The sequence below is a fragment of the Sitophilus oryzae genome, unplaced genomic scaffold, assembly GCF_002938485.1.
Source record: "Sitophilus oryzae breed Bouriz unplaced genomic scaffold, Soryzae_2.0 scaffold_555_pilon_pilon, whole genome shotgun sequence".
Lineage (NCBI taxonomy): Eukaryota > Metazoa > Arthropoda > Insecta > Coleoptera > Curculionidae > Sitophilus > Sitophilus oryzae.
In genome coordinates, this window is record NW_022147146.1 from 298814 (window position 1) to 587171 (window position 288358).

Below are 288358 nucleotides of genomic sequence, written 5' to 3' on the forward strand. Positions count from 1 at the left end.
CTAGAATTACAATTTTTTTCTCTTGTATTATATGCCCATCTATAACAGAACTGTTTTCGAGAAAAAAATTAAAACCAATTCATTGCAGATCTCTGGACTCAATTAAAAAAATTAAAAATTAAATTTCAATTTTATTAAAATACTTCATAACAAATTATATTATATTATATCCTTAATGTTTCCCTAGGCTACCTAGAGCAAATACAGAAAAAATAATGGTTAGGTGGAAAGAGAAGGAGGGGTAGACCGAAAACCAGAAGGAAAAATGATGTTTAAGATTAGTAGTGGGAACTATCGAATGAATACTATCGAAACATTCGATAGTTGCAATTCATTCGAATAATTCGATAGCTAGTAAAAAAACATTCGTTGAAAACTATTTGAATAAAAATTATCGAATAGATGCGTCATCTGCCTTGAAATATTGTATTCTAGTAATTCGGCAGCAAAAACCATTCATTTAAGTATAAAATTCATTCATTTATGAAATTCATTTATTCGTCAGGATCGATTATAATAAAATATTAACTGGATTTTAGTTGTCGCCCGGCGACGTAGGTTTCTTTCCGAGAAACCCGACAGCGGTCGGTGGCAATGCTAGAAAGAAGCCGGCATCTTTGATTTTTTGCGGAGTCATATAAAGATAAGGACACATTATTTTTTTTATTGAGGTGCTAGTATTTATACAGAAAATACATTATGAAGGGCGCTGTTGCCATATATTGGTGATAGTTGATATTAGCAAAGAATATTATTGTTTGGCTTTAGTTAGTTAGGGATAGTATGTCTATATATTTTGCATTTTTTATTAATATTCTGTTGTTAGGTTAGGTTAGATAATAAAATATTTTGGATGTAGGAAAATGATTTTTAATGTTTTTAAACAAAGACTGGTTTAATAAAAATAATAATAACAGTAATAATTTGTTATATCTATTAACAACAAAATTTAAAATAATTTAATATAAACATTTTTTTACGTAGTAGCAAAATATAAACAACAAATTAGATGTCAAAATTATTTATATTAGATCATATTTAAAAATAATATAGTCTTTAAATTTTTTTGGCATCGTTGGTTTTAATAAATAATAATAATTGCAGAGCTAATTTGTTATATTAACAAAAACTTTAAAATCATGAAATATAAACATTTATTAATTTTTCTAAGCATGCAGTGTAATGGAAGGAAAATATAAATGAAAAATTAGAAATCAAAATTATTTATATTAGGTACTTTATATTATTATTTAAAAATAATATTTACTTTTACTGGCATTTACTTTAAAAATAAATGAAATATTTCTTCATAAAAAACTACATATAAGAAATTAGCATAAACAAAATACAAACATCGTTAACTTTTTTTTTAAATTGGCACGTGTAAAACTTCAAGTTCATCTCATCTCTCTTAAAAAATTGCTACTTCTCAAAATTTCCCATTAAAAAAATAGACCATATATACCATATAAAATAAAATAATTGAAAGATCGGGTTATGGAAAATCACACAAATTTTCGGAAAAATTTTGACACCTGCACACACACACAATCGTCAATTAAAAAACTACTATTTTGAGTATTTTAAATATTTTAATAAACGCAAAAATAGCACAGTATTTATAAGGTGAAGTTATAAAAATTTGGAAGAACTAATAATGCACTGACGCACACAAAAATCAAACGAATACTAAATTTCATTTTTCATTTATCAACAGCATTCGATAGTCGTGGCTCAACGATAGCCATTTAGTCGCACGGCGAGGTTGTCACATATGCTTTAGTATACAAATGAATGAATGATTTTATTCGAATAAAACCATTCGATAGTTGAAATCATTCATTCAGTAACCATTCGATAGTCTAATTCATTCGATAGTTCCCATCGCTATTTAAGATTTAAGAGGACTTAAGAAGGAGAAGAGTGGATGAGTGGAGAATAGTCAAGCCATGATCTGTTTCACAAAAAACGCTACCTATGTATTTTACTGCCTTATTACAGACCCCGTGCACCACAAATTTCGACGCAATGTATAAGATAATTAAAAAAAAATAATTTAAAGCTTTAATATCCTTTAAAGTAGTATCTTTAAAACTATGCATTTCCAGACTCATTTTTATAAGAGCTTTTTTGATATTTTTTAAGAATCGCTCCCAAAACTTGGCCGTACATTTCTCGAACACCCCGTATAAATCGAAAAATTTTCTTATAAATAAAATTACTTAACATTTCCACCATATAAAAGTCTTGCAAACCGTTTTAATAAAAAAAACAATCAAAATTAGCCCTATAGCAATTTCTGAAAAAAAAATACTCCAGAGGATAATTAAAAAACACCAAACTGCACTTAAAATTGGCACAATATGTCTGGCACAATCCGGATATTTATAGGTTATGGATTTCGGATCAGGGGAAAGGGTGGCCGACGACGACTGGCGAGACAAAGCATGCTGTCGAAAGCTGGAAAGCTCCAGACCAGCTGATCCAGAGATCACTAGCGCTGACGCGGTGGGATATACGCTCTTTTATTTCCTTTTTCCATAACAACTGTTAAAATTGCCTTATATCTATCAAAAATAGTAGATAAAATAGTACTTTAACCGCAAGAGTAGATTAAATTATACTTTAACAGCGAGGTAGGATAGGTTAAAAACTTTATTTCTTCTCGCACGTTTTTTAATTGCTTCCATTTTTGAAAATTTTTGTATTCCTTTTCATAAGTTATTCGGGATTTAAATGGAAGTAGTTTGGATATGGCGTTTGTCGCCTCAGCCTGAATATCTGTTGGTAATTTCCTTATTTCGTTTTGAGCCATTTCTGGCTCCTTTTCAATCAGCAATCGACACGAAAGAGAATTAAAAAATATTGACTCAAACACAAAACATCCCCCTTTAGAACTTCGTCTATCATGTTAAGAAATGAAAGTAAATAATAAAGCGCCTCTCGTGTTTGTTCGCACTCAAAAAATTTTAATTAATGCCTGTAGGTAAGCTGTAGGTATATATTTTTAATATATTTTTTAAATTTAAATTTTTTAATTGTAAAGTAATATATTACATTTAAATGGAATATATTACATAACAATTATGTCAATTACAGGATTACAAGCCTGTTTTCTAACATTTTTTAAATAAAACGAATTATAAAATTTCAATATATTGTTGTGAACATACATTTAATATGGTTATATGTATATGTATATTCGACAAATTGTATAAAATATTATTTTTACCCTTATTCTACGGCTATGCCTAAAGAATTTAAGGTACGAAAAATACCATCAACATTATTATTCTTCTCAGAAAGATGGGTGATGCAAATAAACAGAACCATTACCTTAAGATGAAATTTGGAAGAAATAGTCATAAATAGTTGCATCATTTTTAGTTTTCCTTTGTAATTCGTTTACTTTCAGACGCGATGTCTGGTTTCTATTTACTTAAGAAATGGTCATGTTTGTCCCTTTGCAAACCTACCTGAAAATATTATTAAGAAATAGTAGGTACGCCCGTGGATTTTCGGAGAGGGCATTCTCATAAAAGCACGGTCACAGAAGGGACCGGGGACATTCATAAAAAATTTTTCATAGACGTAATACTGCTAAATTTATATTTTGTATTAAAAGTTTAAAAATAAAAAAGTAATAACAACTTAGTAAGTAGATTTAATTATAAAAAAATAAAGAATAACATTCCCAACAAGTGGTGATACGAGGTCAAATAAGAGAGAACTACAACATTTGGTGGCAGCGACTACAAGATTGGTGACGACGGTGGTCAATCAAGGATCACGACATTGGTGGCAGCGGTAAAAACTACAAGGTTTCCTGAAAGGTGCGCCAGACGCAGCAGAAAACCTACCAGTTTTTGGAAGAAGATAGAGGCAACGGGCAGTTCTTGAAGGTGCACCAAGAAGCAGCAAGAAGCCCGACACGAGACGTAGACATTGGGGACACTGAAGGAGCGCCAGACGCAGCAGCAAGTCTCCAGGGAAGCTTTTGTTTTCACCAGATGATGACGGGTCCAGTCCAATATTTCAAGTGATTTTATTCCACCATTCGACATTAGTGATAATTGTTGCGAAAGGATAAAGGAAGAAAAAATAAACATTAGTGAAATATTTCTCAACGAACATTATAGGAAATTAACAAAGCACATCCCCGAACTTAATGTAGCGAGCCATAAGCTAGAAGATATTGAAAAGTTAGGTGATGAAATTCTAAAAAGGAAACTTGTAAACAATTATACATTTCCAGCATCTGTAATTGCCTATATCTTAGCTCTTCTTGCTATTATTTTTATTATTTATAAATTGTATACAAAATGTACTAACAAGACAGCCTGTTGCGGAATTATTCCAAACTTATGCATTAGAGTTAATCAGTCTGTGGAACCATCTTCTAGAAATAGTGATAGATATGTTGCTCATTATAATCGTAATATTAGCCAAAACTCTGAAAATGTAGGTAACTATGAAAACTCCGAAGAAGAGAATGTTAATTTACAGGCGCCCTCGCGCAGACCCATTGGGTATGTACCATCAAGGCGACCATTAAAAGAAAAATAATTTCCGCATTTGATACATTTTTAAATCTGCAATAGTTATAAAAAAAAATGTTAGTTAAGTTAGAATGTAAGTTAGTTATAATTAGTAGTTAAGACTTGTATAATACTTTTATATATGTACTTTTATTCATTTCCATCTGAGTTATACTAATTAATTATATAAACATTTGTTTTGAGATTTCATATCACTTTCACCTCATGAAATCTCTCATTAAGGGGGGAGGTGTTGTGAACATACATTTAATATGGTTATATGTATATGTATATTCGACAAATTGTATAAAATATTATTTTTACCCTTATTCTACGGCTATGCCTAAAGAATTTAAGGTACGAAAAATACCATCAACATTATTATTCTTCTCAGAAAGATGGGTGATGCAAATAAACAGAACCATTACCTTAAGATGAAATTTGGAAGAAATAGTCATAAATAGTTGCATCATTTTTTAGTTTTCCTTTGTAATTCGTTTTTACTTTCAGACGCGATGTCTGGTTTCTATTTACTTAAGAAATGGTCATGTTTGTCCCTTTGCAAACCTACCTGAAAATATTAAGAAATAGTAGAGTACGCCCGTGGATTTTCGGAGAGGGCATTCTCATAAAAGCACGGTCACAGAAGGGACCGGGGACATTCATAAAAATTTTTCATAGACGTAATACTGCTAAATTTATATTTTGTATTAAAAGTTTAAAAATAAAAAGTAATAACAACTTAGTAAGAATTTAATTATAAAAAAAATAAAGAATAACATTCCCAACAAGTGGTGATACGAGTCAAATAGAGAACTACAACATTTGGTGGCAGCGACTACAAGATTGGTGACGACGGTGGTCCAATCAAGGATCACGACAATATGTATATTTGTCGTAGGTATGAAAAAAGTAAAATATAAAATGGACAAACGCTTACTTACATTGCAATAAAACTTCCACTTTTAGTGTTGCAATCCAAACGCAATATTTCTATTTCACAAATAAAAATATCCGACAACACTAAAATCACTGAAACTTTCGCGGCTGACAACGAAAACTGAAAAATATAACGGCACTTTTTGTTTTGGACCTGCATATCAACATTACGCTGTACTTTTATGTGTTTGTTGTTGAAATAATATAAAATATCTAATTATAACTTGTCAATTTTAATATTTTAACATGATTTTAACTACTTTTGACAATAACTAACTTTTTATCAAGATGACATTTTAGACGGCAACTGGCATATATGTCATAATTAAATATGTATGTAATATAATTTAAATTACTATAATGCAACTTTATACTAAGAAAACATTTATACATTCACAAAATACAACAAATTCTAATAATATGGATTGAAAATAATGAATATTGAATTAAAATTGAAAAAGTTAAGCGCGACCCCTTGTGTCAAAATTAGATGATTAAATTTTCGCAATTTTTACACCATTTGATGACCGGTGGCGCCTCTAGTGTTTGTTCGGGCGGTTGGTCTTTTACTCCCGCTTATGGCCATTAAAGAAAAAGTTCTAAAGGGGGATGTTTTGTGGACTCAAATTCAAACCTCATTGTTCAAAACTGACAACTAAAGAGACAGCTTTATTTAATTGTCAAATTACATAGAAACCAACGCCAACCCAGCACAATATTTTTTCTACTCGTAATAAATTCCTTGAAATAATAATTTCTGAATATTTTTTAAAACGTAACTCGCTATGGAAAAAAAAATATTGTTTCTTACACGACGATAAAATTGCATTATCGTCTCCCGAAATTAATTCACGAACCATGAAATCAAAGTCAAAAAACTTCCAGACTCGAATTTTCATCTAAATATTGACGTTACTTCAGAAATTATTCGGAAAAAATCTCGAAATAAAAATAAAACTTACTACTTTATACTACACCCTGTATCTTCGAAACTTTTTACTTATTTTTATCTGCAGAATATACTGCCGAGAGTTTCCGTAATAAGTTCGGACCACCCTGTATACAGGTTTTTTCACCACATACGACACTGAGTATTGCAGCTAAACGATTAGACTTTTACAAATTGTAATTTTGGGTTCGTTGAAGGACTATTAGAGCTACAATTTAAAAATATTTTTACAAGATACAGAGTGTCCCAAATAAGTAAAAAATATTATAGTTGTAGTTTTTTAAATAGAACACCCTGTATATTATTCTATTTTTAGATTCTACGATTGAAATAAAGGTAAATTTCATGAAGGTTTATCACACTTAAACCTACCGTTTTTGAAATACCGTATGATCGAAAAAAAACGGCGTCCAGTTGGCTGGGAAATGAACATCAATGACATTTCCCATATAAATTTACATATAAAATGACAGCGATCTTCATTCCATAGCCATCGCTGACGCGGTTTTTTCTCGATCATACGGTATTATTATTATAAAATTGCAGTAAAAATGTTAAGGCTTCATTTCTCCAAAGGTATCAAAGTTTTTAATACTAAGTATTTACTGAAGTTTATTTATTGATCAGATATTGTGCTGCAATAACAAACAAAATACTACCTTATACAGAGTGTCTAAAAATTTATATTAAATAATTACTAGTTTTAACGGCAATAACTTCTTTAATTTAAATGGAACACCCTGTATATTTTACGTGAATCAGTTGCACAATTTAATTGTCTATCATATTGTATTATACCATTTTATACCTATTGCTTCAAGTTTTCGTAGAAAATGCATTTTCTTATAATTAAGACCTCATTTATCAATATACCCATGAAATATTGACATTTTAGATTATTTTTACAGACGTAACAAATTTTCAAAAAGTACAGATACTAATATTGTCGATAATTAATTTATTTCATTAAGAAATAAAAGAAAATCTGTATGCGAACTTTTTTACTTATTTTTATCTGCAGAATACGCTGTGAACGTTTCCCTATTATCCTTGTTTATATATTCTTAAAGTTGATCAACCGACTAGACAAAATGTGCTGCCAACTGGAGGATAAATCGTGAACCTTTCGGGGCGGAGTCAAAAATATCGATTATTTTCATTATTTTCCTCAGAGTAATGTAATAAAATAGCCCGGGTTTCTGCGAACTTTAATAAACGAAACTTTTATTTTATTGTAAATTGTGGATTATTTTTGCCTGTTATTTTAAGAATTCTAAACCGTATTAACAAAGAAATTATTATTTCAATATGTTGGTACATTATTTATATTTTATGATAATGCTAATAATAATAATGGCTGTTAATTAATATTTAAAAAAAGTTACATGCCTATTGTAATTTGATTTAATGTAGGTTTATAAAAGAATCATTTCATTTTTTTTAAAACATAAAACTCTTTACATTTTTGGTGCCAACTAACTGGCATGGTATTATTGGTATGGAAATTAGCCAAGAAAGAAAAGAATTGGCTATAACTTGTAATTTTTCGAAAAAAACATATTATACCTATATCGCTAAAAAATGGCGCTTTTTATGAAGTCATGGCCAACTATGGTTTCCATTTAAAAAAACATAATGTTTGTGTCATATGTCAAAAATGACAGGCTTTAGGAAAAAAACAGAAAACACAAACTCATTAGGTATGTGATTATCTACAACTTTTATCTGAAACTTTTTGTCTAAAATACCGTATGATCGAATAAAAATGGCGTCAGCGATGGCTATGAAATGACAATCGATGATATTTCCCATATAATTTTACATATAAAATGACAGCGACCTTCATTTCATAGCCATCGTTGACGCCGTTTTTATTCGATCATACGGTAGATTATAATGGAATTAGAGACAAGTTTTAAAATAGCCAAAATTTGTTTTTTTCGAAATATCTAGTAAGCCTTGAACTTCTCCGAAAAATCCGAAAGGCGCATATTTATGTTTGGCCCTACAATTTATGGCCCTACAAAACTGCAATTATTCTTTCCCCATTTAACCGACTCTCTATCTCCAGTGGTTTCCGAGATACCCATAGAGAACATCGATCGTAGGAAACTGACCCTGTATAGTATTTAGAAACTAATAGAAACTAACTGTTATTATTATTTGACTAGATTAATTTGATTAATAAGACTCGATTAATTTAATTTAAAATAAATTTGATCAGATTTTTTTTTCGTATATTCTACCAGAAAACCAAAATTATATGATAACGCACTTTTCAACGAAGTTGAAGGAAGATATAGTGTATCTATCACAATACTTAATAGAATTATTACAATTAGAAGAAAAACAAAAAGAAAATATACTCAAATACCTCATCTAAAAAATAAACTAATATAATATCTTATAAAAACACTACACAACTACTTGTATTCTACCCTGAAAAAATTATCAAACTTACTAATTAATCAAACAAAAAGAAAAAATAACCAAATTATCCCTTCACCTACTACTTAACTAGAAAATAATAAACTATAAAAACACTACTAAACTATTTCTGGTATTCTACACTAAACATTATAATTAAACTTAATAAAATTAATCTAATTTTACACTACAACTATAAAGAAATAAGAACATTTTTTAAAACTAGAAGAAACAGAACTTCGATACATGCAACCAGTATAATAGATCAAGCGGACAAAGAATATAAAATACTTTAAAAATGTGCATTCAGAAAGAAAAATATCTCGAAATTACCTAAACAAACATTTTTTTTTCTTATCAGTGAAAAGCATCGGCCTCGTCGGCCTTGCGGAATTTATCGGGTATTTACAATGGTCGAATTGTATAATTACCAGGTTTTATAGCACATCTAATAGACAAAAAGTATCTGGTCGATTAGTAACCAATTGGCACAGTCCGAAAATTATCGATTTTTATTTTCTCTGTTTTTATTGGTCGCTTCAAAATTCAGAGTAACAAAAAATATTTTTCTGTAGTAAAAGACTGTGAAACACGCCCCGCCATCTGGTGCTTTACATCCATAAACGTCTTAGGTTGAGCTACTTTAAAAATTCATATACAAGGCTATTATTAAGACCATGATATTATTACTGATTTCTTGAGACCCTGAGTTCACCCTGTATATGAAAACTACGCCTCCATAGTTATAAAATGTTTTCATACATTGTAACGAAATTTTTGTATAACGCTTTACCTCTTTTAAGGGCAGTTACCAAAAATATTAATATCCTTGGCAGTTTACTTACCAATGTCTCCATTTGTTTTGCTAGTATCCAAAATCTTCCCTGTTGTTCCTGTCGACGTGGCTTCAGGAATTGGGGAGAGATCAATTGACGTCACACTATTGTCTATAACGAAAAAAAATACGTACAAATTAAAAAATAAACCCAAATTTAACAACTTAAAAACTCAGTAGACTGAATAATCTTATCTAAATATTAATAAAATAATAAATATAGACGCTATGGGCTAAAAACAATTTTATATGGAATATGTACTTAGATAAACATCTGTGTATGTAATACTTGTAAATATAGGTAATAGGTTATAAATAAAACAGCATAATAATTGTTTTCAAAGCTATATATTAAAATATCATAATTAAATTACAATTATACAACCTACAGAATAAAATTGTTTTTTTATATCAATCTATGATGATTTTTACTAACTTTTTTCACTAATTCAGCCAATTTAACATTAACATTCTTTAACTGGTTTTTATTTGCAACTTTTTTAATTATCATTAAAAGTATCTCGTTGGGCAAATCCTCAAAACATGCAGTAGGAATTTCATTCTCTTTCAGAATAGCACACTTTACTGGAAAAGCTATTTCATCTTTGACCTTCCGAGACAGCTGTCTTAAATTCTGAAACTTTATTGAACCGATATCGGTTTTAGAAGACACAAAATAAAGTAATGGGTCTATAAGAATGCTCTTAACTTCAAATTTAACGCCTCTAACAAAGCAATTTATGATTAAATCATCTGATAAGCACACAATTACTAGTTTTACTTCGTACAAATCAAGATTCTGTAAAATTAACCGTATTACATATTGTTTACTGTTGTTTTTAGACACTATCGGCACTGTTTGAGTTAATTCAGCTACTCGCGGATAACTAAATTCATAATAAACATCTGGATCAGTGAATCCAACAGGTATAAATCCACACTCAACCATCAACAAGAATATCAGGCCCACTATAATATCCACTCTGCTAGGGGAAGTAGTATACGAAGACTTGTAAAAGTTGAGTAAGTTTACTAGGCTCTGAGGCGACTCTTCGTACTCGTAATCCTCCAGTAAAATCGGTCTCAGAACTGAAAATAAAGACATTTCAGTCAGGCGAGGTGTTTTGGAATAAAGCGCTTTACTTTTTGGACGCACCCGGTAGATGTAAACAGCCTGTTGATTCACTAACTAGATTTGTTCATATTTTAACTACTTTAAAACAACAAAAACGGTTTGCTATGAGTTTCCTTTAAAAGATCTGGCCTAAATAGTCATTTCGAAACGTTTCTTATTCAGAATCTCTATGAATAAATGTTAAAAATGAGTCATAAGTTAAAAACCCGTAACCTTTTGATTTCGGACATCTGACAATGTTAAAACCCCAGTAAACGTTCAGAAATATTCGGTGTTTTTGGAGGTTTGTAAAACGAGACACTTTTAAATAATATAAATAGGGAAAACATGAAAATTAATGTTGTATAAATATCCATCTGTCAAGAGGCAGCTAAATTTGAATTTAGGTTAGGTGTTTTAAACTTACCGTTTGCGTTTATATTTACATCCTGATTTTGCGAACTGTTTCCGGATTTCGTTAATTTCGGAGTACTTTCGCCGTTCTTATCCGCACTATCACTACTTTCCGCCATGTTTTTGTTTAAACTTTTGTTTTCCTGTATGGAAAATTATCCGTGCCTGCTGTTTGAAATTTCTAGTTCGCGCGACTGTCGCTCAGGTGGCAGCACCAGTCGAGCTTTAATTTAATTTATTTTAAATCCTTTTTAATTTGTTAATTAGATCAAAATAAAGAAAAAAGGAAAATAAAACACGTAAAATACTTAAAAAATAACTTATGTAGGTTTATTAATCTGATAATAATACATTAAAAATATGGTATTCTTGCAGATTAAAAGACCCATGTTAGAAATTCCTGCAACAAAATAAAATAATGTTAAAAACAATTACATTCCTTCACTATAATCTACAACTAAGTACACTAAACATATACATTACATAAAACAAAGACAAATAGATACAAAAAAACGTACTTAGCAATAATTCCATCCTTCTTCGTTAACCTGACAATACAGTCATCGGATTCTCCCATACGACGGATAGCCCCACACAAAGCGTAACTTTTGGATGTATCAGTCATCCTGCCTGTAGCTGGGTCAACTTCAGCAATGCTGATTTGGATGGAAGCATGGTCTTTAGCATGGATAATTCTGTTTGATGCAGAGCTAAAAATTAATTGTTTAGAACATTTATTCAACTAGTAGCGTGTCTAGTCTTTTAACAACGACTTTAAGAACAAAATCTTGTGTAAAATATATTCGTTTTGCGTTAAAAATTAAATAAAACACGTGTGTGTAAGGTTAGAATTACTTACCATTTTCTGGGACAGTACAAGTCAACGAATTCACCAGCGTCGTTTTCCATATTGAAAGATCTGAAAATATAATTAAAATTAGCTTGAATTTTATGGATTAAATAATAGAAAACTTACGTTTTTAAGCTTTAAAAACACGAGGATGTTGATGAATTTTACAAACGTCAAAAAAGAAAGATTTTTGACTTTTGACAGGTAAATCGATACCGGGTGTATGTTTGGTTGCATAGCTTTTGAATTGCCGCTCCAAAAAATGTAATTCAAAAAAGCAAACATGGTGAGGAAGCTTTTTGATGTAAAAAATTAAACGCCTGTTCATTTTGATGATATTTCGGCATTGGGAAAGTGTTGGAGTAGATGAAAAGCGTGGATTTGCGTGGGTGAAAGGCGGAAAAGCGTAGTTGCGCAGGAATCGCGCAACAATTTATTTAAAAGGTTTTCTGGGAGAGCGTAAAATAACAAATGAGACCTCGATATCGAACCACTTTCAAGCGAATGCCGCATCTCGCAGCTCGCAACATTTTCGCTATTAGTTCACCTCTATTTGTTACCTGTATGATACGCGCTACACGTCACGAAATTGAACATTTTGATCGCGATACCCACGATTTTTTTATGAAAAATGAGGTAAAGTGTTGTGGGGGTGGTGAATTATAAAATAAATTATATAGAGGATGCGCGGATTTTGAATGTAGGTCAGGCAAAATGTCTTTAAAGGTAAGAGGACCTTTTTTGTATTATATTATGAGTGAAATGCAGTCATGGGATATTATGTAAATGAGTTTTTTTAGAAAAAATAATAATAGACTTTGAAATATATTTATTTTTTTAGATATGTTTATTTTTTCAATATAATTTTAAAATCACGTGAAAAATATAACAAAATTTATTACGATGCTACAGTATATTACTAGGAGATGCTAAATAACAATAATAAACTTGTATAAACAACATTATTATTTATTTACTCAAAGATATTTTTCGTCAAAGTGTTGTTAATTTTTGATAACGATCTTTAATATAATAGAAAAAGTTGGTAATTGATGCTTAATTCTATTAACGATAATACCTACCTATTTTTTCATTTTGTTATTCAATTAATTGAATTTTCAATTAAAAATAATAGTGTATATGTTCAAGTTCAACGAGAATTTTCTATTTTTAAATGCCTCGGGTTCAGTCAATGTAGCATTGAAATTAATTTAAAATCGAATAATATACAGTGTGTTTATAAATGTGTTTATTTTTTTAAAGTTTGATGCCCCTTAGCGGACAAACGAAGCACTTTTGTATACCTAGAGGTAAATCCCAAAAATACGTGGCAGTTCTATGTCCGCAGAATATTATTGACACCCTGTATTTTGCAATGAATTATTTTTTGTAAGGAAAATATACAGAATGGATATATTTTTTCATTTTTGTATTATTTCAATTGAAAAAAAAATAGTTCTAGCTAAAATCATAAACTACAGTATAAATTAGAAATGGTTGAATATGCTGGAAATGATAATGGCTAAACTATGACAATATTTTTTTCGAAATTTGGATATACTTCGGATAGTCTAATAAAAAGATTCTGAAAAATAGATTTTTAAAAAAAAATATTTTATAGATTTTTATTAATATACAGGGTGGTGCACCTCATTCGCCTCGGTTGATTATACCAAAACTGAAAGATCTATAAACAAAATATTTTATGGGTATATGTTGGATGTATACCATGATAGTGAGACCCATGATTACTTATGGAGCAGTTGCCTGGTACACAAAACTAGAGCAACGGACGGCAAGGCTAAACCTATGCAAAGTCCAGAGACTAGCATGTGTTTGCATCACAGGAGCCATGAGAACCTGTCCAACAGCAGCAATGGAGGTCATTCTAGATCTAACACCACTGCACATTGTCATTGGTAGATATGCCAATGCGACATTGATTAGAATGGTCACTAACGGAATTAGTACTGGGAGAATTGTCAGATCAGGGGCTTGGAACACCCTCATAAAGGAAATACCACTCCTGCAACTCCCAGTGGACGATATGCTAAGAACGTACAACTTTGAGAAACATCTCCATGTAGTATTGAGCAATAAAAAGGATTGGAAGAGCGAAACGCTTGCCCAGCAGTTAAAAGACCATACCATAACTTGGTATACTGATGCTTCCAAAACCAATACGGGAACAGGGATCGGAGTGTTTGGGCCGAGAGCTAAATACTCCGAACCAATCGGCACTTACCCTAGTATCCTACAGGCAGAAATCTACGCTATCGAAAGATGCATACAACTTATCTTAGATAGGAACTATCGGAAACAAGAAATAGCCACCTTGTCTGATAGTCAAGCAGCGTTAAAAGCGATCAACTCAGTATCAATCCATTCGAAATTGGTCAAAGAATGCATAGAGAAGCTGAATAAATTAGGCAAAGAAAACAAAGTCCTCCTAACTGGGTGCCTGCTCACCAAGGGATAGAAGGCAATGAAAAAGCAAATAATCTAGCTAGGAAAGGAGCGAACACTCCACTAACTGGACCAGAACCGTTCTGCTTTCCAAGTGGTAACCAACTCAAGGCGGAACTCAAGAACTTGGAAGATTCCATCCGCAACCTGGAATGGAAATCTTGCAATGGTCTAGGACACTCGAAGAAGTTTCTGAGGGCTTATGATCAAGAAAAATCACAGATCTTCCTGGGTCTGAGTAAGAACAATCTTCGGATTGTCACGGGGTTTTTAACAGGACACTGTCTCCTCAATGAACACCTCAGTAGATTGAAACTAAGAAGAAACGGCGAATGCAGATTCTGTGGGGAAGATGGTGAAACACCAGTACACCTCATCACTGAGTGCGCCGAGACGACAACCATTCGTGCCATGAATTTTGGTACGACTGATATTGGAGATGGAGAACTACCCTCTATAAAACCGTCCCAGATACTGGCTTTTGTCAAAGCCCTGGGACTGTATGATGAGTTATGATTCAAGAAAGGGGGACACAATGGATCTGTAAGGTCGAAGTGATTAACCCCCCTCCCACTCATTCTAAATTCTAAATTCTAAATGGGTATATGTGGGGAGGCAATGTGCACAATTTAAAATTATTTTGAAATATACAGGGTGTTTCAGAACTAAGATCCATACCAAAGTTATATTTTTTCTTATGGAACACCCGGTGTTTTATTTCATTTTTGGATTCCTCGGCCCAAAAAAGGCATTTATTATAAGGGTTAAATATGTTTAAAGTCTTTGGTTTTTGAGATATTTAAAGATATTTAAATTTGCACGCTACTGTAGAATAGATTATTAACACCCTGTACATTACTTTTAAGAATTAATTCTTGTGCTGAATTTAAAGGTAGAGAAATAAACTTTTTGCTTCCTTAATTTTATACAGGGGTATCAAAAATTGCTGATCTATTTTAAGGATTTATTTTATATAAAAACTTCGTTATTTCAAATGCAACACCCTGTATTTTTTAAAACAAACCGAAGCAGATTCAAATGCTCTTTCAAATTGTCACCCTGTATGCACAAAGAAACAGTTAAAAATACATTAAAATGTTGAGCTTCAGCATTACAAACACCAAGTTAAGCACAAGTATTATTCTTTTTAAAACTTTTTGTTTTCCAATTTTAAAAATAATCGAACTAAATTACGGTTTCCCGAAATAACAACGGCAAAAACCTGAAAAGAGTGCCGTTATTCTGAAAACCTCGTTTTCAGCAGTTAAAAACGACAATTACTAGAAAAAATAAACACAACAAAATGAGATAAAAACGTATCTTTGAAAGATCTTTCGACTTTAAGCAAGCAATTAGAGCATAACGAAACCACTTGACCGTTAAAAAGAATGTCTAAAATCGTGTCTAAAATAAACACAGAAAGAGAAAATACGACTTTTATATACCGGACGTCTTCATTTTTACGACCACCAGTATAGAGAAAAAGCAGCGTTATTAGCAACTAATAAATAATTAACTTGCTTTCATATTTAATTTTGTACAAATCTTATTTTCCATCAGCAGATTGTGACCCAAAATTGCCTTTATATACAGAGTGATTTATTTTTTTACTACTACTAATTATTTATAAATTTATTTTAAAATGATTTTTTTTTGTTATTGATGATAACATATTACCTATATTATCTGTGTATTTATTTGACACTTTTTTTCGTATCTACGACAATATTGGACTTCCTCGCACTAATGGGACACCCAGTATAACGCAAACATTACTGATCTCCTATTATTACTTTAGAATATACATTTCATAAATATAATAAAACATATTAATCTATATACTAATATATAAAATCCTGCTAAAAGTGACTAACATACTGATTAGTCACGATCCTGCTCAAACCACTCAACGTAAGAAGCTCAATTTTGGCATACAGGTTGGTTCTAGGGTGTAGAGGTTCGATAAGAAGGGATTTTTCGAAATTCCAGTTCCAAGAGGGTGAAACCACCCCTCAAATATTACAATATTTTTTATTTCAAAAACGGTCAAGTTTCCGAAAAAACGCTTAAACACGTATATTTTATTTTGGTTCTTTACATATTTTTAGATTTTTTAAAAATGTATACAGGATGTTTCGAAAAATCTGGTCATTGATTAATCACGATCCTGCTTAAAGCGCTTGAAGTAAAAAGCTGATTTTTGGAAAACAGATTGACTTTAGGGTGTAAAGGTTCGATAAGAAGGGATTTTTCGAAATTCGAATTCTAAGGGGGTGAAACTATCCCTCAAATATTAAAATATTTTTTATTTAAAAACCGGTGAGTTTTTCGGAAAAACTCTTAAACACGTGTATTTTATTTTGATGTTTTACATATTTTAAGATTTTTTATAAATTTATACAGGGTGTTTCATAAAATATGACCATTGAGTAATCACGATTCTGCTTAAACTGCTTGACGTTTAAAGCTGATTTTTGGCAAACGGATTGACTGTGGGGTGTAGAGGTTCGATAAGGAGGAGTTTTTCGAATATCAAATTCCAAGAGGGCGAAAACGCCCCTCAAATATTACAATATTTGTTATTTAAGAAATGGTTAGTCTTTCGGGAAAACGCTTGGACAAGCATAATTTATTTGGTTTTTTACATATTTTGAAAATTTTTAAAAAATCATACAGGGTGTTCCAAAAAGATTTCTTAACCACGATTCTGCTTAAACTGCTTGACGTAAAAAGCTTATTTCTGGTAAACGGATTTTTCGAAAGTCAAATTCCAACGACATGAAACTACCCCTCAAATATTACCAAGTTATATAATAATATCGCCATATTGTTTTTTCTCATGCTGACATAAATGTAAGAAAGTTTTATCCAGTTTGTATGTTAATGGAAATTCTTGCTTTGCTTTGTCATCACCATTATAAATGATTAATTGAACGCGAACGAAGTCGCTGGTACACGCTATATAGTTATTTATAATTTCCTTTTTTCAGAAAGAATCTCTATCAGATGCTCAGCTCCATCTAGCAGCTCTTAACGGAAACCTACCTCTACTTACCAGGATCTTGGATAGTGGAAAGGTCCATGTAGATTCCAGAGACAAAGTAAAAAAGACCAAAATATTTACCAATTCAATTTTTCTTTATTTTTTTCTTGTATAATTAGGATGGTACCACTCCTTTGATACTAGCAGCTGCTAATGGGCATTTTGATTGTATTAGGGAACTGTTAGATCAAGGTGCTGATCCAAACATCAAAAGAATTGTAGGTATAATTATTAGAATTAAATAGAAATTTTGAAATGAAAATAATTTTCTCTAAGACTCACTGAAGCAGTGATTGATTTAGTGAAACTGAAAGATGAGAACAAAGGCCTTAAAACTTTTGTAAATTTTTCAATTTTTTTAATAAGATACCTAATGATTTTTTATTTAATTCAAATTTATTTGAATATATTTATGTTAATTATTATGTCACTAATTTGGGCATTTTTTTAATATTTTCTTTATGGTTGACTATAAGCTCTATAATTTTTGACTGTGTTACATTATTTTTATTTGATCACAGAGTATACCGGGTGCGTCTCAAAAGTGTCTCACCCCTATAAATTTTTTATTTTGTCACTTAAAAAAACGAGATTTGGTATGTTGGTATATGACATAAATTAGGAATGATTGACGTATTCAATTGTTTTCGGTCACTTGCTGTTTCACTACAACTTTTGATTTTTACATGGTACCCTCGGTATATTTTTACTTTATTTCATAGAAAATGACACTCTGAATAGAATGTCATATCATATGTAAACTTTTGACATTTTCGTTTGAAAAATCGTATTTTAAGTTGCAATCTAGAGAGCCATGGCTGTGTTAAAAACACTAATTTTTGATCAAGGAGCCTTGGAAAAATAGATTTGATCGTTTAATGTTTTTCGTGTCTTGTCCTGACCGGTTAAAAGATGTCTAAATTGTATTTTTAATCATATCTCTATTTTCTATCGAATAAAGTAAAAAATACCGAGGGTGTCATTTAAAAATCAAGAGTTGTAGTCATTTCCGGTGAAACAGGAAGTGACCAAAAACAGTTAAATACGTCAACCGATCCTGATTTATGTCATATACTAACGTACCAAATCTCGTTTTTTAATCTGAAAAAATAAAAAAGTTATAAGGGTGAGCCACTTTTGAGACGCACCCGGTATATTATACAGAAATTTATATATTTTTTTCTTTTTTTATTATTTAGACGGGAACAACACCCTTATTTTTTGCTGCCCAAGGAGGATATCTGGATATAGTTCAATTCCTACTAGAAAATGGAGCTCATGTAGACACCACTAGTCAAGTAAGTAATATTTTCTAAATGCCCCTCGTAACAGTCATACTGTACGCGACATTTAACAGCCACCGACCTCATAGAATTAGAATTAGAATAAGTGGGAGGGGGGTTAATCTCTGCGACCTTAGAGATCTATTGTGTCCCCCTTTCTTGAGTTATAACTCATTATACAGTCCTAGGACTTCCTACGGAGACCCGTGTCCCTCACAGTCGAGGAGCTACGACCCAAGCCGGGTAGACGAAACGGTAGCTTGTGTCGCCTGTTGGGTTTAGAGGTAGAAGGTAGGCTCCCGACCCTTGGAGGAGGTGGTAGCTTGTATGCCACTTGCGGAGGATGGTCTCACCCAAGTGTCAGCCACCTCTCCTGTAGTTCTCTTTGGGTTTGGCCCCTTGGAACTTTCATTGTTACTGTTCCCAGTGTGCTAGGGGGTTTCCCAGAGCTTCACCCGGTGATGTTTTTATTACTATTATTACCAGATCTCATAGTGTTCCTATGAGTCGCTAGGGACAGTCGGTCCACTTCTACAGAGCCCCGCATGTAGAAGTAAGGGGTAAAATACAATGGGGTGCCCCAAGGTTGAGGCTGTCCGTAGCCCCGCCCGCTATCGTTATATGTCTTGGTGCAATTCCCTGGCCACGACTCTACAGTCAGGGACAAGACGATGAGTGAGATGCTTCTTAGACCAAGCCAAGTGCTAGAGGGGATTCCCCCCAGCACCTGACCAGGAGCTTCCCCACCAACGACAAGGTCTTGCATCTCCTAGGGGAAGACCGACCTCATAACATGATGTTGATTTAACTAAAAATGGTCAAGTCAACATGATTATCTACATGCCTACAGTCAGTCTTCAAAGAGGAGTATATTGAACAAAGTATTGTTGCCATAAAAGGGATCATCCTGTATATCGTTTCAGTAACATGAAAACAAAAACAAATATTAGAAATGCATTTTTATGTGAGACGATCAAATGTAAAATGGCATTTTATCGTCGACCAAAAAGAATTAATTTCGGGAGACGATAATACAATTTTATCGTCGTGTATAAAACAATATTTTTTTCCATAGCCAGTTGCGTTTTAAAAAATATTCAGAAATTATTATTTCAAGGAATTTATTTCGAGTAGAAAAAATATTATGCTGGGTTGGCGTTGGTTTCTATGTAATTTGACAAATAAATAAAGCTGTCTCTTTAGTTGGCAGTTTTGAGTCAATATTTTTTAATTCTCTTTCGTGTCGATTGCTGATTGAATTGGAACCCGAAATGGCTCAAAACGAAATAAGTAAACTACATACCAACAGATATTCAGGCTCAGGCGACAAACGCCATATCCAAACTACTTCCATTAAAATCCCGAATAATTTTTGAAAAGGAGTACAAAATTTTTCAAAAATGGAAGCAATTAAAAAACGTGCGAGAAGAAATAAAGTTTTTAAACCTATCCTCGCTGTTAAAGTATCATTTAATCGACCCTTGCGGTTAAAGTACTATTTTATCTAGTATTTTTGATAGATATAAGGCAATTTTAACAGTTGTTATGGAAAAAATGTTATTTATTCCATAAACAATTAAAAAAAAATAAATTAAAATTCATGAAGCAATATCCATAGCAGTTTACTTCTAACGTTGATTAATTAGATTTAAAACTCATTTCCTTTTATAGAACAATCCTTTTAAAACTGCATTATATTTAAATCCATCATAAACAGGTATTTTATGGATGAGAATAACCATAAATAATGAAAACTGTGATTAAATGAAGCGCTCATCAGTCTGAAAATGAGCGTGTGAAAGTCCTTTGGTACACGCGAATGCTTAACAATAAAAAGGATGTACAGGAAATGCTTTTTGCTTCGTGTTTAGCTATAGTTTGCCTGCAAAAACTTAAGATACTTCTATTTTTCTTACTTCCCCATCATAAAAGAACTTTTACGAGGGACTGATAATAAATACGATTTTTTTCTCAGTAAAAAATAGCGTTTAACGTCTCCTTTTTTGCTGCAAAGACTAATCTGGACAGGGCCTACTTTGTTTACACGGAATTCGAACCGCGGTACTCGGCCATGTCATTGTCAATGGCCTACCGACTTGGCAATAAGTGTCTAAAATACCCGAACCCGCGTGAATGAGCACTGTGCCAATAGATTTTACACTTTTGCCATGGAACAACAGCACGACAGAGTTTCCAGACGTTCACCAGTCCATCCACTCGAATCGTTTGACGTCGTTTAACTTTGATGATCTACGGGAACCGGTGTTTTGTGTTCTATGGTCTTCTCTAAAATCATATTTTAGATTTTTGTTAAAATAAACAATGCATACACTAAAAATATATTACGTCTGTTTTTACTGTTTCATTTTCTATTTTTGCTATAGTCTGTAAAACGAATAACTTTGAATTTGACAGTTTCCGCGGGCTTTTCTAATGTTAATTTTATTAAGTTAGCAACTTCCGGCTATGCTGACGCAGTGCCGTCTCTAATAGAACAGCCTCGGGCGAGATTTATGATGTCACGCTAGTTAGATACTACGGATTAATAAATATGTTGTAGAATACATGGAAAACATAATTATTCCTCATATTTTTGGTTTGTATTTTAAAAATTATATAGTTTACATGAAATATACATAATATACAGTTAATAATGAATGGCTGAAATCGTACTCCATAGTCAATGTAGATAGTTTTGTGTTAAGAATAATAATTTAAAAAATATTTGGTCATCTTTTGACAAGTTTATATTAGTTTATTAATTGCAGTAAACATTATAATATATAAATAAATTTTGTGAATGCAAATAATAATACATCACTATTAGTAGATATTGAATGTTTTTTGTTAAATTAGATCGATTTTCAAACCCCAAATTTTAAAATATACTTTACATTTTACCCATTATCTTATGTACCACCTATTCATTTTGTATATTTGTATATTGCTCCGTGGCTGTTCTATTAGAGACGGCATTGGTCTAATATTTAGAAACGTCAAAAGCTGATGACATTTTACTTTTGTCAATTATGACATTTCGTGTTGATTTTTGCAAGAAGAGGAAGAACTGTCACTTGTTTTATTATTTTCCTTTTCTATTTCACGAAAGTAAAAAGAGTTACCTATCTGATTTGTTTAGGCATTCAATTTAAAGAATATCAGTAACTTTTTTGACAGAGGGATTTTATATTTGCCATGTTGGTAAAAAGTAACGGTCAAAATTCAAAGTTATTCATTTTATAGACTATATCTGTTTTGCTGCTTTATGCTGTCAGCTTTTATATCTCTATAAATAGAGAGCCAAAACAGTAAAACAGACGTCAAAAAGTATGAAAAGCAGGCAGTAAAAAGAGCAAAAAAGACTGCTGTCTGGCTCAAGTGTCCCCTACTTATTGTGTACATCCTGTATATTATTTTTTAGGATGGGGGTAGTCCACTGTTCGTGGCATGCCAATGTGGCCACATGGATGTAGTTAAGGAATTAGTCAACAGAGGTGCCAATATCAACGCCAAAATGAAAGTATGTATGCTTTCAGTCAATTATAAAAAAGGTGAAAAAGCAACTATATACAGCACATATTTTTGGGCTCAGAAAAAGTTAATTTAACACAATTTACCGCTATTCAAAAGTGCTTTAATCAGACAGAGTCATCGCTGACGCCGTTTTTTTCGATTATATTGTATTACCATAGAAACGCGTTTTAATTTTTCGAAAAAAATTCAACCAAATTTTATTTTTCTCTAAAATTGAATGAAAATTTTATAAAGCATGTATTTTTGTTAAAATGTTGATAATAAAATAGCTTTTCCTCTTGTAAATTTAATTCGAGGACATACTGTATATTCATAAATGCTAATAATTCTCTCTTTTTATGTAGGACAAGGCTACGCCATTGTTTATAGCCAGTCAGAATGGACATTACAAAATTGTAGTCTACTTATTAGCTCATGGAGCTGATCCAGACCCTAGGAGAAGTGATGGGGTCACTCCATTATGGATAGCTGCCCAAATGGGACACGATCATTTGGTAGCTTTGCTGTTGAAAGCAGGAGCTTTTGTAGATAGTCCCAAAAATGTAAGACTTTTTTAAGTCATTTGATGCGTTCATTCTGTATATTAATAAAACATTTTTGGAGTTCCTGCTCTATTAAAATTAATGTAAAGTATATAACTATTTATAACATAATATTTTTTAAGTACCTTAATAGTTTTTTAACATCTTTGGTTTTTCTGCATATTACAACAAAAAATATTTTTAAATTATATATATTACTCTAATAAAATCCTTAATAATGATTATTATACAGGGTGAGTCTTAAATAAGTGCAAATATTTTGAGGGCTGGTAGATCTCGATAAATATTTTCTCTTTACCGTTTTTCAAATAACTCCAAAATAACCACGTTATTTTACCATGAAAATTTAAAGAAAAAATGTTTTTTTTTATTAAATTTTAAGAACCACTGGATCTTTTTTGGATTATCTTTCTTGTAAATTTAATCTACTACCTATGTTGCCATATTATCAAGATATTATGTTCTTTAACTTAAAATTAAAAAACATCAAAAATTTTTTTTGCCGAAAAAAAACTCATGTGTTTCTGTGGTCGAAATATACCACCCCTAGAAATATTTGCCCTTATTTAAGACCCACCCTGTATATACATTATTATTTATACAGGATGGTGCAACAGCTTTGTTCAAAGCTGCCCACAAAGGACACTCAGCTGTCATATCAGAATTATTGAAGTATAGACCTTGTTTAGGATTATTACAAGTAAGTAAAAAATTGTATATTATTATATTAACACCTAATATAATTAGGTTAATACAGGGTTTAAATAAATAAGCATATCAGGAGATAATTATAAGGCTATAGCTCTTAGTGGCACTGTACTGAGTTTTTTTCTTAATTTTAATACATCATAACTTATATATAACATACATTAACACAGGGTGTCCCAATACTCCGTGGACTACAACTAAACCCTTTTATTTTGTAGAATGGCGAAAGCGCTCTTCACGCAGCCGCATTCTCGGGCAACCTATCCGTATGCAAGCAACTCATTTGCGCAGGCTCGAATCCTAACCTCAAAAACCAAGATGGCGCCACGGCCAGGCAAGTGGCCGAGCACAACAGACATAGGGCCGTCATAGATTATTTAAGTCAATTCTCCCGAAGAAAACAATAACACAAGAGGTTGGCTCAGAGAAATAAGTAAATATAGAGGGGTTCCGGTATTTAAATAACAATGGAGTATGGAGTCAAATAGTCAATTAAATATTATTATATTACCGGGTGCGTCTCAAAAGTGACTTACCCCTATAACTATTTTATTTTTACACTCAAAAAAACGAGATTTGGTATGTTAGTATATGACATAAATTAGGATTGATTGGCGTATTCAATTGTTTTCGGTCACTTCCTGTTTTATTGGAAATGACTACAACTTTTGATTTTTAAATGGCACCCTCGGTATTTTTTTACTTTATTCGATAGAAAATAACACTCTGAATAGAATGACATATCATATGTCAACTTTTGACATTTTCGCATATATGATTTATTTGAAATTTTAACTTGTAGTTCGTAACGAAAATTTGACTCGAAATACCAAGTGTGTGGTATCAAATTATTCGTAAAAAAATGATTTTTCCAAATATGCTAATGAGCCACCCTCGTTCCATTTGAAAAAATTGAAATATGATTAAAAATACGATTTGAGCATTTTCTAACTGGTCAGGACAAGACACTAAAAACATTAGACGATCAAATCTATTTTTCCAAGGCTCCTTGATTAAGAATTAGTGTTTTTAACATAGCCATGGCGCTCTAGATTGAATTATAATATATAAAATACAATTTTTTATTAAGCAAGAATGTCAAAAGTTGACATATGATATCAAGGGTGCTATTTAAAAATCAAAATATGTAGTAATTTCCGGTGAAACAGGAAGTGACCAAAAACAATTGAATATGTCAATCAATCCTAATTTATGTCATATACTACCATACCAAATCTCGTTTTTTTATCTGAAAAAATAAAAAAGTTATAGGGGAACATAAAACGTGAAGGTTGTTTTGACAAATATTTTAGAGGTACTCTATGTCTAGTTATTTCTCTGATCTTTTTGTTTGTAATACTCAGTGAATTCTATGTAGGTAGGCAATATTGACGGGTCTTCCATTGTAACTAATTGAATTTAGAAGAGAGGTATACAGGATGTATCATTATGTGTTTTTAATTTAACTAATAATGTAAAAACGTTTTTAATATAAAGCTTTAAGAAAAAATACTAAAAATAAAGTACAATAAGTATTGAATGTATACCGGGTGTTGCATCGTAGTTGGGAACATAGGAAATCCCATGCAAAATTTGAACTGTCCAGATTTTGGCTCCATATCTTCCATCAATCCATAGGGGAGCTAATATCTGGACAGTTTAAATTTTGCATGGGATTTCCTATGTTCCCAACGACGATGCAATACCCGGTATAACATACTAAAGCATAATGTGTGTATCATAGTTACAGTAGTTATGATAAAATAAAAAAAAATGTGTGTGCACTATGTGCGCCCATTTGAAGTGAAACTTCTTATTGACCGTTATTAAATTGAAGGATTTGAAGGATATGTTTGAAAAAGTGTAGTTTGAAACGTTGAAAAAGTAATAAATTAAAAATTAATAAATAATTCTGAGAACTCCATTCGGGTACCTCTATCCACGTGCCGAGTTTGGTTCCAATCGACCGATAATTAAGAACAATCCTGATGATTCCATCCATTTAGAGGCATCAGTTCGAAACGTCGAGGGCGTCATCCTGTAGCCCGTCCCCAATTATGCCGAAATCGACCCACATTTTTCTCAATATCAAATCCTTACTCCCGCCCTGATGAAGATGTAAACGAAACGTCGAATCCAACTTTGCAGGGTGGGACAGTGTACACTTGTGGTGTACACCGTCGGTCATATAGCCTACCCACCAAATTTGGTCGCGATCGGACGACATCAACTTTTGACGTTTCTTACGTCAAAACTAACTGTCACAGTGACATGTGTCGTACACGGTCAAGTTGGTCTTGGTCCAATCTATCGACAAAGCAAATATCATTTAAATCGGACGATTTTTTCTAAGCCGTAGACTGTCGTTACCACTTTTCCTGTCGCCTGTTGTGTCGCGTGTCGTGTCACGGCCTTTAATTTTTACTCCCAGCGCGCGTAAAGAAGTTTCACTCCAAAAAATCTTGGAAATGAAAAACCATTTTTATAACAAAAGTTAAAATACAAACATCAAAACAAATTTCAACTTAAAACCGTCAATTAATAGTTATTTTTTATACAAGACGATAAAATACCATTTTATCTTCGTGTATAAAACAATATTTTTTTCCATAACGAGTTACGTTTTAAAAAATATTCAGAAATTATTATTTCAAGGAATTTATTACGAGTAGAAAAAATATTGTGCTGGATTGGCGTTGGTTTCTATGTAATTTGACAAATAAATAAAGCTGTCTCTTTAGTTGTCAGTTTTGAGTCAATAATTTTTAATCCTCTTTCGTGTCGATTGCCGATTGAATTGGAGCCAGAAATGGCTCAAAACGATATTCAGGCTGAAGCGACAAACGCCATATCCAAACTACTTCCATTTAAATCCCGAATAACTTATGAAAAGGAATACAAACATTTTCAAAAATGGAAGCAATTAAAAAACGTGCGAGAAGAAATAAAGTTTTTAACCTATCCTCGCTGTTAAAGTATCATTTAATCTACCCTTGAGGTTAAAATACTATTTTATCTACTATTTTTGATAGACATAAGTTGCTATGGAAAAAATAAAATATTACTTCTGTTTTATACTTTGTTATACATTTTTCCAATATATTTATGTAAAAAAATTACTTCCAATTAATGAGGTAAAAAATCTAAAAGTCTTATGATAGTGCCTTAAAGCTTTATTTATGTTTTATTTTTATTTTATATTTTTAATTCTCTTTATATGATTACTTAGAACCTCATTTTAATATTGTGATTTTACTGTGTTGTTTTATTTATTTATTATGTAAAAATGTAAACGTATTTTAAATAATGTTATTTGTTAAATAAAATTGTAATAAAAATATGAGTTTTATTTTCGTATAATCTGTATCAAAATTATCTAATTTTCTAGTTTTTTTCTTTTTTCGTTCTATTATTTTTTGTTATATTTTTTCTCGACATTTTAGTGTTTCTCTAAGTTTTTCAATTTTTGTAAATGTCTCATGTGAAATTTTCAGTCCAAATAATTTTACTCCAAGTGCTTTTAGCGATTCGAATGAAATTTTTAGGGTAAAAGTTACTATACCGGGTGCGTCTCAAAAGTGGTTCACCTCTATAACTTTTTTTTAATTTGTCAGATAAAAAAACGAGATTTGGTATGTTAGTATATGACATAAATTAGGATTGATTGACGTATTCAATTGTTTTCGGTCACTTCCTCTTTCACCGGAAATGACTACAACTTTTGATTTTTAAATGGCACCCTCGGTATTTTTTTACTTTATTCGATAGAAAATGACACTTTCAATAGAATGACATATCATATGTCAACTTTTGACATTTTCGCTTAAAAAAATCGTATGGCTGCGTTAAAAACATTAACTTTTAATCAAGGAACTTTGAAAAAATAGATTTGATCATCTAATTTTTTTAGTGTCTTGTCCTAAGCAGTTAAAAAATGCCCAAATCGAGAATGGCTCATTAGAATATTTAGAAAACTCATTTTTTACGAATAATTTGTTACTACAACCTTGGTATTTTGAGTCAAATTGTCCTTATGAACCGCATGTTACAATTTCAAATAAACCATATGCAGAAATGTCAAAAGTTGACATATAATATGTCATTGTATTCAGAGTGTCATATTCTATCAAATAAAGTAAAAAAAAATACCGAGGGTGCCATTTAAAAATCAAAAGTTGTAGTCATTTCCGGCGAAACAGGAAGTGACCGAAAACAATTGAATACGCCAATCAATCCTAATTTATATCATATACTAAATCTCGTTTTTTTTATCTGAAAAAATAAAAAAGTTACTACTACAACCACTTTTGAGACGCACCCGTATGTGCGACATATTTTAATGTTAAAATTATATTTTTCTAAAACAAAAAGTGCGTGTATGACTTTGTTCTCTTGTTAGCAAAATTGTCTAGATCCATTCGTTGATATAAAAAATAAATCTTAATAATCACGTGAGGAATCTCCCCACGAGAGACGACACATGCTTTTTAAAACACCCTGTATGCGTATATAATATTTTCTAATGACTGACATGTGACTGACGTTGTCAATTAAATTGCCAAAAATCCGAAGACAGAAGAATGTCAAAATCTACAAACATAAAATCTTGTTCCGGTATTTGGAGATGTTCGAAGATATTAAGCAACGAACCAAGCTACAGATATACAAATGTACCGATATACAGTGTAGAAAATGCTTATAAACTCAACGGCGACGAAGATTCGTTTAAAAAAAGAGGCCTGGCTTTCGAGTCCGAGTATATAAGAAGAATTACGCAGGAACAAATAAACAAACTTAGGCAACGAATATCCCACGAGAAAAAACAGAAAATCAGGGAAGAGTTGGAAAAGCAGAAGGAGAAATTGGAACAGGAACTGAAGGATATCGACAGTAAAGGGAATAAATAGTTCAAAAAGTGCATGTTTTTTATATTTAAGAAAGTATAAAAATTTATTGAGTTATAATAGACAATGATTCTTTTATTTTTATATCTGGTAACTGTGGATTTACATGCAAAAAAAACCAACGAAACAATTTTTGGTCAAGCTTAAAATGTTCTTTTTTCTTCTTCTTTTTTTTTATGATGGCTCTGCTACAAGGCAACCGCCAGCTCAATTTGGGAGTGACCAAGATGTTGACTGGCTCTAAACCATATCAAGGCCACTGATTCTTATCTGAGTAAAATGTATAATGGGTAAATTTGAATATAACTAACTTCTATGAAGGTAACCTGTGACCTGTGACTGTAAGATGTTATTATTATTATTTATTAAATATATAAATGACGTGCTGAAAGGAAGATTATATCACACACAAAGGCACATAGGATAGAGGTCACACAAACAGACTGCATTCGGAAACTGAAACAAAAAGAAAATAAAAAATAGAAAGTTGAGCATTATAATTTAATTCTATTAGTGTTTAAAAATATCATAATAGTTTCTATTAATTTTTCACTTGGCTTAGACAAAACTGTAAATATTGATAGTGGAGTAGGAAAATTCATTTCAATAAATTTTTGATATAAATCCAAATTAAACAAAAAATTTATAGGACATTCTAAAAAGATATGATTTAGGTCTTCAACAGAGCCACACTCACAGAATGGATCTTCCTTCACTTTAATTTTATATAAATGGTTTTTGTTAAGCAATGGCCTGTACGCATGCTAATTAACGTTGTAATATGTCTTCTATCTATATACTGGAAATTTTTAGACCATTGTTTATCTGGGAAGATTGTTTGTATATTAAAATACACATGCTTTTTTCCTTCCATACGAGATTTCCAATTTTCTTTATAATTACACAAAATATCAGTTTTAATTGAATTAAAAATATCTATCGAATCCATCTCCATAGATTTCGGAATATTTAAATCTTTTCCAATATTAGCCAACAAATCTGCCTCTGTATTTCCCAAGATATTGGAATGACCTGGAATCCAGGCAATCCTGATGTCAAAACCATTAGAATTTGCTAAACAAATTAAACGTTTGGTTCTTAAGGTCCAATAATCAGCAGATGCTTTAAAGAGATTTTTACTAATTTTTTGAATTGAACTTTTGGAATCTGAAAAGATAATAACACTACGCAAGTTCTTTTTAATAGCAAACTTTACTGCATCATGAATAGCTATGGTTTCTGCCTTACAAATACTTAAAGAATCAGGTAGTCGCGAAGAAAATTTAAAATTTATATATGGAATATATATTCCAAATCCTGTTCTTTTATCTTTTTTAGATGCATCTGTAAAAATAAAAATATGAGAATTTTTAAAACGTTCAGATACTGACAAAAATTGTTCCTTAATAGAAAAATCATGTTTATTAATTTGACAATCAACTAATTTAATAGAATCATTCAAAATATTAGCTTAAAATGTTATTTTTTTAGCCCTATAGGCTTGGTGCATTCTCCGCTGGTGCTGCCACCATCGGAGAACATCGTAAACAACTAGCATATACAAATACACGGGTTTAAGTAGCGAGTATACGAAGAAGTATAATTTGTGGAAATTCTAAAAATAAAAATAAAAAAGTAAATATTTTAATATCTCAGAAGATCTAACTTGTATTATAATTTATTATTTCAGTTAAAAAAACTTTTTAGATGAGTTCACCTCATCTAAAAACAACATGTTATGGAAAGCACTGTTCATTAAAATGTTGTATCCTATATTATAGGGCTTGTTTCTCTCTACAATTTCCTGACTCACAATGTACCGTTTGTGTCCGGGAAGGGATCACAGATTCATAGTTGTCGATTTTCAAAAGAAATCAGTACATGTATATATAATTTCGAATATTTTTCATTTTTTTGATTTCATTGAAAGCACTGTTCATTAAAATGTTGTATCCTATGTTATAGGGCTTGTTTCTCTCTACAATTTCCTGACTCACAATGTACCGTTTGTGTCCGGGAAGGGATCACAGATTCATAGTTGTCGATTTTGAAAAGAAATCAGTACATGTATATTATTTCGTATATTTTTCATTTTATTGATTTTATGGAAAGCACTGTTCATTAAAATGTTGTATTCTATGTTATAGGGCTTGTTTCTCTCTACAATTTCCTATCTCACAATGTACCGTTTGTGTACATGTCAAATCAGTACATGTATATTTTTCATTTTATTGATTTTATGGAAAGCACTGTTCATTAAAATGTTGTATCGTATATTATAGGGATGTTTCTCTCTACAATTTCCTGACTCACAATGTACCGTTTGTGTCCGGGAAGGGATCACAGATTCATAGTTGTCGATTTTCAAAAGAAATCAGTACGTGTATATTATTTCGTATATTTTTCATTTTATTGATTTTATGGGAAGCACTGTTCATTAAAATGTTGTATCCTATGTTATAGGGCTTGTTTCTCTCTACAATTTCCTGACTCACAATGTACCGTTTGTGTCCGGGAAGGGATCACAGATTCATAGTTGTCGATTTTCAAAAGAAATCAGTACATGTATATATTAATTCGTATATTTTTCATTTTATTGATTTTATGGAAAGCACTGTTCATTAAAATGTTGTATCCTATGTTATAAGGCTTGTTTCTCTCTTTCAATCACCGGTTTTGCTATTGGAGCTATTTTGGCTATAACGAAATTTTTAAAGGTATATAATTATAATTTTAGAAGATGTTCATAAAACATTTAATCACTAGTTGATTAAAAAATGTATACCATTAATATTGCAAATTATATTTATCCTCTCATAGTATGTCTATTTAATTTTTGACTATGTAACTTTGTTTAAATTTATTAAACTTTGTTAAAATTTTATTAAACTTTGTTTACTCGCTTGTTTCATCGAACTGCTTGAATCCATTTTTGCTATTGATCAAATCGGTGTGAGAAACTATGAAGCTATAAAATGTTGTTTCAGGAGAGTTGAATATCCTGGAAAGTTGAGTTATTGAATGATATTGCACCTAACAACGCCTTAATTACGCTCTCCTTTACGCGTTAATATTTTTTGGGGCAATTTCATTAACATTTGAAATTGTCAAAACACAACGACGCCTAGTTCGAATTCTTGTTCACTTATTTTTTACCACCTGAAACAGCGTTACATCACACAAACCTCGTACTTCAGTTTATTATAGTCTCAATAACTGCACTAGTAAAAAACTAAAATACTTAAATATTGTGACAAAACCAGGATTTCAATATTATTTTAATGCGATCAACATGGCGGTGTGAACTATATTATATTGATAATTTCTGAGTTTTTGCCGTTGAAATTCGGTTTAAAAAGATGTGGCTTAGAGCTGAATCTGGCGAATACGGAGGATAACCTAGCAGTTCAAGCTGTAACTCTCGAATTTTCATCATGGGAATCGCAGAGGTGTATCTGTGTCTAGGTAAAATACGTCCTTCTGCAGATTTGGTGGTTTTAGAGGAATAAACCTGAAGCACTAAAAAGGTTGTTTTTTAAATTATCCTGGAAAAGTCCAAAAAATTTAAAATGTTCAATAACAGAGACAATCTGTATAATCTATACTAATATATAAAATCCTTAAGTGACTGACATACTGATTAATCACGATCCTGCTCAAAACACTCAACGTAAGAAGCTCAATTTTGGCATACAGGTTGATTCTAGGGTGTAGAGGTTCGATAAGAAGGGATTTTTCGAAATTCCAGTTCCAAGAGGATGAAACCACCCCTCAAATATTTCAATATTTTTTATTTAAAATACGGTCAAGTTTCCGAAAAAACGCTTAAACACGTATATTTTATTTTGTTTTTTTGCATATTTTAAGATTTTTTAAAAATGTATACAGGGTGTTTCGAAAAATCTGGTCATTGATTAATCACGATCCTGCTTAAAGCGCTTGACGTAAAAAGCTGATTTTTGGAAAACAGATTGACTTTAGGGTGTAGAGGTTCGATAAGAAGGGATTTTTCGAAACTCGAGTTTTAAGGGGTGAAACTATCCCTCAAATATTAAAATATTTTTTACTTAAAAACCGGTGAGCTTTTCGGAAAAACTCTTAAACACGTATATTTTATTTTGCTGTTTTACATATTTTAAGATTTTTTATAAATTTATACAGGGTGTTTCATATAATATGACCATCGAGTAATCACGATTCTGCTTAAACTGCTTGACGTTTAAAGCTGATTTTTGGCAAACGGATTGACTGTGGGGTGTAGAGGTTCGATAAGGAGGGGTTTCTCGAATCTCAAATTCCAAGAGGGTAAAAACGCCCCTCAAATATTACAATATTTGTTATTTAAAAAATGGTTAGTCTTTCGGGAAAACGCTTGGACAAGCATAATTTATTTGTTTTTTTTTTACATATTTTGTTGGGTAATTTCTAAACCACGATTCTGCTTAAACTGCTTGACGTAAAAAGCTTATTTTTGGCAAACGGATTTTTCGAAAGTCAAATTCCAGCGAGATGAAACTACCCCTCAAATATTACCAAGTTATATAATAATATCGCCATATTGTTTTTTCTTATGCTGACATAAATGCGAGAAAATTTTATCCAGTTTGTATGTTAATGGCAATTCTTGCTTTGCTTTATCATCACCATTACAAATGATTAATTCGACGCGAACGAAGTCGCTGGTACACGCTATTTAAAATTATACTTGTTGTTATCTAGTTGTTTTTCTACTGATTCAATATAGATGTACCTAAAAAAACGAGTTAGTCCTACCTATTAGTTTAGATATTATTCCTAGAAAAACATTTATATGGTCGAGATAAGGCTTAAGGTCATAAATTCAAAATCGACTTGGCATACCGCAAGGCTTTCCCCATCAAATTGATAAGGAAAATAACGTATTTCTATGTTATTTGCCAAAGTACCACCATATTAGTTTGTGTTATTGCACCGGACATAGAGCTGAAAACGTATCTAAATAAATTGTGAGTGTTTTTAGGGGTCGATACAAACTTTCAATTATTCATAAAACTTCTTTTTGCAGGTATGACTATTAGTATTGTTACTCATTACTGTTAACAATTTCTCGGTGATTCAATAAGGTAAAATCTGAGTATACCCCGCCAAATATATAAAATACAAAACGTTTAAAAAAAATCAGCCTTTTTAAAAAAAAATATTAAAAATATAAAATATGTACTGAAATTAAAACTATGCTAGGTGCTTGCTATAGTTCGTCTGTACTTACTTTATCATAAATATGGTTATCTTAAATCATACAGGGTATTCAAAATTCAATGCCGAAATTGCTAAAATATAAACTAACTTTTCGTCGTTTTGTTAAATGGAACATCCTGTATATTATTTTTTTTGTCAGATGAAGAAATACAAAATAAACTTTTTTAGTATATAAAGTGTTTTAAAATGTTTTCGGTTTCGCAAATATTTGTGATGTTATTATACAGGGTCGCTTTTATGTATGGAAACGGTCGATCATTAGATAAAATATAGGAGGTACCGCAAAAAGTTAAATACAAAAGTTATAGGATTTTTCACAAAGATGCCATCAAAAAGGTTTTAAAAATTTTAAGGATTGCTGAGTTTTTTGGAAAAAACTGATTTTTTTGAAAATCAATTTCATTTTTTCCTGTCGTTACTTTTTCGAAAATCAAAAAACTAATTGCACATTCTCATAGCCACTTTATTAGGGCTATCTGACAGTATTTTTAGATTTTCAAATTAGCTAATAATTTGTGAGATACAGAGGTCAACTTAATTTTTTTAAATACGGACCTGCATTTTTTATTTCAGATTTTGAAAGATTTGATTTTCAGGCTACAATATTTTATTTAATATGAACCTGTAAATGTAGTAAGAATATTATACATATATTTTTTACTTAGCCCCTAAATATATTATTAAAATACAACACTTGTGTTTTTTATTATAAAGAAAGGACAAACAGTATCAAAGGGATTCAGCATAAACAAAGGTCTTAAACAGGGCTGCTGTCTATCGCCCACACTGTTTAAAATCTATTTGGAACAAGCTCTGAAAACGTGGAAAAGGAGGTGTGAACAGATGGGGATACCATTAAAATTACCGAATATATTTATGGTATAGGTAGGGAAAAGATGAATTTTGTGCTTTTTAATTTACTAGCTCAAGACTACGAGGATCTGGAATATGACCCGCAAACTAATTGAAGAGTATAACAAGTGGGGGCTGGAGGTAAACCTTAAGAAGACGGAATATATGTGTATCGGCGGCGACACAACAGAACATAATCCTAGAACAGCAACAGCAAGAAATAAAACACTGCCAAAAATATAAATATCTTGACATGCACATTACCAACGATGGTAGCTTTGATGAAGAAATTAAGTGCAGAAACAACCAGGGAAGACAAGCAATTAGACAACTCAACAGTATTTTATGGGATAAGGCCGTATCAAAAGAAAACAAACACAAAATTTATAACAGCATAGTTAAAAGTATCATTAGTTATGGTAGTGAAGTATGGCCTTTGAAAGAAAGAAACCTTAAGTTACTCGAAGCTACAGAAATGGACTTTTGGAGGCGCGCGGCCGGAAAATCGAAACTGGATAGAGTTAGAAATGAAAGAATTCAGAACATCATAGGCGTTAAACACCGAATATCAGAAGACATCAAAATTAACCAACTCAGGTGGTACGGGCACGTACAAAGAATGGAAGAGAACAGAATCCCGAAAAAAATACTCAATTGGACACCACAAGGCAAACGCAGGGAGACCTAGACGGAGTTGGAGAGAAGGAATAGACGGGGACATCAGAACAAGAGGAATAGACGAAAACCTCTAGACAGACAGAGACCAATGGAGACTGGAAATCAGAAGACGTCGAAGAACGTTATAAACTGATTTGTATATATATTATAAATAAATCAACTTCAACAAACTAGTTTCTAATGTTCTGCATGTTAGAAAGGGTTACCAGTTACCACCCTCCTTATTGCACAAATTTATTTTTGCTCAATTTTATTTATGGCTCTTTGAACTTTCTTCTTATACTTTCGAATGCATTTTGTACTCTTTATTGTAAAAATTGAGATGAATTGATTTCACTTTTACAAACGACATCAAATAATGTAGCTCCTTGGCGATAGGTTCAGGAACCTCGCTGGACGTTATACTGATCTACCATTTCCACTCCATCTTCCGGGAAAATGATTTGATCGTTTATATTTATATTAATTATTTTATTGCATTTGATTTTCCGTATTCAATGTTTTACCCCACGTCATTGTTAAGTTTGAAAGCTTATCAACATTGTAACGATGAATAGATTGAATATTTAAAAAAAACAGAGCCGGACTTGAAATTAGTTTAAATAAATTGCGTTCAAATGTCAAAACAAAAAAAAATTAAATGTGGCATATCATTGTACTCACGAGACCGAGTTCTTTCAAAATCTGAAATAAAAAATGCAGGTCCGTATTTAAAAAAATTAAGTTTGCCTCTGTATTTCAAAAATTATGAGCTAATTTGAAAATTTAAAAATACTACCAGATAGCCCTAATAAAGTGGCTATGAGAATGTGCAATTAGTTTTTTGATTTTCTAAAAAGTAACGACAGGAAAAAATAAAATTGATTTTCAAAAAAATCAGATTTTTCCATAACACTCAGCAATCCTTGAAATTTTTAAAACTTTTTTGACGACATCTTGGTGAACATCCCAAAGCGCAACTTTGCCCCGATTTAACCATGTTCGTGTCTATTACGGTTACCGAGATACCAATGCTCGTACCTCGAATTTGTAGCACCCTGTATAACTAGAAAAAAAATTGCAAAAAACACTTTATGGTTAAAGAAAGTCCCAAACCGATAATATGCTCGATACAAGGAAGTAGAAAAAACTTTATTCATCGACATAATCGTTGGTTCTCTCTGTCCCTCCATGAATAGTTGATGAGAAGAAAATTTCAGCGCAATACTTACCTTTCGTAGGAAATATAATTGTTTTCCACATCGCGCCATCGACTCCACTACATATCGGTCAATCGAACTAATCCCAGTTGTTTGTTTTGTCGAATTTAATAGTGAGACCAGTCAGCTTATTGTCAAGGTCGTGCACGGGTCGTGGCCAGCGCTCGGTGCAAGGCTTTTCCGGCTTTTCCAGAGATTTCGGAACAGGATAGAACAGGTTCTGTGGAGTGGCGATGTGTTCCGCCAGATCTGGATGCGGTGGACGAAACGGGGGATGCGCTGGGTGTAAGTATAAGATTAGTAATATAGCAAGATAAAACACTAAATCACCACAATACACCAAAATTCTTTTACTGGACGCGCGTTTCGCTAACCATGTTAGCATCAGATCTACAGGGTGTTTAAAAAAACATGTGCCATCTCTCGTGGGGAGATTCCTCACGTAAAAATACGATTTATTTTTCATATCAACATAGGTCCGATTCTGCTTTGTTTCGTAGCTACAGGGTGTTAAAGTCTTAATATTTTTTCGATTTATTTTAATTTTCTTCCAAGTGCTTTTAGCGTTTCGAATAAAATTTTGAGGATAAAAGTTACTATAAATGCGACATATTTTGGAGCCAAAAAAGTGTCGATATATTCACCAGGGACGTGCATATGGGTTATCACTGGAATATTTTTCTAAAAAAATCATGTACGCCACTGACTTTTTTTTCCTTGATAGCGAAATAGTGTAAGCAGTTTAATGCCGATTAAAAGTTATTTCTTGATATTTTGTCGATTTCAGCTTCCTTGATGAAATAAACCAAATTTTATTAATTTGCCTTGATCCAAGTCTAATAGCAACCTTTAAAAAAATTTAATATCATTAACTTGCGAAAGTTTTAAATAAGTACTCATTGATTCCTCATCGAAAAATATGAAAAAATGTTCCTATAAACATGGGTATGGAAATGCATAACTTTAGAGTTACAAGGTGTTAAAACTTTTTAAAATTAGATTTCTTGTAATTATCTTAAATACCAGTATTTTTTATTTAAAATTGCTGTAGGTTGCGCTAATAGAAATAATAACTAATAGTAATAATATTTAATAATAAATTAGTTAAAATATATAATTTATTAATTTTATTTTTATATTAATTTTATTAATTGTTGTTAATAAAATTGCGTTTATCTCATCAAGGAGGCCGAATTCGACAAAATATCTAGAAATAATTTTTCGCTTTACACAATTTTGACATCAAAAGAAAAAAGTCAGTGGCGCACATGTTTTTTTTTTTTGAAAAATATTCCAGTGATAACCCATATGCACGTCCCTGATAAATTTATTGACATATTTTTAGCATGAAAATATGTAGCACTTATAGTAACTTTTACCATCCAAATTTAATTCGAATCACTAAAAATACTTGGAAGAAAATTATAATAAATCGAAAGATTATTAAGACTTTAACACCCTGTAGCTACGAAACAAAGCAGAATCGGACCTATGTTGATATAAAAAATAAATCATATTTTTACGTGAGGAATCTCCCCACGAGAGATGGCACATGCTTTTTGAAACACCTTGTATACTTGGAAAATTTGATAATCGTGAACCTTGTTTCTAAATATTCTAAAATTCTTGATTTTCTTGGGATTTAGGTTCGGAAAACAACGCTGATTAAGTTTTCATTTGGTTTTTCATTATCTTTATTTGGTTTTTAAGAGAAAAAACAAACGTTTCGGCTAACGTTATTAGCCTTCATCAGTGTTGTGTAATATTAAAAAAATAGTGTCGAATATAATCCAAAAAATTACATATATAAAATATTCACACCACACAACACATTTTTTTTACGTTTCTAACGTTTTCACGTTTCTTCTTCTTCTTCTTTTAGAAGGCGTATCGCCTGCTTAGTTCCAGTTTCCTCCTCGTCTAAGCAACTCTTGCGAGGTTGACTGCCAACTGTCTTGCCAACGTTTAGGTGGTCGTCCAGTAGGTCTTCTGCCATGGGGTACGTTGTTGCGAATTATTATGGTCATTCTGTCGGAGCCCATTCTATTGACATGCTGGTTCCATTCTCTTCTTCTCTGCCTTATCCATCTAACAACGTCGTTTGTTTGGCACTTTTCTCTTATGTCTACATTTCTCTGCCTGTCCCTCAATGTGTATCCAGTTATCATTCTTAAGGTCTTCATTTCAGTAGTTCGTAGGATTCTCTTTATTACTGATGTTTCAGCTCTGGTTTCCGCACCATGTCATCACTGGCCGTATGCAGGTTTTGTATGTTCTTGACTTACATTCTGTACTCAAATATTTGTTTTTCCATATGGGACATTTAAGATGTCCTGATATTGCGGCAGCTTTATTGGCTTGTTTCCTTACTTCTTCTTCCAGGAATCCTAAGCTTGTAATTTTGCATCCGAGGTATTCGAATGACATTATCTGATCAATAGTTTTGTTCTTTATTACCAATTTGCACCGTAGAGGCTCCTTTGTAATGGTCATGCATTTGGTCTTATTTGTGGAAATTTGCATGTTAAGTTTTTCTGCCTGTCTGTTAAAAGCTTGTAGCATTCTTTGGAGATCGTCCTCTGACTCTGCAATAAGTATTGCGTCATCGGCATAGCATAATATGTTTACTTTATGCATTCCCATTCGATATCCTAATCCAGTATTCTTGACGGTTTTTATTACTTGATCCATGATTGTGTTGAATAACAGAGGGCTGAGACTGTCGCCTTGGCGAATACCAGTTGTAGTTCGAAGATGCTGCGTTAAGGTAAAGTTTGTTCTTATTTGGGTTGTTGTGTTTGTGTTTAAGTCCTTGATAAGTTGTGTGAGTTCTTTCGAGACATTACTACTTTCCAAGATGGTGATGATGTCTTTTAGTTGGACTCTATCAAAGGCCTTTGTTAAATCTATAAAACATAGATAGGCTGGAGAGTTATATTCTAAGGATTTTTCAACTAGTTGCCTGAGTATGAATAGTGCATCGGTAGTTGATCGGTTTCTTCGGAATCCTTGTTGTTCCTCGCTTATTGGCACTATTGAGGAGATTTTGTCCGCAATGATCTTAGTCAGAAGTTTTAGCGAGGTGCTCAGTAATGTTATTCCTCTATAGTTTGCTGGGTCTGTTTTATCTCCCTTTTTAAAAATGGGTATTGTTATACTTTGTTTTCATTCTTCTGGTATTTTCTTATGTTGTAATATAATTTAAACAGTTTTGTGTATTCCTCTATGATAGCCGCGCCTGCGTTTTTTATTAGCTCGTTTGGTATTTTATCTTGATTAGGAGATTTTCTATTTTTAAGTTTCCTTATTGTCTCTTCTACTTGCTTGTAAGTGATTTGCGGATGATCTTCTGTATTATATCTTTGGCTTGTCTCTTGTGCTTCCATTGGTTCATCTGTTTCTGCGTATAAGTCTCTGAAATATTTTTCCCACGTATCTTCTGCAATTGTTCTTAGTTGTATTGTTTCATTTGTTCCCATTCTCGTTCCCAAACCCCTCAACATCTTCCAAATACGTTTTTGTGCTCCGTATATATCCGCCTCCATTTCGCTACTAAATCGCTGCCAATATTCTTCTTTAATTTCTCGTACTCTATTATTAGTCCTGTTCCTTATTTCGGTATAGATATTTCGGTTCTCCGGTGTTGGAGATTTCTTGTATTGTAAATATTTTCCCTTCTTTTCCCTTGTAATGTTCTTGACTTGTAATGTAAACCAAGGTTTAATGTTCGGTCTTCTATTGTGTGATACAGTACGTGTTCCTAAAGCTTCTTTAGCACCTTTGCCGATGTTTTCTTTCAGTTTGTTCCAAGCTGTGTTAGGAGTATCAAACTGTGCTATGGGGTTAAGAGTGACATGTGTTTGACGTGACAAATATTGACGTTACTTCAGAAATTTTTGAAAAAAATCGAAATAAAAATGAAACTTCTACACCCTGTATCTCTGAAACTAAGCATTTTAGGACATACATTTATACGAACTTTTTTACATAATTTTATCTGCAGAATATGCTACCAAAGTTTCCGGAATTATATTTTTTTAATGCATCAAAACCGAAAAAATTGACCAGATAGATATGAGTTCTTTCGAACAATATCGTAAAAATAATCCGGACGTATAAACCCTATCTGTCAGTTACCTACTCGGTTTTCCGTTTTAACTGACATACAAAACGTACGGTAAAACGTTAGGTGTATACAAAGCTTTACATTGTTTTTTCTTTACTCAAAGCGCATTGAAAAACGCATTTCAATCTTTAACTAGTTCCAGAAGCAACGAATCAATCATACGAATTACCAATTTAAAAACAAACGTTGATAAATGGTCATTATGCTCAAGATTTCACATTAGTGCGACAGTCTGACAGCTGCAGTTTCGTTTATTACATGAATTTAAAAATAATAAGTCTCAATTACAAACAATTGTATCGCAAATAGTAATTTTACTTACAATTTTTCATACATATACAGAAGGCAAGGAAATTAAGAACGTATATACAGGGTGGTCCGAACTATTCAAACATGCAGATAAAAATAACTACAAAAGTTCCTATAAATGTATGTCCTAAAATGCTTAATTTCGGAGATACAGGGTGTAGAAATTTCATTTTTATTTCGATTTTTTCCAAATAATTTCAGAAGTAACTTCAATATTTGGATCAAAATTGATGTCTAGGAGTTTTTTGACATGAGAAATTTATTGTCAAAAAATAAACACGTTGAATAGATAGTTATTTGACTAAAATAATAAATTTGAAACATTTTTATTTTTTTAAATTAATCATAAATTTTTCTGCGAAAAAATAATGATAAAACAGTTTCTGTTGAACTTTTGGCACAAAAACATTTCAAATTTATGATTTCAGTCTAATAACTATTTAGTCAACGTGTTTAATTTCTGTCAATGATGACAGGTATTGGTAATTTCGATTCCAAATATCTCGAGAACCATTACTCGTAGCGATTTTTACCAAGAGACTTTTTTTACGTAAAAAAAGTCGTAAATGTATATTTTTTCGTCAGTAGTTTTATACAGGTACGAACGAAAAGTTATTAATCTTCAAACCAGTTAAAAATATGTAAGTGGCACCCTCTACACGCAGGAGTCATATTGACATCAAAATCAAATTTCTCATGTCAAAAAACTCCCAAACACCAATTTTTATCCAAATATTGACGTTACTTCCGAAATTATTGGGAAAAAATCGAAATAAAAATGCAAATTCTACACCCTGTATCTCCGAAACTAACCATTTTAGGACATACTTTATACGAACTTTTTTACTTATTTTTATCTGCAGAATATGCTGCCGAAGTTTCCGGAATACAGTTCGGACCACCCTGTATAAGAAAGGAAGAATTGGAAGTCACAAAATTGCAAAAAAAAGTCACCTGGATATTCTTGAGCGAGGATATTTCCTATTTTTTTTTTTTCATTTTGAAGGAAATATTTCAAGAATCTGACAATTTCCACAAGCCTTCTAAACAATTTTCACAAGCTTCCTTCTTCTTTCCTTCTTATGACAATTTGCTTTTTTTTTGCTTTCTTTCCTTCTTCTGACAATTTCCACAAGCCATTCTAAAACCATCAATAAAGTGTGGTATTTGAAAAAAATCTGCCATGAGTTTTGGTGGCGTCCAAATCCTCAGTCTTTTGAATAGAAGGTTCTTTAGGGTTCACTTAACATCCCTTTTGAAAATCTGGCGCTCTCGAACATTTTTTTATCCCTTCGTATGGCCACAATCACCATGCAAACTGCCAGATTAATATTAAACCCGTAGGGCGCATACACTATTAATTTCTGAAACGCACAAGCATTTCTTTGTGACTTTTTTACATTTTCGAAAACCTGTACAAGCTTCCCTCTTACTTACTTACTGCCATTACTCGCTGACGAGTATTTGACACGCTTCACAAGATGGTTACTTACGTAAGGCATTTTCTTTCATGAGCTTTTCAGTGACTGAAAAGCCCGATACGTGATGTTATCTGCCTGCCGCACTCCGGACATTCAAAAATCTCATTGCTTTTTTGCCTCTTTTCTTTTTGGTTTGGCGTTTTTAACTGAGTTTACAATTTTTCTCCATTTTGTTTTCATGGAAAATATCCTTGTACCTTTTGAGTTGTCCACCCGGTTTCCTCTTACCCTATACAAGCTCACCGTAAATAAGAGATTTCGGTAGGCGGTTTTCTTGCATCCTGCATACGTGACCAGCCCATCTTAACCAGGATTTAGTAATCCTGACTTCAGTGCTCTCACAGCTAGATTTTTCAAGGACCGATACAATTATCTAAGGTGCCTCAGTTGCAATTTGTTTAATGCGTTCACGGCACCCAGGTTTCGCTTCGATATAAAATGGTGTGGATTATTATTGCTCGGTACACTGCAAGTACCGTTTTTGTGCTCAAGTCATGATTATAGAAAACCCTGTCTTTTAATTTCCAAAATGCTCTTGAGGCGCTGCTAATTCTGTGCTGAATTTCAGAGTCGTTATTGGCCTTTTCTGAAATCAAACTGCCGTGGTAATTGAATTCCGCTACATAATCCAAGAGTTCTTCTCCGATTTTTAGAGCATTGTTATGATTTTCCGGGGGAATGCATATAATTTTAGTTTTTTTTAAACATTTTTGCCACTTTCCGCTATTTTGTTATATTTTTTTACACACAATACGAAACTTCCTTGTTTAGCTATATCAAGGTGAACTTATAACAACTGACCTTCATTTGAAGAATGAGAAAAAAAGATCAATTCATGTTATAACATCAGTAGAAAATTGTACCCACTCACTGTTATTTTGATTTTATAACAATAATCGCTTTAATTAAATAAAAATAGGTATTTACGGTTAAAAATAAGAACAAATATAGAATTTTAGTTAATTTGTGTTAGAGTAAACTAAATTTTTCTCAAATTCCTCAATAGCAAATGGTGCTAAATGAATTACAACAAATTTTGATTAGCGGTAAATATTTCAGTTTGGTGAATAATATAATAGTATTTTAGTTTGAGAAAGATTTGCTATAGTTCGGGACGCGTATAGATAGAAGAATAAGATAAGATTCTAAAATTTAAGTATATTTTGTCCGGTTTTTCTTAAATGTGTGTCAAAATCTCTATGGATTATTTTTGTGAAAGCATTATTGATGGCTGTAAGTCAATTGCTCTAAAACTATAATATAATAACTTATCTACCTAATCAATAATGAGATAATACCTACTAATTTACAGTTAATTGATTTAAACAAAACGTATCAGTGTATTTTTTACAGCAAAAATGTGTTTCTTGATTTTACCCATTTTCATTTTATTTGAAATAATAGTCCAAATTCTATACCGGGTGCGTCTCAAAAGTGGCTAACTTTTTTTATTTTTTCAGATAAAAAAAAAACGAAATTTGGTATTTAAGTAGATGACATAATTAATTAGGATTGATTGGCGTATTCATCAAAAATCAAATTGTTTGATTTTTAAATGGCACACTCGGTATTTTTTTACTTTATTCGATAATAAATAATACTCTGAATATGATGACATATATCATATGTCAACTTCTGATATTTTTGCTTAAAACAAAACTATATTTTAAATTTCAATCTAGAGTTCCATGGCTGTGTTAAAAACACTAATTTTTAATCAAGGAGCCTTGGAAAAATAGATTTCATCGTCTAATGTTTTTAGCGTCTTGTCTTGGATTAAAAGATGCCCAAATCGTATTTTTAATCATATCTCAATTTTTTCAAATGGAACGAGGGTGGCTCATTAGCTTATTTGGAAAAAGCATTTTTTACGAATAATTTGGTACCACACATTGGTATTTCGAGTCAAATTGTTTTTATGAATGTTGTAATTTCAAATAAACCATAAATATTGGGAGATTTCAATAGTTGACATATGATATCTCATTCTTTTGAGGGTGTATTTTCTATCGAAAAAAGTAGGGTAATCCACTTTTGAGACGTACCCGGTATATTAAAAACTGGTGAAGGGCAAATGCAAGAGCAAGATCAAGACTCACTTGGTCTTGGTATTGCTGTAAGACTCTTGCAAGTCTTGAACTTTTTTAATAAATTTTTACTAGAGGCACTTTCTATATAAAAAAATCTTTAAATAAATAGTATTTTAAGTAACTTAATGTAAATGAAACTTATTAAAAGGAAAGAAATAATATTTGTCTAATAAAAATTGTTATTTTTTAATATACAGAATGAGTCCTAAATCAATGCAAATAGTTTTAGGGATATATTTCGACCCCAGAAACACGTCTATGAGTTTTTTCGCGATTTTTTTTAATTTTTAGTTAAAAGACATACCCAATATCTTGATAATATGACAATATAAATTGTAGATTAAATTTACAAAAAAGAAAATTAAAAAAAGATCCAATTTAAGCAAAACATTTTTTGGAGAATTTTCAAAATAAAATAACCAGGTTATTTTTAACTTAGTATGTATTATATTAAATCAGTATTTACAATAAATTAAAACAATAATTTTGAGCAAATAAATAATTTGGTATATCATATTTATATAGGTATGTGAATGATTCAAAAACATGAGTGCCTTATAACCAATATAGACAATTTTCGGCTACCCTGTATATAAAACAGCTATAAATAAATTAAACATAAACAAAATTAAGTATTGATTAATTGAAAAAACTTAACTGTTAATCTTCTAATACTTTATTTATTTACAAATATTATATTTGTCTTTAATCGAATACTAAACCAAACACTTAAATACTCCAAAATAAAACAAATAACACTGAAAATATACCCGCATATCAGAAAATAGAATATCCCTGTTAGTTTTTCCATATCTATTTTTCTGTGAACCATTCCCTCCATATAAATCTCTTTAAAATTCTTCATATACCGATAATTTGACTTCCTTATCGTCATAGACTCCCAGAAACTTAGCAATCCGTTGGAAAAATATAAATTTATCTTCCTGTTGAAGTGTTTCTTCAGTGGGGAATGTTTGGGAAAAGCTATAGAGCTGTAAAACCAAGCCAAACACCCTGGTAAGAGTCTCAAACGTGTTTTACCTTGATCATCCAATTCTTCAGACCCTACCACCATCGATCTTGAAGTCATCTTCACCAACAACCCGTATTTTCCAGTCAAAACATGTTTATTCATCGATATTCTGTCAGAACTTTGTCTAAAATTCTTCGCTATAGTTGTACAAAGTGGATCTTTAGTTTGTTCAAACCATAACTGTATATCGTTCCTTGGTTCTTCCCATTTAATACCTTTTTCGATCATATCCTCGAAGTTTCTTACGTAGTTTTGTAAAAATCGGGGAAAATTTAGTTGTGTGGTCAATTCAGCGGAATAATATGAGAAAATGAGCCCCAAAAAAACGAATGAAGATATTAGATAAACCTCTTTACTAAGAAAATTAGGTAAACCAATAAAATTTTTGTATAAAACAACCAAAAGTGTGAAAATCACAAGAAAAACTACCCAAAGATTGTCTTGAAAGGGTTGAAACAAGAATAAAGAGCTTTTTAGCAGGTCCGGCTTCAAAACAAGAAAAGTCAAACACGTGGGAAACATGCGAAAAGAGTAATCCAAGTTTCTTTCCATTAGAGCTCTTTGCCATATGAAACAAACTCCAATATCAGCTTTTTTGAGTTTAATTCTTTCTATAACTTCCAAGAAATGATTTACTCTAACGCTTGTATTTTTGTTTTCGATTATTTTGTATTCTACTGGCCAACTTTTGGTGAAATCCTTCAAAAATTCGTATTCTACGCCTCCAAAAACGTTGTTTTTTGATATTTCCACAAAAGGAGGGCAATCAAACGTACTCACGATGATATTTCTTCCAGTGTACTTGAAAAAATCTTGAGGCTCCCATTTTTGAGGTAAAAGTTCGTGTTTCGAAAGATTTTTTGTTAAAGTTTGCGATTTATTTATCAATAGATAGGTTACTTGAGCAGGTGTGCTTTGTAAATCGATCATAACCAAATCTAAGCCTCGCTCATAAATTAATCTATTATTCAAACTTTCGATCTTATAACCTTTTCTCGAAAAAATCATTATTCTTTTATGAGGTTCCAATCTATAGCTCGCGTCTAGTGAGCTAGGTAAATCTGTGTCAAAAACATAAATGTCACAGTACGTAAAAGAAGTAACAGAGAAATTCACATTTTTAAGGGGTATATTATTTCGGAAACACATTACTGGAATATCGTTATATTCACCGTGATAACACACGTGATAAAAATGTTTTAAGTTAGTTTTTAACATTTTCTCTATAACTTTACTTCGTATTTTCAATGAAAAACACAAGGTAACTAGGAAAATGATTGAAACCAAAGAGCTCTTCATGGCTACTAAATATTTTTTTTATATTTATCTTCAGTTTTATTTCAATCCAAGAATTAAACCTATTCCAAACACTCTATATTGCAAACAAAACAATCATTTGGATAACGAACTTACGTAAAATCCTTAAAAGCTTCATAATGGCCAATTCATTAATAATCGTAAAACTTACCTTTATATTTTTCCAAAGAGCGCTTATTTAAATGTGGCGCCTGACAAATTGATTTCAAATTATCTTGTTTTCCTCCAATCAGAACGAAGGTCCTTTGACAATCTTAAATCTGACACTTGACGCATCATTAAAAAAATTTTGACAGCTGGGAATTTTTTTTTTTTTTCGTAAACAGTACCAGATTGCGATAAAATACGGAAAATATAAATTAAATAACCCGAAATGTCCTTATCCGGTGAAGGTTCTACGAACGGAACCACGAAAAAACCGTCTGGTAAGCCATTTTACCAACAGTCTCAATAAATTAAAGTTTCATTTGTTTTGATAAACACTCCCATATGAATCCACCTTTTTATCGATGTTTCCTTAATACAGCCAAGAAGATATAAGTGACGTTCTTTATATTAAACGTGAAATTTCTTATATTCTTTTTTAGATAGTGCATTCAAGCAACAAAAACTTCCTGCATGGCAACCTATACTAACTGCTGGTACAGTTTTACCTACGTTTTTCGTTATTGGAATTGCATTTATTCCTGTTGGAATCAGCCTGTTATATTTCTCAGATGAAGTTAAGGAATTCGTGCTTGATTACACCCATTGTAACCAGACCCTACCAAATGAAGCCAGCGAAACCAGTGACTGGTCTATCACAAATCAGACTTGTATAAGTGTTCTACAAAATAAACCCAACGATACCTGTATTTGTAGAGAAAAGATAACTCTTAAAGAAGATTTTCAGGTATTTACTGTTATATTTATCATTTTATAAGTATTGTTGTATTATAAATCTTTATAGGGTAGTGTCTATATGTATTATGGTTTAACAAACTTTTACCAGAACCATAGAAGATATGTAAAATCTAGAGACGATAATCAGTTGTTAGGGAATTTACGTAATGATCCTTCTCATGAGTGCATGCCATTTGATTATACTGTGGACGAGAATAAAACAAAAAGGCCCATCGCTCCATGTGGAGCTATAGCAAACTCTATGTTCAGCGGTTTGTGGTTTTATACAACAACATTAAACAATAACTTTCATAAAAAAATATTGTTTTAGATGTCCTGAACCTTTATTCAAGTATAAACGACAACAACGATTGGCAACAAGTTGACCTACTCAACACAGGTATAGCGTGGGATTCAGATAAAAATATCAAGTTCCGTAACCCACCAGGAAACTTAACTGATATGATAATTTCTTATGGTTATGCTAAGCCGAAAGCCTGGAGAAAGGCGTTGTATGAACTGGATCCCAGTAATCCAGATAATAATGGATTCCAGAATGAAGATTTTATCGTTTGGATGCGTACAGCGGCTCTGCCTAATTTTAGGAAACTGTACAGAAGGGTTAATCATGCCAAGGAAGGGTTCAGGGATGGCTTGAAGAAAGGGGAATATTTGCTGACTATTGAATATAGTAAGTAGGTACATAGATTTATTTTTGGTAATTATTGGGAAAACTGGAAATCGTCCGATTTTCACCAAAATTGGTATACACCCTATTTTGAGTTCGTAGATTACGAATCTGAACTTTTTTCTTGGCGATCTCTTGCCGTTTTTCAGAAAAACGGAAAATTATTTCAACATTGAATTTTTCTTTATTTCGGCCCTATAAAGTAATAATTTCACTATATCTTCATTATATTATAGTTTATCTAAAAGCCACACTTGATTGAGGATAGGAAAATGTCCAAAATTTTACTGAAAAACACTTTTCATAATTATATAATAGAGATGGGAAAGAATCGATTTCAAAAATCAATTAATCGATTTTTGCGTGAGTATCGAAAAATCGATATTTTTTAATTTTTTAATCGAGTAATCGGTAATTCGATTTTATTCCTCTACTATAAAGAAAGTAATAAGTAAATTGTTGCAAAATTAAAAAATTCCCTTTACAAATATTTAGATACAGTACGTCTGTCCGTTCTGTAGCTACGGACGTTGTCATATCTTCTATTTTTTCGGGTGATTAGGGATTTTAAATAAATTATAATACCTATTATGGGATCTGACAATAGTTAAGTATACCTACCTATATCCACAAAGTTACGCGGAAGAGTTTTGATTGCATTAGTTACAACTTCTATACGGAGGGTGTTAATCTTTTGTTGCTATATTATACTAAAAAAAGATTAACCCCCTCCGCAAAGAAGTTATATAAAGACTATTTATAACAACGAAGTTGCACGAAAGAGTTTTGATTACATTGGTTTTAACCTCTTTGCGGAGGGGGTTAATCTTTTTTTGATATAATATAACAACAAAAGATTAACACCCTCCGCATGGAAGTTGTAACCAATGCAATCAAAACTCTTTCGTGTAACTTCGTGGTTATAAATAGTCAGATCTCGTTGGTAAAATAGCAGTTATGGGAAGGAGCCGTTCTTCTGGCGGCCGCCTTTCGTAATCCCAGAATGAGCGAAAAAAACACGCTGAATTTAGGTATTAACATTGGCAACGTTGCTTTAAATGCCAGAAACACGTAACCCAACATTTTCAGATTGTTTACAAATTTATTTTAGCAAATTTTCTTCTATATGCATAGAATTAGTTAAAAAAGTAACAGAAAATAGCAAAAACATCATTGTTTATTCAATACCTAACAAAATATATGCTAGAAAACCTTAAAAATATGAGAAATTAAGAAAAATTCGATGTTGAAATAATTTTTCGTTCTTCTGAAAAACGGTAAGAGACCGCCAGAAAAAAAGTTCAGATTCGTAATCTACGACTTCAAAATAGAGTGAGTGTATACCAATTTTGGTGAAAATCGGGCGATTTCCAGTTTTCCCAATAATTACCTAATTTTTTATTTATTTTGTTATAATTTAAAATCGTTTTTAAAAAAACATATTTTTTTATGGTTTAAAAGTTTTTATTTGTTTAAAACCAATAATACCGCTTGTTTTTAACTACATAGTGTAGATGGCATTCAAAACAGATGTTTTAAAAACAAAATAACCCTATTTAAAATATTCTTTTCATATAGATTACGATGTGAGTACCTTTGATGGTAAAAAACAAATGATTCTGAGCACTACCTCGCTACTGGGTGGCAAAAATCCGTTCTTGGGCATAGCATACATAGTGGTTGGAGTGCTATGTTTATTACTGGGCATAGCTTTGTTGCTAATCCATATAAAATGTGGCAGGGGGTAAGTGACACTGTTTTTTTTTTGTGAATTCTTTAAATTAACATCTATATTTTAGTACTAGTGAAATGATCAATGTGAATCCAAGAACACCATATCAGTAGATTTGAGGTACCAAAAAAAAATAGAGCTTGTGATTTTGCACTGTTTAGTATAATAGTACCGATATGAACATTGTTTTTTTTTAGTGAGATATATTACTAAGTGTTTAGGTCATAGTTTATAGTTCTTAAGCACTATAATCTTAGCCAAAGTATGTTTTATACATTTTTTTCTTTTTTACAGTATTTATCTTTCTATAACAAAGATTTTGTTGGTTTATGAACAATAATAATTAGAAGAAGTGCCACTGTGTTTATTTTTTAAAAAATGACTGTTTTTTATTGGATTATTTTTCTATCACAGCACCATAAAGTGACCTTTTAGATTATAACTATTAGAAATTGCATAATTTTAAATTAAAGTATTTAAAAATCTTATAGAGGATAAAATGTACAGGGTGTCCCATTTCTGTGTGTTTTACGGGGTTTCTCATTTAAGAGTAGAGATACAAAGATGCGGTTTTTACATTACTAAAGCAAAGACTAAAGATGCTACTAACCAGCGGCGTAGCATGGCGTCAATACAAGGGGATGTATTAAATAACTGCAATTAACATTTTACCAACACAATAAAGTTTTTTTCTTTTTTTTATTAAAGTCTTTAATTTTGAAGTTACAAAAAATGTAACAGGTTAAAAAAATAATCAAACCGATTTAAAAAAAGAACCAAATTTAGGTAAAAAACAAGCAATTTTAAATTTAAAAATTAACCCATTAGTGCATAATGTATCTTTTAATGGACACATGTATATTTGGTTGTCAGCATAATACTATCGATACAAATACGGATATTTTGTGCTTGTTGGGTAGATGGAATCTATAAAAAGTCGTGTTAAGCAGTATGCCATAAACATCCATATGATAAGTGCTGCTTTATTAAAAATGGATCCCGATTTATACACCACACGACACAGCGGGTATGTTTTATGTTTTTTTTAATAAATTATATTTCTTATGTTGTTATAAAGTCGAATATAGTATTTTATGTATAGTTAGAATAGTTCTACGTTTTCACAGTTATTTATGTTTTTTATAAGTTTATCAAAATCTTATTTTTTTGTGTGATCCATTATAATGGACGCTATGCGTACTGGTACATGTAGCAAAACAAAATAAAAAAATATGTACAAGACAGTTTCTGATAAATAATATTTTATAGACTTTCTCTGCATCAGTTATTAGAAATAATTGAGGACGAGAGTACTGACAACCCACCGTCAGAAATATATATATTGCCACCAGAGGAGAAGTCGGCTGATACAGAAGGGGATAGCGATGATTCTGACGAAGAAACTGCTAATCCAAATCATCTGTCCAGAGGAATATTACAACAGTCCTGTGAAGTTCGGTTTAATGACTCAGATTTTGATGAAGAAGATGATAATATACCTTTATCAGTTAATAGAAATAATTTAGCATCTACATCTAAAGAATATGTTTTACCAATGACTCCGACTGTCAACACATCAAATCCTAAAAGGCGTAGACAATACAATTGGTCCGTAAATATACCACTGTATAACATAAACCAAATTTGTACTCCCAGAGCGCCCTCTGAAGCGGCGTCTTTTGCCAAAACGCCTCTTGAATTTTTTAATTTGTTTTGGAGTGAAACTATTATTGAACATATAGTGACTCAATCAAATAAATATGCTCAGCAGAAGAATGCCCCTTTAAATATTACCAGAGAAGAATTTTACGTAGTTCTTGGAGCTATGCTGCTATCGGGATACACCAAATGTCCGAACAAGCGCATGTATTGGTCAAGTACTGAAGATGTCCCAAAAATTATTTATAATAGTATCCGACTCAATTGTGCCCCTTTCCCAACAAGCCCAACCGCTGCCCCTTTCCCAACAAGAAAGAGTGGAATAAAAAACCAAGAGGGGCTTATAAATTTATGGCTAGCGAATCAGTTCTAATGGTTAAATGGAAAGACAATAAAGTCGTTACAGCAGCATCTAACTTTTCCTCCAACAGTATTGTTAAAACTTCACGATGGTGCAGAATCACCAAAACTAAAAAACAAATTGATCAACCAGAAATAATAGCGAATTATAATATTGCAATGGGAGGAGTTGATAAAATGGACAGTCTAGTGGCTGGCTATAGAACAAGAATTAGGCAACGCAAATGGTACTGGCCAATTTTCGCATATTTAGTTGACGTTTCAGTGTCTAATGCTTGGCTACTCATGAAGAAACACTTACCAAAAGATAAAAACTGTTCAAGTTTACTGGTTTTTCGTAGGTACATTGCAAATTCGTTATTACAAACTTATGGGACACCTTCATCAAGAGGTAGAGTATCTACTACCACGAATGATGTGAGGTTTGACAACACTAGCCACATCGTAGTGTATAGTGAAACTCACAGAAGATGTAAACAATGCACAAAAAAGCCAATTTCATCTGTGAGAAATGTAATGTCGGTCTACATCCCAAAGGTTGTTTCAAAACATATCATATTAAATAAGCATTGAAATTTATTTTACTAAAAACAGTTTAAATAAAAACATAAAATAAAAAGATTTTTTTACAAAATATGAAGTTTTTTTATATGACTTTTTTACCCAGTTGATAAGAAATGCATGAAGTCCATTATAATGGACAGTCATTTTTCAGAAAAATACATACATTGTTCAATTTCTCTATTTATTTTCACTGTTATATTACATAAACTAATAGATATAATTAATTTTCCAAACTAATTTCAGAAAAAAATAACTTTATGCACTAATGGGTTAAGATCAATTCTTCTGGTATGCATATTTGCAATTTGGGCCAATTTGAAATTGTGGCATTTTTTGACTCCCCTCGTATATCACCTCGTCACACACCCGCTTTACCCGACCCCTGAGAGCAACCCGAACAGTACAGAATAAGTAGACTCTTAAGAATCCAGTGGCATAACTCATTTTTCGCTGGGAGATGTCATTCTTGAAATATGACTCAAACTTTTGTTTTTTTTTAAATGGGACACCCTGTATTGTATGATCGAAAAAAAGGCATTACGGTAGCCCTTGGATCCATGGTATATTAACAATAAAAAAAGTACACCACCATTAATTTTATTTCTGTACAGGGTCGTTCACCACATACGACACGGAGTATTGTAGCTAAACAATTAGTTTTTTACAAATTGTAAGTTTTGGGTTCGTTGAAGGACTATTACAGCTACAATTTAAAAATATTTTTACAAGATACAGAGTGTCCCAAATAAGTAAAAAATATTATAGTTGTATTTTTTTAAATGGAACACCCTGTATATTATTCTATTTTTAGATTCTACGATTGAAATAAAGGTAAATTTGATTAAGGTTTATTACATTTAAACGTTACCGTTTTTGAAATATTTTCAATTTTATGAAATTGCAGTGAAAAATTTAAGGCTTCATTTCTTCAAGGGTATCAAACTTTTTAATACTAAATATTTACTGAAGATTATTTATTGATCAGATATTGTGTTGCTATAATAAAAATTATACTACCTCATACGGTGTGTCCAAAAATTTATATTAAATAATTACTAGCTTCAAACGGCAATAACTTGTTAATTATTTAAATGCAACACTCTGTATATTTTACGAGAATCAGAATTTGGTAGACAATTAAATTAATTGTCTACCAAATTGTATTATACCATTTTTTACTATCTCGTCAGGTTTTCGTAGAAAATGCATTTTCTTATAATTTAGACCTCATTTATCACTATACCCATGGAATATTGACATTTTAGATTATTTTTAAAGAGGTACAAATTTTCAAAGAGTACAGATACTAATATTGTCGATATAGTTCGCTTATTTCATTAAAAAATAAAAAACTGTTTAAATATTTTTTGTTAAAGTGCACCAATTATGATCCCAGTATTCAAAACAATTACGTATGTAATTAACTAATTTTTGGCCGGAAAAAATGGTGGTATATTAAATTGGTATACTCTTTTACAAAGATTTAAATAGGTAGTTTTCTTTTTGTAAACAAATGGACTAGCAATAATATTATATTTATTACCTGTACATTTTAAAAAAATAAATGTCAATATTCCATGGGTATAGTGATAAATGAAGTCTAAATTATAAGAAAATTCATTTTCTACGAAAACTTGAAGAGATAGGTAAAAAATGGTATAATACAATTTGATAGACAATTAAATTGTGCATCTGATTCGCGTAAAATATACAGGGTGTTCCATTTAAATTAAACAAGTTATTGCCGGTTAAAACCTTGTTAAAACTAGTAATTATTTAATATTAATTTTTGGACACTTGGTATAAGGTAGTATAATTTTTATTATTCCAACACAATATCTGATCAATAAATAATCTTCAGTAAATATTAAGTATTAAAAACTTTGATACCCTTGGAGAAATGAAGCCTTAAATTTTTTCCTGCAATTTCACAAAATTGAAAATATTTCAAAAACGGTAAGGTTTAAGTGTGATAAACCTTAATCAAATTTACCTTTATTTCAATCGTAGAATCTAAAAATAGAATAATATACAGGGGACTTATTTGGGACACTTTGTATCTTGTAAAATTATTTTTAAATTGTAGCTCTAATAGTCCTTCAACGAACCCAAAACTTACAATTTGTAAAAATCTAATCGTTTTTAGCTACAAAACTCGTATTGTAGCGTCGTATGTGGTGAACAACCCTGTATGTTGGGTAATTAAAAAAGTACAATGCTTCTAAGTAATATATTTTCTTCCTTTTAAGAATTATAACTCTTCTTAATTATTTAATTAATGATTAGCTAAATCCATATGTGATAATAGATTTTATTATACATATTAGGTTCCTAAAAATATTTTCAGATATATATTTTATCTGATAAATTCGAGAATATTTTTTCTGGAATTGACTGATGTGTTGTTTATTTATATTCTTGTATATTTTAGGTTTAGATTAGTTCTGATGTAAGGTATATTATATTTTATATCATCTGGATCGATTAATTTATCACTGACCTATTTTTCTCTGCTAAAATATCTTGATGCAATTTTTTTTATAATATTGTTTTATGAACTGTTGTTAAAATAAAAACCAAACGTACTTAACATGGAGTTTTATTTAATTGTTTGAGGTTTATTTTATAAAATTAACAAATATTCATTATTTTCTAAGAAAAACAATACATATTTTTATCAATTTGTTATGGTTTATTTTGTACAAATATTTATATTGTAACTAAAATAATGGTTGGTTATTCTACTTGTCTATTAATTTCTGAGAAGTGTAATAGACAATTTGAAGAGTAATATTAAAATATATAAAAAATAAAATTAAGAAAATACTCAAAACATAAAATTAACAGTTTTTATCAAAAATATCACAATTGTTCTTCTTTGTTCAAAATTTTGTCCTATAAATTATTACTGTTTTATTATAAATCACATCTGTTTCAACAAATCTAGAAGAAAAACTATGATTTTTTCTATTTACTCCTGTATAGGGTGAGCCAAATTGGACACTTTTAAAGGGAAATACCCTTTTTTTATTTGGAAATAGACGAAAACTAATATCAGTGCCTGGAGCTCAATTTTTATCAAAAACACGACGGTAAAAACCGCACATCGATATCTGTTATGTTACCGTTTCTTAGTTACGGGGTGTTTTTCAAAAATGTACATTTTAACAAATTGTTGTAACTTTTTTACTACGGAAAATGTTGTATATTTATAGTATGCTATATTTTTGGAAAGGTAATTTTAAATTATTTTCAATGAATTAAAAATATATACAATCAAATTTTCTGATTTTAAAATGAAAATAAAATTTTCTGATTTGTTAAAAATGCACATTTTTGAAAAACACCCCTTAACTCCGAAACGGTAACAGATATCGATATGCGGTTTTCACAATCATGTTTTTGATAAAAATTGAGCTCCAGACATTAATATTAGTTTTCGTCTATCTCCTATAGAAAAGGGGGTTTCCCTTTAAAAGCATCCAATTTGGCTCACCCTGTACATTACACAAATATCTACAAAACTATATAAAAGTACATAATTCTTCTTGCAAAATAAAAACACTAAATCACCACAATACACCAAAACACTTTTACTTTTACACTGGACGCGCGTTTCGCTAACCATGTTGTATCTTCGTTGTTCCCAAGTGTTCCAATTCCACATACTTTAGGCTACTTGAAGGAATTACTGAACGCAAATGGTCTCGACAACAAAACTCTGAGTGAATATATTGAGCTTACATCGTTATGTATGAAACAAAATTGTTTTCAATTTAATAACAACTTTTTTGAACAGCGGGAAGGTACAGCAATGGGTAATCCATTGTCTCCATTTTTGGCTAATTTATTCATGAGCAGGTTTGAAGTGGAGGCTAAGAATCAGTTTGAGTATTTTCCAAGAGTATGGTTTAGGTATGTGGATGATATTTTTGCTGTTTTTGACACACATTCAGACACCATATATAATTTTATTTCTAAGTTAAATAATCGTTTTCCTTCCATTAAATTTACGCATGAAATTGAGAACAACGACAGATTACCATTTCTAGATGTATTAGTTATTAGAAATACTAATAATTGCCTGGAATTTGATATCTATAGGAAAATACGACCACACGCAGATATATTCCTAATGAATCACATCATAGTGTTGAACATAAAATGGCTAGTTTAAATTTCTTAGTTCATAGATTACTTAGTTTCCCACTTTCCAACGAAAGATATGAAATAGAAAGAGATTACATTAGGAATGTAGCTGAGTGTAATGGATATTCTCCTTCTCTAGTTGATAAATTAATTAGAAAACGTAGGTATAGGTTAATGATTTCTGAAAATTCGACTTTTCAAGTGGAGAAAGATACGTCTAAATATTTTTCGATACCGTTAGATAGAGAGTTATGCCGTGGTCTAAAAGGAATTTTTAAGAATGTCAATTATAAACTTGTGTATAGTGCTAATAATAAATTACAACAATTATTAGGTAATCCAAAAGATAAAACACCTCCACTGGAAAGGTCGGGTATTTATGAAATTTCTTGTAAAGATTGTAATCAGAAATATGTTGGGCAAACTAGAAGATCAATATTAATTAGATTTAAAGAACATTTAGCTCAGATAAGATATGGTAGACCGGATAAATCTTGCGTTGCCGAACATATTGTTGATAAAGAACATTGTATAGATCTTAATAATTTAAAATTAATTAACCAAGTCTCAAATTACAGGCAATTAGATGCATATGAAAGCATCAGAAATGTAAAGATAGTATGAACAGAGTCAACGGTCCAATTCCTTCAAGTTCTTTGTTCCTACTACTCTAGTGGCGGTAATCTAACTGTTACGCTCAGTGGGCTCTGACTCGGTTGGCTAGATTTTGCCACGCCCACTCGGTGCCCACTGAGCGAGTATATAAACGCTCAACTTGTAGATTGTACTTTAGTTTATAATCATCTGCTGATGATGCTAACATGGTTAGCGAAACGCGCGTCCAGTGTAAAAGTAAAAGTGTTTTGGTGTATTGTGGTGATTTAGTGTTTTTATTTTGCTGTGTAACACCAAAGGTTCCAACCCTCAACTGTAATAATTCTTCTTGTCTCGATTTCCCCAATAAGTATAGTTCTTTTCGCGTAATTTTTCCCAAAATGGTAAAACACGATCGGCTATAACAATTAAAATTGATTTTTTTTAAATATTATGTGGTAGAGTAAAAACAAAGCCGGACTTATAGTTCAGATTAATTCAAAGAAAATATAATTTTATTGAAGTTTTATTTAAAACTGTATAAAATTCAAAAATTAATTTACTAAAGAGTCACGGGATAAGCCCCCAGAAGATATTTTTATATTTACTACCTAGTTATTTTTTTTTAACAAATTGGTTACCATACAAGATGTCAAAACAAAGAGCATTTACGCGAGAAAACCTATACAATTAGTTGATATGTAGGATAATATTAAAATTAAATAAGTTTAATAAAAATATTTAGCTTTTAAAAAATGTTTTTGTATCAAAAATATCACATTTTTAAGTGCATATAATATTTGATTTTTTTGGTCAACTTCTTCATCATCTAGGAGGAGAATCCAGAACACCAGAATATTTTTTCTTACAAGGCGGTTCCTCTAGAGCTTCCTTTTGCTCCAAACTCAGTTCTTTAACTTCAAAAAGTTTCACCTCTTCTTTTGCTGCTTCATGTTTATTTCTTCCATGAATTTTATTAAGAGTTTCCTCAACCAATTTATAAATTTCTACAGTCTCTGATGGATGGTCTCTTTCCACGCAAACATGAATTTCTTTAGGTTTAATGAACTCAATCAAAGCCATACTTTCCTCATACGAGGCGTGAGTGGAATAGCACACGTAAAAATTACCCAAACTGTCAAGTTCATATGAATTTTCATTGGTCGAATCAAAATTCTCCCATCTGTAAGCTGAGACTTTGATCATCCTGATATTCTCCAATTTGAACTCCTTGCAAGCGAGGGTACCCCTCAAACTGCAGCAATGTATTTGAGTTATTTCGCTATCAGTTGTAACGCATTTATCCAGTTCTGGTATCATGGAACAAAATGTATATTTATTGGAGTCTACATGAACAGGCATTTTTAAAGTATTATAGATTTCTTTAAACAAGTATTCGTATCCATAGTTAGCTACTAGAAAAATCTTAACCACGTTATCCTTATCCATGGATATCCACTTGGATATAAGGTCGCATACTTGAAATAAGCTATGCTCTCTTTTCGGAAACGATGTGTATTTTCGCATAAAAAACGTCGTGTCCAAATATACCTTATCTATACTCTTTACTTTATCGAAAATATCATAAAAACATCTGAATTTTTTAATATCAGACGGACTAATTCGAAAATCCCCTGTATAAAGAACTCGGGATGTTTTAGTCTCGAAAAGGAACATCACAGATCCTGGACAGTGTCCTGCGGGAACACACGTTACAGAAACATCCCTAAAATCGCCTATGGAAACTGTAGTGGGATGTTCCAAAACAAGTTCTTTAATAGATCCCTCCAAATCTGGATGTAGACGTGTTAAAATAACTTTTGAAATCGGACTGGTATAAATATACAACCCTTTGTCAGCAAGTCTGTCCTTAAAAACTGAGCTGGATAATCCTACCATATGATCGGTATGACAGTGTGACAAAAAGTACACCCAAGAGTTCAAATTTTCTTCATTAAATCGATCCACGCTTATTCCGGGTATTTCTTTTATTTGTCCGTGGAAAGTGCTCATTTTTAAATCTCCCGCCTTAACGGATGTACGCAAAAAGACGACAACCAATAGAAACGCTTCGCTACTTATTTTTCCTGTTCCTATTTATAAACACTAATTTAATGGTGATTTAATGCGACTTCCTAATCTCTCATAAAGTAATTACTACACCTTCTTTTTTCTTTTATAAAATATTCAGTTATTACTCAATATTACACAAAATTTCGAAGATTATTCTTAACAATACTCTTCAAAAAGTTTAATAACAACTAGTTAAACCAACCTAAATAAACCGTAATTTAAAATTCAAATTATCGCTCCCACTTTTAAACGCTGTTTTTAGATCGAATTTGAATTTGGCGCGCGACCGGAACTGGTTTCGCGTCGAACAAATGGCAGCTGTTTTGGCGGCTGTTGCTGAGCGGGTTTCTAGGTTATTTCTCCAGTTAACCTATATTTTTCGAAGTTTTCGAGCTGAAAAAAGGTTATAAATTGGAAATTTGTTCGAGGCGATTTTTGTGGTAAGGGGGCCCGCCGGGGAAACTTACCTTTTGGAAAATCGTGCCTTACGGAAGTCTCCTTCGACAAATAAAGATGTCAAGCGCGAGCAGCCATTTGCCTGTGCACAGCTAAGGTCGACGCTGGCTGGGTTTGTGGATCTTGGTTAGGTTTTCCAGTTTTTTTTCCGATTTATTTGCGGTAAGTGCATTATTTAGTGATTAGTTCTTATCTAAAACAGTCCGTGGTGCATAAAACGGATGCAACAATCACCAATAAACGTCATTATCGCAGTTATTCGCTTGTGATGTAATTAGATTTTGCCTTTCTTTTCACGAAGATCCTACGTAATGGACGATATGATACGCAGTAATAAAAAATTATTAGCTAGCGGCACACCCTATGTTTCTCCAACAATTTAACATGTTTCGACGGATTTTTCTAAAGGAAAATAGTTTTTTGTTTACGTTTTTTGAAAATCAAAACGACGGTAACCTCAAACCCCCCATAACCTCACTTGTCAAAGATTTTCGTCCCTGTAACCTTACATTTTTGTTGCCGTTTTTGCAGTAAAAATAAAGTTTTATCGGTAGTTATTATACTTATAAAATAACAAGCATAAATAAGCTTTCGTCTGGCAGTAATTTTGTTTGAATCGTTGCAAGTAGGAGCGAAAAAAATCAATACTTTTGGAAGCAGATTGCTGGAGAGGCGTTCTTTGTCTTCAAATGATCAACGAAATGGTTAATTTTTTATAATCTTTTCAGCCAAATGTCGTTGATTTTGTTGTTTTTTGCTTTATTGTTAATGTAGGATCTATTAGAGTGATGTCAAATGCACTAATTGGTTTAATTATAAATTAAAGAAGATAATTGCTAGAAAATAATGCAAGCTTGTATTTTATTGTTTGTCTTATGCAAAATACATTAATTTAAGCATTAAAAAGCATAATTACTTCTTGTTTTTCAATATATTTTAATAACTTTTAATCTGGTAGTAATATTATGCAATGGTATTAAATTTGGGTGGAATACAGTATATGCCAGAATGATTTTTGATCCTATTTGAATTTGTCTTGTTCAAAATACTTTCATTTATACATTTAAAGCACAAATACTTCTTGTTATTGAATATATATTAATAAAATCTAACATGGTAGTTATATTATGCGATGGTATTAAATTTAGGTGAAATACAGTGTTCACCAGGATGTTTTTTGGTCCCATTTGACCAATAAAAAGCTAAAATGGATGGGTCGTTTAGTATAACCTGGGAGGACGCTACCACGGTGGTCCAATCAGAGGAAGTGATCACCATGGAGAATGAAATTATACCTTCGCAGTCTCAAGAGTTTATAGGGGATGAAACTGAGGAGACCTACGTGGAAAATGTCCAAGATGATGCCGAGTTGGCGTTGAATGAAGTATCGGTTGTTGAAGAGGAGGTGGTTCAAGATGATAGTGTGGAGGAGGTGACTTTGGAGAACCAGCAAGCTGATGGGGGCCTTATGTATTTGACTGGTAAGTTGATTTCGTTTTTGAACCACTCTAACGTGTTTGGTAATGATTGTTTTGTACTTAAAATAGTGTTTTTTGGCTACTTATAGTAATAAAAACCTTTAGAGTCTCCTGTTTGGAGAAACCTGTCTAAAAAAATATCTTTTGCTGCTAATATTTCTTAGCATTAAATACCATTTATTTTCCATTTAATTATCCATTTATTGAGGTACTTATTATTGCTAATGTTAACTTACAGTTTGAAACCCCATATGCTGTTAATAAATTTACAATATCTTATGTGTGTATACAATGTGTTTCAAAACAAATGCGAAAAACTTCAGGGGGTGATTCCTTGTTCAAAATAAAGGATAGTTTGCTTCATATACGTTGGGTCAAAAGTCAACCATTAGGGAGATATCGCGGTACCAAGATGGCGGAAAAATAATGTTTTAATTTTTTATCTTGAAAACGAAAAGAGATAGACCAATGAAATTTTATGGAAGCATTACTGTTATGAAAACACACTTTCTGGTAATTTTCTCTCTTTTTTAAAATGAAATAGTTCTTTGGCAGTTCGGCAACAACGAACGTACTGTATGATAAAAATCGGTGTCATAGTAGCCTTTGAAATGACGATAATGTCTCTCAGATTTACCCCTGATGACTGATAGCTAAATCATTTATTAAAAATTGGCATAAAAATGACCTTGAAGACCATACATTGTTAATAAATTTACAATTTCTTATGTGTATATTAAAGCTGGCATCTACATTTTGCCTATATGATGCGTTTCTTTTTCTACAAAAATGACAGTGGAGTTGATAATTACAAATTCAAGAAGTATTTTGCAATGATAAACATAGAATGAATCTGAAAAATAGGAATAATATTAATACTAATAATAAAGTTAACACTTTTATAGGTCTTAGTATTAACAAAGTTTACTCATCTGTAAGCTTTGGTCTTTGCTTTGGTCGTCATTTATGATAAAAACTATTTTCAGTAAGTACAAAAACTTTTGTGGCAGTTTGGCAACACTGTATATACCATACGATAAAAAAACGGTGTCATAGTAGCCTCTCAAATTAAAATAATTTCTGTCAGTCTTACTCCTGATGACTGATAAGTCATTTATTAAAAATTAGCATCATTTTTTTTTGAAAATTAATTAAAGAAAATGAACTAAACAGCATACAGGGGAACAAAACATCAATTTCTTCAAAATATGACTAAAATTCTCATCAATATTCATCTCAATGACTACATGAAGCCTTTTTTTTCGATTTTATAATACAATACAGAATAAATAAAGTTTTTACACTGCAGAATAATTAATATTGTTTTTAAAACCATTTATACATAACCATCAATAATATTTATGTTTTTAATTCAGACATTATACTTTATAGAAAGTTTTTTTTGTCTGAAAAAATGTATAAATTTATATTTAACAAGCTCCGGTCAAATCAGTTATGTCATTGGGATATAAAATAATCAGAAATAGGCATTTTTATGGTTTTTGTGGTATTTTATTTATAAAATTAATTATTTGCCTCTTAAAATTGAATATACTTAAGATCACACATATTTTATTAAGTATATGAGAGATTTATCATAATAATACATTTTTCCAGCTTACCAAAGTGTTATAAATAAATTTCTAAGAATACAACAAGAGTTTTTATACGAGATTAAATTATAATAATTATTTAGGATAGATTATTTTAAAAATCGTTGTTTTGTTTGCTTATTTACATATTATTAGTATTAGAACTTCAAAAACAATAATAATTAATCAAATTATACGGTTTAATAGATATAGTATTATTGTTTTATTTACTATAATAAAATGGGTGCTCTAATTTAAAACTACCATACGATGGGAAAAAAACGGCGTCAAAGACGGCTGGGGAATGACAATCGATAATAATTTTGCCGAGGTCAAGCCCCAGATGCCATTTACTTGGCCCGTACGTTCTATCTTTTTTTAATCTTTCGATAATTAGTGTTAATTTTTGAAGATTTATGTCGATTTTTACTAAATGACCTCTAGAGATTGACCTCACCAAAATTATCATCGATTGTCATTTCCCAGTCGTTTTCGACGCCGTTTTTTTTTCGATCATATGTTATAATTTTTTATTAAGATCTTTAGCATCTTTGATAGATCTGGTAGTTATATTTATCTTTGTTTTTTTTTAATTATTTTTAGAAGACAATGTACTAGTTATGGATTCAAACGAGGACACTCCTTACACACAAGATCAACTCATGGAAGTTACGGAAGAAGTTATAACAGATCAGTGGGGTAGATTATTAATTAACTTCGATTATCTTTATAAAATTTAACGCTGAAGGCTTTGCAGGTGAGTGTCCAGAAGAGATGATCATTGGGTCGGAGGAAGCTGTGGGAGCTGTGGATGGTCAAGCAATTGAAGATGAAGATATACCGTTGCCTACCGACCAGGATGAGTATACGGCTGCCAGGCCATACCCTTGCGATTTTTGCAGTAGAAGGTATATATTAGACCAAATAAACTTTTAGTCACGTGATTAAGCTTGACCGGCACAACGTTGCCGGCTTTTATATATTTTCTTTTAATCAAAATTATTTTATGAAACAAAATAAATAAGTTTTAAATACATAAACAGTTATGATTTACATCAACAAAACTCACCTTCTTAATAGCACTTAAGGGACATTACTACCGCGTTCCCGTTCGTAATATTCTAATAAAGTTGCGATGAGTTTTTTGCGGCTATTAAGCTTGTTCAGGGTGGTCGAAATTGGTCGGTTTTAACAGAGAAAACCTATTTCCTGACTGGATAGAGCAAAACCGACATAGATGTCATGAGCTCGATTTCTGAGATACGTCTAATGGCGTAAACCGCCTGTTGATATTTTCACTGCTGACTGAGATACGGGGTCTTTTAATTTTTTATTATTTGGAAATTTGCCCATAACTTTTGTATTTCGCGGAATAATAAAATTCTGTAAAAACGTTCTTAAGGCACTTTTTTAAGCACATTCCAGTGGCGTAGTCAGTTTTTTTTCAATCTTTGATGATTTTTTTTAGAAAACTATATTCGCCACACAAAAAATACGTTTTTTTAGTCTTGTTCTTTGTTTATTGTATCGATTTCAATAATTGTAATTACTAATACTAATATAGAATGTTAATTTACCTTTCCAAAAGTCTTTAATAATGCACATAAATAATAATATTGAATATTAAATTGTGATAAAAACACATGGGTCAACAAAAAAATCAAGACCCGCTTCGATATAAAGATAAAAAAAAACCTAATATTTCTCTCATTCTTAGAAATAGACACCCCTAACTTTATATCGTTGAAAGGGGTTAAACGCCAGCATTTTTTAAGTTCATAGCCAACCATGATTTCCATTTAAAAATTATATTTTTCATTATTTGTGACAAAAAGAGCAAGCATAGAAAAAAACTGACTACGCCACTGGATTGTGTTTAAAAAAGTGCCTTAAGAACGTTTTTACAGAATTTTATTATTCTGCAAAATAAAAAAGTTATGAGCAATTTTCAAAATGGTAAAAAATTCAAAAAATACCCGTATCTCAGTTGGCAGTGAAAATATCAACAGGCGGTTTACCAGTGGTCCTCATTTTCAAAGTAAAAGAACAGCCCTGAAAATATTTGCATTTATTTAAGACTCACCCTGTATATTTTATTTTTTACAATAAATTAGGATTTTTTCAATTTAGTATAAATGAAATTATGAAAATAATTGTGTGATTATTAAAAATATTTCTCCTATTTTGTTTTCTTTAAATTTTTATTACTTAGGTTCCGTAAAAAGGCCAACCTTATGAACCACATGGTAGCGCATCAGACAGACAGACCCCACGGATGCAACCTATGTGGGGTGAGGTACTTGAGGAAGTCTGATTTAATGAACCACCTGAAAAGTCACGCCTATATACCAGAATCTGAACCCATTGAAGGTAAAATTTCAGTCAATTTTTGTTTTTTGAAGAAAAAAAATAGGTACATGGGTTGTTTTTTTTTAAATTTTCAGATGAGGATCTGTCACTGGGACATCAGGGTTTTGAAAGAAGAAAGAAAGTAAAAAGTTTGGTGAAGAAAAAGAAAAAGAGAATCGTGAAAGAAGAGTATGAGAATTTATTTACAACTGAGCCAGGTATTTTTTTTTAATTATTATGTTTTTATGTAATATTTAGACATTTCAAAGATATTTATTTTAAACGCTATTAAGAAGAGAAGTTTCTACAGATCTATTCTGATTTTGATCAGTATTTTTTTTTAATGTCAATTTCACATTCAACAAAATAAAATCTTACAATTTTACAAGAAAATTGACGTTTATCTGGTATGATTTCCCATCTATGGTAATCGCAAAACAATTTCCTATGCACGTGATAAACTTTGAGTGACAAGCGATGGCGACAGCGCTGCCAGATTGTAACGGATTAATTAGATTAAACTCAATTTAAAATTGACAAACAATATATTTATTATATCATTTTTTAAAGATTTTTACCTTTTATTTTTAAATTAATAACTAATGTTTTAGTAATTAATTGATTTATTTGTTTCATAGCTTATTTTACTTGTTACATAGTATTCGACAATGGGGGACGCAGTTATTGACTGGGATCGTGAAAAACATTTACAACTAATTTGTTTACACAAAGAAAAGATTTTATAATTTTAATTTTATTGTGGGTTGAGTGTGAATAGCTATGTAGCTAGACTTCGTCCATATAATTTCATTTTTGTTAATAAAGACCTTTATGATTATTTTTATTAAAAAAAGTAATTATTATGGGATTCTGAAATTAAAAACTACTTGATAGGAAGTTTGACACCGGAAATGAAATTTTACCATTACATTTTTAGAAATAAATATACCGGGTGTTTCTGAAAAGTGGTTCACTTCTATAACTTTTTTAATTTCTTAGATAAAAAACGAGATTTGGTATGTTAGTATAGGACATAAATCAGGATTGATCGACGTTTTCATTTATTTTCGGTCACTACCTATTTCACCGGAAATGACAACAACTTTTGATTTAAATGGTACCCTCGGTATTTTTTTACCGTATATGATAGAAAATGACATTCTAAATAGAATGATATATTATATGTCAACTTTTGACGTTTTCAATTTAAAAATGGCCATAAATAAACGTAACGACAATTTTACTCCAAATATTAAGTATGTGTTACTAAATTATTTGTAAAAAATGCTTTGTCCAAATATGCTGAGCCAGCCTCGTCCCATTTGAAAAATTTGAGTTATCATTAAAAATACGATTTGGGCATCTTTTAAGCGGTCATGAAAGGATACGAAAAAAAATTACACGATCAAATATATGTTTCCAAAGTTCTTTGATTACAAATTAATAGTTTTAACTCAGTCTTGGCACTCTAGACTGATATTTAAAATGCTATTTTTATTTAATTGGAATTGTCTAAAATTGACGTATGGTATGTCATTCTATTCAGAATGTCATTTTCTATCAAATAAAGTAAAAAAGTACTTAGGATACAATCTAAAAATACAAAGTTGTAGTCATTTCCGGTGAAACAGAAAGCGACCGAAGGTAATTGAATACGTCAATCAATCCCGATTTATGTCATATACTAAAAACCAAATTTCGTTGTATTATCTGAAAAAATAAAAAAGTGAGCGCCTTTTGAGAAACACCTGGTAGAATCGGCTGAAAATGAATACAGGTCTTAAAAATACACTATAACGAATAATCTACCAAAAGACCCCTGTAACCCTCCGCCTGCTAAATATTGATTCTTCAACGACAAAAGTTCTTAAACTGTTTACCGGTTAATTTATTTATTAAAATGCTTGCACTCGAAATCCGGGCACTCGAAAAAACAGCGACTACCTAAACGCATCCTAGATGCAAAGTGGTTGTCGCATTCTTCCCCGCACCTCAGTCCTCGGCACCGATGTGATGGGCTGTGCCGTCGTTTACGACCTGCTGCTACGAGTATATAGTGTGAATTATATATGTTCGCGAACGTTTTGTTCGAGTAGCTTGGACGCGGCTTTTAAAAGTACAATTTTTTAAAAAGGATTATGAAAATATGCAAAAAACGAGAATTACTCATAAAGATTCAACAACAACATGATATTATACAAAATAATGACTGATATTAGGATAATTGTCAAATAATAAACGACAACGTTGCTGAACACGACGCAATGTGACCAACATAGCGATAATAATATTCGGTTTAAACTAATTTTTAGATCTTTAATCTAAAGAAAATATCTGTTACAATCATTTTCTCTGTAAAGTAAAATGAAGAGCTGCTCGGTATCTTAAATTATACATCAAATTTAAACACTTTTACCAAAATTTTATTTAGTCAGGTTTGTAGACTCTAGTGTCAATGTCGATATTACGATTACGATTACCGTAGATTGTTGTACCTTACATAAGGAATATTCTCTATAACCACAGATTTTCAAGCTTTAAATTCTTAGTTTCAGCTGACGAAAAATATATAGGCGACATGGACGCCACCTACCTCACTACTTCCAGTCAAGAAGAGATCAGGTACCCGGTCATCGATCCAAAGAAACCTTTCGTCTGTCAGCACTGTGGCGTAGCGTTCGCCAGGGAGAAGGCATTGGCGTCCCATGCGAGGGTACATGGTGGTGACAGTCCTTTTGAATGTCAGAAATGCGGTGAGATGTTTTGGGATATCTCCCTTATGCAGGTTAGTTCAAATATTATCAGGAAATGGGATGGTTTTATAAGTTTTTTTTGTTGAATTTGTGAAATATAATATGTTTTAAGCACAAGAAAACAAAAATATTTAATATTTATTTAACATGGCTAAGAAATTTTGGCTACAAAGATCGCGAAACTTCAAAATGTATAGCCTGTACAACGATCGTTGAACGTTACTTCATCGCTATTAATCTAATGTCTCTTTGGGAGTGTGTTTTTGCCATTTAGTTCATATTTTTAGAAGTTTTTAAGTACGTTCCGAAATTTCTGAATGAGTGCGTTCCAATTTTATGTATTTCAGTATACGTAGCTATACAGAAGCGATAGTAAGTCTCCTTCTAAATTTTTTGACTTAAAGTAACATATTTTGACAATTAAACTCACTTGTACACTGAATTTTTTTTTCTTTATACGGGGTCCGGCAAAAGTGCGCCGGGCATTTGTAGCTCCTAGAATAAAAAACTTGGGAATTTTGTTTAAGTGCACTCCTAAAGTATGTATGAGGATGTATTTCAGGAAAATATTTTAACTTCTACAGGGTGACTCAAAAAAGTGTAAGTGGATTGGGATAATTTTTTTTTAAATGGAGCACCCTGTATATTATTGCTTTTTAGCTTCCTTTCAGATTACCTTACATAATCCTAAGATATGAGTAAATATTTTTCGATAATTTCAGAGATATTAATAAATAAATAAAAAATATTAAAAATACAAGAACTGTCCTGAAACCAAAACTATATTAGTTATTTACTTTAGATGGTCTGTACATACTTTTCTATAAAACAATTGTAAATCATACAGGGTGTTTAAAATTCTATGCCAAACTTTCTAAAATATTAAATAATTTTTCTTAGTTTTTTTTTAATGGAACGCCCTGTATATTATTTTTTCAATAGATGTAGAATTAAAAAACGAACATTTTTTGTATTTAGAGTATTTCAAAATTTTTAACGGTTTTGCAGATATTCGCGGTTTTATATTTCATATGGCATTTTCCACAGTAAATTTTTTTTTACCAAGCCCCCAAAATTATTTTTCTCTCGTATTTTACTGTTGAAAGAGCCATATGAAATAATAACGCATACAAAAAATGTTCATTTTTTAATTCTTCATCTAATAAAAAAATAATATACGGGGTTATATTGGAAAATTTATTTTATATTTTAGAAAGTTTAGCGTAGAATTAGGTAGTATAATCTGAAAAAAATCTTAATATAACTGAAAAAATCGAGTTGATTACATTTAATTTGTTTAAAAAAAATATTCATTTTAACGTTAAACACCACTTTGAACTTTTTGAAAAATAATATTTTTGGTATTTTCAATTTTTGAAATGCGGAACATATTTGTTTTAGGAACACTCTAGAACCAAACACGGTGAAATCGAGGACATCGACGACGACGAGGATGAAGACTATTCCGACTCCGAGGAGGCCAAATACGGGACGTTTTACTGTCCCACGTGCGGCCTGTCCTTCCATCGGCAGGACAACCTCAAGCGCCACCAAAGAATCCACGTCAAAGAGGAGTTCGTGCACGACGAAAGTTTCGGTCACATCTGTAACGTGTGTGGCGAATGCTTCCAGGTATTCTATTGTTGTGATTCTAATGTTATTCTATTTTTTTTGATAGTTTGTTATATATTTTTTTGTGTGAAACTTCTTTACGCACGATGGGAGTAAATATTCAAGGCCGTGACACGCGAGCTAGCGTCAGGCAAAGTGGTAACTAAGTTGCTACAGGGGTAATTCTACTTTGTAAAACAATTCAATTCGCTCTGGTTATAGTCTGTCCAACGACAAAATCCTTGACAGTGATAGATATGTCTGTCATTCTAATTTCAAAGTAGTTAATTTTATTTTTAAAAAAAATAAGTTGGTACAATTGGAACGCATAGCAGGAAATTAATATATTTAAAATTTGAGTGACAAGTGATTACTTCAAAATATTGTGAAAAAAAAACTGTATAAAACTGAAAAAATCTAATATTTTATTTAAAAAAAAATTACGGTATGTGTTAATACAAAACAAATAAGAACAAAACACCACATACCAAAAAAATATCAAAAAGAACTATTTCTTACTTTCTAGCTTCAAGAAACTTCCTGCATTTATTATTATATTTATCAATATAACATATAACTTATGTATAAATAAAAATTTGTAATATTCCACAGAAATAAATAGAACAACATAAATAAAACAAAATATTTTATTAATAATAACACTTGCCAAATTTTATACCTTAAAAGTTGATCAATTAACTTTAATCTTAATTTTTTTAAGGCTGTACTTAAACTGCCGTTAAACGGTAGCTTACTAAAATGCCGTTAATAGGTATGACGTCGTTGATGAGACGCACTTGACGGTTTTATGAAATATAGGAATTTTATAAGGACTAACCAACGCTATCCACCCCACCAAATAACCAACTTAACCAACGCAACTAACCTTGACACTTGTAAAAAATATAAAAAACAAATATAAATTAGTAAAAACCAACCAACCCCACCAAATAAATATTTTAGTTGCTATGCAAATTTGTTGTACCAAATTTTGATATTTTAAAGCGTGTGTACCCAAGTAGCATTTGGACGTTATCTAACGTCAGGTATACGTCGCGTTCAATAAACCCGACGTCGGGTACCAACGTCGGTTCGACCGCCTGACGACCCTTATTTGCACCTAAATGGGGAATACAGATTCGGGTCGCCTCGACGTCGGTATCTGACCTAATAGGGAATGTAATTCTACCAATTACCAACGTCATATTACGTTGGATTTTAGTTACCTAAAATTCGTAGCTAAGCACTTACGTTACGTTTGGTTTCATATTCGCTACCTAGAATACATAAAAACATAACCAAACTACCTAATTACAAATGGATTCATAATCACTCCTCGAATATAACTATAAGTGCCTACCTAATTTCATATTATAATAATTCTGAATCATTAATCCAGACATTTTTGATATATTTGATTAAAATACTCCGGAAAACAACGAGCGCCTTCAAAATTAGGTAGATTTATGAAATAAAAATATTTATAAAAAAGTAACTCGCAAAATATATTTTTTTATTTTCTAGCTGGTTTAATCATAAAACTATACTGTGGTTCCCCCCAAACTCAACCTTATCAATATTATTCTATTAGATATCGGAATGTGAATATAAATTTTAAAAACAAAAAACGATTTTAAAATGGCTGAAAATCGGATACTTGTTAAGAATGGCGGATTATTATGTCCGACTTAATATGAACTACCAATACCAACTAACTATACCAATTCCGACCGGGTCTCCAACATTAGTCGTCTCACACAACCGAAGTCATCAAACCGGACGACCGGCAATCGTATTATGACGTATATAATTCCAACGTACGCCACGTAACCTCACTTTGCGTATCAGTGATTTGTTGATTTGTGCAACTATATTTTAGTTTTTGTTTTCTCCTTTAAAAAAATGGACAGCTACTTTTTTAAGATAGTATATATACAAAATTTAAAAGAATTGGAACCAGTACCTCACATGTGGGAGGAGGATGGGGTCTGCTGATTTCCTAAGCTAAAAAATCAACTTAAGATGCACCAGTGTAATGCAGCATCTCTTCTGGATAAAAAGCATTCGTGGGTGAAGGCAAGACATCACTACTACTATTATTATTTTGCAAAAGCCTCGACCTCTTTCTGTAAAATGTAGATGAATGTCTAAATCCCTTTTTAGTGTTTTTTTAGGCATAATAAAAAAAATTAACTTTGTTTACAAAAACTGTTTATTAGGTTATGTTCATGATGTTCATTAGGCCGCAAATGCTACTTAATGGGTTGTATTTACGGACGTAAATATAGATACGTAAATTAGGTTATAAATATGAACATAAAATACAACAAAATATAATTGGACGTTACTTTAGGGATTATCAGTGAGACGTATCCTATTCGGACAACGGGTAGACGTCGGGCTAGTTCAGGTATATGTACGTCGTGCAAGCCAACGTGGGAACGATGTTGGGAAATTAATAAAAATGGTACGTTGTTATTTTGTACGTCGACAGATCGTTGGATTTACCGACTCGGATTCAACGACGTCGCTTTTAATAGGAAAGCGACGTCACCGGTCGTATCACCAGCACCCGACCTAAATTTGCACAAAGTCTGACGTTGCTTCAGGTCAGATTTAGTTTGAAGTCAAATAGATGCTACTTGGGTAGTTTTGAACATGGAGAATATTGTAAATTTATTATTGTTACAAGAAGAGGAGAATGAAGAAATACAGGAAAAAAGAAACCCCGAAAAAAAGGGAAACTGGGGGTTATGCAAATTTGCTAATAAGAGGTCATTTTCGATACGACGTTTTTATTATAAATTTGCGATTGCCGGGCACTGAAGCGTCAGACGCTCACATAGGAAATCAGTTGTACATAATTGCACCGAACCAGTACCTCGCGTTTATCGCATGCGTCGAACGCATACGTTTCGACGCAGTTAGGAAATCCTACCATAACTTTATTGGTGTATAAAACTCTCTGCCTGGGCACTGAATATTTACTATAAACTCTGCTCTGGGTCTACAGTTAATTTTCCCGTAATTTTTCTTTCACTTAACTTCAAAAGACACAAAACACACGTAATAACACGAATCAAAATACATCATCTTCCAAAACGCAGTGTATTTGACATAATTTGACAAAAAATGATAACCTCTCATTTGACAAAACTTTGACAAGCCTCAAAAATCTAAAGGCGAGTTCATACGCATCTGCGTCCGAGATTCGTTCATCGTTCCGTCACTCCAATAATATTCAAAATATGATCTGTCATTTTTAAAATAAACCAATAAAACTGGTTAAAAACAACAAGAGACTACGTATGACGGATTTATATTTAAACCCATCCATAGTTAACTTAAAAAATATTAGAAATTTTTTTAGTAAAATAAATAGATTGGTATGGACGTTATCTGCTTTTCTTCTGTCATCGTCTGTCGAAATCTTACATGAGAAAAAAAAACCAGAGCATAACAACTTAATAGATTCTACTACTATCATTTCTAGGAAGCTCTGGATCTACTTGCCCATGCGGAAATCCACGCTAGAGGCTCGGAATACCGGTGTATGGTGTGTGGAGAGATTTGTATGGACGAGACTACTTTAGCGGGTCATGTACAGAGTACTCACAAGAATCTACCACCGCACACGTGTATCCTGTGCGGCAGAACGTGTAAAGATAACAGAACGTTGATGAAACATTCCTGGGAACATTCTAAGGTGAAATAATAATATATTCTGGGATATTTCACATATATAGTGTAGTTTTTAACTCACTCAGTATATTTTGAATAAAAATTTTTCTATTTGTTGTTGTTTTTCAGGAAAAATGTTTTGCTTGTACAAAATGTTCGAAAACTTTCCACAATAAAGCCAGATTGAAACGACATATGATTTCTCACAGGTAAATAACTTAATTATTATTTTTTCATTCAACATAATTTACAAATTATATTTTATATTTGGTTTTTATTTCATATGCGTGATAACAAAAATCACTTTCAAAACACCGTGTATAATTCGGTTGCAAAAGTATGACGTCATAAAATTTCTAAATTGAAAAAACAATTAGACATTTCCGATTTTAAATTTAACCCTGTCATCAATCAATGTCATTTATAAAACTTTCGAATTTTTATAAATTCGGAATTATATAAGTTTATTTTAATAAAATAGTGTCTATATTACAAAAGAATATCGAGGAAACAAGGTATATCGTTCAAATACATTTGTTATATTGATATTTTCAAAAATTGCATTATATGCGACTAAAAAAATAATAGTCTAAGAGCTAGAAAGGTTTTCGAGAAAGCTGGCTCTAATATATCTTTTTCTATGCTCTCTGGAACAGCGTGCGAGTCCTCTGGCTGTCGATAGACGTTGCATTCACTACTGCGCATTGAAAGAAGATCCTATATATTTTTTATTTAGTCCGTTAAATTCTAGTATCCCAGTAGTTTACCCCAATCTGGTATTGAACTCTGGACTTCTCGCCTTATAGGCTGAACGTTTTCGCGCTGCGCTATGGAGACTTGTTCAATATATATTGAATACTAGAATTTAACGGACTAAATAAAAAAATATAGGATCTCCTTTCAATGCGCAGTAGTGAACGCATCGTCTATCGGCAGACAGACGACTCGCACGGTGTTCGAGAGAGCATAGTAAAAGATATATCAAAGAGCCAGCTTTCTGAAAATACTGGTTTTCCAGACGTTGCTAGCTCTGGTACTATAACAATCCCCTTTTCCAGGAACAAAGTGGTATCGTGCGACGTGTGCGGCGAGGACTTCCCCGACGGCCGCAGCCTGATGAACCACCGGCACAGCCACAGCAGCGTCTCGGGACGGCAGTTCCCGTGCCGGGAATGCGGCAAGACGTTCGGTTCCAGGAGTTCGCAGCAGATCCACATTCGCATCCACACGGGCGAGAGACCCTACGGGTGCCGGTTCTGTTGGAAGGCCTTTGCCGACGGTGGGACTTTGAGGAAGCACGAGAGGATCCATACTGGGGAGAAGCCGTACGCGTGCGCGGTGTGTCCAAGGGCGTTCAATCAGAGGGTGGTGCTCAGGGAACATATAAGGTAAGAGAATGAAGGGTCTTGTTAATATTATAATTATTTCATTGTTTTAAGAGTATTACGCTGTACTTTTGGGCCGCTTTCAGGCGTCGGGTAAAGCGGGTGTGTGGCCGAAGGAAATATATATTATATTTCAGAAATCTGCCTAAGGCTTAGCCCGATCCTGTCGTGTTAAGCCACACCCAAAATTCCAAACACACGTGCTTTGATTAAGACTTGATTAAGGTGTGCAGAGCTTCAGCATTTGCAATAAAATAGCGAACAATTTGTTACAAAATCATATAAATTATATATCACTGTAATCACAAAACTTCAATCTATTTTCTAATTGTAACGGAATTTTAAATTATGTCTTTATTTTTGAGAAAATTTAGTCCAAACATATTAAGGAATATTTGGAAAGTTTGACCATCAAAATCTTAAAAATAGAGAAGTTGTCTAAAAATGTGCTATAATATTGATATAGTATAATTCTTTATCTTTTATTTCCTTCTTCATTTATGTAAAAATACCTAGCCAGTTTTACATAAAACGTTAAATGCCGAACGCTAATTTTGCTACTTTTCCATAAGGCTAATGTTCTACTTGTGTGAGTTTTTTTCAGCAAATATTTGTTGGTGTGTTTTCACTGTATTGTGAATATTCCTAAATTTATTCTAGCAACTTCGCGGAATCCAGTTGCGGTAGTTTGTTTTTTAATATCCTTTTTAATTAACTTTATTATTTAGTTTTTAACTTTTATATTATTATTTTTGTATTTAAATTTATAACTTTTATAAGTAACATACTTCTTTTATTAGGTCACATCACTCGGGCCCAGATCCGAAATATTCACACAGTATGACGCCGTACTGCTGCGCCGTGTGTTCGGACATGTTCGCCGCATCTCAGGATCTGATCCTCCATCTGATCCACCATTGCGACATGAACACGGCGATGAAGCGCCAGCCTCAGATCGGGCCCAGAAAATACAAACGAAGGTAAAGTATTGTAGTAAAAATTTTAAGGCTTCATTTCTCCAAGGGTATGAAAGTTTATTTACCGAAGGTTATTTATTGATCAGATATTGTGTTGCAATAATAAAAATAATACTACCTTATACAGAGTGTCTAAAAATTTATATTAAATAATTACTAGCTTTAAACGGCGATAACTGGTTTAATTTAAATGGAACACCCTATATATTTTACGAGAATCAGATGCACAATTTAATTTTGTATCAAATTATATCATACCATTTTTTACCTATCTCGTCAAGTTTTCGTAGATTATGCATATTATTTCGTATATTTTTCATTTTATTGATTTTATGGAAAGCACTGTTCATTAAAATGTTCTATTCTATGTTATAGGGCTTGTTTCTCTCTACAATTTTCTGTCTCACAATGTACCGTTTGTGTCCAGGAAGAGTTCATAGTTTCATAGTTGTCGATTTTCGAAAGAAATCAGTACATGCATATTATTTCGTATATTTTTAATTTTATTGATTTTATGAAAAGCACTGTTCATTAAAATGTTGTATCCTACATTATAGGGCTTGTTTCTCTCTACAATTTTCTGTCTCACAATGTACCGTTTGTGTCCAGAAAGAGTTCATAGTTTCATAGTTGTCGGTTTTCGAAAGAAATCAGTACATGCATATTATTTCGTATATTTTTAATTTTATTGATTTTATGAAAAGCACTGTTCATTAAAATGTTGTATCCTACATTATAGGGCTTGTTTCTCTCTACAATTTTCTGTCTCACAATGTACCGTTTGTGTCCAGGAAGAGTTCATACATAGTTTCATAGTTGTCGATTTTCGAAAGAAATCAGTACATGCATATTATTTCGTATATAAAATATTATTTCGTAAACAAATATTTAAGCAGTTTTTTTTATTTTTTAATGAAATAAGCTAATTATATCGATAATATTAGTATCTGTACTCTTCGAAAATTTTTAAAAATAATCTAAAATGTCAATATTCCATGAGTATATTGATAAATGAGGTCTAAATAATAAGAAAATGTATTTTCTATGAAAACTTGAAGAGATAGGTAACAAATGTTATAATACAATTTGATAGGCAATTAAATTGTGCATCTGATTCTCGTAAAATATACCGGGTGTTCCATTTAAATTAACGAAGTTATTGGCGTTTAAAGCTAGTAATTATTAAAAATAAATTTTTAGACACTCTGTATAAGGTAGTATAATTTTTATTATTGCAACACAAAATTTAGTAAATAGAAAAATTTCAGTAGAATATTTGGTTTTAAAAACTTAAATACGCCTAGAGAAATAAAGCATTAAAATTGTTACTCTATTTTGACAAAAACGTAAATATTTCAAAAACGGTAAGATTAAAATGGGGTAACCGTTAATCAAATTTACCTTTATTTTAATCGTAGAAACTAAAAATGTAATATACAGGGTGCTCCATTAAAAAAAAACAACTTTGATTTTTTTAGTTCTTTGGGACACGCTGTATCTTGTAAAAATACTTTTAATTTGTAGCTTTAATAGTCCTTCAACGAACCCAAAACTTACAATTTGTAGAAATCTAATCGTTTAGCTACAAACTATATTGAATATGGACGATTTTGATGAATTCAAGACGTCTGACTTAAATTGACAAAGTTTTGTATTTAAGAAGAAAACTGAAACCCCATGAGTTGGAAATGATGACAGCTCAGAACGAGGAGTCCTACAACAGCGACCAGGCCCTTTTGCAGAACGCCAATAACACTACCGACTCTGAGGAAGAGAGGGAGCGACGAAGAACTCGACCGAAACGCTCGTACACCAGGAAGCCTTCCAGTTCGCCAAAAACAAGGTAATGATGAAAAATCACACGATTTTTATTATAGCAGATCCGAAATAAATATCTGATAATAGTCCATCTTTTTCTTTTAATTCTCGCTTTCCCTTGTATGTTCCTTGAATATTTGGTTGTTAAAATTGTTTTTAATAATATTTTTTTAGTAATAACATTTTAGTAATAATTTTATTACTAAAAATTTAGTGATAAAAATTTTAGTAATAATTTTTTTAGTAATACAAATTTTAGTAATACAGTTTTAACATTTTTTATTACTAAAAATTTTAGTAATAAAAATGTAAAAATCGTTTTTAGTAACAAAAATGTTTCTGGTAGGCAAAAAACTCACTAAAATTAAGTGTGGGTCTCTTGCCCAGAACCAGAGATATAATACATCAAAATTAATAAATAATCCATCATTCAGTCTCAGGTTCTATCCCTTGGTGTGGCACCCAGAGTAGGAAGGCTTTATTTGCTTTGCTTAATTTATTCGACTTCTTTAGGCATTCTGTGACTAATTTCCCGCAAATTTTAAAATTGTTTTTAATAATAAAAATTTTTAGTAATAAACTTTTTAGTAATAATTTTTATTACTAAAATTTTAGTAATAAAAATTTTAGTAATACAATTTTGGCTTTTTTATTACTAAAAATTTTAGTAATAAAAATGTAAAAATTGTTTTTAGTAACAAAAACGTTTCTGGTAGGCTCTAAGTTAACTCACTAAAGTTAGGTGTGGGAGAGATATAGTGCATCAAAATTCGCCTCTATATAGAGGCAAATAAATTCTCTATATATACAAGGTGTTTCAAAACGAACATTTTTTACCAGCGTTAGCGAATCGATGTCGGACATCTACAACGCGGCCAGTACCATCGAAGCCGTGGAGAGCATCACCCTTCCCAAGTCTCCCACGTCCAAAACGAAACCCAAAAAGGGCAAGAACGACGCATCTGCGGTTCCTTCGCGTCCTAAAATGATCCACACACAGAAAACTAGGGTCCCTGTGGAGACTGGCGAGGACGGGAGGGTCAGACATAGGACAAGGACTTTGGTGACTAGGACACAACCGGCGGAAATCAAGTCAGTCACCGGTAAGTCTCGGTATTTTCTTGAAACAGTATTTGAAAGAATTTACGCAATATACCGGGTGATTTTCAAAAATGGCCAACCCCTATAACTTTTTTATTTTTTCACAGAGAAAACGGGATTTGGTATGTTAGTATTTGACATAAATTAGGATTGATTGATGTATTCAATTTTTTTCGGCCACTTCCTGTTCCACCGGAAACGACTACGACTTTTCATTTTTGAAACGACACACTTACGACGGTATTTTTTTACTTTATTCGGTAGAAAAGGACACTCTGAATAGAACGACGGATCATATGTCAACTTTGACTTTTTTGGTTAAAAAATAGTATTTTAAATTTCAATCCCGAGTGCAATGGCTGTGTTAAAAACCACTAATTTTTAGTCAAGGAGCCTTGGAAAAATACATTTGATAGTCTAATGTTTTTTTGTGAGGTGTCCTGGGTAATTTAAAGATGAATCCAATCGTATTTTTAATCATAACTCAGTTTTTTTCAAATGGAACGAGGATGGCTCATTAGTATATTTGGAAAAAGCATATTTTAAAAAATGCACCCTGGATTGATATTTTTTAATATACCTACTATTTTTTTTTAAACGTCAATGTCTAACGTAGTATTTGTCTAATGTGCATCAAATAAAATAAAAAAATACCGAGGGTACCATTTAAAAATCAGAACTTGTAGTCATTTCCGGGGTGAAACAGGAAGTGACCGAAAAAATATATATAGATATATAGAAAACGCCAATCAATCCTAATTTATGTCATATACTAACATACCAAATCTTGTTTTTTGTGTGAAAATATAAAAGAGCCATTTCTGAAAAACACTCCGTACGCGTTAATAATACGTTCTAAAATTAGTAGTAGTAGTAAAGTAAAACTGGTAGTAGAGTAGATATGTTGGGCTTTAAATTCATTTATGTTGTGATTCAATTTATAATTTAGACGCACATACTAAATTTAATTTTATGAATACCAATAGAGACGTGAAATTTTACTTGTATTTTCTTTGTCATGGAGGAACATTGCACAGTATTAAATACCTTTATTTTATTTATTAAGGTGAAAGAATAAGACCCAGAACCAAAAACGTCAGTTACCACGTGTTAAACCCGGAAAAATTCCCAATCGCCACTTTTCCATCAGCTGAACAGACCAACGAAGCAGTAGAGAGTCTTTTGAAAGAAGCAAGTGAGGAAATACCTACCAATGGTAATATCGTCACAGAAGAAGTAAGTAAAGTTATTTTTTATCGTCTTATTCTGAAAAAAATCACTTTTCTCTTTTTTCGAGGAGAAATTGTTCAGAAATAGGTGCTTAATATTGATTTTTGCGCGAAAATCTTTGTTTCAGATCGTGGAAGAAACTCCTGAAGTCGCGGGGGAACAGATTGTGGAAAGCGAACAAGTTCCGATACCTGTCGGCTTGGTGGAGGTCAGAACTAGGCGTAACAGCGCGAGAAGTACCAGAAATGTCATAGGTCCAGGTATGTGAATATTTCTCATCATTTTTTTTTCACAATTGGTTATTATTTTTTATTTCGTTGGCAATAAATTTAAGAAATTCCAATATTTATCAGCTGTTATAAGCGTAAAAAAACAGCAAAAATATTTTTTTCACGATATTTAAATTCGTTTTTCATAATAATGTGATACTAATCAAAACAAAATGGAAAGTAAATGGACTTAATCTCAAAGTTTTCTAATTCAGTTATTGAATAAATGTGTTAAAAATATAAGTTATGTGGTCATAATAAGTTTTGCTGACAAAACGCATATTAAGCTGTCATAAACTGATTTTATTCCAAAAACTGTTTGCTAGAGGGTGTCCAATATACAGGGTGGTCCGAACTGTATTCCGGAATCTTCGGCCGCATATTCTATTGATAAAAATAAGTAAAAAAGTTTGTATAAATGCATGTCCTAAGGTGCTTCGTTTCGGAGATACAGGGCTTAGAAGTTTCATTTTTATTTCAATTTTTTCGAAATAATTTCTGAAGTAACGTCAATATTTAGATGAAAATTGGTGACTGGGAGTTTTTTGACATGAGAAATTTGATTTTGATGTTAATATGACTCCTATTTGTAGGGGGCATCACCCAAGAACTGTAAACTAATAGGATTGCTCATCCTCATAAGACGTACGTTCGCCTCTTCCCGCGCTTCAGCTGACAGTTGTGACGTCATTGTAGTCCTTGTGAAAGCCTTGTCATGGTAGTGTGTATTATTAGTTGCCTATGGCAAAGTTATAAAAATAACAGCTGAGAAATTTTGAGTTAATTATTTTGTCAATTTTAAATGTGAAAAAGGTGTCTTTAAAGTTTTTAGAGCTATAGAGTGTATAAATACGTTCATTTTGTGTTGTGGATTGTGACAAAGTGCTTACTAAGTGCCCACGATTTTGTTTATTAATTATTTTAAAGCAAAACATGGAAGTACTCTAAAAAGAATGCTTGCAAAAGGTGATGCTGGGAACTGCTGTTCTTAAAAATGCATTATCCGAGTATTTAATACGATTTATACAGTTAATTTTCTATAGTGCATACATATAAGGTGTAGGGGGCATCATGTTATTTTTTTTTATAAATAAACTAAATAATGAACGTTTTGCATTCGGCAACCAATAATGCACATGTGTGTATTATTGGTTGCCGGATAAGGACTAATAACCATGACAAGGACTACAATGACGTCACAAAGCGAGTAGTTTTCGCATGCACCTGGCGGACACTTTTGACTGAATGAGCAGTCCTATTAGGTTAACTGTTCTTAGGCATCACCTACATATTTTTTAATTTGTAGAGTAATAACTTTTTGTCTGTATCTGTAGTCTGTAGAAAACTACTGAACAAAAAATGCAACAACGACCAGCAAAACCGCCTTTTGCAACTTATTTTTATCATTTCAGAAAAGACACAAATGGACTAGGAAAAATATTTTTTGCTTGCTATCCGATATAACAAAAACGTTACTTTTTGATGGAAAGAATGTTTTTTTCTGATTCAGTTGCAAATAAATTCTTGTTTTGATTTTTTTGGGGGATTGTAATTTAGGAAGCAAAGTCAGGTTGGTGAAGGAAGGCATGATCATATCGAAAATGAAGAGATCCAGCGAGAGCCAGCTGGAACCGGAAACTATAGTACCGGAAACTATAGTACCGGATATGAATCCCACCGCTGCTGTGTATATTAAGGAGGAACATTTTAATACTTCAAGTAAGTTTTATTTATTTTTCCATAGCAACTGTTAACATTCCCTTATATCTATCAAAAATAGTAGATAAAATAGTGCTTTAACCGCAAGGGTAGATTAAATTATACTTTAACAGCGAGGATAGGTTAAAAACTTTATTTCTTCTCGCACGTTTTTTAGTTGCTTCAATTTTTGAAAATTTTTGTATTCATAGTAGTTCCTTTTCATAAGTTATTTGGGATTTAAATGGAAGTAGTTTAGATATGGCGTTTGTCGCCTCAGCCTGAATATCTGTTGGTTATTTACTTATATCGTTTTGAGCCATTTGAATAGTTTTTTGCATATAACAAATACACACACCGGAAAAATCTAGGGATATCATTTTATTAAAGTTAAAAATAAATGTTTGGATCAACAACCACATATTTGTAGGCCGATTCTTTCTACTTTGATTAAAACGAAGTAGTCACACTAGTTATTTCTAAATTTGGGATATTTGCAGAAGTGTTTGTGCATTTTTTGTCAAATGTATAAAAAGCACCTAGCATCAATTGTTCGAATTTAACCTGTACTGGCTATGTTTTTATGATAACTGGCCAGAATTCATTCAAATAACTCTGTTTAGTATTAAACGACATTATGGAGCGTAGACATCTTAACAGAGACGAAATGCTAAGGGCCATGGGTATGCTTGAAGCTGGAATGCGCCAAATCGACGTAGCTAGAGCATTAAATACAATGCAAAGTGTAATATCGCGATTAAGTGCACGCTACCGTGAAAGTGGTGATGTTGCTGAAAGGCACATAAGGCGACATCGCATTACTACCCCTCAGCAAGATCATTTTTTACAATTAAATGCTCGACGCCGACCGACTCTTACAGCACCAGAGCTTAGTTAAATTCTCCAGGAAACACATAATGTAACCGTTAGTCCTGACACTGTTCGCAATAGATTAAGAGAGGTCAACTTAAGAAGCAGACGCCCCTGGGTAACTCAACCCTTAACGAGAGGAAATTGAGAGGTACGATATTTGTGGGCTCAAGATCATGTTCAGTGGTCGAATGAACAATGGGCCAATGTTCTCTTCACGGATGAGTCACGCTTTGGAATTCATCCGGATTCGATAAGGCTTAGGGTAAGGAGAGAACCGGGAAATCTTATTCGGTTGGATCATGTTCAGGAAGTGCACCCTTATCAAGGTGGAACAGTTATGGTCTGGGGAGGAGTCCAGTTAGGCCGAAAAACCGATCTCGTTTTTCTTGAAAGGTTTCTAACAGGAATCACATATCGTGATTTAATTCTGGAGCCTGTCGTGTGAAACTTCATTCTCATGCATGACAATGCATGGCCTCATACAGCCAGAGTGGTAAGTGAGTTTATCAATGCTCATCAATTAAACATCTTACCCTGGCCGCCACAATCTCATGACCTCAACCCCATCGAGCACGTATGGGACGCGGTCCAAAGAAGAATTTTGAGAATGGGTAGGCCTCGTGAAACTCGTAGGGATCTGGTTCGGGCCGTGAATGCAGCGTGGCAGGCTGTACCTCAGGAAGAGATCGACAACCTGATCTGGAGCATGGAGACACGATGTAGGGCTGTAATGAACCGTAGAGGAGGCCATACCCTTTATTAAGTAAAAATGGTTTTATCTTTTTTTTTAATTCGCAGTTTAGAATAAAAAAAAATGTGTGTATTTTTTTGAGTTCAATAAAAATCAAGGTAAATTTGAAAAATTCGGTAAATTTCGCATTTTTATTTCCAATACGTCCTGTAAACTATTTGTTTATTTTAATTTTATTATATCAGAAATGCAAATAATCAAATTACTGACGATGGCTGGATAAAATTGTAATATCCCTAGACTTTTCCGGTGTGTGTAGTTTTTTATGTGTAAGAAATGTTTTATACTCGTAAAATAAAAAATTAATAAATATTTTTTAAAATTACGGTATCGCTCATCCCTATCAATGCATATTTTTACAGATGATGATACATTAGAAACCAATGTAACCGAGGAAGAACAGCCCCAAGAAGAGCCTCAACCGACCAACGACCAATTTCAAACCGAAGAGACGGTCGACCAAAGGACACCCAACGGCAACCCGAACGTCATCAACGTCAAACAGGAAATGATGGACCCCAGCGCCCTTCACGAACTGGCCGAGCTCTCCATGCGTCACGCCAATCACATCACCGACCTGTTCAAGTGCGAGATGTGCGACGAGGTGTTCACGGATCGCGCGCAGCTGCTGTTGCACGTGCCCATTCATATTTGATGTGGTACAGAAATTAAGGTGGAATAGTGAAATAGTTTGGATGTTTTTGGGTACCGGCATGGAGCAAGGTCAAAATTGCTGTAAAATTCGAGTAGGGAGTATTTTTTGTAAAATATTTTTAAACACTGTCTCTGATTGGTTATAGTCTAAGAGCTAGCAACGTTTTCGAGAAAGTATTTTAAGAAAGTTGGCTCTTTAATATGTCTTTTGCTATGCTCTCTGGAACAGCGTGCGGGTCGTCTGGCTGCCGATAGACGTTGCGTTCACTACTGCGCATTGAAAGAAGATCCTATATTTGTTTTTATTTAGTCCGTTAAATTCTAGTATTGAATATAAATCGAACAAGTCTGTAAAGCGAGAAGTCCAAGGTTCAATACCGGCTCGGGGTAAACTTTTTTTTATTTTATTTTCGTTTATATTCTGTTAGTAAATTATTAAATAATTGTTTTTTTAAACACCAAAATTATTTAATACTTTACTATTAGAATATAAACGAAAATAAAATAAAAAAAGTTTACCCCGAGCCGGTATTGAACTCTGGACTTCTCGCTTTATATGCTGAACGTTTTCGCGCTGCGCTATGGAGACTTATTCGATTTATATTCAATACCAGTATTTAAAAGACTAAATAAAATTATAGGAATTTCTTTCAATGCGCAGTAGTGAACGCAACGTCTATCGGCAGCCAGACGACTCGCACGCTGTTCCAAAGAGCATAGTAAAAGATATATCAAAGAGCCAGCTTTCTTAAAATACTTGATATCCAGACGTTGCTAGCTCTGGTACTTTTATAACGTATGCAACTGGCACTACACTATATCCTAACCATGTTTTTATGTGGGGTTTTCCATACAGCTCATTTATTAAGTTTATTATGATCTTGTTTAGATAAAAATCTTATTTTTTGTGTTGATACATTTCTTCTATGCGGTATTGCCGGATTTTCCATCAAAATTTCAAAGCGCACAAGTAGGCGTTTACGAAAAATGTTGCATCTAGGGTTGGAACTTTATTTTTCACAATTAGTTACTCATTTTACTATACAGCTGTAGTAGATTATATTTAGCTTAGATATATTATCTTCATTTCAGTAGTATATAATATGAAAGTTTGAAAAAAAAATTTATTCTACACACATTAAAACCGGCAACACTGTATGCCGCTTTTTATTACGTCTCTCTGTCTGTCAACCGGTCATTTATATTTATCTCTGTCGCACATTTTAAAATACAGACCACGTATATAGTGTCCTAAATTTAACCGTTTTTAAATGTTATGTCAAAAATGAAGTTTAAATTCATGTCGCCTGTTTTTTTTTGAAAGATTACACTGTACTTGGTTAAACTTGACAAAACATTATATTATGACAAAAAATATATTTAGAATTTCATTCAATATAGAGACAAAATCCAATTTTGTATCAAAATTTGGCTGTAAAATCTTCATGAAGTATAATAATTATTGAAATACCTTAGCTTTACAGTTTACAGAAACAACAATAAGCGTCGGCTTTTTTGAAGATAGTGTTTCAATGTTTTTGACATTGAAATCACATATTATTTTGACACTTAACTCACTTTTGTACACTGAAAAAATGTTTAGAATTTGACTGAAAGTAAAGAAGAGGGAAAGAAAGTATTCTTCAGTTTCTTATAAATATTTTTTTCGCGTAAAAATATATTTTTTACATTATGATATTCTACACACCCATCTAGCATGAGAGATAGTTATAAACCCACAAAAAGTATTTAAAATCACGTCATTTCATAAATCTATGCCAGCATGTCACCAATACCCGCCATTTTGACTCCAAAAGTAATTGACAAACTAGTTGCATTACTCTATAACATCTAGGAACTTAATTAGGGACTATAATGTGTCATAACATAAAATATGTCCTCCAGAATTGTATCTAATTAGATCCTAACGAATTTTTAATGAATGAGTTCTTTGCAAAACCCTGTATATAGCAGAAAGCTTGGCTTGCACCATGTTTGTACCAAGATTGACCCAGTGCAAACCGCCGTTACACAGGTGTTTTAATTTTATTTTCTTCACGCTCTTTATAACTAACAGACCACTGTTTCCTCAATTGTACAGTCTGTCCTACGAGTTAGTCAAGATTTTGACAGATGACAAACAACAACTGTCACTGCGAGGTGTTCTACATTGTTGGACAGACTATATCTAGTTTCTTTTTTTTAGTTCTAACTATAGGAAATTATTTTCTAGAAGTTGTAACCTATTAAGATAGTCTAGACTGTCTATATTTTTCTATAATTTAGTAATTGTAGATAATATATATCTGACTTTCTACAGGATGTAGCAAAAAGTTTGCAGCAAATACAAAACATTTTTATTTTATTTGAGTTTTGAAAAAAGTTTATGCTTAATTTCTTCAGCATGCCCAATAAATAAAAAAATCACAATTTGTTGCTAATTTTATGGTTCACCCTGTATATGTATAGCTTAAAGAAGAAATCTATATTATATTTTAATCGTCAGAGACGGAGAAAACGTCTCTGCTTTATCCTTAGAATATATTTTAAAATTGTTTATACTTTATGTTAAAGTATAAATATATTTCATGTTATTTAACTGTTGTATTTTATTAGGAAGATGTGTAATTGTGTATCTTTGTACATAAATAAACATTTAGTAGATGGGGTTGATTACATACATGGGCCCTTAACGGAACGTAATGCTTGTATTATTTTTTTCTGATAATTTTATCGATTTTTAAGTAATGTTAAAGCACTTTTTGTATTCAAGAATGAATGTAAGTTAATTTCTGTATTGTATCCCTATGTATTTGTTAGATAAATAATATTTAAATATCGTTTATTTTATTTTTCTCACCTGACTGAAAAAAAAGGTATGAAACAGAAAACCAAGAAAAGTAATATTTTATAATATAATGCGAATCATAGATAGACATAATAATTATTAAATTAGCAACACTTAGGTTCAGTTTTTATTACACTTTATTTTTTTATTTATTTACGATTCCTATACTTGTTTATTTTTGTTGTTGTCTTTGTTTAATAATTATCCATAGATTATAATTTGGACTCCTTTTGATAATTTTTTCCTGAACACAGGCCAGATGACCTATATACGTTCAAACCATTTAAGAATAAAGAAGAAAAACTTTATGTCAAATCTGTGGTTGTTCGTGTTTGGGGACCATTAATAGAAAAAGAAGAAGAACATTACTTCTATTCTGTGGTTACTGTTCTTTTAAGACCTGAAATACGAAAAAGAAGAAGAACGCATGTGGCGCCATTGTAGACAAAGTGAGTAAATTTTGAACTAAAGTGAATCCGAGGTTGCCAAATTATTAACAAAATCCTGAATCGAATCTAAATCAATATTTTTGTAAGTCTAAAATGAATTGAACCATTACAAAATCACGATAAATCTAATAAAAATATAACAGAAACTTGGTTTCCGTTATATAAATAATATATTTTCTTTTAGAGACATCATTTTTATGCAACAAAAAAATATTATTCTATTTTAAATGTTCTCAAACTGACAAAGTGACAACGTTGACATGTGACATTTCCCGTTGGTAGTGGCGTGACGTTATTTATGTTGCTCTTATAAATTTTCCGAGTTTTTCATAGAAAAAGTGATTTTTCTGTACACTATTTGAGTGTATTCTGTTCCTTAAGGCCTGCTTACTCTCCTGAAAATGTAAGTACCCATGATTTTGTCCGATTTCTATAGATTTTTTCACTTTCAAATGTTTCAATTACATCATTTAAAACCTAATAAAATTTTCCTGTTTTCATCGTTTTCCTTTTCTAAATTGCGTATATGGAAATATAAATACTTTCCTTGATGACCCTATTGTACATTAAAAAAATTGTTACTTAGAATAATGCGAAATTTTTCGAGATATTTGGTATTATTTTGGACTATTTTTTTTGCCTAGAGATGTTTTTTTTTATTCCTAAAGATAATTTTTTAGGTGTTTATTCGTACAGACAAGTATTTTCTACGTTGTTTAGAATAAGTAAGTGAGTGTACCTAAGGGGCATTAAATGAATTATGTAATACTTTCAGATAAAGTAAAATACGTTTACACACATTCAGTGCTATTACACCGGCGTCATATTTTTGTTAACAATTTTGCTTTGTTTAAATATCATGTTTTCTCTTTTAGGGGCTTTAATTATAGCAGCACACCAGCACATAAAGGCCATCTAATAGAAGAGACCTGGGTAACTTCTTATATAATCCTGATATTTGCTCATCATTCTGTTTTAAGAGTTGGTCTTCCATTATCTGATTGAAAGTAAGTTTAATAACCTTAATAAATATTTCTTAACAGTCTAACTATAGTTTTTAAAAAATCCTTTATGGGTATTTCGCCACTGCATTGCAAGAAAATCTACAAAATAAAATAGTTATTTTTTGTAAGCAGTTCTGCGTTAAACCTAAACATTATGTTGACGTTCTGTTTACGCTGACGAAGTGTTTACAAAAAATAACTATTTTATTTTGTAGATTTTCTTGCAGTGCAGTGGCGAAATACCCATAAAAGATTTTTTTGGAGAGATAAATCCGCCACATAGGTATAGATATTTTTAATAGTTTTTAAGATATATTTTATATCAATATGAAAAAAGAAACAAAATAAACACTGCTTATAGCATAGTTAAGAAAATCTAATTTTATTTATTTCGTTTTTACAGATCTACAACAAATCGATGGATGTGTACAGTTCCAGGGCAGTACATTTATCCTTTTGATGGATATTATTACCAACAATGCATCAGGACATAAGTATATCTAAAATGTTATTTCTTTTGGGTAAATACATATATTTTTACTGGTTTTTAATGTTCATCAATGGATTTCACTATTTTTAAATTTAGTTAATTAGGAAAAATATTTCAATGGGTCTCTCTGTTACGTTTTTATTGTTCATTATTATTATAGAAAAATTCAGACTATCTGTTTTTAATTTGGGTCAATTTTTGTTTTTCGACTATTTCTTGTTCTTTTTTGGTAATTTTCTACTCAGAAAGTTGCTTCATATTGGTTTATTTCATTTCTCCATAACTATCTTCACTGCCATATTTTCTTGATTGTGGAAATAATATCACCATTTAGTCAATTCCATAATTCATTAATAATTGACTGTATTTCTATAGGTCTTATTTGTTTGGTAAAGTCAAAGATTATTTGTTAATATTTGGTAAAGTATACCATCTACTTAAAAGTTTATGTTGTTTTTGGTTTACTTTTATTTCTGCATAATAACTTGACTCCCATATTTTCTTCATTGTGGGAATAATAACATCATTCATTCTTTGTATTTCTATAAGTCTTCTTTTATTTGTATTATTTTTCTTATGGTCATTTTTCTAATACTTTTTTTGCTTGTGTAATTCCTTGTACAGAATTTCAGTTTTAATGGATTCATTTCCATGTCAATTTTTTCAGATCATGTGCCATGCATTTCTATAATTTCTGTAGCGGATTTTATTTGTTTATTTTGCATGGGTTTAAATATAATTTAAACGCACTTAATAGTCTCAAATAGGACTAATTTCCAATTAATTCCTGGCGCATTCGCCATTTATTTAAAAAACTTACTCGTCCAGTTCTGGCTTTTCTAGCCTTTTCACAATAAATTTTCCTGAATAACATCGACTCCAGAGCATCATAGCTAGCCTCCCCTAAGAGGAGGGGACCTGGGTCACCCCCTAACCTTGATGTTCGGCCATCGATGACCTATGTAGCATGCATAGGTACCCAAGGGAGTCACCACCCTCTGGTTTACGAGCTAGGTGTTCTAACGCTAGAGGCTTCGGCCGGATACGACCTGGCACCCAAGCTACGAGACTTCTTCGTGCACGTATCCCGTGACGTCTCGACGGTAGAGGGGGCGGGATATCGGACACATTGAAGATGATGAGGGGGGTCCGCCTGTAGGGGGTCCCGGTGGATGTCCGCTCGATGGGTGACGAGGGTGACCCGAGACGAGGCTGCTTAGCTGGGATGGGAACTGACTGGTGAGGCTTAATCGTCGGCCAAGGGTTAAATCTGATGAAGGGGGGCGAACCTATATGCTCTGGAGGATTTTTTCTTTACGGGTTTGATGTCAAATATTGACTAGATATTTCCGAGAGGAGGCTAAGCAGAGCTTTTTGTCAATTTTCCAGTTCTTAATGACCACATACCTCTTTATTTTTTAATATCATCTAAAATTTTTTGCCCCATCTTGCTTCTGGCCGACCTCTCATTATTTTTGTCTGCCATATTTTCTTTATTAATGGAATATTATCATTCATCAATTCTATGAACTCTTCCAAAATTTTTTGTGCCATTCTTCTGATACTTTTCTAAGATATTAATTTTATCGACTATTATAGCTTTTTTGTCCATTTTCATGCCATTTTCCCAATTTATCCCTCATTTTTATGCCACTTTATCCAATTCATCATGTCTCTGTTTCATTATTTTTCACTAATATTTTCTTTATTATTGGAATATCATCACTCTTCTATTTGATTGTCTTGTATAATTTTTCTATATCATATTATTCAGCCTTTTCTAAGACATAAAATTTTTCAAAATTTCTATTGCCTGTACAGAATTATATTTTTTATTCGTTTTTATGCCATCTTTTTCAATCATCATATCTGTCTCACTATTGTCTCCCATAGTCTTCATTATGGGAATGTCATCATTCATCAATTTTATAAACTTTTCCACTGATCAAATTTCTAAGTCTTCTTATTATCAATTATATAAAATTATAATATTTTGTATCATTCTTTTGAGCCTTTTCTAAGTTAATCACTCATTTTCATACATTTTTTTTCAATTCCACATATCTCTATTTCTGCGTGTCTCTCATATTATCTTCTTTCTAGAAATCTTTTATAAATTTATGTTTTTCTGAGTTATCAATCATCATTATATAAAATTTATTGTTCTTCTATGTTTATATTTTTAAATATTTTCTCTTATTTCTACATATTATTGCTGATTTTACTGTTATTCTTCTAAGAATATAATTTTGGATTCATTTTTTTGCTGATTTTCTTTTTGTTCCTTTTCAAATTGAGTTTTTGTATGGGATATTGTACTGCTTTGGAACAAAGACAGCTGCAGTTCAACCACCCTCTTCGAGATGCCATTAGATTAACTAAATTCAGCATTCAACAGCAGATTGAGAAAGTCATTCATCATTGAAGAGGAAACAAAATCATTTTCGGTAAATTATACTAAAAAGTGTTTTTAAGTGGGATATATTTAAGAAATGCCTAATTTATTGTATTTTATAAATAATGTAGAAAAAAAGTAAAAAAACTTTTAAGTAAATAATATATTAGAGATATAAATGATAATAATAATAATAATAATAATATTTATTTATTTCCAAATTATGTTACAAAACATAAAGAGAAATATCGTCAAACATCAAAATAAATATTCCAAAGCATATTACACATATTTTACAAAAATTAGATAAGTCTACTTACATAAACGGGAAAATATATAGAAAAAAAATAAACCTAAAATTTACAATATTGGATATAATTCAACAATATTTCCTTAATCCTAATTAACCATTGAAATTAAAAAATTCTGGCAAGCTATAAGGCTCTATATTTAATAAATAATTTTTTAACTTAAAAGATAAATTTCAAATAAAACATTTTGGCCTGCTATTTACTTTTAGTATAGGCAACTAAACATACATCAATCATTTCCATTATTTTTATTTTATATGTATAAAGAGTTTGATTTTTGAATTTAGTTTTAAACACTTTTTTAATTAGTATAATTAAAATATTTCTCAATTACACTTACAACTATGTTTTTCTTTGAATTACTATTAAAAAAGGTCTTTATTTTACGAAATTAACGGGTTATTTAAAATTATAGAAAGATTTTTATCAAGCTTCTTAGTGTACAAATAATTAATTTTTTCTTTATACTTATATTTCAGAATCAAGACTTTCCAGAAGGGTAGACTAGCTAGAAGATTTATTTACTTCCATATAGAGATCAGAAAGTCCGCCAACACTACCTTGGATTTTAATATACTTTTATATTACTATTGTTAAAAAAATGTAGCATGTTAGTAAATAAAAATGGTTATAAATGATAAGAAAAAAATATATTTTCCTTGTAGGTATTTTTAGTTAATAAGTTCAAATTGTTATTTATAATTTATGAAAAATCCTAGTGTAAAAATATGTTTTAGTCTATTTATTTTAATTAGATAAAAATAGTAAATATATGTAAACATATAATACCGTGTTAACGAAGAAATCTTTAAGTCTTTGGTACTAGTGTAAAGAAATTTATATATAGCTTTATAAATAATGTTATGAATAATTTTTTTAGGATTAAAATCCATAATTAATTACTTATGATTGTGTCTAATTAGAACAGAATATAAATAAAAGTATTAGAATTTATTATTAGACCCTATGTATAGCAATTATTTACCCTGCCACTTGATGGCAACATTTTTGATATATGTATAAACATTCAATATGAAGGTCCTTTTCGAATATTTTTCAATAAATATTTTAATATACTACACATGTGTTTTACTTATAGCAAAATTCCTTTACTATAACAATTAAAAGAAAAATAAAACTCTTAGAGCTCTTATTGAATATAACAAAAATAAAATAGCAACCTAAAATATATCATGGCATACTAAAAATATAATCGCATACATACATCTATGCTTTAAGAAATATGAGTGAAAAATATCGTCTCATTTCTGTTAAAATGAAATTTTTGATGATAAAAATGAGCTAGATTTGGTTGCCCCGTGTGAAATTTTTCTTACTTCGAACAAATTTTTAACACTACAGAGAAACGCTGAAATTTATTGACTCTAAGACTTTGACCTCGTTTTTGAAATTAAAACGCTAATAACTCCGTAACTAAAAGAGCTATCAGGGCGCGCTTAGCGCCAATCGATAGAGAATTCAACCCTCTATCTGTACACAAAATTACAACCCCCTACGACACCCTTTATTTTTTGGGCCAAAAATTTTCTAAGGTTAACCCCTCTGCTCTTTTTTGTTCCAAAAAATAAAGTGTTTCGTAGGGGGTTGTAATTTTGTGTACAGATAGAGGGTTGAATTCCCTATCGATTGCGACTTATCTCGCCCCGATATCTTAATTAGTTTTTGAGCAATTAACGTTTTTGTAAACGAGTCTAACCGTTTGAGCTCGTTGGCCAACAATTTCCGATTTAATTCAAATGACAAAAATATTTTAAAAAATGCTCATTTTTGGTACTAGATATGACTGTTTTGAGGTAAAAGAAATCAAATCTTTATAGAATATGGTATGGTTCTGGACTATGAGAGACTGTATATGTCTACATTAATGTACCAATATTAAAGGCAACTAGATTAATATTTATGGAATTTATTTTCAAATATTTTAATTCTTGTTTCTTTTGGCAACCAGTAATACAACAATATTTAAAGATAGTTGCTTTAAATTAAAATATTATTCAAAGGATTCAAAGGAAACTACTTGAAAACTTTATTAAGATTTATTAGAAAAATATTAGTTTATAAATACAATTAACACAATTAATTATAAATTTATTTTTAGACATATTATACAGCCCAAATAGCATGTCATTGGATTGCTCGTTGATTTTTCTATAGAATTTTCTTTCTGATGTATACCGGATGTTCATATTTCCAGTAACTTGCTAACATTTCTGAAACAAAAATAAAAAAGTATTTATACAGGGTGGTCCAGTGGGAAAGAGCGCTCCATACCAGGTCCTTGTTTGATTTTCATTACTCGAATATTTTTTACAATATATAAGGACAATGGTGGCCATACATTTTTAATTATTAATATATAATGTGATAATATTCATATACAGGGCGAATCAAATGTATTTTTACAATGAAGTCAATAGATTTTAAATGGCATGCTGTATTTTTTTCACTGTGTGATTTGCCATGAAGTTCCTAGTTCATAAATAACCATAAACTATACTGAGTATTACTGAAATATGACCATTTGTAGATTAAATTTTTTAACATATTTAAAGCCCTTTTGAAGTTGTAATATAATTATTATTATTACAAAAATGGTTACACATATTTCAAAAACTACTAGGTATAAATTAGGATGTTAAGGTATTTTTGAAATGGCAATCTTATGACAAATCTAATGCAATCTAAAAGCAAAATAAATAAAATATAGCATTCCATTTACAAACTACAATTTTAAAGCAAAAATTCTTTGGATCAAATAAAAAACACACTGAAACAATGCAAAAAAGGTTTACCTTATACACTGCAATCATATCTCCATAATAATAATGCATTTCCAAAAGAGTAATTTCAAATTATCTTTATATCAAAGAAAAAAGCAGGTTTGGGAGGTACAGCATCGAGTCCATGGATATGAATGTTGGACAGCATAATTTTCTGAAGAGGTATTTGAAGGAATGACTTTAAAGACAATAATTATAAGCAAAAACCATCTAACGGATTCGTTTTTTCAAGTGGATTCGAATCTTGTTGCTCTAGCTTTACTCTTTCTTGGCCCAGACTTTCACTGAAAGTCGGAGTAAAATCGGTATTATTTCTCTCCATTTTTCTTGGTGTATTCTCGTTTCTTATCTCCATAAGAATCCTTTATTATCACTGTATTGCTACATATTTGTACCTGTAATAAAAAAATGTTACGTCTTACCATTGTCTTCACAGATTATACTTAAAAATACGAATTGTAGTTAAATAATATTGAAAAGAAAGTTCTGAAGTATAATATAGATCGTACATTTGAATTTAACCAGTAGATTTGGAAAAATAAACTCATTTATTTTACTTCTAAAAATGTATTTTCTAGGGTTAGAATTAAATTTAGTATAAAATTTTATTCATAGATGGCTCTCACTTAAAACTTTTTGGGATTTAAAAATTGCAGATTTCTTTAAAATTCTAAAAAAATTATTACTAAAGTTCAGCTATTGACCGTTAGAGGACATTATTTGAGTTTTTTTTAAAGAAATCTATAAACGAGTACTTTACATTCTTAATTCGTGATGGCGCCACATACCAAGTAAAAATAGAAACCTGTAATTGCTTACTTTTAAAATTTTCCGTAAGGCTTTTAGTAGTTAGTTCCAAAAACTGTCACTAAACTAATATGGCGCTGTAAACCATTACGCGCGCCAAAGGATAAATTTGAATAGGCGGGTTGCATTTTTAACAAATAAATGTAAGATTTTCTTGTATTTTCTTCACTGTATACATGCACAGTAGCATAAAATACCAGAACTAACCAATTGTAGAAGTTTGACACTTGCTTCAGACTGTATTTTCTTCATTCTCTAGAATATGGTACTTAAATTTATTTAACTACCTCTGAATCCTCTTGATCTACTTGGTCTTCTTCTATTTCTTCTTTAATTTCTATACTGTCTAACATGTCATTACTTGCTTCAGGCTGCATTTTTCTCAATTACTAACTTCTTTGACTTCATCAGATATATAGTAAGTCCCGAACTGAAATTCTTTTTCCATGCCTAGAACGACGTCGTTTCCTTTAAAATAAAACTCCACTCGTAAATAGAAATATGACGATTTATTTCATTATTTCGAACGAATAAAAAATACAAAGTATTTGGTAGAAGAACCTAAAGTTAATTTATTTTTATATACGTATTAGGAAAACTTAAAACTAAATATAAATTGTTGCGAATTGGAAGGAAAGATTATTATCAGAGGTATGTTACAAAATGTTTGTTGAACTAATTAAATAAATAAATAAATATACATAAAGAAAATAAAAAAAATAGTGACAAGCAACAGTATATACCAATCAGAGATATAGAGGTGGGAGAATGAACTTCGACGAGTGCGTATTCAAAAGTTTTCTTCCTTTATTCCAAACAAGTATCGCCTCTTCTAGAGCTGTTTGCTGGTCGATGGTCAACCTCTGGGTAATCCTTTGGCAACAACGCCATTTTCACTTGTCCAGCAATAGCGGCAAAGCTTGTGATACGTCCCTGTTTGCTTCTCGGTGTTGCCGGCGCAGAGGTGTGTGATTATTAGTCTGATCATTACATTTAATACAGACCGCAAGATGCATGCTGGTCGCCCAAACGTAAGGACATCTCTGGTTTTTGCCATTTACGCGTGGACTACTCTGGTTTTTCCCTTGTACGGCAAAATAACCAAGCTGTAATATCTCTGGGACTATCTACCTATAAAGTTGTGCTTAGTTTCTATGAAAATGTGACATATCTGGTTTTTCCCGTGTAGTCTTTATTTGAAATAAACCAAAACTTTTTCTACGCACGTTTATACTGATTCTTTCCCTACCTCTACATCTCTGATACCAACAAATGATTTTATTTATTCTTTTTAGTTTGGTAAATAAATAAAAAACCACTAGGGATAATACTAATAAATTATTTTGTAGATTCTACAGGCGTGTACATTTAATAATTATATACATATCAAGCTATTATATCACATTGCTACGTTCTTTAATTTTTCCCTTTTAAATGCAATAATAGTTACAATATAATCTAATTGTTATTCTTTTTATACAGTTTTTCCCTCTCATTAAAAATATAACTGAAGACGGATCAATTTGTGTTCTATTATAAACGCTAAACAACTAAAAAATTAAAGGAAATTTGGTCCAGTTTTCTCCAACCTTTTCCGTATTCTTTTGTTGGAACAATATAGCTGCCCTATGTGAAAAATTCAACAAAAACAAAATACTTTTATGGCGACTAGATTACATAAGACCTCTTCTGAGTATATATTGTTGAATACAGGGTGATATATTTTTTGTAGCAAATTCTTTTAACAGTTGATAGTAAAAACTTATTTTAAAAAGAGAACTTTTTAAAAAATTTTTTTATGGACTGCTAATTTGATGCTATAACAAACTTAATCACCCTGTATAAATGAATATTAACGATATGCATGATTTAAAGTTACTTTTTCATTATAAAAAAAATAAAAATTATGAGTTCTACATAATTATCACAAAAATTTCGTGGGTAAAGCCTAATTTGTAAAATTGTAGTGTACGCAAGAAATTCCTAAAGTGATACTTGATTTCAAGTAAAATAAGTTTAATTCTTGCTTAGAATTAAAGCAAATACAATATTATAATAAATAAATATAATTAAAACACCTTATAAAGTCACATTTTGGTTTCAACTTTACTATATTTTCTTGTCAAGTTTTTCAGTCAGTTTATTCATTTTATTTTTATTAAATTGTTATAAATTGGCTGAAATTAAAAGAAAAATAATTCATCTGCGAATTGTAAAAACTTAAACCAAAATGCTAGTTCATATCATGTTTAACTATACATAGTTATAATTATATGTACCTAAAAACTATAACAAGAAAAATGTTCTGAGTGAATGGAAAGTAGTAAGATTTTCAAAAAAAAAACGACGTCACAGTGCCCGTCTAATGACAATAATTGATGACAAAATATGTCGTGCGGACCTCTATAAAAAAATTGATAAAAAATTTGACAAAAATCCATATCAATTTGTGATAAATAATATATAAGGGTCGCACGACAGAATTTATCATTGATTGTTATTTGAAAAGCCACTGTGACGGCGTTTTTTTTCGGTCGTATGGCGTATTATGTTTGTGTGCTGTTACCCTGGAAGTTTTGACACTTTTTTGTAAAAAATACCTTAAGTTAAGGGGAAGTCCCATATATAATATTGTTTGTTTTGATTTTTTTGTATATTCAAAAGAACTATCGTTATCATTAAAAAATGCCCGTCGGTCCATGACATCTCACTTACAACCTAACTAATTACAAATATTTATAATTACATTTATACGATAAATATAGCCTAAGTCCTTACAATCTATAACAGAAGTAATTCCTCTTTTTCAGGATCATCTATCAAAAAAAAAAACATGCATGTTCCTCTCAAACAAAAAAAGTCAGTTTTTTAACCAAAAAGTCAATCCGTAAATAATAGCAACGTTTATAATACAAATAATAGCATTAGTTACAAACGAGTAGTTCAAATGACCAGTCCATATAAGTGGATAGTAGTTCAAATGTATTATTACTGAAATACAGCAATAAACGCATTTTCTTGTGTTGGTTGGGATAATTTTAATGTTAAAAAATTTCGAACGCCACTGGTAAACCGGAATACAAGTCAGCCATATTGAAACCCCTTCGCGTTTTCGAATTATTTGTTAATATAGTCCTTCTTTAGTCTTTTTATTCAATGTTGAAACCTGTCAAAAATGATATCTTGAATTGATTGTATATTTTAGTTTTGTTGTATTGTCCGTGTCTACTAGATAGCGTGCAACCTTTCTGATTAATTCTATTTCTGTTTGAGAGTAATACGACGGATCTGTCCAATATGTCAATTTCTGTCCGATATTATGTCTTAAACATGGATAACTTACGGTCTAAATAGTTCAAAAGATGTTAAAGCCACAATACGACAGTTTTTAAGATTTTTTTCCTGTTAATAATGGTTTATTTACAACACAATCTGATTTAAATGTCTGTAAAAAAGGTTAAAACCGCCCGTATAGCGACTAAAACATTTTTTTCAGTATTCAATCAAAATGATAAGACTTAAATATTAAACTCCACACATCTAGCCTGCCCGGGTTGCCTCTCAGACTCACGTCACTCATTCCACTTGGTAAAATCGGTGTCGACTACGCAGAAAAAAAAAACGTGGTCGAAACCGATTAACCTCAAAAATATAATGATAACGGTACAAAATTGGGCCGTGCGGCATTTTTATAGTGCGCCACGACATTTTCGAATGAACAATGTACAGTAATGGACGACAATAAACAAGTGTCGCACTATAATAACCTCGAGCAACTAAAACAAGTGTAAAAGTAAAACGTTCTAATCAGTTTGACCGTAAATTTTTATTCAAAATCAATTAAGAACAACCGAACGAGATATAGTACTAAAACTAAACCGGGAGATCGCATCGTTTCAACAACCTTTCGCTAAAATAATAGCGCGATTTTTTCAAACGAGTAGTTCAAATGACCCATCCATATAAAAGGAAGTAGTTCAAACGTATCACTACTAAAAGACAGCAATAAACACGTTTCCTAGTATTATTAGATAACAGTTCAAATAAATAGCCATAGATAGTGAGTAGTTCAAGTGAACCATCCCTTTTATTCGATATTTGTACATATACTTCGTTTTAATGAAGAGTAGTTCAAATGTCTACTCGTTTAAATAACGCGTTTTCATTGTCCGAACGACTTACTACACATTTATTCGCATAAAAATTGGAAAAAAATAATATACAAAAATAAAGCTGAATTATTAATTACAGGAGAGCGTCCTACGAAAACTATTTTGTACATTAAATCCAGAACAAACAGAAATTGGTCTCCATTATATCAAACTGACCAGGTAAACATTCAATTACAGGCAAGCAACATTCACACTTTATTCTTGAGAATCGACGTGTATTAACATGTAGGTTTGGTTTTTGCGTTCTTATTTCGCTCGAATTTTTAGAAAAATGGTCAAAGTTTCATTGGTTTTAGATAAAATGTATTAGATTTATTATGTAAAGTTATTAAGAACATAATGCAGTTGTATATTTTTTTTGGAAGAAATATTAAAGTTTTGTAAGTAAAGATAATCATATTATAGGATTAATGATTAATTAACCTTTTATAGGAGAATATAGTATCTTGATCGTTGTACATATTTCATGCTCATTTAATGCTACATTCTGCAGTTTTAACAAAACTTAACAACATTTTTTTTCTGTATGAAATAAAGAATCTGGTTTCTTTTAACCATTTAAAGAATAGAATATCCATATAAATCTTTTTATTATTTTTAACGAGTAGGTCAAATGTCCCATTAATTATAATGGGAAATAGTTCAAATGTACCGTAATGTAATAAAATACAGCATTAAATACGTTTCCTATGTTTAAAGGATAGTAGTTCAAATGATCCGAAATTAATAGTGAGTAGTTCAAATGAACTATCCCTTAAAATATTCCGCTCTGGTCTCTGGTCACTTTAAGCTTAGATTTTTAATTCGATTTTATTTAGAGAGCTTCAAGAACACTTTCTCTAAGACAATGACCTATAATTTTCAATTCTTTAAATGGCAATGTTTTAATTTATTCTCTTCGTAACAAAGATCAAGATATAACTAAAAAGCGCCTTTTTCTATCGCATATTCACTCTCACGTCGACTCACAAGAATCTCTCGTTCGTACCAGTCCCGCTCTCACGGAGAGGGTGAGCGCTTGTCCGCCACCCCCTACGATCAGAGGACAACGTCGGGCAGACTAGGCGGCCACTAGGCGCGCGAATCGTTTTCGTGCACGATTTTCCGCTCCTTGTAGTAGATCTCCTCGCTCTCCTTGTCGCACATCAGCAACACCACGCCGCTGAAGAGGAAAATGGCCACGCCCCAGCCCACGCCGTACGCCCAGCCGAACTCCCATATCGTTCGGTTGCCTACAACAGAAGATAGAATTGAATTAACATTGATACTATATTATCGCGACCCTAGTTTGTAGGCTAGGGACGTCTAGGTATTCTAGGTTGTTTTCCATTAAAAAGGGAAAAATAGTTCAAATGTACCATCAATAAAATATAGCAATAAACACGTTTGCGATTGTTTACGGTTGGTAGTTCAAATGACTCGGCATTAATGGTGAGTAGTTCAAATAAACTATTCCTTTTTGGGGAAAAAATCTTTACTTATACCGAAACTGCGTGGTTTGGATATTAACGCGTAAGACAGTAATGTCGGCAGCTTAATGTAAAATCAAATTTATTAAAAAGATGAATATTGCCGGATTTTGCATCAAAATTTCAAACAGCACCAGAAGGCGTTTATGAAAAATCTTGCATTTAGAGTTGGAACTTTATTTGTCATAATTAGTTACTCATTTTACTACAGCTGTAGATAATAGTATATTTTTAAAATAGTTTGTTTTTTCTACACACATCTTTCTACAAACGTAGAAACCTGCAACACTGTATGCCGCTTTGTATATTGTCCCTCTGTCTGTCAACCGGTCTTTTATATTTATCTCTATCGCATGCATTAAAATACAGACCAGGCAGATGAAGTGATCAGAGCTAGTGTATGGTTATAATGATAGTTGTTAGTTGGTTTTTAAACACTACATAAAACTCACCTAAGTTTAGTTCCGCCGCAAAACATACGGGGTATATAATAAGTGCTATGAGTATAGAAGCCACTGCAAAAAAAAATTAAATTGGATCATATGAAACATATTTAAAAGTATTAGTGATATTAAAATCACAGATGAATACTTACGGGCTAGACCCATCACTATAACAGCGAACCTGTAGTATTTGAACTTGGTGTGGTGGTCTTTCGTACGAAGTCCTAGACCTGTCAAAACGGTGGCTACCAGGTCTGTCAAAAGCGTTATGACGCAGAGAGCTGCCGAAGCTTTGATGTATGCTGAAAAGGAAATATTTACTTTTTATTTATTTTTAACTTTTTATCCTATATTTGTCGCTGTCGCCGATGCTGACCGGATTCAGTGCGCGGTTTACATTATTTTATATACAGAGTGGCCCATCGAAAACGTTCCGCAAGGCATAACGGCCAGGGTAATTTTTTTTCAGAAAATCCATAAACACGTCAATTTTGTTTGTGAGGGGGACAACTTTTGCCCCAAAAATAATTGCAAAATCTTCAACCCTGTAAGCGGGGGTGTCATCCCCCAACTTTTTTCAAATGGGAAGGGGGGTCAAGTGGCGCCGTAATGAAAAGAGCTTTCTATTCTCTATATTTCCCAGCTTCGTTTTTGAAAATCGGTCGAGTCATTGAGAAAATATGACGGATTGAAATTTGAAAAGTTTATTTAAACATTTACCAAAGTAAATGATATGGATAAATTCCTTAGACCAATTTGCTGTTTTTTCTTATTATTTCTAGATGTTTACGCATTTTTCACTTACCACAAGGTTGAACGATCAGATGCGGTAGTTGCTAGATAGCTGTTCTGTGACTTGTGCGTTGAAGTTTCTTCTCAATATCGTTAAACTTTTTTACAATTAATTATGGTGTACTCACATGCAGAAAAAGTGAAAATAATCGAACTTTATTTTAAAAAAATAATGAATGTGGCAATCGGTTTGCGCAGATATTCAATGAACGCCATCCTGACAAACACCTTTATGGCAAAATTGTTCGCGAGTTAGAAAAATTTCGCGAAACTGGTTCCGTTATGAATAAAAAAAGAGGCGGAGGGAAAATCCTGTAGTAAATGAAGCTATGGAGGTATTCGTATTGGGCCAAGTTGCCATGGATAGTATGCTGAGTACAAGAAAATTAGCCAATGAGACCGGCATGAATCGTACAAGTGTCCAAAGATATTAAAAAAAGACAAGTTCCACCCGTACAAAATTCAGTTGGGTACAAGAACTCAACGAAGACGATTTTGATCGTCGCGGGCTGGTATTTTTGGAAATTCTCTTGTGGGTCAGTTTAACGATATTGAGACCGCACCTGATCGTTCAACCTTGTGGCAACTGAAAAAATGCGTAAACATCTATAAAATTATTAATTTCTATGTATACTGAATCAACCGCCGATAGCTCTGAGTTAAGTCGTTCGGGGCTTTACAAATACATTATAAAAACCAAGCCAAGGTAATACTCTATTAATACGAATGGAAGCGAACCAAAACACGCTTAAATATTTTGACAACTACAACCGCAGCTTTTTCTATTTAATCGTCTGCTCCCTTATCTATGCAAATATTCAATTAAGCCGCGCCAAAGCTCGAGCCGGGGGGCGATTTTGGCCCCCCATCCCCCACTTACACACGCCACCGCCAACACAACTGTGCAGCAGCCGGCCAAAGTTTGCTCGTTAAAATGGGACCCTCAAGGGCCTAGAGGAGGATTTGAGGCGCCCAACGCCAAAAAGGGAATTAAATTTGTTTCGTTTTGCAGGCGCGATAGAGAAACTGATTCTGGTTTTAATTATTGTGCTACAGTACCCGAGGTGGGTATTAAATAATAATGATATCTCTTTATTTTAACAGAAAAAAAATAGAAAAAGAAACATCAGAAAGAGAGAAATGATTATAGGTATACATTTCATCTCCAGACCAAGACGTCTTGGTCTTGCATTTGCCCATCATTAAATGGCATCTACATCGAAACTACTAAAGCTCCAACATCAGATTAACTTAATTCTAAATTCTTAATAATGTTAACAAAATCTAGGATTAATTTCTTACCTACGTCCCTGGCTGTGTAACAACCCGCGCTCCCCCTAGTGTTGAAAGGCAGCGGCTCGGGAGCGTTTTCTTCGATGCAGTGCATGAAGAGACCCTGGCGCCATCCGGCGGCCATCAGCCAATCGGTGGACACCAGGCCCATGATCATCAGGACTATCACGATCAGACCACAAATAAAAGCGATCACCTGCAACAACAAGAAATAAATATTATTACAAGACTTAATTATTTCATAAAATCAATCTTTAGAAAAGTGTGCATACGCGTATATACGTTATCACTGGAATATTTTTTTTTAAAAAGTTTGTGCGCCACTGACTTCCAACTGCTTTTTGCAGCTTTTAGCAAGCAAGAAAATTATAATAAATCGAAAAAAATTAAGACTTAGGAGATACAATTTTATATACTAATTCATTGTAATATAAATAAATAATAAACATATTGTAATTATATTCCTGCAGATTGAGTGAAAAGTTTTGTTGTTTATATATCTACTCTACATATTATAAACGCGTGTTCAAATATTAATCTTGAGGAATATATATCAACATAAAACGAGATGTCATTAACGAAATATCAACAACAGCTATTTTAGAAATGTCTAGGTTTACTTATTTCACTGAGATTTACGAAAAAAAAATCCTTTGCCTCGGGTACAGATACCGACACGTTTTGGGAATAGCTCAAAACCAAATAAAATTGAAAAAGGCAATAGGAAACGCCAAAAAAATCCCCCACGCCCTCTTCACGAGTAGTTTTTAGGCGCTTTTAAGAATCGAAAGTAGGTCGAGGCAAACCGAAATGGGTCAAGACAACTGGAAATAAATCGAAATGCGACAAAGTTGGGTGATGAAACGCGACCTTGACCCTCGAAGAGTTTTCTGCATAGTGTAGAGGCCTGTTTTGGACTCGATAAAATCTCTATTCCAGTTGAGTAAAATTTAACTTTTCCAAAGACAAATAAATCATATCATTTTATTCTTCAAGGAACTAAGGAAGTTACTAATTTTAGTTCACTTCCTTCGTTTATGATACATAAAAACTGCTTTTTAAAAATAAACAAAATAATAGTAATGAATTATGTTACACACAAAATTGCAGAACTGCAAGTTGCGGGAATTCCATCTGAGTTACGTAGTGTGTACGTAGGTATATTTCACTGATGACTATAGTAACATTCACAATTCACACGGAAATGTATAAACATCCACCTTACAATAGTATGATTCAGTCACTTGAAGAAAGAAAAAACAAGTAGATATGACTTATCAATTCCGATTTTTATTCAAATAAACCAATAATTTTCATTACTTCAACTGATAAAAGTTGCACAAATATTCAAGGAAAATATTGATAATTTTCTACTAGTAGATTATTATAAACTACCTAGCATTTTTAAGTGATTAAAATGAGGTAATAATCGATAAAAAGTAAGATTAGTTCCATTAAATTGGTAAAAAAGTACTTCAAAATATTTTAAATTAAGATATCCTTAATAAATTATATTAATTCATTCTGTACACAATTCTCGAATTGAAAAATTAATTAACTCTAATTAACGAAATTATTAAATTATCAAACATTCACTTAGTTGATTCTAATAATCTTCTTTCGACTTAAAAACAGGTCAATTATCTAAAAAAAAAGATTTATTTCTAAATATGTATGAGATTTGTCAACATTTATGGGATACAGGACAGAACTCAGGAAATATTGAACGAATAAGTGTTATTTTCAGGGTCGGTCTCCTTCTAGGTCTCTTAATTCCACGATGTGATTTTTGTGGTTCATCTGTGGTCCGTCCTTCTTGCCAGGTATCCTGTCCATTGCCGCTTGAGGGATTTGATTCTGTGGATGACATCTGTTCGTAGAAAATTAAGTCGAATTTCATAAACTTCGATCTAAAATATATATTCTATGCCTACCGTGACGTCTTTTTTATTGGATCATACGATATTAAAAATGATCAATAATACAAAATTTAAAAAAATGCAGTAAATTTTTACCGATACGAACGAATAACAAGGTACGTATTTTTTTAAACTCGCTATTCACAAATTACGTTTTTTTTTAAATATAGGACACAGAGTATTATTATCTACTGGTTTATTCAATGTACAAAATATGTATGTATAGATGGATTTATACTTCATACACCTACACTAGCATGAAATACTTTGTCCCTGCTTCATTTGAGTAGAGATTAAAATATAAAACAACCGTTGAAAATATAGAAAAAAAATCAAATTTGTTTATTTAAATAACTATAGGAGGTTTAAAATTCAACTGTGTACGATGATTGGTATTTAATATTTTGTATATATTTTATTGATTAAACCTTGTTTTAAAACAATAACATTTAGAGTTGTCAAGGGTTGAAAACAATCAGAAAAAAAACCTGAAATTACTTTAAAAAGGAGAAGAAAAAATAAACAAACATAAAAAACTGACAACTAACAACTCAATAATTTTAGATATTTAAGTTAGCTGTTATTCTTATTTTTTTGGCAACGTAAATTATTTTCCTTTAATTATTTTTTATATTTATAAATTATACATCCTTTTAGTTAGTTTTATTTGTAATTTTGTGTATTTCTTCTTAAGAAATTTAATTTATGTCATCTCTAGAATCTCTAGTTTATACCGGGTGCGTCTCAAAAGTGTCTCACCTCTATAACTTTTTTGTTTTTCCAGATAAAAAAACGAGATTTGGTATGTTAGTATATGACATAAATTAGTAAAATTAGGATTGATTGACGCATTCAATTCGTTTCGATCACTTCCTGTTTCACCGGAAATTACTACAACTTTTGATTTTTAAATGGCACCCTCGGTATTTTTTTACTTTATTCGATAGAAAATGATATTCTGACTACTGTCAGACTCTCCGACTGTGTAGTATCAAATTATTCGTAAAAAAATGCTTTTTCCAAATATGCTAATGAGCCACCCTCGTTCGATTTCACAAAATTGACATATGATTAAAAATACGATTTGAGCATCTTTTAACCGGCCAGAACAAGACACGAAAAACACTAGACGATCAAATCCATTTTTCCAAGGCTCCTTGATTAAAAATTAGTGTTATTAACACAGCCATGGCACTCTAGATTGATATTTATCATACGATGTTTTTTTAAAGCAAATATTTCAAAAGTTGACGATGATATGTCATTTTATTCAGAGTCTCAATTTCTATCGAATAAAGTAAAATAATACTGAGGGTGCCATTTCAAAATCAAAAGTTGTAGTCATTTCCTGTGAAATGGGAAGTGACCGAAAACAATTGAAGACGTCAGTCAATCCTGATTTATGTCATATACTAACATACCAAATCTCGTCTTTTTATCTAAAAAAATAAAAATGTTATAGGGGTGAGCCACTTTTGAGACGCTTTCACTTTTAGTGGTAAAGACGTACAAATAAGTCAGAACATCAGAAACCTCATTCGGAACATCAGAATTAGTGGAGTAAATTAGTGGTTTCACTTATACTTTATAATTAATAGTTTACGATAATTCACAATGTCTAAAAAATACAATTAATGGTATATCCTAGCATCGGTTTGCGGTAGTCAGTTGTATTCACAGAGAAAGCCTAATAATTCGCTTATAAAACAATAAACTTTTGATTTCTAACTACAATTTCTCTTAACAGATGATAACTAAAGGCCAAAATGACATTTCTCGCAAATTATAATTAGTATAATTAGTGGAAAAGTCAAAAGTTTGATAACTTTTTCTACTAATTGAAAATATCTACCACCAATTTTGACGTTCTGAATGCTTATATTAGAGAAACAAACTTCTACGCTAACTGAAACCATTAATTTTGATGTTCTGAAAGAAGTTTATGAATTTAAAGAAAAAATTGTGCTAATTTAAAATACAGGGTATTTTATAGTGAAGAATCTCTTCATTAAGGTACTATTAGTATAGTAGTAGTACGTACTTTTCTATATCTTTGCCTCAAAGCTGCCAATCTCACTTCAGTTTTGTCACCCATAATTTTAAATCAAGATCAAAGATAACAACAATAAAACACTAAAGCTCGTTACACAATAAAACTTAAACCCTACCGAACTACCGGTCACATCACCCCGCACTATACTACCAAACCAGTAGTACTAACGAAAGTACAACTCCGACGGAGTATTATAGGTACAATTTTCGTCTGATAAGAATGAAGCGAGTACTCACGCCAGCTCCTTATGGCTTTGGACTGGCAGTACTGGTATTATTTTTGTTTTATTATCGTTTCGGACGATTATGGTTCACATAAAGTTCTCGGAACGGACGTACACATACCTAGACTTGTTTTATGGTGTCGAAATGGGTTCGTTTGGGTTCCAGGAATTACTAAAAATGTCTGGGAATTTTTCGTTTTATTAGAATCACTTGGGTGAAAAAATAGGACATTATGTTTATTATTTTTGTTCTAGAAAAATAATGGTTTGTTTTAAATGCAATGTGTACAACAAAGGGGCGTTAAATAAAGAAATATAACAAATTATAGTTATTTTTATACAAGACGATAAAATGGTATTTTATCGTCGACCGAAATTTCTTTGATTTGGTCCACCCAGCGCGTCGGAGATCTTCCTCTTGGTCGTTTGCCATTAATCTTCCCTTCGATTATGATTTTTTCCAGTCCTTCCAGTTCTTCTCGAAATGTGCCCGAAGTACCCTGGTATGACTAAGTATGGCTGGTTTATTTTGGTTGAAAGTCTTGTGTTAACTTTCAACTGCCTTAGAATTGATACGTTGGTCCGATGTTCTGTGTATGAAATTCGCAGCATTCTTCTGTAGGCCCACATTTCGAAAGCATCTATTTTTCGTCTATTTGTAGTTTTCAGAGTCCAGATCTCTGATGTATAAGTAGCGATAGGAAAGATTAATGTGTTTACTAATTTTAATTTGTTGTGATGGGATATTGCAGAGTCTTTCCATATTCGTGTTAGTTTTATAGTCGAGTTACGAGCTATTGCTAGTCTGCGTGCCAAACCAAACCAAACCAATAAAATCTATAATATAAAATAATATATATTCAACAAATAGGTAGTTTATATAAATAATTAATTATGAATTTTATCAATATTGACTGCGGCTTTGACTGGAAATAATCAATTAAAAACATATAAACCGTTATTTAAAATTATTATGCTAGATGTTTTATAATAGCTTTAACGTAAACACGAAATGGGCGTTAAACAAAATTTAATTATTTGTTGTTGAAGTGAGGACGGCAAAATCCATTATAACATGTATAAAATATAAATTATACCTTCGTCAAATGTGTAGGATGATATTATATGGACATGAAAGCAAAATAATTCAGACTAAATGGGTATTATCTTTATACAGCCTGATAACGTACAGTGTGTCCAAGAATATGTGTGCATATGGAGAATTTTTTTATTTTAAATTTCTGATTAATTTTTATTCTTGACGAAAATTCTCTGCATTCTGTCATTAACCAATTAAATCGTCTATATTGAGGTAGTATAGTGCTTTATGCTTTTTTACGGTTCACCAATGTTCTTAAAAATAAATAAAATATATTATTTTTATCTACCCTTTCGAGGGCCAACTCATATGTAGAAACTTTTTGACTTATTTTTATCTGTAGAATAACCCACTGAAGGTAGTACACTATTTTTTTATACCCTGTATAGCTAATTATTGAAAATATACACCTTTGATAATAGTCACTATTATCTTGATATTTTTAAAATTAAGCTATATATAGTAGCGATGGGAACTATCGAATGAATTAGACTATCGAATGGTTACTGAATGAATGATTTCAACTATCGAATGGTTTCATTCGTTCATTTGTATACTAAAGCATATGTGACAACCTCGCCGTGCGACTAAATGGTTATCGTTAAGCCACGACTATCGAATGCTTTTGATAAATGAAATTTAGTATTCGTTTGATTTTTGTGTGCGTCAGTGCATTATTAGTTCTTCCAAATTTTTATAACTTGCCTTCTAAATACTGTGCTATTTTTGCGTTTATTAAAATATTTAAAATACTAAAGTAGTAGTGTTTTTTTTTGAATTGACGATTCTGTGCGTGTGCAGGTGGTCAAAATTTTTCCGAAAATTTGTGTGATATTCCGATTTTTCAATTATTTAATTTTATGCGGTATATGGTCTATTTTTTAATGGAAAATTTTGAGAAGTAACAATTTTTCAGAGAGATAAAGTGAACTTACAATTAATTTTAAAAATACATATGTATTTGTATTTTAGATGTTTTAGTAAAATGAATTAGTTGAACTTATTATATATATTATAATCATATTTAAGTAATGTGGTAATGTGGTTATCGAAGTAAAAAAAAGTAAATGGTTATCGAAGTCAAATTTTGGGATGAGAAACTTAAATTGATTGATTAAAGTTTTACACGTGCCAATTTTAAAAAAAAGTTAAAGATATTTGTATTTTGTTTATGCTAATTCTCTTACATGTAGATTTTTGCGAAGAAATATTTCATTTATTTTTTAAAGTAAATGCCAGTAAAAGCAAATACTATTTTTTGAAATACTAATACAAAGTAATAATATGTAATACACATATATAATTTTGATTTCTAATTTTTATTTATATTTTTCTTCTATTACACAGAAAATTAATAAATATGTTTATATTTCATGATTTTAAAATTTGTTGTTAATATAACAAATTAGTTCTGTAATTATTATTATTTAATAAACCAACGTTGCCACAAAAAATTTAGAGACTATATTATTTTTAAATAGGATCTAATATAAATAATTTTGACTTCTAATTTGTTGTTTATATTTTGCTACTACTTAAAAAAATGTTTATATTAAATGATTTTAAATTTTGGTGTTAATAGGTATAACAAATTATTACTGTTATTATTTATTAAACCAGTTTTGCTTAAAAACATTAAAAATCATTTTCCTACATCCAAAATAAAAAGTATTATTGAAGTGTAACAACAGAATATTAATAAAAAAAAATGCAAAATATATAGTCAATCCAACCCCAACTAACTATAATACCAAAGAATAATATTCTTTGCTAATACCAACTAATACGAATATACGGCAACAGCGCCGTTCATAATGTATTTTTTGTGTAAATACTAGCCCCTTAATAAAAAAATAATATGTCCTTATCTTTATCTGACTCAAAATCAAAGATGCCGGCTTTTTTCATACCACTGCCACCGACCGCCGACCGATGTCGGGTTTCTAGGAAAGAAACCTACGTCGCCGGGCGACAACTAAAATCCAGTTTATATTTTACTATAATCGATCCTGACCTTAGATCCTGACGAATAAATGAATTTTACAAATGAATGAATTTTACAAATGAATGAATTTTATAAATGAATGGTTTTTGCTGCCGAATTAATATATTTCAAGGCAGATGACGCATCTATTCGATATTTTTATTCGAATAGTTTTCGACGAATGTTTTCTTACTAGCTATCGAATTATTCGAATGAATTGCAACTATCGAATGTTTCGATAGTATTCATTCGATAGTTCCCACTACTAATATATAGGGCTGTCCTTAGACTGTTGGCCGCCTGGAGCAAGCCCCTAAAAAAATGCGCCCCCCCCGTACAGACAATCGTTTTTTTATTAGTGCGAAGTTTGATCCGAAGGATTAGGTGTGAAAAAAAAATATCAAAGTTGTGCCACAGATGGTAAGAAATATTATCAAACGCTTTCCGAAAAAAAAAAGGAAATAAATATTGCAAGATTTTCAGAATTAGCATTTAAATTTTGTATTTAAAAGGAGCGTCACATGGCACCTAACAAGAATAAAAAAAACATTATAAGGTACATTAGCCAAACTAACACCTAAAACTAGATAATATAAATTATTATAAATTATTAACAAAACAAAATTCGTAATAAATACATAGACATAATCCCGAGAAACAAAATTCCTAACATGGACAAAACTAAAACCTTTTTCTTGCTTTTTTTTCGGCAAACTCTGAAATAAAATCGTCGATGATTAGACTGTCCGCTATTTCTATCGTTCTTGTGTCATACTTGATCTCAGGTAATTCTCAATTGTTTTGAGTTTAGAAAAAACTTCTCTCTCCGGTTGCCACTGAAACCGGCAGCGTTAATAAGATTCTTATGGAGATGTAAATATTTGGAAAGTTTCCAATCAGATCGTAAATTTTTAAATATTTTATTGTTTGTTTTGGACAACTGAAGTTTTCGGCATTATCCGGTGGTATTAGAGCAATTAGAGCTAAAATCTCGTCCCGAAGCTCTAGGCCATCAATATCATGTTTGTCTCCGTCCGTTAAATAGAGATGAAGATCCATACAATGCTTTCTTATTTCCTCTCGGTTGATATTCCTGAGAACTGTGAAGTCGTATAAAAACGAAAAATAGTCCGAGTGAGCTTTTAACAGGTCAAACCTTTTCTGGAGAGCCTCATGGAGTGTATCCAGGACAACAACGAAAAATTCGATTTTAAACTTTTCCTGTGGATCTAAAATTGGCTCATTCACTGATTCATACAAAAACTGTCTAGTTTTTTTTCTGGGACGAGCTTTAATGTCATTAGTAAAAACTGCTTCAATTTCCAGCTCTTCTGCCAGCTCTAATCTCTAAAATGGTCGTCAGTCCTTATTTTGACAAAATAGTCGTCGATAGCTTTTAGAGCTTTTGTGGACTCAATGATGTCGAGTTTCTCATTCTGAAGCAGTTTACTAGTTGCATTTATACTGTTGGAAATTTCGTAACGAAAAGGACCATTTTTCCAAAATGTAGTACTGACGCACCGAATTTGGTCAAGATGTACCGAATTCAGTACAATTGTACCGAAACGGCCGCCCTCAAATTTGGCCGCCTGGAGCAACTGCTCCTCTGCTCCACCGCTCAGGACGGCCGTGCTATATATTAACTACTATTAATTAAAAAAAAAGCAATAGCTAATCTTTTTCTTACGTATCGTCATGATATGATTCTATTGAAATTATTTATTTAATAAATAATTAAAAATACTGAGAAACTAGAAAACAAATAAACATGTGTATTAAACAATACGTGATCATTTCAAAATTAAAAACCCTATTATTTGTAATCAGTTGATTTGTCATTTTTAAAATTAAGTTATATAGTATTGATAAAATAATAATAGTTATTACCACTTTGCTTGCCAATCCTGAAAAAAAACAATTATATGGAAAACTATATTTGATATCAATTAAACTTTTAGTTACGTAATCGAGGGCGCGATTTTTAAATTCATTGGTGCCAACCATGAACATACTCGGTGCCTGGCTGACTAACTGGAATTTAAATTTCCCGCTGGGGATTTAGGTGGTAGCTCTGCTGTAAAAAATGTTAAGTTGCCGTACCTATTTATTTATTTCCTGACATTGTCATCCGTTTTGACACTTTAGTTATGTATTACGAGTTTTTGGTTTAAATCTTTGAATAAGGACTAAGGAAGGAGCATCAAAATCAAAAATTAAAAAAAAAAAAAATCAAAAATCTTAGGTTCACCGTGATGGGCCTCAAATATGGCCGACTTAAATTCTGGTTTATCAGTGCCGTTCTAATTTTATTTAAAAAATGTAAAACTATGATGTAGGGTAGACGTGGGGTAGACTCAATATTTTTTTTTATTTTACGTTGTGAATAAATGTTGGTAGTCTATCTATCTATCTATAGTATGGCTAAACATCACAACAAAACATGGAATTACAATCACTGTAGAAGTAAAGAGCAGGAAACAGGTATGTGTGCAAGCAATAATAATAGTCTGAAAATGTTTAAAAATGTTTAAAAATGTCTATTAGCTTAAAATAGCTTAAAAATGTCTATTAGCAGACCTTGCAGTCGAACATTGTTCTTTTTAGAACCTCTTTTAGTGCGAAGTGGGTACAAAACAGCTTAATAGCCGTAAAAAACTCATTGCAACTTTATTAGAATATCTTGAGCGGGAAAGCGGTAGTAATGGCCCTTTATGTCTCTTAAGTACTGTTAAGAAGGTGAGTTTTGTCGATGTAAATATTGAAGTAATAACTGTTTATATATTTATAATTAATTTATTTTGTTTAAGCTTAATCACGCGACTAAAAGTTTATTTGATATGAACTATACATTCTTCGTTAATAAACCTTTTTAATATAATAAAACAAACATCAAAATAAAGAAAAAGAAAAAAAAAGCTTTGGAAACTCTGCTTATATTAATTATTTTCAACTTAAGAAAATAAAAACCCAAAAAATACGAAAGTAAAATTAAAAAAGAGCTCGTTAGAGCAAAGCTTCATTTAAAGTCTGTTATATTACAAACATTCACTAATTGTTTAGAGAGTTCTGGAGGTCCGAGGGATTATATTCAAAACAATGGAAGCTTTTTTCGTATTGTAGTATTGTTGGAAATAATGTTTTGGGCTTTTGGTGTTTGGCCCAAACACAAACAATAGAAATTTAGAAGTTTTGTAAAGGCGCTCATGTACGTCAAATGGTGTAGTGTCGGAGAATCAGGGTTGGCAGGATTTAAATCAAATGATTTAAATCATGATTTAAATCGTGATTTAAATCAAGTGATTTTTTTAATTTTAATCATGTGATTTAAATAAAAAAAAATTATTGAAACTTTATTATAAATCAAAAAATAACTGTAAAAGTTATAAAAATGTGTCCTAGAAACTTATAAAACATATTTCTATAACATACATAAGAGATAGCAAATCGCAAAAAATAATTGAAAATGTTCTATTCATCAAAAAATATCTATTCATCAATTTAATTGTTGGACCGATTTTTGAACTAAAGACAGGCTAAACGCAGGGAGATTTGTTTTATATTTTTAAGTGACAAAAATTCGCTGTTCGAATACATAATATATCATTCGCAAAGTCTAGTGCAGAACTAAGTCCTTCTAATATAGAGACTATATCTTCAATCCCGGGAACCTATAATCGTTGTGAGAAAATATATTTTTTTTTTGAATCGGTTGTATGTTTCCAAATTCCTACCGACACACAGTAGGCAATATGTCCAAACCATGTTGCAAAAAATAACATCCACAGTTAGCATTTATGGCAATAACACTAAATTGGAAACATATTAGTTAAGAGGAAACCACATAAAACTAACAAAAAAACATATTCGGAGTCTCTTTCGAGGGGCTGTAAAACGAACTTTGCGCAAAACCTACATTTTCAGTTAATTTGTGTCCAATAACTGCCTTTTTTCTACAATTTTTTAAATAGTAGGCATTGCATTCAAGTGACACAGTATTATAACAACTGAATCGGACGACCTTAGCTTGCTGTCAATAATTATTGTGAAATTGTCATAATGTGTGTTTTACGTAGATTCCCGGTTGCGGTAAATTTAATGTCAAGGTAAGTAAAAAAGGATCTTTTATTTTGATTTTTGGATAAAAACCAAACACAAACAAAGTAGAACATAATCATTTAAGGTTTTTTTGATACGTGGCATATATTGTATCTTAGAAAAGTTAAGTCAAAAAAGGATTTAAATCAAATGATTTAACTTTAAACTTATTGGAAGTCTGATATGTATGTCTCCATGCGTATGTGTATAGTAAGATCCTTTATGTGGATACTTCTCATAAATTAATTGTTATAGTAGCTAGAGAAGAACTTGAAATATAAAGTTACGTAATTTTTCTGAAGATTTCAGAAGAGGTATGTCATAAATGTCAAATGACATTTTTTGACAAATTGACAAATTTTGACAGTACCTAATTTTTTAAATTAAATGAAATAGATTTTTCTTTCAGATTTAAAAATGTGCACTTCGTGACCATTGCTTCCAGCTGTTATAAAACAAAATATCAGTAAATAGTAGGTGGTAAAATAAAATTTAGATATTTTTAATAGGTATATGTTCTGTTATTTTCGAAATCGTCATTGTTTAAGTCTCAGAATATTGTTACTTATTTAAAATATAAAATAAAATATTGTTTACATATTGTCTGGTATTATTAGAGACCCAACTTATTCAAATGACAAACAATCTTGAATAAAAGTTCGATTGGATTAGTATACTTAGGGTTTTCTTTTATACATTGACACCCCCTTTATCTTTTTTATTTGACGTTTCCGAAAACTGTCTCAAATGAAAGTGGTTTTGAATAAATTTGCCAAAAAAGTCTATTTCGCATATCCAAAGTGCTTCAAAAAATCTAAGCGTGGTTCAACTATCTTATTTCAAATTAGGTATAGGATATGCTACATAAAAGTAGTTAGGATTTTTAGGAGAAAATAAAAAAAAAATAAATAAAAAATTGGGTACTAATTTGAAATAAGAAAGTTGGGCCACGCACAGGATTTCTAAGGCACCCTGTATATGGAAAGAAGACTGTTTTGAAAAATGTATTCCAGACCATTAAACTTTTATTCAAGACACTTTTTTTCGAAAACGTCGAATAAAAAAGATACAGAGGATGTCAATATATATACCTAACCTAACAAACCCTGTATATGCCGGAGGAGTAATAATTGCTCAACATTTGTCTGTTTCATCTTGGCTCTGCCAAAAATCGTAAAATTTAGTGAAATGTAAAATATTCTTACCGCATTTTGGTAGCTGTATTAGTCAAAAGATGATTTTTCCATTTTATGAATCCCCCCACCACCCCCAGCCAATCTCAAGTCAGCCAAAACTAACTGGGTTCACGGGCTACTGGCATAGAATGTTTTTACCAAATTTGAATGAAATCGTACAATAAAAGAATTTTTGCAACATACTTCTGGATTTTTGCCCACTGTGCGACATTTTGATCTGCAGAAGTACTTTAAACTTTGACATTAGATAATACATACGAATTTCATTCTCGACTTAAGACTATTTCCGAACAATACTGTATTGTTTTATAAGGAGTAAAATTATACTTTTTTTGACGATGCTGTATCTTTGAAGGACCATCGGAAAACTATTCCGACGTTACAGGGAGGCACAAAAAGTACATTTTTACTCTGAATAGAAACATATTATTTTTTTAAACATTACAAATAATTTTTTAATCAGTTTTAAACATTGCAAATAATATAAACAGTAATCGAGCAACAATTTGTACACTCGTTGAATTTGACACTTCATGTCAGTTTAATAGTATATTTTTGTACTTTTGTGCTTATAGCCGTAACAGTGCTTTACTTTTATGCCTAGGCGTTAAAATGACAAAAATTAATACTTTTCAGACATTTGAAAAAAAATCCTTTTGATCTGAAGCGAACGACTTTTTTTGCGGAATATATTGGTGACCGATGTGGAAAAATCACACGTCCTGTAGAATTGTCAATGTTATCGGTATCGGGGTATAGATTTACCCATTTAGGATAGAACTTGTCATTTGGAAATCCGATTTAAATATTGTTTTGAATTAAAATCAAAAAAATCTGATTTAAATTTAAAAAATCATGATTTTTTCCAACCCTGCTGAGAATATAGAAAAAGTCAATATAAAGAAGTTTATGAAAACTCAAATTATAAAACAATCTAGGTTTTTGTATCGTTTATCGCGTATTGCGTATAGTGTTTGGTTTAGTCAATTTAAATCAATATTTAAATTTTTAATATCGAAAAAAAATTTAGTTTTAGTTGCCGTAGCTTTGTCGTAGCCGAAGGTTTGAGGTTTGAGATCCAGCGCGAAATTTGTGTAGGTAATAATTCATAGTTTTCTGGTTCTGGATAAATGATGAACTCTTTGACTGATTCTGGAATAGATATTTTCAAATAGACAACATTAATGGTGTTTAGTTTGTAAAATCGTGCGGTTAAAACAATTGCTTAAAGTTCGAAAAACGTTTAGAGAAAGAATTGACATAAAATATAAAAAAAATATGAAATAGAACTTTTAGAAATGTGTATGTGTATATATGTATTTATATTTTTGTGACATTATTATTTAAGTGTCTTTTAAATCCTACCGTGAAAAATTTGTTTCAAGAACATTGACTGGATTTTTAGTGAAATGGCAGTAGACCACCTGTTTAAAAATGTAAAGGTAATTGAAGGATTTGAAAGATGTTTGAAAAAGTGTAGTTTGAAATGTTGAAAAAGTAATAAATTTAAAAAATATTTTTTTACGCGTAAAAAATAGTTTTTTTCTAGCCTTGAACTTTGTTAACATAGATGTGTAATAAAATTTAAAGATTTTTTGTAAAAAAATTACAAAAAAATCCATATTTCTTCGAGATAACTTTACGCCGTCAAAACTGGACGTGTACGGTCCACTTTACCCGATCCGTATTAGTATTTTAACGAGCGTCTAGGCCAGTTCTAGTAAATCTTTTAAAAATAAAATACCCAAACAATGGAACTGGTGTGTATGTATTTAAGTTCAACAAACCCGCTCTCCACACTTTTATTGCTCTTGTCGGTTTTCCATTTTTCTTTTATTCTTTTCGACCATTTTCCTCACTGATAACGTTCCTGTTTGAGAAAGAGTTTACAAAGCGAGGCGTTCTTATCAGCGAAGCCCTTTCTTAAGTTTCTTGTTTGTTCCGTGATAACCTGGTAGAATAAATGTCGTAATAGTCGATGGGTAAACAAGGAAAAATCACTTAAAATGCTTTATATTGTTGAGAGATTGATGTGTATTTATCTAACATAATAAAAGATTAAGGTAAATAAATCTAGATGCTATCAGACACATTTCAAATATAAACAGCAAAAGAGCGAGTACCATTTATTAGCTCGATTTGCTCTGGTCTCAGTTACGTCTATTCATTCTTTCAAATGACGTTTTTTTTAAAGTATATCCATTCACATACACATTCATAAGTTATTATTTATCATGAATGTGCTATGAATTTACTACTAGTGGTGCTAGTACTATGAACAGGCCCGTTCCTGGGGTATCTGGCGCTTACGTGCAGCATTCTTTGGTGCGCCCTTTTTGTATTTAAATCAATTATATATTTTAATCTTAATCTCCAAAATTTAAAGAATTTATATTCTGCGACAAATGAGCAATATGTAATTGGAAATGTAAAAAAAAATTCTAATTAAAGTATAAAAACATTTATTAAATAAATAAAACAAACAAAACCACAAAAATATTTAGTAACAAAAATAGTACCCTAAAGAAAAAAACCGACCCATTTTAAATGAAATACATAAAAACAATAAACTAAAAATCGGAAATAATAATACATTTTGGCATATACATTGTGTGCCATGCAGTACTGATTTCTTTCAAAATAGACAACTATGAAACTATGATTCCTTCCCCGACACAAACGGTACATTGTGAGACAGGAAATTGTAGAGAGAAACAAGCCCTATAACATAGGATACAACATTTTAATGAACAGTGCTTTCCATAAAATGAATAAAATGAAAAATATACGAAATAATATACATCTACTGATTTCTTTCAAAAATCGAAAACTATGAAACTATGATCCCTTCCCCGACACAAACGGTACATTGTGAGACAGGAAATTGTAGAGAGAAACAAGCCCTATAACATAGAATACAATATTTTAATGAATAGTGCTTTCCATAAAATGAATAAAATGAAAAATAAATAGATGAGATCAATATATTTGCCCGACAAGATTGCCCCTAGACTTGTTTATTCGGTGCGACAACGCCAAAAGACGCTAAGCAAACTTTATCCTATGTTTAAGTATTTGTTTATTGGCAAGAAAGCGTATCGGTTTTTTGTTACAAAGTACTGATTGACCCTTCGATTTTGCGCCCCCAAATTGATCCTTCGATTTTTCGCCTCGCCAGGGACGGCCCTGACTATGAATGAAACAAGAGACCACCTATGAGGGCTGTCTTTTATATTTTGCATATAGAAGCAGAAAAAAAAACAGTAAATAACTTTTAAATAGGTACTACTGTTTTTCGGCTAAAGTTGTACTTTTGTCTAGAATTTCGTTTCATTTAGAATAATCATTTAAAAGTTATTTGCAAAAATCTACCTTCAAATTAGTAAAAATTATAATATAGCCCAGAGAAGTTATAATTAAAATACCAGCAAAAATGTGATTGTGTCATTGTCAAATTCGATGTCACATTTTGTTTATAAAAATTTGAAGATACTAAAGCTGTACCTATTTCAATAGTAGATTATTTTCTTTTATCTATGACCTATTTCGTTGCAAAACCAGGCGAACCAGAGATCGGCAAACTACGGTAAAGAGCGGTTCCTGAAAAACATCGGTTTGATACGGAACGATATGGTAAAATACTGGAAACGTCAAATGTTGACGTTTTCTAAATTTCATTTCAAATTCTCTGCTTTTACGTTCGCTTCTTCTTTTCAGTGGAGTTTAATATTGAAAAGTACTTTATTAATAAACTGTTAAACTCGTTAGACAGCTCAAGTAAAGATTTGCAGATCCAATATTAAAACAGATCAATAATAAATAAACAAATCTAATCAATATTTATATTTTTATAGCTTACCAAACATTCACGATTACTTGTTGTCTTGTTTTTCATGTTTTCTTTAAATGTTCCTGACTTTAAGAAACAATGGCTGCATGATAAGTTTAAATGGTCCTAAAAAGTCATTCTATTTAGTTAATTAAATTTATTTACCTTTACTGCCTACCTCCATTGCTTTTGGATACAAAATATTATTACAAATTTTAGAAATTAAATGAGAATTTCACTCGAACCTCCAATATTTGCTTGATTTCTGTCAAATAAATGACACTTGACAAACAAAACCAGAAAAACCAGCCTTCTCGCGCTGGTTAGTTTGGTGACAGTTATAACCGAATTTTTCCGTGTTCCGTAATAAGAAAACTTTCAGGAAACCGATAGAAACGGGACATAAAACCATAACCAAGGTAAGCAACGGATTACACCCTAAATAGATGATTTTGTATAAAATAATTATGAATTTCCCAGCTTCTGCAAATACGATTGTTAAACGGCATTTTGCTGGAAATAGTATTCTAGCTGTGTAGGTAGGTTCGCAACTCAGTCTCCGAAAACCCTACACCGAATAAATTAACAGTTTAAAGAACAATCCAGAAGTTTGAAGCTAAAGGTACTAAGGTATTAAGCACATGGAAGTATGAAGATAAAAATAATTGAACAGGAAGAAAACAACACTGACTTGAATATTCTTCATGTTGAAGAGAAGAAAAACATTAACTCCCGTCTATTGGGAATACAGTAGGAAAATACCACAGGATCTTTTCGCCGAACGACTTCTTCCTGTGGAGCACACCCAAAAACCGTGTTTATGAGCATATTAAATAAAGAAATTTAGATGGACTAAAAACGGCATCTCTGTGGAATGCTAAAGATTCTCCCCTTAACAGCTTCGTATTGTAAGGCGTAAATTTTACAAACGTTTCGGGTATTGATTCGCTGTGAATGGGGGATTATGTAAACATTTTATTAATTAGAATAGTTAAATAAAGTTTCTTTTTTCCATAGCAACTGTTAAAATTGCCTAATATCTATCAAAAATAGTAGATAAAATATTACTTTCAACTGCAAGGGTAGATTAAATGATACTTTAACAGCGAGGATAGGTCAAAAACTTTATTTCTTCTCGCACGTTTTTTAATTGCTTCCATTTTTGAAAATTTTTGTATTCCTTTTCATAAGTTATTCGGGGTTTAAATGGAAGTACCGTATGATCGAATAAAAACGGCGTCACCGATGGCTATGAAATGACAATCGACGACATTTCCCATATAAATTTACATATGAAATGACAGTGATCTTCATTTCATAGCCATCGTTGAAGCCGTTTTTATTCGATCATACGGTAGTTTGGACTGTGGTTTGGATATGGCGTTTGTCGCCTCAGCCTGAATATCTGTTGGTAATTTACGTATTTCGTTTTGAGCCATTTCTGGTTCCAATTCAATCAGCAATCGACACGAAAGAGAATTAAAAAATATTGACTCAAAACTGACAACTAAAGAGACAGCTTTATTTATTTGTCGAATTACATAGAAACCACCGCCAATCCAGCTCGATATTTTTTCTACTTGTAATAAATTCCTTGAAATAATAATTTTTGAATATTTTTTAAAACGTAACTCGTTATGGAAAAAAATATTGTTTTATACACGACGATAAAATTGCATTATCGTCTCCCGAAAGTAATCTTTTCGGTCGACGGTAAAATACAATTTTATCGTCTTGTATAAAAAATAACTATTAAATAGCGCATTTTTAAATTATTTTACTCCTTTACAAGCAATTCTCTTCGTACACATTTCACAGTCCTTGTTCTTATTCCACATCCTTTCTATTTACGAACCTCACACAAGCCCATTCATTGTCCTCATTACGACGGTTATTATGCCTCCCCCAATCGACAAAAAAAGAAAAAAATCCAGCCAAGAGCCACGCAATCACACGAGAACCATTCAGACATGAAACTTGATTTGCTGCGAGCTCAGTTTTTCTTTATGAACGCAATAAAAAGAACTTTATTACACGGAAGGTATGAGAGGGGGAGTGAGAGGGTTGAAACGGAAGTAGATTTCTTCTGTTTCTGCCTTTCTCCCGTTCTATTTAATGCGCCGGAAGTGACGGAGCTCGCCAAAGAAATAAATTGAATTTTATGCATGCGAGAAAAAGATCGCTTTGTTGGATGTGTAAATTGGACGAGATAGAAGAAGATTCATATTCAACTTCAGTTCTTTACCACAAGGAGACTAACTGAGGGTTGCAATTGATATTTTTGACCAAACTTTATTATTGATGAATTTACGCTAATAAGTAAAGTTTACCTGTTTCGCTAATTGTGCCGGTGTGTGTACACACAACCAATATGGAATCACTCTGTATCCCTGACTAAACTTCTTGCAGAGGAAAAAAATTAGTATACAACTTTAACATAAACCTTTTTGTTATAAATAAACAAGATAATAAAGAATAAACGACTGCTGCGATTTATTTTCTTGTGAATTTTGTGTTACAGCAGTAAAATCACGATTGTCTGGAAATTTTCATTCGATCCAAAAAAAAAATAAAAAAATGCCCTATGTTGGATTAACAGATGTACAAAGGGGAAGAATTATTGCTCTCACTGAACAATGTCCCAAAGAGACGTAGTAGGCGTTACCCAGGGTATCGTATCAAAAACTATGGGATTATCGAATGAATTAGACTATCGAATGGTTACTGAATGAATGATTTCAACTATCGAATGGTTTTATTCGAATAAAATCATTCATTCATTTGTATACTAAAGCATATGTGACAACCTCGCCGTGCGACTAAATGGTTATCGTTGAGCCACGACTATCGAATGCTTTTGATAAATGAAATTTAGTATTCGTTTGATTTTTGTGTGCGTCAGTGCATTATTAGTTCCAAATTTTTATAACTTTGCCTTATAAATACTGTGCTATTTTTGCGTTTATTAAAATATTTAAAATACTAAAATAGTAGTTTTTTTTTAATTGACGATTGTGTGCGTGTGCAGGTGTCAAAATTTTTCCGAAAATTTGTGTGATTTTCCGTAGCTCGATCTTTTAATTATTTTATGTTATATGGTATATGGTCTATTTTTTAATGGGAAATTTTGAGAAGTAGCAATTTTTAAGAGAGATGAGATGAACTTAGAATTAATTTTAAAAATACATATTTGTATTTTAGATGTTTTAATAATATGAATTAGTTGAACTTAATAATCATATTTAAGTAATGTGGTTAAGTAAATGGGGTTATCGAACTCAAACTATGGGGTGAGAAAATTAAATTGAAAGTTTTACACGTGCCAATTTAAGAAAAAAAGTTAACGATGTTTGTATTTTGTTTATGCTAATTCTCTTACATATAGTTTTTTGCGAAGAAATATTTCATTTATTTTTTAAAGTAAATGCCAGTAAAAGTAAATATTATTTTTAAATAGTAATATAAAGTACCTAATATAAATAATTTTGATTTCTAATTTTTTATTTATACTTTCCTTCCATTACACTGCATGATTTTAAAGTTTATTGTTAATATAACAAATTAGTTCTGTAATTATTCTTATTTAATAAACCAACGTTGCCACACACACAAAAAAATTAAAGACTATATTATTTTTAAATAGGATCTAATATAAATAATTTTGACATCTAATTTGTTTTTTATATTTTGCTACTACGTAAAAAAATGTTTATATTAAATTATTTTAAATTTTGTTGTTAATAGGTATAACAAATTATTACTGTTATTATTATTTCTATTAAACCAGTCTTTGCTTAAAAACATTAATAATAATTTTCCTACATCCAAAATAACAAGTATTATTGCAGTGTAACAACAGAATATTAATAAAAAAATGCAAAATATATAGACATACTATCCCTAACTAACTAAAGCCAAACAATAATATTCTTTGCTAATATCAACTAATACCAATATATGGCAACAGCGCCCTTCATAATGTATTTTCTGTGTAAATACTAGCACCTCAATAAAAAAAATAATGTGTCCTTATCTATATATGACCCCGCAAAAAAATCAAAGATGCCGGCTTCTTTCATTGCATTGCCACCGACCGCTGCCGGGTTTCTGGGAAAGGAACCTACGTCGCCGGGCGACAACTAAAATCCAGTTAATATTTTATTATAATCGATCCTGACGAATAAATGAATTTCATAAATGAATGAATTTTATAAATGAATGGTTTTTGCTGCCGAATTACTAGAATACAATATTTCAAGGCAGATGACGCATCTATTCGATAATTTTTATTCGAATAGTTTTCAACGAATGTTTTCTTACTAGCTATCGAATTATTCGAATGAATTGCAACTATCGAATGTTTCGATAGTATTCATTCGATAGTTCCCACTACTATCAAAAACACATACAAGAACGGGCTCAGACAAAGTCGTCAAAGAGCCATAATTGAACAAGACAGCTTTGTGTGCCAAATTGCTAGCAGAAATCCCAATGTTTCTCATCCAGGGCTACAAAGACAACTTCTGGCAGCTACACGTGTGAACGTTTCAGTTGAAACCATAAAAAAAGCTTCGTAATCGAGGGTGGTACAGTGGGAGGGAGTTACGGGTCCCACAGTTATCTCGGCAAAATAAAATTGACCGGCTAAATTGGTGTCTTCAACAACAAAACTGGACATTTGAGAATTGGCAAAATGTTCTTTTTTCGAATGAGACTAGAATTGGCCTAAGATCAGATGACCAGGAAGACCAGCGAGACTCCAGGCTGCCAAATCTATACCAAAATATAAAAGAGGAACTGTAATGTTCTGAGGAGTTATTATGGTGGGAGCAAAAACTCCATAGTTACCACTTCAACAAACTTTAACGGGTCGGAGGTATGTTGATTTAGTGCTAGAACCAATCGTTAGGCTTTGGAGAGCTGCAATTGGGGATAATTTTAACTTCATGCACAATAATGCACCTCCCCATACCAGAGCAGAGTGGCTAGAGAATGTCTTGAAACGGAAGGTGTCGTAGTTTTAAACTGACCTGCATGTTCACTAGATCTAAACCCTATCGAACACTTGTGGGACTAGCTCAAAAGAAGGGTCGAAACAATCCAGAAAATCTCGCACAGCTTACTGATGTAGCATAAGCAGAATGGGAAAACATACCCAAAGAGAACGTTGATAATTTAATAAGAAGTATGCAAGCACGAATAGAAGCTAGGGCTGGAGGTGGCAACACGGATATTAAAATTATCAATTTTTTCTTTGTTTTTGCTTTTTGACGATTAAAAATTAAAATCTCATTTCGTTTTAGAAACCAAAAAAATACCATTATGTTTATTTTGGGAACTGTTTATTTTTTATTGCTATATGGATTATATTTTTCAATTAAAAGTCTTTGGTAAGGACTTTATTAAGGAGTTTTATTCTTAAACACAAAATTTTTTCATGCGTCTCAAAAATTATGAAAAATAATAGATGATTCCTTATAAGTTTGGTTGTGTGTATATCGCTGCATATTCCAAAAAAACATGAGCTGCAAAGTATAAAAAAGCGTGCATCTGGAGCGACTTAATGTGATAATACCGAATCTAAACAAGGCCGGTAAAAATGGGTCATGAATATTTTAACTCCGACGTCACGAGAGGCGTTGTTGAGAGACAAGCGTTATCAGCTGGCGCCCTCTGGAGTTATTAGCGAAGGATACGGAGGGGGAATCAAAGTTTCGGGATGAGTTTTCACGATGTGACTGTTAAATGATGTTGTTTTATAATTTTATGACAGATTTAATACATTATTCATGAGACTGTAACACCGATACAAGTAAAATTCAGAATAATTTTCAGAAAAACACCCCAAAAAGTTTAATAAACATCTAAAAATATCTTATAGTCCAAGAAAATAGACCTTCAAATACGAAGTTTTGGTAAAAACTTGAATTTTTGATATAACTTACTTTGAAAAATCTAGAAAGGAATTTGTGAAAGATTTTTTAAAATTCACCCCGAGAAATAAATAAAATTATTTTTTCGAAATTTCGGAAAAACGATAAGGACTAGAAAAAAAAAATTGGCGCCGGGAGTACTAAAATATGTTAATAAAAAGTTTGTAGGCAGTTCTTTTAGTTTCAAAGTAAAGGAATTTTTCCAATTTTTTTTATCTCAAACACTGCGACTTTACTGATTTTGATGTTATTACAAATTTTGTTGCAAATATTATTCCTAATCTTAAATTGAAAACCGCGTTTCGCTAGCTACTGTAATTTTGGAGTTACGATTTTTTTCAAATTTTAACCCCCTCCCATACCCCCTTACCAACCCCCCACCCTCACCAAAAACTAATGGCCAGATTCTCGGGTGCCACAGTATTTTTGTGTCAAATTTGGTTAAAATCGGTTTTGCGGTTTTTGAGTTATCGTGTTATAGACGGACAGACAGACAGACGGACAACAGGCAGACGGACAGACAGACAGACAGACACCATGAAAATATACTAAGTGACATTGAAAATAGAACACCCACTAAATATTATTTAATTTTAATGAATGTTTGTAAGCATGTTTATTATTGTATGGATAAGATATGATTATAATTTGAACGCCGCCGCCGGCGCCGTCAACACACTAGTTTTTGTGCTATACATGTTTTTGTCATCCCAATATAAGCTTTTTTCGTTTTCCTGTTATTACCGATTCTGAACCGTCCTAGAACTGTGATGCGTACGCGCAGAAGGAAATATGAAGACATTATTTCATTTGCGCATGCGCTGCAGAGTTCTAGGACGGTTCAGAATCGGTAATAACAGGAAAACGAAAAAAGCTATAGACCCGGCTTTCGCACAGTTTGTTACTTATTCTGCTACAGAGTAGTTTCAGGTGTTTTTCTGAGTTTATGATAATGCCTAGAATACGTAGACGTGCCAATTTTAGATAACTCAGTGATTTTGATAGGGATCGGATTGTAGGTTTGCGGGAGGCAGGATTATCATTTCGAGAGATTGCTGATAGGGTCCATAGAAGTGTTTGCACTGTTGCCAATTGTTGTAGAGTTTCAACAAAACCGTGCCAGAGGTAAAGGGCGTCTAAGATTAACCACTGAGGGTCAAGATCGCCGTTTAAGTCAATTAACTGTCAGAGACGGTTCGGCCACTTCCCGAGCAATTGCTAACCAGTACTTTACGGAACACGGAAGACTCATCACGATGCGAATTGTTTACCGTCGAACGGTCTTTTGGGCTGTTTTCTTTTCGGCCGCATTGGGTTTTACCATTGACCTCTGAACATCGACGACAACGTCTAGAGTAGTTTCTAGTCTTCGTTCAATTCATGATTGTACCGTTGCTTATTCAAAAGTCAATTTTACAGATATTTTATTTTTTATCTCGAAAACTATAAGAGATATTTCACACCTTCTCGACAAATGTATTTGTCAAAAATACCTAAAACGCCTTGTCGATGCTTTGATCATCGATAAAAGACGCCTAAAACTCATCGTTTCCTGCATCAGTCCTCGGTACGCCATCAGCAGTGCCGATTCATTAATCTGGCATCTTAATGTCACCACGTTCCTTTTTCTTCCTGCTGTCACACACGCTCCTCTCCCGTTCCCCTGTCATCCTGCCGCGACCTGCAAAGCCGCAGTCGGTCGTCGCAGGAGGGAAACGGGCGCTTTCCCGATCAATAATTTCCCGCATTTCCCTCGCTAATGGCGCGGATTTTAACGAGATTAAATGAAGCCGCCGTAGCCGTACCCACTAACGGCTCTTTATATTATCTGCGTGTGTTTACGTCCGATGGTTTGGCGAAGTTGCTGGGGGACTCGGGAAGTTGTTTTTTTGCACGGGAAATAGACCCGAAGGAAATACGTTAATATTACTAAAATAGTAACGGAATTAAGAAAAAACAGTGTGCGTACTATGTGCATGCGTATATTTAAAGTGAACCTTCTTACTAAAATCTATTAAATTCAAGGATTTGAAAGATATATATATTTTTTTTCATGGCAACTGTTTAAATTGCCTTATATCTATATCAAAAATAGTAGATAAAATAGTACTTTAACCGCAAGGGTGATACTTTAACAGCTTACTTTAACAGTAAATGATACTGTCAAGGTGTATGTGGCGCCATCTGTCGGAGAAGCGAGCAACTAAAACCGCAACGTGTCCAGAAACCTGAAGACAATATTTTGTTGTAGCGCCATCTCTTAATCAAGTCGACAAGTAAGCGAAGCAGACAATAGAATGTACTAGTAGATGGCGGACCCGTCCCGTTTTTGAAAATCGGTCGAGTCATTGAGAAAATATGAAGGATTGAAATTTGGAAAGTTTATTTAAACATTTATCAGAGTAAATGATATTTTTTTCCATAGCAACTGTTAAAATTGTCTTATATCTATTTTTCTCCATGCGCCTCTGTCTTTTGTCATCTCGATGACATCGTGCATTGGCTTGCTACAGCTAGTCGTGATCTGGTCTATCCATCGAGTTGGAGAGCGGCCACGTGGTCTACGTCCCTCCACCTTGCCTTGAATTATGAGTCTTTCCATATTGTCCGGACTTTTCTTCATTATATGTCCAAAATATTTTAGTTGTTTTAGTCGGATTTTACAGGAAAGCCTGTTAGTAATATTAAGTTCATTTATAATGGAAACGTTTGTACGGCGTTCAGTCAGTCCATGGGATACGGAGCATACGTCTATAACAATACATCTCGGTAGCATCGATCTTCTTACGTTCCGCCAGCTTGAGAGTCCACGATTCGCAGCTATACGTCAATATTGGGAGTAGCAAACAGTTGACTAGCCGGTTTTTGGTGGCTCTTGAAATCTGGCGGTCTTTCCAGATCTTGGTCAGTCTCCCAACAGCTACCTTTCCCATGTTGCACCTACGCTTCACCTCTTCTTCCGATGTCCCTGTATTTGTCAATAGTGATCCCAGGTATACGTATGACTTAACGACTTCAAAGCGGTCGATATGACTTATATTTGGATGGTTGTTATGTTGCCTATCAACTATCATAATTTTGGTTTTTTGCGTATTTAGTTCCAGACCGAGCCGATTGCTTTCGTTTTCTACCCTATTTACTAAATTGGTTAACTCTTCTTGACTGTTAGCGAGTAGTGCTGTATCATCTGTAAAGCGTAGATTATTTATTTTTTGACCATTTATTGAAATGCCACCTTCCCATGTTTCTAGCGACCTTCTCATTACGTATTCTCCGTATATGTTAAATAGTTGAGAACACAATATACTCACCTGTCTGACTCCTTGTTCGAGGGAAAATTCCTTTGAAGCTGAATCCAGTATTCTAACTGATCCTGTAGTGTGCTGATACAACTGAATGATAAGTGAAATAAGGTGTTGCGGTACCCCCCACTTCCTTTAAGATTTTCCACAGGTGATGCCATCTGACTTTATCGAAAGCTTTTTTATAGTCTACGAAACAAATATAAAAAGGGATGTTGAATTCCCTTGCTTTCTCTATGATTTGGCGCATATTCAGAAGATGTTCCCGAGTGCCTCTGCCCTTGGTGAAACCTGCTTGTTCTGCTGGAATTTCTCTTTCTAGAAAAGCTTTCAGTCTTTCATTTATAATTTGCAACATTACTTTACTGGCATGTGAGATGAGGGAAATTGTACGATAGTTGCTGCACTTATGTATGCTCCCTTTCTTGTGGAGAGTGACAATGGTGGAGTGTGTCCAGTCGTCGGGCCATTCTCCTGTGTGCCATATTTTATTACAGATCAGATGAAGCATTTCTAATCCAGGTTCTTTAACGGCTTTTATTATTTCTGCTGTCATTAGGTCTGAACCTGGTGCTTTATGGTATTTTAATTTCGTTATGGCCAATTCAACTTCACTTTTAAGGATGTCCGGTTCTTTCTCTGAATTTTCGTGGTAGTCGACATAGTTATATTCTTCAGTGGCTTTGTATAAATCTTCGCAATATGATCTCCACACCTCAATAATGTCTTCTTTTTTGGTTCTTAAAGTTCCATTTTGATCTTCGATTGCCCAATTTCTGCCTTTAAAGTCCCTGGTAATATATTCTATTTTTTTGAAGAGGTCTCTTGGTTGGTTATTTAGACTGTGTCCCTCGATTTCTTTGCATATATCAGAGTAAAATTGTTGTTTGTCTCTTCTTGCTCCTTGCTTTATTGCCTTATTCAGGTATTTTAGTTCTTCTTTCTCTTCTTCTGTATGTATGAGTGATACATACAACCTGAATATCTGTTGGTAATTTACCGTTAACATGCTGAACCGAACAACCACGATTCCCATAAAATGGCTTCAAGGTGACATATGTCTAAGCTTAAAATATGAGTGTACCTTAACGAGACAGCCTGTCTTAAGTTTAAATAACTTTCTGGAAGCGTATAGAAAAGGGGAAAAAAAGGGCGATATCCAACTAAAACTTTTATATTGAAACGGCGGATCTTCTAACACAGTTTCTCGATTCGACACTTCATATATTCTCTTTTGTATCGCACCCTTTCTGGCTATATCTTATCGACTTTGAAGGAAAAGAAAGTTCTTTTTCCGTTTTTTTATGAAGCAAAACTAAGCTTTTTAAGTAACAATATACTGTATGACATAGAAATTGCAACCACCCAATGTGAATGTATTTTATTAATGTTTTGAGAAGTAAGTATGGACATACTGCTGTTTGTTTGTCATTGCCTGATCTCTGTTTTTTGAATAATACTACTTAAAATAATGGAAACGACTGGGGACTATGTCGTCATAAAAAAATCAAGAAAAATTTCACGTCTAAAGGATAGTCAACAGCTTTTTTATTTTTTCAGATATCATCAAAACTAGTACTATTTTTATGAGTTTTTTATCCATATTTCAAGTATACTAGTTTTTCGGTAAGTTTTTTCTAAAAAGCGTGGCAGTTTTTCCTTGTTTGCAAAATTCGAAAAAATGGATAAAATGCATCTAGAAAGTCTGCTCCTCAATGGTGTGTTCCATAAGAAGAGAACCAACAGAATACACCCAAAAAAATGTTGAAGCGGAATAGGCTAATAATAACCATCTCATAAAATTAATCTATCTATGTGTAGCTAGAGAACAAACAGCATGTGTTATTTACATTATTCTTCTTTCATAAAAAAAGATTCTTATACAGAAAATAAGAGAGTTTGCCCATCTCTAGCCGCTACAGCACCGAATTCGTCGATTAAACCGAATGAATTCGATATAAAGTTAGTTACCCAGTTGCGTAGTTTTGCATCCCAAATGGACCGATATCATTTGTACGTACAGTTGGCGCGCGAATTTCGAAATTAACTCAATCGGTAAGTAACGCAAAGCGGTGTATCGGATTTAAGCAGGGTATTATCAGCTTAAAAACTAATTAGTCTCTGTTAGAGCACTGTACGAAATTTAGACATATATAATTCTGACGTAAGGTAGAAATAAATGTAGATTGCACGAGAGCAGGGTGCAATGATTTAAATCAACGTATCACAATCATTAAATAAGTACAAAGTTTACACTTGCTGTTGTAACGTTTAAATACGTTAGGTTAGGTTGCTGGGGTTCAGGATCATGTTTGATCCCTCACTCGGAGGCATTGGGCCCATTGGGATACCCCTGTATTGTTGTACCAAACCTTCCTCTCATTCTTTCTTTGCGTTAAAGCACTTCCAGCTCTTTGCAAAGTTCCCGATGTCGCTGATGTTGGCTTCTGCTGCTTCCTCTAGTCCCTCCAAAAAATCTTGCCCTAAAGTTTTAAAGCGTCGGTATTCCAGTGCCGGACAGAAGCACAGCAGGTGCTCTATAGTTTCTTTTTCCTCTCCGCATTCTCTGCAGTAGTCGTCGTCGGAAACTTTCCATCTCACGAGGTTTACCCCCGTGGGACGGTTTCCAGTGACGACATCTACAATTATGCGTACTAGGTCCTTAAATACGTTAATAGATCGAAAAATAATTGTAAAAGATTATAACATATAACACATATATCCTTAATATTTATTTATCTATTAAAACGTTGGATCGATTTTTGAAGTTATTTCCTGTGAATCCATTACACTTCTAAATGGCGAGATTTATTTTGAAATTGTAAAGTGCCAGAAATCCGGTTTTTGAATACATTTCACTCAACGCTAACTTCATTCACTTCTCGCAAACTCTAGTGCAGGACTAGTTTCTTCTGATGTCAGGTTATATTTTTATTCCCGAGGACTAATAAATGTTAAAAGATAAGCTGGAGTCAAGGCTGTTTTATTTCTTTTTTGAAACAACTGAATAATGATCAAGCCAAATTCCGCCTTATTCCCTAATTTATCTTCTAGTTCATTCCAAATTTCTACCGAAATTTTGTTCTGCAATAAGTACTTTGCACTTTGAACATTAGATGGTACTAATTTTATTCTCGATTTAAGACAGTCATGACTATTTCCAAAAAAAAAATCACTTTGATCTAAGCGGCCTATTTTTTACGGAAATAGCGGCATCGGCAAAGTTTTAAAAAACTGTACTGAAGCTGTGGTTGGTTCCTTGTGAAACATCGTTGAAATATTAGTATTTTAATAAAGCACGCTTTTAGATGTTTCAAAAAACTTTTAATAAGAGTAACTTAAAAAACTCTTGAAAAAGGCCTAACAAGCCGAAACATATATGTAGAGTTAAAGTTACTCTTATTAAAAGTTTTTTGAAACATCTAAAAGCGTGCTTTATTAAAATACTAATGTTTTAAAAAACATTTAGAAATTATTATTTCAAGGAATTTATTACGAGAAGAAAAAATATTGTGCTGGGTTGGCGTTGGTTTCTATGTAATTTCACAAATAAATAAAGCTGTCTCTTTAGTTGTGAGTTTTGAGTCAATATTTTTTAATTCTCTTTCGTATCGATTGCTGATTGAATTGGAGCCAGAAATGGCTCAAAACGAAATAAGTGAATTACCAACAGATATTCGGGCTGAGGCGACAAACGCCATATCCAAACTACTTCCATTTAAATCTCGAATAACTTACGAAAAGGAATACAAAAATTTTCAAAAATAGAAGCAATTAGAAAACGTGCGAGAAGAAATAAAGTTTTTAACCTATCCTCGCTGTTAAAGTATCATTTAATAATTAAGACAATTTTAACAATTTATTTTTATTTTTTTTCAAATCATAATTTTTTTGCACCCTGCATGAGAAGTTTATCACTGCAACCTGATAGATCTATTGTGTCACCCTTTCTTCAGTTATAACTTATCATAAAGTCTCAGTATCTGAGACGGTTTTGCAGAGGTTAATCCTTCAAGTCCAATATCAGTTGTTCTTGCTTAAATCGAGGATTTTTTTTATTTTTCTCGGTCGTAAAAGTCCTGAGAAATTCCATTGAATGATTAAATTACATTATACCGTTGAAGGAATCCTATTCCAAATTACGGATGGGGTCAAAAGAAAACTCGAACTTTAAACCCTAAATATACTATTTGATATTGCCACTCACAAACAAGCCTAATAACTTAATTAAAAACATTACTCCGTCCTGTCATTTCCTTCACGTTCCTTGTTCGCATTCCAAAAAGGGATGAAATTATTAACTCCGTCCCTTTTAGCGGAACAGCTGTCGCGCACCCTCCAAATGGCATCAATTAGCATAAAACAGAAGCGCCCTTGAAACATTCAGTCAGATAATAACCCGAATGAGGCTAAACCTTCAAAAGAACCCGAAAGTGTTGTCAATAATCGGCTGTAAAGGTCGTTCTTTGTCAGTCTGCCCTTTCACCCCCCTCCTACGATTCATCCCTTAAGTCAACCCCCATCCACCCCCAATTTGTGTCGGCCTTGAACAGGGGAAGGTCGCTATTTATAGTCTTGGGCGGTGTTCGCACTGTCACCCCCTGCTTTTATGTAACATATTGGTCGTTATCAGTGCACTGAAAAAAATGTCATTTTACAAAAAAAAAATTATGGATACATTAGAGTATTTTTAATAAGAAATTTGTAAAAACAAGATAATTTTCCATAGTTTCACAAAAAATGTAATTTTGTAAAACAGTTTATTAATATTAAATGATTATTACCAAACGATAGTATTTTCACATTGAGTTTTGTGAGTTTAAAAATTAAATTTAAATCAGAAATACAATCTTGTAGTAATTGCATATTCCTAGACATATTCACACACATTTATTTACTCAACAAACAAGCACCCTGTATAGAGAACTGAACACCCATAAATGAATCCCGAGCTTATTTATTGGACATTCCTTCTTACCCCATCGGCCACAATTACCCCATTTGTTCCTTCCACCCCCTGTTTTCTGATTACATCACCTCCATCCCCCTATAACGGACTTCTTGGTCCGTTTTCATCCGTCTCAGTCACTTCATCTTTTGTCCAAGAAACTCGGAGTTATTTACCCGCCTGGCCTGTCCTACTTTCCCCTACTTTATCACAGAATTCGTTCTAATTTTTGAGCAAATGTGACCAGGGCGTGACGTCACGAAGTGTCTCGGTTATTTCTTTCAATTCGATGTTTATTTCAGGAATCCATTCTTTAGTTTTAGGACACTGGATACAGTGATCGCAGTGTTATATTTTTTTCTGCTAGAGAAAAAATCCTTGCAACAAAAATTAACTAAATTTGGATGCAATATTTTCTCTGCTGTTCGAAGTATCAGTATTCCCAAATCAACTTTTAATCTGAAACATTTTTATTAATCATATTTTTTCCAACCAAATAAAAAACAAATCTTTTTCAATCAAATCCCTATACGCTCCAACTTTTAAGTGCTATTTATCAATGTCCCCGAGAAGAGTGCCATTAATCATTGGCGGCACCGAATAAAATATTCAAATAAGCGGCTGTGCCATTGGTAATTTTAAATTCTCCTTTCTGTTCGCTTTTTATTTGGATGTGACAAAATGGTTTTCAGGAAAAAATAGGAATTTTCCGATTCAGGAAGGGAAATAGGCTTTATTGTTTTTTATTCGTTCGATTATTCAGTAATTAAAAAATTGTCAAGGGTCTTATTTGGATTCTTTTTGAACGAGGAAATAATTAAATAAGTAGAATTTCAGAGAGAAGGAAGCGATTAATGCCACTGGAATGTATTTTATTGTTTTTTTCCATAGCAACTGTTAAAATTGCCTTATATCTATCAAAAATAGTAGATAAAATAGTACTTGCAAGGGTAGATTAAATGATACTTTAACAGCGAGGACAGGTTAAAAACTTATTTCTTCTTGCAAGTTTTTTAATTGCTTCCACTTTTGAAAATTTTTGTATTCCTTTTCATAAGTTATTCGGGATTTAAATGGAAGTAGTTTGGATATGGCGTTTGTCGCCTCAGCCTGAATATCAGTTGGTAATTTACTTATTTCGTTTTGAGTCATTTCTGGCTCCAATTCAATCAGCAATCGACACGAAAGAGAATTAAAAAATATTGACTCAAAACTGACAACTAAAGAGACAGCTTTATTTATTTGTCAAATTTGGTGTTGGATGGAAATGGAAATATTGGCAATTTCCAAACGTGTCTCGGAAATATTGGGAATATTGGAAATATTTTTAAAAATACTTAAATCTTGTCATTAACGATTCAAACCCGATGTTTATTATTATATCTTTCATATTTTGTAACCCTATAAACATTAAACTTACTATAGAACAGTTTTACAAACATATAATATGGTGAATATATCGAGTTTGAAGATTCACCAACTTATTTGCAACCTCGCATTTCTACGGTGAAGTCCCGAGCTCGTAAGTCGTAGCGTAGTAAAAACTATAGCTGGTCTTTAATTTTGACCAATTTAAAAAGTACAATACTTAGGCTCAGTTTACAAGGAGTTACAGTTAGTCAAGAAGAAACACTAATGATTGATAAAAATGTTAAGCAGTGGATATTAGATGACGAAGTATTTTCAACATAATTAACATATTTGAACCTACTGGCAAATCGTTAAACATTGTAGAAGGAGATTATAGCACTATTCGTTTTGCTGTAAAAGCATTTTGTGATATTAGAAGGGTAATTCAGAATAATCTTGCATTGTCCTCACTTGATGACAAAGAAAAATCCGAATTGTTGGAGTTTTTTGACAAAAGAGAAAAATTTGCTATTAAACCCATTCATTATGCTGCAGAATTACTAAATCCAAAATCACAAGGTTCTGAACTTGATGAAACCTAAATTCTTTCTGCCTTAGAATGCATATACTTAATATATCAAAAAATAAACTCAATATAAAGGAGCAAGAAATAATAGATGAAACAGCAGATTACCGTTGTAGAAGTGGCAAGTTATTTGGAAATAACTTCATATGGAAAAGTAGTTTTGATAACCCAGTCTCATGGTGGAAAGGACGGTGTTCTTCATCTACATTATCACAAGTAGCTTCACGAATGTTGATGATGCCAGCATCTTCGGCTGCCACGAAACGCAGTTTTAGCGTTTATAGTCATATTCATTCAAAAAAGAGAAACAGGCTTACTAATTATAGAGCCGCTAAGCTACTCTATGTATCCCACAATGAAAACCTGCTGAAGAAAATGGGAAACGGCGATAGATCAATTTTTATTTCCGATACTATTGAAGATTTTGAGGAAGCCAGTCTACACAAGAAGATGTTATTGAGTGTGATGCTGATGACAGCGATAAAGATATGCCTCTTGCTCGACTAGTGTGTCAAAAATTTTTTTTTGTACAAATTTAACCTTAATTTATTTTTTAATTTGAAGAATAACTCTTTATTTGTGTTTACGTATCAGCATTTGGTGTTTTGCGATGTTTTGTTATGATTTTTATAAATAAATATTTCAGTTTTTCTTATTTTTTAAAATATTTCATATATTTCCAATATTTCCATATATTTCCAATGTTTCAGGAAATATTTCCGAAAATATATTTCTGGAAATCACTAGTCGAATTACATAGAAACAAACGCCAACCCAGCACAATATTTTTTCTACTCGTAATAAATTCCTTGAAATAATAATTTCTGAATATTTTTTAAAACGTAACTCTCTATGGAAAAAATATTGTTTTATACACGACGATAAAATTGCATTGTCGTCTCCCGAAATTAATTCACTCGCGATTTCATCGCTCGTGAATTAATCTTTTCGGTCAAATCGTCTTGTATAAAAAATAACTATTTCCTATTTCCCTGACGTCTTTTAGAGATTGCTTTTGACAGTTCTCATACCTCAATTGTTTTTTCTTTTATATAGTAAGTGACATAGAAAATAAAGCAAACATCCACTAAAACGTTACAAGCCAAATAAACTACACACACCGGAAAAATCTAGGGATATCATTTTATTAAAGTTAAAAATAAATGTTTTGAATAAACAACCACATATTTGTAGGCCGATTCTTTCTACTTCGATTGAAACGAAGTAGTCACACTAGTTATTTCTAAATTTGCAGAAGTGATTGTGCATTTTTTGTCACATGTATAAAAATCACCTAGCATCAATTGTTCGAATTTAACCTGTAATGGCTATGTTTTTATGATAACTGGTCAGAATTCATTCAAATAACTCTGTTTAGTATTAAACGACATTATGGAGCGTAGACATCTTAACAGAGACGAAATGCTAAGGGCCATGGGTATGCTCGAAGCTGGAATGCGCCAAATCGACGTAGCTAGAGCATTAAATACAACGCAAAGTGTAATACCGCGATTAAGTGCACGCTACCGTGAAAGTGGTGATGTTGCTGAAAGGCACACAGGGCGACATCGCATTACTACCCCTCAGCAAGATCATTTTTTACAATTAAATACTCGACGCCGACCGACTCTTACAGCACCAGAGCTTAGTTTAATTCTCCAGGAAACACATAATGTAACCGTTAGTCCTGACACTGTTCGCAATAGATTAAGAGAGGGCAACTTAAGAAGCAGACGCCCCTGGAGAGCTTAACCCTTAACGAGAGGAAATCGAGAGGTACGATATTTGTGAGCTCAAGATCATATTCAGTGGTCGAATGAACAATGGGCCAATGTTCTCTTCACGGATGAGTCACGCTTTGGAATTCATCCGGATTCGAGAAGGCTTAGGGTATGAAGAGAACCGGAAAATCTTATTCGGTTGGATCATGCTCAGGAAGTGCACCCTTATCAAGGTGGAACAGTTATGGTCTGGGGAGGAGTCCAGTTAGGCCGAACAACCGATCTCGTTTTTCTTGAAAGGTTTCTAACAGGAATCACATATCGTGTTTTAATTCTTGAGCCTGGCGTGTTACCATATGCCAATGATTTTGGGAGAAACATTCTCATGCATGACAATGCACGGCCCCATACAGTCAGAGTGGTAAGTGAGTTTATCAATGCTCATCAATTAAACATCTTACCCTGGCCGGCACAATCTCCTGACCTCAACCCCATCGAGCACGTATGGGACGCGGTCCAAAGAAGAATTTTGAGAATGGGTAATGCCTCGTGAAACTCGTAGGGATCTGGTTCAGGCCGTGAATGCAGCGTGGCAGGCTGTATCTCAAGTAGAGATCGACAACCTGATCAGGAGCATGGAGAGACGATGTAACTCCTAAATTTCGCATTTTTATTTCCAATACGTCCTGTAAACTATTTGTTTATTTTAATTTTATTACATTAGAAATGCAAATAATAAAATTACTGACGATGGCTGGATAAAATTGTAATATCCCTAGACTTTTCCGGTGTGTGTATTTGGCCTATCTCTGTCCTGGGAATCTTTTTCAGACCACGTTGCAGTCTAATTCAAACATTAATGATTTGCAATAGGCATCAATACCTAATGGAATAACAAGTCATTAAACTACAGCCCATCTCTAGTAATAACAGCCCGTCGCCCTTTAACGATTCCAATCGATGATTATTCCGGTAAAAGTCTAATTACTAACGGCCTAACGGGCTGTTTTAGCCCGTTCAATTTCGCACCAGTTCGATAATTAGAAAAGGGGTGGGTAAGCGCTGTTTTAATTAGGACTAAACTGCCGCTTTTGGGGCTGTTTATTTCGTGTCTTTATTAAAACAATGAATATTGTACATACAAGATGTAATGCAACAGTATGTAATAGTAATTTTAACGTATGAAGTACAGTACTACGCTGACGATTATTTGACACGCATCAAAAGATGGTTACGCAAGACGCCTGGTCTACTTTCATGAGATTTTCTGTGACTGAAATGTCTCTTCCGCACTCCGGACATGCAAAAATCTTATTACTTTGTTGCCTCTTTACGTTTAGGTTATCGTTGTTAACTGAGTTTACAATTCTTCTCCATTGCGTTGTATTATGCGCTGCTTCCTCCAAGTGTTTCTCATGCGTATCCCCATTATGTTTTCGTGGAAAATATCCTTGTATATTTTGAGTTGTCCACCCGGTTTCCTCTGCCCACCGTCTACAAGCTCGCCGGAAAGAAAAATATTTTGGTAGGCGGTTTCCTTGCGTCCTGCATACGTGACCGGCCCACCTTAAGCGGGATTTAGTAATAATGACTTCAGCGCTCAGGGATTATTATTGCTCGGTACACTGCAAATTTCGTTTTTGTGCCCAAGTGATGATGGTAGAAAACCCTGTCTTTTAATTTCCAGAATGCCCTTGAGGCGCTGCTGATCCGTGCTGAATTTCCGAGTCGATATTGGCCTTTTCCGAAATCAAACTGCCAAGGTAATTGAACTCCGCCACATATTTCAATAGTTCTTCTCCGATTTTTATAGCATTGTTGTGATGTTCCGGAGGAACACATGATTTTAGTTTTACCGATGTTCAACTTAAAGCCCAAAGCCTCGTATGCCCAGGTATATGTGTTCAGCATTTGTTGTTATTCGTATGAAGTACAAATCTCAGTACTGCTCACACTTTTCAACTTTAATTTCCCCTTTAAAGTATTTCCGTCTGCCCAACAAATCAGGGTCCATATCGTCAGACGGCATCCAAAAAGTGACAGGAAATATAATTTACCTTTGAATTAAAATGCCAGACAACAACTCTCACTGGCATGTAAAAAGTATACATCTAATTGAAGGAAAATAACATCATAGGTAACTAAATTTATCCAGTCGTTTTCTTTTTCGTTGTCTTCGATTTTCTATATTTTGACAAAAATTAAACCTACCACGCGTTTCGTCGCCCAACACAATCGTTCTAGTTTGTCGGCACTCTGGAAATTCCGAACAAAGCCCGAAGCATCGCCTTTGACACAATTACACTCTCTCTCGCCATGCCTCGCAATGAAATCTGGTTTGTTTTCCAGTAAACAATGGTCGTAGGATTTGGCCAACTTGGGTGTTGTAAAGATTATACGCCGGCAAGGAAACTACTGTGCGTTTGTTTAATAAAGAGGTAAAATAATATTGAGAAAAGCAACAAATGAGAAAAAAATAATATAATTATTAAAGGAAATTGTAAGATACGTTTCTGAGTCTTTCATATTATCAAAATTAGACATATTAAATATGGCGCAGTCGGTAGGATACTGCCTCGAATAAAACAAGTAGTTACATAAAAAATAGAGGTATATGTGTTCAGCATTTGTTGTTATTCGTATGAAGTACAAATCTCAGTACTGCTCACACTTTTCAACTGCCTTTAATTTCCCCTTTAAAGTATTTCCGTCTGCCCAACAAATCAGGGTCCATATCGTCAGACGGCATCCAAAAAGTGACAGGAAATATAATTTACCTTTGAATTAAAATGCCAGACAACAACTCTCACTGGCATGTAAAAAGTATACATCTAATTGAAGGAAAATAACATCATAGGTAACTAAATTTACCCAGTCGTTTTCTTTTTCATTGTCTTCGATTTTCTATATTTTGACAAAAATTAAAGCTACAACGCGTTTCGTCACTCAGCACAATCGTTCCAGTTTGTCGCCACTCTGGAAATTCCGAACAAAGCCCGAAGCATCGCCTTTGACACAATTACACTCTCTCTCGCCATGCCTCGCAATGAAATCTGGTTTGTTTTCCAGTAAACAATGGTCGTAGGATTTGGCCAACTTGGGTGTTGTAAAGATTATACGCCGGCAAGGAAACTACTGTGCGTTTGTTTAATAAAGAGGTAAAATAATATTGAGAAAAGCAACAAATGAGAAAAAAATAATATAATTATTAAAGGAAATTGTAAGATACGTTTTTGAGTCTTTCATATTATCAAAATTAGACGTATTAAATATGGCGCAGTCGGTAGGATACTGCCTCGAATAAAACAAGTAGTTACATAAAAAAATAGAGGTATTAGTACTTACTACTAGGCTAAAGTACTTCAAAAATTTTAATGGTTTCGCAGATACACGCAATATTATTTCATATGGCTCATTAAACGGTAAAATACGAGACAAAATTCATTGGGCGGCTTTGATAGAGATTTACTGTGGAAAATGCCATATGAAATATAAAATCGCGAATATCTGCGAAACCGTTAAAAATTTTGAAATACTCTAATTATAAAAAATGTTCATTTTTTAATTCTCTTTCTATTGAAAAAATAATATACAGGGTGGTATTAATATATCTCTGAAACTATCGAAATATATTTACTCATACTTTAGGATTATGTGAAGTGATCTGAAAGGAAACTAAAAATGCAATAATATACAGGGTGTTTCATTAAAAAAAAATAATCCCGATCCACTCACACATTTTTGAGCAACCCTATTAAAGTTAAAATATTTTCCTGAAATACATCCTAGTACATGCTTTAGGTTTGCATTTAAACAAAATTCCCAAGTTTTATTATAGGAGCTACAGATGCCCGACGCACTATTGCCGGACCCTGTATATAAAAAATATCTATAAAACAAAAAAAATATTTAATGCAATAATTAATCTTTGCAAGTGTCTAAAAGGACAATTAATTCCAAAAGTCTTTTAATGAAAGTAGCTCGAGGAATACGAATAAGCGAATTTTTTAAAGATCGAGTGTTGAAAATAGAAAGCTAGAAGCCAGAATTAATTGCTAGAGAACTAACAATAAATTTTCGGCTGATTTTAGATGAGAATAAAAAGGAGTATCGACTCGATATCGCTGTGAAGAACTAATTGAAAATATATAGACGTAGAAAAAGATTGATATGATAGTTTTTCCTATTTTATGTTTCTTTTCCATAGCAACTGTTAAAATTGCCTTATATCTATCAAAAATAGTAGATAAAATAGTTGGATGTAAATAGCAAGGTTAGATTAAATGATACCTTAACAGCGAGGATAGGTTAAAAACTTTATTTCTTCTCGCACGTATTTTAATTGCTTCCATTTTTGAAAATTTTTGTATTCTTTTTCATAAGTTATTCGGGATTTAAATGAAAGTAGTTTGGAGATGGCGTTTGTCGCCTCAGCCGGAATATCTGTTGGTAATTTACTTATTTCATTTTGAGCCATTTCTGGTCCCAATTCAATCAGCAATCGACACGAAAGAGAATTAAAAAATATTGATTCAAAACTGACAACTAAAGAGACAGCTTTATTTATTTGTCAATTTATACACGACGATAAAATTGCATTATCGTCTTGTATAAAAAATAACTATTCATGAGATATTATTGTCTACAACCTTCAAACAAACGCAAGACAAAGATAATAATGAAAATATCATTCCAGATCAATTACTTTAGAATTGCCAACCGTTATATCCCAATATACTCCAATAAAGCACAATAAAACGGTAAGGGTGCTGCCAAAAAGGGTTGTATATAAGGTACTTTAACCCCTTCATTGCTTCCCTGTCGGCTATACGTTTATTATAGTCAAACGAGACAAAGGCGAAAATTAATTATAAATTTGTTTACAAAAGATTTGCTTCACGGTAAACAAGATGTTATTGAATCTAGAGGGTTGTAGAACTGGAAGAGAAATATCCTCGGTAATTTTTGTTCAGTTTGTTTGTTTAGCTTTTCGTTTAATTTAATTATTTGTTATTTTTCTCCTGGGTTTATTAATTAATTAGTAATTTTGTATAATTATTTTTTTTTCGTTATTTTTATATTGTAATGAGATAGAGCCGATTGAACGAACATAGATTGAACATTTTTTGACGAGTTTTTTGGCTCTTCAAAAATGCAAAACATTGTTTTTTTATTCTTCTTCTTCTTTTACTTATTTGAGATCTAGTCGATCTGTTAATTTCTGTTTGTCTTTTTCTTGGCCTACCCTATCTCACTACGTCCTGTATTCCACATTGTTGTCTGATATTTGTATTTCTAATTATGTCTCTTCTAGTCTTCCGTATTATGGTTCTTAGGTTCTTCATTTCAGCGACTCTTAACATGCTTTTGGTCTTGTTTGTTTGCTCTCGGATTTCTATGCCATATGTCATTATTAGTTTGATGCAAGTCTTAAAAATTTTAATTTTGCTGTCTGTTCGCATGAAGGGGTTTGTCCACACTATTTGTCTCAGACATCCTGACATGGCCGTTGCTCTGCTTCTCTGGCTTCTCATATCTTTCTATGGATTATGGTAGTGCGACATATACACTTGCGTGCATAGAAATCGGCCCAAGGCAAAATTTTAAAGTTAACTATATATTTTTTAGAATCTATTTGTCAGATTAAGAAAAAATACATGCTGTTTGAAAGACAATTTCATATTCATTGAAAAGAGTTTAGAGATATTAATTTGTATTTTGGTTTCTTTGAATTAAAATTATTAAATTAATGTATGAAACAAATTATCGTCTTTTATTACTAAGAGGTATGGTATTATTTATTTATTTATTTCTGGACAATTAACTAAATTAAATTTTCAATAATGGGTATGACCCCCTCTTGCTCTAACAACATCTCTCATACGATTTGGCATAGATTCGATCAAATTTGATATTGTTTCTTGCGGGATGTTAAGCCACTCTTCCTCTACTGCAACAATGAGCTCTGGGATAGAAGTTGGTGCTCTTCGTCTAGCACGAATTCTTCGTTTTAGCTCATCCCATAAATGTTCTATCGGGTTTAAGTCTGGACTGCATGCTGGCCATTCGTAACCCGAAATCCGACTTCTGAAATGTAATCGTGTACGATTCTTGTTGTGTGTGTGTGATTGTCATGCATAAAAGTGAATTCGTTTCCAATGTAGTCGACGTAAGGTACCACATGAACTGCTAAAATCTCCTCAATATACCTAGCACCAGTTAAACCTCCTCTCCCGTGCCGACGGTCGCCCCAACGGATGAAAACTGGGTTGGTTCGCGCAGTCATAGAACTTGCATCCCAGATCATGCAGGAACCACCTCCATAAGCAATCCGCTCCTCAATGCAGCATTCTGCGAATCGCTCACCTGGCCTCCGGTACACTTTTCTTCTTTGGTCGCTACCATAGAGGCATATCCTGGTCTCATCTGAGAATAAAACAGATTCCCATTGTTCTAGTGTCCAATTCAGATGTTCCAGTGCAAAACGCAGGCGTGCTTGACGATGAGCTGGGGTAAGTTTTGGACCAATTGCGGGTGTTTTGGGGGTCGTGTTACTTTCCTTCAATCTTCGTCTTACTGTCCACTGACTAATAGTCACTCCTCGTGTTTCACGGAGCTGTTGTTGCACCTGAATAGCATTAAGACGCCGATTTCTTAACAATGTTGACACAATAAAGCGGTCATCACGTTCCGTTGTATAGGTCTCTTTCTACCAGTTCCAGGTTGACTACAAAAGGATCGAGTCTCCTCATATCGTTCACATACTCTTCGAACCGCTCCGCGTGTCATATGTAGTTGCCGAGCTACAGCTCTCTGTTTAAGTCAATTTTCGATTAAAGCGATTACTTGGGCGGCTTTTTCCGGTGATGTATGCATTAAATTGAAACACTAATCAAACAATGAAACACAACTAATCAAAGAATGAAGAATCAAAGAAAAAAGAACAATGTGAAAATTTCGATTACAAAGGTAGTAATTGCAATATTTGACAAGTTTGTTATTCTTATTGTCACCACAACACAAATACCTTTTATTTGTTTACCCGTTGGTACGCATATAAACAATAAGTACCCTGAATAAATTTATGCCCATATTAAAGCATGTTAAATTGTCTTTGAAACAACTCATATTTTTTACTTGCCAAGATAAATAGATTCTAAAAGACTTAAAACCAAAAGTTCATAGTGGGCCGATTTCTATGCACGTAAGTTTATATTCCTATATAGGTATCTGAACTGTGATACTTGCTCAATAATTTTGTTTTCTACTACCAGTTTGCGTCTTACCGGCTCATTAGAGAAAGTTAAGCATTTAGTTTTTTTTTATCTGTGGAGATAATCATATTTAATTCTTGGCTTACTTGATAGAATTTATAAAGCTGTCTCTGCATATCGTCCTCTGTCTCCGCGATAATGGCTGCATCATCAGCGTAACACACCATGCTAACTCTGTTGTGTCTCAATCGATAACCGATATTCATCGAGGTCACCTTTTCTATGATGATGTCCATTAAAAGAAGGGACTAAGGCTGTTTCCTTGATTGATTTTTTTTATTTTTCTACATAATTTTTTTGCATAGTTACGCAGTTCTCTATAAACAATGCTCCATTTTGGGTGTTTTACTTGATATTTTTTTCAAATAAGTTTATTTTATAATTGGTTCTATGCATACTGCATAGTGTATAAATCTGGAGAGACATTGTGTCAGAATGTCAATCCGTGTCTATCTCTTTTATCAAAGATAAACAGAAATTAAATTAAACAAAAACGCCAAAATCAGGCAAATAAACATCAGTAAAAAGTCACTTGCTTTTTTTATTCCAAGCAAAATTTTCCGCTAATTGATTTGTTTTTTTTGCTTTTTTTCCTGTTTTATTTGTTAATCAGAGCGACAATGGCATACACATGCACATGACAACCGTTCCATTTTTCCTGCGATAATATTTTTGGAATTTCCAACGCGACGGCCGGTCACTCAAACAGACAATATTTCGAAAATCATTTCGAAATTACAATTACACACTCACACACGCGCAGAGAGCGAATGATTGGAGAATATAAGAGCAAATCAGTCACAATCTGGATGGAACTAATCGGGGATAAAATGTTTGCATAAGCTCGAAATCGCACATACGGTGTTTATACAGGGCTAGTCTTAAATAAGTGCAAATAATTTTAGGCGTAATATATTTCGACCCCTGAAACACGTTTATGGGTTTTATTCGCAAATTTTTTTTGAAAATTTTGAATTTTTTGCAATTTTTTTTAACTTAGTTTTATTATTGTAATTTTTTATACTGGCCAAAAATTAAAGGATTTTCTAAAAAAATAACTTACACTGGAAAAAGCTTGAAATTTTAACGAATATGATAATAAATATGAATTTAATGACTTCTAATTTTAGTTTTATTACTCTTAATGATAATATACCTGAAGGGAAGAACGTAACGTAATTAAAATTTTATCACTGACAGCTAATATCGTTATCAGAATTCAGAATAGCTTCATTAGAACCAAAAAGCTACTTACCTCCACCTTTAAAAACAGGATACCTTAAAAAAGCACTTTTCTATCTACTCAAGTATCTCGCGACGATGTCAAGCACTCTATACTCTCTGTACAGGGTCAGAGGATGCTCTTGTTCTTCGTTAGTTAGAGACCTACTCTATCGTTCGACTACAATAGAGCATTATTAAGAGAAAAAGGTCTTTGATAGGAAATCAACGTAAGAAGCTTAAAGGAGCCAATCGGAAATCGAAAGAAGGCGTATTTTACAATAAGTTGGAGAGTCTCTATTTTTATCGAGCTCTGGGAGCAATTGAATGCTTTAGAACTGATTTCTTTATGTATTTTATAGAAACTACTCAATATACAGGGTGCTCCTTAATGACACTTGGAACTATTACTACACTCCCCGGCACGAAAAATGGGCACCTTAAAATTTTAATGTATTTTAAAGTTTTGTATATAGTGTTACTCTAGTAGATATGGTTTTATTATATGCCAACTGCGCTAACTGCATCTTTCAAACGCACTGCTATCGTCCAGGAAATGCTAGTATTCATTAGTAAAAGTTGGTTTCAAAAATAGCTGTTAAACTTTTACTGCCGTAGTCTTAGCAAATCAGTGAATGTGAGCTTTTAATACTAACTATTAACAATCACTGATTTCCAACTTTTACTATAACATATACAGGGTTGTTCACCACATACGACACGGAGTATTGTAGCTAAACGATGAGATTTTTACAAATTGTAAGTTTTGGGTTCGATGAAGGACTATTAGAGGTACAATTTAAAAATAATTTTACAAGATACAGAGTGTCCCAAATAAGTAAAAAATATCTAAATTGTATTTTTTTAAATGGAACACCCTGTATATTATTACATTTTTAGTTTCTACGATTAAAATAAAGGTAAATTTGATTAAGATTTATTATACTTAAACCTTACCGTTTTGAAATATTTTCAATTTTGTGAAATTGCAGTAAAAATTTTAAGGCTTCATTTCTCCAAAGGGTATCAAAGTTTTTAATACTAAATATTTACTGAAGTTTATTTACTGAAGTTTATTTACTGATCAGTTATTGTGTTACAATAATAAAAATAATACTACCTTATACAGAGTGTCTAAAATTTATTTTAAATTATTATTAGCTTCAAACGGCAATAACTTGTTTAGTTTAAATAGAACACCCTGTATATTTTACGAGAATTAGATGCACAATTTAATTGTCTATCAAATTATATTATACCATTTTTTACCTATCTCTTTAAGTTTCCGTAGAAAATGCATTTTCTTGTAATTTAGAACTTATTTATCAATATACCCATGGACTATTGACATTTTTTAAAGATGTACCAAATTTTTATAGAGTACAGATACTAATATTGTCGCTATAATTCGTTTATTTCATTAAAAAATAAAAAAAACTGTTTAAATATTTGTTAAAGAGGATCAATTAATATGATTCCAGCTGTGATTCCAGTATTCAAACTACATTAACTGACTGTTTGCGTTGATTAATAATAATTGCTCCAAATACTAAAAAACTGGATTTTGTATGGGCATTAGACAGTGTGATAAAAAGTAACACCTTAAAAATGATATTTCATTTTTTAATAAATGCTTATTTATAACAACAGAGACTTTAATTTGATAAGTTATTATTATATTGATTTCTGACTCAAATCCACATTTATTTATAATAATTTATTAACGAACACAATTAAGTATGTAATTAATTAGTATATGGGCGGAAATAATGTGTTATATTTAATTAATGGTATACCCTTTTATAAAGATTTAAATAGTTTTCTTTTTGCATACAAATGGGCTAGTAATATTATCGTTTTGCTAAAAACGATAATATTACTAGTCTGTACATTTTGTACATTTGTTGCTTTAAAAACAATCTAAAATGTCAATATTCCATAGATATATTGATAAATGAGGTCTAATTTAGAAGAAAATGCATTTTCTACGAAAACTTGAAGGGATAGGTAAAAAATGGTATAATACAATTTGATAGACAATTTAATTGTGCATCTGATTCTCCTAAAATATATAGGGCATTCCATTTAAATTAAAGAAGTTATTGCCGTTTGAAGCTAATAATTATTTAAAATAAATTTTTAGACACTGTGTATAAGGTACTATTATTTTTATTATTGCAACACAATAACTGATCAATAAATAAACTTCATTAAATATTTAGTATTAAAAACATTGATACCCTTGGAGAAATGAAGCTTTAAAATTTTGACTACAATTTCACAAAATTGAAAATATTTCAAAAACGGTAAAGTTTAAGTATAATAAACCTTAATCAAATTTACCTTTATTTTAATCGTAGAAACTAAAAATGTAATAATATACAGGGTGTTCCATTTAAAAAAATACAACTTTGATATTTTTTATTTATTTGGGACACTTTGTATCTTGTAAAAATATTTTTAAATTGTAGCTCTAATAGTCCTTCAACGAACCCCAAACTTACAATTTGTAAAAATCTCATCGTTTAGCTACAATACTCCGTGTCGTATGTGGTGAACAACCCTGTATACAGACGGCTCAAGAATGTCGGAAGGCTTGGCCATCTTCACAGACAACCAAGAAGCGCTAAGGGCGCCAATCTAAATCTTCACTTTTGGGATACCTAGAGGGTGACAAATTGTTAATGTTAAAGCGCCTCTGTGTTCTGTGTTCACTTATTTCTCTGAGGTTTTTTTCTTTCGCTTCCACTCATAGTTTATCGTTTCCTTTCAAAAACTGGAAAGAACTAAATGGTTCTGCAGGAGGTAACTCATCTTCCTCCCCCTTTTCTCTTCATCCCTTAACCGCCGTCAGGAGAACAGACGACAGATAGTAAATTACCCCCGTTGTTATTTTATCGCCCCTTTTATATCATACCGGATTAGTATGGGATTCCCGCGGTTTGTCCAGATGGCGTTACGTGCTTGTTTTTTTTTCCTAAGGCGTTTATTTACTTATTTGTCCCTGCGGAGACACTATTATAAGAATAGCTGTAGATACGTCTTTTTTTATCTTTATATCGTATTATCGGAAAAAAGGCGTCAAAGACGGCTGGGGAATGACCATCGATGATAATAATTTTGGTGAGGTCAATCTTTAGACGTCATTTACTAAAAATTGACATAAAAATTGTAACGTTTTTAGTTCGTTACATGTCTTTTTTATATATAATATATGATGTCTGGCCTATCATCACCGGATTCCCTCTCGTTCAGGCCGGATAGTTTATTTGACGCGTAATTTTTACGTTCCCTAGTCGCCAACCCAGTTATCGTTCGACACAACCCTGTTATTGCTCTGAGGAGGCGCTGTCAACATCGCTTCTGTCAACTGTCTCCGTGCTTAACCTCACTTTGTTTTGACGCTCTGTTGTATCCCAGCTTTTGGAAATGGTGGTTATTTAAGTCTTGCTGTATAATTTGAATCAGCTGCTATTTCGAGGCTACAGGTAAAGATGAGTTATTACCTTTTATAGATTCGATATTATTATTGAATATTTTTAGGGTAGAGTTACGGATCTCCCAACTTGTATTTGTATTTTGCTGGCACGTTGGCGTCCCTTTTCTTTTGTCCTCCAGAATGTCACATGGAAGAAACGACATGTTGTTTATTATTTATTGAGCCCTCGGAAGTATTTCCAAGGTACGGACTATTTCCAAGGTACGGACTATTTCCAAGATACGGACTGTGTCCAAGGTACGGACTGCGTCCAAGGTACGGACTGTGTCCAAGGTACGGACTGTGTCCAAGGTACGGGTAGTGTCTTATGCACAGACATTATCTTATGTACAGATGTCCTGTGGACGAGTGTCCCCAGTAAGAACGATTTTTTCTTACATCTAAGTGCCACAGCGTGGATGTAGCTTAGCTTAGAGTCCCATGCTGCTTCATTCCCATTTCTAAGCCTAGTCAGTAGCTACGGCTGTAAGGATTCATGGTGTCCTCAATCTGGCCCCTTTTGTTGTTTTGACCAACAGGATCGCCGACAGACAGTACAGAGATGCTAGACCACTTCACGCTGCTACTGTTTGAAGCAAGGTTACATAAAAGAACAGCTAAGTGTATATTTAAGTTCTAGTTTTACATTTAACAGACAGTACAGAGATGCTAGACCACCTCACGCTGCTACTGTTTGAAGCAAGGTTACATAAAAGAACAGCTAAGTGTATATTTAAGTTCTAGTTTTACATTTAACATCTAAAATATTTTCAGTCTTAAACAGTAACGTACATTTTAAATAATATCGTACAGACTATATTTAGTGGTTAGATTATTAAGAACATTTATGTCGATGCAGTAGTTACAATGTGATTTAGATTTTAGGTTTCATTATATTACACCTTGTAATAGTATTACTTTCTATAGATATTATTATTGCGCTATATTAACAGATGAATAACGAGACATAGATTCTAGAATCTACAGGTTGCAACACATCAGATTTAACACCGCGTAAAATTTAACAGTTTAAATAAAGTAATGCTACTTTTCTTATATTTTCTATAACGTTACACGCATTGTATTTTTTCAAAGTCTTTTCATAGAACATATTTAATATTATTTACATACATAGTTTTACTCAATAAATAACCACTATAATGATTATTAAAATTGTACAATGCTATTTACCATCAGAATTCATCATAAATAAATATAGTCATTAGTTTTAAGTATTATACAACTGTGTTTTCTTTCACTGTACATGCCTGGCGCCCAATATCTATATATCTTTTGTTAATTATTACTGATTAATTTTCTCTCTAGTGAAATACCTTATCCACGACTGCTCTCCGATGAAAAGCTGCCGTTCGCAGTGGTAGTGGTTTAAAAAAAACGCTACAAAATTATCAAAAATTAATACTAATTATTATAGAAAAAATTAAAAAGAATAAAAAGTTTCCAAACACACAAATCAATTTCCAAAAAAATATTAGCATTGGAAAAGATTTTTTTTTTCATAGCAACTGTTAAAATTGCCTTATATCTATCAAAAATAGTAGACAAAATAGTACTTTAACCCCAAAGGTAGATTAAATGAAGCTTTAACAGCGAGGATAGGTTAAAAATTTAGTTCTCCTCGCACGTCCTTTAATTGCTTCCATTTTTGAAAATTTTTGTATTCCTTTTCATAAGTTATTCGGGATTTAAATGGATTTAGTTTGGATATGTCGTTTGTCGCCTCAGCCTGAATATCTGTTGGTAATTTACTTATTTCGTTTTGAGCCAATTCGGGTTCCAATTCAATCAGCAATCGACACGAAAGAAAATTAAAAAATATTGACTCAAAACTGACAACTAAAAAGACAGCTTTATTTATTTAATTTGTCAAATTACATAGAAACCAACGCCAATCCAACAATAAATTCCTTGAAAAAATAATTTCTGAATATTTTTTAAAACGTAACTGGCTATGGAAAAAAATATTGTTTATACACGACGATAAAATTGCACTATCGTCTCCCGAAATTAATTCACTCGCGATTTCATCGCTCGTGAATTAATCTTTTCCCTCGACGATAAAATACCATTTTAAAAAGTTTCTCTTTGGATAAAAATCCATGAGCCCTTCATTTGACGAGATTCATATTGAAGGAAATCTCTCAATTCTGACAACACTGATTATGTACAGTATCACTCACCTGTGCAATCTGTTCCTGCGCCATTAAACTCACTCATAGAACTCACAGACCATCAAAGATCCCTTAAAACATCCTTTAATTTATTTCTTATTAACTTTTAGTCAATTAGTCACATCTTACAATTCCTCACACCCCAATTTCACATAATTTTAAAAATCATCTCTCAAAAATTACATAGTTCTATATTCACACCACCTTCATCACATACTTTTTCCCTCGTTAATTCACACCAACCTAATCCAGATTCATTTGAATCACCTGACTCACCGACGTCAACAAAGCACGACGCACGTGCTAGATCACTGCAAACCCTTAATGTTGGGGGTGAAAGGAACAAGGGCCGACGATAGGGGAACGGGGAGACATAAGGAGACGGACTGGTGTTTTGACGGGACTTGGGGGGACTAGCGCGCGAAGGAGAGCACGCACGTCGAGCGGGGGAGCAGAACGCGATCGTGTTTGGCGGTACGTGATGGTGGAAAGGACTGCGAAGGGACGGGCATGGCCGGCCTGGGACGTCGGACGGGTCGACGACGTCGGCCTACGATGGGGGAGGGACAGGCCGGAGTGTATATTCGCGCGATAATGCGGTGGAATCATATGGAACTGTACATTTTTAATCTGTGGTAATTTTTAATTCGATTTTACTAATTAAAGGGTCCAGGAGAAAAACATGATCCTTCAAACTTAATGTATGTACAGGGTGGGTCAAATTCGACGCTTTTAAATGGAAACACCCTTTTCTACAGGAGACAGACGAAAACTAATATCGGTGTCAGGAGCTCAATTTTCATCAAAAACATGATGGAGAAAACCGCACATCAATATCTGTTACCGTATCGGAGTTACGGGGTGTTTTTCAAAAATGTGCATTTTTATCAAATCGCTGTAACTTTTTTACTATGGAAAATTTTGTATTTCTATGAAAACATTTTCAAAGCACCTTTTTACGTAGAACTTAATGGTTTAAGTATATTTTTTTTAAATTAATAATTTAAGAGTTATCAACAGAAAAAATAATTTTTTATTTGGGACACCCTCATGTTATGAGAGGGTATCTTTCACCCCTAATGAGTTAATGAATTCCGCGGGAAATGTTCAAAAACTGCCCCGTCTGTCCATAACAGAAGAAATTCGAACACCTGTAGCAAAATTTCGTGTCTTGGTTTGCTATTTACTTTTATTGTTATTAGATATAGTTTAAATGTGTTGATGTTGGTTAAATATATTTTAAATTGTTATAAAATTCTGCATCTCTCATAGCAAATATTATTTTCGTTTTAATTGATGCCCACAGCTAGAATTTCTTTGCATTACAGCCGGTGCCGTTCAAAGCCTACTTATTTAAAGCGGGTGAATTTTTATATATTCTATATCTCGAAGAGGAATCGAGCAAAATATCAAGTGTGTTATATTTTTGGAAAGGTAATTTAAAATTATTTTCAATAAATTGAAAATATACAGGGTGTCCCATATAAAAAATCAAATTTTCTGTTGATAATTCTTAAATTATTAATTTAAAAAAAATATACTTAAACCATTAAATTCTACGTAAAAAGGTGCTTTGGAAATGTTTTCATAGAAATACAAAATTTTCCATAGTAAAAAAGTTACAGCGATTTGTTAAAAATGCACATTTTTGAAAAACACCCCGTAACTCCGAAACGGTAACAGATATCGATATGCGGTTTTCGCCATCATGTTTTTGACAAAAATTGAGCTCCAGACACCGATATTAATTTTTGTCTATCTCCTAAAGAAAAGGGTGTTTCCATTTAAAAGCGTCGAATTTGACCCACCCTGTACAGTATGTCCTCGGACTGTCTTTACAAGGGAAAACACTTTTTTATTATTGACATTTTGAGAAAAATACATTTTTCATAAAAAAATTTACTTGTTCTAAAATGGTTAATCCCGTTTGTACTTTTCCAAATTTCCATACCGTTTTAGAGAAAATAAAAAAAAACATGAAAATATTGTTGAATTTTTGCTATTTGAAGTCCTAAAAATCACAATGTGTTCTATGGTAATATACTAACAAGCAAATTTTTTTATGAAGAATGTATTTTTCTTAAAATGTCAGTAATAAAAAAGTTTTTCGACTTGTAAAGATAATCCGGGGACATACTGTAGGCAATTCAAGTAATAATTATAGATATACATTTTCTTCTATGCATTAAATATATAAGCAGGGTGCAAAAAATCATGATTTTAAAAACAAATTAAAATATCGTTTTTTTTATACACTGCTGGCAAAGGAACATTAGCAATAGAGGTTTTCAATGCGATAAAAAAAGATGGTAAGGCTGCAAAATACACTGCAGTGCAACAGATACGGATAAAGTGTCTTTTCCCTACCATCGTATAGGGGAAGTGATCATAGAAGTGATACGACGAGAGAGCCTCTGCGGGAGGGGGCGCCGGGCGGGTCTTTAAGACGTATGTGTGGGGGCTACCGCCTACTAATAGAATAGAATCGAAAAAATAGAAACAGGACGGACAGTGTTGCCATTCTATTAAATCGAAATTATGTTGGCTTATCCCAAATCCCAAATCTTCTAATCCCATTATCTTGCCTGCTTAATGAAATATTAAATAAAGTACGAAACAATTTTAAGAATGTTTTCTCTAGGCACATAACTTCTTTCTAAAACGAAAAGTAACATGCAAAACTTTGAAATAATTTCTAAAATAGACCCGATTCAATGCAATTCTATGAAATGGCAATACTGTACGATCTTCCTAGCAATCGCCCCGACACCGTCAGTCGGCGGCGGCGGTGACAAAGGCCAAAGGTGAATTAGGCCGAAAAAACTTTATAAGGAGTAGCCGAACAGGGTTGCCGGGTTTGTTAGATTATAATTCCATACGAGAACAAAATTCTCGGTAGATCTTCAACAAAAATCAAAAGTACAGAAATAAATATTATATTTTATTTTATAATAATAAAGTCCAAAATATATAATAATAAGTCCAAAATTAGCATTTCTATGTGTCGTAATAATAGATCACTCAAATAAAATACAAATATAATAAATATACCAAGAATTAGAAATAGCTAGGTATATTATTTGATATTAAAAAAGTATATTGAATTAAATAATATTAATATATTAATAAAAACATATAAAACTATAACAAGTAGGGATAGCAGTCACAGCAGTCACTTTTTACCTTTGTACAAATGTTGATCAGTGATATCTAAAATTAATTTCATTTCAATGGGAAAGCTGTAGCAACTCTTAACTCTTTTCATATTAATATATTTTTTTGGCAGGAAAATCACTACAATATTTGTCCGAATTTAGGTTGTTTCTCAACTTAAATTTTGTTTTTTGTTTACATTTTTTTGGCGAAAATATGGGTTCAACTTTAGTAGATGAATGAAACAAAATCTTTTCAAAAGATATCAACTTCTTCGGGCATGTCGCCAATACCGCGCCTAATAAGGACTAATAAGGATTTTTAGGAATATCTCTGTAACTCGCAACTAGACAGAACGATGACCTGTATGTGTGTTATTACTAAATAAAATTTAATGAAAAAATAAAGTCAGATTATACAGATTCCAACGCGGCAGTCGTTTAATTTTTAGTCAAATAAGTCGGCTTTTTAAAAGTGCTTCTATTGTAAAAACTAAAGACGCAGTTGAACATATCGTTAGATTTTTCTTTAAATCGGTAGCTTACAGACGAAACCGGTAGACCTGGCAACTCTGTGATGAACTGACGGTAGTCGGAATAGCGAGGTGCGGTGGCGCGGGAAGGGAAATAAAATAATGGCGATAAATAAAGGGCAGGAGGATGGGTATCATGAATGGATGGGAGGTGGCGGAATTTCCAAAATTTGTTATCTTATTGGAGTTTGTCTAAGTAGACAGTCGTAGGGACGTGGAAACGGGGAAGTTGTTGTCCATCTCTGTTTAAGCATAGACTTTTTATAGGCGTTTCATTCCAATGCATGTAATTCCTATGCCTAGAGATCAATTGCCGGGCCTGTATATATTTTTTATAGCAACTGTTAAAATTGCCTTACCTATATCTATCAAGAATAGTAGATAAAATAGTACTTTTACCGCAAGGGTAGATTAAATGATACTTTAACAGCCAGGATAGGTTAAAAACTTTATTTCTTCTCGCACGTTTTTTAATTGCTTCCATTTCTGAAAATTTTTGTATTCCCGTTCATAAGTTATTCGGGATTTAAATGAAAGTAGTTTGGATATGGCGTTTGTCGCCTCAGCCTGAATATCTGTTGGTAATTTACTTATTTCGTTTTGAGTCATTTCTGGCTCCAATTCAATCAGCAATCGACACGTAAGAGAATTAAAAAATATTGACTCAAAACTGACAACCAAAGAGACAGTTTTATTTATTTGTCAAATTACATAGAAACCAACGCCAACCCAGCACAATATTTTTTCTACTCGTAATCAATTCCTTGAAATAATAATTTCTGAATATTTTTTAAAACGTAACTCGCTATGGAAAAATATTGTTTTATACACGACGATATTTCGGTTTATCACGAATCACGATTTAAATCTTGATTTAAATCTATTCTGTGTCTCACATCAAACATTTCTTCAGTAAACTGAGGTTTATAGAACAGCCAGACGAGTTTCCAACAAAGAAAAAGTTCCACCACATTTTCTATCAAACTTTTCCCCAAAAAAGAGCTCTTTTCACTTTCAATCTTTCCCAATGTGACCATTAAAGAAAACTACTTCCATCGAAAACAGGGGTGGAAAAGAGCCAGTTTCGGAATCGATAAGACGGTGTCATCAGGACTCACCCCATCGCATTATCATTTCATAAATATAACAGGACCCTGCCTGCGTCTTAAAGCAGATGTTCTGAAATTCTGTAAGAGAATTTTGTATTTTCTTTTCATGATGGCAGATGAACTTAAGAGTCTATTAAGGATGATTCACGGTACACCGGACCGTACCCGAGCCGGGCACGTTCCGTAAAGTAGACACCGAGCCACGTCCGGGCCTTCAATATAATATGCTACACCGAGTGGACAACGGGGACGGGGATCATGTCCGTGCCGATTATATTCTAGAAAACAGTGCTGCCGCAGTGGTACATTTGTACCAAATTTGATACTTTTAATTCTATTTGGTACAGTGGTACTACATTTTCAAATCCAGGATGATTTGGTACAATAATTATTTCCCACGCGCACCGAAAATGAATAGATATTTAATAATAATTATTGTCGTTGATATTGCATTAAACGCGCTTACCGATACCATTCGGAGACAATCCGCATTAATTAACGACGTATTATAAACGTTGTAATGTCTATAGCGTTGCCTATATTAAATAACCCGAAGAAAAAACTTGAAAATTTACTGTTTCTAACATGCTCCTATATTTGCGTTTTTTTTAAATAAAATTTAAGTTTTCCAAGTATTGTGTGTAGTATTAGAATTACTTAGAATTCTTCAACCTATACATACTTATAATTGGGTTTTCTGAATTTCTATTTCATGTTTTTCGTCTCGATTTGTGTCTTTCTCCAGGAAGTTTTTTTATGTAGAAATTTATGAAGAAATTCACAACGACCAAACCGGTTAAAGTCATTTGCAGATGTATTTTATTGTGCTTTAAAAAATTGTACCAAAGTGGTACATTTTTAGTTTATAATGTGGTACGCGCTAAAAGTTGGGTGCGGGAACACTGCTAGAAAACAGTCGCTATAGGCCCGTAGACGAACGAAGTATTTAGCCGCGGCGGCTCATTTATGTTTGCCGCAACGGGGCCGGACGGGTTGTACAAAAATGTACACCGACATTTCTTGGACGGGGCACGGACGGGTTCCGGCGAAGCTCGGACCGTGCCCCGTCCAAGAAATGTCGGTGTACATCTTTCCTCGGATCCGCTACGGTCCGGCCCCGTTGCGGAAACATAAATGAGCCGCCGCGGCTAAATACTTCGTTCGTCTACGGGCCTATAGCTACTGTTTTCTAGCAGTGTTGCCGCACTCAACTTTTAGCGCGTACCACATTATAAACTAAAAATGTACCACTTCGGTACAATTTTTTAAAGCACAACAAAATACATCTGCAAATGACTTTAACCGGTTTGGTCGTTGTGAATTTCTTCATAAATTTCTACATAAAAAAACTTCCTGGAGAAAGACACAAATCGAGACGAAAAACATGAAATAGAAATTCAGAAAACCCAAATTATAAGTATGTATAGGTTGAAGAAATCTAAGTAATTTAATACTACACACAATACTTGAAAACTTAAATTTTTAAAAAACGCAAATATAGGGAGCATGTTAGAAACAGTAAATTTTCAAGTTTTTTCTTCGGGTTATTTAATATAGGCAACGCTATAGACATTACAACGTTTATAATACGTCGTTAATTAATGCGGATTGTCTCCGAATGGTATCGGTAAGCGCGTTTAATGCAATATCAACGACAATAATTATTAAATATCTATTTATTTTCGGTGCGCGTGGGAAATAATTATTGTACCAAATCATCCTGGATTTGAAAATGTAGTACCACTGTACTAAATAGAATTAAAAGTATCAAATTTGGTACAAATGTACCACTGCGGCAACACTATTTTCTAGAATATAATCGGCACGGACATGATCCCCGTTGTCCACCAGTGTTGTTACAATAGGTACAATTGTACTATTTTGGGCACATTTGATAGTCAAGGTGTACATATGTACAATTGCAAGAAAAAATGTACAATTCTTAAGGATGATTCACAGTACACCGGACCGTGCCCGAGCCGGGCACGTTCCGTGAAGTAGACACCGAGCCACGTCCGAACCTTCAATATATGCAACACCGAGTGGACAACGGGGATCATGTCCATGTCGATTTTCTAGAAAACAGTCGCTATAGGCCCGGGTGGGGCCCTGCACCGCCGCGGCTCATTTATGTTTGCCGCAACGGGGCCGGAACGTAGCGGATCCGAGGAAAAATGAACACCGACATTTCTTAGACGGGGCACGGACGCGTTCCGGCGAAGCTCGGACCGTGCTCGGCTTAGCATGAATGTATAAGTATAAATAACATTTGACAATGTTTGGCCGTGCCTTGGAACGGTTGGATCAACGACAAGTTTGAACGTCTGTAGCTTTTCACCAACTTGTTGCTACTATATGTTAATACAGAAATACATCGTGTAGTGAGATTGTGGTGTTTCATCATGGAAGAAAATAGGCAGCTTTGGACAGAATTTATTGAAATTTATAGAGACCATTCGTGCTTATGGAAAGTTAAAAGTGAGAAATATTTCAATAAACACCAACGGAACTCCAGATACGAAGTGTTGCTAAGAAAAATGAAAGAAATAAATCCAGATGCAACATTAGAACTTCTTAAAAAGAAAATTAATAATATAAAAAGTGACTACTAAAGCAGCTACGGTTTTTTTGACATGGTTTGCGGCATAGTCAAACATACACTGAGTCACTGAACTAATTCATTTAAAATATTTAACTAATCGTCGTTACGTTTGTGGTTAAAAGTATCTACGGTCTGTCTGAACGATTTTTCGTCCAACCTATCGTACGATCAGTTGTACAACCGATTGTATCGTCTGTGGGCTCCTTTAAGATATGTAAGCGATACCAAATACACTTTTAGTTACGTAATCGAGGGCGCGATTTTTAAATTCATTGTTGGAAAACATTGACATATTCGGCGCCGGGCTGACTACTCCTTCAAATGGCAATGGGCAGGACACCTGGCAAGAAGAACGGACAACAGATGGACCAGAAAAATTACAGCATGGTACCCACGAGGAATTAGGAGACCTAGAAGAAGACGGAACCTGAGATGGGACTATGATATTAGGACATTAACAGGGATAACTTGGGTCCTCCTATATATAGGCTACACCATAATCGGAAATAGTTGAATAAGCTGAAAATGATGATGATGATGATGATAAACTGTCTATTCCTATTATATTAGTAATAATTAAATAAAATATTACTTATATTATTTAATAAAAGTTCAAATTACTTTATCAAAAAGGGAACACAAAACTTCTGACCTTTACCAAAATTTCCAATAAAATAAATTAAGCATTTAATATTTGCATTAATTATTTACAATTAAAACTTTTATTTATTTCGAAAATACTAAATAATTAAATAGACCTAAATTATGAAAAAATGTCCGATAGAAAAAAGTATTGGAAATATTGATGTTACCTCAAAACCATTTTCATTCATAATAAATATAAAAATCTAAAAATAAATGCCTACAGGCCATTTATAAAATCTGTAGTGAATATTTTTTTGGCATTTTAATAAATTATTAAAGCATAATTTCAGATATACAGGGTGGCCCATCGAAAACGTTCCGCAAGGCATAAGTAACCGGCTAGGGTATTCTTTTTTTCAAAAACACGTCAATTTTGTTTGTGACGGGGACAACTTTGCCCCAAAAATGATTGCGAAATCTTTAACCCTCTAAGCGGGGGTGTCATCCCCCAACTTTTTTCAAATGGGAAGGGGGGTCAAGTGGCACCGCAATGAAAAGACCTTTCTATTCTTTATATTTCCCCGCCTCGTTTTTGAAAATCAGTCGAGTCATTGAGAAAATATGAAGGATTGAAATTTGAAAAGTTTATAGAAACATTTATCAGAGTAAAGGATAAGGATAAATTCTTTCAACCAATTTGAGGTTTTTTAAAAAAAAGTTGGGGGATGACACCCCCGCTTAGAGGGTTGAAGATTTTGTAATCATTTTTGGGGTAAAAGTAGTTCCCCTCACAAACAAAATTGACGTGTTTTTGAATTTTCTGAAAAAAAAATTACCCTGGTCGTTATGCCTTGCAGAACGTTTTCAATGGGCCATAAAATACATATGTCACAAATAACAGGGAATTATACATTAATATTAATAAACACAATTAAATAAATCAATGTAAAGATAGTATGATTAGAAATAATAGTCCTATTTCTAGAAGTTTTTAGATTAGATGAAAAAGATATAATCACGAAAAATATCGAAAAGTACTTATGCAAAAGAAAAGTACCATACAATCGCAAAAAAACGGCTAAGAATGGCAATCGATAACAATTTTGGCGATGTCAAACCCTAGACGTTGAGACTGAGAAGATTAATGTTTATTTTTAAATTGAGTAAAAATGATTTTTAAATGGTGTAGGTAGTTTGAAATTCAAGAAAAAATAATGTTTTGGAAATAAATCTATATGTCTGGAAACGTTCTATCCTTTTTCAATCTTCCTATAATTAGTGCTACTTTGTGACAAGTTTTATGTAAATTTTTAGTAAACGACGTCTAGAGATTGACCTCGACAAAATTATCCTTGATTGTGATTCCTCAGTCATCTTTGACGCCGTTTTTTTTTCGATTATACGGTGGTTTAGAGTGCGACTTCACAAAAACGCAGTTTTGAAAAAAAAATTGATAATTTTTAAAATATTAAAAAATTGTGAAAGTATGTATTTTTTTCAAATAAATAAAATAGTTTTATACAAAGTATATATAGAAAAAAAAAACAAAATTGAAGAGAGTCCGGAAGAAATAAACAGTCTGGATAGTGGCGACGGCGCCGTGCACGTTTTTCTCGATCGATTTCGGGAAAATCTAGGCCTCAAAGTGGAAAACAGGCCAGAAAACACCATTTTCCTAGCCAAGAAACACAGCGAAACTTCCCTAACTCTAAATTCCAAAAGACTGAAACTAGGCTTTTGTTAACTAAACTAGAGTTTTGAGAAAATTAGAATTGTAAAAAGTACGCTAAATTTAAGGTTTATTCAATTGTTTTTGGTCACTTCCTGTTTCGCCGGAAATGACTATAACTTTTAATTTTTAAATGGCACCCCCGGTATATTTTTAATTTATTCGATTGAAAATGACACTCTGAATAGAATGACATATCATAAAATGTCAACTTTTGACATTTTCGCTTAAAAAAATCGTGTTTTAAATTTCAATCTAGAGTGCTATCTGTGTTAAAAACACTAATTTTTAATCAAGGAGCCTTGGAAAAATAGATTTTAACGTCTAATATTTTTCGTGTCTTGTCCTGACTGGTTAAAAGATGCCCAAATCGTATTTTTAACCATATGTCAATTTTTTCAAATGGAAACAAGGGTGGTTCATTAGCATATTTGGAAAAAGCATTTTTTTACGAATAATTTCGTACCACACACTTGTTATAGCGAGGCAAATTGTCATTATGAACCGCATGTTACAATTTCAAATAAGCCATATGCAAAAATGTCAAAAGTTGTAGTCATTTCCGGTGAAACAGAAAGTGACCAAAAACAATTGAATACGTTAATCAATCCTAATTTATGTTATATACTAATGTTAGTATATGTTATAATTTAGGATTGATTAAAAAAATAAAGGAGTTATAGAGGTGAGCCACTTTTGAGACGCACCCGGTATATGGTCAATGTCAATATCAAAAAGCAGCAGATGTAGATACGAAGTATACGAGTACAATGATATAATCAGAGAAAACATATGCAGCCAAACCCATCGAAATGTTTTGAAGCACTTGATGTAACGCCAAAAAAGGCGATTCTAAGACTGAATTTTCCCTATTTCCTTTTTCCCTGCAAGCTATGAAGACGGATAATGGGGAAAAGCGCCGGAAAGAAGATTAATGTTTATTTTTAAATTGAGTAAAAATGATTTTTAAATGGTGTAGGTAGTTTGAAATTCAAGAAAAAATAATGTTTTGGAAATAAATCTATATGTCTGGAAACGTTCTATCCTTTTTCAATCTTCCTATAATTAGTGCTACTTTGTGACAAGTTTTATGTAAATTTTTAGTAAATGACGTCTAGAGATTGACCTCGACAAAATTATCCTTGATTGTGATTCCTCAGTCATCTTTGACGCCGTTTTTTTTCGATTATACGGTGGTTTAGAGTGCGACTTCACAAAAACGCAGTTTTGAAAAAAAAATTGATAATTTTTAAAATATTAAAAAATTGTGAAAGTATGTATTTTTTTCAAATAAATAAAATAGTTTTATACAAAGTATATATAGAAAAAAAACAAAATTGAAGGGAGTCCGGAAGAAATAAACAGTCTGGATAGTGGCGACGGCGCCGTGCACGTTTTTCTCGATCGATTTCGGGAAAATCTAGGCCTCAAAGTGGAAAACAGGCCGGAAAACACCATTTTCCTAGCCAAGAAACACAGCAAAACTTCCCTAACTCTAAATTCCAAAAGACTGAAACTAGACTTTTGTTAACTAAACTAGAGTTTTGAGAAAATTAGAATTGTAAAAAGTACGCTAAATTTAAGGTTTATTCAATTGTTTTTGGTCACTTCCTGTTTCACCGGAAATGACTATAACTTTTAATTTTTAAATGGCACCCCCGGTATATTTTTCATTTATTCGATTGAAAATGACACTCTGAATAGAATGACATATCATAAAATGTCAACTTTTGACATTTTCGCTTAAAAAAATCGTGTTTTAAATTTCAATCTAGAATGCTATCTGTGTTAAAAACACTAATTTTTAATCAAGGAGCCTTGGAAAAATAGATTTGAACGTCTAATATTTTTCGTGTCTTGTCCTGATTGGTTAAAAGATGCCCAAATCGTATTTTTAACCATATGTCAATTTTTTCAGATGGAAACAAGGGTGGTTCATTAGCATATTTGGAAAAAGCATATTTTTTACGAATAATTTCGTACCACACACTTGTTATAGCGAGGCAAATTGTCATTATGAACCGCATGTTACAATTTCAAATAAGCCATATGCAAAAATGTCAAAAGTTGTAGTCATTTCCGGTGAAACAGGAAGTGACCAAAAACAATTGAATACGTTAATCAATCCTAATTTATGTCATATACTAATGTTAGTATATGTCATAATTTAGGATTGATTAAAAAAAATAAAAGATTTATAGAGGTGAGCCACTTTTGAGACGCACCCGGTATATGGTCAATGTCAATATCAAAAAGCAGCAGATGTAGATACGAAGTATACGAGTGCAATGATATAATCAGAGAAAACATATGCAGCCAAACCCATCGAAATGTTTTGAAGCACTTGATGTAACGCCAAAAAAGGCGATTCTAAGACTGAATTTTCCCTATTTCCTTTTTCCCTGCAAGCTATGAAGACGGATAATGGGGAAAAGCGCCGGAAAAATCATCCGAAATGAAGACAAAAAACAAGAGGGTAAAAGCGTAAAATTGGGGGGTTGGAAAGAATTTGTTTTCCCTTTTTGTGGCAGTACACTGCACCCTTGTTTTATTGCAACAATTTGTCGGAGATTTTATTAGTGTAGCACTGTGGGTGTTTTTCTTTTATATCTTGTATAATATACTCTGATATCTACATATTAATGTAGATATCAGAGCAAAATTTCATTTGAATCACTAAAAGTACTTGGAAGAAAATTATAATAAATCGAAAAAATATTAAGACTTTAACACCCTGTAGCTACGAAACAAAGCAGAATCGGACCTATGTTGATATGAAAAAATAAATTATATTTTTATTATCTTCTATCTTCTATCATAATATTTCTAATCTTAATATAATAGTAAAATCAGATTTAATAACAATAATTGAAACTTGTTTAGAACAAAACTATTTTCAGTATAACAATGAAATATTTAAACAGAAAGATGGGTTACCGATGGGTTCCCCAATTTCACCGTTATTTGCAGAAATATTTATGGCAGATTTTGAAAAGAAGCTATTTAAAAACAAGAGTGGTTTAATATCAAAAATAAATTATTGGGCAAGATATGTAGATGACATTTTTGTATTTGGTCAGGCACCGAGAGAAATTTAAACAGTTTTTAACATTATTAAATTCAATTAACCCAGAATACAATTTACTATTGAAAAAGGTATTAATACCATCAATTTTCTTGATGTTACAATTATAAAACAGTCTAATAGATTACAATTTGATATTTACAGGAAACCCACTACCACAGACACTGTAATACATAGTCAATCACACCAATCCTGGCAAATCAAAATGTCACCCTTTCATAGTTTAATTCATAGATTAGTAATGTTTCCACTGAGCCCAGAGAATTTTAAAAAAGAGTTAAATATTATTAAACAGATCGCCATCAACAATGGATATAAGTGTTCCCTTATTGATAATATGCTAAAGAAAAAACAAAACAAAATATTAATGAAAAATTTTTAATCCGCTAATTCTAAAGACAATAACAATTATCAACCTTTAAACTACATTCCTAATTTAACTAACAAAATATCAAATAATCTCAATAAATAGGATGTAAAACTATTAACGTAAATAAAAGAAATTTAGGTCAAATTTTATTAAATAATAAAGACAAAACTAATGTCAAAAATAAGTCGGGTGTATATAGGGTGGATTGCAATGATTGTGATGCCGTGTACATAGGCCAAACAGGTAGAAATGTAGATATAAGGATTAAAGAACATGTAAAGTATATTAATAATCTCCAGCATAGTTCTGGTCTTGCAACTCATTGTATAGTAAATAATCACAAAATTAATGAAAACTCAATTAACTTACTACACAGAGAAACAAAAGGTAGACGCTTAAATTACATTGAACAGTTAGACATACTAAAATCTGTTAAAAACGAAAATAATGTTAACGACCAACAAGGATTTCTAAACACATTTTTTATTACTCCTATTGTAAACTCTCTGAACCCACCCCAATAGCAAATATATATATAGTTACAGTGTAGTTAGACGATTTGTTCTTAAAAAACTCTTGAAAAAGGCCTAACAAGCCGAAACATATATGTTGAGTTAAAGTTACTCTTATTAAAAGTTTTTTGAAACATCTAAAAGCGTGCTTTATTAAAATACTAATATTTCAACGATGTTTCACAAGGAACCAACCACAGCTTCAGTACAATTTATTATATTTTTACGTGAGGAATCTCCCCACCAGAGATGGCACATGTTTTTTAAACACCCTGTATATTTTAACATCTTTCTAGATTATGATATGCTATTTTCCTACTATATTACGCATATACATATTAATAACCTAACTACCTAACTCAATTTTGTAGTATGTAGTACGGCTCTATCGATGGTAAAATAGAACACAAAAAACATTAGGTGACTTTGATAAAAAAATTACTGGAGATACATTAAAAAAAATGTCAACAGTATTAAAAAAACACCCGAAAATATGGTTTCAAAATATCGAGTAACTTTTAAGTTCGAAAATATTTTTATTCTGGGTACTATACAGGATGCTGGAGGTTCTAAAGATGAAAATACCATAACAGCGAGTCACATTCCAACACACAAGATGCGCGGTAATACACAATAATGTCGCACACCTGCCGCTTCATTTAGGGCAGGTAACAAAAGGTGGGCAGAAAAAATCCGAAAAAAGAACCAATCTGACGGTTTTGTAGAGCGATTCAGTGCAGGAGGGCTTCTTTTGTGTTATTTTGTCTTGGCATAGGGTAGGCAGAGTTGACCATCTGCCATCATCGATTTACTACACCTTTATACGCCCCCATGTTGTCATTAGTAGACAGATTCCAAGCTAGAAGCGTTAAAATCAGACAATATATAATATACCATGGACATCTCATTATTCAGCTTGTAATATAGGTTTCTAGATAACAGTTTAATTGTTTCTTTTTAGGGTTCCGTACCCACAGGGTAAAAACGGGAACCCTATTACTAGACTTCGCTGTCCGTCCGTCCGTCACAAAGGTCTATCTTATGAACCGTTATAGCTAGATAATTGACATTTTTACAGATAATGTATCTATGTTGCCGCTATAAGAACAAATACTAAAAACAGAATTAAATAAATGTTTATAAATAAAAAAGTACTTTCACTAAACATTATCTTTTAAGTCAGAATTTTACATAGAATCTTTCGAATCCTCGGTGGCGCGTGGTTAAAGCGTTAGGACCTTACACTTCTATGACGTTGGAGCCGTAGTAAGGCAGGTTCGAATCCTAGTCAAGGCGACTTTTTTTTAATCGTTTTTTTTTTAATTTTTATATATTTTTACATGTTTATTTTTATTTTTACATATTTATTATTCATTAATACAATTTTTAGTAATGTGTTTCTTCATTTTTTTAAACGGTTTTATTTAGCTCGACCCGTACGGTATTTATTTATTTGTTTGGGTCAAAATTAGAAATTGAAATTTAAGTACCTTCCTGTTGTCAGATTGATCTTAAATTTGGTACACACCTTTAGTTCCGATGACAATACAATATAGTAATATCAATAACATTGTAAATCTAAGATGGCCGCCGGTACAAAATGGCGGATTTCATATTTTTCCACAACCCCCTCAATATGGGTATCAAATGAAAGGGCTACACTAGTAGAATACTGTGATTATGACAAAACTTAAAATCCAAGATGGACGTCGTTACAAAATGGCGTATTAGGTGAGGGCATGAGTAGTCGTGTCCAGAATAGTTGTTGTGTCCAAGATTGTGTGACGTTAGAAGGACAGATAAAAAAAAATAGATTAGATGTACCTACGTAGTTAGCGGTAGCTTTACCACCCAAGTTAAGGTAATAGGTTAAAACGTGCTGAGGACTGTATGGCATTAGGATGGTTAAAAATGTAATGTCGCAAGCGTTTTCCCCTCAAGATTGGGCGCCTCTTGTTGTATATTATAGCCTTGCCCCTCTACTGGACCTCTGGGGGGGTCGACCGTTAAAATGTCCATTACTCGTGGGAACTTCAAAACCCAAGTGATGAGTTTGCAACAGACAAGGCGTTAAGGGTATACCCCACTAATCAGCAAGTAAACAATCACAACGCTGCTGTTTTAAATCTGTTCCGGAATAAGGGATCTCGAATTTATACCATTAAAGCACAGGACCAACTAATTGACGCCACACGAAATACAGATAATTTAAATTTAGCAAATATAATACCAACAGATATAAATAAGACTGGAGGCTTACCATCAGTACTTGAAATATTTGTAGGAGCAAAAGTAATGTTGCGGTCCAACATTGACGTTACAAAAAGGATTGGTAAATGGTGCTATAGGCCACATTACAGAAATTGTTTGGCCTCAGTTCCGTCGAACCCAAATGTACGAAAAGATGTACCATCAGTTTGGATTGACTTTGGCAGAGACGGCATGCACGTTATACACCCGAAAGCCATACAGTTTCCAGCAAAATTCAATTATGGTACGGCTGAAAGAAGGATGTTACCCTTAATTTTGTCATGGGCATCCACCGTCTATAAAATGCAGGGCAGCACAGTCGACCATGCAGTAGTGTATTTGGGCTCAAAATTGTTTGAGGAAGGGCAAGCATACGTGGCTCTAAGTCGAGTCAAGTCTCTGGAAGGGCTATGTGTTGAGGAATTAGATTGTAATAAATTATCAGGTAAAAAACCATGTAACAATGATGCACTAAATGAATTAAATAGAATGAGGAATATTCGGTAGGCATTTCCGTTAAATACTAAAAACTAGAAAATAAAAAATCGGTAAAAAACTTTTAAGTTAAACGGTTTTATCTTATGTGCACTGAAAACTAGAAAATAATAATAACAATTAGTTGTTTTGAACTTCTAGTTCAGAAAATATTTTAGTACTAGGCAGAATACTTTTAGGCATATTAGACTAAAATAAAAACGTGGGGCCCCTCTGAAATCCTACCTATGGCAAAGCATATCTTTATACTTTGGTATATGAGCTCGGCGTTCGCTGATGAAGCCGCCACGGCTGGTTATTGATTGTCAAAATCTCCAGTTACGATTATAGTAAGTCGATGCAATCCACACTTAGTATAGAAGAAAGTATTACAGCAATAGTTAATGGGCCCCACGTTTTTATTTTAGTCTAATATGCCTAAAAGCTATTCTGCCTAGTACTAAAATAGTTCTGAACTAGAAGTTCAAAATACCTAATTGTTATTATTTTCTAGTTTTCAGTGCACATAAGATAAAACCGTTTAACTTAAAAGTTTTTTTACCGATTTTTTATTTAATTACCTTCTTATACGCGCATTCAAAATTTCAACTAAATCGGAAAAAAGTTTATAATAATATAGTGTCTAATATTGTATAGATAATGAACGATACGGAACCCTTCCTGCGCGAGTCCGGCTCGTACTTGACCAATTTTTTCTTTAACCATTAGAATTATTATATCCATATAAATTTTTTTCCTTTCTGGGGTATGAGGTTTTGTAACACACTGTATAGATTTTTTTTGTCTCATAATGACATACAGGGATCCCTCGTTTGAAGCGGCATATTTATGTGCATTCTTATATGGGACACGCGTTATACATATATTTTTTGCTTCTCCGCATTTACAAAATTTCTTTAGTGGAAAATTGTGTAAACGAGTGTTTGGAAAAAAGTGGAACGATCACTGGAACGATTTTTAAGTTCTTTTTACATTCATCCCCCTTTTTTATGTCAGAATACGGTTTGGTTTGGAAAATGTGTTTTCGCAGAAAAACGACAGGAAATTGCTAGCTTTAAAGATCTATCGTTTTTCCTCGAGTGACATATACATATATTTATTTTTCCATTTTTTTTATTTGACAACGGTATTTTTCTATTTTCATCGAACCCAGGCTAAAAAAAGATAATCTGTAGCAATGCGGCTTTGTACGTTTTTCTTTTTGTGTTTTTATTTTTAGTCTTTTAATTAAAGCCATAGTACTTTAACAGAACCGTTGTTTGATATATTTAATACTCTTATACTTTTAAAACTAGTGGCAACGAGAACAGTTTAAAAATTTTATATCAAATTTCCTCTGGCATATATCTCTTAAACTGCCCTAAATCGCGACTTGAAGCCGTAAAATTCTTCTACCTAAAAGTATCTAATATAAAATGTTATTAAACTAAAAAGATTCAGTTTAAAGTTGCCGAGAATTCTCGTGTGAAAAATCTGGCAAGGAAATGAAGCAATTTAAAAGTCATTTAGTAATCTCTGTGACGAGAAACTATAAAGTATTTGGGCATAAATGTGTCATCATATATTTTACTTATTCTATAAAATAGGGATAATAACATTTTTTCCATAGCAACTGTTAAAATTGCCTTATATCTATCAAAAATACTAGATAAAATAGTACTTTAAGTTCAAGGGTAGATTAAATGATGCTTTAACAGCGAGGATAGGTTAAAAACTTTATTTCTTCTCGCACGTTTTTTAATTGCTTCCATTTTTTAAAATTTTTGTATATGGCGTTTGTCGCCTCAGCCTGAATATCTGTTGGTAATTTACTTATTTCGTTTTGAGCCATTTCTGGCTCAAATTCAATCAGCAATCGACACGAAAGAGAATTAAAAAATATTGACTCAAAACTGACCACTAAAGAGACAGCTTTATTTGTCAAATTACATAGAAACCAACGCCAACCCAGTACAATATTTTTTCTACTCTAATAAATTCCTTGAAATTATAATATCTGAATATTTTTTAAAACGTAACTTGCTATGGAAAGAAATATTGTTTTATACAAGACGATAATATTGCATTATCATCTTCCGAAAATAATCAAATCTTTTCGATAAAATCAATAAAATACCATTTTATCGTCTTGTTGTGGTCTTGTATAAAAAATAACTATTTTTATTGTGAGTTTTGATTATCTCCATTCAGAAAATGTTTTCTTTTTAATTAGAATTAAATGTTAATTGATAATTTGTCTAGTCTATACAGAATGAGTCTTAAACAAATGCAAATATTTTAAGTGGTGGTACAGGGTGGCGCCTCTCACACGCCCCAGATGAAATTTTCAGAGCATATGTTGGTTAATTCAGAGCACTTTTTAAAAATATAGAGAATTCTACAGGATGTCCCCAAAAAAGTTACATATCAAAGTTGTGTTTTTCGTAATGGAACACCCTATATATTAATTGATTTTCGGATTCTCGGAGAAAAATAAATGTGAGTTTTATAAGAGAAGTATATGACTAAAATGTAAGGTTTTTGACATATTTAACATTTTTTTAAAAATAAAGAACAATTTTTAAATTACAATAAAAGCTACCTAAATTGGAATTTAGCCGGTATAGCCTAATATGTAGTTAAACTAACTATTGTACTTTAAATCAAATTAAAACTTGATCCAAAAAGTTATACAGGGTGAGACAAAATTAATATTGAACATTGGTCACCTTTAAAAGCATGTTACTCGTTTATTTTAAATGGAATACCCAGTATATTATTCCGATATTCAATGGAGAATTCATGTGTCTTCAAAATACTATTAAGGTTGCCTACCCCTCAAACCAAGATTTTCCTAGATATTTTCATTTACATGATTTGATCTGAGTAGATCTTTATTATTTGATAAAATCTAGGTGGCTGGTGTTATGTTTGACGTTACTTCAACATAGCTGTCTAATTAGTCCAACTATAACAACTAGTTATCACTTTGTGTCAGTTAAGATAAAAAAAAATCTCAGAAATTAGCCGAAAATGCAAACTTATCCTACATCAGCGAGAATTGACATGCTTTTATTAATAGAATACATAAATGCTCCTGATTTTATCTAGTCTGAGTTTTTATGGGGATATGTTAAAGACAGTGTTTACAAAACTCGACCAACTATTGTCGACAACATGAGAGAAATTATTGTAGCTGCTTTTCAAGGTAGAAGTCCACATAATGCCTTTCAAAATGAAAAGATCCTTTTGAAAAGACAATAATTTTATGCAGTTAACAGGAAAGGAAGCATTTTGAGCATTTGATTTCATCTAGCTAATTTTTTTCACATAATTATTATAGGTTTATATCTAGTTTTAATTCTGTAATATTTAAAATATGTTTTAAACGTGTGTCTTATTATTACCGTTGAGTATTTTACTCTACATTATTGAATTTTTGTTAAATTAACAAAAGGTATATCACAGCCAATTAGATTTTTTCAAATAATAAAAGTCTACTGACGCAAGATCATAAAAATTAAAATATCTAGGAAAATCTTTGTCTAGGGGGTAGACAACCTTAATAATGTTTTAAAGATATATAAATTCCCCATTGAACGGAATAATATACTGGGTGTTCCATTTAAAATAAAGGAGTAACTTGCTTTTAAAAGTGACTAATGTTCCATATTAATTTTGTCTCACCCTGTATGACTTTTCGGGTTAAATTTCAATTTGGTTTAACATACAATGGTTACTGTAATTAAATATCACGCTATACAAGGTCAACTAAAATTTAGTTAGCTGTTAACGAAATTTAAAATTTACTCTTCATTTTCACAAAATGTGAAATATGTCAAAATCCTTCGGTTTTAGGTATATGCTTCTTTAATAAAACTCACCTTTATTTTTCTCCTAGAATCCGAAAATCAATTAATATATAGGGTGTTCCATTAGAAAAAACAACTTTGATGTGTAACTTTTTTTGGAGACACCCTGTATAATTCTATATATTTTTATAAAATGCTTTCAGTTAACCTACATATGTTGCCAAAATTTCATTTCGATATAAGCTACCGTTTTCCTTGGAGCTTCCGCGGCGTATGAGAGGCGCCACCCTGTATATTTGGACCACAGGAACACGATAATGAGTTTTTTTTCGCAAAAAAGATGTTGAAAATCGTGCATTTTCTGTTAAAAGCATCATTTCTTTTTCAAAATCTGCATTTTGAAAAAGCAACCAAAAGATAAATATGCTGCTAAGACAATTGAAATCTTGATCTAATAACAATTTGACGTTTATACTATTACGTCAAAAACAACTTTTTCCCACAGCCTACCATTACTTCACTGAGGCATCGTTTCTTGTTCACTGTTATTAACATTCTAATTTTTAGATATTAATACATCTGGTATTATGGTATTCTGGTATATTTTCGATTTTAAAATAAACTAATCGTTTCTATCCAATTTTTTTTATTAGAATGGACATAATCAAGAGGGCTACTGATACCGTATTATAAAAATAAGGTAATTAAGGTCTTATTTTTTTCGTATTTATCACAGATAACACATAATCCATAAGGCCATTGCTTACGGAACAGCATGTTTTCGATGAGACAGTTCCCTATTAATGACACAGAGGGCGCATATAATAGCCAAATCTAATAATATTTTTAAAACGAACGAATTTGGAGCCACACCACGGTATCTATTATAATTTCCTAATATATCTTGGGTTTGAAAGAGGATATCAAGATCCGGTTTTCGCTGACTTTTTAAGCTTTTACTATTCTTTACTATCAGTTAAAATAACACATATTATCGTATTTAATTTTTTTGAAAAAACGCGCAATGTTTGTTAAGTTGTAATACAGCGACCTCTAGCCTTTATTTTGGCAAATAAGGGAAAATGGTTCTAACAAAAAATATTCAAAATTAACTGAAGATTATGAAGCTATTATTTAGAGAACCCCTAATCTAGGCAAAATTGTTATAAACTCCATTTTCTTATTTTTTATAGCAGTTGCGCCCTCTAGCGGCTAGTCTACAAACTTCAAAATAATTTCCAGCAATATCTTATAGCCTCTTTAGCTATAAATATTTTTAAATAATTATTACAATCTATGATTTTTCGTTTGCGAATGAGAATTTTTTCAATACAGATCCAGATTTCTAGAACGATTTTTTTTCATTTTATTATTCGACTAATTACAAAGATTATTTCGCTAAAACAAACAATAAAAAAATTAATTAGAGATTATTACTGATCCTTTCAGCATATTTACCATCAACTAATTTAATCTGCAACGATTTTTAACTCCGGTCTGAACTCTTTTTTCTGCCTTTTTTTGTTGGGAAAAGAGGAAAATATAATACCCCGCCGGAAAAACTGTTTTCGGCGATTACATTTTTATTCCCTCGTCATGTCTGCCTTTTTTTCTTTTGATTTTTATTGCCCTGGATTTATTTCGGTTTAAAAAAAAACTCCAAATATGTATTATGACCGAAAAAAAACAAGCAAAAAAAGTGTAACTGTGTAAATTTTGATATTTAATTATTATACAGGGTGAGTCTTAAATAAGTGCAAATATTTTTAGGGGTAGTATATTTCGACCCCAGAAACACGATTATGAGTTTTTTTTTGGCGAAAAAAAAATTAAAATCGGAAATTTTTGGATTTTTTTTTAGTTTTTAGTTAAAAACATACTTTCTTGGAAATATGGCGACATAGGTATACTGATAAAAAAGATAGACTTGAACTAAAGTCGTCATCGTTCTTGAAAAAAAAAGTTTAGTGGCAAGAGAATTTATTTTAGCGTAAAAGAAAATATTTTGCCTGAAGAAAAACTCTCTTAACTCAAGAAAACTGGTTCTCTTGAAAAATTCGTAAATTTCTCTTGAATCTATTTTCATTTCATAAGAAAAATACGCTAGGAAGTACTTCATTCAAGAAACATGGCCATTTTTCCAATAGCTAAATACTCTTTTGATGAAAAATAATAACGACATGCAAAGACGATGACGAAGGACGGTATATACAATCCCCAGTCGGCATGGAATGGCAGTCCGATCAGTCGTACGTCGTACGTCGCATATAGGTCGCACATAGTACGCACGGGTTTTGTTCCTTGGAATTTTGCATAATTTGCTTTTTAAACGCATATCGTATAACAAATTAGTAATCGTTATTAACATGCATTTGGCATTTTTTATGGACAAATTTTAGGATATATGGATTGTTTAAAGAAGGAGTTTCTGGAAAAATGGAAATTAGAGCATTCATTTGCTATATTTGAAGGTAAGAGACATTTACCTAATGCACCTGTTTAGATAATGCATGCGTGACTATAGATAGAATAAGAATATAGGCATCGATTATTTATGCAAATAATTACAAAAATTTTAGAATTTCAAGTCGTCGTATTAAAAAATTCAAAATGTGACCAAAGTTTATAATTTTAATAATTTATTTGCTTTACTTTGATTAATCGTGATGTAACATTTTTTTATAATTTGTAGAGTGATGAACCACCCCAAAAAATACCAATGAGTGAAGAAGCAGAAATAACTACTATTGAAGACAATAATATCACCTTTACTTACTACAGAAGAGGAAAACCTAAATTTATCAGAAAATAATATACCTCGTAATATGCCTGTATATGATGTATAGACTTCTCTTAGATCAAAATAAATTTTAGTTGGGTCAAAGCTAAGTGTCTCTTTAATCAAGAAATGTCCCTTTTCAATCAAGAATTTTTGTATGAATCAAAGAATTCTGCAAGGTCTTCTGGAAAGTGCGTCGGCATTCCGATGGATTGCCCCAGCTCGATGTTCTGTGTCGAAGTCAAATTCTTGTAATCGTTCAATCCATCTAGCTACCTGCCCTTCAGGATTCTTAAACTGCAACAGTCATTCCAAAGCAGCATGTTCTGTTCTTAACAAGAACTTTCTTCCATAGAGATACTTGTAGAAGTGTTCCACTGCTTTAACTACTGCTAGTAATTGTCGTCTGGTTACACAGTAGTTCCTTTCCGGTTTTGACAAGGTCTTACTAAAATAACCAATGACTTTTTCTTGACCATCCTGGATCTGAGACAGAACAGCGCCTAACGCAACATTGCTAGCGTTGGTATCCAATATAAAGTTTCCGTTGCCAAGAGGGTAGCTAAGTATGGGCGCACTAGTCAGGGCCTTCTTCAATTTTCGGAATGCCTCGTCAGAATCTGAGTCCTCCATACTTTCAAAGAAAATATGCAAAGAAGTTCTTGTAGCAAGAACTTCTTTGCATATTAATTTTGGGTCAAGAGTGAAATACTTTGGACAGATAGATTCTTCTATTCTCTAAAGTAATTTTTTAAAGCTTATGAAAAGATAGTTAATGCTTTGGGCAAATAAACGTCGTTCTTGGCCCTATTGAAAAGCGCCGATCTTTTGGGTCAAAGTCATATTCATTTCGACTGAGAGATCCTTTTTTCAGTGTAGTAAAGGAAGTAGGGTAGTAGGTTTTGGAAATTTACAAGAAGGAAAATCCAGAAAAGAACCAGTGGTTCTCAAAATTTAAACAAAAAATACCAGAAAAATATATTTTTTTGGAAATTTTCAAATTAAAATAACTCGATTATTTTGGATTTATTTGAAAAACGGTAAAGGAAAAATGTAAGGCTCACCCTGTATGTATAATAAATAAGTCAATCGTTTTGCAATGATGGTAAATGTAAATTTTTTAAAGGACAATAAAAATATAAAACTTACCTTAAGTGGTCGTCTTATTGTGACTGTCTCGATTGTTGTGGTTTGGGCCATTTTCCTAAAAAAAGAAAAAATAAATTAACTTATTGTATAATTCTACAGCTGATTTTGTTTAGGGATAGAAAATATACAAGGATATTGTGTCTGAATTTAAGTAAGCAACGGTAAGAACAGGCGCGTAGATAGGTGTATGCTATGGGGGTGGTACTATGATTAAGTCGCAAAAAAAATCACCGTCGGAATATTTTTGTCGAATTAAAACGACGGCGATTTTTTTGTCTTCAAAAAGATATAAAAACATAATTAATAACTAAATTAAAATATAGATTTGTAAATAACATAAACAAAAATGAAACAACGACATTTATTAGTTAATTTTCTATAAACTATAAATAAAAACGTTAATAAAAAGTTAATTTTCTAAAAACTCTAAACTATCAAAAAAAACTATAAAAACTATAAACTATAAATAAAACTACAAAACAAAATCAAGTTTTCTAGTACGCTGTTTGGAAAACCTATCAATAACAGCATCAACATTTATTTCAATATCTTTATGGATATTGATTAGAGTTAACCCCCACTAATCTGTTCTGGCCAATAAGAACACTTTGTATACATAATTAAAAGCATACAAAGTGTTCTTATATATCGGATATTAATTAAAAAAAATCCTTTCATAGTCAATGACTATTTCAATTCTCGTATCTCGTCAAGCGTCAGGGGGGGGGGGGTACTGTCCCCCAGTACCCCCCCCTTATCTACGCCCTTGGGTAAGAACAGTAAGAGCATAACTACTTATTTAGAAGAGTTTGATTTCGACCGTAGAAAGTATAAAAATATGTTTTTAATTATTATTACCGAGTCCCGAAAGTACCGAAAGAACCGGGAATTAATAATTTCGAGTCCCGGTTCTAAACCCTATACCAGCCTTTCTTAACCTTTTTCAAGGACCCCCCCCCCCCAATTAAAAAAAAACACCGAAATTTTAGGACAAATTATTTTAGTACGAAAAAATTATATTTTTATAAAAATTAAAAATACTCTTGCAACTAAATTAGTAATATTCGGGTTGATGTTTTTATTTAGTTACTGTCCCCTCTTACTGCCCTTTTTTCTCTCACGCAGTGAAAAAGTCCTCTTCTTAGCCGACCATACCAACAGGTATGGTAGGCTATTAAGATCGACAAAAATTTTTTTTAATTTCACTCAAAATTAGTTATTTGGGTCATAAATAACCTAAATACAAAATATTTTATATTTTCATGGTATCTGTCTGTCCGTCTGTAACACGATAACTCAAAAACCGCTAAACCGATTTTAACCAAATATGGCACAAAAATACTGTGGCACCCGAGAATCTGGCCATTAGTTTTTGGTGGGAGTGAGGGGTTGGCAAGGGGGTATGGGAGTAGCTAGCGAAACGCGGTTTTCAATTTTAGATTAGGAATAATATTTGCAACAAAATTTGTAACAACATCAAAATCAGTCAAAGTCGCAGTTTTTGAGATAAAAAAAATTGGAAAAATTCCTGTAAACTTTGAAACTAAAAGAACTGCCTACCAACTTTTTATTAACATATTTTGGTATGGGCGGCTAATACGTGCCTCCCGGCGCCAGTTTTTTACATACCAAACTCAAAATCTAAAAAATATTCGTTTATCGCCACAATGCTTTAAAAAATTGTTACTCTGTGTCTTTTGCTACTCCCACTTGTTTGTACAGAAATGAAAATGAAGAAATACGTACGAAAGACGTACTTGTGGAAGCGCTGTTTTGTTTAAAAAATAAATTTTGTTGAAAATGGTTTGTTTTATTTTAATAAGTTTTGAATATAACATTTTTAGAAAGTAAGAAAGACCATCGATCTCATACCCTTGACGTAACTTTTTGGGAAATACTAGACATTTCGGCGAGATTTCAAAAAAATGTTTCGCCTGTGCCTCTTTTTTACCATCTCGTCCTATATTTTTTATTTTGAAAGTTGGCAACCCTAGCCCTAGACAGTATTCTAGTATTCTTCATCGCTACCGATCGCTATTTAGTTACAGACTTCCAGCCCTGGCTCCTTTAGTTGCGACCACTCTACTACTAAATTCAAAAAAACTCCTGCTCTACACAGTTCACATCTACATACAGTAAATTTTAATGAGGTCAATTATTGACTTCCCTAATTATTTTAGAGAATAATTCTATTTAGGTTTATTGAAGAGCACTAAAACCCACATTCAAAAGAATAACTTTAGATATTTTATTTATAAGATTAGCCCGTTTACGAGTTATCGCCGATTTCTTTTTAAATATTTCTCCTTTCTTATGGCCCTGTATTTACTTATGAGCACCAGTCAAGGTAAAAGATAACTGTCAAATGAAGTTGTCATTTCAGAAATTTACTTATTTAGTGCTTTATTATTATTGAAAGCTCATTCCTACATCGGAAATCTTAAAGATGTATTTATAAATACAAATTAATATGAATTAAAGTAAAATAAAGTAATCAATTACAAGGTTAATTATAGTATTATTACAATATTCAATAACTTATTAATTTAGGTACTATTAAATTGTTAGAACTTTAGGATTTAAGATGTTCAAATATTCCTCCATCGACTGCTAGACAATAACCCAGGCGATCATAAAATTCTCTTCTTACATTCGCTAGTTGGTGACTGAACTGAAATTCTATTGCATTCGGCAGAAATAGCATTTTTTAACTCGTCTAGATTTGGGTATTTTTATCCTTGTATATCCTGTTTTTTAAATTGCCCCAGAGAAAGAAATCATTTGGCGAAATATCAGGAGACTTTGCTGGCCAATTTACTGTATGATTTAGGCCAATAACGTTTCCGTTAAAACTATTGTCTAAATATTCCCGAACAGCCAGGGTACTATGTGCCGGGCAGCCATCCATTTGGTACCAAACTTCCTGATTTTCTCTAGCGGCATCATGTAAAGCAGGTAAAATATGATTTTCGAGTAGTTCCAAATAATATTCTGCATTTAAATTTCGCGTAAGAAATAATGGCCCGATAATATTGTGTCCGAATATCCCTGCCCAAACATTTAGTTTCTGTGGATATTGCGTCCTTGTTTCGACAAACCTGTATTGGTTTTCTTTGTTCCAATATCGATAATTTTGAACATTGGGTTCATTATTTAAGGTAAACGTTCATTCGGCAGTGAAACATATGTTTTTTAAAAATTCCCTATCCGTATTTGCTCTTTCCATCATATCAAAAAAAAACGCCTGCCGCCATATTTCGTCCCCATCTCGTAGCTCTTGGTGCTTTTCATATATGAAGGAATAGTATTTATGTCGTTTCAAAATTCGAAACGCTGTAGTGTGATCTACTCCTATTTCATCCTCAAGTTTCCTTGTGCTGATCTTTCCATCGTTCTCTTCCACGCACAATAAAACTTCCAAGTCGGTATCATTTCTTGCATCCTCTCTTTGTTTCTGCCTTGCTTCACATCTGCAGTTATTTATTAGGGTACCTTTGGTCTCAAATCTCTGGAGATTCTTTGCGATTGTAGATTTTCCAGGTATCGATCTATTCGGATACAGAGCAGCAAACATGTCCGACACCTTTTGATAACTATTTCCTTGATAATACCATTTAATCATCAATACTTTTTCTTCGGTAGTGTAATTCATGGCTAATATTTTCGATGTAGGTATGAGTTTATAATAATAATAATAAAGCACTAAATAGATAAATTTCTGAAATGACAACTTCATTTGACAGTTATCTATTACCTTGACTGGTGCTCATAAGTAAATACAGGGCCATAAGAAAGGAGAAATATTTAAAAAGAAATCGGCGATAACTCGTAAACGGGCTGATCAAAAATATCTAAAGCTATTCTTTTGAATGTGGGTTTTAGTGCTCTTCAATAAACCTAAATAGAATTATTCTCTAAACTAATTAGGGAAGCCAATAATTGACCCCATTAAAATTTATATGGGATTTCCTATGTCCCGCTCGACGATGCAACACCCGGTATATCATTTTTCTCTTTTCTCCGAATCGTGACATTTAAAAAATCGTGACTGAGCACAGACAGGACGCGATTATAGTGTTCCTTTGTGCGTGGAAAGGCGAGTGAACAAACGAACGCGACGATTGCTCAATAAGATTTTGACCTTCTTTCACGAAAACGACCCAAATCGCACAATCCTAAAAATAGAACACTCTGAAAAGGGTTATTTGTCAGATCCAACAGTAATTTGCGAGCTTTGGATTACACGCTGCCATAAGCTGTCTCGTTTGTTGTTGACTTGATTAGCATTAAGGTTCGTGCAACACGTTACTTAATTATGATTTCCTACGCTATTACGTTCTAATAGCACGTCTTAGGGGGGTGTAAATTGACACTGGTTTTTCCTTAAGCACGTTCAGAATTTAAAATTACCTACTTAGGGTGTATTCCGTTGCTTAACTCGGTTATGGTTTTATGTTCCGTTTCTATCGGTTTCCTGAAAGTTTTCTTATTACGGAACACGGTTCCTGAAAAATTCGGCTATAACTGTCACCAAACTAACCAGAAGCGAGAAGGCTGGTTTTTCTGGTTTTGTTTGTCAATCAATGTCATTTATGTGACAAAAATCAAGCAAATATTGGAAGTTCGAGTGAAATTCTCATTTAATTTCTAAAATTTATAATAAAACTTTGTATTTACATCCAAAAGCAATGGGGGTAGGCAGTAAAGGTAAATAAATTTCATTAACTAAATATAATGACTTTTTAGGGCCATTTAAACTTATCATGCAGCCATTATTTCTTAAAGTCAGGAACATTTAAAGAAAACATGAAAAACAAGACAATAAGTAATCGTGAATGTTTTGTAAGCTATAAAAATATAAATATTGATTAGATTTGTTTATTTATTAATGATCTGTTTTAATATTAGACATGCAAAGCTTCACTTGAGCTGTCTAAAGGTGCGTATTCATTATCCGCACGAACGAACGAATGTTCGCTAGTGGTATGGACGGGGACCGTACGATCGAACCGCACGAGAAGACCGGAGGCATTTGTTGGCGAACGCCTTTGATGTACCGACTCGAAACGGATGGTCGAGCGAACGAACGAACGAACGGCCGCATGCGTTCGGTCCCCGTCTAAATATACCGCACTTCATTCGTTCGTTCGGATAATGAATACGCTTAGCAGTAGAACGTATTCATTATCCGCACGAACGATTCGAAACCGCTAGTGGTATGGACGGGGACCGCGATAGGACCGTATCGAAGACCGGAGGCATTTGTTGGCGAACGCCTTTGATGTACCGATTGAAACGGATGAGTCGAAGCGAACGAACGAACGAACGGCCGCATGCGTTCGGTCCCCGTCTAAATATACCGCACTTTCATTCGTTCGTTCGTTCGTTCGATAATGAATACGCACCCTGCTAGGGACGAGGACCGAACGCATGCGGCCGTTCGTTCGTTCGTTCGCTCGACCATCCGTTTCGAGTCGGTACATCAAAGGCGTTCGCCAACAAATGCCTCCGGTCTTCTCGTGCGGTCCCCGTCCATACCACTAGCGAACATTCGTTCGTTCGTTCGATCGTCCGTTCGGATAACGAATACGCACCTTAACGAGTTTAACAGTTTATTAATAAAGTACTTTTCAATATTAAATTCCATTGAAAAGAAGAAGCAAACGTAAAAGCAGAGAACAGGTACATTAAAAATGCATAAAAGATAAATTTTATAATAGAGGTATTGAAATTTAGAAAACGTCAACATTTGACGTTTCCAGTATTTTACCAAACCCTTCCGTATCAAACCGATATTTTTCAGGAACCGCTCTTTACCGTAGTTTACCGGTCTGGTTTGCCTGGTTTTGCAACGGAATACAGCCTTATTTTCATACATATGACAAATACAGAAGAAAATCGTTACCGTGACAAATATTCAAACTTTATAAGTATCAATTAGACTTCATATTAGACTTTATGTGCTAAATTTCTAAAATTTGCATGGTAACCAAATTCTTGAAATGAAATGTTTTGTTTAACAGTTTTTTATCTCTATATTTATTTTTACTTTTTCGGTATTGTATGATTGATGCTTTTGTATATGTTTATTTGAATATAGTCTCTTTTTAATAAAATCCCCAAATACAAACTTAAAAATTTAGCATTGATTGTGTTGTTCCTTGGTAAATAAATATATTGGACTAATATTGATATTTTTAATAGTCTCAAACAGAACAAACATTATTAATGGAAATGAACAATGAAAGATTCATTGTTCATTTCCATTAATAAGAACCAATGGAAAGCTCATTTAATTTTTTTCCCATAGCAACTGTTAAAATTGCCTTATATCCAGTTATATCTATCAAAAATAGTAGATAAAATAGTACTTTAACCGCAAGAGTAGATTAAATGATACTTTAACAGCGAGGATAGGTTAATTATAATTGATTCCATTTTAAGCAAGTTATTTGAGATTTAAATGGAAGTAGGTAGTTTGGATATGGCGTTTGTCGCCTCAGCCTGAATATCTGTTGGTAATTTACTTATTTCGTTTTGAGCCATTTCTGGCAATTCAATCAGCAATCGACACGAAAGAGAATTAGAAAATATTGACTCAAAACTGACAACCAAATAGACAGCTTTATTTATTTGTCAAATTACATAGAAACCAACGCCAACCCAGCACAATATTTTTTCTACTCCTAATAAATTTCTTGAAATAATAATTTCTAAATATTTTTTAAAACGTAACTCGCTATGAAAAAAAATATTGTTTTATACACACCACGATAAAATTGCATTATCGTCTCCCGAAATTAATTCAATTAATAATTTATTAATAATAATAATAATCTTTTCGGTCGACGATAAAATACCATTTTATCGTCTTGTATAAAAAATAACTATTATCAATGACATTTTTTACATTATATTCTATAATAACTACTGTAAAAAATGTGCAAAAACCTATTCAGATTAAAAACAAATAAAATAAACGTTCCATAACAAAATAAGAGTTCTTTTTAGAATGGTTTTTTGGGGTAGAAATTAATAACAAATACATAGGTACCTATTTTTAATTTCTTGTAATCTAATTATTTAATTATTATATCTTCAAGACTCGACAAAAACGAACAATAACAAAAAGTAAAAATAAACAAACTTGTTTTTACTATAATAAAGATCTAAAATAAATGAACACGGAAAATTAACATACTACGTGAGAAAGTGCCATTAATTCAACAAATTTACATAAATTAACAATACTTTTCATTATTCCCATTTAAAGTGTGTCACACGCTTGTTTATTTATATTATTTATGCGGTAGCGAATCTAAAAAATCCAAACAACTTACTAATGCTTATACCTCATACATATTTTCAAAGAAGAATGTTGCAAGATTACAAGTAAACAATTAACACAATTATACTCGATTAGTCATCAAATCAAGCCGGATTCTGAAATGACACAAATAATAAGATCACGGTAATCCGATTCATGACTAATAAAATACAATTAGATTTCTATAAAAGGCCGATTTTACTTAAAACGGGAGCAAGGGCATACATAGCCCACTTAGGGTACTCACCTGTTTGAATTGTAAGGGAATCACAGGTATCCGTATTCAAACTGATAAGCCCGATAAGATTAGATAGTCCGCACTATAAATATCATCACAAACGGTTCCGTTAACGCAGTTTCACTGTTAAATCTCGCGGAATACCATCAACAACACTAAAATATGGGACATCAACTATCGCAGCAAACATCCGAAATGTCAACAGCAGCAAAACGTCTTTTGTTCTTAAACGAGATCACCGGAATGAAGTCGTCGAGGTTATGTTTTTCCTTTTCTAATATACGGAGTTGAAGCGAGAAAGACACTAGAGGGAGTAGGTTCTTTGACAGATGGCCTATTGACTTCTTTCAATTGAATACTCGGAGTTGATCCTAATGTGTAGGCAACCAAATATACAGAAAAATTCAACAGGACCGTATTGAAGATATTTTATATTTATATTTCTTGTAATTGTGTAATAAGTTTTAGTGAAATAAACTATATCAGGGTATAAAAAAGAAGACGGATGTTTCTTGATCGATTTTATTTTAAAACTGTAACAAGTTATATACAGAGTGTCGTTAAATTATGTGTTTTTTACAAAAATAAATATCTTACATAGCTAAATATAACTGATAGTACTATAGTGAGGTCAGTCCATTCTGGGTAACTTTTGGTAGCTGCGGATGATCCAAAAATAAAACTACTCTTTCGAGAACCTGTTATAACAAAAATTTGGTTATTTTTGTATATAAAATCAATCAAAATAAAATCATACTTTTTTCATTTGGATCTCTAACTCCACACAACTTATACGATATCTTAGATTTTCTTTTTTCTTTGATATAACCAGGGATATACAGGGTTGGACTCTCCAGACGACCAATGGAGAGTAACCTGTTGAAGTCTTGCTCTAGTTTGCTCGCTATTGGTCCTTTAAAGTGCAACAAGATCTGCACGCATTCGTTACTATGAAGGGTCTTGGTTTTCCTACTGTCAACTGTCAAAAACCATTCGGGTATGCCCATTACTTCCCTGATATCTTCGATAAATTGTGCTCTGTAAAAAATAATTGTTATTTATTATTATTTGTTTAATCTATTAGTGAGAGCAATTTGACTCGTTTGGCTAGTTTTGCCACGCCAACTCAGAGCCAACTGAGCGAGTATATTGTAGATATTAGTTTAGTTTTAATCATCTGCTGATGATCCTAACATGGTTAGCGAAACGCGCGTCGAGTGTAAAAGTAAGATTGTTTTGGTGTATTGTGGTGATTTGGTGTTTTATTTTGATGATATTTATATACTTACACGACAAATCTAGGAGGTTTTTCGATATTGGCATACTTAATAATGTCATAATCGGGTTCGATATTGGCGCAGGCGTATCTCTCGCCGCGTCTATCCGGACTGAGGATGACGATAGACCTGCCCACTGCGCTGACGTCACCTTCGAGCGGGAAATTTGAATCGACAAAAACTTTTCTTTTCAATCCTATGTCGATGGTGCCTAGTCTGGCTGACAGATCACCCACGTAGCATCTTAGTGGGTTTTCTGGACCACATTCTTGACGGTAGAGTTCATCCTGATACAAAAAAAAATGTCAGTGTCCTCAAAAAATATGGAGTAAAATAAAAAACTTCTTACATTGAGAGGGTCTGCAAGTTGGGTGTAGAACGGGTTCCAGACGTATCCCCCTGCTACGCAACGGGTGTTTTGAGTTTTGACAGCTGCGTCAACGCCTACAGGGTTGACATAGATGGCCCAGTTGTGGTCCCGAGTCTAAAAATAGAATAAAAGTTTTGTTATTGCATACGAGTATGGTCTTGTTATTTTTTAACCGATGTGTTACTTAATAATGTATGTTACAAGTTAATGTTTTGAATTTATGGTATATAATCTCATGGAAAAATAAGGATATCTAGAAGAGTTCTAATCTAATATATTTATTACAATCGATATACGTTCTGAGTTTTATTTTGCAATGGTGCCACATTTCACAGAAACATCATTAAATAAAAAAAAATTATTTAATGGGCAGGAATATTTTATTTTTTATTTATTCAACTGTAGTGTGTATAAGAAAAATTACTTACAATATTTCTGTCATTCTTTCCTGGATGTCTTAATTTAACTTCAACAGTTGTATCACTGCTACTGCCATCGTTATAAATGAGTTGTTTCTGAAAATCAATATACAAGCATTATAAAAATGATTCGAATTTTGACATATATTAATTATTTTATGTAAATCCAGACATTTTTACTTCATTATATTTATTTTAGTTTGCGGGATTTCATTAACTACACAAGATTTTGTTTAAAATAGTATAAAATAAAACTGGAAGATCCTTACCATTTTCATATATCCATAAGCGTACCCAGAGGGATGATGGAACGATGCAATAGCCCTAATTTCCCTTGCCTCAGAAGGGCTGTAGCCCCTTTCTATGGTGGAACATACCCATCTTTTATTTCCAGCCTAAAAATGAACACAATCCCTTCAAAATTATGACCAATACATTGGATGTAAAACTTATGACTTTATAGACATATAAAACAACAAATAATTGTAGCTTTTTAAAATATATTTTTCTCTTTAAGACATTATTTAAATTTTTCTTCTTATATACCACAAATTTTTGTTTTTATATTCTATCATTTTGTATTCGAAATTTCCCGCTGCTGCTTCAGGTGGCAGCTTTACTGTAAAAATGTCAAGTTGCCACATTTATTTATTTATTTCCTGACATTGTCATTCGTTTTGACACTTTAATTTTGTTTTAAATGAATTTTGTTGTGATACTTTAAGTTTAAACATTTTTACTAGCAGACCTTGCAGTCGAACATTGTTCTTTTAAGAACCATTTTTAGTGCGAAGTGTACAAGATAGCTTAATAGCCGTAAAAAACTCATCGCAAATGTATAAGAATATTTTGAACGGGAAAACGGCAGTAATGACCCTTTATATCCCTTAAGTGCTGTTAAGAAGGTGAGTTTTGTTGATGTTAATAATAACTGTTTATATATTTATATCAATTTATTTTTGTTCGTTAAAATATTTTGACTAAAAGAAAATATGTAAAAATGGGCAACGCTGTGCCGGCCAAGCTTAACCACGTCACTAAAAGTTTAATTGATATGAACTATATATTTTTTTTTCTTACTTTCTTGTGTATTATAATCGATCTTCCTAGGATGCTTCTAGGTCCGAACAGCGGCAACATCGTATCATTGTAGGCGTTTTTATAAGAAGTAGCGTTGTCCAAGTTTCCAAACTTTCCACTAAGATCGCCCATCTCGTACTGATCAGGAGTACCATGGTACTTCGTCGGTGATGATGTAGGATCTACATTGAGCGGGTTCCAGTGGCCGTAGAGTGTAGATTCCTCGCATGGAAACTGTAGATTTTCTTCTACAGAAGTCTAAAAAAAGATAAAAAATTAAATTAATAGTTACAAATTTTACTTCATTCCTGAAAAAAGTTTTTTTGAAGAAAGAGTTTTTGGTATTTTGACAGTCAATTTTTAAAGTAGTTCTTGACTGAACAATCTCTATATAAATAAGTAACTATACAAACAGTACCTGTTTAACGTTAGTTATATCACAGATTAGGTATACTATATGTATACAGATAAAAATCTTATCCCTAATTCGTGGAACGAAAATTGTTTTTTATGACGATGAGCAAACGAGTAAAATTTCCTGTGCGCAAAAATAAACTCGCGTAAAATAACAATAAGCAGCGTAATAGAGAGATATCGGTAAACAGAATAGCGTGCATGGACGTTAATAAGGCCAGGAGTTAAGGTGTACGCGCACTGAATCGGTACCAGTCCGGCGAGAAACGGCGAAGGCGGTGACTCGACTATCGTAGATAGGTAGAGGTATGAATCTGGCCTCTACAGGCCGAAATGTTTTAATGGACGCCGGCGCCGCGGCCGTCTATATGTACGATGGTCGCAGTCGCTTTTGCTGGTCGGTCCGATCCGATGCAGTGCGCGCCCTCCTTTATTTCTTTTACGTGAGGTGGTATTAACTCTCTTCATTTGTAGTTATCGGATCGGAAAGAATTATTCTGTTCGCGTCGCGTCCGCTATTTAAACTTAACCTAACTTTGAATTTAAAACTTTGAAATTGTTTTGTTTACTAGGTATTTTAAAACTAAAGGGCTAAAGTGCTTATTTCCAGCGCTTTATTGTTCAACGTCTGCCAGTGGGTTTAGGGCAACAAATTGCCTTAGAAGGGCTAAGTCGTCATCTGCTGTAAACCTAAGCCTCTTTATGGTAGAACTAGACACAGAAGACCAATCTTTATAGGTTCTTTAATATTGGAAGAGGTGGAATCCATATTTTGGGCCATATTTATTTAACTATAACTAATCCCAGTTACTTAAATATCAAATTAGCTAATAGAAACGGTTGTCAAATACCCGCACATGCCCATTTAAGCAATTTTTAAACGTTATTATAGCGCTTGGTGTAATTCAAGAGCAGTCAACCTTACCGTTCTTGGGTGTAATTGATCCGCAAATTACGTCAGGCGGTAACGTTATTAGCGGGCGTTGCGTTAAAAATTGACTCGCGCATATTGTAACCATGATAAGGTACGTGTAAATACTGCATGACGCTATTCGATTTTTTCGGAGTACTTATGGAAGAAGCTCAATCATATTCAAATCTAGAATGCCACTTTATCTAAAGAAGAAAACATTCGACCAATGTGTACCATTAGTCATGACCTCTGCATGCGAAACCTGAACACTTTAAAACGGACATTATAAGGAAACTGCAGGTCGCACGACGTTCAATAGAATGAAATTTGCTAGGAATAACCAAGAAAGACCGTAAAATAATAGAGTGGATATGACAAAAGACCCAGGTAATAGATGACATTCACAGAATCAAATCACTCAAGTGGCAGTGGGCAAGACACCTGGCAAGAAGTACAGACAACAGATGGACCACAAAAATTACAGCATGGCACCTAAGAGGTATTAAGAGACGTAGAAGAAGACCAATCCTAAGATGGGACCACGATATTAGGAAATTAGCAGGAATTACTTGGACCTGCATAGCCAACAATAGACAAGAATGGACCCAACTACAAAAAGAGTATCTAAATATGTGAGGGATGCTATACACCATAATTTGAAATGGTTGAATATACTGGAAATGATAATAATGATACTTACTATATGGACGTGGTAACCACTTGCTCCTTGTAATCCATCCAAACCGACTTCAACATCCGTTATGTCGTACTCAGTTTGTTGGAAAAATTCGATTTTTCCTTTAACTGTCAAATCGACGCCATTTGGAAACCAGTCTCGAGCCACTGCTTTTCTTCTGTATACTCCTCCAATTCTGTTGATGAATTAAAATGATAGAAAAAAACCGTTATTGTCATATATGTATATCTCTTATTTGGACAGACTATACATATAACATACAAATAGTTCAATATATGTTGAATTTAGTTTAGGTACCTAAACAACCTTATACAAAATTGCCTTTATTTTTGACACTGAACAAAATAGTGATTTCGACTTGAAATACTCGACATTTTGTACTTTGTTGAATGTATTTCTTATACTTTTTTTCCATAGCAACTGTTAAAATTGCCTTATATCCATGGTACAAAGAATACAAGGTATGATCGATAGTGGCTCCAATTTCGTTCAGTGCGCGCATACCACCTGTGACGTCACTAGGAAAATAATGAATAAATAAAAAATATAGAAAGTTGACAGGAGATCTGCATTTTTGGGGTTATGGTTAAGAATTGTTTATTTTTAAGACTTTTTAGTTCGTTTAATTTAATAATTACTAAAACCAGCAGTTCCAAAAATATATTTAAAAATAATAATTATCTATTAACATGGATTTGGACGATAGGTAAGAATACTAAATTTATTTCTATATTCGGTATAAAATTGTTTATTAGGTTTTTAGTTTGCGATGTTTATGGTAAATAATTTTCATTTTCATTGCCTCTGAATTCACATGAGGACAGAGTTGAGGATATCTATGGAAAAGTAACCACAAGAGGAATTGTTACATCATTTAAAAAATATTGGGAAGTTTATTGTTTCCCATCGAAAAGTAGAAAATGCCAATGCAGATGAACGTATTGTAATTGTGATAGAAGTAATTCTAAGGGTGAAGTTTATTATAATTAGTGGAAGTAATACCAAGGGTGAAGTTTATTATAATTAGTGACCTCTGCTTCTTTTTATATGTAGAAGTTTCTGGTTTTGAGAATAAATCGGTTGAACGACACCCAAAATTTAAAGGAAGTATTTGCATACCCAGAATATGCCCATCAAGGATTATATAGCTCAAATTTCCTTTAATGGTAGGCAATTATTCAATGCAAATTAACTTTTTAAGTGACTAAAATATTAAATAGTTTACAATATGGTATATCACTAAAAATATATTACTTTTAGGTACAATTAGGGCCCGATACATTTCAAAAAGTAGAATATTATTTTATATTAAATGAGGTATTGTACTAACAATCAATTTATATTAATAACGGAGATTAAAAAATAACAGAATAAATAGTTCTTTTTTTTATACTACAAAAATAAACTATAGAATACAACAGTATTTAAAAAAATAAATAAAAATTGATGTTCCGGCCGAGATTCGAACTCCGGTTCAATGACGGTATATAAACAAAAAAAACAGGTTTATAACAATATCTTGACGATTTGAACTGGCGCGCGGACCGTGCTGACCAATAGCGCCTGTTATCACCTGTGACGTAGCGAGCATCCTGCGCAACATCATACCTTGTATTCTTTGTACCATGCCTTATATCTATCAAAAATAGTAGATAAAATAGTACTTTAACCACAAGGGTAGATTAAATAATACTTTGACAGCGAGGATAGGTTAAAAACTTTATTTCTTCTCGCACGTTTTTTAATTCCTTCCATTTTTGAAAATTTTTGTATTCCTTTTCATAAGTTATTCGGGATTTAAATGGAAGTAGTTTGGATATGGCGTCAGCCTGAATATCTGTTGGTAACTTACTTATTTTGTTTTGAGCCATTTCTGGCTCCAATTCAATCAGCAATCGACACGGAAGAGAATTAAAAAATATTGACTCAAAACTGACAACTAAAGAGACACCTTTATTTATTTGTCAAATTATGTACATAGAAACCAACGCCAACCCAGCACAATATTTTTTCTACTCCTAATAAATTCCGTGAAATAATAATTTCTGAATATTTTTTAAAACGTAAGTCGCTATGGAAAAAAATATTGTTTTATACACGACGATAAAATTGCATTATCGTCTTGTATAAAAAATAACTATTATGGGTACCCTGAATATTTAAACAATTACTATAAAAAAATAGTGTAAACCTCTTTTAAAAGATATGCAACATAAATGAGAAAGCCTTACAAAGCTTTGGAATATTTGCCACTTCCAGATTTTATTATATTTTCCTCTTAATGAGACAACACTAATTTTGTATTTTTTACACAAAAAACACAACTTTTTTACCTGGAACAGGCCAGTCGTTCTCCTCTAGCCTTAGGTCCGTGATCATCATACAGCACAAAACTTTTTCCCAAGATGCTATGAGGTCCAGTCAGTGGCAAAGAAGAATCTGTCCAAAGTTTTCTGGAAATCCTGTCACTATCCACTATTTTTCCAGATATTTCCATAGTGCCTTGACGTTTGGAGAGGTCTCCTACTCTGCATAACCCTATGGCGTCTAAGTTGCATTGTTCCACAGTTGATGTGTTGTCATAGTCGATCTAGAAATTAGTATCAAATCAGTTAAAGTCAAATAATGTTAATAGAGGAAATTTTGTGTACAAAAATAAGGTACCCAAGATATACATACCAACAACTTCAACTACTTCAAATAATAAAGGCATTTTGAAAAAGCAATTAAAAGATAAAAAACGCTGCCAAGACTATTAAAATGTTGATCTAATAACAATTTGACGTTTATACTATTACGTCAAAAGCAACTTTTTTCCAAAGCCTACCATGACTTCGCTGAATCATCGTTTCTTGTTTACTGTTATTAATATCTCATTTATTAGATATTAATACATCTGGTATTATGGTATTCTGGTATTTCGTCGATTTAAAATAAACTAACTGTTTCTATCTTATTTTTTTGTTAGAATGGGCATAATCAAGTGGGCTACTGATACTGTGTTGTAAAAATATGGTAATTAAGGGCTTATTTTTTGGTGTTTATTATAATTTTGCTAATATCTTCGGTTTGAAAGAAGATATCAAGATGCGGTTTTCGCTGACATTTTAAGCTTTTACTACTCTTTACTATCAGCTAAAATTACATATACTATCGTATTTAATTTTTTTGAAAAAACGCGCTATGTTTGTTAAATTGTAAGAAAGCGCGTCCTAGCGTCTACGTTAAATTCCGTGAAATAATAATTTCTGAATATTTTTTAAAACGTAATCGCTATGGAAAAAAATATTGTTTTATACACGACGATAAAATTGCATTATCGTCTTGTATAAAAAATAACAATATGGGTACCCTGAATATTTAAGCAGGTACTATAAAAAAATAGTGCAAACCTCTTTTAAAAGATATGCAACATAAATGAGAAAGCCTTGCAAAGCTTTGGAATATTTGCCACTTCCAGATTTTATTATATTTTCCTCTTAATGAGACAACACTAATTTTGTATTTTTTACACAAAAAACACAACTTTTTTACCTGGAACACGCCAGTCGTTCTCCTCTAGCCTTAGGTCCGTGATCATCATACACCACAAAACTTTTTCCCAAGATGCTATGAGGTCCAGTCAGTGGTAAAGAAGAATCTGTCCAAAGATTTCTGGAAATCCTGTCACTATCCACTATTTTTCCAGATATTTCCATAGTGCCTTGACGTTTTGAGAGGTCTCCTACTCTACATAATCCTATGGCATCTAAGTTGCATTGTTCCACGTTTGATGTGTTGTCATAGTCGATCTAGACATGAGTAGCAAGTCAGTTAAAGTCAAATAATGTAAATAGAGGAACTTTTGTGTACAAAAATAAGGTACCCAAGATATACATACCAACAACTTCAACTACTTCAAATAATAAAGGCATTTTGAAAAAGCAATTAAAAGATAAAAAACGCTGCTAAAACTATTAAAATGTTGATCTAATAACAATTTGATTTTTATACTATTACGTCAAAAGCAACTTTTTTCCAAAGCCTACCATGACTTCGCTGAATCATCGTTTCTTGTTTACTGTTATTAATATCTCAATTATTAGATATTAATACATCTGGTATTATGGTATTCTGGTATTTCGTGGATTTTAAAATAAACTAACTGTTTCTACTAATCTTATTTTTTTGTTAGAATGGGCATAATCAAGTGGGCTTCTGATACTGTGTTGTAAAAATAAGGTAATTAAGGGCTTATTTTTTGGTGTTTATGATAATTTTGCTAATATCTTCGGTTTGAAAGAAGATATCAAGATGCGGTTTTCGCTGACATTTTAAGCTTTTACTACTCTTTACTATCAGCTAAAATTACATATACTATCGTATTTAATTTTTTTGAAAAAACGCGCTATGTTTGTTAAATTGTAAGAAAGCGCGTCCTAGCGTCTACGTTCAAAACTTTATTATTATTATTTTTATGGTATAATATAGAGTAAGAAACGCTCTTTTAAACGAGCCCTCGTTTATTGGATTCTGATCATCCAGTCCGGAGTTATTCAAATTTAAATATAGCTAGATCTAACCTTCCCCCTCCACTTTATTTTAGCAGATAGGGAAAAATAGTTCTAATAAAAAAAATACCCAAAATTTACTGAAGATTATGCAGATATTATTTATAGTACCCATTATGTAGGCAAAATTCTGTAAAAATTCTATTTTTTTATTTTCCATAACAGTTGCGCCCTCTAGCGGCCGTTTTACAAACTTGAAAATAATTTCCAGCAATTTCTCATAGCCCCTTTAGTTATAAATATTTTTTTTCGTAAGCCCTATGGCTAATACTTTCCGAGATACAGTCGAGAGCTATTCTTAGTGGGACACCCTGTACAACCCAGATGTAAACAGAGAAATGCTTGGCTTTTTGGGCATATTTTTAAAAAACCATAATTTTCTAGAGCTTTTCGATATTATAACATTCTTTCTTATTTTTATTGATTTCTTATTACAACATTTTAATGAACAGTGCTTTCCATAAAATGAATAAAATGAAAAATATACGAATTAATATAGATGTACTGATTTCTTTCGAAAATCGACAACTATGAAACTATGAACCCTTCCCGGACACAAACGGTACATTGTGAGCCAGGAAATTGTGGAGAGAAACAAGCCCTATAACATAGGATACAACATTTTAATGAACAGTGCTTTCCATAAAATGAATAAAGGAAATACAAATGTAGTAAAAAAACAATGTTTATAAATATGAGAGGAAAATATTTGGACCTTTAGCTACCTTATAAGGATTATAGACATCTCCAGCGCTTATGCATCTATTCTGCCAATCGTAGAAATCCTTTCCTGGAGGTGTTTCGTGAATTGCCCACCTGTGATCAGCTGAATTGTTCAATTGAGCACCATCAGCATGCACCAAGTACTCGGTGAGAATAGTAGTGTCTTCCCAGGGTTCATCTTTCACCTAATTTGTAAATACAGGCATCAATAAATAAATACACTTAAAATATCCATAGAGTGTCTCATTTATAAAAATATATACCTGAAATTTGTACGCTATTTTTGGTAAAACACGGTGGCCTCTCATACGCCGCGGAGGCTCCAAGGAGAACAACAGTTTGTATTGAAATTAAATTTCGTGAGCACATGTAGGTTAATTCAGAGCTCTTTTTAAAAATATAGAGAGTTCTATAGGGTGTCGTCCAAAAAAGTTACATATCAAATTTGTGTTTTTTGTAACGGAACACCCTATATTGATTTTCGGATTCTGGGAGAAAAATAAAGGTGCGGGTTTTATAAGAGAAGTATATGACTAATATCTGAGGTTTTTGATGTATTTAATATTTTCTAGACATAAAGAAAAAATTTTAATTACAATAAAGCTACCTAAATTGGAATTTACCCGGTATAACCTAATATGTAGTTAAATTAACCAGGGCCGTATCTAGACCAAAATTTCGGGGGGGTTGGCTTGAGGGGGGGTACAAAAGCTGCTAGGAAAAAAGCATAATAAAAAAATCGCTTTGGGCTACACTCAAATCTTAATTGAAAATAAAATTTTAAAAAAGTAACAGGTAAAAATTATTAATCTTAAAGGAAAAACTGGTCTTTTTCCTGGAAAAACGATTGACTACCTCTTCGATATCGATATTTATTTCTCTATGTACGCTTAATAGAGCAAGTCCTGTCAATCGCTCCTGACCTGTTAAAAGTATGAATTATCTTGAGTGTATTCTGAATATTTCTAAGATTCTAAAAATAGTGGAATTGTTTGTAGTGCTTTTTTTGCAAATTGTTCATAATAACTGTCATGATGGATACAGAGCCAGCTTTGTTTGTTTGCTCTGTTCTGTTTTATGCCATATTTTTATTTTGAAACGTTTCCTTCTATTTTTTTATAATGTTTTATATTTAAAAAATCAGTGGCATTATTATAAGATATAAGACTATTCGGCAATATTCCGCATGGAAATTAGTATCCGTTCAATGCTTAAAGTCTCCAGCATTGGAATATGCACAAAAATCTTGCCAATATTTGCCACTGCAAAAAAAAAACATTGATTTAAATAGATTCTTAAAGGAAATAGTCTTTACCCTATTAACACCCATCCTCGCTCAAATATCGTCTATAATATACAAATTACTTTCTTGTTCTAGCATCCTCATCGAGTTGCTTGGTTTTGCACAGAATGGCCCTATTTGATCGGTGGAAAAGGTTTCAGAGTAGAGGAAAAAATATTGTGTAGGAAAAACAAAATGGGGTTCCATATTAGCAACCTCTCCTCTAATTAATAATTAATATTACTAGCAAAAAAGCAAAAAAATCATAAAACATAATTTTGGCCAACTTTTAGTTCTTAATACCCCCTGTGCGCCGTCGGCGCGTGCAAAAGCAGAAATAGGTTTTTTTCTAAATAATTTTTTTTTTGAAAATTCGGAATTTTTTGAAAATATTTTTGGAATTGTTTTGCAATTTTTTTTAGTTTTTATTTAAAAAAAATAATTTCTTGATAATATGGTAACATAGGTAGTAGATTAAATTTATAAGAAAGAAAATCCAGAAAAGAACCAGTGGTTCTCAAACAAATCTCGAAGTATTGGAAAGAATATGTAAGGACCAAGAACTATTGACTACAATAAAACGACGGAAAGCAGCATATTTTGGTCATATTTTTCGAAATAACAAATATAGTTTCCTACAGTTGATCGTTGAGGGAAAGATTGAAGGACGACGAGGCATCGGGCGTAAACGGTTTTCCTGCTTGCGGAATTTGCGCCAGTGGTTTAATATAGGAGAGGCAAGTGCAATTATCCGTTTGGCTCAAGACAGGCAGGAATTCCAATTGATGGTCGCCAACCTCCGATGAGGAGAAAGCACATGAAAAAGGTTCTCAAAATTTTAGCAAAAAATCATTTTTTTTTTAGAAATTTTCAAAGTAAAATAACTCCGTTATTTTGGACTTATTTGAAAAACGATAAAGAGAAAATATGTTTCTTTTATCGAGATCTACCACCCTTTAAAATACTTGCACTTATTTCTGGGATACCCTGTTTATAACAATACACGTGATGCGTATACGCAAAGTTGCGAACGATGTCAAGAATAGGTACCCAGATTGGCGCTGGCTACCAGAAAGCGGCAAACCTGTTTGCACTGTGTTCGCACACTTACGTAGGAAGTCCTTCAATCGTCTTATGCCGCAACCGCACATGCGGGCTCTGATAGCAACAACACAGAGACGAGCGCTCGTTCTCGTCGTCGATCGAGTCGCCGAACTCCGACTTCCTCATCCACACACATAGGAAATCGGCGAAGCCCCGATCGGAGATCGCCGAATATGTGCGGTTGCGGGCATTAGGATTGAAAAAGACCTTTCTGGTGTAGCTGTTGACACTGGTAGAGTTGCTAGGATCATTAATAAAATGTATATATTTGGAAATATACACTGGTTACACTCCGATTATCGTTTCGATGGCGTTTTTAGGTCGGTCGACTGCAGGTAGCTGCTTCCATTTTTGCCGCTACAAGTCTAGTTCTGCCGCTAAAGTGTCATAGTCCAAGAATTCTTTGTCTAATAGCAGAACGATAACAAACGTTAATCACGTTAATGACCAGCAAAACACACAAAATTCAAAATCTTGTCCTTGTCAAACTTGCTGTTTTAAACACTTGGATGTTGAAAGTCGAAAATCGAAAATGACATTTCTTTTCAAAGTGGAAAAGGGATGTTAGGGTGTATAATGTATATTCATCAATGACTAAAGAATACAAGGACAAATAGCACCCGAGATCAAACTGTGACCATTCTTCCAAACAGTGCCGTCTTCCAACAAATTACCATTGTAATAAAGTTTATACAAAGTTCACTACACACAACCAACTATTAAAAATCGCTAAAATTGTCGCTGATGACCAGCTGATGATGTCTAAAAAGTTGGCGTCTAAGGTCACAAATTCTGCTGCAGCCCGTATATGGGCGTTACATGTCCTTGTATTCTTTAGTCATTGATATTCATCCATCTTCTTCTTCTTCTTTTTTGTTTCGTTCTTACTTACTTACTTAATGATCATTACTTTTTAAAAATTTTCGGCCATAATTTCGGGGGGGGGGGGTTGAACCCCCCAAAACACCCCCCCAGATACGGCTCTAAAATTAACTATTGTAATAGGTTTATAACTAGTTTTTATTCTGTCATAATTAAAATATGTTTTAAACGTGTATCTTTTTATTACTCTTGAGTATTTTACTCTACAATCTTTAATAATTTTTGTTAAATTAACAAAAGGTACATATATCACAGCCACCCTAGATTTTTTCAAAAAATAATAATATAATCAAATAATGGTTACTGTAATTAAATATCAAACTATACAAGGTCAACTAAAATTTAGGTAGCTGTTATCGAAATTTAAAATTTACTCTTTATTTTCACAAAATGTGAAATAAGTATGTCAAAATCCTTAGATTTTAGGTATATGCTTCTTTAATAAAACTTACCTTTATTTTTTTCCTAGAATCCGAAAATCAATTAATATATAGGGTGTTCCGTTAGAAAAAACACAACTTTGATGTGTAACTTTTTTTGGGGACGTCCTGTGTAATTCTATATATTTTTATAAAATGCTTTCAGTTAACCTACATATGCTGCCAAAATTTTATTTCGGTATAAACTACCGGTCTCCTTGGAGCTTCCGCGACGTATGAGAGGTGCCACCCTGTATGTAATTTTTTTGCATCTCAAAAAATAAAGCTTGTAAAATATGAAACAAAGTTTACCTGTCTCATTATCAGTCTTCCTACTGTTGGATATCTGAACACCACCTGAGCTGTGAATATCTGCTTTTGGTACATGAAATTAGCTTCATACAAGCTTATACTACCACAAATCCAAGGTTCTTCAACTATCTCCGTTGTCGGATACTGGGTGTTTCTACATAGGACCATCAAAAAATTATTTAATCATACGTATTAAATAAACAAATTCAAACAAGTATAAAAATGAAAATCTTACTTGTATATGACAAAAGATCGATGTATGATAGAGTAAGTACCCTGCAAAGGTAAAAATACATCCCAGAAAGTACCGTTCAGTTCTTGGCCACCGGGTACAAGCATAGATGCGTTGTTTCTACTGAGTAGTTTTCCGGAAAGGTCTCCAATTGGGTACTGATCCTGTGTACCATATCCTAAAATATATTTTTTTTACGTTATACCGTATGATCGAAAAAAAACCGGTGTCAAAGACGGCTGGGGAATGACAATCGATAATAATTTTGGCGAGGTCAATCTCTAGACATCATTTACTAAAACTGACATAAAACTTGTCAAAAATAAACACTAATTATAGAATGATTAAAAAAAGATAGAACGTTTTCAGACACAGAAACCTATTTGCTATTATCATCGATTGTCCTTCCCCAGCTGTCCTTGACGCCATTTTTTTCGATTCTATGGTACATGCTCCATATTGCTAGGGAAATCTCTTAAATTGAGAAATATTTCCCTCAATGGCAACATTGTTTGACCATTTTTTAGCAACTTAATTAAAAATCTACAAAATAAAACAATATTGACAAAAGTAACTTCAAAATTTCACTATGTGGAGTTTGGAGGAAAATATATTGTGATATATCACTGAAAAGAGACGTTTAAGCTTTGCTTATACAGGGTAAGTCTTAATAAGTGCAAATATTTTAGGGGTAATATATTTCGAAACACAAATATGAGTTTTTTTCGCGAAAAAACATTTGAAAATTTGGAATTTTTTGAAAAAAAAATTGGAATTCCTTTTTAGTTTTGATTAAAACACATAATTCCTTGATAATATGGCAATATAGTTGGTAGATTAAATTTACAAGAAAGAAAACCCAGAAAAAATCCGGTGATTCTCAAAATTTAAGCAAAAAATTATTTATTTTTGGAAATTTTCAAAATAAAATAGCTCGGTTATTTTGGACTTATTTGAAAAACGGTAAAGAGAAAATATGTTTCTTTTATCGAGATCTACTAGCCCCGAAAATATTTGCACTTATTTAAGACTCACTCTGTATTTGGCAAAAAAAAATTAAATTTGATTTTTCCAAAAAAATATAATAATGTAACATCCATTTAATAAATCTCGATTTTTTTTTAATTTTTTTAAAAATATAGAGTGCTCTAATTGGAAAAAAAAATGTATAAAAAACTGGATTTTGAAATAAATTATTTACTTACCGTTAGGAGGGACTGTCCTGATGTCAGTCTGTCTCGGATTATAGACAAACTTAGTTGTCAAACAAGCATTCTCATTTTGACCTACAGATTTCGCTGGTTTGATAGGCAGCTCATGAACTTTGTACCTAAAGTATTACATAGAGTATATTACAGGCAGGGACGTAGCAACAGGGGGTGCAAGTGGTGCGGCGCACCAGGGCCCGGGGTCCGAGAGGGGCCCGACGCGGTTTGGAAACTGCTAAGAAAGACATTGCAGAAATGAAGAACAGTCGAACAGTTCCGAGGAAGTTATAAGTGAAGCACCTGATTTAGCTCGTGGTTGGGGAATTAATCCAAGATTTAAAGAACACAGGATCCGCAAAGTAAAAAAGACCAATTCGATGAGTTATCATGTGATGACTATTCAACGTCAACGTTAGACATTATTATGTCACAACTCAAACATCGATTCAAAGGGTTAAATAGCGTAGTTGAAAGATTTTAAGTACTTTTTCCTTTGGTCCTGAGAGTTCATTCTGATGCTGATTTGGTCCTCCTATCTGAAAACCTGATCAGCTTTTATTCCAATGATCTATCATATTCATTTGCTGAAGAAATTGTTTCAGGCGAGTTTACAAAGATCAAATAAATGCAGACATTTTCAGTTAATGACTTGGCGAAGTTAGTTATTTGCGATCAAATGATCTTCAGTTCATTCACAGAAATCTGCTGTGCTTTTATCCTTTTTCTAACAATTCCTGTATCGGTAGCGACTTCCGAGAGATCATTTTCAGTCTTAAAATTAATTAAGAATTATTTAAGAAATAAAATGTCGCAAAACAGACTCTCCAGCTTGGCAATTTTATCAATAGAAAACGAGACAGCCAGAAACTTGGATCTTAATAGAATAATTTCATTGTTTGCCAATCGAAAAGGCAAGTAAGGTAGAGTTTTTTTCAGCATAGAAATAACTATAAATTAGTTAATAAGTAATAGTTTTGTAGTTTAATATTTTTGTTACTACATTTATTACTACTCGCCATACATTTTTGTGCAATAAATGTGTTATTTTATTTTTCATTGTTTTTTTATAATGAAGAAAAGGGCCGGCTGGTGGTCTTGCACCAGGGCCCGGGTTCGACTTACTACGTCCCTGATTACAGGGTTATCCATGCTACTCAAAGCTATTTTGTAGCTAATTTTATAAAAATACAGCACACTTTTTAATGACTCATTTCTCTAAGTTTATAGAATTAAATATGCACTGAAATTTTTTGATTTTACTGTATATTGTGTTGCACTAATCTATACTAACATATAAAATCCTTAAGTGACTGACATACTGATTAATCACGATCTTGCTCAAACCACTCAACGTAAGAAGCTCAATTTTGGCATACAGATTGATTCTAGGGTGAAGAGGTTCGATAAGAAGGGATTTTTCGAAATTCCAGTTCCAAGAGGGTAAAACAAGGGTAAAACCACCCCTCAAATATTACAATATTTTTTATTTAAAAAACGGTGAAGTTTCCGTAAAAACGCTTAAACACGTATATTTTATTTTGTTTTTTACATATTTTAAGATTTTTTAAAAATGTATACAGGGTGTTTCGAAAAATCTGGTCATTGATTAATCACGATCCTGCTTAAAGCGCTTGACGTAAAAAGCTGATTTTTGGAAAACAGATTGACTTTAGGCTGTAGAGGTCCGATAAGAAGGGATTTTTCGAAACTCGAATTCTAAGGGGGTGAAACTATCCCTCAAATATTAAAATATTTTTTATTTAAAAAACGGAAATTTTTTTCGGAAAAACTCTTAAACACTTATATTTTATTTTGTTGTTTTACATATTGTAAGATTTTTTATAAATTTATACAGGGTGTTTTATAAAATATGACCATTGAGTAATCACGATTCTGCTTAAACTGCTTGACGTATAAAGCTGATTTTTGGCAAACGGATTGACTGTGAGGTGTAGAGGTTCGATAAGGAGGGGTTTCTCGAATCTCAAATTCCAAGAGGGTGAAAACGCCCCTCAAATATTACAATATTTGTTATTTAAAAAACGGTTAGTCTTTCGGGAAAACGCTTGGACAAGCATATTTATTTGTTTTTTTTACATATTTTGAAATTTTTTAAAAAATCAAACAGGGTGTTCCAAAAAGTTGGGTAATTTCTTAACCACGATTCTGCTTAAACTGCTTGACGTAAAAAGCTTATGTTTGGCAAACGGATTTTTCGAAAGTCAAATTCCAACGAGATAAAACTACCCTTCAAATATTACCAAGTTATATAATAATATCGCCATACTGTTTTTTCTCATGCTGACATAAATGTGAGAAAATTTTATCCAGTTTGTATGTTAATGGAAATTCTTGCTTTGCTTTATCATCACCATTACAAATGATTAATTCGACGCGAACGAAGTCGCTGGTAAACGCTAGTAGAAATAATAAAAAACAAGCGTTGGGAAGACATACTTTTTAGTCCTATCCAAAAGAAACATTTCTTAACATAAAATAAGTAATATTTGTGTTTTTCTCACCCAGCAACAGTAGAACTGAACACAATTCGTGTTTCCAGATCACCTCTAGCTGTTGATAAGTTGAATTTCAGAAAAGTTGGCTCGAATCTGTTGTTCTGAGTCAGTCTGATGTCACCTTTGATGCCACCTGACTGAATAATAACCCTGCAGAAGTCCAAAAATATATTTATTTACAATTTTATAACTTAAAAAACGATTATGATAAATAAGTATAAAATTAAAACACTTAAACCTTACCTGGATGTAACTGGATGAACATATCTGATTTTGGCACAAGCCAAAAACACGTCTGGATGTTTTTTCTCGAAAATCACCACATATAGTCTTCTTTGAGGTCCAGCAAGGTCACTAGGCAGCAAAACCAAATCACTATCTCTATAAAGCGTTCTATACTTGTTCTTATTGTAGTTCGTCGAAATTTTTACTTTTCCCACTCTTAAATCTACATCCCCTGTAGAATTTCCAGGTCCTTTGTTCTCTGGATCAAACACTAACTGAAGAATATTACAGTTTTCATCTGATCGATCAGTAGAATCCAGAATATCAGTTACATAAATTTTCCAGGAATGCTCAGTGGAGCTCTGGTATTTCTCGTATTTTTCTTTATTGATTGAGTGATACAAATCAGTAGTTATTAGTGTCTCACTGTGAGTATTTTCAGTAGTATACCATCTAAAATAAACGTTCCCAGCTACAGGTGAGTTAAATCTTGCTACAGCAAGTTTTTCTTGGTTTTCCTCAAGTATGCTGATGGATCCGCATACTTTTCTGCCATTTTCCACTTCTTGTAGCATGATGGACTTGCCATAGATGCCATTTGGACCTGTGATTTGAATCTCCTCACTGGAAAAATCACTGGTTTTGTTGTCGGGTATCACCAAGTAACCGAAAATGTCATCGAGGGTTATGAGGTTTTTGCCTATTCGCTGTTCTGAGCATCTGTTTTGAAAGAAAAAAAAAATATAATAGGCTGGTCCAAGCTGTATTTCGGAAACTTCGGCAGAATATTCTGCAGATAAAAATAAGTAAAAAAGTTCGTATAAATGTATGTCCTAAAATGCTTAGTTTCGGAGATACAGGGTGTAAAAGTTTTATTTTTATTTCGTTTTTTTTTCCAAAAGTAACGTCAATATTTGGATGGAAATTGGTGTCTAGGTTTTTTTTGACATGATAAATTTGATTTTGATGTCAATATGACTCCTACTTGTAGAGGGCGCCACCTACATATTTTTTAACTCGTTTGAAAAGTAATAACTTTTCGTCGTAATAACTTTTTAAATAACTTTTTAAATACGAGTCATATTGACATCAAAATGAAATTTCTCATCTCAAAAAACTCCCAGACACCAATTTTCATCCAAATATTGACATTACTTCCGAAATTATTTGGAAAAAATCGAAATAAAAATGGAATTCTACACCCTGTATCTCCGAAGCTGATTATTTTAGGACATACATTTATACGAACTTTTTCACTTATTTTTATCTACAGAATATGCAGCCGAAGTTTCCGGAATACAGTTCGGACCAGCCTGTATAACATATAATTTTCACTAGTAATACCACTAGAGGTCAAATTATTTCCGGAAATTTTTCCGGAGTCGAAGACGAGGGATAATTTTCTAAAAATATTCATGAGCGAGAAAAAATGTCCAGATTTAATTTGACCTCGTGTGGTATATTCGGTAAGAAAATTCCACACCAAATTGTGTTTGAAAATCAAATAATTAAAATGTATTTTTCGATTTTTGGTCGAATTGATTATTTAGTTACTATGACAACTAAGTGACACCCATACCTAAAAGCTATTTCAGTTTTGAAGCTGTCAAGCGGCACGGCTTAAAAAAATGTTTCGCTTCGGTCATGAAAGCAAAGAAAATATTCGCCAGGAGATTAAGCAGTTGACATCCGCGAATACCAGGAAATCGAAGTCATACGTATGGAAGCAGTTTACAAACTTTCATCTCAGCTTTGTAATTGAAATGTATCAAAATTATCATGTAAACAAATAAAAACCAGACTCTCAAAAAGATATTCTGTCATTATAAACGTCAAAAAATTTCCAGTATAATTCGCTGTTGGGTGCCCACAAGAAAAAAATTTTCACTAAAATTTATCCGTTGCCATGCTGATTTGTCAAAAGAATACGTTTTGATTGGTTAAAAATTACAGGTGTGGAATTTTCATGAAAATTTTTACGTGTGATACTATATTGGTAAAATATCTAATATATATAAGCAAAAACTTGAGATAGAGCTGTCTCTAAATAAGGACCACCCTGTATTATGTACTTAAGTCATAAGAAATATTCATACCTGTTTTCGATTTGGGTGTAGTCTACAGGGAATTCTGTAATATACCATGCCCATACAGAATTTGGGAACTCTAGCGTTGGTTGTAGATCAGTTTCGATAGTGACATTATCTCCATCTTTGGTGAAGGTTATGGTGCCGTGGAGCCCATTTTCTGAGAGGTAGCTTCTTAGAACTAGAGAGGTACTTTGTTGTATGCCTGAAATGAAAAAAAAAAAATGAAATCGGATACTACACTGACGGACATCTACACTGCGCATCACATCTGCATAGGGTATCCCATTTTCGTGTGGTTTATGGAATTTCTCGTTTATGAATAGAGATACAATGATGCCATTTTCACATTACTTTTTTATGAAACTACATTGTGAGACAGGAAATTGTAAAGAGAAACAAGCCCTATAACATAGGATACAACATTTTAATGAACAGTGCTTTCCATAAAATGAATAAAATGAAAAATATACGAAATTATATACATGTACTGATTTCTTTCGAAAATCGACAACTATGAAACTATGATCAAATGTCCTTGTCTCAAACGGTACATTGTAAGACAGGATATTGTAGAGAGAAACAAGCCCTATAACACAGGATACAACATTTTAATGAACAGTGCTTTCCATAAAATGAATAAAATGAAAAATATACGAAATAATATACATGTACTGATTTCTTTCGAAAATCGACAACTTTGAAACTATGATCCCTTCCTTGTCTCAAACGGTACATTGTGAGACAGGAAATGATAGAGAGAAATAAGCCCTATAACATAGGATACAACATTTTAATGAACAGTACTTTCCATAAAATGAATACAATGAAGAATATACGAAATAATATACATGTACTGATTTCTTTCGAAAATCGACAAAATCTTTCGAAAAACTATGAAACTATGATCCCTTCAGAACATTTTAATGAACAGTGCTTTCCACGTGTCTTAGCCTCCTTAGTTTCTGAAATACAGGGCAAATTTATGATGCGCAGTAGTGAACAGATGTTGAATACCAGATATGATGCGCAGTAGTGAACACAATGTCTACCGACAGCCAGACGGTTTGAACTCTGTTCATGAAAGCATAGCAAAAGATGTTTTATTAAAGAACCAGCTTTCTTAAAATTCTTTCTCGAAAACTAGCTCTTAGACTATAAGTAAAACAGCGAAATCGTTATGGAAATGAAAATATAAAATGACACCGATCACAAGCAAATCGTATATCCGATGAACAGAGGCATTAAAATGCAATAAATTTAAAAACTGCGTTATTTTCTAACCAATCGAAGACTTTAAATTCAACCAATAAAATTAATATCGTATCATCGTATCGTCGGATAACGGATGCATAAAAATCAAGCTTAAGCCGTATGTGAATGTGTAAATAAAGCTTAAGAGGACATACCTACATATTGGGTTAAATTTTCTCACGAGAAACTATATTGTACATGTTAAAACTCTCCCTTTCAGAAGATTTCGCGGCAAAGTAAAACGAAGATTCTGTTAAGAAAAGAAGAATAAGTTCCCCTCTTAATACGCGTCAATCTTGTTTCCGTGAATTTCGCATTGTTATGTGAAAAATGCGTGCTACCTGGGACGCATCAATTCGATTTTTTGCCGAAACGGTAGAAAAAAGAGACAGACAATAGACATCAAGGTCAGTTACGAAATTGTAAATATAACGGTTTTCAGATTGTATTATGGCGATTGTGATTTCCTTTAATTTTTCTTTAATCTGTCTATTTTTACTGTATCCCCATTTTTTTGTATAAGTATGATAGATCATTGCATTTAGGAGGTAATAAACTTTTAAAAAATTCAGTAAAATATTCAGGTTTGTATTTAAAAAAAATTAAGTTGATAATAGTATGTCGAAAACGAAAAGTCAGATTGAAAATCTAATAACATCAACTTGTAGAGCAGGAAAAATAGCAATGGGAATGTAAAATTTGTATTGTCATATCTTTTCTAATATAGCAAAAAAAATAAAAAACTAAATCGGGAGAATTCAGTTTTTCCCATCAAATATTTTCTGAAGTGTTCGGATTTTTTAGAATTCGAAATTAATAATCTTTGTGTTGCAATTAATAATCTTGGACACCGTGTATATAACGTTAGGATTAAGTATGATTCTGGTGCTGGGGGTATAAATTCGTTATTAAATAACATTATTATCATCAAAAGAATATAGTAAAACCGAATTATAACGAGAAAACTTTCCTGGACTGGGTCGTTTTGAACTGGATGGCATGTTTGCATCAGCAGTTTACCATTAGCTGAAGAAGTATGATTCTCATGCTGGGGGGTATAAATTCCTTATTAAGTAACATTATTATCATCAAAAGAATATATTAAAATCGAATTATATCGAGAAAACTTTCCTGGACTGGGTCCTTTTGAACTGGATGGCATGTTTCCATCAGCAGTTTACCATTAGCTGAAGAAGTATGATTCTCATGCTGGGGGGTATAAATTCCTTATTAAGTAACATTATTATCATCAAAAGAATATATTAAAACCGAATTATAACGAGAAAACTTTCCTGGACTGGGTCCTTTTTAACTGGACGGCATGTTTGCATCAGCAGTTTATCATTAGCTGAAGAAGTATGATTCTCGTGCTGGGGGCTATAAATTCGTTTTTAATAACATTATTATCATCAAAAAAATATAGTAAAACCGAATTATAACGAGAAAACTTTCCTGGACTGAGACCTTTTGAACTGGATGGCATGTTTCCATCAGCAGTTTACCGTTAGCTGAAGAAGTATGATTCTCGTGCTGGGGGGTATAAATTCGTTATTAAATAACACTATTATCATCAAAAGAATATATTAAAACCGAATTATAACGAGAAAACTTTCCTGGACTGGGTCCTTTTGAACTGGATGGCATGTTTCCATCAGCAGTTTACCATTAGCTGAAGAAGTATGATTCGCATGCTGGGGGTATAAATTCCTTATTAAGTAACATTATTATCATCAAAAGAATATATTAAAACCGAATTATAACGAGAAAACTTTCCTGGATTGGGTCCTTTTGAACTGGATGGCATGTTTGCATCAGCAGTTTACCATTAGCTGAAGAAGTATGATTCTCATGCTGGGGGTATAAATTCCTTATTAAGTAACATTATTATCATTAAAATAAAATAGTAAAACCGAATTATAACGAGAAAACTTTCCTGGACTGGGTCATTTTGAACTGGATGGCATGTTTGCATCAGCAGTTTACCATTAGCTGAAGAAGTATGATTCTTATGCTGGGGGTATAAATTCCTTATTAAGTAACATTATTATCATCCAAAGAATATATTAAAACCGAATTATATCGAGAAAACTTTCCTGGACTGGGTTCTTTTGAACTGGATGGCATGTTTGCATCAGCAGTTTACCATTAGCTGAAGAAGTATGATTCTTATGCTGGGGGGTGTAAATTCGTTATTAAGTAACATTATTATCATCAAAAGAATATATTAAAACCGAATTATAACGAGAAAACTTTCCTGGACTGGGTCCTTTTGAACTGGATGGCATGTTTGCATCAGCAGTTTACCATTAGTTGAAGAAGTATGATTCTCATGCTGGGGGGTATAAATTCCTTATTAAGTAACATTATTATTATCAAAAGAATATATTAAAACCGAATTATAACGAGAAAACTTTCCTGGACTGGATCCTTTTGAACTGGATGGCATGTTTCCATCAGCAGTTTACCATTAGCTGAAGAAGTATGATTCTCATGCTGGGGGTATAAATTCCTTATTAAGTAACATTATTATCATCAAAAGAATATATTAAAACCGAATTATAACGAGAAAACTTTCCTGGACTGGGTCCTTTTGAACTGGATGGCATGTTTGCATCAGCAGTTTACCATTAGCTGAAGAAGTATGATTCTCATGCTGGGGGTATAAATTCCTTATTAAGTAACATTATTGTCATTAAAATAATATAGGAAACCCGAATTATAACGAGAAAACTTTCCTGGACTGGGTCATTTTGAACTGGATGGCATGTTTGCATCAGCAGTTTACCATTAGCTGAAGAAGTATGATTCTCATGCTGGGGGTATAAATTCCTTATTAAGTAACATTATTATCATTAAAATAATATAGTAAACCCGAATTATAACGAGAAAACTTTCCTGGACTGGGTCATTTTGAACTGGATGGCATGTTTGCATCAGCAGTTTACCATTAGCTGAAGAAGTATGATTCTCATGCTGGGGGTATAAATTCCTTATTAAGTAACATTATTATCATCAAAAGAATATATTAAAACCGAATTATATCGAGAAAACTTTCCTGGACTGGGTCCTTTTGAACTGGATGGCATGTTTGCATCAGCAGTTTACCATTAGCTGAAGAAGTATGATTCTCGTGCTGGGGGGTATAAATTCGTTATTAAGTATCATTATTATCATCAAAAGAATATATTAAAACCGAATTATAACGAGAAAACTTTCCTGGACTGGGTCCTTTTGAACTGGATGGCATGTTTCCATCAGCAGTTTACCATTAGCCGAAGAAGTATGATTTTCGTGCTGGGGGTATAAATTCCTTATTAAGTAACATTATTATCATCAAAAGAATATATTAAAACCGAATAATAACGAGAAAACTTCCCTGGACTGGGTCCTTTTGAACTGGATGGCATGTTTGCATCAGCAGTTTACCATTAGCTGAAGAAGTATGATTCTCGTGCTGGGGGGTATAAATTCGTTATTAAGTATCATTATTATCATCAAAAGAATATATTAAAACCGAATTATAACGAGAAAACTTTCCTGGACTGGGTCCTTTTGAACTGGATGGCATGTTTCCATCAGCAGTTTACCATTAGCCGAAGAAGTATGATTTTCGTGCTGGGGGTATAAATTCGTTATTAAATAACATTTTATCATCAAAAGAATATATTAAAACCGAGTTATAACGAGAAAACTTTCCTGGACTGGGTCATTTTGAACTGGATGGCATGTTTCCATCAGCAGTTTACCATTAGCTGAAGAAGTATGATTCTTGTGCTGGGATGTAACAATTTCTTAATATATTGATATTGTATGACTTGATTTGATTTTTCTTTGACAAATCTAATTCAATTTTTATAGCAAAACTTTAAACATCTACAAAACTATAGTAGGAAAAAAATCCAGTATAATGTTGCTATATAATAATGTTAAATAATTAATTAGGGAAAATTTGTATTTGTTGCGATACTTGTGATAACTTGTGATAAATTAAACTAAGTAAGTAAAGATAATTTTTTAAAAAGTTCAAGAGAAAACAACAATAAATCAATAATTTTAATAAATTATCAACAGAAAAAAAAATAATTTCATTATATTTGAACCAGATCATAGCAATGAATATAAATAACTTTCACTATCTGTCAGTTTGTGCAATAGTTGGGTTTTACGAGTAAACTTACTATAATGAATACAGAATACGAAATACGAACATAGAATAGGTATAGAATTATATTTTATTCTTTTGTGATCCAACTGCCTGTTGATGTCTCTGAAGCTAGAGGCTATATAGAGCCCCTTAGAAGACATTTAATGAAATAATAATATATGAACAGTCAAATAAATACTTTATTCGATAAATCAATTAATAAATTATTAATTATTCTAGACTATAGGGATGCAAAGAAGCTTTAAAAAAAGAATGATGACAATAAATCAACGGTTAAAAGTCTATATGTCGGTCTCAGTTACTAACTGAGATACTTACTTACTAATAATAACTACATTTTCCATCTGAGTCTTGTCTATACATAACATTTTACATGTAAGTAAAATATTATGTATAGATAAGAGTCAGATGGAAAAGGAAAAAGAAGTCGAAAAGAAAAAACATACAATTTTACTAAAAATTGTATATTTACGGTTTAACTTTCATTTGTAAACTCAAAATAAGCTATCGTTTGGTAATAATCAATGTAAACAGTTTTGTAAAATTTCATTATTTGTGAATCTATGCAAAAATATTAGATTTTTAAATTCGCTTGATACGTTTTGACTGCCACGTAAAAACCTTACGTGTAGACGGGCCTTTATATTTATAATAGGGTTATACTCTTAAAACTAGTTTCTTTATTCCAATAACTTTTTACTTTAAAGAAGACTAAGTGAACTTTTTAAGACTCTTTCTGATTCGTCCTTGCATTATATTGAATAGAAAATTAATTTATTTGACTCGAACATTATGAATCACAAAATATACAAGAGTGCCTACGACATTGAAAGAAAAATAAAACAAGTTTTCGCCACATATTTAACTCACCTAAAACTAACACAGTGCAAACGAAAACATTAAACAAACCCACTGCTTTCATTGTAGCGAATTATCAAGTTAACAATAGTTTTTCACAAGTTTCTACAGTCATTTTATCGCGGGAAATTCCGAGTTTTCTCGAACGACGTTTCGCTATCACACTAATTTCGTCTTCCTCAGGCGAATTGCGATCGAAAACTGGACTCTCGAGTACAACTGAAGAATGGGCAGGGTCCCCTCGAAGCGGGTTCTTTCAGTGTTGAATAGAAAGCGTTATTTTCGCGATCGATAGTTATAGCACTGACTATACGTAATTTTTACAGTTAATTTTGTAAAATACATTCATAGAAAAAAATTATATGAAGTTATGATTTTACAAGAGTGATTTTTTTTTCAATCTGGCAACTAGTTATGAAAAGTGCCAATAACTGGGATCCTCAGTGGACAAATTCACGCTTAATTACTCCTAACTGTGTCACGGATAAATAAATATCTTGCTCTAATATACAGTACTAACGTGTACCCGCGATTTCGTTCGCGTCGAATAAATCATATTTCAAAATATGTAAAAAACAAAATAAATTATCCGTGTCCAAGGGTTTTCCCGAAAGACTAACCGTTTTTTAAATAACAAATATTGTAATATTTAAGGGGCGTTTTCACCCTCTTGGAATTTGAGATTCGAGAAACCCCTTCTTATCGACCCTCTACACCCCACAGTCAATGTTTACCAAAAATCAGCTTTAAATGTCAAGCAATTTAAGCAGAATCGTGATTACTCAATGGTCATATTTTATAAAACACCCTGTATAATTTTTTAAAAAATCTTAAAATATGTAAAACAACAAAATAAAATATACGTGTTTAAGAGTTTTTCCGAAAAACTCACCGGTTTTTAATTAAAAAATATTCTAATATTTGAGGGGTGGTTTCACCCCCTTAGAATTCGAGTTTCTAAAAATCCCTTCTTATCGAACCTCTACACCCTAAAGTCAATCCGTTTTCCAAAAATCAGCTTTTTACGTCAAACGCTTTAAGCAGGATCGTGATTAATCAATGACCAGATTTTTCGAAACACCCTGTATACATTTTTAAAAATTCTTAAAATATGTAAAAAAACAAAATAAAATATATGTGTTTAAGCGTTTTTTCGGCAACTTAACCGTTTTTTAAATAAAAAATATTGTAATATTTGAGGGGTGGTTTCACCCCCTTGGAACTGGAATTTTGAAAAATCCCTTCTTATCGAACCTCTACACCCTAGAATCGACCTGTATGCCAAAATTGAGCATCTTACGTTGAGTGGTTTGAGCAGGATCGTGATTAATCAGTGAGTCAGTCACTTAAGGATTTTATATATTGGTATAGATTTCCCTGAATCGTGTTTACAAGAGGAAAACTTTTTATTATTAACTTTATACAGGGTGTCCCAGAATTATGTGCAGGTATTTCAACTGGTAGTATATTTCGGCCTCAGAAACACGCCTATGAGGAATTTTTTGAGAAAAAATTTTGGATTTTTTTTTAGTTTTAAGTTAAAAAACATAATTTCTTGATAATAGGGCGACATAGGTAGTAGCTTAAATTTACATAAAAGAAAATCCAGAAAAGATCAAGTGGTTCTCAAAATTTTAGCAAAAAATCATTATTTTTCGAAATTTTTAAAGTAAAATAACTTGGTTATTTTGGACTTATTTGAAAAACGGTAAAAAGAAAAAATGTTCCTTTTGACCACATCTGCCACCCCTTTAAATAATTGCACTTATTTCTGGGACACCCTGTATGAGAAAAATGCCTTCTATACAAAAGTTTTTAATTGTTCTAAAATTATTAGTCCCATTTATGCACTTATTGAAGGCTCACCCAGTATATTATAGAGTGTAAAAACGAAATGATATTGCCATAGAAATGTGTCTTAATTTTTAGGACTATGTTTTGGGGATTTTTTGGAAAAATTCGACTATATATTTTCATGTTTTTTTTTATTTTTTTCTCTAAAACGGTATGGAAATTTGGATAAGTATAAGTATAAACCGTATTAATAATTTTAGAACAAGCAAAACCGTTGTGAAGAATGCATTTTTCTCAAAAAAGTTAATAATAACAAAGTTTTTCCTTTTTTAAAGACGTGATCCGGAGATGGACTCTGTGTTTAGGGTCCGGCAATAGTGCGTCGGGCATCTGGAGCTACTGGAATAAAAAACTTGGGAATTTTCCTTTAAGTGAAAACCTAAAATATGTACTAAGATGTATTTCAGGAAAATATTTTAGCTTCTATAGGGTGGCTCAAAAAAGGGTGAGTGGATCGGGATATTTTTTTTTAAACCTAGCACCCTGTATATTTTTGCATTTTTGGCTTTCTTTTAGATCACTTTACATAATCCTAAGATATGAATAAATATATTTCGATAGTTTCATAGATATTAATAAATAATTAAAAAATATATATTTTTCAGCCTTTCTCAAAAAAAAAATATTAAAAATACAAAATACAGCTGTCCTAAAATCAAAACTACATATATTAAATATTTACATTAGATGGTCTGTACTTACTTTGTTATAAATATGGCAATTGTAAATCATACAGGACGTTCAAAATTCTACGCTAAACTTTCCAAAACAAAATAATTTTTCTTCGTTTTTTTTAAATGGAACATCCTGTATATTATTTTTTCAATAGATGAAGAATTAAAAAAGGAACATTTTTTGTATTTAAAGTATTTCAAAATTTTTGACGGTTTCGCAGATATTCGCGGTTTTATATTTCATATGGCATTTTCCATAGTAAATTTTTATCAAAGCCACCCAATGATTTTTCTCCGTTGAAAGAGCCATATGAAATAATACTGCGTGTATCTGCGAAACCATTAAAAAAATTTAAATACTTTAAATACAAAAAATGTTAATTTTTCAAAAATGTTCATTTTTCAGGGTGTTCCATTAAAAAAAGACAAAGAAAATTTATTTTATATTTTAGAAAGTTTGGCGTAGAATTTTAAACACCCTGTATGATTTAAGATTACGATATTTATAGCAAAGTAAGTATAGACAAGGTATAGACCCCATCTAAATTAAATATTCTGTTATAGTTTTGATTTCAGGAGAATTCTTGTATTTTTAATATTTTTTTAAGAAAGGCGGAAAAATAAATATTTTTTTTATTTATTTATTAATATCTCTGAAACTACGGAAATATATTTACTCATATCTTAGGATTATGTAAAGTGATCGGAAAAGAAGCCAAAAATGCAAAAATATACAGGGTGTTCCATTTTAAAAAAAATCATTCAGATCCACTCACACTTTTTTGAGCCACCCTACATAGAAGTTAAAATATTTTCCTGAAATACATCCTCGTACATACTTTATACTTTATGTCTGCATCTACACAAAATTCTCAAGTTTTTTATTCTAGGAGCTACAGATGCCCGACGCACTATTGCCGGACCCTGTATTACAGCAAGGTATTTAAATACTTCATAACAAATTACAATAATTTATAACAATGATGTTTAGTGCTACCTACAGCAAATTCAAAAAAAGTAATGGTATTTAAAAAAATTACAAAAAAATTGTTTAAAAAGTTTTAACATCCTGTATGTGCAAAACTATGCATTTCCGAATCTATCTTTTTTTCATATCTTGAGAAATCCGTGCATTTTTATAGAACACCCTGTACAGGGTGGCTCGAATTCGACACTCATCATTGGGATTTCGGAAACCGTAAGAGATACAGGATCGGTTAAATCAAAGATATTTAAACTCGTTTTAATTTTTTTTTTCTCCGTTTCCTTTCACTCCGTTTCCGTTTTTTTTTCGTCGAGTTTAAATATCTTTGGGTTAAATGAAGGTAAAGTTGCGCAATTTGATGCTCAATAAAATGTCGTATTGTATTTTTATTTTTTTTGCATAAAATATTCTAGTGATAAAATTTTCTGTACGAAACGTCGGCAAATATCAAAGTGACTATATATAGATTTTTAAGAGTGATGAAGGGATTTAATTAAATTGAAAAAAAAATCAGGTCCGTATTTAAAAAAATTAAGTTGATGATGGTCGCCATCAGAAGCCGAAACGTCAGAGTCAATATTTAATGACCCAGAGTTATAGAGCAGGAAAAGTGGTCATGAAAATGTGTTTTTCATTTTAAGATATCTTAACAAATAAAGCCAGGAAAAATAGAAAACAAAATTGAAAATTCCGTTTTTTTTCGAATATATTCGGCATTTTTCAAAATGCAATACGGCATTATATTGAGTATCAAAATTGCACAACTTTGCCTCCATTTAACCGATCCTGTATCTCGTACGGTTTCCGAAATCCCAATGATGAGAGTCGAATTCGAGCCACCCTGTACAGGGTGGCTCGCAAAACACCCTTTTCTTTAGGAGATAGACAAAAACTAATATCGGTGTCTGGAGCTCAATTTTTGTCAAAAACATTATGGTGAAAACCGCATATCGATATATGTTACCGTTTCGGAGTTACGGGGTGTTTTTCAAAAATATGCATTTTTAACAAATCCTTTGTAACTTTTTGCTATGGGAAAATGTTGTATTTTTTATGAAAACATTTCCAAAGCACCTTTTTACGTAGAATTTAATGGTTTAAGTATAATTTTTTTTAAATTAATAATTTAAGAATTATCAACAGAAAATTTTATTTTTTATATGGGACACCCTATATATTTTTAATTTATTGAAAATAATTTAAAATTACCTTTCCAAAAATATAGCTCACTTCATATTTTGCTCGATTCCTCTTCGAGATATAGAGTTTATAAAAATTCGCCCGCTTTAAACAAGTAGGCTTTGAACGGCACCGGCTGTAATGCAAAAAGATCTAGCTGTGAGCATCAATTAAAAAGAAAATAATATTTGCTATGAGAGGTGCAGAATTGTATAACAATTTAAAATATATTTAACCAACATCAGCACAGTTAAACTATATCTAATAACAATAAAAATAAATAGCAAACCAAGACATGAGATTTTGCTACAGGTGTTCGACATATCGACCCTCTTCTGTTATGGACAGACGGGGTAGTTTTTGAACATTTCTCGCGGAATTTATTAACTCAGTGGGGGTGAAAGATACCCTCTCTTAACTGCTAAGTATTTTTAATTCTTGTCTAGATTATACGGAAGAATAAGGAACCTTTATTCTTCCGCAAATATATCCATAGGATTAGATCCATGGGCACTAAGTCAGGAGGCCTCGAAAGCCAACGGCTGGGATCTTGGTTAGCTATTCAATTATTCTTGAAATTGGCTGCAAAAATTTGCAGATAACTTCAGCGTTCAGAGGCGGTGTGTCGTCTTGCTGGAAAAATATGTTTTCGAGTTCCATTAAGGGCAAATCATCAATAAGGGGTCCAAAGTTCCAAAGCCTACTAGTTGAAAGTGGCGAACTTTTAAAAATTCTGTCTTTCGAAGGGGATTATAACAAAACATCAAGTGTGCTAAATTTTTGGAAAGATAATTTTAAATTCTTTTCAGTTAATTAAAAATATAGCGGGTGTCCCAAATAAAAAAATATTTTTTCTGTTGATAACCCTTAAATTATTAACTTTAAAAAAATTATACTTAAACCATTAAATTCTACGTAAAAAGGTGCTTTGGAAATGTCTTCATAGAAATACAAAATTATCCATAGCAAAAAAGTTACAGCGATTTGTTAAAAATGCACATTTCTGAAAAACACCCCGTAACTCCGAAACGGTAACAGATATTGATGTGCGATTTTCACCATCATATTTTTGATGAAAATTGAGCTCCAGACACCGATATTAGTTTTCGTCTATCTCCTATAGAAAAGCGTGTTTCCATTAAAAAGCGTCGAATTTGACCCACCCTGTACAGACCTATTTTTCTGTACAAAAATGTCCTTTTTTTCATTCAATATTTACATTTATTGTTAACAGAGACCACCACGAAGTCAAAAAGACACAAAAATGCGTCTTAAGGGATCTATACCTTCCTTGCGAAAACTTCCAAAAATCACTTCGTCTCTTGACAACGGTTTTTACCTGACCAGGATCGAATATTTTCTGCTTGTACCTACCTGTCTAGAAAATTATTGTAATCTCGACCAAGGGGGCTCTGAAGTGATTAAGTTAATGTAGTAACGTCTATTAAATGTAGGGATACCTACACACAGGCACACATTCTTTCCCACAGTTTTTGACCAGTTTTTTTCTTCAATGAGAAATTATTTCCTTAAATTTGGGAGCCGTGTATTATAATAGGTATAGGGAGAGAGCTTAAAAATTCAGTCGTATTGTATAAAATTGTTATGTAAATATATTTTAGTTTCTTACTTTTACCAGGATTTAAACCACAAAATAGAGTATTCAATCATAATTTGACATAACCGGATTGTTTTAAGTTGTTCTGACATTTAGAGTCAAAGGCTACTACTTAAAATTATGCGTGAAGAAATCCTTAAAATTAAACCCTAAATAACTTGAAAACAAGTTACTTTAGCTATAGGAACTTGATATATGAAAAAAAGAAATAAAATTGGAACTGGTTTTTATTTGAAAATAATAAGTTATGAAAATTTGTTGATTAATTAATTCGCTACAACAAATGACATATTATGAATCTTTCGAAATTTTGTTTTTGAAATAAATATCCTTGTTTTTAGATACAGAGTGTTTGCAGCTTGTTTGTACCGATCACTAACTTAGACATTTAAGTTATAAGAATTTTCTTTGGCATACAATTTTTATTTCTAAAAATTTTTAATGTTTTAAGTGTTTGATACCAAAATTCATAAAATCGAGATAATATATCTCTTTTAAATTAAGAGAGTTTCTGTCAAATTTGGTTGCTCCCAAAAGTGACGCAATATTATTGAAAATCTCTTTAACGCCTTTTGATTGTATTAAAAGTCTTCGATCTGGATATTTTAGTTCTCTAGAAACTTTCTAATGCATGCAAGCTTATATAGCCAAGGACGCACTCTGTATATGAATTCATTCCAACTCAGCTGTATAATTTTTTAAGGTTTGAGTTAAAACTAATATTTCTTTTGTACAAGAATTACGAATAGTATAACTGTATAGGTAAATATAGTTAAAAAGAAATTTAATTATACTGGAATGTGGTACACTCAAAGAAACAGTAAAATAATTGGAAAAATTCCCTCTTATCATCGTAAAAATCTCTCTATTTCTTGATTTAAATAAAAACTAATGATAGTTTTACTGCATATTTGCAATTTCAAGCTGTATTTTTATTATAATAAACTGGGAAATAATTCAAATTATTGAATTATTTTCCAAATTTTCAAAAAAATTGGTGACATAAGGTGTATATTTGGTTTCCTATAATTTTTTAGAATATTAATTTCAGGTAATTTACCTTTTCTCTGATTACACATTATTACATTACAGTACAATAATTTGTATATTATGTGATACAAATAGTTAGATTTAATAATATTCGGTTTATTTTTGAGTAACTAATATATCTTTTGTATTTTTTACTGTTGATTCTACATAATAACATACACCAGCCTATTTAATACACTAAACTAGCCTATAATCGAAAAAAAAAAACGGCCCTCAGTTGGCTGGGAAATGACGATTCTTCATCTGTCTTCATTTCACAGCCATTGTCAGTTTTTTCGACCAAGTTGTATAAAAAATGATTTTTATTATCAACTCTGAAATAAGTTAAAAACAAAAACTTACAGTGACAAATTTTTAAATTAGCATAGAAACTTCTATTTCAATTGTGTATTACCTTTTTCTTGATGATACTTCTTTCCTTTATGTAGCAACTTTGTTGGCCAATAGATAGATTATTATTATTAAATAGGCATTTGTACAAAATGAAACTTCTTCCAATGTATTTTCAAGAAAAAAAAAACTAAAGACATACAGAAGTACAAATTAAACTCAACTGTTGTTTTTTATAAACATTTTATTTTAAACAGACTTATAAATCTACGTGGATTTCTTGGCTGCTGGCTTGCCTTCACGGAATCCGTTACGGAAACGTCTACGTACGATTTTCAGGTGGCGAAGACGGCCAGTTCCAGTGGTCTTCCTCCTTTTAGCCTTGATCGACCAGTTGTCTATAAAGAAAACACAAAAATAAGCACTATTTTGATAAAATTAATCAAAAATGTAGATCAGACAAAGTAGTTTTTGCTTTTCTATAAATTCTTAACAATAATAATTACTTGTTAACACAAAAAGCAGCATCAAATGCTAATGTTCAAAGTTATAGTGATCAGTCAACATGAGAAAACCGTTTGTTTATTAAATAATATAGTTTAAAAACTTCTATATTACAACAACATAAAAACTAACGTTACACAAAAAAGAGTCAAGAATCTGTATCATTAGACATCTTGTTCAAATTGTCTGGTTCGAAGAATAAGTATTTTTAAGGTGTAAAAAAGAATTGACTTACAGGAACGCATTTTAGCTGATGGGTATCCACACTGGGCACATTGTGACTTCTGGATGTGGTAGGAAGACCTTCCACACCTTCTGCAAAGTGTGTGGGTCTTGTTACGGCGTTTACCAAAACTTGATGTACCTTTAGTCTAAAATAAAAACAATTCTCGTTAAAATTGTATTAGTTTATTTGCTTACCTTGATATTTTGATCAATAGAACTTAGTATAAACACTTATTTCTTTGTGTATAACAAGGTATTAAAGTTTTTTACTAAAATACTGGAAGCTTCCTCAAAAGTTTTAAGGTTATCAACAAAGTTTCTCTATTTATATATCCGAATATAACAAAATATCACTTGAAATATAAAATGCACACTTTAGTTTACAAACTCCTGTTTAAATTAATATTTTTTTTAAAAAGATGGATTAAATAATTAAAGAATTTTATTGAAAATTTCGTAAACCTACCATTTTTTATTTTGGTACACAAAAAGAGAATTAGATTACTGTTTTATCGGCTTCGTGCTGTCAGCAGTGTTGTTACAAGGGCAAACATTTTTGTACTATAAATGGTGTCGAAATTGTACTTTTTTAAGTGGGATTGTACATTTTTGGTGGAAAAATGTGTGTTATGTGCTCTTACCCTCTTTATTTACCAAGTTTTGGTACGTCTAACGTCTAAAGACAGAGTTCAGGTAGGATTAAGTAAGGTATTCGAAACTAATAGTCGCCGACACGTTGGCATTATTTGAAATGCAGGTCGCATAGGAGCATGCCACCTGATGGGAGGATGCAACCTCATAGGAGTATGATCTGAATTAAACCCTCTGTTCCTAGCAACCTGCATTTCAAATCCACGCATCGCATATCACCGTTCGTCTAAAAATGCATATGTATATGTGGGTTTAAGTTTAGGTTAGTTTTGGTTTGAGAAGTAATAATTGTACATTTTTTCTTGCAATTGTACCTATGTACTCCTTGACTATCAAATGTACCCAAAATAGTACAATTGTACCTATTGTAACAACACTGGCTGTCAGTTTTTGGGACATTTGAACTATTTTTACTGACATAAATTAGAGACATCTATCTATAAATTTGAATATTTTGCTTAAAAGTTCCGCTACTAGACAGCAGATGTCAGCACTAAAATTATTTTCATAAAATTTTTCTTTATATTTTAAAATAAAGTAAATAAATAGTTCTCTAATAATATTTAGAATATTTCTTTAAATTTCATTTAATATTGATAGTGTTACTAATAAGAGAAAACATACTTTTAACAGCTATTACAAATTATTATTTAGATTGTAATTTTATTACGCAAATGTTTAAAAAAATAAATATTCTAAAGAAAAAAAAACTTTTAAAACTTGAGGGTGGCATATTCTTACTATCTGTATGCATAGAATATATAAAAATTCTTGTTTAAATAAAATTAAACTAAAAAAAATTAACTGTGTCAATTTTTTGCTTTGGTAGGCAACCAAACATACTGCATCTAGCTTTCCCATCAAGCGCCTTCTTCAAAATCGACATAGAGTTCGAAAAACGCGCAATTTCTAAACGTAAACCGATAAATAACGGCCGAAAAAAATAAATAAATAAAATTCGAACGCTGCCTACTGACAGTTACGAGTTGGAGAGCATTGTAATATGTTCGAAAATGTTTTGGGATCAACTGAAAATTCTAAAAATAAATGGGCAGCTCATTCCGACACATAAACACGGATCGCCGCATAGTTTGCCCGAGATGAACTCACTTAAGTCACAGAATTATGCGAATCTTTGATTTCGAGAGTGCCTTGCAGATTGTCAACTATTTTTTAGTGAAAAAAACGTCAAAAAATGAACGTTTTAAGCTTAGTGACGATGTTTTTATCGAAACAACATGACAAACTTACGAGAAATACTTGAAACTCGAAAGTGAGTCACGGAAACTCTATTTTTAAAGTGAATTTAAGTGATTTTACAAGCGTATTGTGAACCCGTGTGATAGACTTGTTGGAGTTACCTACTTTAAAACGCTCTTTAACACACATGCCCGTGTGATTGATGTGAGTAACAGATGTATGTCATACTTCGAATGTTTTCTTACAATTTATAAAAATAAGTGGCTTGAAATCGGCTTCTTATTTAATCTATTAATAAAGATATTCGAAAAATGTTTCTACAAATGCTATTTTTATAAATTTAGTTTATTTAAAATCGATTTCACAGTAAGCTAAATCCTTTGTATTTGCGCTGATTGGTTTATGGCAATATTTTTCGAATGCTTGGTTTGTTTTCCCTTGCATGTTTCTTATAAACATCTTAAAAATAGATGATTCTTAGATAAATTGATACTTTTTCTTTAGACAAAAACTGTTTTAAAATGAAACACATATATGTAAGTCAGGAACAGTCGATCTTCAAGTTCACAAAGTTTTTTAATGTCCAAAATTATTTGTGTGAAACAACTCACATAAATATATGTGAGTTGTATACATATAAGTAATAACATAAGAGCCCTGTATACAGGGTTGTTCACCACATACGACATGGAGTATTGTAGCTAAACGATTAGATTTTTACAAATTGTAAGTTTTGGGTTCGTTGAAGGACTATTAGAGCTACAATTTAAAAATATTTGTATAAGATACAGAGTGTCCCAGATAAATAAAAAATATCAAAGTTGTATTTTTTTAAATGGATCACCCTGTATATTATTACATTTCTAGTTTCTACGATTAAAATAAAGGTAAATTTAATTAAGGTTAATTACACTTAAACCGTTTTTGAAATATTTTCATTTTTGTGAAACTGCAGCAAAAATTTAAAGGCTTCATTTCTCCAAGGGTATCAAAGTTTTTAATACTAAATATTTACTGAAGTTTATTTATTGATCAGTTATTGTGTTGCAATAATAAAAATAATACTACCTCATACAGAGTGTCTAAAAATTTATTTTAAATAATTTCTAGTTATAAACGTTAATAACTTGTTTAATTTAAATAGGACGCCCTGTATATTTTAGGAGAATCAGATGCACAATTTAATTGTCTATCAAATTGTATTATACCATTTTTACCTATCCTTTCAAGTTTTCGTAGAAAATGCATTTTCTTATAAATTAGACCTCATTTATCAACATACCTACGGAATATTGACAGGAATATTGACATTGATGTACAGTCTAGTACTATTATCGTTTTTAGCAAAACGTTAATATTACTAGCCCATTTGTATGTAAAAAGAAAACTATTTAAATCTTTATAAAAGAGTATACCATTAATTAAGTATACCACCCATTATTTCCGCCCAAATACTAATTAATAACATACTTAATTGTGTTCGTTAATAAAGTATTCTAAATAAATGTGGATTTGAATCAGAAATCAATATAATAATATGTTATGAAAATGAACTCTCTGTTGTAATAAATAAGCATTTGTCAAAAAATGAAATATCATTTTTAAGGTGTTACTTTTTACACACTGTCTAATACACATACAAAATTCAGTTTTTTAGTATTTGGAGCAATTATTATTAACCAATGCAAACAGTCAATTAATGTAGTTTGGATACAGGAATCATATTAATTGGTCCTATTTAACAAATAATTAAACAGATTTTTAATTTTTTTAATGAAATAAACGAACTATATCGACAATATTAGTATCTGTGCTCTGATTAGTAAAATTTGGTATATCTTTAAAAATAGTCTAAAATGTCAGTATTCCATGGGTATATTGATAAATGAGTTCAAAATTACAAGAAAATGCATTTTCTACGGAAACTTAAAGAGATAGGTAAAAAATGGTATAATACAATTTGATAGACAATTATATTGTGCATCTGATTTTCGTAAAATATACATGGTGTTCCATTTAAATTAAACAAGTTATTGTAGTTTAAAGCTAGTAATTATTTAAAATAAATTTTTAAACACTCTGTATAAGGTAGTATAATTTTTATTATTGCAACACAAAATTCAGTAAATAGAAATACTTCAGTACAATATTTGGTTTAAAAAACTTAAATAGGCTAAGAGAAATGAAGCATTAAAATTATTACTGTATTTTGACAAACACCTAAATATTTCAAAAACGGTAAAGTTTAAGTGTGATAAACCTTAATCAAATTTACCTTTATTTTAACCGTAGAAACTAATAATATACAGGGTGTTCCATTTAAAAAAAATACAACTTTGATATTTTTTATTTATTTGGGACACTCTGTATCTTGTAAAAATATTTTTGAATTGTAGCTCTAATAGTCCTTCAACGAACCCAAAACATACAATTTGTAAAAATCCGATCGTTTAGCTACAATACTCCGTGTCGTATGTGGTGAACAACCCTGTAGAATATACAAGAGAAAGAAATTGTCCATTTTTATTACCCAGTTTTTTACTGAAAAGTTACAAGCATCTTTAAGCCCCGTTTGGACATAACGGTTTACCTGACGTTTTAAGCTTGATTTTCATGCATCCGTTGGCCGAGGATACGATGATACGATATTAATTTTATTGGTTGAATTTAAAGACTTCGATTGATTGGAAAATTACGCAGTTTTTAAATTTATTGCATTTTCATGCCCCCGTTCATCGGATATACGATTTGCTTGTAATTGCTGGTGTTTTTTTATATTTTCATTTCCATAAAGATTTAGCTGTTACTTATAGCAGAGTACGTAGATCGCCGAGTAGCGACAGAAACCGTCGGCTCTTTTGATGTGGTGGGACCAAATTTTCTTTCTCTCTCTTTTGACGTGTTTGACAGATAGACTACGTATTTAACTGCTCAACTTATGAAGTGGTCCTATAAACATGGTATACACTGCTCACAATTTGAAGTGGAATTAATTATAAAGTTTTATACATATCTTTTTTGTTTTGTTTTATCCTTATTTCTAAATTTGAATGTATAAAATATCTTACTGCTAATAAATAATTAAAAAAACGATTCGTTGCCTGAGGTATACTTGAAATAAAGTATATAGAGATATTTGATAAATGACAACAGTGGCAACTTCGCTTCTTCGTATGACAGATAACCTACTTATTTCGCGCAGCCGCAAAGAAAATTGAAAACGGGACTGTCGCTACTGGTCGGTTTAGGTACTCTGCTTATAGTCTACTTCGCTTACTTATAGTCTAAAAGCTAGCAACGTTTTAGAGAGAGAATTTTAAGAAAGCTGGTTCTTTAATATATCTTTTGCTATGCTCTCCTGAACAGAATGCGGACCGTCTCACTGCCTTTCACTACTGCGCATCATATTTGTATTCAACATCTTTTTACTACCGCGCATCACAAATTCGCTCTGTATTTCAAGAACTAAGGAGGCTAGGACAAACATATGTGTAGCATATTTAGTTTCATACGAGCAATAACTCGTAAATCAATTCATAAACGAGAAATCCTATAAACTATACGAAAATGGGATCCCCGTACAGGGTGGGTCAAATTCGACGCTTTTAAATGGAAACACCCTTTTCTATAGGAGATAGACAAAAACTAATATCGGTGTCTGGAGCTCAATTTTTGTCAAAAACATGATGGTGAAAACCGCATATCGATATCTGTTACCGCTTCGGAGTTACGGGGTGTTTTTCAAAAATATGCATTTTTAACAAATCACTGTAACTTTTTTGCTATGGAAAATTTTGTATTTTTATGAAAACATTTCCAAAGCACCATTTTACGTAGAATTTAATGGTTTAAGTATAATTTTTTTAAAATTAATAATTTAAGAATTATCAACAGAAAATTTGATTTTTTATATGGGACACCCTGTATATTTTTAATTTATTGAAAAGGATTTAAAATTACCTTTCCAAAAATATAACACACTTGATACTTTGCTCGATTCCTCTTCGAGATATAGAGTAAGTAGGCTTTGAACGGCACCGGCTGTAATGCAAAAAAATTCTAGCTGTGAGCATCAATTAAAACGAAAATAATATTTGCTATGAGAGATGCAGAATTTTATAACAATTTAAAATATATTTAACCAACATCAACACATTTAAACTATATCTAATAACAATAAATATAAATAGCAAACCAAGACATGAGATTTTGCTACAGGTGTTCGACATATCAACCTTATATATGTTATGGACAGACGGGGCAGTTTTTGAACATTTCTCGCGGAATTCATTGACTCAGTGGGGGTGAAAGATACCCTTTCATAACTGCTAAGTATTTTTAATTCTTGTCTAGATTATACGGAAGAATAAGGAACCTTTATTCGCAAATATATCCATAGGATTAGATCCATGGGCTCTAAGTCAGGCGGCCTCGACGGCCAACGGCTGGGATCTTGGTTAGCTATCCAATTATTCTTGAAATTGGCTGCAAAAATTTGCTAATAACTTCAGCGTTCAGAGGCGGTGCGTCGTCTTGCTGGAAAAATATGTTTTCGAGTTCCATTAAGGTCATATCATCAATAAGGGGTCCAAAGCCTACTAATTAAAAGTGGCGAACTTTTAAAAATTCTGTATTTCGAAGAGGATTATAACAAAATATCAAGTGTGCTATATTTTTGGAAAGGTAATTTTAAATTCTTTTCAGTTAATTAAATATATAGAGGGTGTCCCAAATAAAAAATCAATTTTTCTGTTAAACCATTAAATTCTACGTAAAAAGGTGCTTTGGAAATGTTTTCATAGAAATACAAAATTTTCCATAACAAAAAAATTACAGCGATTTGTTAAAAATGCACATTTTTGAAAAACACCCCGTAACTCCGAAACGTTAACAGATATTGATATGCGGTTTTCACCATCATATTTTTGATGAAAATTGAGCTCCAGACACCGATATTAGTTTTCGTCTATCTCCTATAGAAAAGGGTGTTTCCATTTAAAAGCGTCGAATTTGACCCACCCTGTACAGATGTAATATTATATAAAATATCATATTAATAAAAACTTTACATAATATTTAAAGCTTTACATAATTTACAATTTATTACAATAAAATAAATAAAAATGCTGTTTTGTCTGACTGAAAGTTTATTTATTACAAGAAACATTTAAAGGAACAAACATGCCCATGATACACTACTAGAATTTCAATTTAAAACAATATAAAATGGATATTTAACTCTTATAATGGATAAGTGTTAAAATACGACCGGACCATAGCAAAATAAACAACACTAAAAATACCCTATGTAGGTTTTCAAAATCGCAAATAGCTTATTTTTCCAATCTCAAGCTATATTGAACTATTTTAATATATAATTTTTATATAACCATGTTTAGTTTTTTTGGTTGTTTAATTAAAATAAAATCAGAGAAATTGAGAAATTAAAGCATTAGATAATTTTAATTTTATTACAAAAAATCTTTTAATTCTTCATTTTTTTTATTTTTTAATTTACAAAGCTAATATCTTTCTTCTCTCTTTTCATCACTCACTTTTATTAAGTAGGTAGCTAATAATACCACAGCTTGTTTAGTACCAGCTGGTCTATCACCTGTGGTTATGATATTATGTTATTAATGGAAATATATTTCTCATAAAATTCCCCATAAAATGGAAAAATATTTCTTGCAGTTTTCAGATATATAAGAAAATTATATAAGAGTTTCTTGCCTTGAATTTCTATATGAGCAGTTCAAGGCAATAAACTCTTATATATTTTTATTATATTAATTTTTATATTAACAATTTGTTTTAAGAACTGAAACAAGGTAGACACAAGATGATGTTCACTGGGAGTTCAGTAAACAAACAGAGGAAAAGCTCTAGTGGGGACAAAAGAAATGGCGAAAGGAGAAGATACAATGGAAAAAACACTCGGTATAGTGATTTGGGTGATAATTCAGGTACTAAAGTAAGTTTCCTCTTCATATAAAATATATTATCTCTTTTCTATTCTTTTCTTTTCTAATCTTTCTTTTTGGAAAAGACTCAAGTCGTTAAAAAGATTTAAGTCTTTTTATAAAAGACTTAGTCATTAATAGTTATTTTTTATACAAGACCGAAAAGATTAATTCTTTTTAATTTTATTGTCGTGTATAAAAAAATATTTTTTTCCATAGCGAGTTACATTTTAAAAAAATATTCAGAAATTATTATTTCAAGGAATTTATTACGAAAAAATGAATATTGTGCTGGGTTGGCGTTGGTTTCTATGTAATTTGACAAATAAATAAAGCTGTCTATTTAGTTGTCAGTTTTGAGTCAATATTTTTATTTCTCTTTCGTGTCGATTGCTGATTGAATTGGAGCCAGAAATGGCTCAAAACAGATATTCAGGCTGAGGCGACAAACGCCATATCCAAACTACTTCCATTTAAACCCAGAATAACTTATAAAAAGGAATACAAAAAATCGTTCTCGAAAAAAAAAAATCATTATAATTCATACAGACCATTGAAAACAAATCCAATCAAGCTATTCAGTTGATTTAATCCATATGTTGCACGTAAAAATGTTGTGTGTACTATAAGAAATATCTAGCCCAGATTTATTTTATTATGGTACTATAAACAAACATCAACATTAAGTATCGTACGTTGTAACATGATATTAGTCCTCAAATGAATGTTAATTATATTAACTAACATTATAAAATTTTACAAACATGTTTATTTAGGATTAGGGATTCATTTTCATACTAATCATAAAACACTTAGATAAGCTCTCATCTTAAATCCCAACAAAATCAGCATAACATTTTAATTCCTTTAGTAAAAGATTTGAATGTTTTAACAGTGTGTTTTTTAAAAAAAAAATAGATTCATGGTAAACCTAGAGTACCCAGGCACCATAATATGGTACAAAAAATGAGCCAGTCTGATGGGATGGTTTCCTATAGTCTTGGAGGTTCATCAACCAGTCCATTGATGCCAAATCCTTTCGAAGTTGAAAGGGACAGGCCTGAGAATGATTTTTCGAAGATTTTCGGAAGGGAGATCAACAGAAGAAGAGGTGCTGTCAAACATCAAAGGTAAGGATATACAGTGTGACCAAGAAAAGTGACCAATTGGATTAAATGAATTTTATTCCAATATAGAAGGTGTCCCAGAAATAAGTGCAAATATTTTAATATTTTCTTTTGAAAATTCGGAATTTTTTGAAATTTTTTTTGGAATTTTTTTTAGTTTTTATTTAAAACAAAATAATTTCTTGATAATATGGCAACATACGCTTACGTAGTAGATTAAATTTACAAGAAAGAAAATCCAGAAAAGATCCAGTGGTTCTCAAAATTTTAGCGAAAAATCATTTTTTTTTAGAAATTTTCAAAGTAAAATAACTCCGTTATTTTGGACTTATTTGAAAAACGATTAAGAGAAAATATGTTTCTTTTTTCGAGATCTACCACCCCTTAAAATACTTGCACTTATTTCTGGGACACCCTGTATAACGTCTCATTATTCGTCGTATACAAGTTTTCTTAAAGGAAATAAATATGTACATCAAAAGGATACAAATAAATTTTCTAACAAAAAATCAAATTAATATTTATTTCTCCACATATGGGGTGAGCCTTAAATAATGGCACATATTTTTAGGACGTTATACTTCAATCCCGGAAACACGTCTGTGATATTTTGCTTCGCCAATAAATATGAAAATTTTAAATTTTTCAAATTTTGTTTTTATTTTTTTTAATTTTCAATTTCTTTTTTTTTTGTTATTCTTTTTAATTTTCAGTTAACCCTTTATAGGGCAGTACTAATTATTTTCTAGTTTGATCAAATAGACTTCAAAAATATATAAACTAGCATAAAGGGAGCATATCTTCTTAATAACATTTGTCAAAAAGTTAACAAATAAGGGAGTGGGAGGGTGGTGGTCGATTTTTCAACCAGAGACTGTTAAAGAAAATAGATAATATATAATGATCTAATATATTATATAATGTACAAACTGTATACCGGGTGTTGCATCGTCGGACGGGACATAGGAAATCCCATGTAAATTTTAATGGGGTCAATTATTGGCTTCCCTAATTATTTTAGAGAATAATTCTATTTAGGTTTATTGAAGAGCACTAAAACCCACATTTCAAAAGAATAACTTTTTTAAATATTTCTCCTTTCGTATGGCCGTGTATTTACTTATGAGCACCAGTCAAGGTAAAAGATAACTGTCAAATGAAGTTGTCATTTCAGAAATTTATCTTGATTTATTAATACAATTAATATATTATTTTTATTAATACTTGTTATACTAGTTCTTTAAAAAACGGCAAAGAGAATATATATTATTACTTTTATCGATATCTACCAGCCGTAAAAATGCACTTACTTAAGACTCGCCCTGTATAATCCAAGCCTCGATCCAAGCAATATTTATATTACTCCTTTTTTATTTAAATCAGTTTATTGCATTTTTCTTTGCATTATTAAAAATGAATTAAGCCACTATAATCTATAGTTATAAAAAACCACAAAATTCTTTCAATTTCTAATAAAATTCTTTATGTAGATTTTTCTACGAAATCAATGTAAAAGAAAAGGTAATTTCTTGGAGATTACGCAATACTTTACGATATAAAACTGATTTTTATTACTGAGTTAACAACATAAATAAATTAAATTTATTTATTTATAAAAATTTTAAAGACTGTTTTGTCTGTTGAATTGTTATTTTAACCTTGCTATGCACAGATCACAGATTTAAACAGTTTGCAAAAAATATATAGATATTCTTACAAAAATAGTTTATTTGACTAATACTTTTTAGTATAAAATTAAACTTAACTTTTCAAAGGTAGAAAGAAGTAAAATTATGTTTTTTTTTCAGAGATGTTCTTTATAGCAATAAACGTTTCGTAGTGAAGCGATTAAAGAAACTCATGCTTTTTCATCAAATGTGACTTATAACACATTAATCAAGCTAATTTAGATCCCTACATTACCGGATTTATTTAGTTCGGGTTAGAATGTGCTTGATCAATCCTAAAAAATATATATTTTGCCTGTTCTGGAAGCTCGAAGTACAGCCTGAGACGAAAAAAAAACGATAGCGCACTGATATTTTTCTGATAATTTAAAAAATTTTTTTTTTTGAAAATTCAAATAAATTTAGTTTTTTCAAGTCAGAAAAGTATTAATTTTTGCCACGGGATTGACAATGTAAAAACGTCATTTTAACGCTTAGGTATTAAAGTAAAGCACTTTTACGCCTAAGTATACGAAAATATATATTATCAAACTGACATAAAGTTTCAAATTCATGGAGTGTAACCATAGTTTTCGATATATAGTTACTTACAAGGTATTACTCTTTAATTTTTTTATATTATATGAAATGTTTAAAATTGTTTAAAAAATTATTTGTTACGTTTGAAAAATATAGCATGTTCTATTCAGAGTAAAAATTACTTTTTGTGCCTTGTTTGTGATGTCAAACGTACAGTCTGACTACAAAAGTATCATTTTTACTCGTAATAAAACAATATACTATTTTTTCGTCAGTATTGAAACCAGTCAAATATCAAATTCACTTAGAATTAACTAATTATATATCTTTTTTGCATTTTTTCTTTTACTTACAAAATAATTAGGATACGTCAATTTGACTTTATGAGGTGTTTCAGTAGCGTATTTGATATTTTGGTTATTAAATAATTATATTATAACTTATCTCTTTTTCTTAAAATACTACGTATACTTCGTTCGCGTCGAATTAATCATTTGTAATGGTGATGATAAAGCAAAGCAAAAATTTCCATTAACATACAAACTGGATAAAATTTTCTCATATTTATGTCAGCATGAGAAAAACAATCGAGAAACCCCTCCTTATCGAACCTCTACACCCCACAGTCAATCCGTTTGCCAAAAATCAGCTTTAAACGTCAAGCAGTTTAAGCAGAATCGTGATTACTCAATGGTCATATTTTATGAAACACCCTGTACAAATTTTTAAAAAATCTTAAAATATGTGAAACAACAAAATAAAATATACGTTTTTAAATAAAAAATATTCTAATATTTGTGGGTTGGTTTCACCCCTTAGAATTCGACTTTCGAAAAATTCCTTCTTATCGAACCTAACTCTACACCCTAAAGTCAATTCGTATTCCAAAAATCAGCTTTTTACGTCAAGCGCTTTAAGCAGGATCGTGATTAATCAATGACCAGATTTTTCGAAACACCGTGTATACATTTTTAAAAAATCTTAAAATATGTAAAAAAACAGAATAAAAATACTACGTGTTTAAGCGTTTTTTCGGAAACTTGACCGTTTTTTAAATAAAAAATATTGTAATATTTGAGGGGTGGTTTCACCCCCTTGGAACTGGAATTTCGAAAAATCCCTTCTTATCGAACCTCTACACCCTAGAATCAAGCTGTATGCCAAAACTGAGCTTCTTACGTTGAGTGGTTTGAGCAGGATCGTGATTAATCAGTATGTCAGACACTTAAGGATTTTAGCAGGATATAGTATAGATATTTTTAACGTTAATACATATATTGGAAATCTTCATGACAGGCAATTTATTGTGATGCTATATGTTTAATATTCGTTTCATTTTTGTCCATGGCTGTACATAAAGCTTCATTAATTGAGAAATTACTCTAAGAAACGGTGACCAATTTAAGTTTAAAGTCTTTAGCGTACACAAAACTCATTCTAAAGAATCTGCAAGTTCGTTATAGTGAATTATGTACAAAACTAAGCCCAAATATATTCAAAAGTACAGTTGCGTTGTTATTTAAAGTGTGGAATATATTTTTAAACACCAAAATGATTTTGTTTACAGGGTGCATTCGGTGAAAGGCCACAAGTTCGTGGCTAAATTCTTCAGGCAACCAACCTTTTGTGCTTTTTGCAAGGATTTCTTGTGGGGATTTGGAAAACAGGGCTACCAGTGTCAGAGTAAGTAGCTTTTGATAGAATTTATGATAAATAATAAAGTCTGTATACTTTTTTGTGAATTTTGAATTTTGAAAGAATTTGAAGAAAAAAAAATAAAAATTTTGAAAGAATTTGTGAATAGTTCATTTCTGGAAAAAAAATCGAGGTATTATGATTTTTTTCCATACAGGGTGAGTCTTAAATAAGTGCAAATAATTTTAGGTTGGTATATTTCGACCAGGAACGCGTCTATGATGTTTTTTTTTTCACAAAAAAAGAGATGTATGCAAAAATCGTGTATTTTCTTTTAAATTTTCCTGTTTATTTTAGAAAACTTGTTAGAACTGCCTGGTTCATCGTAAATTTTCAAGGGTATAGTTTCTGAATCTCTGATATTGCCATGGTTACGGCTTTATTCTATAGTTACGGCACTAAAAGGGATGCAAAAATACAGAATCAGGTGGTGGCTCTCTATTAGGCGGTTTAGAATTTAGAATAAGTGGGAGGGGGGTTAATCTTTGCGACCTTAGAGGTCTATTGTGTCCCCCTTTCTTGAGTTATAACTCATGATACAGTCCCAGGACTTCCTACGGAGATCCGTGTCCTTCACAGTCGAGGAGCTACGACCCAGGCCGGGTAGACGAAACGGTAGCTTGTGTCGCCTGTTGGGTTTAGAGGTAGGAGGTAGGCTCCCGACCCTTGGAGGAGGTGGTAACTTGTATGCCACTTGCGGAGGATGGTCTCACGCAAGTGTCAGCCACCTCTCCTGTAGTTCTCTTTGGGTTTGGCCCCTTGGAACTTTCATTGTTACTGTTCCCAGTGTTGCTAGGGGTTTCCCACAGCTTCACCGGTGATGATTTTATTACTATTATTACCAGATCTCATAGTGTTCCCATGAGTCGCTAGGGACAGTCGGTCCACTTCTATAGAGCCCACATGTAGAAGTAAGGGGTAAAATACAATGGGGTGCCCCCGATGCCCCAAGGTTGAGGCTGTCCGTAGCCCCGCCCGGTATCGTTATATGTCTTGGTGCAATTCCCTGGCCACGACACTACAGTCAGGGACAAGACGATGAGTGAGATGCTTCTTAGACCAAGCCAAGTGCTAGGGGGGATTCCCCCCAGCACCTGACCAGAAGCTTCCCCACCAACGACAAGGTCTTGCATCTCCTAGGGGAAGATTAGGCGGTTATTTTAGACTTATTTGTAAGAAGAGAGAAAAAATATTTGCACTTATTTAAGACTCACCCCGTATAAAAAATAAACGATTAGTCGGAAAAACTCTTGTCGGAAAAACTCTTGTCTTGTTACTCAAATTCAGAAGATATAACAATACAAATTTCACATTCCTTGTTACTTTTTCTGCTCTACAACACAACTCTATTAAATTGAAACATCGAATGTATTCCGTAATATACAGGGTGTAAACAGGGTTTTTTTATCTGTAGAATTATCAACTGCAGTTCTGAACACTAATTTTTACAGCTTGTGTTAGATGTCCATAATTATAATTTAATAAAACATTTTTAATCACTAATTGATTGAAAAAAGTATACCATTAATAATGCAAATTATATTTTATCCTCTCATAGTATAATATGTCTATTTAATTTTTTATGCAACGAGAACTTTGTTTACTAATTTGTTTCGCCGAACTGCTTGAATCCATTTTTGCTTTTGATCAGATCGGTGTGAGAAACCAAGAAGCTATAAAGTGTTGTTTCGGGAGATTTGAATATCCGGGAAAGTTGAGTTATTGAATGTTTTTGCACCCAACAACGCCCTAATTACGCTCTCCTTTACGCGTTAAAATTTTTTCGGCAATTTTATTAATATTTGAAATTGTCACACCCACAACACGACGCCTAGTTCGAATTCTTTTTCACTTATTTTTTACTGGCCGAAACAGCGTTGCATCGCACAAACCTCGTACCTGAGTATTTTATAGTTTCAACAACTCCACTAGAAAAAAACTAAAATACTTAAATATTATGATAAAGCCACGATTTCAATATTATTGTAATGCGATCAACATGAACTGTAACCGGGATGGCGTGAAATACATAATGAAAATTTGTGATTTCTGTCTTATACAGCGCCTATTAAACGCTTGTTTTTTTCTAAACAACATTATTATCATGAGAGATCCCTTACACTTTTACACACCTATAATTTTTTTATTTTTTTAGGTTGTCAGACAGCTGTGCACAAAAAATGCCACGACAAGCTTCTGAGCAAGTGTTCTGGTTCAGGAATAAATTCAGAAAGTACTATTGTAAGTATCTGAGTAGGTACTACAACAATTTAAAAATTGATTTTAATGTAGTAACAACATTAACAGAAATGAAGTTTTTAAATAATACAATAATTCTAAGAAAAAAATCACTTGAATTTTTTTCGTTAAACTCAGAAACAATTTTTTTTTAAATATAAGTAATTTTATGTTTCCTGTGGTCTGAAGTGTTTATAGTCCAGCCATGTTTATGCTAACGCCTATATGTGCAAAATTCCATTCAAAAAACTGGATGAAAAATAGTTCGGTTACTTTTATAAACATTTATACCGGTTTGTTTATGTTTGGATTGAGACTGTGGATTGATATTTGGCCCAGTTTAATTTTTTTTAGTTAGATTTGTGATCAGACGAAATCAAGTTGGGGGAACATTAACTTAAAACTTTTATTTTTATTTCATGTTTTGTGATTAATTTTCAAACAAAAAAATTAACTATTTAAAATCAAATCACGCAGTATAAAGTAATCGCAAAACATTTTCCGATGCGCGTCATCAATCATATCGACATTGACTTTAAAGCTTATAAACCTGACTAAATTAAATTTTAAAATGAAATGGAAAAAATGTTTAAATTTGTGGAATAATTTAAGATACCAAGCAGCTCTTTATTTGACTTTATAGAGCAAATGATTGTGACAGATATTTTATTTAGATTAAAGCTGCAAACATTAGTTTAAACCGAATTTTATTATCGCTATGTTGGTCACATTGCGCCGTTTTCAGCAAGGTTGTCGTTCATTATTTGACAATTATCCTAATGTCATCATTATTTTGTATAATATCGTGTTGTTGTTGAATCTTTGTGAGTAATTCTTAGGGACCGGCAAGACAAGAAATCTGTCTTGACAAGCAATTTCTTGTCTTGAAATATTTTCAAGAATTAAAAAAAAATCTTGTTTTGATCATTTCTTGAGAGTTGATTTCTTGTCTTGATTCAAGAAATCTTGAGATTTCTTGACGAAAGGGGACCCCCGTTGAAAATTCGTTTATTAAAGGGGAACCCCCTGTTTAAAAGTCGCGGTGAGATTGGTTAATGTGATGTTTATGCTTTATGCGTAAAATCGACGGTCAGGCATCTAATTTTCAAAAAATTCAAAAACTTTGGGCTCATTATACTACAGTTGCCAAAGTCAACAGATTTACATAATTTTGTTAATTATTATTATTATTATCTAACATTAAAATGAGTAATTGTGATGGTTCGTTGAGCAGCAAATCTGAGCCATTCGTAATTGAATCTGGTTCAGAATACCTACCACCTCAGACACCTGGACGTAGAAGATTAATTAGTGACTTTGACAGTAGTGACGGTGATAATACTACTACAGATAAAAACAGGCAAAACAACATTGATAAAAGCTACTCTACTTCAGTGGCGTACATTAAAATGTATATATTTTTTTTATTTTAAAAGTTAATAAATAAATAACCCATAATAACGCTTATAATAATCTTCATAATGGACTAGTTTTTGCCAATATCTAATAAGTAAAATAAGCTATAAAACAAATAAATCAATTAATTACTAAAATATTAGTTATTAATTTAAAAATAAAACGTAAAAATCTTAAATTAAGATTCATCCCATAAATCCATCACAATCTGGCAGCGCTGTCGGCATCGCCTGTCACTCAAAGTTGATCACGTGCATCGGAACTAGTTTTGCGATTACCATATTTTTCCTTTTCAAGTTCATTTTTATATCGGAAAACATTTTATTTAGCTGTCTTCAAAAAAAAAACGAGAAATAAATAAAACTTTTTACGGAGTTGCTTTCAAAAACTGGTCAGTTTAGAAGTCACTTTTATATAATAAAAGTACTTTTTATTCTGGGTTGTGTTATCCTTTTATTACTAAAAAGTTACGTGCTGTTAGGGACAAAGGGTGAGTTTCTCAGTTAAAATGTCGAATAAATCAAAAACAAGAAATGGCCGCCAGGAAATTTATTTATAGCTACATTCGTGGTTTTTGGGGTAAAACTGGGAAAAAGGAAAAGGTTTGCGGTATTTATATGTTTAAATTTGGACAGAAAAGTTGTTTTTACGTATTAAAAGTCTGAAAAATGGAAATAACAACGCGTATAGAAAGTTCCAAGAGTCTTTAATATGTCAAAAAAAAAAAAATATCGGGTGCCTTTCAAAAGTGGCTCACCCCCTATAACTTTTTTATTTTTTCAGATAAAATAACGAGATTTAGTATGTTAGTATATGACATAAATTAGGATCGATTGACGTATTCAATTGTTTTTGGTCACTTCCTGTTTCACCGGAAATGACTACAACTTTTGATTTTTAAATGGCACCCTCGGTATATTTCTATTTTATTCGATAGAAAATGACAATCTGAATAGAATGAATATGTCAACTTTTGATATTCTCGCTTAAAAAAAATCTTATTTTAAATTTTAATCTAGAGTGCCATGGCTGTGTTAAAAATACTAATTTTTAATCAGGTAGCCTTGGAAAAATAAATACCTATGATCGTTTAATGTTTTTCGTGTCTTGTCCTGGCCGGTTAAATGAGGCAGAAATTGTTTTATTAATCATACCTGAATTTTTTCAAATGGAACTAGGGTGGCTCATTAATATATTTGGAAAAGGCATTTTCTATTAATAATTTGACACCACACATTTAGTATTTCGAGTCAAATTGTTATAAAAATTATTACAAACCGCATGTTACCATTTCAAATAAACCATATTTGCGAGAAACTCTGTAAAACACACGAAAATGGGATACCTTGTACAATGATAATAAATATCTGACATTTTTGTTTCAGTATTTAAGGGAAAGATTCAAAGTAGACGTACCCCACAGATTCAAGATACACAATTACATGTCGCCGACATTTTGTGATCATTGTGGATCATTGTTATATGGATTATACAGGCAAGGATTAAAATGTGAAGGTAAGGTTTTTATTTTTATTAAATTAATATTAGAAAAATTTATTTTATTAAAATTTATATTTTAAGTGTGTGTAATATTAAAATCATTAGTATCAAATGCATAATATAATATTATATTATAATTAATTTTATGACATAATGGCGAATGCGCTGAAAATTTTTTATTTAAAATATTATGGCGAATGAGCCAAGACTATTTTGTAATTTTTGGTATTCTAACGTATTGAAATAATTTTTTAAATATATTTTACACACATACACAAATTATTTGTTAGTATTCTGTATGATCAATAAAAAAACGGCGTCAAGATGGCAAAGTCAACACTGACGCCGTTTTTTAGTTGTATTGTATTTTATACATAGATGTAAGTTTGTAAACATTTTGCCAATATTTTTTTCTTTAGATATTTCCATTTGAATTGAAAATAACGCATATTTGACACGCCTTTGCATTTAAAAAACATTCTCGATAATAATTTAGAACATATGTATTATTACGTATGTACCGTATGATCGCAAAAAAAACCGGCGTCCAGTTGGCTTGGAAATTACGACCAATAACAGTCCCCATATAATTATAAAATAAAAATGACATTATCTAATAACTGATTTTTAATTTGAATTACTTAATTACAAGGACTTCTAAATATTTTTCCACTAAAACAGCAAACTAAAACCATTTTTTTCCATAGCAACTGTTAAAATTACCTTATGTCTATCAAAAATAGTACTTTAACCGCAAGGGTAAATTAAATGATACTTTAAAAGCGAAGATAGGTTAAAAACTTTATTTCTTCTCGTACGTTTTTTAATTGCTTCTATTTTTGAAAATTTTTGAATTCCTTTTCATAAGTTATTCGGGATTTAAATGGAAGTAGTTTGGATATGGCGTTTGTCGCCCCAGCCTGAATATCTGTTGGTAATTTACTTATTTCGTTTTGAGCCAAACCATAGACAAACAAATAAAAAGAGACTGACAAATCTCATGGTAAAGAGTGGGACCGCGTTCCCGTAGCGCAACTCAGAATAACAATTTTGAAACCAATTAGCAGGACCATGGCAGGACGTACGTCCTTATTGCTATCTTTCTTTATTATGTGTGCTTTATATGAAAAAGAAAGAGATAGGTATAAAACGTATCGTAAGACATTATCGCACATTCTGGCTGGCGGAAAATTTAAATTAGCCTTTATTAGTAGAATTCTTTCATTCTGAAACTGAAAAAAAAACTGATGTATTCCCTATACCACGTAAAGGGAACGTGGTGTAGAGAATAAATCAGTTTAAGTGAAAATTTACAGTTTCTTTCAGAACGAAAGAGTACTACTATTATAAGGGAAATTATAAAAAAAGCAAAAATTGTATATAAATTGTATAAAAAATTAAAATAAATTGTTTTATAAACATATTTATTTATACATAAAAATAAATAAACTTTTTATAATATTATAACAAAAAATAACAGTGTTTCTTCCACCCACCTACCAATTTTAAATGCAGAAGAACTGACTGTTGCAGGAAACGATCGGCCAATTTTTTTAAAGGGCATTAAAAATCTCATTTTCGAAAAAACTGCCTAATTGAAATAACAAAGTGAATATATCCAAGCAAAGAAGACTTTACGAGAATCATGATCCTGAACCATTTTCAAGTCCAGCCTCAACTATATACCTAACCAGAAAATTAAAAAAAATAATTGTTTTAATTTGTTATGTTAAGAGAGGTTCGAAATATTTTTGACACTACTACTTCTACTTTTTTCTTAATAAGATGATAAATATAACTACTTACTTTTATTTTACCGGGTGTCTTTAACATATCTATCAGAGAAAGGGGCACCAATACATATAAAAATAGATGATACTGGATCCTGCAGCAAATAAAATAACAAATAGTATAACCGAAAATTATAAGTAACCAAATATAAATACCTATATGGAACAAAGGAATTTGTTCCCTATCCATATTCATAAGTCAATAAAATGGAGAGTTTAGAAAAAAAGGTAAATCACCAAAAAGAAAAATTAACAAACATGACGAATTGTCATGATGTTGTCATCTTGGTTGGCATGATGACGAAAACGAAAGAGCGATTGTTCTAATTTCTATTTAGAAATTACGTTTTATATGGTTGCTTCTTTCTCTCTTGTTATATTAGAATGAGATAGTGGGCCCAATAGAGGCAATGCGCAGATCAACATAAATAGAACGAAATTTTGCGTTCTGAGTTGCGCTACGGGAACGTTGTCCCCCTCTTTGCCATTTAATTTGCCAGTCTCTATTTATTTGTTTGTCTATGAGCCAAACCAAACTAAAAAGACAGCTTTATTTATTTGTCAAGTTACATAGAAACCAACACCAAAGACCAACACCAACCCAGCACAATATTTTTTCTACTTGTAATAAATTTCCTGAAATAATTTCTGAATATTTTTTAAAACGTAACTCGCTTTGGAAAAAAATATTGTTTTATACACGACGATAAAATTGCATTATCGTCTCCCGAAATTAATTCACTCACTTCATTATCAAAAAATAACTATTTTTTGATTGTTAAAAATAAAGTTTAACTTTATCTGTCATAAAGAATGAGAAAATTACATTGAAATTTCATCGTTCTGATGGCTAATGAAATTAAAGACAAACTACTGCCATCTTTTCCACTGTTACGGTCCATGTAGCTATGAGACCCCGCAGCAGGAAACGTTCTAAAGACAATAACCAAAGATAACAATAACATTAGCATTTGCCAGAAGGCCGATCCACACTTACCTGCGACGTCACTGCGGCTAAACCGGGTGCATTTACAGCAGGGCAGTTACGAACAGTGCCGTAGCAATGGGAGGGTATTAGTGATGCGCATTTCCGATTTTTTTTAGTGAATCGAATCACACGATTCAACTTCTCATATTGATTCGACTATTGTAAATAACTTTTTTATCGCTTGCATTTTTTATGCACATGATGTTTGGTTAGAAGATGATGAACTGATGAACCGCATTAACGCATAGAAACTATGAGGCATTAGAGTTTGTGTTTAACCTTATAAACATAAAAATTTAACTCAAATTATAAATTAGCTATTTATGTAACAAGTTGCGAAATGAATGTGTTTAAAGCACTCTTTTCGCAACGAATTTCATAAAGATTTTTTGTGAAAGCGGATAATTTGAGATTTTCATGCTATTATTATTATTTATTTTTAAACATTTTTTAAAATGTTCTGGTAATCGGTTTCTAAGGCATTGTTAATGCATTGTTTAATGACAAAGTTCTGTCAGGTTCAAACGTCGCTGTATTTCCTACAAAGTGTTGTGAAAAAATGAGTGATAATGACGAGTCTTTGGATATTCAACAAGCTGCTGAAACTGCGCTATCCACGTTAGTGCCCGAGAAGTCGAAAAACTTATACGAGACCACCTACAACAACTTTGAAACCTGGGTCAAAGAAACACATGTTGAGAATTTCACAGAAAAGGTATTGCTAGCCTATTTCCTGCAGTTATCCACTACCTTAAAGCCGTCAACTCTGTGGAGTAAATATTCGATGCTCCGTACCATGATTTACCTGAACAGAAAACGTAGATATTAGCAAATTCACAAACCTTATTGCATTTTTAAAAAGAAAAGCTTCCGGATATCAGGCAAAGAAATCAATAGTATTTACAAAACTGGAAATAGAACGCTTTATGAAAGAAGCCGATGACAAAGAAATCCTGTTAGCTAAAGTTTTCTTAATCGTTGGAGTATTTGGAGCATGTAGGAGGGAAGAAATCACGTTTTGACTGTAGATGCCATTAAAGATTGTCAGTCATTTATTGGTGTGAAGATTCCGAATACAAAAACTCATTTTCCAAGAGTGTTTACGATTACTGAGGGACCAATAGATGGTACCAATTTCTTACATGTATTTCGTAAGTACGCAAAACTTCGACCACTCAATGTAACACATCAGCCATTTTTCTTCTTCTTCTTTTTCTTCCTTCTTCATACTAGGCGAATCGCCTGTTTGGTTTTGTCGTCTCTACCGGTTAGACTGACAAGTTGTCCATCGTTTTCGTGGACGTCCTAAGCTTCTGCGACCTAGCGGTGATTTGTCGCGTGCAACTCTCACTATCCTTCTGTTGTCCATTCTGCTGATATGGTCGTTCCATTCTTCCTTTCTGCTGAGTACCCACTCATTTACATTTTCCAACTTGCACGCTCTTCTTATGCTTTCATTTCTCTCCCTGTCCAGAAGCGTCTTTCCAGCTATTCTGCGTAGTATTCTCATTTCGGTTGTTTCTAGTAGTTGTTTAGTTTTCGCTGTATTAGGTCGAGTTTCTGCAGTGTATGTCATTATTGGTCGTACCGTTGCCTTGTAAATTCTCGCTTTAGTCTCCACCTCAATGTTTTTATTTCGCCATATTGTATCATTCAGGCATCCTGCTATTCTGGTTGCCTTCGTTGTCCGTTCTCGCACCCTCCGCTTCTACATCACCATATTCTGAGATTTCTATGCTTAGATACTTAAACTTCATTTCTTGCTGAATAACATTGCCCTCGACTTCCAGTTTGCATCTTAGTGGTATTTTTGATGTCGTCATGCATTTAGTTTTCTGGGTCGATATTATCATATTAAGTGATTTGGCAGTGCAATTAAATCGATGTCATAAGCGCTGTAGATCGTTCTCATTTTCAGCTACCAATACGGCGTCGTCGGCATAGCATAGAATAGTAATTTCCTGGTCGCCCATACTGTATCCCTTCAGTAAACGTACATTTCCTATTATTTCGTCCATAATGATGTTGAAAGAAGAGGGCTCAGGGAGTCACCTTGTCGGATACCACAGCCTACATTATTGGTTCGGTCAGGTCAGGACGTTAATTTTAGCTTGAATTTGGTTCACTTCATATATGTTTTGTATGGTTGTGTGGGATTTGCCTATTGTAAAGAAGGTGTACAACGTCTCTTAGCTGCACACGGTCGAACGCTTTTTCTAAATCAATAAAACACATATACGCTGGTTTGTTATATTCGATTGATTTTTCTGTTATCTGTCTTATGACAAAAACCGCGTCTGTGCATGATCTGCCCGATCTGAAACCTTACTGTTCATCTGCTAAGCATGTTAAGTCGTTAATTTTGGTTGTTATCACTTTTGTCGTAAGTTTTAGTGTGGTGCTTAGAAGATTTATGCCTCTATAGTTTGAGGGCAGCTTCTTATCTCCTCTTTTAAACATCAAGATAGTGGTGCTGGTTCGCCATTCATCGGGTATCCTGTGTTGGTAAAGAATTTTTGAATCAGGGATGTTAGCTGCTGTATGAGACTTTGGCCGCCATATTTAAGTAATTCGTTTGGGATATCATCTTGCCCTGGGCTCTTCCTATTCTTTAGCTTTCGAAGGGATGTAATTATATCGGCTGCCTCAATCTGTACGTTTTCGTTGGTAATTATTTCGGGTGTATTTAGTTCAACCTCATCAGTGCCTTTTTGCTTGTCTCACTATAATAATGTAATATAATTACACCTGATTTACAACGGATTAAGGCTCTATTATTTTGTTAAAACCACTGTATAATATGGTTAATACGTCGATATAAACATGATTAAGCGAAATCTCGTTGTTTGATCATTACCAGCCAATTTCGGGCCGGTTGCAACTTGCAAAGCAGAATACACTGCACTGGAAGCCCGGCTAGTTAATTTAGCATCTGTATTCCTTTGTCTAGGGCCCAAACAGTCCCTTATGTTTATTCATTTGCCTTTGAGAGTCGATAGTGTGACAACAATTAATAAATTCCATCGTTTGAATAATCTGAAAGGTGTTACATTGCGGTCAGTGAACAAAATTTATTTCAGAAATCGTATTAAATTAGAACTATTGGTTTTATGTATTTATAATATAATAATGGCTCCCGTATATAGCGTTTAACGTCTTGGGAGTAGCAAGGTACAGCTTGCCATACTAGAGCTGTTCGGTATACAAGGAAGGTAATGTGGCTAGCACTACGCTTCAACCGCCTATTATTAGCTCAGGATTGTGAATCCCAAATACCCATTTAAGGCTGAGTCGACCTAGGTACCCAAACTATTTTTATTTTAATAAAAATAGTCGGCTGATGAAATGCCGGGTGCGGGATTCGAACCCACTACCTTGAGATTGGTAGACGAGAGCCTGTATCTCTACGCCACCGGGCACCTTTATTGTTGTCACACTATTGCCACTAAATATCTCTGAAAACCATGTATAAAAAACAATAAATTCTTCATAAAAATTTCAATAAATCAGCGATAAGTTATCAAAAAAAAAACATTTTTGAATATTTATGACGTTTTAACATAACATTTTAAAGAATAATGCTTGTAAAACACTGGACCGAAAATACTTTAAAATATTTTGAATTTTTAATCCATTTCCGCCGATATATACTTCCTGTTTTATTTTCCAACAAATAAAACTCAAAAATCCACGTTTTTAAATTTCATAAATAATAAATATTGGGTCGATTTCTATTAATGGGGGATTTTTTTTTTATTAAAATTACCAAAATATAGCTTTTTCATTTTTGAAAAAAGAAAATGAAATAATTGTTAAATATTAATTCTGTTATTCAGGGTTGTTCACCACATACGACACGAAGTATTGTAGCTAAATGATTAGATTTTTGCAAATTGTAAGTTTTGGGTTCGTTGAAGGATTATTAGAGCTATAATTTAAAAATATTTTTATAAGATACAGAGTATTCCAAATAAATCAATATAAAAGTTGTATTTTTTTAAACGAAACACTCTGTATATTATTACATTATAGTTTCTACGAATAGAATAAAAGTAAATTTTATATTTGATCAAGGTTTACCGCATTTTAATCTTACCGTTTTTAAAATATTTATTATTAAAATATTTTTATTATTCTTTTTAAGTTTTTTTTGTCAAAATATAGTAATAAATTTTAATTGTTCATTTTTCTAGGCGTATTTAAGTTTATAAAACCATATATTGTACTGAAGTATTTTTATTTACTAAATTTTGTGTTGCAATAATAAAAAATATACTACCTTATACAGAGTGTCTACAAATTTATTTTAAATAATTACTAACAGCAGTAATGCTGACATTTAAACTGCTTACCCTGTATTTTGAGGAATCATGCTGTTTAATTGTCTACTGAAATTGTATTATACAATTTTTATCTATCTCTTCAGGTTCATGAAAGATACAGATGCACAAAATGCGTTTTCATTAAAAATTTGGGTACTCATTTATCCATACTGATGCCCATGGAATATACAATGAAGGGTCTAAACTATCAAAATACAACAACCTGTATTACCTCTGAAAAAACAAAACAAAAATGTCGTAGAACAATCAAGCAAGTAATTTCGTTCTGGCGATACGCTATGAAGATTCTATCATAATATTGTGCTATAAATGTTGGCTTTTTGTTTGTCTTACTAGTGCTGTTGTCTCGTTTCGGATTCGTCTAACTAACGTGTTTCTGGGGTCGAAATATACTACCCCTAAAAATATTTGCACTTATTTAAGACTCACCCTGAGTCTACTCACCCTGCTCAGACAGTCAGGCGACACTTGGGGCGCTTATGAGCCCAAAGGTATCGTCGAGACTCGTCTGGGAATGCCTAGGTGAACTGGGAGCTCTGACACAAAGAAACATATTTAAATTATTCTGGGTGCCAGGCCACAGGCCACAGCGGCAAGCAGCATCCAAGGCAACGAAAAAGCCGATGAGCTAGCTAGGCGGGGATCATCGGCATTCTATCTTGGTCCAGAGCCAGTACTGGGAATACCCAAATGTATGGCCCGTAGTGCACTAAAACTCTGGATCAGGGAAAAGCAGAATGTTCACTGGAGAAACAGACAGGGGCACAGGTACAGCAAGGCTTTTATCCAAGGACCTAGCTCAAAAACCGCAAAAGAACTGCTAATGTTTAGCAGGAATAAAGTGCGGATTACCAGAGGTCTCTTGATAGAACACATGGCTGTTAAGTGTTACCTGAAGAAGCTCAACCTGTATCAAGGAAGTCTTTGCTGCAGACTCTGCGATAAAGGTCCTGAAACAGCGTAGCACATTATATGTCACTGTCTGGATCGCAAGCGACACTTTTATTTGGGAAAGCTAGGCTAGAACGGGAGGAATTATGCTCCCATCCTATCAAGGACCTGCATAAGTTAGTGCAGGGCACAGGGATAGGAGAATAGGTGTAGATATAGAAAGGGGACAGACACAATAGGCCTCACAGGTCGCAGTGTTTCCGGCAGAGGACGGCCCCTTGTTGTGGAAAAAATAAGACTCACCTTGTATATACACATGACTATTAAGAAACAAGAAAAAAAATAGTATAGGTACAGAGAAGTCAAAAGTCCTTAACCCCTCTACAATTGTGCTAATTTCTGTATTAAGTACAGGCCGGAAGAAATACACAATAAATAATAAATATACTCTTCGATTAATGTTGAATAATTATTGTGTGCCAATCAAAAATTGACTTAAATCTTTTAACCAGGCCATTGAACTTTGACGTTAGGCAATATGGACCTCGTCTCGCTAGTCTGACGGCTAAACCAAGGGACTTTTGCCATTCTTTTTGCTGCTTTTACATTTAATCCAACACGGCAAAAGAAAAATAAGACGCCAAGAAGTATTACGGCTAACGTATCTTTTACGTAGATGTGGTTTGTATTAGTTTTGCGATAGTGTATCGTTTGTCGTATGTAAAAGATATATTTGTTCTAATTTTTCGTCTTAGATTATGTTGGTTCAATCAAATAAACTTTCACGTGATTAAGCTTGACCGGCACAGTGTTGCTCACTTTTGAATATTTTCTTTTAATTAAAATGTTTTAGGAAACAAAAATGAATTAATTATAAATATATAATCAGATATTATTTACATTAAAAAACTCACCTTCTTCACAGCACTTAAGAGACATAAGGGGCCATTACTACCGCTTTCCAGTCCAAAATATTCTAATAAAGTTGCTATGAGTTTTTACGGCTATTAAGCTATATTGGTAACTAAAAGAGGTTCTTAAAAGAACAATGTTCGATTGCAAAGGTCAGATAGTAACATTTTTTGCTTAAACAATCACATCATCATCATTTAGCTTATTCCGTCCACTGCTAAATAAAAAGCCCCTCTCAACTCTAGCCATTTCTTTCTATTTTGTGCCACTTGAATCCACTTGAATCTGTCATTCAGAATCTTTCGTTGCTGTGCTAGAAAGTATGTTAAAAATTATAAACTGGGATTCAATAGGAATTAACATCGATTGCAAATTGATAAATCACCTCTATTTTGCAGATGTTATTGTTTTAATAACAGACAACATACAGGAAGCACGGAATATGCTGAATATGCTAAATAATGCTTCGGAAAAAGTCGGTTTGAAAATTAACTTATCAAAGACAAATACATGACAAACCTAGTACTGAGTAGTAGAGTAATACTTTAGTAGAGTAATCGCGCCCTCGATTACTCTACTAAAAGTTAAAATTGGAATTGAATATAATTATATAGTTTATTCAATTAGTATATTATTATATGAAAGCTGAGAAATTTTTATCAAAGAAACTAAGAGCTGCCTGTTTTGCGCTAAGATCAGTTTCTAAGGAACTTAACTCATCAACCTCTAGTCTATTATGCCCTTTTTGAGTCGCATCTTCGTTATGCCCTTCCATTCTGGGGTACTTGCTGCGCGACAAAATTTGATCGTATTTTCAAACTTCAAAAGAGAGCAGTTCGATACTTATTGGGACTAAACAGTAGAACTCACTGCCAGAATTTCTTTAAAAATTTCAAAATACTGACTCTTCCTTCCTTATTCATTTTTGAATCCGTTTGCTTAATCCGCAAGCACATATTCTCTATTCCGGAAAGGCCTTCTCACAACTATCCACTTAGGAATGCGGAGCACGATATTTATCTGCCAACCCCGAGCTCAGAACTAGTTAAGGGCTCAATACTGTACAATGCCAAGAAAATGTACAATCATTTGCCTTCGAATATCAAGTCACTTTCATTCTTTCCCGCATTTCGCAAAGCTCTGAAATCATACTTACTGGAGAGAGCCCTATATGCGGTAAACGACTTTTTTGTTGATGTTTAATCATGAACAATTTAGAATTTTAATTTTAATATTTTGATCATCTCACACACTGGTTAAAGGTCTAGTATTTAATATTTTATAACTCTTGATTTTATGTTATTATAACATGATTTTATCCATTTACAGTTTTCCTTTTGTAAAATTTTCTAGATACGCCTGTGTTCTGCAATGTCCATATATGTTTTATTTGTAATTTTATGACGTAAATTTTTTTGAATTGATTTGTATTGTATGATTTTTTTTTTATTATTTGTATATTTGTTTTTGTGCTTTTTTGTTTTGTGAATGCTTTGTCGATGAAGCTGTTTCGGCTTTTTGCACAATAAAGCGTTTTTTTTCTCTTCGAGTGTCTTAGACCATGGGAGGATTGCCATTCCAGGTTACGGATGGAGTCTTCCAGGTCTTTGCAGTAAAGTAACAGCCATAGTAAATATCTATTCTTAAGGTACTCATCGGTCAACTATACTTCCTAACTAACAAATATATTTGTTTTCAGGCTATTAAAATTTTATGTCTAACCATTTCTATTGGTTTAGGAAATTGTTACGAAGCCGCAATAGCAAAAAAATCCTCTTGTCCCATATCGGCTAATTTAAATATGCAAATATGCACATTGTCGGTAAAAGTAAGGCCGTTTACAATTAAAAAAAAAAAAAATAATTGTTTGACTTTAATCCGTCGATTGTTTCAAACGAAAGGAAACTTTTACTTTTAGAGCTTCCGGCGAAGCATTGCAAAAACAGCTAAAATGATTTTGCATATATGTGCCGAAGTGAACGGTCGATTTTGTTTGAAAGCACATCATCGTGTCGGCCATGACGAATTTCGTGAATGTATAGGCATGTTTCCTGGATCTATAGGATAAAAGTTGTGCTATTAGAAGTTTGACAAATACCTGTGAAAACCCCGGTATATTGATTATTAAGTTTCCGAGCTATAGCTTTATAATTCTAACTTTATAATTTTATAATGTTTTTTTTTTAATTTTTATTAAAAAACGACAATATCACCCGGTCGGATAGCCCTGGCAGCTGTGGCCATTAAACCAAAATATTACTACATCTATATCTCTGACTACTACTAACCAACAATTTGTTTTGTATGGTCTGTGGTCTGTTTTTGTTTAAATAGTTTGCTTATTATTCATTATTTACAGTCATTTTATTAAATTATACGAATATTCTAGTTGATTATTGGTTTGAAATAAATATACCAGTGTCCTCCAATGGAGATACGAGTTACTAACTCTAAATTCTAATTCTGAGCTGGCAAATGAGCTAGATGCTTTACATAGATCGTTATTTAGAAGCTACAAACCTATCGATGAAAATATGCATGAAAATTTATTTCTAGCATCTAGCACAACCAGAGGATATTGGTACACATCAAGGTTGGTACAGTATGAAGTTGATTATAGTGATTTTCTTACCAGCGTTTGGCACAGATTGTTACCTAGTGTTGTCACAAGCTTATTTTTCATTGGGGTAGATTATCAAGAGATAGCGGGGTTAAATTGCTTCAAAAAGGGGGTAGATCTACCCCGAACGGGGTGGCTCTGGCAACACTGCCGTTACCACTCTTCCTCTCGCTAGCTCGTGTGTCACAGTAGTCACGGCTAGGGCATTCAATCCCGAAAGAAATTTTCAATCCCGGGATTTCGGGATTATAATTTTTCGATCCCGGGATCCCGGGATTGGTCCCGGGATTCACGAAAAAATTAATTACGTTGGAATTATACTAGATTTTCTTTCTTTACAAAATTTTATTGAACAAAAAAAAAACATTAACATAAATTAAACGTCATCCCCATTACAAAACAACATAACATATAAGTTTATTTAACAAAAACATAAAAGGAACTAAAATATACATTTTTTATTTAATTTACATAACCAATCGAATACAGCATAACACAGGATTACTAAGATACTAAAATAACAACTTCTGCAGTAACAAAGATGAGGATCTAAACTTGGTTTTTTTGAAATGTTTTTGAAAAAAATTCTTAAAAAAAACAAGCCGATCAAGAGTATTATGACTCAAACTAGATCTTCATCATCTTCAAACTTGATCAAACATTCGGGGTGTTTATAAGCGCATATTGTACTATCATAAAAGACTTGTGTACGATTTAAATTAAGGAAAAAATGTAATGATGAATCCCGAAAATCCCGGGATTAAAGAAAAGACAATCCCGGGATTTCGGGATTGAAAAAATGTCCGGGATCCCGGGATTGAATGCCCTAGTCACGGCCGTCATTCAAGGCCGTGTGTCAAAGTTAAAAATTAACCCTTCGATTTACTCTGTATAATAAGACAAATATTAAAGTTTATAAAAAACTGAGCTTATGAATTATGTTGATAGATTTATATATAGGTTGCTAAAAAAGCCATGAAAATAGGGCTTAAAGTAAAAAAATATAACATTTTTAAAAAAAATTGAACAAAAAATTTTCCTTAAGTGAAATAACTAGAACAGCCAAATTCGTTTTTAAATATTTATTGATGGCATCTGCCCAGTGGCGGATACAGGAGGGGGCCATGGAGCCCCCCCTCCAAATCTCTAAATTGGGTTAAATATTAGGCTTTTGGATTAAAAATGGCGCTCTAAAAAGCATATTCTACATTATCTTTTATTTGGCACCCCCCTAAAATACATTCCGGGACCCCCCTAAAATAAATTTCTGTATCCGCCACTGTAATGTGCCTTAACAGTAACTAATAAGAAATAAAAGTTGTCTAAGCTACTAAAAATATCTAAGCTAATAAATTGCCTGAGCTGCAGGGGCGACGCGTGCTGCGGATTATACAGGGTGTCCCAGAAATAAGTGCAAGTATTTTAACTGGTAGTATAGTTCAACCCCAGAAACACGCCTATGAGTTTTTTTTACGAAAAAAAATTCAAAATTCGAAATTTTTTGGATTTTTTTTAGTTTTTAGTTAAAAAACATAATTTCTTTTCTTGATAATATGGCAACATAGGTATTAGATTAAATTAACAGGGAAGAAAATCCAGAAAAGATCCAGCGGTTCTCAAAATTTTAGCAAAAAATCATTTTTTTTGGAAATTTTCAAAGTAAAATAACTCCGTTATTTTGGACTTATTTGAAAAACGATAAAGAGAAAATATGTTTCTTTTATCGAGCACCCCTTAAAATACTTGCACTTATTTCTGGGACACCCTGTATAGGCGTAATATGATGATCCAGCACCTTCTGGGGTAGCATCATGACATAACTCGTAGCGTTTTTTTGCATCTGAGTATATTACTAAAGAATACAACAGTTTACAATTGTTCGCTAGAATTTCTTCTTATGCAAATATCAACCGAATGGGCTTCCAAAATATTCAAAGAATTTAACCCAATCGACCCACTCGAACCAGACCGTCCTGTTCAGAACAAACGACCTTTAGCAAAAGCCATCTTGTATTCCCATTGAAAAATTTAAATAACTAATGTTTAAACTTAATAAATGTTTTGACACTCCCCCAGAAACAGATTCACAAGAGTACCGGTTCTATGAATTATATTAGCGACAAAACTTACATTGTCTTATTTGGTACAGCTTAAAAAATATCTCGAAATGATCTAGATTGGATTATATAAAATCAGATTGAAACGTTTAAAATTATTCGTAAAATATTAGCAGTTCAGTGTTCTGTGAATATTACAATAATTTAAAAATAAAAGACTTAGAGCTAAAAATATCAGCTTATAGCATATGTGTAGTGTACAAAGACTAATCAGGTTGAAAAACTATATGAAGATATATTTCTTAGTTATTTTTTGTATACATTAGTGTATTTTCAATAAGAAACTTGTAAAAATAAGATATTTTTGCATAGTTTCACAAAAAATAGTATATTAAACAACGAGTTTCGAAAACGACGTTTTGCACACGAGTTCGACAGTTTGTTGGCTCGAGCCGCAGACAAGAGCCACAAGTCGAACGAGTTCGAAGTTTTCGAACGAGTTTTTTGCGCTATTTTTTCTACGACTACAAAAATTAGCAGCAGACTCACTCAGTTTTTGTCAGTTTTGTGAAATAATTTGCGATGTAGTGACGACACTTTTCTGACGGCTGCGTTGCGTTTGGCGTTTCAGCTAAACATTGGAGGCTCTGATTGGAGGTTAAAAATGTTAAAATTGACACATGTCATGCGCTAAATCCTTAGCACACGACAGTTTGCAAAACGCCAATTTCTGATCGAGTTTTATATGTGTCAAACTGCATTTTCTAATCTAGTCGCAGAAAAAATAATTTTGCAAAACCAGTTCATTAATATTAAATGATTATTACTACACGATATTATTTTCACAATGAGTTTTGTGAGTTTAAAAAATTAAATTTAAATCAGAAATACAATCTTGTAATAAAATTGCATGTCTCCAGACATATTCACAAAACCCCCTTGTGTGAATTTACCATAATATATTTAGTAAAAAATTACGCCAAGTCACGTGACTCCTTGTGAAGCTGATGCGAATTAAGTAATCGATTAAAAACGTTGTTAGAGGAAAGACGAACATTTTAATCTAAACAGTTTCTTGAACAGGCGGGAGTCTCAGTGCCTGGGTGATTAGTGTTTTTATAATTTAAGGGTAAGTATATTATATTAATTATGTTTATATGTAGTTTCTGTAAATATAAAGTTAGCTCTCTTAGAAAACACGATGTCTTACGATTATTATAATGCTTATTAATGCAATTTATTATAATGCTTATTATAATGCATTTACTATAATGTTCTCTACTTTAATGCGTTCATGTGTCGACGGTACGGCACACAGTGGTGTGAAACTGATAATATAACGAAAAAACCCTATATTTCCTAAACCGTTAATCCAATCGCATTGGGATGGATTTTATTCGATTCGGCTTAATAAAATACATCAAATAACATGGTTCAATAAATTTATTTAAAAGTAAACTGAGCACCAATTGAAACGTAAAGTGAAAATTTTTGCATCAAGTTGAACTTCTTGTATTTTCTGAACTAATGAAGGCGTTTTTGAATTGCTAGCCAGATTCTGAAACGCTTTTTTATCGACTGTCGAACCTTTCTTTGCAGTTTATTTAATTATTGGCCAATACCCATAACACAGGGTAAAACAAAAATGCGTGCCTCCATTTTGTGGGCGGCTGGAGGATTTGCATTATTTGTGGGTATTTTAAAAGAACTGTTTTATATCTCGGGACGTTTTTGAGTTTTTTTTTGGGTATCGCTCTCCATTGCGATGTTTTCCTTTTTTAATGATTTTCGGTAAGGTTTTAACTCTAATAAATTTATCTCATTATGAAATTAATATATTGTATTTTTGAGTATTATGCGTATTAACTAATGATTATACTAAGTGATTATACTGTATCGTTAATGAAAAAGTGTTAAATGCTTCTTTTGTTATGTCAAGATACATAATAAAACCTGTTCATATAATTTAAATATTCCAGCTAGATAAATTTTAACGCCCTGTATAACTGTAACACTTTTTAGTTATATCAAATTATTTGTTTGCTTTATTTAATTATACATTAAAATGCATAATGCTTAAAAATACGATATCTTCATTTCACAATGAGATAAAACTATTAGTATTAAAACTCTACCGACAATCATAAGAATATCGAAATCATCGCAATGGAGAGCGATAGCCAAAAAAACTCATAAACGTCCCGAGGTATAAAACACCTCCTTCAAACTACCTACAAAAAATAGATCTCCTCCATCCCTCCACAAAATGGGGCTCGCTTAAAATTTTGTTAAAAATGCGCGCATTATTGTTTTACCCTGTATTATGGGTCCTGAACAATAATTGAAAAAAACTACAAAGAACGGTTCGATAATCCATAGAACAATGTTTTAGAATCTGGCTGGCAAATTCAAAATTTCTTCAGAAGTTTAAAAAATAAAAGAGAGAGAAGAAGTTAAACTTAACGCAAAAATTTGCACTTTACGCTTCGATTGATGCTCAGTTCATATCTTATACAAACACATTTAAATCTTATACAATAATCTTATACAATATAATGATATTTATATAATTTTAAGTGGCAAAAAAGTAAATTATATTAAATGAATTCGTCGGCATCCACAAAAATAAAGAATGTAGTTTTCATTTTTTTCCACACTGTTTATTTTTATTTTAAATTTTTAACAAACGTGGCCAAATGTGGCGATAAAATTTCTAGAATCACTACTTTAACAGTGGATTTTTTAGTCGAATTAATCCGAGACCAAAGCTCCGTAAAGCTTTTTTGTTCTAGTCTGATTAAAGTAAGAAGTAAAGTAATTTTATTAGAAATAGATTCAAACTAAACTGCATCAAAGGCACGGTATATTTTGGCAAAATGATTTTTAGTTTTAATACACATGGATAAACGAAACAGTTCCTGGGTAATACCGATTTTTAGGAATTAAAAGAAGGGCTGTAAAATATTACTTGTTTTCGCTTTATTTTTCCGCGTTTCCTATATTAAGAAAATTGTCAAAAAGGAGGTGTTGTAAATTCAAAACTAGTAATTAAATTGAAAAAGTAATATTATTATATTTTCTTTGAACTAACTCCATGTAAGATAGGATAATTTAAACCCGATTTAACACCCTCTTTTTTTGTTTTTTTTCCATTGCCGAAACCACTGTGCGGCATCGGCACCCAGGTTCCGCTTCCATATAACATGGTGGCGTTTATCCCTATCAAGAATTTAGTAAAATATAACGTAAATTATTATTAAAATAAAACTTCATAACCGTTGTTACTGTCAACTGTATTATCCTCGATAAAATTGTTTTAAAATTAGGTTAATGCGAGGAAAACTATAAATTCATCACCAATAGTTATGTAATGAATTAACTAGTAACAATTTATTCACAATATTCCTCCTTAAAGCTATTTCATAGATAATGATGCATTAAACCAAATCATCCAAAGAGAAACTTGATAATTCCAATGATGGATTAAATAATATTTACTTTCATTTTTGTGTACAGGGTGGTGCAAGTAATATGGCACTAAAATTGATACTTTTTGCAGAGAAAGTTGATTAATGTAATTTAAATTGATCCAATTAATTGATATGCAATAGTGCCAATATTATATGTGATATAACTATATTTAGGTTTTAATTTAATATAACTTTTATTATACAGATTTATTTTAATTACTATAAAATACCTAGTTAATAGAGACTTACAAACTCAAAAATGTGAATGTTTTGCTAGTCGTTACCATAGAACAGTTTTTCATATTTCTTTGTGAATAATTTGCATTTATCTAGGTCTTTTAAACTCATATAAAGATTGTTCAACCATCGTTCACCGATACGTCATCATTATATGTCAAATATGAGTTTTAGGGTGTGTCTGAGATTAGTTTATATTGTTTAGAAAATTTTAAGTACGTTCCTATATTATTGATTGAGCGAGCTCCGTTTTTTTTCGGAATTTATTCATTTTTTCTTGAACTCTTCATCAATTACGATCCCTTTAATTCTAATCCTTTGGACTGCATAGGAATATTACACATTTGCATTGTACTTACTTCATATACGGCGTCCACGGGCAAAAGTGTTCTACCAGTGTCTCTTTCTCGAGAAAAATCATTTATAAGCGTAGCAATGAGCTCTTGTTCATTTTGGTTAAATCTTTGAGACATTTTTTGCAACAAAAAATAAATTTTGTTTTACAACAACAGTCAAATTTTAATTTTGACATTGATCGATGTCCGTCAATAAAATTATAATATTATAAGTGATTGAGAGAGTTTGGCAATGTATGACGTGACGTTGAACAATGGCTGAACATTCTATACATAGCCAAGTGTTCTACGCAGATATGTCCTAATTTTGACATAATTACAAAGTATATAGTATACTACACATTTGACAGCAATTATTTTGTTCTTGCACGTTATAAGAAAAATATATATACGTCTAGTTAATAAACATTTATGAATAATTTAAACCAAAACCAGTCGGAGAACGTTATTTAAGTCCTATTAAAACGCATTTAAGTTCTTCTAATAATGATTCATCTAATAATCTGCAACTTGATAATTAGTTGTTAATTAATGTACTTAAAGTATGATAATAATTTAAATATATGCAGTTCTGTTGTTGTGTAACGCAATATATAATGAATATACATAAATGTATCAGAATTCTGCATTATCATAATGAAAAGTTCAAATTCGCAAATTCCAACAACAAAGAAACATAATATTGTAATTTCTTTTATGTCTCTTTTACGCCTAAGATTCTTAATTATTTGTATTAGTTTAAACCACGGGGGTGTCACTTGTATGGGAAAACAGGCAACAGTCAAATTTAAACGTGCCAGGACCAACGACAAAGAAAGCAACATCTGCCAGGCATTGGCTTTCTTTGTCACTCACATTGCTTAAATCATGATACCGCGGCCATTTTGTCAACAAAGAAGCTGGCCGGGCTGTCCTGGCAAGTGATTAAAACAATTTTGCTTTTTTACAATATTAAATTACCATTTGGATATATTTAATGCGATTATTCAGTTAACTGATAAGTCAGAAATTACACACAAATACTTTATTCGTAAATACAACTAAGATGTAAACGTATTTTTGTATTTTTAGATTTCAACTCTTGCAAAGACCCGCCGATAGAACTTGCCTGGCAGCGTACCTGTTTAACTAAACGTATTATTTCCTGATAATAATATCAAAACACGTAAGAACCTCTATAATTTATGATGAAAAATGATTTTGATTATGTTTTATATTATTTAAATACTTTCTAACCTCAAATAATCGTAAGATCCTTGTTTATATCGCAGAGCCCATTCAAAACTGTTTTGTCTTCAAAAAATGTTTACAAAACAAACAATTATTAAAAAAACTATGTCCTTTTAATCTGATTTATACCTCAGAAGGATGCCAGTAAAATTTTATTAAATCAACATTATATTATTTGGCCGTTAATATGCAAAAAGGAGCATATTGCCTTAACTTAAATTTTCTTTTACTTCTCCTGACAATGTTCTCTATATTCTCTATTTTGAGTTAGTAAACTTTTGAACGGGATGTGCGATATATAAAATACATAATATATCCAAGGGTATGATCTGATAAAAGTATTTTTTGATGCATTTTTTGGTTATTTATGCACGTTGGCTTGGTTTATGTTTTATTCAGCTTATATTTATTTGGTATAAGTTTTTTTTGCCTTTGGAATGGCATGCATTGAGGCTAGATAGTGTTTCATTAGATCATTAAAGGAATTTAAATTAGCATATATTTTTTGTCATATTAGTGTGTTATCATGATACAGGTAGTTGTATCATAGTGCCTTATGCATGTTATTTACCTATTATATACTTATGTAATGTATTATCAGTAAGTAAATAGATGATAACATACTACTAAAATGTCTTTTTAATAGTATGTTTATCTTTCCAATTCACTAGTTATTTGCAAAATGTATTTTGAACTAATTTAAGTCATTAATTGGTCATCTTTCTTTTTCGGGTTCCGGATATTCTTTTTCATTGTTAAAAAAATATATATATTTCAATATTATTGTAATATAAATCGCAGCTCTAAAAAATAAATGATATTGTTTATTAATGTGTAATTTATTTACTATGAATTTTCTCTGAAAATAATAAGTCTTTAATAATATCATTGATTTGCTGTGTAAAGTTAATAGACATATTTTTTAATACATTAAATTATATTAAAGTAATAAAAATATGTTTATTTACTTTAAACAGTAAGTCAGTGATACTTATATTTTTAAAAATATTTTTTTAAAAATTTCCCCTCTTTTAAGGCCCGCCCCTCCAATTCCCCTCAATTTAGCTAGTACTGCCAGGCGACACCAGGTGGCGTCTGTTTCCATTTTTTAACATGAAGTTAGCATTTCTTTAATGTACCTATTCTCTGGTTTAAACTAATTTTTCTTAACAAGTTACAACAGAGACATCTTAGACAACTCTTAAGAATCAAATAATGGTTTTATCATGTTTCAAACGTATCGGGCCTTGAAAAAGCTGCGAGAGTATTGAAGTCATGATTACAAAATCCCGCTTAGGATGGACTGGTCACGTATGTAGAATGCAAGAAACCCGCTTACCAAAATCTCTGCTTTACGGTGAACTTGTAGACGGTAAGAGGAGGCCGGGTAGACAACTTAAAAGGTACAAGGATATTTTCCACGAAAACATAAAGGGGATTAACATGCAGAATAATTGGGAAGAAGCAGCTCTCAATAGAACGGAATGGAGAAGAATTCTAAACTCAGATAACAGCGACAACCAAAAACTAAAGAGGCAACAAATTAATGAGATTTTTGAATGTCCGGAGTGCTGAAGAGAGATAACCTCATGTATCGAGCTTTTTAGTCACAGAAAAGCTCATGAAAAAAAACGCCTTGCGTAACCATCTTCTGATGCGTGTCAAATACTCGTCAGCGAGTAATGGCAGTAAGTAACATTGAAAATAAATTTTCTTAGCTTTAACTCAGACTACTTGAAATCTTTTCTATACTAGAAAAACAAATTAAATAAATACATTAACGAAATTTATATTCTCTGTGAAAATATTGCTATTTGGACAAGAAAAAAGACAAGTAATTTTGCAAAAATCGCGTTTACGTTGCTTTATTAAATATCAAGCTCCGGAATTGCGTCCAACGTCGAAACGTTCTCGGAAATACATTCAAAGGAAAACTTTAAAAAGAAAATCTAATAACTAAGAACTACAACACTTGCCTTGAGTCTAAATATTAAAAAAGTTTTCAGTAAACGAAAAAAGTTTTCGTAGAGATTTATATGTAGGTGTATAGGAGTGTTTTTTTAATAATATAATCTTTCGAAAGGAACAACCTCCTGTCGTATGAAAGGTAATTGAAAATAATCACTAAAGTTGCGAATAAGCGTTATATTCCAGGCAGTTAATTTTTGTTGTACTTATTTTCCCAGTGGGTGAATATACACTGCTGGCAAAGGAATATTAGCAATAGGAGGTTTTCAATGCGATAAAAAAAGATGGTAAGGCTGCAAAATACACTGCAGTGCAACAGAGACGGATAAAGTGTCTTTTCCCTACCATTGTATAGGGGAAGTGATCATAGAAGTGATACGACGATAGAGCCCCTGCGAGAGGGGCGCCGGGCGGGTCTTAAGACGCTTGTGTGGGGGCTACCGCCTACTAATAGAACAGAATCGAAAAAATAGAAACAGGACGGACAGTGTTGCCATTCAATTAAATCGAAATTATGTTGGCTTGTCAAAATCCTAAATCTTCTAATCCCATTATCTTGCCTACTTAATGAAATATTAAATAAAGTACGAAACAATTTTAAGAATGTTTTCTCTAGGCACATAACTTCTTTCTAAAACGAAAAGTAACATGCAAAACTTTGAAATCATTTCTAAAATAGCAAGTGCAATTCTATGAAATGGCAATACTGTACGATCTTCCTAGCAGTCGCCCCGACACAGTCGGTCGGCGGCGGCGCTTGACAAAGCCGCGGCTGTGACAAAGGAATTAGGCCGAAAAAAACTTTATAAGGAGTAGCCGAACAGGGTTGCCGGGTTGGTTAGATTATAATTCCATACGAGAACAAAATTCTCGGTAGATCTTCAACAAAAATTAAAAGTACAGAAACGAAATAAAATATAATATTTAAGTCCAAAATTAGCATTCCTATGTGTCGTAATAATAGATCACTCAAATAAAATACAAATATAATAAATATAACAAGAATTAGAAATAGCTAGGTATATTATTTGATATTAAAAAAAATATTGAATTAAATAATATTAATATATTAATAAAAACATATAAAACTATAACAAGTAGGGATAGCAGTCACAAATTAGTGTAGCAGTCACTTTTTACCTTTGTACAAATTTTGATCAGTGATATCTAAAATTAATTTCATTTCAATGGGAAAGCTGTAGCAACTCTCAACTCTTTTTTCATATTAATATATTTTTTTGACGGGGAAAATCACTAAAATATTTGTCCGAATTTAGGTTGTTTCTTAACTTAAATTTTGTTTTTGTTTACTTTTTGGGGAAAATATGGGTTCAACTTTAGTAGACGAATGAAACAAAATCTTTTCAAAAGATATCAACTTCTTCGGGCATGTCGCCAATACCGCGCCTAATAAGGAGTAATAAGGATTTTAGGAATATCTCTGTAACTCTGCAACTAGACAGAACGATGACCTGTATATGTGTTGTTACTAAATAAAATTTAATGACACAATAATAAAGTCAGATTATACAGATTCCAACGCGGCAGTCGCTTAATTTTTAGTCAAATAAGTCAGCTTTTTAAAAGTGCTTCTATTGTAAAAACTAAAGACGCAGTTGAATATATCGTTGGATTTTTCTTTAAATCGGTAGATCGGTAGCTTACAGACGAAACCGGTAGACCTGGCAACTCTGTGATGAACTGACTGGAGTCGGAATAGCGAGGTGCGGAGGCGCGGGAGAGGAAAAAAATAATGGCGATAAATAAAGGGCAGGGAGATGGGTATCATGAGTGGATGGGAGGTGGCGGAATTTCCAAAATTTGTTATCTTATTGGAGTTTGTCTAAGTAGACAGTCGTAGTGGAAGTGGAAACGGGGAGGTTGTTGTCCATCTCTGTTTAAACATAGACTTTTTATAGGCGTTTCATTCCAATGCATGTAATTCCTATGCCTAGAGATCCATTGCCGGGCCTGTATAAAAGTTTGTTGGGATGTATGATTGATGTATGATTTTTAAAATGAACATCGATGACATTCTCTATATAATTAATTTGGTTAATAAATAAGTGAAATCTAGTACAATTCTTTTAAAAGTTCCTCAACATGGTCGACCTAGTTACGAAAATTGGTATTTTTTTTAATGAAAAATAAGTTGGCGTTAGCGAATTCAGAACCTTTATTTACTCTTTGGTTAACAATAACATTTTTCAGGATTGTCAAGTTGACGTTAAAGTTAGGTTATTAGGTGGTTGTCATAAATCATAAATAAAAACATAGATTATTGAAATTATTTAATAAGAATAAAGGTATTTTACCGCAGATCTGAAGAGATTTTACTTAAAGGTATTTTATAAACTTTCTCAGTCAGAATATTAACTCCCCTGTTTCTTATATTTCAGTTAAAGGGACTTATAGGCAGTGAATTTTTGTTTTCATGTTTTGACGATATCTGAAAGTTCCTAGAATTATCAAGATTATTAAATAAAAATAGTTGTTTAATAAGTGAAATTAATAAAAGACTTGGAAATAGGATGATGCGTTTCATGTTATAGTTGATAGATCACCCCATTTCTCTTAATTTGTTTTTATTTCAGTACAGTTAATTACAAATTGAATTGATGTGTGCAAAAACAGCTATATATTTTCAAACATCTGATTTAAATAGTTCTTTTATATACTGTTAAACTGTATCAACTACAAAGTCTTTAGCAAAAAGTTATAAGGTAATAAATTTTGTAGATATAATTTATGAAAATTTATATATAAAGATTAGAACACAATCCTCTAGAAATACTGAAAAACTCATTAAATATACTTTATTAAAAATAACAACATACAAAAAACAGTCATCCATGCAAACTGTAATAATCAGAACATTATCCATATTATACCTTTATTAAATTTGTGTTCACACTCCTGTCAGGAAAGCCAGAAATGTTTGTTTAAATATTAAGTTATTTTAAATTGCCAGAAGTGTACTATACGATGTCCTTCTGCTTATTTATGAAATTACTTTCCTGTCAAATGTGAGGAATAAATAAAAGTAAATAAAACATAAATTTTGGTTTGGTTTGGTGTTTGATATTCTAACTACATCTATTACAAACCTTAAGTGCTTTTAGTGAGTAACTGAATTTTTTATTATTGTTTGTGTATACTGTAAAGTAAAAAAATATATATTTCAAGAAATATAAAAACAATGCAATAGATATCAAACACATTCATAAAAACTACTTACAATTGTACATATATTATATATTTCAAGTGTTATTTGATCTTTGGTCCCATTACCAACATTACCTTATATAGGTCTTCTCTACTAACTCAACTTTTAAACCTGTTTTAAACCTTCTTTATATTTTAAAACTAATTTACAACAATCTGTAATGCCCGCGCTGTTTCCTGAAATTCATATACGTTTTAATCTATTTATTATCATAACATATTAAAAACCTGAAAATTACTGATACGAGGAAACTTCTCAAAATAATTAGAGACCTTTTTACAAACATCTGGACTAATTTATTTTCACGAATTTGTGGACGAGTCAATGTTTTCTAATACGTTTTTAAGCGTTTTACACATTTTTTTGAATATCTTCCAGCCTATTCCTCAGTTCTTGATTGGTGAAAAGATTATTTACAAGTATATAATTAGTACTGCAGGCTGCAGGTTAATTAAAAGAACAAAATCAAGTAGAATTTGTGAATAAAAACTCAAAAAATAATGAAAATATTTGTAAAAAGGAACCGTAAACGTCAGTCAGTCAAGTGTCAGGGTTCAATTAGATTTACCACAGATTCTCAATTTGAACGATTTGAACTACAATCGATTCCAGTCTAGAGATTTTCGTTTTTAAGCCTCCCATACTGAAGTCCGCCATATTGGGAAGTTTTAGGTGAAAACAAGTACCGTATGGTCGAATAAAAACGGCGTCAACGATGGCTATGAAATGAAGATCGCTGTCATTTTATATGTAAAATTATATGGCATCGATCGTTATTTCCAAGCCAACGGGACGCCGTTTTTTTCGATCATACGGTATCTTTGAATAAGAAGACTAAGGAAGGAGCATAATGCTATCCATGTATTCATGCATGGTGGGCGGAAAAAGCTCTCTAGGGTGGGGATCCTTGACAGTTCTGTTTGACGATTCATTTGACACATTTGAATTTGATTTGAAATTTTGTGGATTTGCCAGTCTTTACGGAGCTTATTTTATGTTACTTATTATTTATTCTACTACTGATAGTTGTATAAAGGTAGTAAATGTAGATGGAAATTGTGGCAGAACTTAAATTAACAGTGACATTATCGCGATTTATCGAAAAAAACTCTAAAATAGTTGGTTGTGTAGCGTGCGGTAGATCTCGGAAAAAATTGAGTGAAATAATGGAACAACTTTTCGCTAGTAAGTGACTATATAATATACATACATGTAGTAAACCGATCATTTATGAAATTCACTTAAATTAACTAAATTATATATTTTCTTGCATTTTAGCTTTTATTCACTACTTGTCAAAGATCAGATGTCAAAGAATTTTGATACGTTAATTTGACTTACCTGCTTCAGTAGCGTATCGGATGTTTGTGTTAATAAATACTTATTATAACTTATCTATTTTTATTAGAATTATATATTTTTAGAACAATTTTAATAACTACCAACATTTATTCACAACGTAAAATAAAATAACAAATTATTGAGTCTATCCCACGTCTTCCCTACATCATAGTTTTACATTTTTTTAAATAAAATTAGAACGGCACTGATAAACCGGAATTTAAGTCGGCCATATTTGAGGCCCATCGCGGTGTACCTAAGATTTTTGATATGCTTCTTCCTTAGTCTTCTTATTCAAAGTACGGTATAAATACCTGTATTTCTAATAGGGTATACAAAATATGAAAGTACCAAAAGAACCGGGAATTAATAATTTCGAGTCCCGGTTCTTTGATGTCTGAAAAGAACCGGGAATTCTCGGTACTTTCGGTACCGGGATTTCCCGGTTGTGAACCCTAGTGACAGGCGAAACGTTATGTGTAAACGGAGCCTAACACTGGTCTTACGAATAGACAAAAAATAAATTACTTTTTATATTGCATTTATCGCCATGCACTAATGCATGCAACTTTAACATAAATATATCGGCTTTTAAAAAACAGTTAAAAAAATCCCATCTACTTAGTGAAAGTTCCAACATTTTTAACCCACTCTATCTAGCAAATCTATCTATCGACTATAAATTTTGTAATTGGGTTATTACCGTGTTTAATGGTTATAATTTTACGGATCTGATGCAATCGGCAGTCGGCCATTTTCAGTTTGTTTGACTTCTTGAATGCCGATAGCAGATAAGAGAGGTGTGTAGCATTGTGTGCTTTTGTTTTTAAGCCAGCCACCATGTCTTCGGTGGTTGTGTTGCTTTGTTTTTGGTACACGGTGTTGTGTCTTCATTTATTAGCCAATATTTAAACAGGGTTTTGTTAGTTTGATGACTTTTTTTGTTACATAATTGTTTCCCCCACACACTGATTGTGTAGGCCAGTTTGCGCAGTATATTATTATTATTGTTTTTGCAGATTGTAGATTGTAAGGGAAGGAGAAGCTTATAGATCTATTGTGCCCCCTTTTTTCAGTTATACAGTCTCAGGGCTTTGACAAAATCAGTATCTGAGACGGCTCTAGAGAGGTTAGTTCTCCATCTCCGATATCAGTCGTATCTTCCTCACATAATCTAGAATCATCGTTGTTTCTTAGCTTCAGCCTACTGACGTGTTCATTGAGGAGAGAGTCTTCTGTTAAAAAAACCCATGACAATCCGATGATTGTTGTTACTTAAATCAAGGCAAATCTTTGAATTTTCTCGGCCGTAAGCCCTGAGAAATTTCTTTGGGTGTTTTGACACTTGGAGGATTTACATTCCAGGATATGGATGGAGTCTTCCACGTTCTTGAGTTCGGTTTTAAATTGGTTTCCATTTGGGAAGCAGAACGGCTCTGACCCAGTTAGTGGAGTGTTCGCTCCTTTTCTAGCTATATCGCTTTTTCACTACTCTTGGTGGGTAGGCACCTAAAGTAGAAGGACATTATTTTCTTTGCCTAATTTGTTCAGATTCTTTAGGCATTTTTTGACCCACTTCGAATTAATGGTTACTGACTTGCTCGCTTTGAATGCTTCTTGACTATCGGATAAGATGCATGGCTATTTCTGGTTTCCAATAATGCTTATCAAAGATGAATACGCATCTTTCGATAGCGTTAAAGGTTATTCCAAACTCCTGAGCTGACACTTTTCTCTCAGTACTATTTCTGTTAATGACCATTCAAAGCATTGTCGCTTTGGCACATCTGGCGATGAGAATGTGCAGTAGTGTTAGGTCTAGAACGACCTACATTGCTTTTGTCGGGTAGGTTCTCAGTGTATGCCAGTCTCTGCATATTGCACAGGTTTTGCTTTGCTGTACGTTGCTTCAATTTTATGTAACCAAGCAACTACTCCATAAGTAATCATGTGTCTTACTATCATGGCATACATCCAGCTCAAAATATTTGAGGCACAACCCCATCTATTTCTCGCCAGTCTTATGCATATCATGAGAGCCTTTGTAGCGTTGCTGGTAATATTCTAAATATGCCTGTTTTATAGAAGTTTACTGTCCAGGGTTATACCCAGATAGTTGACTCCATGTGATGTGTTACGGTTCAAAATTTCACCGTAACTTATTTTACTTATTTTGCTTATTTTTAGGAATAAAACTAAAACTTACTTGAATAGCTTGAATAATAACGTTTAATTAGCTTCTTAACTGTACATGTAACTTCTAATAATATCTTATCTATTAAGTCTCATCACTACAACAATTTCTTTGGATGGAGTTGTCTCCGATAACTGTAATATAAAACCTCATTAATAAAATATCAATTTGTCTGTTTAAAACCTACCTTTCTTTCTACAGTGGTTACTAATTCTTTATTTAGACTTATGCTTGTGTTAGGATAATTCTTGGCATATTTCTTCGGAGGATTCTTGAACATAGACTTGATGTGATTATTTTTTGTCTGTTTTCAACGCAACAAGTGGGAATGTTGGGTCTGCAATATATATATATATATATACATATATATATATATATATCTATATATATATATATATATATATATATATATATATATATATATATATATATATATATATATATATATATATATATATATATGGAGTTAAGAGTTTTATTATGTATTTTTCCTGTATGTAATCAATTGGTTTTACCTGATTATAGTTGATTTTTCCCTAAATTTCATCTTGTTTATATTACGATATACAGACTGACGTTTCAATTGTTTGTCAGCTGATCATGTGACACCGGCGTTGAAGGTTGACAGATCGATCTTTCTAAATTAGGTTTTCGATCTTTTTAATCGTTTTTATATATGATCGGAAAATGTATTAATAATTTTCCAGAGATATTATGTTCGCATATGGATTATAATATGTTTTATTATGATGTCATAAAATCTTTCCTTAATTCGTATACATTAAATGGGAATTTTATGTCAAATTTTTATTTTGGGTCTTTGTTTTACTGGTTGCCAGTGTTGGACTTTGGGTTGGTATCTTGGAGTCCAGCGTCTTTTGCAGATTTTGCAAACACGCGTCCTTTTTCTTTCGACTTTGAACCGTCTTGGTGAAAGCAGGGGAAGCCTTCTGCTCTCTGCCGACGAAGAAAATTCTAGTGAAATTTTTGGCTTGTCGCCGTTCCATATTGGGATTTTCATTAGAATTACGGTCTTGGAATTCGTTGAGGGTCGAGAAGACCGATTGGCGAAGTGGAGCTTGGCTTGTGTGGATTTGAATTCCAGGGGGAAAACCTTGGAAAGGGATATCTTTGTTGGTTGGGTAAGAGACATTCCTAGATGTTAGGTTCTCTTCTACAACTGTTTATTTTAGAGGACAGGAGCTGTAAATGGATGTGTGGACGTACTGGGATGAGTACGATGACAGTTAAGGAACCCTTTTCCATGGAGTAACATGCGTTGAGACGTAATCTTGTCTTGGTATTTTACTATGTCCAAACTAGAACGTGTCACTAAAATAGATCATATTTTAGGGTTCTTGTTCCTTGGCTATTACTCCTTAGTGATGATTACTGTTTAGCTTAAGATTTTTACCAATTTTTTGTACTGGATTTGGTACTGCAACTAATGCCATTTTGACGTGAATGCCACTGTGACGAGGAATGCCACTGTGACACTGAAGACCGGTAATCTGGATTTTCTCATGGACTGTCTGGAACGACCACTGGATGACAGATAAGATTTTGATCATCTCTTATTTTATTGCGTTTATGATTGGTTAAAATTTATCACTTTTAATATACGATCGTATGTGAACTTGGTATACCAGGGTTTTTACATCTAAATTTCATTTTATTCTTTACAGTCATTTAATCGTAATCACAAATACGCATCAGGGTTGTTCACAGTTTAGTCACAACAATATTTTTTTTTTTATTTTAATTTCAAAGTGGTTTAATTTATTTTACGGATGGTTCATTTTTACAAGGGTATTCTATAGGTATATATGACATTAATTCTTATTTAACTATTTGATACATCTTGTGATATATTTTGACAATTTGTTTTAACTCTGAATTTGGTATTTATTAAACGAATCAAGTACATTTTGGACTTTTCAATCAAGCCACTTCCTCTTTGTTATCTCTTGCAATGTTTACTTAATTTATTTTACTGAGCTAGCTGGAACCTCTTTGTAACGGAACCTGGTGAACCTGGGTTCCCATTATAAACTTTTTCACCCAACGGTGACGTTATAGATGGCAGCATTTATTTTTCCTCTAGTTCTAGGAACCAAACCCGACAGTCCTGCACCATTTCTCAGTGATTCGGAGTCCCCTTTGGATAATATCACACAGAGTGGCTTCGTGATACCAGGATACTAGAACACGGGATGGAAATGGTTGAGGAGATACATTGGAAGAATTAGTTGGGACTTAGGATAGGCTTGGTGCATTTCAGTTGATTTCAACAAATTCCCACCACCGTGCTTCAACGGCAAAAATCAGTAATTATCAGTACCTATTTCACGCCACCGTCATGTTGATCATTTAAATAATATTGAAATCAGTAAGTTTATATCATAATATTTAAGATTTAATTTTTTGCTTCAGTACACTTATTGAGACTATAAAACCTCAGGTAGGAGATTTGTGTGATGTAACTTACGCTGTTTCGGGTAGTATAAAATAAGTGAAAAATAATTCGAACTAGGCATCGCGTCGTGTTGTGTTGTGACAATTTCAAATATTAATAAAATTGCCGAAAAATGGTAGCACTTGTAGAAGGGAAGCGTAATCAGAGGCATTGTTAGGTGCGGTAACATTCAATAGCTTCAATTTTTCCCGTAAAACAACGTTTTTACTTAAGCTTTATGGTTTTCTCCCATCGATTTGATTAATAGCAAAAATGGATTCAGAACTTCATGGCAGTTCGACGAAACAATTAAGTAAACAAAGTGCTCATTAGATAATCAAAATTTAAATGAACCTTATACTGGGAGGATAAAGTATGATTTGCAGTATTTAATGAAGATTACAGTTGGGGGTTGGAACCTTTGGTGTTACATAGCAAAATAAAACACTAAATTATCACAATACACCAAAGACACTTTCCACTTTTTACACTGGACGCGCGTTTCGCTAACCGTATTAGCATCATCAGCAGATGATTATAAACTCAATAATCTTAACTGAATAAAACTTTTTTTTAAATCCATTTTTTTTTTTTTTTTTTTTTTTTTTCTTCTAAAATTATAATTATGTACCTTTAAAAATTCCGTTATAGCCAAAATAGCCCAAATTATGTCCCCACTAGCAAAACCGCTGATTAAAACTATACTCGCTACCGTTCTTAGTTGAACTCATCTAAAAATGTTTTTTTTTTTTTAATAATTAAATATATAGTATACTCCGATGGTGGCAGCACCGGCGGAGAATGCATAAAGCCTATACGGAAGAAGGTGAACAACCCTTAGATTTAGTATGAACAGATATCACATTGTACATTTTAACCCGATCAAACAATCGGAGGTTGACTACTTACTGTAAAAACCAACTGGGATAGAGAAGGCGACATTGCCACGTCTCAAATTTGCGCCTATCTACTTAATTTGATTTACAGAAAGGGTGACTTTAAAACCTTCCCCGGATATCAATAAATCTCAATTTCTTAATTAAATTTAATAGTTTATTTTTTAAAGAAGCATTACCTAATATTATGTTATTAACCAGAGGGTATATGCGTTACTATTAAGGACATGTTTACTGTGTAATGTACTGAAACGTCTAGAACTATTAGCAACGTCGCTGCTAGTCTTCCAGAATGAAATGAGCCGTCCGTCCCACCACACCTCGCGACGGCCCTTGATCCAGATTCATAGCGCACTACGTTTAACTTACAGTTATTGTTTGAAGTCAGGATCAAGAATACAAAGTAGGGCTTTCAGTGTTTTTCAGTAGGTTTTGCTTTTGTTTAACGTAATTTTGAATCTGCGATTTTTAATATGGTACGACAGTGTCAAATATGTGGAAAAATAAGCTCAAATTAAATTTGTCTTTTCACAGGTGGGTATTGTTTCCGCCGTAATTGTACGTAGGCGTCCCACAAGGGAACCTCTCACAAATTAAAATAATTTCTAATTATATTTGGTAATTTGGGCTATTAAAACAGGAACGTAGTAGCCGGTAATTGAATTATAATTCGTCTCAATTACTACTTAACTGTTGTAGATCATAAACAAATTTGAATATAAACATTGCATTTGAAACTTTATTATAAACCAAAAAAAAAAAAAACATTTTTTCTTAAAATTGCGTCCTTTTTTGGTCATTATATACGATATTCTAAAGGGAATTTTGCTCAACAAATAAACAAATGTGTTTACACGCCCTTTTTACATTTTATTTGCATTATTATTTTTTTTTTTTTTTTTTTTTTTAAAAAACAATTTTTTACCACCGTACAATACAAATACCTCTTTCTAGAGTTATTTGTACGGTGTGTTAACCTTTTTAGAGATGGGACAGACATAGCAAAGAATTCTTAGGCTACTAGTTTTATACATACCTATATACAGGTGACAGACCTCAAAGCTTTTTTACCTATTACGTTTTAGGTTTGTAATTTTTTTATTTCAATTTTTACATAAGATGGAGGCCATTGTAACGCACATTTCAAAATATTTTTGTCAACATACAGAATGATTCTGAAGGGTGATTCAAACCACAATACATATACTTAATACAGTTCATGAAAGTTGGGACATTGTAATTAAAGACGATTGTTTGATGAAGCTACCTTTAAAGTAATGGATTTATGAAATAAACGTAATATTCATTATTGTGCGACAGAAATCCCATACTGTAGTACACAGATTTGATACTTTTTAATGATAAATGCCTTCTATTGAGAGACTAAAAGGTAATTACCTCGTATCAGAGCCATCATAATACAAGGAGAAGACCGAAAGTCAAATTTTGTCTTATATTTTCAAAAACATAATTTTTTTAAATATGTTAATGAGCCTCCCTCGTTCTATTTGAGATATGATTAAATATAAGATTAAAAAATTATTACACAGTACTTTACATGAAGTTATCAATTGCGGATTAACTAAATCGTTACTAATTACTAATTTTAAAAAAAAAAAAAAAAAAAAAAAGGTAAAACTAAAACCCTAAATTATCATTTTGAGATTAAATGGGAAGTTCTAAATAATGTTGCCTATTCTAAATAAGAAAATGTATTTATAAAGTTTTATAACATCTCTAATTAAATTTGGACGAAAATAATATTTCTGTTTGCTGTAGGTAATTTTCTCAGGAAAATACGTAAATAAAATGACTTTTAAGTAAAAAGTCAAAGGGACAAGTTATTCCAAAAAGGGACTGTCCTTTTCAAAAGGACAGGTGGCAACCTTAGGTATTTCTGGAATGGAATTTAATGGCAAATCTACAACTGTAGTTTGAAAATATGTTCCGGCCTATGTTTACAAAATTTCTAAAATGTGCTTTACCATTGCTTCCATATTCTGAAAAAAAATTGAAGAGAAAAGTCACCAACCACAAACCTAATATTGAACTGTTGTTTCGGAAGCCTGAGTCACCCTGTAAATATTCAAAAGTAACTGAAAGTTTATATAGAAGTAACTGAGAGTTTAAATTGAAAATCGACGTTGGAACGATTTTCTCGAAAACTACCTATACTAACGTTTCAACATAGGTATATGTGGGATATTAATTATATTATTATATTGGACCTTATAACAAAACTCATCTGACATAAAAGTGTTAATGTAGGTATATATTAATATGGAGTAAACATTTTACTAATTACTTTACTTTTACTTTACTAATTAAATTCGTTCCAAAAACGATACGCCACTGGCCATTAGAACAATCCAAATGCGCCCTAGTTGCCGGGGTCGGAAAATTTAGACTTCTCTGTCTCTTCTGTCCTTGTTTGACACACTGGAATGTTTGATACACTACCAACGAGTATTTATGTATGAGATGTTCGGTCTATAATTATAATGTCTTTGGAACAACCACTGATGGTTTTGTAGGAAATTAAAAGGAAAATTAAAACCGGTCGTTATGAGAAAAGTCGTATATAGAGGGAACTTTTTAAAATTTCTGCGTTGCGTATTTTCTCGTGCAACGTCGTCACGTAATTCGCATCGAAATCAATTTTTTACCATGAAAAGAATTTCCATCTTCGGTTCATAACAGGTGCGGACTCATTTTTGCCGCAAAATATCGCCGACTTCTAATTGACATTCCGCTCGAACCCGATACGGGTCGCTGCGACTTCGAAATTTTTCCAATATCGCGCATTGATCGAACGCCCGCAATTTAATAGGAAAAAACTGTTTTTCGCTGGCAAAAACACGAACCAATCCAGTTTTTATATAAATAAAGTCGAATAGGATCGTTACATATATTGACGCCCTATATTTTTCTAAAATAAATCTAAAGGTGCGTCCAGAACTGACTTTCCATGAGGATGGGGCAGGGCAAGGCAGAGACGATTTTAACGTAATTATTTGATTCGTCGTATTTTATTCATCATCGGTTTTCATTTTTGGTTGTTCTCCCCTTTAACTCTTCATTTATTTCCAGACACGACGTCTTTTACAAAATACGTTTTTAGAATAAAATGTTAAATAGAAAGTTATGGGGAGAGATTAAAGCACATTTTAAATTTACTGTAGAGTATACAGGGTATTTCAAAGAATGTTGCGGATATAGCATATATTTTTTAAATTTAAAAAAACTTTTTATTTTATTATTAAGATTTTACCCTGGACATACAGGGTGCGTTTCAAAAGTGGCTCCACCCTATAACTTTTTATTTTTTGAATAAAAACCGAGGATTTAGTATGTTAGTATATGACATAAATTGGGATTGATTGACGCATTTCAAATGTTTTTGATGCTTCCCTGTTTCGCAGGCTGACTACAACTTTGATTTTTAAAGGGCACCTCCGGTATTTTTTACTTTATTCTATATAAGAGCTTCGATATTCCAGATAAAGAGACATATCATATGTCCAACTTTTATTCTCGCCTAATAATGGTATTTTTAGAATTTCAATCCTAGACTTTTAATTTATAACTCTATGTTAAAACACTAATTCTTAATTAAGGAGACTCGGAAAAATAGATCTGGTAGTCTAATGTTTTAGTGTCTTGTCCTGGCCTGTCTTGACTTGTATTATTAATTGTTTATCGCGGAAAACTTACTGTTTGGCACCGGCATATACATACCAAAAATAAATCGACGCTATCATCATGCTCTTCGTCGATGGTATTATTGAAAGATGTATATCAAAACAGAGAAAAAAAAGGTGCAAGTGTGTTTTCCTCTTATTTTCCTTTTACGAGAGAGGAAATAAAATTGACACATAGGGGCGGATTGATTTTACGGTTCAGTCTACTCGAAAGAAAGTTATTTCGAGGGCAATATGTGTGTGGTGAAAAAAATAACGAACGTATTGAAAAGAAAAATCCAATAGAAATTCGATTTTCCAATATAGAATATTGTTTGAAGAAGAAATAAATGGGCTCGTTCACTTTATGTGATGTATGCTATGTAAGCTTTGACAAAACATAAAATGTGAAATAAATTATATATATACTAATATATAAAATCCTTGACTCACTGATTTGATTAATCCCGCGGTCCTGCTCAAAACCACTCAACGTGAAGCTCAATTTTGGCATACAGGTTGATTCTAGGGTGTACAGGTTCGATAGGAAGGGATTTCTCGAAATTCCAGTTTCAGGGGGTGAGAGCCACCCCTCAAATATTACAATATTTTTATTTAAAAACAGCCAAGTTTCCGAAAAACTTTTAATCACGATCCTGCTTTGAAGCTTTAGCGCTTGACGTAAAAGCTGATTTTTGGAAAACGGATTGACTTTAGGGTGTAGAGGTTCGATAGAAGGGATTCTTCGAAACTCGAAAGATTCCTAAAGGGTGAAACCACCCTCAAATATTAGAATATTTTTATTTAAAACCGGTGAGTTTTTCAATTAAAACTCACCAAACACGTTTATTTATTTTGTTGTTTTACATGGCTGGATTTTTAAAATTTATACAGGGTGTTTCATAAAAATGACCAGTGAGTAATCACGATTCTGCTTAAACTGCTCGACGTTTAAAGAGCTGATTTTGGCAAACGGATTGACTGTAGAGTGTAGAGGTTCGATAAGGGGTTTCTCAGATCTCAAATTCCAAGAGGGTGAGGTGAAAACGCCCCTCAAATATTACAATATTTGTTATTTAAAAACGGTTAGTCTCTTTTCACTTGGAAAACGCTTGGACACATAACTTATTTTGTTTTTTACATATTTTTGATTTTTTAAAATCCTTTACAGGGTGTTCAAAGTTGGGTAATTAATTAACCACGGTTCTACTTAAACTGATTGACGTTAAAAGAAACTTATTTTTGGCACACGGATTTTTCAAGAGAGATGAAATACCCCTCAAATATTACCAAGTTATATAATAATAATGTCGCCATAGTGTTTTTTTTCATGCTGACATAAATGGCAGAAAATTTTATCCAGTTTATTGTATGTTAATGGAAATTCTTACTTTGCTTTATCATCCACCATTACAAATTACAAAATGATTAATTCGAATGATCACTTGGGTGCACGCTAATTATATAGTATAATTAAAAAGTTGAGATATAGGTAGTTGCTATAAATTAATAGATAATAAGTTGGTGGATTAACGAAAATGAAGAAAAGTGTTGAGAGAAATCAGGGTCGGACTGGCCATATAGTCGTGGCGTTTGCCACCCGGCAAAAGTTTGTAATACACTGTAGAATGGTTCGACAAGGGAACGCATTTTAAAATCACCTTATCATCAAGATGCATCTTTTTCTCAGTAGTTTCTCTTTTATTCATCTCAATGGCTTTATTTTTATTGGAGATATTTGTTTTTGAAGAAGACATCAACGGTTTACAGCAATTTTATTTTTTCGTGAAACACCTGTGAAATGGAGTTTATTGTTTTCTAATGTCATTTGTCATATGAAAAATCATATTATTGTTTGTTAGTTTAGGAGAGATGGTTTTAAGTCCAAGAAGTTGTCCATGTTGGTCACAAAGCAATAGCCACAGTTAAATTATTATTATCTATGTTGAAATTTTAAGTCGTCCGTTTTTCGTGCAGTTCAGTGTATTATCTGCAGCACGTGGGCCCTATTAAACACGAGACATATATTAATTCTCTCAGAATCTAAATGCAATTGCAACCTCGTGCGAATATGGCTATCTTAAACGTCTATTTAACGCTTTAGAACTACTTTAACATTTTATCGTTAATAAATAAATGTATGTGGACAATATTGTATTTTTAAGATTTAGATAACAATAAAATTTAGAAGATTCACACATTAAAATTATATTTGGGAACTATTTAAATGGGTCAACGTTATATAAGATTAGGGGTAATAAAAGTAACATACTGTGTTTTTTAATTTATTCATATATATTGGGTGAAAAAAACGGACATCATAAGGAAACTGCAGGTCGTACAATGCTCAATAAAACGAAATATGTTGGGAATAACCAAGAGAGACCGTAAGAGAATAGAGTGGATACGACAAAAAACCAGGTAATAGATGTCATCCACAGAGTCAAATCCCACAAATAGCAATGGCAGGACACCTGGCTAGAAGGACGGACAATAGATGGACCACAAAAATTACAGCATGGTACCACAGAATATGTGAAAAAACACTTTCTGGTAATTTTTTCACTTTTTTAAAATGAGTGGAAGGGGTTGAAATAAACTACCCTATCATTCTTGATAACGGATTTAAAGAAAAATCTTATCAACACATGCAAATGCTTTGATTTGGATAGTTTAGTTTGTTTTGAGAAACTTTTTATCTGTATTTTTGATAAAACTCCCTCGATTTGAAATTAAAAAATAAAATGTAAAACATTACATACTTAAGGACAAAAACATTTTCTGATAAAGAGTCTAGTGGGCTGCTGTAATTTTCTTAGGAAAAAATCTAGTCAGCCACTGTTACTTTACTACTAGGATGTTCCTAATTTATTTTATTTGACATTACTCTACTGCAATACTTTATTATCTAGATGATTATTATTATCGTTGTATCACTGATTCTTAATCTAAAATGTTTTGTCCTGACATGTAATACTTTACATTTTATTTTTAATTTCAAATCGGTGAGTTTATCAAAAAACACAAGAGAAAAAAAAAAAAAGTTTCTAAACAAACAAATATCAAATATTTTACATGTTGATAAGATTTTTTCTTTAAATTGTTAACAAAATAGATTACGGTTATGTCCAGTCATCACTCCCCAGAAATGGATGTTCAGCTGTATTGCAGTGCCTGAATCATAGTTTCCAGAATTATGAACCAGAAGGTCGCATGCCTGTAGAGGATATTTCAAGAAAATATTTTTAACTTCTGCGGTCAGTGTGAGGAAGGAACACTTCAATATTTTTTCTTTTCATGTCTTATTGGATAGTTTTAGAGCATACGTCAACAGGCAGCATTTTTCGGCTGTTACAACGCAAGTTGATAAATATTGTATTTTCAAAAAAAAAAAAAAAAAAAAAAAAAAAAAAAAAAAAAAAAAATTTTTAAGAAAAATTGTCTCCAATTAACTTTCCTCAATAAAATTATTTTTCATGCTTTTATTCAGTTGGGCAGAATCAGAAAATATGTTTCATAATACAAACCATTTCATGGGCTGGTTACCGCTGGTTCTTTCATACCTTGATTTTAACACTCAATTACATATTAAATAATACCAATTGAATATCTATGAGCAAAAATACTCTTCCGCTGTAATACCGCTGGTTCTTCTGCGCCGCCGGTAGATTAGATCGAAATGGCCGTTGTCGCGGAGCTGCCACATCCAGCCAACAGCTCGAACTTGAATCAATTTTTTGATGGCCTGCCCAGATCGTTCCAGACCCATTGCGCTCTGTGGCACAGTAGCTTGCTTGATTGCTCATAACAGAGTCAAATAATGCACAGGCATTGCTTGGACTGCGACCCCATGTGTTTGAAAGCGCTGAGTACCTCATCCTTTGGCGACAGTATTTTTTACACCTCGTAATGTTTTTAGTCGCGTTGCAGAATCATCACTACCACTAATCAAAAAAATGGGTTAATAATTGTTGTCCAGAATAGCTGTTATCGTCAGCCAGCAGTCGACAACAAAATTATTATTTTTGACATAGCCAAGATATATTGCTCTCTTAAATGTTTTGTGCAATAGACAACGACAAAAATATAAATCTTCTTATCAAAAAAAGATTCTAAAAATCTTAGCTGATGGTAGTTTTCCTGCCTCTATCACCGTACAAGACGGGACCGACGGGGACCGCTAAGCATCGTGTCTATTCCGCACCGCACGCACCTACCTATTATTGCTATTACGAGAAAAGTTCATTACTTCACTGGCAGCCACCTTTTATTGTTTTATTGCACTTGTTTCAATTTGCAGTCACTACTGACATTTTTCATATCGTTTTTTCGGTTTATTTTGAACAGGCGCAACACCGTTTTTCTTTGTTTTGCCGTTTTGTTTAACACGTAGTCAGCTGGAAACGAACAAATAAATGAAATATTCATGAAGGAACACACAATGGTTTAGTACACGAATATTACATATCACTTGACTTAAACCAAATAATATCTAAATCTAACAGATTTTGCACTTGGTTCATTCGAATCGTGCTTGGTCATTATGGATCATTTGCCGACTCCGAATGTCTCAGCCTTCTGTCATTTTTGCCGGCTGTTCATCGACGCAAAGCTGACAGGCAGTCGAACTCAGTTGGCTTCGACAACAGCTTTTTTCGAAGATGGCTATCGCCGTATTAATACTGGGGAAATATGGCGAGCTGATTTGCTTGTCGATGACTGTGCCGCTGTTTCGATTTGTTGGGCACAGCGGTTTGCGCAGTTTTGTCGCTCTTTATTTGCCTTAAGCCCACTAACATGTAAGAGATTGAATGATATAAAAGTAATTTTATTTTATTTTTACTTTGTTTGAGAGTAGTGTTTTCAAACTGGATACTGAGTTCCTTATTTGCAAATTTGTTATTCAGATGAATGCACGATACTTTTGTTTTGCTAGCGTTTGGTTGGAGTCTGCTCGAAATACACTCTGGATCACCATTTGCGAAAAAAACAAGTTTTTAATTTTAAACGAAACACGGTGCGCATGCTCGCTCGTGCGCGCTGTTCACACGCCTTGTCAAAGTCATCATCGGTTCGTAAAACTAGTACAGCACGTTATCGCAGTTTAAATATGAGGTTAATGTGCCCCATTATTTAATTGTCACCAGGGAAGTTCGTCAAAATAAAGAAGTAAATATTTCGACACCAACGAATTGTATTGTATCCTCATTGCCTCGAGCGTTTACTCAACCAGCGTATGACTACCGGTTTTTACATGGGGCATACCAAGAGTTTTGCTGTAACAGCCCTTTAGCGTTAACAGGTTTAGAAGATGTCATAAACATTTACCACTAGCTGACAAAAAGAATACTACACACAGTAAATTATAGTTTATCTTCTCCATAGTAGATTATTTACTCTTGATTATACAACGAGTAATCTTGCCATCACTGCTTCGAACTGCTTGATCACCGGCGTCGGGGAAGAGCAGTCGTTGTTTTCGGGAGAGTTGAATATCAGAGGAGTTGAAAACCTCATTTTCGGTCATCAATATCGCACGATGACAGGCGTGAACTACTTGTCGATACCCCTGATGGCCGTTATACCCGGTCGTATCTCATTGAAATCGCCCCGGAATGCACCGGTGACCAGCGTTAGAGCAGGTACGCGTTGGACAAACACAATAGACTGTTGTCGCAGTGCTTCGGCAGAACGCCCCCTTATTATTACGGTCGTGTCGACAGTCATCGCCGCCAAATGCCAAAGATACCCAGTTGCCCAGTGCCTCCAGATCGTCGGCGTCTCGATGGTGCCACTAAACGTTTCGCTCAGGTCAGTCGCCGCAGAATACGTGGAAACGCCGTGCGTGAGTAGTTGACGTTACCCGTTAACGAAAGATGGTTCATTTTGAGGTTCTGTAGAGCAACATTAACAGCCACAGGGTTTCCACAGCACGTAATTGGCGCATTTCCAAGCATGCAAATTTTCAGCCTGCCAGGAGTTACCCATGCAGTTTGTTTGTCTGCGCTGCCTTATTTGAAAGATATTTTACGAATGGATCGTAGAAAGGGAGCACGCCGCAGCCATCCACATGGACATGCGTGGCAGAGTCCTGCGATCCGTTTGCTTGGCGAATTTGATTTGAAATTTCAGGACTTTGTGTCAGTCTACCGAGCCTATTCACGGTTACTTGGTCATTTCATTCCATACACGACAGCGGTAGTTAACCTGCAGGCGTTAATCTCTGCATCTATCCAAAAAGACCCGTGTCAGTTGTTGTAAGCGTGCGGGAACTTTTTCATCTGCGATCACCTTGGTGCTCAAAAACATAACGCTGCGGGGAGGACACCACGTAGCCGTCTTTATTTTCATAGCCTGTCGTGCCCGACTGCGCCAGGTGTTAGTCTTGGCTGATTACAGGTTTCTTTCCGCGCGGCGAGCTCGACAGCCTTGAGAGCAGCAATGCGATATACGGTTGTAATTGTCGATATCAGCGCATATGCTCAAAGAGATAAAATTACTGACTTTTTCTGATATCAAATTGTGCAGATTGCTTACCCATTCATGCTGCCTTCCAGCAGTCGACTCGGCCTCTCGAAAGCACCACAAAATTAAAATATATATAGCATATATATATATGTAAAATAAATTTAATAAATTATAGATTTTTTTTTTTTTTTTTTTTTAAAAATATTATAGAGTACTAATTGTTAAAGTACTATAAAATGTTATAGTTAACATCTCACCATTTGGTCTTTTTATGAGGATCACGAGTTGTGTCCACAAGTTGGACGATGTTATTTTTTTTAAAGATTTTTTTTATATTTATATTATATCTCAAATTAATATATTGTTTAGTTCATTTGAGCTTTACTGTGATTTCCTGCCATAAAAATCCTCATAGTCGGTGATTTACCTCATCGATGGCGAGCCACTTCAATACTTCCTTCACCTCTTCATCACTGCCAGCTCGCGCAAAGTCACGCTCACCTTGTTAAAATCTCCTCAGTGTGACTATCGGTACTATCCATTGACCACCACAACCTCTTCACTACCAGGCCATCATCACCACCGGCCCGCCTGAGGGGCGTGATCAGCATGAACGGCGAAGGGCGTACAGGAAACGGGGTGTGAACGCGACAGCGTTTCAGGCTGGACCACGCAGAGGGCGGCTTACGCCGCCCTTCTGGATCGTCGTCGCGAGTGCCAGGGCGGGATCAGGGAGGAATATGCAGGCTTCTGGTCGCATCCGGGAGTTACAATCAGTTTGACGATGGGTGATGGAAATGTAGAAGTATTAAGAGGTAATATAGGATGGGTCAATTACAGCAACAGCACAAAGATCACAGTGCCTTTAATAACTGAGTTTTTTCAATAGGCTCTATCGGGTCTTTGCCGAATAGCTTATCTCCGCAACAAAAAAGCTCGCACATTCAATTTAATGGTATTAGCCTTTATTTCAAATAGTTTTGTAATATCAGTAACAAAACATTTTACCACCGTTTGTATCACTGAGCAACTGCAGACAAAACCAAACAGCGCAGTTATTTCCATTATTTCCAGAATATCAATAAATTATGGAGTATCAACATGAAATTGTGTCAGACACATTCAGCTTTGTGCTCGAATTACACTAAGAATCTTTTAGCTTATAGTGAATTGATGAAACAAAGTGAAAGACAACTATCAAAATGACGGTCGCCAGCAGAGATTCGTTTCGATTTTTGCAGCCTGTGTCGCTCAATGCAGATAAAAGAAGTCAATTATCTAAGAGGCGAACTGGTCAGTACTTGTCAAAGCTCTCCGTGTTCCCACACCATGTTTGGTTCCGCGTCTTCTCGTTTTCTCGCGCTTCTAACAGCGAGCTTATATTTAATATTTTGCTGGTTGTATTCTAGTATCGATATTGCCAGCAGTTCATTCAACAGAGTAACGTTTCACTAAAATGAGTGTTGTTACCTTGGCAATAAAAGGTTAGACCAAGCTTACAGATATAAACAAATACTCGCCATAAAGTGACAGCGCCAATCTCAGGTACGCAAAGCTGGTTCTTCTCCTGCGTTACAGTAGCGAATATACCTTCTCTTTGGCGAATGAGACCGCATCAACAGTTCGAGCCATAACTGACTCCCAGTACTGCTTCGGCTCGTCGATACATTTGGCAGATAAAACCGTATCTTCAACTATAGAAAGCGTCATTATTGGGAGCTGTCAACGCATCCCGCGCGGGATTCCGAAGCCTTCAATAGCGGTTTTGTTTGAGCTGATGTGTTCTGACGCATGAAAATACCGATTTTACTTTCTTATATTGATCTCTGTCGAGTCGTCTTCATAGCTTCTTATGGGATCATAACGGTCGACGCTGGCTGCAGCACCCCGTGTTCTTATATTAGTTTGGCATACCGGGTCAAGATATTTCGCAGTAAATTCATCAATATATGTGCCCTGCGATCACAGCCGGTTGGATTCTTAGGTGAGGCGGATTTTCGAAGTTCTCCGTTTCAGCAGGGTGAAACTACTCCCTCGTCATTGCTGCATTATTTAAAAACGAAATAAGTTTCCGAAAAAGATTTAAACACGTATATGCCTTACAGTTTTAGATTTTTTAAAATTTTTATATGAATATAATTCTAAGAAGTATAGAGTGAGAATACGATTTTTGAAAACAGATGTCAAGTTGACCATTGGTAGATATTAAACACATTAAAAAAATAAAAAAAAAAAATTAAAATATTTTTGTTTAAAATGTTTTTTTTTTTTTTTTTTATTTTCATATATTTTCTTTTTGTTGTTTTACATATGCTTTAAGATTTTTTATACTTATAGGTGCTTCTCAGTCATGACCATTGAGTAACACGATTCTGCTTAATGTTTTTGCCGATTTTTGGCGAAATCTGGGATTAACCGTGGGGTGTTCAAGCAGCGGCCACCAACAGGGTGAAACGCCCCTCAATACAATATTTGTTGTTTAAAAGACGGTCTTTCGGGAAAACGCCCGGACACGCATAATTTATTTTGTTTTTCATAGTTTTTGTTCTTTAAAAACAGGTAACAAAGCCGGCTTACCACGATTCAGCTTAACTGCTTGACGTAAAAGCAACGGATGCTGAGTCGTTCAACGAGAGCGAGTTTCATGCCGATAACGGCAATGTCCAGTTTGTGTCGAGTTCCTGCTTTCTGTTTTTGTCACGCATTACAAATGATTACCGACGCAATGTTGGTACATCGCCAGCTTCACATATAAATAGCGATCTGGCCATGTTATCGCCGACGCCGTTTTTTTCGATCATATGGCAGCCCATCAGCGGCGTCCGTATAGCTGGTGTTTTGACCTCGTTCCTCTTCGATATCGGATGGCTAAGGGGCGGCACCATGGTGCTGTTCGACAAGCGTATGCAATGGCGCTGAACGGAACCCACAAACGAGATCACTCTGTATAACAGCGAACGGACCTGCAGACGAAAGACATTAAAAGAGTACGGTTATGGAAGAAGCCACCACCCCTGTTTGCAGCAGGTCGCTTCGCGGAAGGCCGGCGGCGCAGTGGTTTGGCAATGAAACCCCCAAAGCAGGTTAAATCGGGTTTGGGCTCGTCCATTCATCGAAGTTGTTCAAAGAGTCAACAGCAATACTTTTTAATTTGTCAGCCAGCCTTGACTTGGCAGCACTTTTCGACACTTTACTGAGAACGCGCAACAGTGAAAACAAAGGTCATTTTACAGCATCATGTTTTAATTCCTGCGCTGGTATACTCAGGAAGAGCCATTACGTGGCTGTGCAGCTTGCCAAAATACCGCGTTTCGCGTGTTTAGTTCTATTTCTGTACTTTACTTTACTTTGATCAGACCAGAAAAGCTGTCGAGCTGGTCTCGCCTGACTGCTAACCGTTAATGCGATTCCAGCTTTGTCGTTGATTCGCCACAAAAATTTAAAATGGAATGCGTGAAAAAATTGAACCAGCTTCATTTTTGTACGAAAACCGATTTTGTGATGGGGTTTCTGATATGAAATCCTTGTCAGTATTGTTGTTGATTTGCCATTAGCTGACATGTCGGACATGCAGTGTTGTGTGCGAGCCGCTAACCGCGAGCACGCCATGGGCTCAGCATCCAGCGGTTGCTGGTATCCGAGCCAACCTGTTCTCAGTCAAAAATTTAGAGAAGTGCATCATGTGAAACGAATTTTTTTTCGGATGTATAGTGAGTGGTTGCAGGGCGAGCTTTTGGTTAATTTTCCTGAACCTGATCATGAATCCGAAAACGAGTCATCCCTGCTCCAGAATTCACATTTGCTGCGGTACCGGTACCTCGAATGTTTTTTCTGATGAATTGATAATCGCAGCAGCAGAACAAAAAAAACGAAGCCGATCCCAGGTGAGCAGCTGACTCTGTGCCTGGGTTTGTTTCGACGCATCTTTAACAAAAGAATAACAGCGAAATATTGTGTTAGCGGCTTCATTATATCTCTTCTGCTTTTAAATTTTTGAATTTGCTTGTTGAAGCCAGACCCCAAAACATTTTTTTATCGACTATCGAACCGTTCTTGCATTTTTTTTCACTATTGGTCAGGGACCCATAACAATATGGTAAAACACATCCTTCAAACTACCTACACAAAATGGATTTCCTCCATCCCGAGTACTCACTTAAAATTAAAATGCGCGCATTTTGTTTTACCCTGTATTAAGGGTCCTGACCAATAATTGAAAAAAACTGCAAAGAACGGTTCGATAGTCGATAAAACAATGTTTTAGAATCTGGCTGGCAAATTCAAAATTCTTCAAAAGTTTAAAAATAGAAGAAGTTATAATAAGAAAATATTACAGCCTACTTCCTTAACACATTTTCTTAATATTTCATATTGATACTGTTAAAGATGCGTCAAGAATTAAACCCAAGGCTTTTTTAGAGTCAATATACCTCATAGGATCAGCTTTGTTTTTTTTTTATTTGTCTCTGCTGCTGGTGATTATCAATTCATCCGAAAAATCCTCTCGAAGTTTTTTTTTATTTTTATTTTGCTTACTTTTTTTACACAAATCTTCAAAAGGTTTCTCTGGGCGACCTCCGACAGACTTAAGGGATGACTCTATTTCGGATTCATGATCAGATTCAGAAAAATTAACCCAAAACTCGCCCTGCAACCACTCACTATACTTCAAAATTTATCTAAAATCAGTTTTCGGCATCCGCAAAAATGAAGAAAGTAGTTTTAATTTTTTTCACACTGTCTTTTATTTTAAATTTTTAACAAACTTGGCCGAATCTGGCGATAAAATTTATAAAATCACCACATTAACAGTTGCTTTTTTTAGTCAAATTAATCCGAGACCAAAGCTCGGTAAAGCTTTTTTTCTAGTCTGATTAAAGTAAGAAGTAAAGTAATTTTATTAGAAATAGATTCAAACTAAACTGCACCAAACGCACGGTATATTTTGGCAAAATGATTTTTACTTTTAATGCCCATGGATAAACCAAACAGTTCCTGGGTAATACCGATTTTTAGGAATTAAAAGTATGTGCTGTAAAATATTACTTGTTTTCACTTTATTTTTGCGCGTTTCGTATATTAAGAAAATTGTCAAAAAGGAAGTGCTGTAAATTCAAAACTAGTAATTAAATTAAAAAAGTAATATTATTATATGTCTTGAACTAACTCGATGTAAGATGGGATAATTTAAACCCGATTTAACACCCTCTTTTTTGGGGGGTTTTTCCATTGCCGAAACCACTGTGCGCCGCCGGCATGGCACCACTGAAATATTTATCTCTATAAATCGCAAAATTGCTGCTTACAAACCAATTTACCGATACTCTTTTTAGTGTCTTTTTCTTAGTCTGCAAGGTCGTTTTCCGTTCGCTTCGTTCATTCGCCTTTCCATGTATACAGGGTGTCTCGTTTAGTATAAGGTTCCGTTCAATATATTCGCATACAAGCCCGTTCCTCAAATGGGTAGCGCCATGGTGCAACTTTTTTTTGCCGCCCCATACAAAAGCCATCCATTACTATCGAAGAGGAACGGGATCCAAAATTTTACCAATATGGCTGGTATTTTTTGACATATACATTTCTGATTAGGCACCAGTATGCTTCTACCGTATGATCGAAAAACGGCGTCAGCGATGGCTATGAAATGAAAAATGCAGATCGCTGTCATTTTATATGTAAACTAAGGTGTACCAGCGACTTCGTTCGCGTCGAATTAATCATTTGTAATGCTGATGATAAAGCAAAGCAAGAATTTCCATTAACATACAAACTGGATAAAATTTTCTCACATTTATGTCAGCATGAGAAAAAAAATAAACTTGGTAATATTTGAGGGGTGTTTCATCTCGTTGAATTTGACTTTCGAAAAATCCGTTTGCCAAAAATAAGCTTTTTACGTCAAGCAGTTTAAGCAGAATCGTGGTTAAGAAATTACCCAACTTTTTGGAATACCTTGTATGATTTTTAAAAAATTTCAAAAATATGTAAAAAACAAAATAAATTATGTGTCCGTTAAGTTTTCCGAAAGACTAACCGTCTTAAATAACAAATATTGTAATATTTGAGGGCCATTTTCACCCTCTTGGAATTTGAGACTCGAGAAACCCCTCCTTTATCGAACCTCTACACCCCACAGTCAATCCGTTTGTTAAAAATCAGCTTTTTAAACGTCACAGTTTAAGCTGAATCGTGATTACTCAATGGTCATATTTATGAAATACCCTGTACAAATTTATAAAAATCTTAAAATATGTAAACAACAAAAGAAAATATACATGTTTAAGAGTTTTCCGAAAACTCACCGGTTTTTAAATAAAAAATATTTTAATATTTGAGGGATTAGTTTCACCCCCTTAGAATTCGAGTTTCGAAAAATCCCTTCTCATCGAACCTCTACACCCTAAAGTCAATCTGTTTTCCAAAAATCAAGCGCTTTAAGCAGGATCGTGATTAATCAATGAACAGATTTTTCGAAACACCCTGTATACATTTTTAAAAAATCCTAAAATATGTAAAAAACAAAATAAAATATACGTGTTTAAGTGTTTTTTCGGAAACTTGACCGTTTTTTAAATAAAAATATTGTAATATTTGAGGGGTGGTTTCACCCTCTTGGAACTGGAATTTCGAAAAATCCCTTTTTATCGAACCTCTACACCCTAGAATCAACCAGTATGTCAGTCACTTAAGGATTTTATATATTAGTATAGATTTATACGGGAAATATCTTATTATTGTACTTATGTAAATAATATAAATTATACAGGGTGCTGCAACAGTACGTCGGCCATCTGTTATAAGGTCCCATAAGAAAGAAGCTATGAAGTTTATTTTCGACAGAATCAATATAGAAAGAAATAAAATCAGTATTTTTTCATGCGTCAAATTTTTATCCAACAAATAAAACGCTATTTGGAAGTTCAGGTCCCATATAGAATATCTGGGAGATAAGATTATTTATCTAATAGATATTGCTTTCTATAGTTGAAGATACACGTTTTTATCTGCCAAATAAAATATATCGGCGAATTATTCAAACCTGAAAATACTGGGAGTCAGAGTTATAATCAGATATTGATGAAAAAATTGCGGATGTATCTATTCCTTAAAGAGTATATTATACTGTAACACCCCTGTATAGGAGAGAACCGAACTGCCAACAAATTACCTTGAGTGCAACGGCAGCGGTATTACCATTCACTTTTTGTAGCGAATTATTTTTGTTTATAATGCCTTAACTCGTAATATAACCTTTTTATTTGCCAAAGGTAAAATAATAACTTAACACTCGGTTTAGTGAACGTTACTCTATGTTAGGTGGTTTGCTGATAATGTCGGAGATATAGAATACAATTATAATACAAAATATTAAATATAAATACAAAAAAACATTTAGAGCAGGAAAGGCGAAGGCGCTGGGTTAAACGTAGTCTTGACTAAGGACACGGAGGGGCGCTTTGACCTAAAATTTTACTATTAAGTTTCATACCTATCTTACTAGATGGTTATTTTCTTTTATCTATACCATTGAGCATTTTTAGACACAAAATCGAAACAAAATCTCTGCTGAGAAACATTGCGAAACAGTTTCGTCACATTTTTGATAGTTGTCTTTCGTAACATACGTCACTTTTTGTTTTGAAAGATTTTACCAAAATATGATTCCGCTACATAAGCTATAACAATAAAGATCTTAGTGTCACAATTTTTTCGAAACTTTTTAGAAACAGATGTGGTTCACATTTACAGATTTCGTATCCATTTTGTGCCTGAAAAGTTCTCATAATTTATTTGATATTCTGTTAAATATGAGAACATAACCTTACTTTAATTGTTTGGATTTTGTCCTGCAGTTCGGAGGACATATGGTGAGTACAAACAGTTAGTAAAATATTTTTATTTACTGATATTACAAACTATTTGAAATAAAAACAGAAAACGTAAATTCCATTAAATTGAATGTGCATTAAATATTTTTATTTACGGAGATAACAAACTATTCGAAATAAAGTTGATAAATTTTTGTGAAAAAAAACTCAAGTTATTTCAGAATCTAAAAATTTTTTACTAATATTTTTTTTTCATTATTAGTCATTTATTATATATATTTATATAATTATTATCCTATATTACCTCTTAATACTTCTACATTTCCATCACCCATCGTCAAACTGATTGTAACTCCCGGATTCACGTGCAAATACACCACATATTCCTCCCTAGTCCGACCCTGAGCACTCGCGGACGACGGTCCAGGACCGGCCGCGTAAAACCCCGCCCTCTGCGGCTCGAATCCCGGCCCGAAATAGAACTTTGCCGGCGCGCCACTGGTCGCCGCGCCCGAGGACACGCCCCTGTTCGCCATAGCCACGCCCCCTTCGCCGTTCATGCTGATCACGCCCCCGTTGCACATCTCCGCGCACTGAGGCGGGGGGAAAGGACAGTGGTGGTGGTGAATGAAGTAGTGGAAAGGGGGGTTGTGGACGTTGTGAAGGTGGATGGGGTTGAGGGAGGAGAACGCCGATGGATCCACGCAGAAATTAGAGTGGGAGTTCTTGTAGGAGTTTGGGTGGAGTGATTTAAAGGGGCGTGACTTGCGCGAGGGGACGTAACGGGTGATGGAGGAGGTGGAGGGTGTGGATGAGGTGGTGGGGGATGTCGCGGTAGGGTCCGCCATCGATGGTGGGAGGTCGTCGTGCACTTTCACCATTTATGAGAGTTTTATGGTAGGGTAAATCTGAAAATGAAATAAAATAAATTAGACTAGAATAAATATATGATTGTAATTCTGTAATTGTAATCTGCATTAAACTTGTGCCAAGTCTAATAGCAATCTTTAAAAAAAAAATAATATCATTAACTTGTGAAAGTTTTTAATAAGTACTCATTGATTCCTCATAAAAATATGAAAAAAAGTTAGAGTAGTTTTAGAGTTACAGGATGTTAATAGCATTATTTTTTATATGAAATTGCTGTAAGTTGGAGCAATAGTAATAGTAATAATATTTACTAATAAATTAAGTAAAATCTATAATTTATTAAATTTATTTTTATATATATATATATATATATATATATTTTAATTTTATTAATTGCGTTTATCTCATCAAGGAGGCCGAATTCGACAAAATACCAAGAGGTAACTTTTAATAGTCATTAAACAATCTACACAATTTTGATATCAAAAGAAAAAGTCAGTGGTACACATGTTTCTTTTGAAACATATTCTATGCACGACACTGATGAATTTATCGACAATTTTTTAGCTTTAAAGTATATCGCATTTATAGTAACTTTTACTCTCAAAATTTTAATCGAATCACTAAAAGTACTTGGAAGGAAATTATAATAATCGAAAAAATATTAAGACTAACACCCTGTAGCTACGAAACAAAGCAGAATCGGACCTGTGTTGATATGAAAAATAAGACTTATTTTTACGTGAGGAATCTCCCCACGAGACATGTTTTTTGAAACACCAAAAAGTTTAGTCACTAGTGAAAAGTTTTGTTACTGCACGCTACACAACCAACTATTTTACAGTCTTTTTGGATAAATCGCAATAGTGTCACTGTTAATTTAAGTGCTGCCATAATTTCCTTCTAGGTTAACTACCTTTTAACAACTATCATAGTATATAGAATAAATAATAAATAACGTAAAATAAGCTCAGTAAAGACTGACAAGTCCACAAAATTTCAAATCAAATTCATAAACAGAACTGTAAAGGATCCCCACCATAGGACCCTCTCTCTGTCTACCACGCATGAATACATGGATAATACACGGCATTACACTCCTTTCTACAGTGTCAAATTCTTCATAAAATATCTTTTAAATAAAACCTTTGACAAACAAATTTCATGGAATAATAGTAGCCTTCTAGTGGCAAAAAACACAATTATTTTGAAAAAATCTTTCTATTTACCTAAATTTGCATAAAAGTGTTAAAAATCTGCACTAAACCCAATTATACACATATCGGTGTCTGTGGAAACCCTTACATATCAACAAAAAAAGTGTATTGAAATATTTACTCCTACAGAACCTCAAAATAGACCTACTATCTTTCGTTAACTGTGATTAACGTCAACTACTACTCACGCACGATAAAAAACGTCGTTTCCGCATTATTCCTGCGGCAGCCTGTTGCCAGGCGAGGGCGACCTAGTGTGGCGACGCCGCGTGCGGGGGCGTCCCTAAC

General features: G+C 32.5%; 12 protein-coding genes and 3 long non-coding RNA genes across 25 annotated transcripts in view; 6 read left to right on the plus strand and 9 right to left on the minus strand.

Annotated features, from left to right (window-relative positions):
* LOC115887206 (phosphatase and actin regulator 3) overlaps positions 1-11402 on the minus strand; it is a 155678-nt gene extending 144276 nt beyond the window's left edge. For both annotated transcript variants that reach the window (XM_030906568.1, XM_030906566.1), the window contains exons 1-2: positions 11230-11402; positions 9699-9800 (exon numbers count right to left, since the gene is read on the minus strand). In XM_030906568.1, the coding sequence (XP_030762428.1) occupies positions 9699-9800; positions 11230-11335 (208 nt within the window). In that variant the 5' untranslated portion in view covers positions 11336-11402. The remainder of the gene's footprint in view (positions 1-9698; positions 9801-11229) is intronic.
* Positions 11403-11521: 119 nt separating this feature from the next.
* LOC115887195 (40S ribosomal protein S21-like) lies at positions 11522-12285 on the minus strand. The gene is made up of 4 exons (XM_030906548.1): positions 12193-12285; positions 12076-12135; positions 11735-11926; positions 11522-11616 (listed from the first exon to the last, which is right to left on the minus strand). Exons 2-4 carry the CDS (start codon positions 12123-12125, stop codon positions 11607-11609), a joined length of 252 nt encoding a protein of 83 aa, XP_030762408.1. The 5' UTR covers positions 12126-12135; positions 12193-12285; the 3' UTR covers positions 11522-11606.
* A 252-nt stretch (positions 12286-12537) lies between these two features.
* LOC115887203 (ankyrin repeat domain-containing protein 29) lies at positions 12538-24252 on the plus strand. 2 transcript variants are annotated; one of them, XM_030906559.1, is made up of 8 exons: positions 12540-12792; positions 17523-17633; positions 17695-17793; positions 18775-18873; positions 22280-22378; positions 22737-22934; positions 23539-23634; positions 23861-24252. In XM_030906559.1, the coding sequence occupies exons 1-8, from the start codon at positions 12781-12783 to the stop codon at positions 24047-24049; spliced, it is 903 nt and encodes a 300-aa protein (XP_030762419.1). In that variant the 5' UTR covers positions 12540-12780; the 3' UTR covers positions 24050-24252. The 2 variants fall into 2 exon arrangements, with proteins under 2 accessions (XP_030762420.1, XP_030762419.1); XM_030906560.1 differs by lacking the exon at positions 22280-22378 and having other exon boundaries at positions 12538-12792.
* A 4461-nt stretch (positions 24253-28713) lies between these two features.
* On the minus strand, positions 28714-29280 carry LOC115887194. Its single transcript, XR_004051029.1, has 2 exons — positions 28873-29280; positions 28714-28816 (listed from the first exon to the last, which is right to left on the minus strand). It is a non-coding gene; the product is annotated as an uncharacterized LOC115887194 (long non-coding RNA).
* Positions 29281-33491: 4211 nt separating this feature from the next.
* LOC115887193 (cell cycle control protein 50A) lies at positions 33492-50529 on the plus strand. 3 transcript variants are annotated; one of them, XM_030906546.1, is made up of 7 exons: positions 33492-33590; positions 36628-36798; positions 47457-47761; positions 47819-48023; positions 48083-48442; positions 50018-50183; positions 50239-50529. In XM_030906546.1, the coding sequence occupies exons 2-7, from the start codon at positions 36747-36749 to the stop codon at positions 50282-50284; spliced, it is 1134 nt and encodes a 377-aa protein (XP_030762406.1). In that variant the 5' UTR covers positions 33492-33590; positions 36628-36746; the 3' UTR covers positions 50285-50529. The 3 variants fall into 3 exon arrangements, with proteins under 3 accessions (XP_030762406.1, XP_030762407.1, XP_030762405.1); XM_030906547.1 differs by lacking the exon at positions 33492-33590 and adding an exon at positions 33630-33648; XM_030906545.1 differs by lacking the exons at positions 33492-33590; positions 36628-36798 and adding an exon at positions 47136-47294.
* On the plus strand, positions 34890-35324 carry LOC115887208. Its single transcript, XM_030906571.1, has one exon. The coding sequence runs from the start codon at positions 34890-34892 to the stop codon at positions 35322-35324; it is 435 nt and encodes a 144-aa protein (XP_030762431.1).
* On the minus strand, positions 45122-46581 carry LOC115887192. The gene has a single exon (XM_030906544.1). The coding sequence runs from the start codon at positions 46558-46560 to the stop codon at positions 45196-45198; it is 1365 nt and encodes a 454-aa protein (XP_030762404.1). The 5' UTR covers positions 46561-46581; the 3' UTR covers positions 45122-45195.
* A 7215-nt stretch (positions 50530-57744) lies between the features above and the next one.
* LOC115887191 (protein artemis) lies at positions 57745-59530 on the minus strand. Its single transcript, XM_030906543.1, has one exon. The coding sequence runs from the start codon at positions 59508-59510 to the stop codon at positions 58323-58325; it is 1188 nt and encodes a 395-aa protein (XP_030762403.1). The 5' UTR covers positions 59511-59530; the 3' UTR covers positions 57745-58322.
* Positions 59531-59864: 334 nt separating this feature from the next.
* Positions 59865-84462, plus strand: LOC115887190 (zinc finger protein 184). 4 transcript variants are annotated; one of them, XM_030906538.1, is made up of 18 exons: positions 59865-60188; positions 61175-61507; positions 63700-63795; positions 63845-64004; positions 65309-65466; positions 65541-65663; positions 67995-68230; positions 69600-69830; positions 73303-73515; positions 73620-73699; positions 74549-74878; positions 75676-75855; positions 77513-77695; positions 78511-78773; positions 79838-80007; positions 80129-80261; positions 81828-81989; positions 83955-84462. In XM_030906538.1, the coding sequence occupies exons 2-18, from the start codon at positions 61234-61236 to the stop codon at positions 84245-84247; spliced, it is 3285 nt and encodes a 1094-aa protein (XP_030762398.1). In that variant the 5' UTR covers positions 59865-60188; positions 61175-61233; the 3' UTR covers positions 84248-84462. The 4 variants fall into 4 exon arrangements, with proteins under 4 accessions (XP_030762398.1, XP_030762401.1, XP_030762402.1 ...); XM_030906541.1 differs by having other exon boundaries at positions 77516-77695; XM_030906542.1 differs by having other exon boundaries at positions 63854-64004; positions 83955-84461.
* A 3365-nt stretch (positions 84463-87827) lies between these two features.
* LOC115887205 lies at positions 87828-92349 on the plus strand. Its single transcript, XR_004051031.1, has 4 exons — positions 87828-87946; positions 88419-88550; positions 88951-91484; positions 92223-92349. It is a non-coding gene; the product is annotated as an uncharacterized LOC115887205 (long non-coding RNA).
* Positions 92350-93786: 1437 nt separating this feature from the next.
* Positions 93787-95129, minus strand: LOC115887202. The gene is made up of 3 exons (XR_004051030.1): positions 95054-95129; positions 94557-94939; positions 93787-93974 (listed from the first exon to the last, which is right to left on the minus strand). It is a non-coding gene; the product is annotated as an uncharacterized LOC115887202 (long non-coding RNA).
* A 1203-nt stretch (positions 95130-96332) lies between these two features.
* On the minus strand, positions 96333-183944 carry LOC115887201 (transmembrane protein 47-like). Of its 3 annotated transcripts, XM_030906557.1 has the most exons (6): positions 183639-183944; positions 176065-176119; positions 103530-103716; positions 101588-101737; positions 101445-101507; positions 96333-100755 (listed from the first exon to the last, which is right to left on the minus strand). In XM_030906557.1, exons 2-6 carry the CDS (start codon positions 176113-176115, stop codon positions 100595-100597), a joined length of 612 nt encoding a protein of 203 aa, XP_030762417.1. In that variant the 5' UTR covers positions 176116-176119; positions 183639-183944; the 3' UTR covers positions 96333-100594. The 3 variants fall into 3 exon arrangements, with proteins under 3 accessions (XP_030762417.1, XP_030762418.1, XP_030762416.1); XM_030906558.1 differs by lacking the exons at positions 176065-176119; positions 183639-183944 and adding an exon at positions 151933-152402; XM_030906556.1 differs by lacking the exons at positions 176065-176119; positions 183639-183944 and adding an exon at positions 107481-107742.
* A 193-nt stretch (positions 183945-184137) lies between these two features.
* On the minus strand, positions 184138-210817 carry LOC115887200. 2 transcript variants are annotated; one of them, XM_030906554.1, is made up of 17 exons: positions 210629-210817; positions 204349-204544; positions 202271-202972; positions 202034-202177; positions 199509-199633; positions 198307-198481; positions 198072-198225; positions 194075-194257; positions 191133-191389; positions 188803-188974; positions 186776-187033; positions 185965-186090; positions 185705-185791; positions 185256-185390; positions 184919-185193; positions 184387-184667; positions 184138-184327 (listed from the first exon to the last, which is right to left on the minus strand). In XM_030906554.1, exons 1-17 carry the CDS (start codon positions 210678-210680, stop codon positions 184206-184208), a joined length of 3444 nt encoding a protein of 1147 aa, XP_030762414.1. In that variant the 5' UTR covers positions 210681-210817; the 3' UTR covers positions 184138-184205. The 2 variants fall into 2 exon arrangements, with proteins under 2 accessions (XP_030762414.1, XP_030762415.1); XM_030906555.1 differs by lacking the exon at positions 191133-191389 and adding an exon at positions 192334-192590.
* Positions 210818-218532: 7715 nt separating this feature from the next.
* On the minus strand, positions 218533-219588 carry LOC115887199 (60S ribosomal protein L37). The gene is made up of 3 exons (XM_030906553.1): positions 219502-219588; positions 219046-219181; positions 218533-218704 (listed from the first exon to the last, which is right to left on the minus strand). Exons 1-3 carry the CDS (start codon positions 219502-219504, stop codon positions 218574-218576), a joined length of 270 nt encoding a protein of 89 aa, XP_030762413.1. The 5' UTR covers positions 219505-219588; the 3' UTR covers positions 218533-218573.
* Positions 219589-219595: 7 nt separating this feature from the next.
* Positions 219596-237151, plus strand: LOC115887209 (putative protein kinase C delta type homolog). The gene is made up of 7 exons (XM_030906572.1): positions 219596-219728; positions 226706-226860; positions 227768-227979; positions 231751-231866; positions 234034-234119; positions 236918-237047; positions 237114-237151. Exons 2-7 carry the CDS (start codon positions 226729-226731, stop codon positions 237149-237151), a joined length of 714 nt encoding a protein of 237 aa, XP_030762432.1. The 5' UTR covers positions 219596-219728; positions 226706-226728.
* Positions 237152-288358: the final 51207 nt, after the last annotated feature.

What these genes read in the sequence shown, in the direction of transcription:
- LOC115887203 (XM_030906559.1), top strand. An exon ending in ATATCAACGCCAAAATGAAA is followed by an intron (nt 22,379 to 22,736) that starts GTATGTATGCTT and finishes CTTTTTATGTAG; the next exon opens with GACAAGGCTACGCCATTGTT. An exon ending in TTGTAGATAGTCCCAAAAAT is followed by an intron (nt 22,935 to 23,538) that starts GTAAGACTTTTT and finishes TTATTTATACAG; the next exon opens with GATGGTGCAACAGCTTTGTT.
- LOC115887200 (XM_030906554.1), bottom strand. Translation starts at nt 210,680, where the DNA reads ATGAAAGCAGTGGGTTTGTTTAATGTTTTCGTTTGCACTGTGTTAGTT. An exon ending in ATGTCTATAATCCTTATAAG is followed by an intron (nt 191,390 to 194,074) that starts GTAGCTAAAGGT and finishes ACTAATTTCTAG; the next exon opens with ATCGACTATGACAACACATC. An exon ending in GAAAGAATGACAGAAATATT is followed by an intron (nt 185,391 to 185,704) that starts GTAAGTAATTTT and finishes TTCTATTTTTAG; the next exon opens with ACTCGGGACCACAACTGGGC.
- LOC115887201 (XM_030906556.1), bottom strand. Translation starts at nt 107,534, where the DNA reads ATGGGTGACAAAACTGAAGTGAGATTGGCAGCTTTGAGGCAAAGATAT. An exon ending in TATAGTGATGGGTCTAGCCC is followed by an intron (nt 101,508 to 101,587) that starts GTAAGTATTCAT and finishes TTTTTTTTGCAG; the next exon opens with TGGCTTCTATACTCATAGCA. An exon ending in TGCGGCGGAACTAAACTTAG is followed by an intron (nt 100,756 to 101,444) that starts GTGAGTTTTATG and finishes CTTCTGTTGTAG; the next exon opens with GCAACCGAACGATATGGGAG.
- LOC115887191 (XM_030906543.1), bottom strand. Translation starts at nt 59,510, where the DNA reads ATGAGCACTTTCCACGGACAAATAAAAGAAATACCCGGAATAAGCGTG.
- LOC115887190 (XM_030906538.1), top strand. Translation starts at nt 61,234, where the DNA reads ATGGATGGGTCGTTTAGTATAACCTGGGAGGACGCTACCACGGTGGTC. An exon ending in TGCGATTTTTGCAGTAGAAG is followed by an intron (nt 64,005 to 65,308) that starts GTATATATTAGA and finishes TTTATTACTTAG; the next exon opens with GTTCCGTAAAAAGGCCAACC. An exon ending in GGAAATCAAGTCAGTCACCG is followed by an intron (nt 78,774 to 79,837) that starts GTAAGTCTCGGT and finishes TTATTTATTAAG; the next exon opens with GTGAAAGAATAAGACCCAGA.
- LOC115887209 (XM_030906572.1), top strand. Translation starts at nt 226,729, where the DNA reads ATGATGTTCACTGGGAGTTCAGTAAACAAACAGAGGAAAAGCTCTAGT. An exon ending in ACAGGGCTACCAGTGTCAGA is followed by an intron (nt 231,867 to 234,033) that starts GTAAGTAGCTTT and finishes TTATTTTTTTAG; the next exon opens with GTTGTCAGACAGCTGTGCAC. An exon ending in GCAAGGATTAAAATGTGAAG is followed by an intron (nt 237,048 to 237,113) that starts GTAAGGTTTTTA and finishes TTATATTTTAAG; the next exon opens with TGTGTGTAATATTAAAATCA.
- LOC115887208 (XM_030906571.1), top strand. Translation starts at nt 34,890, where the DNA reads ATGCACATTACCAACGATGGTAGCTTTGATGAAGAAATTAAGTGCAGA.
- LOC115887195 (XM_030906548.1), bottom strand. Translation starts at nt 12,125, where the DNA reads ATGGAAAACGACGCTGGTGAATTCGTTGACTTGTACTGTCCCAGAAAA. An exon ending in TTGTACTGTCCCAGAAAATG is followed by an intron (nt 11,927 to 12,075) that starts GTAAGTAATTCT and finishes ATTAATTTTTAG; the next exon opens with CTCTGCATCAAACAGAATTA.
- LOC115887192 (XM_030906544.1), bottom strand. Translation starts at nt 46,560, where the DNA reads ATGATTTTTTCGAGAAAAGGTTATAAGATCGAAAGTTTGAATAATAGA.
- LOC115887199 (XM_030906553.1), bottom strand. An exon ending in ATCAGCTAAAATGCGTTCCT is followed by an intron (nt 218,705 to 219,045) that starts GTAAGTCAATTC and finishes TTTTCTTTATAG; the next exon opens with ACAACTGGTCGATCAAGGCT.
- LOC115887193 (XM_030906546.1), top strand. Translation starts at nt 36,747, where the DNA reads ATGTGTTCCGCCAGATCTGGATGCGGTGGACGAAACGGGGGATGCGCT. An exon ending in CTCTTAAAGAAGATTTTCAG is followed by an intron (nt 47,762 to 47,818) that starts GTATTTACTGTT and finishes AAATCTTTATAG; the next exon opens with GGTAGTGTCTATATGTATTA. An exon ending in CATATAAAATGTGGCAGGGG is followed by an intron (nt 50,184 to 50,238) that starts GTAAGTGACACT and finishes TCTATATTTTAG; the next exon opens with TACTAGTGAAATGATCAATG.